This window comes from Bidens hawaiensis, unplaced genomic scaffold (assembly GCF_021521415.1).
Source record: "Bidens hawaiensis isolate Kalapana, Puna unplaced genomic scaffold, B.hawaiensis_p1.1 tig00017855_1, whole genome shotgun sequence".
NCBI classification, from domain to species: domain Eukaryota; kingdom Viridiplantae; phylum Streptophyta; class Magnoliopsida; order Asterales; family Asteraceae; genus Bidens; species Bidens hawaiensis.
The window spans coordinates 40916-329273 of NW_027492692.1; the positions used below are offsets into that span (position 1 = coordinate 40916).

The 288358-nt window shown below is 38.2% G+C and overlaps 13 protein-coding genes and 2 pseudogenes across 19 annotated transcripts; 8 read left to right on the plus strand and 7 right to left on the minus strand.

Moving 5' to 3' along the window:
- Window positions 1–36291: 36291 nt before the first annotated feature.
- Window positions 36292–45857, plus strand: LOC143554819 (TMV resistance protein N-like). The gene is made up of 6 exons (XM_077044496.1): window positions 36292–36743; window positions 36883–37948; window positions 38310–38588; window positions 38673–39503; window positions 39585–39613; window positions 45249–45857. The coding sequence occupies exons 1-6, from the start codon at window positions 36292–36294 to the stop codon at window positions 45781–45783; spliced, it is 3192 nt and encodes a 1063-aa protein (XP_076900611.1). The 3' UTR covers window positions 45784–45857.
- A 1746-nt stretch (window positions 45858–47603) lies between these two features.
- Window positions 47604–50559, plus strand: LOC143554811 (disease resistance protein Roq1-like). The gene is made up of 3 exons (XM_077044486.1): window positions 47604–48905; window positions 48998–50060; window positions 50253–50559. Exons 1-3 carry the CDS (start codon window positions 48394–48396, stop codon window positions 50541–50543), a joined length of 1866 nt encoding a protein of 621 aa, XP_076900601.1. The 5' UTR covers window positions 47604–48393; the 3' UTR covers window positions 50544–50559.
- Window positions 50560–57513: 6954 nt separating this feature from the next.
- LOC143554821 (disease resistance protein Roq1-like) lies at window positions 57514–73315 on the plus strand. Its single transcript, XM_077044497.1, has 7 exons — window positions 57514–58064; window positions 58157–59234; window positions 66323–66598; window positions 66680–67015; window positions 67119–67511; window positions 67610–68079; window positions 73210–73315. Exons 1-7 carry the CDS (start codon window positions 57514–57516, stop codon window positions 73313–73315), a joined length of 3210 nt encoding a protein of 1069 aa, XP_076900612.1.
- A 31133-nt stretch (window positions 73316–104448) lies between these two features.
- Window positions 104449–124101, minus strand: LOC143554822 (G-type lectin S-receptor-like serine/threonine-protein kinase At4g27290; annotated as a pseudogene). The gene is made up of 8 exons (XR_013139089.1): window positions 123578–124101; window positions 110144–110928; window positions 106285–106413; window positions 106011–106167; window positions 105736–105946; window positions 105431–105668; window positions 104828–104978; window positions 104449–104743 (listed from the first exon to the last, which is right to left on the minus strand). The product of XR_013139089.1 is annotated as a G-type lectin S-receptor-like serine/threonine-protein kinase At4g27290 (transcript).
- Window positions 124102–142277: 18176 nt separating this feature from the next.
- On the minus strand, window positions 142278–143212 carry LOC143554823 (putative F-box/LRR-repeat protein 22). The gene is made up of 2 exons (XM_077044498.1): window positions 143064–143212; window positions 142278–142866 (listed from the first exon to the last, which is right to left on the minus strand). Exons 1-2 carry the CDS (start codon window positions 143210–143212, stop codon window positions 142278–142280), a joined length of 738 nt encoding a protein of 245 aa, XP_076900613.1.
- A 2137-nt stretch (window positions 143213–145349) lies between these two features.
- Window positions 145350–146284, minus strand: LOC143554824 (putative F-box/LRR-repeat protein 22). The gene is made up of 2 exons (XM_077044500.1): window positions 146136–146284; window positions 145350–145938 (listed from the first exon to the last, which is right to left on the minus strand). Exons 1-2 carry the CDS (start codon window positions 146282–146284, stop codon window positions 145350–145352), a joined length of 738 nt encoding a protein of 245 aa, XP_076900615.1.
- A 2136-nt stretch (window positions 146285–148420) lies between these two features.
- On the minus strand, window positions 148421–149535 carry LOC143554825 (putative F-box/LRR-repeat protein 22). Its single transcript, XM_077044501.1, has 2 exons — window positions 149207–149535; window positions 148421–149009 (listed from the first exon to the last, which is right to left on the minus strand). The coding sequence occupies exons 1-2, from the start codon at window positions 149533–149535 to the stop codon at window positions 148421–148423; spliced, it is 918 nt and encodes a 305-aa protein (XP_076900616.1).
- Window positions 149536–161660: 12125 nt separating this feature from the next.
- On the plus strand, window positions 161661–167646 carry LOC143554813 (uncharacterized). 5 transcript variants are annotated; one of them, XM_077044488.1, is made up of 7 exons: window positions 161661–161765; window positions 165627–165794; window positions 165884–166465; window positions 166541–166854; window positions 166952–167053; window positions 167134–167268; window positions 167342–167646. In XM_077044488.1, exons 2-7 carry the CDS (start codon window positions 165692–165694, stop codon window positions 167471–167473), a joined length of 1368 nt encoding a protein of 455 aa, XP_076900603.1. In that variant the 5' UTR covers window positions 161661–161765; window positions 165627–165691; the 3' UTR covers window positions 167474–167646. The 5 variants fall into 5 exon arrangements, with proteins under 5 accessions (XP_076900603.1, XP_076900607.1, XP_076900602.1 ...); XM_077044492.1 differs by having other exon boundaries at window positions 161725–161765; window positions 165633–165794; XM_077044487.1 differs by lacking the exon at window positions 161661–161765 and adding an exon at window positions 164643–165410.
- Window positions 167647–168772: 1126 nt separating this feature from the next.
- LOC143554805 (tetraspanin-6-like) lies at window positions 168773–170132 on the minus strand. The gene is made up of 2 exons (XM_077044482.1): window positions 169641–170132; window positions 168773–169087 (listed from the first exon to the last, which is right to left on the minus strand). The coding sequence occupies exons 1-2, from the start codon at window positions 170130–170132 to the stop codon at window positions 168773–168775; spliced, it is 807 nt and encodes a 268-aa protein (XP_076900597.1).
- Window positions 170133–172265: 2133 nt separating this feature from the next.
- LOC143554814 (serine carboxypeptidase-like 27) lies at window positions 172266–174832 on the minus strand. Its single transcript, XM_077044493.1, has 9 exons — window positions 174447–174832; window positions 174281–174376; window positions 173857–173949; window positions 173679–173764; window positions 173349–173603; window positions 173125–173252; window positions 172939–173034; window positions 172742–172847; window positions 172266–172636 (listed from the first exon to the last, which is right to left on the minus strand). The coding sequence occupies exons 1-9, from the start codon at window positions 174805–174807 to the stop codon at window positions 172487–172489; spliced, it is 1371 nt and encodes a 456-aa protein (XP_076900608.1). The 5' UTR covers window positions 174808–174832; the 3' UTR covers window positions 172266–172486.
- Window positions 174833–194231: 19399 nt separating this feature from the next.
- LOC143554815 (uncharacterized) lies at window positions 194232–200733 on the plus strand. Its single transcript, XM_077044494.1, has 4 exons — window positions 194232–194515; window positions 195196–195882; window positions 196741–197673; window positions 198168–200733. Exons 1-4 carry the CDS (start codon window positions 194314–194316, stop codon window positions 200447–200449), a joined length of 4104 nt encoding a protein of 1367 aa, XP_076900609.1. The 5' UTR covers window positions 194232–194313; the 3' UTR covers window positions 200450–200733.
- Window positions 200734–201141: 408 nt separating this feature from the next.
- Window positions 201142–204503, minus strand: LOC143554806 (uncharacterized; annotated as a pseudogene). The gene is made up of 12 exons (XR_013139085.1): window positions 204381–204503; window positions 204000–204215; window positions 203849–203925; window positions 203645–203744; window positions 203451–203518; window positions 202936–203013; window positions 202315–202379; window positions 202171–202237; window positions 201898–202079; window positions 201753–201809; window positions 201593–201688; window positions 201142–201486 (listed from the first exon to the last, which is right to left on the minus strand). The product of XR_013139085.1 is annotated as an uncharacterized LOC143554806 (transcript).
- A 60643-nt stretch (window positions 204504–265146) lies between these two features.
- On the plus strand, window positions 265147–266964 carry LOC143554807 (protein IQ-DOMAIN 3-like). The gene is made up of 5 exons (XM_077044483.1): window positions 265147–265300; window positions 265450–265779; window positions 265859–266086; window positions 266159–266278; window positions 266386–266964. The coding sequence occupies exons 1-5, from the start codon at window positions 265223–265225 to the stop codon at window positions 266944–266946; spliced, it is 1317 nt and encodes a 438-aa protein (XP_076900598.1). The 5' UTR covers window positions 265147–265222; the 3' UTR covers window positions 266947–266964.
- Window positions 266965–273924: 6960 nt separating this feature from the next.
- Window positions 273925–275138, plus strand: LOC143554808 (mitochondrial import inner membrane translocase subunit TIM14-1). Its single transcript, XM_077044484.1, has 3 exons — window positions 273925–274019; window positions 274231–274409; window positions 274882–275138. The coding sequence occupies exons 1-3, from the start codon at window positions 274017–274019 to the stop codon at window positions 275036–275038; spliced, it is 339 nt and encodes a 112-aa protein (XP_076900599.1). The 5' UTR covers window positions 273925–274016; the 3' UTR covers window positions 275039–275138.
- A 2082-nt stretch (window positions 275139–277220) lies between these two features.
- On the plus strand, window positions 277221–281366 carry LOC143554816 (uncharacterized). Its single transcript, XM_077044495.1, has 7 exons — window positions 277221–278730; window positions 278805–279222; window positions 279295–279439; window positions 279581–279696; window positions 279777–279855; window positions 280208–280441; window positions 280512–281366. Exons 1-7 carry the CDS (start codon window positions 277644–277646, stop codon window positions 280851–280853), a joined length of 2421 nt encoding a protein of 806 aa, XP_076900610.1. The 5' UTR covers window positions 277221–277643; the 3' UTR covers window positions 280854–281366.
- Window positions 281367–288358: the final 6992 nt, after the last annotated feature.

The window sequence follows — 288358 nt, forward strand, 5'->3', positions numbered from 1 at the left end:
TTAAAATGTAAATAAGGCTGTTAGCTATTTGTTATAATTGTCCGGTTCTTTTGCATAAGAGCCGTTGTTTGTTACGTCTATTTATATGAGGGTTTCTTTTGTTTGATGTATTCACTGCTCATCCTTAATATTATCAAGCATTAAGTTTCTTTCAACTGTTCATTATCTGAGTGTTATCTTTCTTCAATACCAACAAATTTGGTATTAGAGCATAGGCGGTGCTCCTTCAACTGGTGTGAAGTCGTTCATCAATCAAGTTCCATATGGCAGAGTATTGGAGCATACGAATGAAGACAATCCTAAGATCACGCAATCTTTGGGATACGGTGGAAACGGGGATGGATGAAACTGAGAAAGATCAGGCGAAATTAAAGACTGCCATGAAAAGAGATGCACATGCTATGGCTATCATCCAGCAGGCTATTCATGATCAGTTGTTTGAAAGTGAGTTTTTTTCTGAATTGATAACTCAGTGATGAGCTACAAGTTAAAGAGGAATGTCACGTACCCATTATCAATACATAACATCCATATTACATTGTTCACAGATACTCAAAAGACTCAATATTTTAGTTAATTTTAGGCCTCGAAACACGTTGAGCCCACCCTGTGTAAGTTGTAGCTCTTAACCACTTTTGTAAAGCGTTGCGGCATCGCCTATGACCACCATGAACCGCCCCCTAATATCACCATAAATGATCAACATTGCCAACATAATCAACTACCATTGGGTTGGATAAACATAATTCTTCGTCAACCTCTGATTGCTCTCGCTAATCTTCTTGTTGAGTATTAAACATTAGTATGTTTGGGCCCAACCTCAAGTAGCCCAGATCCAGTTTCAATTAAATTTGTCGGCCTCAAATAACAAACATAATAATAGTCTGATTAGAAGTCTTTGTTCGATTTGGACCTATCCCAAGCCCAAAATTAGCTGATGTTTCTTTACACATCTTTTTTTCTGTGTATAAATCGTCAATTGAAAATAAATTCGACAAAGTCTAGTTTTATTTCTTGTTTTTTCGAATTCTTAATTGTTAATCTTACTCTCTAAATTTATATACCCAAAATCGACTGTAACTTACAAGTTATTTGTTTAGGTTATATATAATTAAAGATGATTAGAATGCAATTAAATATCTTGAAATAACACTATTGGTAAAAGAAAAAGAGCTCGGATAGCAACACCGATTCGATTCGAGCTCTCTTGGAATAAGTTCGACAGTGGATCACAAAATCTAGGTCATCTTCTCTATTTAATTTAATGAAAGGGGAATTCTTCTTTCCTTTGATTTTCTCACATAATCAGTTTGTAGCTAATGGAATATTTGGCTGTTAAAAATTGGCCCCATTACTTGATTACCAAGAAATTCTTTATCAAAACTGATTGAAAGAGCTTAAAAGTGTCACTTCACACGGAAAATTACGACTCCTTTGCAGCCACTAGGGTCCTCGCTCCCTCCCCTAGCCCTCTTTTGAGCCCCGCCCTCCAGTGATGAAAATTTTTATACGTATTGAGATACACTCGAACTTGGTGTATCAAGTAAGCATCAAAAGGTGTTCCCTTAAACACTTATAAATATGCAGCTTCTTAACTCATCTCTTAAAAGGAGTGGCAAATCCTCAACAAAACTTCTCACATAGGTAAAGTCCATTTACGAAAAGAACTTCACGTCTCTCTTAGAAGGAGTTTCATTTTAATTTTTATTGGTCTCAGATAACAAACATATTAGTCTATTAAAAATTTCTGTTCAGTCTGGACTTTGGGCAGATCCCAAGCCCAAAAATAGCTTATACATGCGTCATAATTTCTTTCCACATTTTTGTTGTCTTTTGTTAGTTTTCTGTTTCGTTTGATTTTGTTTCAAATTCTAAATTCTTAATTATTTATCTTACTCCCTAAAGCTATAAATCCTAAAATCGATAGTAACTTACAACTTAGTTGTTTAATTTATGAAAAAAGGTTATATAGATTATTATTTGGCTTTTATGTGACAAAAAGATAACTAAAATGCAATCAAATTTCTTGAAACAACAAAACTGATAAAAAAAATGTACAACAAAAAGTATGCGCCGTTCAGTTGTATATTCACTAGGATGAGCCCTTCACTCATTTGATCACTAATGTGCTTAAGATTGATTTGGGATATCAGTCCGCATTTTACATAATCCATTTCTGACACACATGAAAAAAATTCTCCTTAGAAGGTTTATTCATATTAGACGATATATATTGAAAATATATTCTAGAAGGTATATATTCAAAAGGAATTTGGGATTTGTATTTAGTTTATGAAACATTCTAGTTTCCTTGTATAAGTATAAATTCTCCATTATATATATGGAGGTTTTCTTTGTATTACAGATCGTCAATGAATTGCAGTTCTATACAAGTTATCATGGTATAGAGCCAAACATCAGATCCTTTTTCCATCCCTGTATCTTTTTTTTTCCCTACCTTTTCTTTCTTTATCAGTTTCGATCGATCGATCATCCATGGGTGTGACAAATCCAAGCAAACAGGTGAGACATCCGACAATGCTAAAAGCAAACCCCTACACCCGGCTTATTCGGTTACAAATATCCAAACCAAAATCAAAACCTTAGACGGAACCACCATCACATACTCGTCTCTGTTTAAGTTACACGCTAAGGCTTACAAAGTTCTTCAACACATTGAGAATGTCGAAGCTCTGGATCCCACATCCGACACATATGAAGAATGGTCGGAACTAGATTCGTTGGTTCTCCAATGGATCTATAACACGATCACGGAAAAAATCCTCAACCGGATATTAGAAGCCAACACCACTGCTCGGGCCGCGTGGGTCAAACTTGAAAGTATCTACTTGAATAATAAACGTGCACAGGCCGCCGCACTTGAACAACAATTTACCAATCTTCAGTTGACCGCATGCTCGTCAATGGAGGACTATTGCCAAAAACTGAAGGACTTGGCCGATCAACTCGGAGACCTTGATCAACATGTAAGTGAACCTCGACTCGTCACACAACTTGTCAACGGTTTACCTCGTGAATACGAGGTTGTAGCAGCCATCATTAACCAGTCCACGCTATCTTGGGATGAAGCTCTCACGCAACTCGATCTTGAACAAAAACGACAAGCAATCCGTCAACGGTATCAATCAGCCCTCATGGCAACTAGAAATCACATGAAACCGGGGACCCATCAAGGTACTAATCCACGTTTTTATTCTAATAATAATAATGCGGGTCGAGGCGGTCGTGGATACAATTCATACCGAGGTCGTGGCCGAAATCAAAGGGGTCGTGGTCGTGGCTACTCAAGAAATCAAAGTCATTCCCACCCACACGGAACCGGGAATTCCCAATCATCAGGTAATCAAATTTGGTCCAATCATGGTTGGTGTAAGGTCCATTTCATTAGTAGTCTTTCGTATTTGTAACTAATGTACGTTTACATTGCTTATTCGTTTACGTTTGTATGTTTGGGCCCGAAGCCTTTGTACTTGAAGCCCATTGGGCATTTATTAATAGAATGGTGTATAACATACTCACATATATAATGTGTGTGTATGGAATACACCAAGTAACCTTTGCACAAATAATTATCCAAGTCCTCCATATTCTCTCTAACTCCAAAACTCTCTCTAACCCTTAACCCCAACCTTCAACTTTCGGCCTTCCCTCACCCTCACACAAGATCCGAGATCTCGGTCCAACTAGTTGTTTCCGCCAACTAGTTGTGAGGTTGATCCAAGAACAACTAGTATCTTAGTTTGTTTTGTTGTTTGATCCGGTTTTGGGACCTACAATTGGTATCAGAGCTTTCGGGCTCGACTAGTTGTAGATCTTGGGTCACAACCTTGGATTTTGGTCTTGTGTGTGAAAAGAAGGATTTTTCTAGAAAATAATTGATTTTCGGTTTTTGTGTTCTTCAAGTTTTCTTTGATGTTCTTGTTCATGAACATGCCAAAGAGGTGTTAAAAAGTTAGTGTTTTGGTGGTTTGATTCTCAAAAGTTGTGTTTGTGTTGGTGCATGTGCAAGAATATATGAAAAGTTGAGTTATACATGAATATGGGTATGTTTGTAAAAGGTGATTAGAAAGTTGGTTGGTGATATTCCATTTTGAGTTTAAAATTTTCGCTTACATCCAAACTCGCTTACAATCAAAATCGCTTACAATCCCAACTCGCTTACATCATCAAACTCGATTACAACTCAGTTAACTCGCATACACTTATTGGTCGCTTACACCAGACTCGCATACATCACAGCCCTAATCAACTCACATACTTCCTCACCCGAAGTCGCATACACATCACAACTCGCATACATTCAGTTACAACCCAGCCCTCATCCAAACTCGAATACACCTCAGCCTCATCCATTCCCATACAATTTGTTCCTAACTCGCATACATTTCAGTCTTAACTCTAACTCGCATACAATTCCATACCCAATGTGACATTCGTCAATTTCGGGCCTCGTTTTATATTCATTTTTTTATCTGTAACATGTCTATCCTTTTTTTTCGTGTTTTATTTAATAAATTATCCTTCGTCGTTGTGGTTAAACTTATAAACCCGAACTGGCATTTTATCAAATTATTGATGTTATAACTCTAGCGTGTGTGGGGTTTGTCAAATACAGTTATTTATAATTTATAAGCTCGGTTAAGTAAACGTTAGGGACTAAAGTGGAATTCTTTAAAGTTATACTAGTGTTAAATCATTATAAACTAAATATCAAACTTGAGGGGCCAAAGGGGTAACTTTTATACCCACCTATATATACAAACAATACCTAACCCTAACATATTAACATCACCAGCCGCCACCCCCACACCTTGGCCGTTTTCCGGCGAGCTCGATATTTCGGCTCCGGTGACTTCGACGCGATTCCGGCCACCCCTCACCTCACCTCTCTCAACCCGACACCACCACCTCACGTTCCCCCTTGGAACTCCGACCTCATCCTTCTCTTCTCCGGCCGTATTTCCGACAACCGACCCCCAACCCGTCGCCGACCTCCCTTTCCCTCACTGCCCGTTTTTCCGGCGACCGAAAAGCCGGCCGCGGCCGCTGTCTTTTTCTCACTCTCTCACTCTCTCGCTCGCTCTCTCTCTCTATCTCTCTTTCTCTCTTCGTCTCTCTCTCTACGACTCTCTCTCCGGCTCTCTCTCTCTCTCCTTTCGTCTCTCTCCGGCTCTCTCTCTCTCTCTCACAGTCTCTCTCTCTTTGCTCTCTCGCCGTCTCTCTCTCTCTCTCTCTTTCTCTCTCTCTCTCTCTCTCTCTCTCTCTCCCTCCCTCCGGTTGCAATTTCCGTCTCCGGCAGGGCGACTCGTTTCCTTCCCGGTATAGAGTCACGACCCGTGAACATCTAAAAGGCGAATTAATATTGAGTTTAATGAACAAATCGTTATCTTGGTTCGGTTGGTTTGTACGTTAGATGTTGAACAAGAGGTCTCGGGTTCGGGTCTCACCCTAGACCGGTTTTAATATTATTTATATATTTAACAAACTTATTATTACTATTAGTATTAATACTAATACATAAATATTATTATTAGTATTATTACATATAACTTACTATTATATTTATTAATTGATATTATTATTATCATCATTATTATTATAAATATTAAAGTTGTTATTAATACTATTAAAGATCATATTATTATATCTAATAAAATCATAATTTTTATCATTTATTATTAGCAATAATATTATTATATTTATTTTGTGAACTCGTTTAGAACTCGAACCGACATCGAGGGTGGTATCATTATTTATAATGAATATTATTTATTATTATTATTTTTATCAACAACATTTTAATTAATATTAAGATCGTTATTCTTTAACTATTATTATTAGTATTATACTATATTAGTATTATTAATAATAATCATTGTTATTATTATTATTATATCATTATCTTATATATATATATATATATCTAACATATCTTTTTAGAATTATTATTATCATTACTATCTTTATCATTAATGATATTATTATAAACTTTATTATCAATTCATTTTTATAAAACCGAACTCCTGATTTAAACCCGTCTTGTTTCTATTTAATATTGGTTTAGCTATTTAAAAGCTCAATCATATAATATTATTTTATTTTAAATTATCAGTTAAGTACGAGTCTCTAATCGTTAACAAATTTACCGGTAACCCGATTAACAACCGAACCTTCTCGTTCAATGTTTCAAATGAAGTTTCAACTAAAGTTCAAGTTCATTAATATATTTTATTTATTCGTTTTCATTTAGCTTTCAAGTTGGATTCGTTCGTTTCGTTCGCAAGCTTCCTACATTTCGATCATTTATTATTTCTCGATTCGTCAATTGAGGTGAATACATTTCATCCCCCGTTTTCCCTTTTATGTTTTGGGGGTAACATGCATACTTATTCAAAACAAGAATGATTTATTATACACTTTTCTCAAACCACATACTTTAGGGTATATGATACTTGGAATACTTGCTCTTTTGTGTGTTATATGCCTCATATGCTTTACGTGCGCGAGTGTTTATTTTTATGTTGTTGTTGAGCCTCATTAAGTATGATCATACGCTCCCCTAACTACTTGGCCTTGTGCTAGTAAAATAGGGCCTCATTATCCGAGTATGTCGGTTGTTACCGAGTAGAAAGGATCCTTATTTACATATGTTTTATATGCCACGATTGATGCTTTTATTCATAGTCTCATATACGTTTGTGGATTTCGCTCATATTATATATACTCAAACTATGAAATTGCTCACCAACATACGTGTTGACAAAATATTATTTTATGCATTGTTACAGGTTTGACTTTTATCGACTTGAGGACTTGACGAAAAACGTTACCAAGACTATTAGGATATTAGTAAAGCGAACAATATATTTGTTTACTTGTGTTCAATTTGTTTGTATGACCAAGATGTGTTGTTTTTTGATTTTATGAAATAAATGAGTGATTAAATATTTTCACTTTAATAGTATCTTGTGTTTTGGGCAATCGGTTGCACCCCGGCATGTTCCGCCTTTGGTCGGGGTGTGACACCCAAGTCGCATACAATCTGTTCCCAACCCAAGCCCAACTCGCTTACATCATTCTCGCATACAATTGGCTTGCTTGTATACATCAGTCGCATACACTAACTGGTCGATTACAATCACAAAACTCGCTTACAATCATTCATACACACTCGATTACAATTTGTCTAGTCGCATACATCTCCAGTCGATCACAATTGAAACTCGCTCACAACCCAGCCACATCTCCAACTCGCATACATCTTTTCGATTACAATTTTCAACACTCGCATACATCCAACTCGATTACAATCTTCAACATCAATCGCATACAATATTCGCAGATCTGTGTTAATTTGTGTTTGAGAAGGAAACCAGATTTAGGGTTTGAAAGTTTGGGGGCGACGATGGTGTAAGAGCACCCTCAACGGGCTACGAATTCCAAGGTCCGGATGATGTGGCCAAGCGGCGGACAGGGGAAGCACGAACTTCACCGTTGTGGCCATTAAGTCCGGCGAAGCAGTCCGGGACTGCAAACAGCCCTGTGGACGAGAACATGTGGGCCGGCTCTGCTATATACCATTAAATATAATGGATAAAAGAAACAAGACCAAGGATGGATCGATGGAAACGGCTTCAGGTGAGGATCGTTAAACTTCCACTTCCAATAACGAATCCTAATTTTTCAACCGGAAAGAACAAAATCTTTAGGGAAAAATTGGAGGATGATTTGAAGAACAAACCTGATTCGATTAAGGGCGAATGTGTGGTGTTGAAGAGGAAAGCTTATGAGATCTGGAAATGGAAAAAGAAAATGAAACGTTGAAGAACATTGACTGTTGGTCTGTTGCTAATTTTTTATTAATTTTTTTATTTCATTATATAATAGATTTTATTATTTAAGTATTATATGCCAAACATAACTATAATTAATTAATATATATTATAAAATATAACTTATTTAATATAAATTAATTGGAGGATGGGGTGATGATGTGGCAGTTTGTGTAGGGTTGTTGTGGAATAAATGGAGGTTTTTTGAGAAAAGTTTAGAATCTGACGTGGAGCTGATGTGGCACTTTGTAATGGTTTGTTGATGTAGATGCTTTAAGAGAGAGAGAGAGAGAAAAGAGTGTTGTGTTTGTATGTGAAAAGTTTTGAACGACTGGTGTGTTGCCAACATTAGGTTGACATTTACTTCATAGAATTTTATTGTGTTTGGACATCTCTCTTTTTGATTATGGGCCAACTCAACAAATCAACATCAACTATTTTGGCTAGAACTTGAATACAAGTTGGTTATTTGGGTTCCATCAATTAATGTTGTTGGGCCTAATGTTTGTTAGACTATCGAACTTACCTTTTGGTCTAAGAGATACGATCGGGTTGAAATCTGTTTAGTATGCATGAGGTCAGGTTGATACATATGTTTAACTCGGGTCGCTAAATTCGAGAAACAAGTTGTTTGGGAAATTTGACTGACGAGTCATATTTTACACAAAAGATATTTTGATTAATTTAGAGTTAACACGGGTTAACTAATCTCAGGCGATTCTTAAAAGGTTTGACTCGGATCTAACTTGAGGGTTATTTCGGGAATTTAGATTACTTACTTCGGGTTTCAAAGTTGATAAGATCTTTCTTCGGGCCGATCCAAGAAAAGGTTTTGGGTTTATTTGTTTTAAAAAAATGGATATGAGGGAGAACCGAATGGACATGTTAAAAGAAGAATTCAACAAGTTTAAACATATTCAAGGAGAATCGATTGCCTCTTTCATCAACATATTTGAGTCACTCGTTACGAAATTGAGCAGTGCCGGTATCATCCCTGGGCTGTCTGAGATCAACATGAAGTTGTTGGATTCACTGCCTTACGCATGGTATAGCAGTGTGATTACCATCAGGAGAATGACAAACCTGGATACCTTAACACTCTCAGAGTTGACTTCTATAATCAAGTCTTGGTGCAGAGAAAATAAAGGTGAGACAAGTGATGCGAGTGTGAGCAGTCAAGCAAGTCCTATCATCCCCGAGTGTGCTGCAAGTGAAAGTAGTCAAGCAAACACCTCGTCAAGCTCCACCGACGGAATTCCCACACCTGCCTCTCTCATTCCCGAGGTACACAAACTTTGCTCACAAGCTTGCATAGATAAATTTCTTCACTATAGAAACCATAATGCTAAAATTCTTGAACAAATTCGTAGCATTCAAGTTCAGAATGATGATCTTAAGAAAACTGCAAAGATTTATACCACTAGGATTAACACTCATGGTAATGATATGGCAAAACTTATAGAAAATGTAACTATTGCTACATATTTAGCTCAACATCATGAAAAACATATAGATGAACTAAATGCTAAAATTTCAAAGTTAGAAATTGAATTATCTCAAAAGAAAATTGCCATAGAAAACTTTGAGTTAGCCTCTGAGAAGCTGAACAAACTAATTGGGTCACAAACGGAGTTAAGAATAAAGACTGGTATAGGCTATGATAGATCTGCTGTACCTCTACCGTTTAACAATAACTATACTATCCTTCCTCACTTTGATTTTAATTCTCCTCCTGAGGAAGAAATGGTATATGGTATTGGTCATGTGCCCTTATCAAAGACATTTGTTCCTGCTGCTCCCAAGACTGTTAATTCAGCTAATTCCCCAGTTAATCCTAATAGTGATTCATCTTCTGTAGCAAGTCGTGTAGAAGAAAATGGGTGTATGGAAACAAACATGGGTTGTGGAGATAAAACTTACTTGTTGATTCATTTATTAACAACCCTGTCTGTAATAATATTGTTTCCAAAAACATTTTGAACAATGATGAATCTGATGAGAGTGCTCATGTTGGCACGTATCTTGAAAATGAAAATGATGTTTCTATTTCCGATAATGATTGTGAAACTATTTTTGATGAAACCATTGTTGATAGAACTGTGCATGAGACGGTTTATGTGAATACTAACCTACCCAACGGCTCGTTAAAAGATTGTAAAGTTGAGGAAACTAAAATTAATGAAAATTGTTTTGAAAAGGAAAAAGTAAGTACATCTGGTAAATATGTGCCACCTCATAGAAACAATTTTTATCAATCTACTAATCAATATTATCAACCTCAACTGTACAATCAGTTTGATAATAGCTACTATGGTTATTATTCACAAGATTATGTTAACTCTTTCTATACAAATGTTTTTGATGATCGGGGTTATAGATCTGACAGCTTGTTTGTTCCCGTACAACCATATCCTTATTCGCCACAACCCATGTATTATCATTCTAACGGTTTCTATAGGGAAGATAAAAGAAAAGTTTGTTTTGTGTGTGGTAACCCGTCTCACCTTGCAAGACATTTCAAGAGTTGGCATAAGATGAAAAGAGAAACGAACAGTAGGTTTAATCAATTCCGTTCAAGAGCTAAACCAAGCTCAAAAACAAGAAATGACCAATCTGACAATTCTGCCAGCGAAATGGATGTGAGATCCAGAAATAAAAAGAATGATAAACCTCCTTTTTGGATAACCAAAAAGGAGAGAGCAAAAAGAAATTCAAAGACTGAAAGGTCTGAGAATTTATCAAAAAGAAAGGATAAAAGAAATTCAAAGATTGAAAAATCTGAGGATGTTGTTTTAAAACCAAGAAGGAGAGAGTCTCGAAAATCTGTTAAAAACAGGAAACCTGCTCGTGCATGGAATCCTAAAGACTGTTCTTCTGATTCTGACACGTCCCACAACTTCATAAACAACAACGAGAAAAGGACATTTGACAACCTTGTGGTTGACCCTCCCGAGACAACTAAGTCTCGGGAACCTGTATCTAACTAAACTGCTAATGTGTAGGGTCAGCCAAGACATTGTGTAAATAGTATTTGGTATTTGGATAGTGGATGTACTCGACATGTGACATGAGAGGAATCCTTGCTGTTTGACATTAACCGTTCGATGGCGGATGCGTTTCTTTTGCTGGAGATATGGGTGAAAATATCACTAAACAGGGTAGAGTGTTAAATGGAGTCCTGACGTTTGACGACGTCAATCTGGTGGAACAACCGAACCACAACTTTCTTAGCATCTCTCAAATCTGAACCGAAAGCTTGTCACAATAGAACGGGTCGATACTGATGACAACTATGCATACCTGTTTACTAAAGCCTTTGATCGTGCCAGATTTTTGTTTCTCATTAAGTCACTTGGCATGATCTCTCTTGTACAAAATTAAGTTTTATTTTTCTTTCTTTTTATTTTAAAATTATTTTAATTTTATTTTTGTTATATTTCATTTTATTTTATTTTTTTACTTAAAAGTTTATTTTATCTAAGTTCTTTTTAATTTAGTTTCCTTTTTAATTTAGCTTAAACTTTTCTTTTATTTTAAATTTTAAACTTTATTTTCAAATTTATTTTTAAGTTTAAAATTTAAAACTTTTGTTTTATTTTTATTTTGTTTTTCTTTTTAATTTTCATTTCATTTTATTTTTATTCCTTTTTTTATATAAAATTGTAAATATTCTTTAATATGTCACAATTTTTGAGGGAGAAAATGAGTCTTAACTCACCAAAAATATTTTACCTTTGTTAAGAAAATCAAAATGAGTCTTAACTTAAAAAAAAGTTTACCTTTTTTTTAGAAAATCAAAAATGTAAGTCACTTGACTTCCAAAAATATTTTATATTTTTATATTTTATATTATTTATTTTATTTAAGAAAATCTGAAAAGTTTTAAAAGTATATTCTCTCGTTTAGAGGGAGCTCATGTTTAGAGGGAGTCGGATAATAATTTAAATTTTGAGAAATTGATCCGACCTTTGGAAAATGATAGAAAATTGTCTTAGGTGATCCTAGCACATGAAAAGAGTAGATCAAAAGACAACAAGATCATTGCTTGATGTGTAGATAGGCTTGACAAATGAGTAAGTATCATAGTGATATAAACTTAAATATCTGCCTATGCTAGTGGTTACACTCTTATGAAGCGGTTGCCGACTCCAAATAAGTCATATTAATGAAGGCAAAAATCCTAATAATCAGTCATACACGAGCCCGTTAGTGATTGGTCACAAGGAAAATTATTTCTTGCTTTAGCTTCAAATATTAAATATATCATAAATTATTGAAAAAGCAAAAAAACTGCAAAATACTCAAAAAAAAAATCAAAAATTCAAAAACAAAAAATGTTGATAATTTTATCAAATAAAAAGGGGTATATTAGAACCACGTAAAGTGGAGCAAACAAGTAAGTCCTAAATACTTTATATGAAGGCATAAGTCAACAAGGCTAGTAAGTCCATGGTTCAACCTTTACATATTGTTTGAAAGAAAAGTTTGCAAAAAGTCTATAGAAGCTCAAAACGTTTTGATCAATCATTAGGGGGTCAGAGTCAATTCGGGGTGATACCGATGAACACAAAGTATGCCCGAGGTATGATGTAGTATGTAACATGTTGGATTAACAGGGGACCACACAAGTATTGTGCCTAACTATACCTTAACGTATCACGGTGAAATCTAAATACTTGTTAAGTTTATAGTGGACCAACATATCTACAATCGACTTTGGGTTCTTGGCATAATAATATCCAAATAGAAGTGTGATCTAGGATACTATAGACAATATGATTCCATGTCGTGATCTTTCTCACCAAAAACAAGTATTGAAAACTTATTTTGTAAATTAATTAATATATTTAATGTAATATTAATTTTCTCCTTATTTTGAGTTTAAATTTTAGTTCATTTTTAAGTTTTTATTTTATTTTATTTTACATGTTAAAATTAGTTTAACTTGTATTTCTTTAAATTTTATTTTATCTTATTTCATTTAACATGTGATTTTAATTTTTTTCTTTCAACTTTTATTTTTAACTTTATTTTTAAATTTTATCTTTACTTCTAACTTATTTGATTTTATCTTATTTTATTCTTATTTCTTAAGTTATTTTACTTTTGTTTTCATCTTTGTAACTATTTTAAAACTTCTTTTAAATTTTGTATAAATTTTATTTTTGTCCAAAAAGTTTCATTTTCTATTAATTTTAACTTTTTAAAACTTTATTTTACTTTAAACTTATTTTTAAATTTTAATTTTATTTAAAAAAAAATTATTTTAGTTTTTAAGTATTTAGTCAAAATGGGTTTTTGTTTACAACAAGGTCCTCATTGCATTGTTTGTTAAGTATTGACCCGATAAAATATATCTTGAAAAGTGCTTGGATGGAGACGATGATGAGTCAGAAGAGAGATGACGAGGATGAGGATGAGTATGATAGCTATGATGATACTCGTGGTGATGGTAATGGTAGTGAACTTGGTAGTGGTAAGTCTATCGGAAATAAGACGGCTGATGCTGATCCGTCAAAGGAGGCTGAGAAAACGAGGGAAACAGAAGCTGCGGTGGAGGCTGAGCTCGCCTCTTTACTAAATGTTTGTTCTTTTGCAGGAACAATTTCCCTCTGTTTGAGAAAGCCGTGGATGAAAATAATGATGAAAGTGATGATGGCATCAATTATTCTCCCGATCCTAACACACCAGTTAGGGAGAATGTTGAGCCAGCCGTTGATAAACATGTTGTCACTCGTGTTGCTGCACCTACTTGAAGAAACTCAAGAAAAGGAACAAAATTCTATAGCGTGGGCATGATGAGAAGCATGTGAACGAGGTTGAAGTTTCTTCAAGACTTCATTGCATGGAATTTCGACAACGAATACGGCGAAGTTATCATACATTGCACTCGCAGTCATGAGCTCATGTTCTTTGATGAGCTTGAACTGGCAGATCTTGGACTCCGGGACCTCAAGAATCTAATGGAGTCACCCCTATATACAGTCGAAGATGTTCGTCGTGACAACAAGGACATCATCGTTGGAAAGCTCAACAAGTTTGCCAGATTACTTGTTAAAAAAACAACCATTTGAAAAAGATCAAAACGATGTATTCGACTATGAGTCCGAGTGCGAGTGGTGAGAAGGAAATAAAACAAATACAAAAGACTAGAGGGAGATTGTAAGGTCCATTTCATTAGTAGTCTTTCGTATTTGTAACTAGTGTACGTTTACGTTGCTTATTCGTTTACGTTTGTAAGTTTGGGCCCGGGGCCTTTGTACTTGAAGCCCATTGGGCATTTATTAATAGAATGGTGTATAACATACTCACATATAATGTGTGTGTATGGAATACACCAAGTAACCTTTGCACAAATAATTATCCAAGTCCTCCATATTCTCTTCAACTCCAAAACTCTCTCTAACCCTTAACCCCAGCCTTCAACTTTCGGCCTTCCCTCACCCTCACACAAGATCCGAGATCTTGGTCTAACTAGTTGTTTTCGCCAAATAGTTGTGAGGTTGATCCAAGAACAACTAGTATCTTAGTTTGTTTTGTTGTTTGATCCAGTTTCGGGACCTACAGTTGGCCCAACAATGGCTACAATCCACCTCTTTGCCCATACCCTACACAACCGGTTCATCCTAATAAGTGGAATAACAATCAACAATGGTCCAACTATCCCAAGTCCACCAACCAGTGTGCTCCACATATGGGTACAGCAGGGCCGCCTTTGCTCCAACCCAGCAACCGGTAAACCAGTTCAACCCATCAGCCCCTTCCACTACTGGCCCAAACCCAGGTCCAAACTTTGAATTTGCAATTTTTTCAGAATCTAATGCAACCGATCTTGCTCAAGCCATGGGACAAGTCAATATGGGTCAACAATATTACAACTCATCGGATCCTTGGCATATGGACTCAGGTGCCTCGTCCCATCTCACATCGGACCCAGGTAAAATCTCTTCTCACACGTCTAATTTATCTGTAAATTCTATATTCGTTGGTAATGGTAATCCCGTTCCCATTTACGGATCCGGTAACACCTTTTTTACCATATAAAACCAAACCTACAAATTAAATAATATTTTGTACACCCCTCATATTATCAAAAACCTTCTTTCTGTCCGTAAATTTAATATCAATAATTGGACCTCTATGGAATTTGACCCTTTCGGTTTTACTGTGAAGGATTTCAAGACTGGGGCTCGACTTTCCCGCCATGATAGCACGGGGGAACTTTATCCATTCACTGAACCGGTCATTCCATCCGCCTTCATCAACACCAGCGCTCATCAATGACACAATCGCCTCGGTCACCCGGTCGATCCCATATTGCAATTCTATACAAATTATCAATTCACATCACAAATATTGCTATCAAACAAACATATGCACATAAACTCATAGAATGATGGCAAAACAGATCTCTCAAGATTGATGCTTAAAGTTTGAAAAGTTATTACAGAATATAGTAAGTTCTTGAGCAATGCAACATATATATAATTGTGACACATGGAAGTGGACTGGCTCGATATTGACACATACAAAATACATTCGGTTTTAATTACTAGATAATTAGTGTCTTGATTGTCACAACACACTTATTAAGTATTACCTCTTGGATCTATATGAAGTAACAATAATACATGTGTATAATAAAATATTTGAAGGAATTTAGCTAGATAGTAGATGCACATTCCCTGTATATATATTCATACAATATGCTGACATTGACTAATTGTAAGGCCAAAAAGTGTGGCTTGCGATATCAGATTACGAAAATTGTTAATTATATTATGGTCAAGAAAATAATTAATGCCGACGAGAAAACCGGACACGAAACGAGAGCTTTGGGAACACGGGTTTAGCTTCAACGGGATTAGGCTTCTAGAATGTTTGTATTTGGCTATATATATGCCTTATGTATTTCATTTTAGTGTGTGTTTTCAAGATGTAAATCACCATCCAAGGGGAGCTCACCTTGGGTGGGTCGGTTCTAGTTTAATGTTATTAATCTTTTACAGATTACGGAGTCGTTCACTATACTTATTATCTTTATATTTTTGTTCGATCGTTTGATTTACCGCACCCGTCTCGACACGTTTATCGAGAGCAAAACCATTCGGTGGTCGTTTTGGGACCTACAATTGGTATCAGAGCTTTCGGGCTCGACTAGTTGTAGATCTTGGGTCACAACCTTGGATTTTGGTCTTGTGTGTGAAAAGACAGATTTTTCGAGAAAATAATTGGTTTTCGGGTTCTTGTGTTTTTGAAGTTCTTGAGAAATTTAAGTGTGTTCTTGTTAAGGATTAATGGATGATAAAGTTTGGTTGAAGAGTAGTTGGTTTTGGTGTTTTGATTCTCAAAGATTATGTTTGTGTTGATGCATGTGAAGGTTTGCTTAAAAAATTGTGTTTTACATGCAAATGGTGTGGTTGAGAAAGTGAAAGGAAAGTGAGTTGGTGCCATACTTCTTTTGTTTGAAAAATTTCGGATACAATCTTGGATTAGATTACATCTGAGTAACTCAAATATAAAGTTTGTTTCGATTACAAAGCCTTAGTTCGATTACTTTTTAAGATTCAATTACATACATCAACTCGAATACAATAATTTGCCTTAGCCCAACTCGCATACTCTAGCCCAACTCGCATTCAATCCATCCCATCCCTTGACTCGCGTACATCACCCCTGCTCACATTTGCCATCCCAAACTCGCATACAACCCAACAGTCCTCTCCCACTCGAATACATTCCTAAATTCGTTTACATCACAATTCGCTCACAACCCTTCATCGATTACTCTGCTAACTCGCTCACACGTCATCAGTTCGCTTACATCCCTATTCAGTTACATTTGATAGTCGCATACAATCTTAAGTCGCATACAACTTCATTCGATTACATTCTAGTCACTCGAATACATCACACTTGCATACATCTTCATTGTTCGATTACATTAGCCCACTCGATTACAAAAGCCCATTCGATCAAAATTGCATCAGTCGCTTACAAAGTCATCACTCACATACAATCACTTCAAGACTCGATTACTTTTCTCCAACCACCATCCACCGTCCATCTCGTAACCAACCACCGTCCATCTCGCAAGTTTACTGTTCTCGAAACCCATCTACCTCGCAAACCCGTTTTCTCACAGCTTTAATAGTTAGCCGGAATCACAGGTTTCGGTGACCAGAGTTTGAAATAATAAACAAAATCTGTTGAAGGGAGTCGTCGATCTTGACTGGGGATAGGTGTTGCTAACCGGATTTGGTAGTTCTGATCTGTATTTTAAGGTTGGGTTTGGATGAATTAAGTTGATGATGGAGAAACCAAAAAGTCTGGTTTGATTTTTTTAATAATGGAAAATTAATGAAAAGAGTCATTGAAGGATTAAACTACACTTTAATTTCTTTGAAGTCCGCCATTTATGGTGTAGAGGTTGACACTTGAATATTGTGTGGGGCCCATATTTAATATGGAATACATATATTAAAAAAAAGACAAAAGTTTGGAAGGATTTGTGTAGTCTTCAAATAGCCACTGCATTTAAATTTAAACATTTTATTTAGTGATTCTTATAAGGTTTGACACGGGTCTAATTTGCGGGTATTTTGGGAATTTAGCATTACTTACCTTGGGTTTCAAAGTTGATAAAACCTTTATTTGGGCCGGTTCAAGAAAGGGATTTGGTTTATTCGTCAAAGTCAAATTAAAAAAAAATGTATCACAATTCTAAGCTTGAAGGGAGTCTCAATATGAGGGAATGCCGAATGGACATGCTAAAAGAAGAATTTAACAAGTTTGAACATATTCAAGGAGAATCGATTGCCTCTTTCATCAACAGATTTGAGTCACTCGTTACTAAATTGAGTAGTGTCGGTATCATCCCTGGGTTGTCTGAGATCAACATGAAGTTGTTGGATTCACTGCCTTACGCATGGTATAGCAGTGTGATTACCATCAGGAGAACGACAAACCTGGATACCTTAACATTCTCAGAGTTGACTTCTACCATCAAGTCTTGGTGCAGAGAAAATAAAGGTGAGACAAGTGATGCGGGTGTGAGCAGTCAAGCAAGTCCTATCATCCCCGAGTGTGCTGCAAGTGGAAGTAGTCAAGCAAACACCTCGTCAAGTTCCACCGACGGGATTCCCACACCTGCCTCTCTCATTCCCGAGGTACACAAACTCTGCTCTCAAGAATGTATTGATAAAGTTCTTCACTATAGAAACCATAATGCTAAAATTCTAGAACAAATTGATAGCATTAGAGTTCAGAATGAAGATCTTAAAAAGGCTGCAAAGATTTACACTATCAGAATTAACACTCATGGTAATAATATGGCTGATCTTAGGGAACTAACCGCTAAACGCTATGAAAATCATGTAATTGAACTAAACGCTAAAATTGTTAAATTAGAAATTGAATTAACTCAAAAGAAAATTGCCATAGAAAACTTTGAGTTAGCCACCGAAAAGCTGAACAAACTAATTGGGTCACAAATGGAATTAAGATTAAAGACTGGTTTAGGCTATGATAGTTCTGCTGTACCTCCACCGTTTAACAATAACTATACTAGTCTTCCTCACTTTGATTTTAATTCTCTTCCTGAGGAAGAAATGCTCTATGGTATTGGTCATGTGCCCTTATCAAAGACATTTGTTCTTGCTGCTCCCAAGACTGTTAATTCAGCTAATTCTTCAGTTAATCCTAATAGTGGTTCATCTTCTGTAGCGGGTTGTGTTGAAGAAAAGGGGTGTGTGGAAACAAACAAAGGTTATGGAGTTGAGAACTTACTTTTTGATTCATCAATTAACAACCCTATCTGTAATAATATTGTTTCCAAAAACATTTTGAACAATGATGTATATGATGAGAAAGTTCACGTTGGCACGTCTCTTGAAAATGAAAATGATGTTTCTATTTCCGATAGTGATTGTGAAACTATTTTCGATGAAACCATTGCTGATAGAACTGTGTATGAAACGATTTCTGTGAATACTAACCTACCCAGCTGCTCGTCAAAAGATTGTAAAGTTGAGAAGACTAAAATTAATGAAAATCGTTTTAAAAAGGAAAAGACAAGTACATCTGGTAAATATGTGCCACCTAATAGAAACAATTTTTATCAATCCACAAATCAATATTATCAACCTCAACTGTACAATCAATTTGATAATAGCTACTATGGTTATTATCCACAAGATTATGTGAATTCTTTCTATACAAATGTTTTTGATGATCGGGGTCATAGATCTGACAGCTTGTTTGTTCCCGTACAACCATCTCCTTATTCGCCACAACCCATGTATTATAATTCTGACGGTTTCTATAGGGAAAATAGAAGAAAACTTTGTTTTGTGTGTGGTAACCCGTCTCACCTTGCAAGACATTGCAAGAGCTGGCATAAGATGAAAAGAGAAACGAACAGTAGGTTTAATCAATTCCGTTCAAAAGCTAAACCAAGCTCAAGAACAAGAAATGACCAACCTGACAGTTCTGCCAGCGAAATGGATGTGAGATCCAGAAATAAAAAGAATGATAAACCTCCTTTTTGGATAACTAAGAAGGAGAGAGTGAAAAGGAAAGCTAAGACTGAAAGGTCTAAGGATTCATCAAAAAGAAAGCAGAAAATACATCCAAAGATTGAAAAATCTGAGGTTGTTGTTTTAAAACCAAGAAGGAAACAGTCTCAAAAATCTTTTAAAAATAGGAAACCTGCTCGTGCATGGAATCCTAAAGACTGCTCTTCTGGTTCTGACACGTCCCATAACTTCATAAATAAATATGAGAAAAGGACTTTTGACAACCTTGTGGTTGACCCTCCCGAGACAACTAAGTCTCGTTAACATGTATCTAATTAAACTGCTAATGTGTAGGGTCAGCCAAGAAGATATGTAAATAGTATTTGGTATTTGGATAGCGGCTGTACTCGACACACGACAGGAGACGAATCCTTGTTGTTTGACATTAAACCGTTCGATGGCGGATACGTTTCTTTTGCTGGAGACATGGGTGAAAATATCACTAAATAGGGTAGAGTGTTAAATGGAGTCCTGTCACACCCCCATCTTAGGCCTAGGCATGCGACTCGATAGTTGGTACCACATTTGTAAATCAGAGTTGCGGGTTAATGCTGAAGACTTTAATGAACATGTGGATTTAAAGTTTAAATATTTACATTACAAAAGTCGAGACGAAAGTCTCATTTAGTTTTACTTGTTTATATGTTTTACAAAACCACCATATTTTAATATTTATACAAAATTATCTGAGCCATCGGATTCTTGAGCCTTCGTCCTTTAGCTCTAATCTTGGTTACCTGCAAAATGGTATGAAAATACGTTAGCAACGAATATTGGTGAATATGCTGACGCGAAAACATTTTCCTTTACTTTGTTACCCCTCGAGGGTTACGCGTGCCTCGGCCCATCTTGTCTTAGAAATAACAAAGTTAAACAACATCATTTTAAATTCGAGCCTCTACCTAGGTCACCCCAGCAAGACACCGCAACGTACCGACGTACTTAGGTACCATAAATATACACAAGGTAATTCTCACTCGAACATACTTTGGTTTGGACCATCGTGGCTGGAGGTCGTGACCAGGCGTGGTGCGATGTAGCCACCACATTTTACCACATATGTAAGGATCCAGACAAACGTATACCACAGCCTGAGGGCTAGGCTTTTACTCTTATTCATAATGTTTTTAGAGACACTTAGTCTCATGTAAAGTTTTACACATAAACGTTTATTTATTTGAAAACAAGTTTGTAAAAGTGGGGCGTATTCACCTTTGTTCGGGATCGGTTTCCAACACCGTCCTTGCGTAATCTTTCTTGCTATCTCGCACCTATAGTACGAGTATAACTTTCATTAGTCGGATATATAATCCGGCTTAAGACCTTTAGTCTTATTTATCTTGATGAACCTTTAGTTCAATAATTCTTTACTTTAAAACCTTTAGTTTTAAAAGCAGTATTTATAAACCTTTAGTTTATTATAAAAACCCGACGTTTCTTCTTTCCCAAAAAACGTAATCTTTTCTTTTATTATTTAAGAATACTCTTATTACTTAAATAATATTCATAACAAAGAATTATATATAATCACAAACATATATATATCTACACTTTTATATTTCTTTATTTTTTTCTTTGTTGTATATTTTCTTTTCGTAAGCATCGAGTATAATTCCGACTTAGGGCATTAAGGCTTTATAAAATTTTATTATTATTTTAGTCGGGTAGTAAGCCTTATCTTTTCTCGGCTTATAATTCCCTAGATACTCGAGCATCACTTTTACGCCGCTTAGTCCTTCCAACACTCGCCTTGATTGCCACTTCACTTTGGCACGCAATCGAGACACCAACTCTTCTCGGCACGCACTTCGAGGTGATCGTCGGGTTGTAAAAACGGCACCACCTTCTTTCTTGGAACGTCGTCGGGAAGTGGTATGGATATCGAGGTATGGCACGTTTATTGAGGAATCGGGGCACGATTTTCGAGGTGGATCGTTGGCACGAATTTCGAGGCTTAGAGAGATGTTTAGAGAGAGAGTTGTAAACTGATTTTGGTGTGGTTTATGAAGACCCCGGACCTGCTATTTATGGGCAAAATTTTGGATCCTATCGCGATACGCGATAGGCTTCTTGTAACCCATCGCGTAGCGCGATGTAGCTTCGCACAGTCACAACGTAGGTCTGCCACGTGGCAGACGGTGTGACACGTGTTAACACATGGCGGACGATGTGCCACGTGTCGGGACACGTGGAGAGAGGTGTGCCACGTGTGGACGCATGGCAGTCTTGTGCTAGAGGTGTCAGGACACGTCATCGCGATACGCGATGACGTAGGTTCAACCAGCGATCGCGTATCGCTATTGACCCTTCCAGAAGGTTTGACCAAGCCCCTTCGCGATACGCAATGGCTTGTCCTTTGTCCCCATCACATAGCGCGATAGGACAGAAAATAGATTTTTTAATCTTAACCTTGGAGTTTGGATTTGGTAGAATTAGTCCCTTAACTTTGGAAAGTTGACATTTTTGGCCTGAAATTTCCGTGATGTTACATCCTCCCCACTTTGAAATAAATCTCGTCCTCGAGATTGCTTTACGAGAATAAGTGGGGGTACTTCTTTCTCATTTCGGACTCGAGTTTCCAAGTATATTCGGGTCCTCGTTGGGAATCCCATTTCACTTTCACAATTTTCAATGTTCGTCTTTTGAATTTCTTAAATTTTGAATCTTCGATTTGAATTGGGCGCTCAACAAATTTGAAGTTTTCATTAATTTCAACATCTTTTAGCGGCATTGCAAGAGATTCATCGGCTAAACATTTACACAGATTCGAGATATGGAATACGTCGTGCATCCCTTGCATTCCCTCGGGTAGTCGCAATCAATATGCAACGGTACCAACTCGTTCAAGTACCTCGAAGGGTCCAACGAATCGAGGACTTAACTTTCCTTTCTTGCCGAAGCGGACTACGCCTTTCCATGGAGAGACTTTCAAAGGAATATACACCCGAAACAACTTTGTGGATCATCTTTATGCAGCTCTTGATCAAGCAGGAATATACACGTTCAAGGATGATGAGAAGCTACAAAGAGGGAAATCCATCTCCCCTGAACTCAAGAAGGCAATTGAAGAGTCAATGGTTTCGGTGGTTGTCTTCTCCAAAAACTATGCAAACTCTTCTTGGTGTTTGGAAGAACTTGTGAAGATCATCGAATGCCAGGATATTATGGGACAGAAGGTGTTACCAGTGTTCTATGACGTGGACCCCTCTGACGTTCGTGGACAGAAAAGAAGTTTTCAAACAGCGTTTCAACAACATGAAGTGAAGTTAATATATGATTATGAGAAAGTGAAGAAGTGGAGGGAAGCTTTAAAAACCGCTGCCAATCTATCCGGATGGGACGTATCCGTAACGGCCAGTGGGTTAGTTCTATTGCTCTTAGCTTAATTTTTTAAGACCGACAACATTTTACCAAATCTTGAACTAATTAATTACAATGGGTGGCATTCTTTGCTTATTGAATTTTTCTTTTATCGATCAACATGCAGACATGAAGCTGAATGTATTAAGCAAATTGTAAGAACCATCTTGAGTTATACACAAACTCGTCCAGAAGAAAATCTGATTGGAATGGAATCACGGATCTGCCATGTGAAAACATTGCTACGTAAAGGGGTTGATGATGTTTTCTTTATTGGAATATGGGGAATGGGTGGGATCGGCAAGACATCAATTGCCAGAACTGTGTATCGTCAAATCTCGTGTGCGTTTGAGGGTAGTTGCTTTCTTGAAGATGTTAGAGAAAATGGTTCTGATAATAGAGGTCTCAAATCCTTACAAGAGAAGCTTCTGTCAGAAATCTTAATGCAAAAACATTTTGAAGTGAAGGATTGTGATGATGGAATGTATCAGATTCAAAAAAGACTACGCCGTAAAAAAGTTCTTATTGTTCTCGATGATGTTGATAATATTAAGCAACTTCACTACTTAGTTGGTGCTCGTGACTGGTTTGGCCCTGGTAGTAAAGTTGTTTTAACGACCAGAGATGAGCATTTGCTATGTCATGCACAAGAGAAATATGCACCTGACCTTTTAAAAGAAACAGAGGCTATGAATCTCTTTAGTAAATATGCATTTATGAAAAGCTCCTCTCCAAAAGAGTTTGAGGAGATATCACGTGTTGTAGTACGGCATACAGGTCACCTTCCCTTAGCTCTCAAAGTTTTAGGCTCTCATTTTTGTAGTAGAAAACTAGAATTTTGGCATAGTGAGTTAAAAGTTTTGACCAAAATACCACATGATGAGGTCAACAAAATTCTTAAGCTAAGTTATGATGGATTGAATATCCTTCAAAAGAAAATATTTCTACACATTGCATGTTTCTTTAAAGGCAACAAAAGACGTGATGTAACAAGACTTCTTGATGCCTTAGATTTTGAAGCTGTAAGTGGAATAACTGTGTTGATCGAAAAATCTCTTTTGAGCATTTCATATGGAAATCTTCATATGCATGATCTTATTCAAGAAATGGGTTGGTGTATTGTTCGTGAATGCTATCCAAACACCATGGTATGGGTTCCGAATGAAATTGAAGAAGTCATGACAACAATTAATGTAAGCATAGTTTTTTTATGATCGAATAGCAACTTAGTTTAGGCCTTTCTACTCTTCTGTTTCTTAAATGTTTGCAATGCTTCAATTTCTTTACATGTAGATATAATGGATGTAGAAAATAACCTTGGTAAGTTCATACTAACGCCTCCCTTGTACTCCCAAATATTCATGCAATTCGTTGTTTTTTGTAGAGATTTGAAGCAGTTGAAGCCATGGTGGTACCCGAGTACAGTGATAGGCCCATTGCCTATTGTAGTGCGGATATTTTGAAGGGCATGAAGAAACTAAGGCTACTTGACATTACAGGGCGATTCACTTCCAATGAACCTACATGTTTTCCCCAACAGTTAAGATGGCTTAGTTGGATTTGGTACCCATTTGATTCTTTGAGAATAACAAACGATATGACCAAGCTTGTTGGTCTTCAAATGACCAATGGCTTGATGAGACAACTACAGATCGAGAATAAGGTACGGTTAATCCAAAATGTATTATGTATCAGTCCCATATTGACCTTAATGTAGTAAACATCATCTATTCTGCCCGGTCATCCTACCCAACCTCAAGTTCATTAATCTAGAACATTCAAGGTCAATAATCTTGCGGTTGTGCTACATGATGTTTATTTTATTTTATTTTTTGTTATACTTTGTTGTATTATTATCATTTTTGCATAGACAAGTTTTTTAATTTTTTAAAAGAAAATTTAAATAATAGTTTATAGCGTTTGAAAGCATATTGGTTATATTAAAAAAGAACTAACTAATAAATGTTCAGTTTCTTGAATTAAATATGAAAATAATAGTTTTTTAAAGGAAAAAATTCAAAATAGCCCCTTAATGGTCATTGCACATCTTTGAAAAAGAGTGGAGATTTATCAAACAAATATAAGTGGTTGTTTAAGATTTCAGTACGTGGCTGCTCCAAACTCATGGAGGACAGAGAGAGTCAAAGCCACATTAGTAATATGTTGATGAAATCTTTCGTCCAGGTATTAATTAGCTTCTTCATCTTAATTTATTAGTCTCTCCTTATCATATGCATTGGAGAAGACTATTTGTCTAGTAAGGTTTAAAGTAAATGATTATGTTTGTGGATACAGGAATGCGCTGTTGTGAACCATCGATTAAATATCACGGTTCCTGGAAGCAAAATTCCCAATTGGTTCAGCAACAAACGGTTGGGTAACGAGATCGATTTGTATTTACCTCACAATCAAACTTCCAAAATGATAGGGTTGGCCATATGTTGTCGTGTATCATCATTTTATATAGATTCACTTACAATCAGGTTCAAACCGTCATCGTCATATGAGGAAAATTTGCTTGGTAGTCCAGCTCATTCTGCCGAAAGCGTAGACTGTATTTGGGTTGGATACCTGGCGATTGATATCCTTGGGAATCTATGTCATGGCTTTGAATATGAAAATCTTATCATAACTTTTGAACATCATAATGTTGTGGTGTTGTGTACAAAGATGATATCAAACCAACAACAGGAACCGGATCATGGATCTCAGATTACGAAGAATTGGGCAGAAATGACTATCACAGTGAGGAATTGCAGCATGGAAGATGGTCATCACCTACCTTTTCCTTTGAGCATTGGAAGACCAGTGACCAGAACTCAGTTACAGTCCATATATAATTTGATAATCTCAACTACAGTGTCTCATTGTATTGAAGCAACATGGTAATGTGTTCATATCTTTTTACATCTTTACAAATGCATTTTTGTTTCATATTTGTATAATTAGGCTAGGTTATAGTGTTTATGCTGTTCATTTTTTTCACCACCGATACACTATTGCACGGCATGTCAAACAATTGTTCAATGTTTATTGTTTGTAGCTAGTTTTATTCAATCTTATAGCCATTAAAAGAAAGACTCAATCTTTGATGCTTTAACTTGAGAAATACGTGAATCAAATATGTTATTCACTAAGCGAATCCAAACTTTATGATTAAAAATTTTCAGGAGTCCACTAACCAAATAGGAAATAGGATTATGAAGCAATAACAATAGTATATAATTTAGACAAAGATAACATTATTAGTTTTGGTTCAACGAGTCTACATATGAGCTATTTTAGTAAATTTGTATTATTAAATTTTTTTTCGATTTACCCAATTGATAAAATTGTCAAATTATTTATCACATAATTAAAAAACGTTATTTCTGTTGGGTTTCAACGGTGGTTCGGAACGAAACGGATAAACCTTTTAAACCCGTTTTAGTAATTATATCGTTTCAATAGTTATTAATCCATATTAGTAAACAAAGAAATGAACGAATTGTAAAAAAAAATGCAGCGGAACAATTTAAAGTTTAACCCGAACCAAAACCGAAAACCCAAAAGTCCGGATCCGATTACAACCTATATACGAGTACGATTCAAACAATAAAGTAAACAACCATAAGTGGGTATTCGATATACCTCGGTTATACACAAACCGGGAAGACACTGAAGGTTAACGAGAGAGCTAGATGACACAATCAACAACCAAAAGAGGGTCCGGCGGCGGCGGCGGCGGAGCTCCGGCAAGTGGTGTTGCAGCGGCTAACGGGTGACGGACAGCAGCAGACAGCAACCAATAGACCAGCAGCGCATCAACTACCAGCAGAATCAACAGGGAACTTGTTCGTCAGAAAACCGAGCTCGCCGGAAAATCGGGGTTTAATGATTTAACAACACCGGAGCTAGATTAGAGCTGCGATATTGCTTGTGGTGATTAAAGGATGATAAGTGGTGGCTGTGTGATGTATGTGGTGGCCGGAAATGCCTCACTGGAAAACCGGTTGGCCGGAAAACGGCGCCGGAGGAATAGTAGCAGCTAGGGTTTTATGTTATATGGTTCACCTTCTAATAATATCAACATATAGTATATATAGAATGTTATTAGGGTTTAATCAAGTTTAAACCAATTGGGCTTGAGCCCAATTAACCAAACAAAGCCTTTAACCAACACCTAGTCCACTTAATTGATTGTGTCGGGCCTAATTAATATTTAAAGTATGCCTTTATCTCGTTACCCCGGTGTAACTCAGTCCGGGTCAAATTCGGGTCGGTCGCGTTGACTTGACCCGAAACGACCATTAAATCCAACAGTCTCTGACTTGGACGTATTTGGGCCAAGTATCACAACGCTAACAGCTAGAGGCGTTCTAGCTACACATAGCTGTCCCCAACCGAATATGACAGTTTTAAATCCATAACCAAAGTATCTTGGAATACCTTATTGCAAGATAATGAATTTATAGTAATCGTTGTCATCTATCCTTTCTGTGCAAGACATAAATTGAACAATGAGACATGGATCATATCAATCTCATATAGTGTTCAATTATTGTAGTTCTCGATATAGAGTCAAAGTGGTCCATTCAAACACACAGTAAGTTTGGGTGAGGCCTCACACTTTACCAGTTTGAATCAACGAGGGCGCCAATATGTCTAACTGTTACATTTAAATGTAAGAGTACAGAATCTCATTTTGACTACATATAACTCCCACTGAACTCCAGAACATTCCCAACCAATGCCTTTATGGCTGGCAGTTACGCAACAGCGGTTGACATGATCAAAGAATATTCCTCGGTAAACGAAAGTTCTAATATGTATCTCAGGTCTAAGGATACTAAATGAACATACTATTATCAAGACATCTTATGATCAAGATCCATGAAGATGACTTGATGCGAGTTACATCCAACGTCATTCATAATGAGGTCTGTGAGTTTGGAAGTCAACTTCTTGAGTCCAAAGTCAGAATAGTCTTAATTCAGAATCGCTCCCACGAGTTTGATCGACTACGGATAATTTAGAATACAATATTCATGGATTAAACGTATTAAAATGAACACAGTTGTATTATTCAACGTTTGCATTTAACCATTAAATCAAAAGTGAACATAAAAGTACAACTGATTAAACGTTCATACATCCAAACACTAAATCAAAATAAATCACTAGCAAGTCTAAGCCTGATAGCATCTCTATGCTGATCATGTTTGTTTGTCCTGAGTCATTGGCTTAGTGAACGGGTCAGCTAGATTTTGATCTGTGTCTACTTTGCTTATCACGATGTCACCTCGTTCCAATATTTCCCGAATAAGATGGAACTTCCTTAGAATGTGCTTGGTTCTGTGATGAGACCTTGGCTCTTTGGCTTGAGCAATAGCACATGTGTTATCACAGAATATCTCGATTGGTTTGTGAATACTCGGAACCACATCGAGATCGGTGATGAACTTCTTCATCCAAGCAGCCTCCTTAGCAGCATCAGATGCGGCTATATATTCAGATTCGGTGGTAGAATCCGCCACGACACTCTGCTTGGAGATCTTCCAATAAATAGCTCCTCCATTGAGAGTGAAAACGAAACCCGATTGTGAGCGAGAATCATCTCGGTCAGTCTGGAAGCTAGCATCAGTGTAACACTTTACAGTGAGCTCCTCTTCCACTCCCCCAAACACCAAGAACATGTCTTTGGTCCTATTCAAGTATCTTAGAATGTTCTTCACAGCAGTCCAATGGGTAATTCCAGGACTCTGTTGAAAACGACTGGTCATACTCAAGGCATACGAGACGTCAGGTCTAGTACATAACATAGCATACATGATAGAGCCAACCGCAGAAGCATATGGAATTGCTTGCATACGTTTAGATTCAATGTCCGTTGCCGGAGATTGCGATTTGCTCAACATGGTTCCCTTAGTCATTGGAACAGCTCCTTTCTTGGAGTTTTCCATTGAGAAGCGTGCCATTACTTTGTCTATGTAAGTACTTTGACTTAGCCCTAGAATCCGCTTAGATCTATCTCTATAGATCTTTATTCCCATAATATAAGCGGCTTCTCCAAGATCTTTCATTGCAAAACAAGATTCCAACCATTGCTTAACTTGCTTAAGCATAGGAATGTCGTTTCCAATTATTAGTATATCATCCACATACAAGATGAGGAATGATATAGTGCTCCCACTAGCCTTTCTGTAAACATTTTTGACAAAACCAAACTCTTTGATTTTCTCGTCAAAGTGAAGATTCCAGCTTCGAGATGCCTGCTTAAGTCCATAAATGGACTTGTTCAATTTGCAAACCTTATTAGGATATTTTGGATCGACAAAACCTTCAGGCTGAACCATATAGACATCTACAGAAAGATGTCCATTAAAGAAAGCGGTTTTGACATCCATTTGTCATATCTCATAATCATGGTATGCAGCAATGGCAAGAAATATCCTAATTGACTTAGTCATAGCAACGGGCGAAAAGGTTTCATTATAGTCAACACCTTGAGTTTGAGTAAAACTTTTCGCAACTAGCCGTGCCTTATAGGTTTGCACATTTCCATGCATGTCGGTTTTTCTCTTGAAAATCCATTTGCTCCATACTGCCCGACTATCGGGGGGTAGCTCAACCAAGTTCCAAACTTGGTTATCATGCATAGATTGCATCTCAGCGTTCATGGCATCTTGCCATTTCTTGGATTCCGGTTCCAAGATGGCAGTAGGCTCGTCCCCAGATTCGGCTACTAATAAGACTTCGGGACCATCTAAATGACTTAAGTATCTAGAATTTGGTACGGGAGTCCTACTACTTCTGCGAACGCATGTGTTCACGTCTGATGTATCAGCAACAACAACTTGTTGATCAGACTCTCCAACTTCCTCAGCAGTTGGTTGTGGTTCTTGAATTTCTTCAAGACCGACAATGTTACTTCTAGTTCCTTGACTAAGAAATTCTTCTTCAAGGAAGTAGCCCTTCCTCCTTTCCTCCTGACAGAAATCGTATTTGTATCAGGATGAAAGAAGTAATAACCGATTTTGTAGTAGTATCCGACGAAAATAACTTTTTCGCCGCGGGGATCAAGTTTGTCATCAGACTCACTTGTGATATAAGCATCACATCCCCATACTCTAAGATAAGACAATTTGGGTTTCTTTCCCTTATGCCATATCTCATATGGTGTTTTGTCTATCTTCTTAGTTGGAGCTAGATTGACAATGCGGGCGGCGGTCATAAGGGCGTAACCCCAAAAGGAGTGAGACAAGTTAGTTCTACACATCATCGATCGAACCATGTTTAGCAAAGTTCGATTTCTCCTCTCGCTCACGCCATTAAGTTGGGGTGTGCCAGGTGGAGTGAGCTGTGAAACAATTCCATGCTCTTTTAGATGAGTGATGAACTCTGTGCTGAGATTATCTTAATCGTTTTATCAAGTTGTTTTTCCACTTCGCTTTGAAACTCTTTGAACTTTTAAAAAGTTTCGTGCTTGTGTTTCATAAGATACACATAAGCATATCGACTATAATCGTCGATAAAAGAAACGAAGTATCTTTCATGGTTTCTAGTCATGGTTCTGAAAGGTCCACATACATCAGTATGTATGAGTCCTAGCAGATCACTTGCTCGTTCAGTTTTATTAGTGAAGGAGTCTTTGGCGAGTTTGCCAGCTAAGCAAGATTCACAAGTGTTAAAAGAGTCCGGTCCTGTGTATTCAAGAATACCTTCGGATTGGAGCCTTTTAACTCTTGCCTTGCTTATGTGGCCAAGTCGGCAATACCATAGAAAAGTATCATTGACACTAGTCTTGATACGTTTTGAAAGATGATATACGTTATTGTCAGGTTGAACATCAATCTCAAAAATAGCATTTCGAGGTTTAGCCTCAAAATAAAAGATATCATTTAAGTAAGCAGAAATAGCCATGCCATTAAGAACATACTTAAATCCTTGTTCAAATAACAACGAAACTGAAATGATGTTTCTGGTCAAGCCAGGAGCATACAAACAATTATTTAAAGGAAAAACTAGGCCAGATGGACAAGTAAAATGAAATACTCCAGTTGCCAAAACTGGTACTCTCTTCCCATCTCCAATGATGAGTTCCATTATGCCTTTATTCAGTTTCCTCCACTTCTCAGGCTCCTGCAAGACATTAACGATGTGGTAACCACATCCGGTATCAAATACCCATGTGTTGCTAGAGACAGTGAAAAGTTCAATAACGTATATGGAAATACCTCCAGAAGAGCCTTCACCATTGGCTCTTCTCTTTCTGATCTCAGCAAGGTGCTCGGGGCAGTTTCTCATCCAGTGCCCCATTTTGTTGCATTTGAAGCACTTGCGCTCCTCAAAGGGCGGCGGCTTTTTCTTTTCAACCACCTTGTTAGTATTGGTGGCAACATGGGCAGCAACAGTAACTTTTTTCTTGCCTTTTCCCTTAAAACCTTGATTCTTTGGTTTTGGCTTCTTGACACCAGCAGATCGAATCATCAGAACTTGATTGGTCCTAGAAGGAATGTTCATCTCAGCCGTCTTGAGCATGTTATGAAGCTCCGGCACTGTCTTCACCCAACCATTCATGTTGAAATTCATTACGAACTGGTCGTATGAGTTGGGGAGAGAGTTGAGAATGAAATCCGATGCCATCTCATCGGGCATGGGATAATCAAGTTTCTTGAGCTGATCGATGTGCCCCTTCATCTTTAGAACATGAGCACTGACGGGAGACCCCTCTGCCATCTTGCAACTGATGAGTTGTTTCATGGTGTCGAAACGTTCTTGACGGGCTTGTTTCTGGAACATGCCCTTGAGTTGCTCAAGCATCTCATAGGCACCAAAGTCTTCCAAGCCTTTAGCAAGCTCAGAAGTCATGGTGGCTAGCATAATACAGGAGACCTCAGCCGAGTCATCCTTATGCTTGTCAAGAACTTTTCGTGCAGCGGCTGTATTGTTTTCAGGCTCGGTTGGAACAGGTCCATCGAGAACATACAGGCGCTTTGCCATGGTGAGAACAAGTCTTAAGTTGCGGTGCCATTCGATGAAGTTGGTACCATTCAGTTTATCCTTCTCAAGGATAGTCTTAAGGGCGTAGGGTGAAATTTCGTTTGACGACATCTGATTAATTAAGCAAAAGTAAATTTAATTAGTATTTTCGACGTTGTAGTCCTATTATTAATGACCCAATAACATTAATTAATTAGGAGTATGAGAATCTGGCTTCCAGTTATTAAAGGCAGCTGTAGCACACAACATTAATAAGTGGTTAGGCAGACTGACAACGATTTCCAATTGTGAATAGAGCACAACTCTCGGTTATGAGACCTATAGAGACAACGATTGTCTGTATAGATACGTTTAGCATCATCTTTGCCCATTTTAAGTCTCCAGACAGCTTTAGCACTTAACAGGAGAGTAAAATAATAGTTGTCCTAGTACCGTGACGTGTGAAAGGTGCCGGATGTGTCAACGAAGCACTTTCACCTTGATGGGATAGGCTAGAAAACAAGTGCGGTGCTGTAGCTCCAAACACTCGAAATTTTGCAGTATGCCTCAAGTGTGACTTGTAGTAGGATTGGCATACACTATTGGTTTTAAATTGGGATAAATTTTAAAATTACCAAATAGAGTAAAAGTCAAATTTTACTGTATTTATTACCGCGACGCATAGATGAACCCTTTCATCTCTCAGGACACTTAGTTTTAAATAACCTATCAAAACTAAGTTTGTAGCGATACGACTAACCAATTTTAAGTTACAATAACTTATTAGTTTTGGAAATCAAAACGCTTTTAATATGCAAAACAAAATCGGTTAATAAAAAAAATGTTTATTTTCAAATATATTTGGTATTAGGTCGGTGATATTATAATCCTATTATAAACAATCCAAGCAACCACAATAGCAAATAAAAAAATATGTAAATCCTTTATGGCCAAAAGTTGATCGGTCTCGCTAGAGCCAATTATGGAGACCGATCGGGTCAAGGTGTCACAACACAAACAACCAAAAAGTTGGACTACGCCGTGCATCCCGTCGTCTTGCCCGAACTCCCACTAACTCCAAAATGGTCCTCGAGCTCGTCCTCGGTTATCTTTGTGTCTTCTTATTTACAAATTTATAAAGTAACATTAATATGTCATATTACAAATTTGAACCATCTTTATGGCCAAAAGAAAACCGAAAATTAAATAATAACCCTTTTACAACTTTTGAACCAACCATATGGCCAAAACAAGCTCAAACACCAAACACAACCAATCAATCACATAGGTCGGGACCGGATTTACATATTAACAATAAACGAATTTCAGGTCATTTTGACTTGGTCAAATAAAATAAAAAAAACTTTGACCAATCCAAAATCACCCGAAAATAATTCTAGATCTATAAACTTTAAACGATTTAAAGTTTAAGATGTAGATCCGGTTTTAAACGAACCGGGATCGACTCGTACGTTGTAACCGCGGCTCTGATACCACTGTTGGGTTTCAACGGTGGTTCGGAACGAAACGGATAAACCTTTTAAACTCGTTTTAGTAATTATATCGTTTCAATAGTTATTAATCCATATTAGTAAATAAAAAAATATGTACGAATTGTAAAAAAAAAAAGCAGCGGAACAATTTAAAGTTTAACCCGAAAACCAAAAAGTCCGGATCCGATTACAACCTATATACGAGTACGATTCAAACAATAAAGTAAACAACCATAAGTGGGTATTCGATATACCTCGGTTATACACAAACCGGGAAGACACCGAAGGTTAACGAGAGAGCTAGATGACACAATCAACAACCAAAAGAGGGTCCGGCGGCGGCGACGTCTAGCGGCGGCGGCGGCGGAGCTCCAGCAAGTGGTGTGGCAGCGGCTAACGGGTGACGGACAGCAGCAGACAGCAACCAATAGACCAGCAGCGCATCAACTACCAGCAGAATCAACAGGGAACTTGTTCGCCGGAAAACCGAGCTCGCCGGAGAAGAAGTAGTTCGCCGGAAAATCGGGGTTTAATGATTTAACAACACCGGAGCTAGATTAGAGCTGCGATATTGCTTGTGGTGATTGAAGGATGATAAGTGGTGGTTGTGTGATGTATGTGGTGGCCAGAAATGCCTCACCGGAAAACCGGTTGGCCGGAAAACGGCGCCGGAGGAATAGTAGCAGCTAGGGTTTTATGTTATATGGTTCACCTTCTATTAATATCAACATATAGTATATATAGAATGTTATTAGGGTTTACTCAAGTTTAAACCAATTGGGCTTGAGCCCAATTAACCAAACAAAGTCTTTAACCAACACCTAGTCCACTTAATTGATTGTGTCGGGCCTAATTAATATTTAAAGTATGCCTTTATCTCGTTACCCCGGTGTAACTCAGTCCGGGTCAAATTCGGGTCGGTCTCGTTGACTTGACCCGAAACGACCATTAAATCCAACAATTTCATAGGTCATTTATTATGCTCGTCCCAAGCCCAAAATTTTAAAGGATTTTAGGAGACGGCCTTATTCGTAACATGACTCGATTGTGTGTTTTCCCACAGTTGTGGGTATCCTTCTTGATGGTGTTCTTGGATTAGTCTGACCTGAACTTTAAAAATTAATATGGGCAATTGGTATTCTGTTTCAGTAAGACTTAATTATATAGACATTGAGGGTAGTTCTAGAAAAAATACCTTACCATGTCATACAATAAAAATCATTTAAAGTTTGTATTTAAAACCATAACATTTTTGACTTTTCAAATTTCTGCCTTTTGGGTTGAATTTGGGGTTTGAGGAAGGATATCACGGGTATTCGTAGAATCAACGTGATTAGCCTTCAATATCTATTAGTACGCTGCATCAGAACCCCTTCTTTGAAACCGGTTAAAACAAAACCAAGTTGGTTGGATTAATCGGTTTTCCTACTATGGTTAGCTGCTCACTAGATTAACCCAGATCAAATTTAGTTGAGAAAGACAATTTCAATTATTTTCTAGTTATTTGGAAAACAATTTAAAACTTTAAAAATCATTTTAACTCTACTTACATTTTGTATTAACTTTAATACTTTATATTTACAATTGTAAATTTAAATCATCAATTATTCACACTACAAAAGAAAGAAGTTCATTAAGTCACACACATCTTTAATGACATTTACTACTTTTCATTGACATTGTTTTCATATTGTTTGAACATTTATGTTGTAATCATGCAAAATGTTGTTTGCTTTAGATCTCAGCTATGAGTTATTATAAATCTTGATGGAGATTATGCCCTTTAGCATTTCCTGTTGATGGTTTTGAGGCCAAGTCTCAAAAAGCTTTTGGAATTTTTGTTAGGTCCGTATTACAGGTTTTGACGGTTGAATCAAGTGCGGTTTTAAATAATCTTAAGAGTGCCCAACTCAAAAAAGGATTCCAAGCTTTTGTTGGGCATACGTTCAGAGTAATTTCTCTTCTTTCTCCATTCAAGCACACCTAAAGATCATATGTTTTAGATAGGTATCATTTACTAATCTTTTACACATACACACTTGTCTGTTTTTGTGTATGAAAGAAACAGAGTATTATGTAAATTTGGCTAGAACACAAAACATTCCTAAATAAATGAAAGTCACCACCAACACAAAACACAAAGTTAACAACTGGTTTTTTATTTATAAATTAGTGGTTACGGTTTTGTACTTTTGTGAACTAACCACTTAATAAAGTTGTATAAAATAAAGATTCTATAACATTGATCCCATCTGTTACGCACTAACATAAAATTTAAAATAATCAGTGGGGTCCAGCTAAAGTTTAGATGATAAACATAAACAAAGGGGATACTTGTTATTGCCTTCTTTTTAAGAAAATAATTAAGACACCAAATTAAAGTTTAATGTAGTGTTGAAACCTTACAGTCTTTCTTGTTATGTTTACAAATTATTTTTCCTAGAGGGTCCGTATCACCACCTTCAAGAAACTGCTTTAACTTAGGGCTGGACTTGGCTGCTCATGTAAGTATCCAGTTGTTTTTTTTGTTTTCTTTTTGAATTTCTTGATTCACGGTTGGATTTAGCTGTTGAGTTCATTGCTCACTGTATTCTCTAGTTAGGTTATCACAGTGATGCATAAAACCTCAATTATACCCTTATTAGTCATTTTCATACGGAGCAGAACATGAGTTCATTAATTGTACATCACTATATCAGATTCTGTTTCTGTTATTACTCTTTTAGCTTTGAGTGTGAATATTACAGTTTTAGTTGTCAGTCAACCTTTGGGAATATTTGTATCAGTCTTAAGACTTGTATCCATATGCAACCCAGAACAATAAGTATCTCAATAAGATGGGATATATTTAATTTGAATTTATCAAGAAATAATGTTGTTTTTCTACGCTTAATTCTAAGATATGAACAACATATAGTATCATAAAAAATGGAATTGTAATTCTGTTTTGTGATAAATTACCTTGATTATTCGGTTCCTTTTTATAAAGATTATTTTCTCTTTACCCTCTTTGCTTAAATTTTCTAATGTTCTCTTGCTCCCACAGCCATGGATAGTGCTCCTATTGCGTCTTCATCCGCATTGTCTACTGCTCCAACTACCGGAAGATGGACATATGACGTGTTTTTGAGTTTGCGAGGAGAAGACACTCGAAACAACTTTGTGGATCATCTTTATGCAGCTCTTGATCAGGCGGGAATATGCACGTTTAAGGATGACGAGAAGCTCCAGAGAGGGAAATCCATCTCCCCTGAAATCATGAAAGCTATTGAAGAGTCAATGGTTTCGGTGGTTATCTTCTCAAAAAACTATGCAAACTCTTCTTGGTGTTTGGAAGAACTTCTTAAGATCATGGAATGCCGGGATATTGTGGGACAGAAGGTGTTACCAGTGTTCTATGATGTGGATCCATCAGATGTCCGTGGACAGAAAAGAAGTTTTCAAACAGCATTCCAACTACATGAAGAGAAGTTAATAGATGATAATTGTGAGAAAGTGAAGTGATGGAGGGAAGCTTTAAAGACTGCTGCCAATTTATCCGGATGGGATGTAACTGCCAGTGGGTTAGTAATCTTGCTCTATATCAGTTTAAATACTTTATGATATTCCTTGCTCATGGAATTGCTGATCAACCTACAGGCGTGAAGCTGATTGTGTTAAGGAAATTGTAAGAACTATCTTGAGCTATACTGAATCCCGTCCACAAGGAAATCTGATTGGATTGGAATCACGGATCCGTCATGTGAAGACATTGCTACATAAAGGTGCTGATGATGTTTGCTTTATTGGAATTTGGGGAATGGGAGGAATAGGCAAGACAACAATTGCCAGAGCCGTGTATCGTCAAATCTCGTATGCTTTTGATGGTAGTAGCTTTCTGGAAGATGTTAGAGAAAATGGTTCTGATAAGACAGGTCTCAAATCCTTACAAGAGAAGCTTCTTTCAGAAATCTTAATGCAAAAAGATCTTAAAGTAAAGGATTGTGATGATGGAGTGTGTCAGATTGAGAGAAGACTGTGTCGTAAAAAGGTTCTTGTTGTTCTCGATGATGTTGATAATATTAAGCAACTCCGGTTCCTAGCTGGTGCTCGTGACTGGTTTGGCCCTCGTAGTAGAATTATGATAACAACAAGAGACGAGCATTTGTTATGTTATGCACAAGAGAAATATGCACCTGAATTACTAAAACAAACAGAAGCTATGAAGCTATTTAGTAGATATGCGTTTATGGAAAACGTCCCTCCAAAAGAGTTAAAGGAGCTATCACGTGTTGTTGTAAGTCATACCGGTCACCTTCCTTTAGCCCTCAAAGTTTTAGGCTCTCATTTATGTAAGAGAAGTTTGGATTTTTGGCAAAGTGCATTGAAAGCTTTGGCCAAAATACCACATAATGAGATCAATGGAGCTCTAAAGCTAAGTTATGATGGACTGAATGTCTTTGAAAAGAAGATATTTCTTCACATTGCATGTTTCTTCAAAGGTGGGGATAGACACTATGTCACGAGAATTCTTGATGCCTTAGGTTTTGAAGCTGTCAGTGGTATAACTGTGCTTGTTGAAAAATCTCTTTTGAGCATTTTTAATGGATATCTTCATATGCACGATCTTATTCAAGAGATGGGTCAGTGCGTTGTCCGTGAATGCTATCCAAATTCCATGGTATGGGTTCTAGAAGAAATCAAAGAAGTAATGACAAAAATTAACGTAAGCCTCGCTTTTCATGCTTGATAGCAACTTAGTTTGCATTGGGCCTTTCTGAACTCTTGTTTCAGAAAATGATGGTAGGGTTTTGATCTCCTTACACTTACGCACGTCAGTATGTGTATATCATCAATGCTGCCAAAGAGCCAAACGAGTAAACTTATCTATAGAAGCATACTTTCACAATCAATACATCTGTTCCTCATATATCTGGTGTTTCCTTTGTATTAGTTTTTGGATAAAATTTTGAGAGAGAAAACTCTCTCACATTCATTATGCCTACACGTAGATGTAATGTTTGCAAGAAACAACATTGGTTGATTCAAACTAATGCATCTTGTAATTGTTTATTTGTTTTTTGTAGCTTTTAGAGGCAGTTGAAGCGATAGTGGAGCCTTTGAAAAATTGCAGGTCCATTGGATGTTGTAGTGCAGAGCTTTTTAAGAGCATGAAGAACCTGAGGCTGCTTGATATTAAAGATAGATTCACTTCTAGTGAACCTACATATTTTCCCGAACAGTTAAGATGGCTTAATTGGTCCGATTACCCATTTGATGCCTTAAGAATAACAAGAGATATGACCAAGCTTGTTGGACTTAGTTCGCCATATGGTGAGATGAGACAACTGCAGATAGACAAAAAGGTACCATTCTTGTTAATCGAAATTGTTTGATGTATCAGTCTTACATTGACCTTAACGTAGCAAATATCATCTATTCTCTACCAGGTCATCTTCCCCAACCTCAAGTATATTACTCTAACATATTCAATGTCAATAACAATGTTTCCCAGTGTCTCAGGGGTTCCGAACCTTGAGTGGTTAGATTTGTCATGTTGTGATAGTTTGGTGGAGGTTCACGAGTCTGTTTTTGTTCACGAAAAGATTATTTACTTGAACTTGAGTCATTGTGAGAGACTTTGGAATCTCCCAACCTGCATAAGGATGAAATCTCTAGAAACTCTGCTTCTTGATGACTGCAACTGTCTCGAAAGATTCCCAGAAGTCTCCATGGGTATGGAGAGGTGGTCTGTTTTAGATATTCAACATTCTCGTAGCATATGGGCATTGCCATCATCAATCAGACTTTTGACTGGCCTTACCACTTTGCGTATGGGGGGATGTTTTGGCCAAGTGAATAAAAGGGTATTACTAAATCTGCTTATTCAGGGTTCCTTGAATTTTAGTTATTTGAGGGTACTGGATCTTAGTTGCAATCTTCTAGATGACAGTTTCCCCATTAATCTGCATACTGCATGGCCCTCCTTGGAAGAGTTTGATCTATCTAGGAACATGTTCACCCGGCTACCTACAACCATCTGTCAACACTCTCATCTCAAACTCCTCGACCTGAGCAATTGCGAGAACCTCAAAGAAGTGCTCGAGCTTCCACCATGTATTCAATTTTTGAGCGTATGTCATTGCATCTTTTTGAAAAAGATTGGAGATTTATCAAATAAATACAAGTGGTTGTTTAAGATCTTAATCCGTGGCTACTTCAAACTCGACAAAGAAAGTCAAAGCCACATTGCTAACATGTTGATGAAATCTTTGGTCCAGGTATCTTCTTCATCTTAATATATTTGTCTCTCCTGATATGTACAGAAGACACCAAGTAAATGATTGTGTTTGTGGATACAGAAATGTGCTGCTGTGAACCATCGATTAAGGTGTTGTTTGTTTTTGCAGACATAAACTATCTGCAAGCTGATTTCATCTGTTTTCATGTCTGCAACTGAAGATGTGGTCTGAAGCTCTGCAAGCTGAAAATATAAGACTGTTTGTTTTTATAAGTTGACATTGTCTGCATAAATTGAAAATATGTAACTGCCAAACTTATCTCACTGGAGAGAAGTCATTTAACATTCAAGTTACATAAAAAATATAATAATAAAACCAAGTTTAAAAACGCAAAACATAGTGAAATAAACTCAAAGTACATTGTTTTGCATTAATTCTTGTTGTTGGGTTTTAACAAGATTATCAAAGTGATAAAATCCTTATTTTACCAAAAACGCAGCGGATATAAAAGTTTTAAATCTTGTTAATATGATATGTATAAAACCAATTTTAAACATGCAAAACCCAAACCCGGATCCAAATACGAATTACACACTATCAAATACATGCATGTCACTATAAGTCCATGCATGTTACTACTACCTTTCAATATGACAAAACCGGGTGAAAGAGATGATGATTGAAAGGTAAGAACTTGAATATGGAAGCTCCTCAAGCTAGCATACCCCAAGCTTCAATAACACACCACTTCTAGCTAGGATTTGCACTTGAAATTTTCTTCTTCTTTTCTTATGTTGGATGAAAATACCCAAGAGAGGAAGAGAGAAAAGTTTACTTGGAAATTATGTGTGTTATGAAAGAATGAAAGAGAAAGACTTGGTTTTATTTAAAGGCATATTTCTCTCCACCAATAATAACCATTGCATGTCTCCACTCACCTTGCATGTCTCCACTCAAACATATAATAATATTACATTTGAAAGAGTTATTATCTTTTTCTTTTATAAAACTTTAAACGTATATATATATATATATATATATATATCCATACATATATACTTTTATAAGTTTATAACTTATAAAACCTATTATATGTTAAGAGACATGCTTGGTTGTTATTATTCACATATTGTTATTTAACCAACTTAAATAACACTATGTAATGTTATTTCATAAAACATAAATCATCCATATGATTTGTTTATTACACAAGTATATTTTATTTAGAAACCCCTTTCCAAATAACTCAAGTGTTAATATTCATTTGTTATGATCACATCATATATGAACGAATATTATCGGTGTTTGTCTAGCTTGTTATTGGGTATGACCCGACTTGGATCATAACGTACTAGCCACATCAATTTAATATGTCTCTTGGGCAGACCGAGTCCAACACTTGTGCTATCTTATCTCGAAGTTGACTCATGAATTCACGGTCCGCTGCACTTCCATGTCGAGCTACTTCTTCACCACCATCTTGTGCAAGTTCCTCTCCATCTTGAAGGTGTATATTTGGGTGATCATATTCATCAAAAAGGTCATCACTTAAGCCCTCTTTCCGTATAAAATTGTGAAGCGCAAAACATGCAATCGTAACATTTCGTTGTGTAAGCAATGAGAAGGGGGCCATTTTTTTAATATTGGAAAACGCGCCTTTAATACTCCATAAGAACGTTCAATAACATTTCTAAGTTTTGCATGTCCGTGGTTGAATTTTTCTTTGTCGGTCAATGCACGATTTTGGCGAAAATCTCCAAGCCAATACCTCACATTTCGATATGGTGCCATAAATCTACGAGTGTGTGCATACGCAACATCACATAGATAATATTTATCTAAAATAGACAATACACGCATCATCTTAAAACTATATATGTAATATAAATAATAAAGTTGAGATCGTAAATATACCCGGAGGAGGAAGTGGAAATGGTGCATTAGCATTTATTAAAGATTCAGACAATATTCTAGAATCATGTGCTACTCCTTCTCATCCGGCCACGAGAAAAGTAAATACCATGTTAAAATCACATATGGCCAAAACATTTTGATAACACTCGCATTTTCCTCTTCCTCTATACAAATGTTGTTTATAAACCGGGACAATAGCATGTATCAAAGTTCCATCAAGTGCACCAACCGCTCCCTATATAGAATTTAATTGTTAATAATATACATGGAAAGAAATCACAATAGAACTTGTATAATGTACCTTAAAAACTCGTCGTAATCTCTTATTACGCCCCGGAATATCTGGATTAGGATTAAAAGATGTTGGTACTATAACCTCTTTAGCAAATTCCATCATTGTTGCCAATACTTCATGAAAATACTTATGAATTGTTTGTTTCGAGTGTTGAAATCTACGCTTAATAATTGAAAAACGTTGATTGTGACCAAGCATCATCAAAAACATAGCCATTTTTTCTTCAAGGGAGATGTGTTTGCTATCTTTTAACCAACCTTTTACTCTAAAATGTGTGCAAAGTCGAACAAATGAATCACGTGACATACGTAGGAGTTCAATGCCTTGTGTATCATTCCCCTGCAACAACTCTAAAGTAAAATGGTGTCCGGACATAACCGAAGTGTTATCTCTTTTTCTTTTGGGATTTCTCAGCCAAAAGTATCGAAGATATAAGAACACCACAATAAGGAGCAATAACTTTTGATTATAATCTGTCAAAAACAAGCAAAATAACTGTCAAAAAACTGCACAAGAATAGCTTCTATTTGTGTCAAAAATTGTAGCAAAACAACTTCAAATTGTTATAAACAAAACTGCAACAAAATAGCCTCAATTTGTGTCAAAAATCTGCACAAAACAGCTTCAATTTGTTGTAAAAAAAATGCCAAAAACAGCAGCTAAACAACCTCAATTTGTGTTAAAAAATCTGCACATAACAGCTTTAATTTGCTGTTAAAAAAACTGCTAAAACAGCAGCTAAACAACTTCTATTTGTGTCAAAAAAATCTGCACATAACTACTTCAATTTGCTGTCAAAAAACTGCTCAAAAATACAGCAAAACAAGTTCAAATTATGTCAAAAACTGCACAATATTGCTGTCCAAAAACTATCAATACAATACAACACACATAACAATGTCAAATTACATAATTGTTCAAAAGACAAAGCAAATTACGGTTCACATAATACGAATACGAATCACATAACATGAATCACACCAAAAAAACAAATACCGATATCCCTCCCTACTTGAACATCCCCAATGTCATCCCGGTCATCTTAATCCACCCTTTTAACACCTCAGGATCCGATGACAATGTCATCCATGCTTGTCTCATTTGTATAGACTGACCATAAATGTTAAATGTTGCCAAAAACAAGGGATCTATAGGCTCTAACCCAACTAATTTCATGCTTTTCACCATATGCTTGAGTGTGTGTTGCAGATCTTCAGCCAAATCATCTAAAGCAATGGTGGTCTTAGATGTTTTAGCCTTTTTGTTGGGCCTAGCTTCATTATCATTGGATGTATGAGCCTTATTATTGGTAGGAAATTCATCACCATTTTGAAAACTTTGTTCATGAGAATTTCCATCATCATCTTCTAGATTATGAAAGCTACCATCTTGTATATGAAGTGTTTAGATATGTAGGGATGATGAAACACATTTTTGAGTAGATGTCCATTGATTACCACCTGTAGCACTAAGCCCTTCAAACACAGCTATGTGAAGGTCAAGATGAGGCAATGGCCGTGTTTTTAATGACATTGCCCTCGGGTGACCCTGCACCAAATATGGACTATAATAAATACTTTTCATTTTAACGTATGACATAATACTGAAAACCTAAACAAATACACACCTTCTTAAAATCTTCCCATTCTTGAGTCGTTAAAGTGAACATATTTGTTTCTGGGTTGTATAGATTTTCAGTCTTGTTTCTTAAATAACATCATCCTACATATTTTTATTTCATAGTATCAAAAGCATTTCTAATTTGCTTTTGAGTCAAATCCATGTGAAATTGTTCATTGAGTTTCTTCCCTACTATAACCCAAGATTCCCTGCGCAAGCTTTGTCCATTTCTACCTATCCTCCCTATTTCTTCAAGACATGTTTCTAATAAGCATTTAATAGCCTCATCCGTCCATTGTTGTCGACCATCATTTGTTTCCATCTAGAATTAAATAACACATAGCATACAAGAATCACATAACATATTTAACATGATCAATAACATCTATTTTGTGTTCAACATTCAAGAAAGTATAAACATCAAGTATTGAAAATAAGCATAATCAGTTCATAACACATATAGCCACATTCAAATCACACATTAGAAAATAAGCATAATCAGTTCATAACACATATAGCCACATAAACATCAAGTATTGAAAATAAGCATAATCAGTTCATAAAATGCCTTCAAACACAATCAGTCAGCTGATCAGTTGCATGTCAGTGCGCGTGCAAGTCATAATTTTTAGTCAGTGCGTCAGATTTTGGGTAGATCAGTCGCGGGTCAGCGTGCACGTAGTTTTTGTTGGGTTAATCGAGTTTTTCACATGTTACGGGTCGGCAGGTTGTGGGTCAAGAGACTGAATGGTCTAGGGTAAAAGTGTAATTTAACCTTGCAAATGGACGTTGAGTTTGTTAAAAGTGTATTTGCTTATTTGAGCCTAAAAAATGAAGACATAAAATATAGCAGATTCGTTTATAAACCTTCTTTTGACAAACTCAGTTTTTGTTTGGTTAGTTGAGTTGTTCATGGATTACAGGTCAGTGGGTCAAACGGGTCAGTAGGATGCGCCGCTGTGGGACAAGAGACTGAATGGTCCAGGGGTAAAAGTGTATTTTAACCTTGAAAATGGACGTTGAGTTTGTTAAAGGATAAAACTGCAACTTAAGTGTTTTGTTAATGTAAAAAGGATTTTGCTGCAACGTACCTAAGTGTTTTATATATAGCATGATTTGTTAAATGAAATATAAACCTTCTTTGACAAACTCAGTTTTGGGTTGGTTAATCGTGTTGTTCAGGGGTTAAGGGTCAGCGGGTCAAACATGTCAGTTGCAGGTCAGTGCTTTATGACACCGGTGATCTGGTTAAGTTCTACAGTAGAAACAATATTGATTACTGAACACGTAATTCACATCAATACCCCCAATAGATAAGAGCCGTTGGTGGTGAATTTTGTATTTATACTATAAAAAAAGCTGAATAGCAAAAAATAAAAAAAATTCTGAACTTGAAAATGTGTCCTGGTGCATTAATCCAACAAATCCAACATTAATGGAAACTAACATCTACTTTTACACAAATATTTTGTATGTATCAAAAAGCAAAATTAGGTCTAACAAATTAGGGCTCACAAACAAGAAACAAAAAATAAACTAAATCAAGAAGCAAAAAAGAAGTACCTAGTCGGAGGAGAATAGGGAGGTCGTCGGACGGTGAGAGAACCTAAGAACTGGCCGGAAAACTTGTCGGACGAGGTTGGTCTGTGCGAAAAGGGGCTGCGGGAGTAGAGGATGACGACATGGGGGGAAGGAGTGGTGGAGGAGATGGGTGAAAAGGAAGGGCTGAGTGGTGGGAGGAGTGGATGAGAGGGTGGCTGTAAGGGGAGAAGAGTAGGGTTTTTTTGTGAAGATGTTTTAAGTCAGAGTTTCATTGCTTTTCTTTTAAGATGAAAGAAGCTAATTTCAGATCTGATATAAGAAAAAAAACAAACAGTCTTCAAGGGTAATGGTTGCGCGCCTGCAGACATTAGCTCCCTTGAAGATGTTTGAAGAAAAAACAAACACCCCCTAAGTATCACGGTTCCTGGAAGCAAAATTCCCAATTGGTTTAGCAACAAACAGCTAGGTAACGAGATCGAATTATATTTACCTCACAATCAGATCTCCAAAATGATAGGGTTGGCCTTATGCTGTCGTCTATCATCATTTTATACAAATGCAATAACAATCAGGTTCAAACCGTCATATGAGGAGATTCAGCCCATAGATTATATAGATTCAGCACATCCTGCCAAATACCTAGATCATATGTGGGTAGGATACCTGGCAATTGATATCATTGGGAATCTATGTCATGGTTTTGAATATGAAAATCTTATCGTAAGTTTTGAACATCAACATTATGTTGTGGAATGTGGGGTGTGTGTTGTGTACAAAGATGATATCGAAGCAACGACAGAAACCGAATCATGGATCTCAGATTACGATGAATTAGCCAGAAATGACTATCGCGGTGAGGAATTGCAGCATGGAAGATGGTCATCACCTACCTTTTCCTTTGTGCATTGGAAGACCAGTGACCAGAACTCAGTTACAGTCCATATATAATTTGATAATCTCAATTACAGTGCCTCATTTTCTTGAATCAACATGGTAATGTGTTCATATCTTTTTACATCTTTACAATGCAAATTCATTTTTGGTTCATATTTGTATAACTAGGCTAGGTTATAGTGTTCATGCTGTTCTTTTTTTTTTCAACACCGACACACTATTGCAGCGCATGTCAAACGATTGTTCAATGTTTCCTTTTTTAGCTAGTTTTATTCGAGTTTTTAGCCGTTAAGAAAAAGACTCAATCTTTGTCTCATTCGTATATGCTTTAACTTGAAATATACGTGAATCAAATATGTTATTCACTAAGCGAATCCAAAAATAACATTATTCGTTTTGGTTCAACGAATCTATATATGAGCTATTTTAGTAAATTTGTATTATTATTTTTTTTCGCTTTACCCAATTGATAAAATTGTCAAATTATTTACCACATAATTAAAAACGTTATAGCATAGGTCATTTATTATGCTCGTCCCAAGCCCAAAATTTTAAAGGATTCTAGGGGACGGCCTTATTCGTAACCTGACTCGATTGTGTGTTTATCTACAGTTGTGGGTTTTCTTCTTAATGATGTTCTTGGATTAGTTTGACCTAAACTCTAAAAATTAATATGGACAATTGATATTCTGTTTCAGTAAAACTTATTTAGTTATTGAGGGTAGTTTTAAAAAAATACCTTACTATGTCATTCAATAATAATCATTTAATGTTTGTATTTAAAACCATAACATTTTTAACTTTTTAAAAAAAGATTTGTCTATAACTTCAAAGTCAGTCAATGGTGGACCGTTCAATCTTCAAAGCACGTGACAACATATGCAGTGTACAGCACAGTTTTCCTTTTTTTAATGGATGGACATGAAATTTCTAAGAACGTGTAAGTATTTCACGGAAGGTCTTTCAACACTTTGTACACCAAACGGCAAACGTCAAATGTAAAGTAACATGCTCTCCATACATATATATTCTTTACAAATATATATATATATATATATATATATATATATATATATATATTCTTTATATGTGTATATATTGAAGATTAGTTAACCTTTTTTATGTAATAAAGTATCTATCTAATTAATATTTTTATGATATTCATTTGGAAACGTGTCGTAAGAAAAGTCATTATTTTCATCACCTTGAGCCTCTTTCTTTGTGTATATACTAATTGCCTAAACAAAACACATAAATATCTAGGCATACACAAATATATACTTTAACATAGAACTTGTTATAAATAATTGTAGTATTTTATTATAAAACTATTAGTTACATAATTGAAAACATATAAAAATATCTTTAACGATGAAAAACATATACTATTTGATACGACTCGACTTTTTATAAACTTTATATGATTATATCGATATATGTAGATACAGAAAATTTTATCGCAAAAGTATATTCGATTTTATATAGAACACATATATTAAAATTTATAAAACAGAAACAGAACCATAATTTAAATAAAAGTTGGTAAAAAGAAAAAAAAACAATAATCATATTATGTTATTTATAAATAAACAAGTTGATCGCAAGAGTATATTCGTTTCTATAATACAAACAAATTATAATTCAAAATTTCAAATGAAAGTTGGTAAAGAAATAAAGAATAACTTGGTTGTTTTTTGACTAATTGACGCTTGACTTTGGTTTACCTGCATTCATCTAAATCAAATCCACATGAAATAGAGTTTTCTTCATTATCCATCCTCCGATTTCTTCAAATCTGAAACTGCAAAAGTAAGTATTTAGTTTTTTTAAATAGAACTTGGTTTTCTAGCTCTAAGTGTATATACAACTAGCTGACTAGGCCTGGCAAGCAGGTCGGTTCGGGCAGGTTTGGTTACAGGTCAGAATGAATTTGGATCAAAACCAGCCAATTTAAAACGGGTTGGTTTAGAAAATGGCATAAAAATCATAACCTGAGAAAACTCAAATATTTTGACTAAATTGTTTTAAAAGTCGTTCCAAAATTTTTTGATCGGAACAAAACGTATCCCAGGACACATGTTACGTGCACGCTTAGGCATCAGTTATGCATGTGGCATCAGTTACGCGTGTTTCAATGCCGGTTATGCGTCCGATGTCGCGTTATGCGTTTATCAGCATTGGTTACGTGTCTAATGCCACTTTACGCGCGTACTAGAGCTGGAGTACACGCATTCCAGCCCATATCAGCCAACCCATTTTGACTCATTTCATTAGAAAGGGTTGTCTGAAAACAACCATCCATAGCAACCCATTTTTTTTTTAATATTGCAATCATATATGTGTACAAAAACATTTCATGTTTTCATTTGTTGCAACGTTAGATTAAGAAGACAGAACCCTACAGGTCAGTTGTCCTTTAAAGATTTGAGTATGTCTAAGATATAAATAAGATATGGAATCATAAAAGAATGGATTTGTAATTTCATTCCATATGAACAATACGTGTCACTTATAACCACGCTCCATTGCAATTCCCTTCTAAGATAAATTACCTTGACTGTTTGATTCCTTTTAAAAAAGAATTTTCAGATCAAGTGAAGCTAATTTTAACTTTACTGATACTTTCGTTTAAAATTTCTAAGATAGACTCTTGCTCCCTCAGCCATGGATGGTGCTCTTATTGCGTCTTCATCCCCGTCGTCTACTGCTCCAACTGCCGGAAGATGGACATATGACGTTTTTTTGAGTTTTCGAGGGGAAGACACTCGAAACAACTTTGTGGATCATCTTTATGCAGCTCTTGATCAGGTAGGAATATGCACGTTTAAGGACGATGAGAAGCTACAAAGAGGAAAATCCATCTCCCCTGAACTCATTAAAGCAATTGAAGAGTCTATGGTTTCGGTGGTTGTCTTTTCAAAAAATTATGCAAACTCTTCTTGGTGTTTGGAAGAACTTGTAAAGATCATGGAATGCCAGGACATTATGGGACAAAGGGTGTTACCAGTGTTCTATGATGTGGAGCCGTCTGATGTCCGTGGACAGAAAGGAAGTTTCCAAACCGCATTCCAACAACAAGAAGTGAAATTTGAAGATGATCTTGAGAAAGTGAAAAGGTGGAGGGAAGCTTTAAAGACGGCTGCCAACTTATCTGGATGGGATGTAACTGCCAGTGGGTTAGTTCGCTTGCTTTATCAGTTTACTTTAAGGCTGTCAACTATGTACCAAAATCTGTTCATTGATTTCTCTTTTTCTTTGCAACATACAGGCGTGAAGCTGAATGTATTAAGCAAATTGTAAGAACTATCTTGAGCTATCCCAGATATCGTCTAGAAGAAAATCTGATTGGAATGGAAACACGGATCCGGCATGTGAAGACACTGCTACGTAAAGGGGCTGACGATGTTTGCTTTGTTGGAATTTGGGGAATGGGGGGAATAGGCAAGACAACAATTGCCAGAGCTGTGTATCGTCAAATCTCGTATGCATTTGAGGGTCGTAGCTTTCTTGAAGATGTTAGGGAAAATGGTTCTGATAAGAGTGGTCTCAAATCCTTACAAGAGAAGCTTCTCTCAGAAATCTTAATGCAAAAACATTTTAAAGTAAAGGATTGTGATGACGGAATGTGTCAGATTCAGAGTAGACTGAGTTGTAAAAAGGTTCTTGTTGTTCTTGATGATGTTGATAATATTAAGCAACTCCAATTCTTAGCCGGTGCTTGTGACTGGTTTGGCCCTGGTAGTAGAATTATAATAACAACAAGAGATGAGCATTTATTATGTTATGCACATGAGAAATATGCACCTGAATTGTTAAAAGAAACAGAAGCTATAAAGCTCTTTAGTAGATATGCATTTAAGGCAGATATCCCTCCAAAAGAGTATGAGATGCTATCAAGTGTTGTTGTATCTTATACAGATCACCTTCCTCTAGCCCTTAAAGTTTTAGGCTCCCATTTTTGTGGTAGAAGAATGGATTTCTGGCGAAGTGAATTGAATATTTTGGCCCAAATACCACATAATGAGATCAATGGAGTTCTAAAGTTAAGTTATGATGGATTAAATATCCTTGAAAAGAAAATATTCCTACACATTGCATGTTTCTTCAAAGGTAGGAAAATACACCATGTTACAAGAATTCTTAATGCCTTAGGTTTTGAAGTTGTAAGTGGTATAACTGTACTGATTGAAAAAGCTCTTTTGAGCATTTCTGATGGAAATATTCATGTGCATGATCTTATTCAAGAGATGGGTCAGTGTATTACCCGTGAATGCGACCCAAACACCATGGTATGGGATCCAGAGGAAATAGAAGTAATGACAACAACCAATGTAAGCCTTGTTATTTCATGCTCGACCATAACTTAGTTTGTTTTGGACCCTTCTATTCTTTTGTTTTTGAAAATGGTTGTAAGGCTTATAAATAATGGTTGTAAAACACAGCATCTTTTTCCCGTGAACAGTGAACCTAATGCATCCCTTGACTCACTAACATTCATGTTTTTAATTTGTTGCTATTTGCAGAGATTAGAGGAAGTTGAAGCCATAGTGGAGCTTGAGGACTATTATTGGCCCATGGCCTATCTTAGTGCGAAAAATTTGAAGAGAATGAAGAAACTGAGGCTGCTTGAAGTTAAAGAGGGATTCAGCTCTAGTGAGCCTACATATTTTCCCAAAGAATTAAGATGGCTTAGTTGGGTTAAGTACCCATTTAATTCCTTGAGAGTAACAAGAGATATGACCAAGCTTGTTGGCCTTGAAATGACAAAGGGTTTGATGAGACAACTACAAATAGGAAAAAAGGTATCATTCTAGTTAATCCAAGTTGATTGAGATAGCTCAGGCTTACATTGATTTTAATGTAGAAAACATCATGTATATCTTTGCTTGCCAGGTCATCCTCCCCAACCTCAAATTCATCAATCTAAAAGATTCAAGGTCGATAACAATGTTTCCCGATGTCTCATGGGCACCAAACCTTGAGTGGTTAAGTTTGTCTGGATGCCATGGGTTGGTGGAGGTTCATGAGTCTGTTTTTCTTCACGGAAAGATTATATACTTGAATTTGAATTATTGTCGCCATCGAAAAATTCTCCCATCCAGTATCAAGATGAAATCTCTACAAACTCTACTAATTAAAGACAACTACTATTCCAGAACTAGCAGAGCATGCCTTGAGATTGATATGAGGAGGAGGTCAGCACATTCAAATATTGGCCGTGACATAATAAGTGCATTGCAATCATCAATCAGATTTTTAATTGAACTTACCAGTATTATTATAATAGATTTAATTTTTCGTGAAGTGAAAAAAAGAATATTACCAAATCGGCGTATTCAGGATTATTCTTGGAAGATAACTTCTTTTCAAAGAATGGATTTTGATTTAATTGAGAATCTTCAGGATGTCAGCCTCTCCATTAATGCAGCATGGCCCTCCTTACAAGATTTTATTCTATGTGGGAACACGTCGTTCACCAGACTAGACACAACCATCTTTCAGTTCTCTCATCTTAAATACCTCGATGTTAGGAACTGCGCCTACCTCAAAGAATTACCAGAGCTACCATCACTTATTCAAGTTGTGAAGGCCAGTGGTTGCACATCTTTGAAAAAGATTGGAGATTTATCATATACATACAAGTGGTTGTTTAAGATCTCATTCAGTAGCTGCCACAGACTCCTGAATGACGAAAAGAGTCAAAGCCACATTTCAAATATGTTGATGAAATCTCTGGTCCAGGTATCTTCTTCATCTAATTGATTAGTCAAACACTAACTATTGAGTACAATTAAAAGTAAAAAATTATGCTTTTGGATACAGAAATGTGCTGCTGTGAATCATCGATTAAGCATCATGGTTCCTGGAAGCAAAATTCCCAACTGGTTCAGCAACAAACGGTTAGGTAACAAGATTTATCTCTATTTACCTCACAATCAGCTCTCCAAAGTTATAGGATTGGCCATGTGCTGTTGTCTATCATCAGATGCTATATCTACACTTAGAATCAAGTTCAAATCGTTAGATGAGAGAGATTTGATTAATAGTCCAGCACATCCTACCGATAGTATAGATAGTACATGGGTTGGATACTTGCCAATTGATATCCTTCGGAATCTGTGTCATGGTTTCGAATATGAAAATCTTATCATAAGCTTTGAAGATGATAATGATGATGATGATGATGATGATGACGAAGACGATGATATTGATGATGATTATGATGACGACGACGACGATGACGATGAAGATGTTGTTGCGCAATGCGGGGTGGATGTTGTATACAAAGATGATATCATACCAATGCCAAGAACAGGATCATGGATCTCAGATTATGATACATTGGACTGGATTGGCCGTTCCATTGCAACTAGTGAGGTAACGCATCACGGAAAACGATTATCACCTACTTTTTCCTTGGATCATGGAAAAACTGGTGATCATAACTCAGTTACAGTTCATTTAACATAATTTGATAATCTCAAGTAGAGTGTTGAATAACTGTTAATGTGGTCATTTTTGGCGTCTTGATAACATTGTAAGAGTTTTCTTTTTAGTTCTGTTTTGTGTAACTACATTAGGTAGTGTTTTGGTTCTTACATGACTAGGGTCAAGGGATCTAAACATTGAAGTTATACAAAGTGTATAGCGGTCAAAGATTTTTTATTTGGATTATTAAAGTGGAAAGTTGGTGGAATTGTTGTGATTAGGGATGTAAACGAGCCGATCCAAGCTCGTTTCAAGATCTATGTATAAAGCTGATGTAGTTATATAATGATCATAGTTTTTTTTATTCGGATCAAAGTGCAAAGTCGGCGGAATTGTGGTGATTAGGGATGTAAACGAGCCGATCCAAGCTTGTTACAAGCTCTATATATAAAGCTCAAGGTTGACTCGTTTGTTATTTATTAAGTATTTAGTTTAGATATATTATGTGAATTTTATATATTATATAAATTATTATATTTATGCAAATAATATAATAAACTTGTCTAGCCTCACAAGACTAGTCAAGTTATGAAATTTGGGCTTGGCTCAGGCTCATTCATTAAATGAGCTCCATGTTAAAGCCTCAACCGCCCCGCCCCATTACCACGTTACCATTTCATTGTTTATACCCCAGGCCTTAACGTCTCAGCTTGGTTTTAGAGCCCCTTTACCATGCCACATCACTTTTGCCACCTCTTGTTAAAGCCCCACAACCAGTAGACTTATAACTTAGTAGTTAGGATTTTGGGAACGAACCACGTACTAATTAAAGTTGTTAAATAATTAAGCGGAATTGAATTCGATAACACCAAATATCACCCTATTAGTGAAATTGCACATTGATCAAAGAATACAGAATAGGTTACAAGAAACGAAATTCAATATGATACATAAATGACAGACTTTTGAACGAACTGATTACAAAAGTCGTATAAGCCCTAATTTCACTTATTTGTACTAATAGCCCCTGAAGTTCCAATGACTTTGCACACGCTCATCACACCTTCTTTTCAGCCTTTAAACCACTATCGAAGAAATACCATAAGACCCCTGAACTTTTTGAAAACATGTTAAACAAGAGATTTAACACTTAACCATACTAAGCATCATATCTAACAAAAGTTGTACAAAATAAGAGTTTTATATCATTGATCTGCTCTGTCGTGCACTAATTTAAAAGTTAAATAGTCAGGGTTCATGTAAGGCCCGGTTTTGTTATTAAGTCTTTCGTATTTGTAACTCGTATTAGTTTACGTTTTGTATATTTACGGTTGTATGTTTTGGGCCCGAGGCCTCATGTAATTGGTGCCTATTGGGCTTGTTAGTAATGAGATGGGTGTATAACATACTCACATATATAATGTGTGTGTATGAAATACACCAACTAACCCTTGCATTTTACATCCAAGTATTCCATATTCTCTCTAACTCTAAAACTCTCTCAACTCCTCACCTTCCTTCCAAGTTTCGGTTTTCTCTTACACACATACAAGATCCGAGATCTCGGTCCAACTAGTTGTTTCCGCCAACTAGTTGTAAGGTTGATCCAAGAACGACTAGTACTTAGTTTGTTGTGTTGTTTGATCCGATCACGGGACCTACAATTGGTATCAGAGCTTTCGGGCTCTACTAGTTGTAGATCTTGGGTCACAACCTTGGATTTTGGTCTTGTATGTGAAAAGACGGAATTTTGGAGAAAATAATTGGTTTCGGGTTCTTGTGTTCTTGAAGTTCTTGAGATATTTAAGTTGTTCAAGATGTGTTAAAGTGTGTGTTTGTGGTGTGTGATTCTCAAGAAATTGTGTTTGTATGGTTACATGTGAAGGATTGTGTCAAAAGATGTGTATTGCATGTATTTGGATATAGTTGAGAAAGGTGACAAGGAAAGTGCGTTGGTGACTTACTAAATTTGTTATTTTCGCCTACTTTGTCAAAATCGCTCAGTTTCCAAAATCGATCAGTTTTTTAAAACGATCAGTTTTCTAAATCGATCACTTTCCAAAATCGATCAGTTTTCAAAATCGCTCAGTTTTCAAAAGGATCGGTTTTCAAAATTAGATCACTTTTCATTAAATCAAATCAGACTTAGTTTTTGGGCATATTTTAAGAAATGGCAAACCCAATTTCCACTGTTGCTAGTGCTGAAGTTGTTCAATATGTGATGTTTGAGAACGAGGCCGGAACCACTTATAAGCCTCCAAAGTTGATGAAATGGGACTGTGATTTTGATGAGTTTAAGTGGAGGTTTTGCAACTATCTAAAGATCATTGATTACAATCTTATTAGACCTATTGAACAAGGTCCACACCGTCCTATGACAACTGGTACTGATGGTGAGGTTCCCAAAACCGTGACTAACTACAATGATGATGATCGAAGAATGCTTGCTGAAGATCAAAAGGCCTTTGGTATCCTAAGTGTATCCCTTTCACGAGAAATTGCTTTGACACTAAGAGACTACACCACTGCTAAGGGTCTATGGGATGCATTAGTGAACAAATTTGAAAGGAACCTGGAAATGAGAAACAACCGTAAAGGGATGTTGAAGGGAGAGTTTAACATGTTTAATTGCATTCAAGGAGAATCAATTGATAGTCTCGTCTCAAGATTTGAAACGTTGATTACAAAAATCAACAGTGCGAAAATTGAATTCGAGCAAATTGAGATTAACGACAAGCTTCTAAATTCTCTTCCTTACTCATGGAGCAGCAGCGTTATCACCATCAGGAGAACTTCCAGCCTTCATATCATGGTATCAAATCCGTAAACAAACTAAATACTAGTTTGTTGAGAGATCTCGGATAGTATTTAGTTTGTTTAGTTGTTTGATCCGGTTTCGGGATCAAACAAACTAGGGGCCGTAAACAAACTAAATACTAGTTTGTTGGAAAGTCACGGGACCTACAGTTCCAGTAAAAAAGATTAGATGACAAACATAAACAAAGGGGATAATTATTACTCTATCCGTCCCATTAAAATTGTCATGGTATGAAAAACACAAAATTCAAGGTAGATTGAATGATTATTTTTTTTGTTTATCAAATGACAATAATATCTCTGGAAATTGGGTCATCAATATTGTTTATTAATTTTAGTTGTGTGTGTTTAAGGGTAAACTTGGAAATTGGCTAATAAATTTTGAAAGTAGACATTTATAATACGACAATAAAAAAAGAAAATATTGACACTTTTAATAAGACGGAGGGAGTATTACTTTATTTTTGTTTTCAGAAAATTAGACACCAAATTAAAGTTTAGTGGAGTCTTGAAATAGGTTTGGTTGCTCCATAAACCCCCTCAGGTCGATGGGTTTTGTCCGTATCTTCTCCCGCGTGTTGAAATATGAGGTAAAATCAACAATGTTAGGCATTGGTCGTGCATAAAAAAACAAAAAACAACTTCATATTATACACATGTGTATAATTTCATATAATATCTAGTTACGTAATGTACACATATGTACATTATCATTTACCTTAAATTATACATATATGTATAATAAAAAACATGTATGGGTACATATATAAACGTATTATACATATATGTATAGTTTAGCAAAACCGAGACGTTTTATTTATTTTTTTTAATGAAACCGGGATAATAAATAAGAATTTTGGTTTTTTTTACTTTTTTTTATTTTTACGTTTTTTTTGTTTTATGATTTTTTTTAATGTTTGGGTTTTCTGTTATCCAAAATGGTTTTCAAAATTCTCAATTTCAAAATAGTTCTTACATGATCTAAATTATATATATATATATGAAAAAATATGTATATTTAATGTTTTACTCTAATTATACAATTATTAGTTAATTACCTTAGTCTAATGGCAAATGGTTTGACTTCCAACCAAAAGGTTATAGGTGTTAGTCTCATTTGAGACATTTTTAAGCTTATTTTTATACAAAAAATATTTTACACAATCTAAATCATAACCAAGTAAAAACTCATTTAAATATTTTATTGTTTAAATCAAACAAAAAAACATTTACATAATGCCTAATTTATTATTTTTTTTGCTTATATCGTTTCATCACCCGTTAGAGTTTACGGGCCTTTTTATTCTCCGAGACATATAAATTCTCGGAGACGGCCCTGGATGGAGCGACATTGATAATGCTCCTCCAAGTAATCTATTTAAATCCAACTGTGAACAAAATCATTTCATAATTGGTCAGAGTATTCCTTTTCATGATAGATATAAGACATATTATTATCGCTGCAATCTAATCTCTCCACTCGAAGTTTCGGGTTTCAGTTGTTCTCTCGTTGGTTTGTCATGTACTAGAAGTTTGTTTGATGAATTGATCTGGGCTTTCTATTGTTGTGAGATTCTAGTATTCTTCTTGATCTATTGACATTTGGCAGTGTTCTTGATGCATGTGTTAAGAGTTTTTGTTGGTTGGTTCATCATTCTAGTAAATACTGTATTTTGTATGCTCTTGTGATCTTTATGGTTTTATATGATATTGCTATAAAGTTTACAAGTAGGAAGAAAATATAGACGAGGAATCTTTATTTTTATAATATAATTTAGTGGTTACGGTATTGTCAAGAAACCACTTAATAAAGATGTAAAAAATAATAGTTTTATATCATTGATCCCCTCGCCTCCCATAACTTTAAATTTAGAAAACTCAGAGGGCTCCAGCTACCTTTTTAAAGTTTATGTATCTTTTTTTTTTATTATTCACTAATACGAGATGATAACATAAACAAAGGGGATGGTTGTTATAACCTTTTATATTTTTATATAGAAATAAGGCACCAAATTAAAGTTTATTCGAGTCTTGAAATAGGTTTGGTCGCTCCATAAACCCCCCTCAAGTCGAGTGGTTAATCCTGTTATGTTTACAAAAGACTTTTCTTAAGACCTGCAAAGGTGAGTATTTAGTTGTTTTTTTCTTTCGATTCTTGATGTCAGCTCACTGTACATCACTATGTAAGATTCTGTTTTCTGTAATTACAAGTCTTTAATTAGAAGTTGTTAATTAAGGTACAGTTAGAGAGATATATATGGCTAATACTCTTTTTAGCTTTGAGTATGAATGAAATATCTTTGATTTTTCTCTGTATTCAATCTTTGGAAATAGTTCTTAATTGTTGTGAGTCAATATTTGGAAATATTTCTATCAATCAGTTGACTTGTATCATTCCAATATTGCAATTCCCTTCTAACATAAATTACCTTGATTATTTGATTTCACTTTCAAAATATGTTTTTGAGTTAAGTGAACCTATCTCTAACTTTACTTTCTTTGCTTAAAATTTAAATCTAGACTCTTGCTCCCACGGCCATGGATAGGGCTCTTGTTGCATCTTCATCTTCATCCTCATTGTCTATTGCTCCAACTACAGGAAGATGGACATATGACGTGTTTTTAAGTTTCCGAGGGGAAGACACTCGAAACAACTTTGTGGATCATCTTTATGCAGCTCTTGATCAGGCAGGAATATACACGTTCAAGGATGATGAGAAGCTACAAAGAGGGAAATCCATCTCCCCTGAACTCAAGAAGGCAATTGAAGAGTCAATGGTTTCGGTGGTTGTCTTCTCCAAAAACTATGCAAACTCTTCCTGGTGTTTGGAAGAACTTGTGAAGATCATGGAATGTTCCAATAGTATGGGACAGAGAGTGTTACCAGTGTTCTATGATGTGGACCCGTCTGATGTCCGTGGACAGAAAAGAAGTTTTCTGACAGCATTTCAACAACATGAAGTGAGATTAGTAGATGATTTTGAGAAAGTTAAGAGGTGGAGGGAGGTTTTAAGAAGCGCTGCCAATTTATCAGGATGGGATGTATCCAGAATTGCAAGTGGGTTAGTTCTCTTGCTCTATCGTTTAATTATTTAAGATTGTAAACGGTTTACCCTCCTAAACTGATTACCATGAGGTCACATTCTTTGTATTTAATTGCTCTTTTGCTAATCAAATGCAGGCGTGAAGCTGAATGCATTAAGCAAATTGTAAGAACTATCTTGAGCTATACCGGATCTCTTTCAGATGAAAATATGATTGGAATAGAATCACGGATACGTCATGTGAAGGCATTGCTACGTAGAGGGGATGATGGTGTTTCCTTTATTGGAATTTGGGGAATGGGTGGGATTGGAAAGACAACAATTGCTAGAGCTGTGTATCGTCAAATCTCGTATGCATTTGAGGGTATTAGCTTTCTTGAAGATGTTAGAGAAAATGGTTCTGATAAGAGAGGTCTAAAATCCTTACAAGAGAAGCTTCTATCTGAAGTCCTAATGCAAGAACAATTTAAAGTAAAGGATTGTGATGATGGAATGTATCAGATTCGGAGAAGGCTGAACCGTAAAAAGGTTCTTGTTGTTCTTGATGATGTTGATAATATTAAACAACTCCTGTTCTTAGCTGGTACTCGTGACTGGTTTGGTCCTGGTAGTAGAATTATGATAACAACAAGAGACGAGCATTTATTATGTTATGCACAAGAGAAATATGCAGTAGAATTGTTAGAAGAAATAGAAGCTATGAAGCTTTTTAGTAGATATGCATTTATGGAAAACACCCCTCCAAAAGAGTTTAAGGAGCTATCAGGTGTTGTTGTAAGTCATACTGGTCACCTTCCTTTAGCCCTCACTTTAGCCCTCAAAGTTTTAGGCTCTCATTTCTGTAGGAGAAATTTGGATTTTTGGCAAAGTGCATTAAAAGCTTTGGCCAAAATACCACATAATGAGATAAATGGGGTTCTAAAATTAAGTTATGATGGATTAAATATCCTTGAAAAGAAAATATTTCTACACATTGCATGTTTCTTCAAAGGCAACGAAAAACACCATGTCACGAGAATTCTTGATGCCTTAGGTTTTGAAGCTGTCAGTGGAATAACTGTGCTTATTGAAAAATCTCTTTTGAGCATTTCATATGGATATCTTCAAATGCATGATCTTATTCAAGAGATGGGTCAATGTATTGCCCGTGAATGCTATCCAAACACCATGGTATGGGATCCCAAAGAAATCAAAGAAGTAATGACGACAATCAATGTAAGCATCCCCCCCCCCCCCCCCACACCCTTTCAAAAAAAAAAATTCTCTTAATATCATTTAAGTTGGTATGCATTGGGCCTTTATGAACTCTTGTTTCTGAAATGATGGTATGGAGGGGTGTTCAAAACCGGATATCTGGAGTTTCGGATATCCGAACATTTTGGATAGTGGATTTCACTATCTGAATCCGTATCTGAAATTTTGGATATCTGAACTTCGGATAACCGAAATTTCGGATATCCGTTCGGAAGGCGAAACGGATATCCGAAAATTTAGAAAGAAAAAAAAATCAAAAGTAATCCAACAATTCATATTTCCAGTTACGTTATTAAAAAAGAAAAACAAGAAGAACCCAAATAATGCACTGCTTGATAAAGGATATGATGTTTGAATTTTGATAACAAACAAAACACACCACCACCGTCGTTCCAGTCCAACAACTCACAACATGGTAGATGTGAGGTTTATTAATGAATCTGAAGCTGGTATTTTTCAAAGAATGGTGGGCCTGAGGTTTGATAGCAGCCGAAATCCGACCATTAGTCCACCACCGCGAGATGTGGCATTATCATGTTCTGAAGTAGGCACCATAATTCAACCTCCACCGGTGAGATAGAAAACTAATCTAAAGAATGGATTCTGGTATGAGGGTTGATAGCGGCATGTGTTTTGAATTTTGAAAAGATGTAATCTATTAGGGATGTATGTTTATTATAAAAATAAAAGAATTTTAAAAACTAAAATTAAGTTTTCGGATATTTCGGATCTTTGAAATATCCGAAAATTTTCGAAATCACTGTTCGAATCCGAAAATTCGGATATTCGAGATTCAGATATCGGAATTTTCGGATAATTCATATTCGGATTTTCGGATTTTTTGGATATGGATTCGGATTCAGATAACTCCCTTTTGTTATTAATTAACCAATTAACTTGTTATCATATATATATTTTGAATGCAAGATTTATCTAAAAAAATAGATATTTTTACTTTCTTAATTTATTATGAGAAAAATCATTCTGGTTCTAATTTCGGGGTTGCCACGCAATCTAGGAAATAATTGGTCTAGGCTATATACAAATTTTCCACCAAACAAAATGCCTAATATTTGTAACACTTTGGTGGTTAAGGTAGGTATGTTAGACAACTAATTAATGTGACTTGTGAGGTACGACAACAATTAATAGGAAACATTTGTGCTAGAGTCACGGCAATGAGCGTAACAGTATAACGATAGGAATGGACATAATTGATACGGCTTAAGTGTTCTAGTCAGTGGAGTGACTCTCAAACAAATTTCCAACATGCTTGGGGAGCCTATTTGTAATTTATTTTGTGTAGATATTGCACAAAATTCCTATTCATAGATCTATGTCTGTCATATACAGTTAGAGATAAAACTGTATATCTTTAGACTCTAACGTCATGAAGGAAAGATCAGACTATTTAACTATTTGGAGGAGCTGGCATGGATGAAAGAGTACTCATTATGGAATTAATTAACAATATTACCAAAGCTCACAGAGGTGTATCTATATTCTGCGGAGTTGGTGAATGGACCATGATTAAATGATCTTTACATGGAAATGAAAAATATTCATAATCAAAAGTAGCTCTAGTTTGATGTCAAATGAATGAAGTATCCGCCTTATTGGGTAGAATGCCTTCTCTGTGGGTTATTGACGTGAGTGGATATATATATATGTGTGTGTGTGTGTGTGTGTGTGTGTTAATAAAAGTTCCACACAAATCGGGTTTTAAAATAGGTTTTCCCTACAACTAAGCCACACACAAAAGGAAAGTGTACCTATTGTTTGTAATAATGTGTCGGCAAGAACCGAGTATCAATCCATGGACACTGCAACTTTCCATTACTAAATCTTTGTAAATGACCAACCGAACAAGTAAATCTCAAATTGAATTTTATATTAACTAAACTAGCATACAATGAAAATAAACAAGTAAAAACACAAGCAAACAATCAATCCAACAAACTATCTAGACTCATCCACTCTAGTAATATGATAAAATAGCAATGATATGATAAAACATCAACAATCTAAACGTAAATACTATATTACAATCAAGCAACCTAATACTAGCAAATAATCATCATGATGAGTTTTCAATCAAGAGATAAATCTAGACTAACTTGTTTGTCAAAACTACAAAGTCTCATAATCAAAGGAAAGCTAGCATGAAAAACATTCTAAACACCTAAAAATTACACTAAAGTAGCCAAACTCATGAAATCAATATCAACTTATAAAACTTTAACTAGCAAGTTATCATCAAGTCAAGAATCAAAACAACACTCATCAATTTTCCAATATCAAGTGTTAGGTTCCATGCTCATCAATATATTACAACCAAGTTAATCTTTACTAGTCATTCCTAACTTAATAATGTAAACAAAGAAAACATGAACATTCAAAGTTTACAAACAAACATCTAGAACATAGTTTTCCAACATGAATGCCTAAACATTTGTAAAACTAACAAGGTTATGCAACTCTAACAAGCATGAAAACCACCAATATCAACTCATAATTTCAACCATATTCTTGAAAGAAAACCAATTTACCAAAATATGCATTGATAATAGCAAAAAAAACATGTTCAAAAACAAAGAAATGCAAACAAAAAGAAGGATTGAAGATTGGAATGAACTGAAGAATCTTGATAATGGTGGAAGCCTTAAAACTCTCAAAGAAACACACTAAATATTTTTCAAGAGTTGAGAGAGAATCACCAAGGCTCCACGCCCACAAATGAAGAGGAGTTGACTATTTATAAGTTTTCGGGATAAAGTGCGCGATCATCCACAAAAGGTGCATGGTCGTAGTAAGTCAGTGCTTCACTTTCGCCAAACCAAAATTGCAGTTGCTCTGAATGTTTGACACGATCATGCAACTAAAATGCACGGTCGTACATGACTGGCACTATCGGTTGCACTATTATGCTTGATATATTTGTCACACCCCGACCAAAGGCGGCGGAACATGCCGGGGTGCAACGATTGTTCATAAGCGCATGACACTATTTAAAGCGACAATATTTAACAAACTCATTTCATTTCACAACATCGAAAATGTCACATAACCAAATATTCATAACTCAAATACAACAAAATATAACAAAATATAGCAAATCAAATATTGTTCATTTTTGCTAATATCCTAACAGTATTTGTGATGTTTTCTTCACCGAACTCCATAATCAACCTAGATGCAAACCTGTAACATTTCATAAAATAAAGTTTATCAACACAAAGGTTGGTGAGCAATTCATAAGTTTGAATAATAGATATATAGTATGAAAAGCCACAAAACTAGTATACAAAACCATAAATAATAGCTATAAACTTGGATAAATAGTTATCGCTAACAAGTTAGCGACACCCAACTATAAGGGGTTGCCAAATAGTTTAGGATTTTATAGTTATCGTTAATTGCATTACGTTAACGACACCTTGCCGTGAGGGGTTGCCAAATGGTCTAGGATTTATAGTTCCACCATCCAAAAGCGATAAACACATAGTCAAATAAGCATAGAACACCAAATCGAGCAATTATTCAAGTAAGGTATACAACAACGTTTGTGGTTTAAGACCCAAGTATAAAACATTTAGTTTAGATAAGTTGAAATGTCACCTCCAAAATAAAAGATAGAAAACGGGGTATGAAGTTACTCACGTTCAAGTAATAAACTTGAAAGATTGATTATTTGGAGATTTGCCGGAACGACGAGTTTAACGTATGAAGCCTAAATAAAAGAAAGTCTTGGATTTAGAAAGGTTGTCTTGAAGATCTTTAAATAAAATAATTGTTGCAAAAACTAATCAATTAAAGTTCAAGGTTTAAAATGTAACTATTTAAGAATTTATAATAATAACCCTTTTAAAAAATGTAAGTTTGCTCAAAACCGGGTTAAAGTATCTAACCTTAATATTTACTTAACCAATGTTAAGTAATAAAGTGGGGAAAATGCTAAAATGCAAGTTCCATTAGGCTAAAGATACTAAAACGGGTTTTTAACGAGTGTTCGGGTTGTCGGTTCGGGTCTTGACAAATGGTCGAACCCAAAGTCAACTTTCCAAAATATTAATTGTTATGAGATAACTCATTAAAACATACTAACACTTAACCAAGTACGTAGATCTATTGTTTAGAACTAACAACGCACGTTAGGCGAGTGTTCGGTTTTGTCGGTCCAAACTATGTTATGAGATCAAGTTGGATCCAACTATTCCAAGTACTTAAGAAAAATAATTAAAATCAGTTTGTAAACTATTTTTTAAAGAAATATACAAGTCTTGATAACTAAAAACACACTTGTGTGTCTTAAGCGAGTAAAAGTCGGTATAGTTCGGTCTCCATCTCACAAATAGTTCATAGATGGTTTCTACATGCCCAAATATCATAGAACTTGTATATTGGTTTATAAATGAAGAAAACTTAAATTTTACAACAAAAAAAATTAACTACAAGTCTTTTAAGCAAAAGTTTCGGTTTAGTTCGGTTTCCATCTCCCAACGAGTTCATAGATGGATTCCATATGCTTAATATCAAAGAACTTGTAAAAATGATTTTTGAAACTCAATTCTAGCAATAAACATGTTTAAACAACTATTTTAACAAAACTAGTAAACAAAAGTTCGGTTTCCGGTTTGGACTAGTTTCGGTTAAACCGAGGTTAGTCTTATACAAACCCACACCATGGAACTTGTAAATAAGATGAACAAACTAAAGGGTTAGAAGTTAGTCATAAGTGATATGTATAATAAGTTATGTGTGTGTAAATATATATCAAGAACACGAAGTCCTCCATGAAGCCTTGCCTTATGACATTCGAAACTTAACCAACCAAAGTCGGTGAAGTAACAAATAAAGGAAACAAGGGGTGTGTATTATATATATGTTGTACCACCATATTCAAGAGTTAGTAATGTTAGATGAACAAATTAGAATGAAAGACTATAGTTAGTTTGACTTGAGAAGTCAAAACTTCAAAAATACATAAGAAATAACAACCTTGAATCTATAGAGTTTGACAGTGTTTTTTGGAGATGTAGCAAGAGTAAAATAAAGAAGATGGGTGTGTATATATAGGGAAGGAGTGAAGGGTTGGGTATAAAGATTCTTTTATGGTTTGCATAAAAATGGGTATGTTTAAATGATCAAACAATGCATAATATAAAAAAAAACAATATTTTATATATTTTAAATGACAAGATCCAATATTTTATATATTTGAAATGTTCGGGTTACAAACGGGTCGGGTTTACATAACAAAAGTGACCCGAAATTGACGAATGTCACAATATTAGTCTTCAGGAACATGCACTATCGTGCCCGACATCATGTCGTGCCAGGTCAAATCTCGGCACCAGCTGTGCACTGGCTCATCTTCTCGGAAGTGCATGGTCATGCACATAAAGTGCATGGTCGTGTTGGGTTATTTTGGCTTGGCACTACTAGTGTAGGGTCATCTTGGCTCAGCATGGTCATGCACCATCCGGCAGATTCATGATATTTGTCTTAAAAGCGCCATATTTTCATCGTTTCTTGATCGAGCGATCACCCGGACTTACAACTTCACAAATAACTCAAATAAGTACCAAATAATGAATTTGCACGGAGTTTTAAGTAAAACGAGGATAATTCAATGCTAAAAGATGTATTCTTTGTGTTACATCAGATTTCAACCCATCTTAAGTACCGAAATGGGTTTTTAACAAGAAATAATTACTTCTACCATAGAAGGGTCCATAACTTCTATTTAGAATTGTTTATGTACCAGCAGATGATTTAACTAACCCTCATCATGCAATGACATTTAATCATTTTTATGCCACTACCGCTAGCCGCCAGAGGTATCCATCTAGCAATATATCCTTTAGATTCAACACCAACTATACTACAACCCCAAGAACATTGGTAAAGAACGTTATGAAACTGCACAACATGTTAAGCAAACTTTACAACGTTACTAAGAACTTTAAGATACTAGATATTCTTGGATTAGATGAAGTTTCTGAAGAAGATCGTTTAACCATAGCAAGAGTGTGAAATATTGAGTGTTTCTTATCACAACCTTTTTTTGTAGTAGAGGTATTTGCGGATTCTCGGGGAAAATGATTTAGTGTAGCGGAAACAATTAGAGGCTTTTAGCTAATCCTTTTCGAAGAATTAGATGGTCTTCCCGAACAGGCGTTTTAATTTGGATGTAACATTGATGAAGCTACGACGAAGGCTATGAACTTAGAAATCGAGAGCAATTTGAGGAGATGACCTTAAATCTTTGTGTATTGACCTAATCGAATAGTTTGGGATTCAGAATTGAAAGAATCATTGTATCTGTTTATAGTAGACAACTTGGGGTATCACAAAAGCACGCTCCTATCGCCGCAACAGTAGACATAGGTATTTTGAAAAAATGTGTTATACGACATGACGATTACCTGTAAACTGCTAACGATGTCTCTGATGGGTGGTTTTGCTAGAATAGGTAATAATAAAATCACTATTTTAGTAAATGTTGCAGGGAAAATTAAAATAGTAAATAATGCGGAGAAAAGTAGTGAGAATGATCCACAAGAAACTCAGCAAACTCTTGAAGTAGCGGAAGTGCTTTGTGAAAAGCTAAAGGACTGCGATGAGCGAGGACATGAGTAGAGGTTATCTATGTCATTTCATAACCGGTTGGTGCATCCAAAGAATCATTGATTTATTCACCCTATATTTGGTTGTTTTGTTTAACTTGATCATGTCGATTAAATATAATCGAGCGTAATTATATCTTTATGCAACGAAAAATAAATAAAAAAGATGCAAATAAATATTATTAAAATATATCATCGATGCTGCCAAAGTGCCAAACGAGTAAAGTTATCTATAGAGCCAAGTTGTTCAAGAAATTTATTCTGCATATATATATATATATATCATGTTTACTTTGTGTTGTTTTTTGATAAAATTAAGAGAGAGAAGAATGGTTTTAAGAAACAACATTTATCTGTTCACCCAAATGTATCTTGTATTCCCAAATCCCAAATATACATGTAATTCATTGTTATTTGCAGATATTAGAAACAGTTGAAGCGATAGTGGAGTCTGAGGACCCTGATCACAGGCCCGTCGCTTGTTCTAGTGTAGAACTTTTGAAGAGCATGAAAAAACTAAGGCTGCTTCAAGTTAAAGAGGAATTCACTCCCAGTGAACCTACATATTTTCCCGAACAGTTAAGATGGCTTAGTTGGTTACACTACCCATTTGATTCTTTGAGAATAGATATGATCGAGCTTGCTGGCCTCAATGTGACACAAGGTTCAGTAAGCCAACTACAACTAGGAAAAAAGGTAACATTCTTGTCAATCCAATTCTTTGATGTGTTAGTCTTACTTTAACCGTAATGTAGCAAACTTCATTTTTTCTGCTAGGTCGTCCTCCCCAACCTCAAGTTCATTAATTTAGAATATTCAGACTCAATAACAATGTTTCCGAGTGTTTTAGGGGTGCCAAACCTTGAGTGGCTAAATTTGTCATCATGTGCTCAGTTGGTGGAGGTTCACGAGTCTGTTTTTCATCATGGAAAGATTATTTACTTGAATTTGAGTTATTGTGTGAGACTTAAGATTATTCCATCCTTAATCAAGATGAAATCTCTACAGACTCTACTTCTTGCTGGCTGCTGCCGTCTCGAAAGATTCCCAGAATTCTCCACAGATATGAAGAGGTTGTCATTCTTAAATGTTTATAGTTGTAAAAGCATAAGTGTGATGCCAACGTCAATCAGACTTTTGACGGGCCTTACCACTTTGCTTATGGGAGGATGTTTTAGCGAAACAGATAAGATTATTACCAAATCTGCTTATTCAGGGTTCCTTGAATTTAAGTTCTTTGAGAGTACTGGATCTTAGTGATACTTTTCTAGATGACAGGTTCCCCATTAATCTGCATACTGCATGGCCCTCCTTAGAAGAGCTTGAGCTATATGAGAACATGTGCACCCAGCTACCTGCAACCATCTCTCAGCTTTCTCATCTCAAATATCTCTCACTTAGGTACTGTTACCGCCTCAAAGAATTGCCTGAGCTTCCATCACGTATTCAAGTTCTGAAGGCACATGGTTGCACATCTTTGGAAAAGATTAAAGATTTATCAAATACATGCAAGTGGCTGTTTAAAATCAGTGTCATTGGCAGCCCCAAACTCCTAAAGGACAGAGAGAGTCAAAGCAACATTGATAATATGTTGAAGTCTTTGGTCCAGGTATCTTCATCTTAGTTGAATAATCAATACTGATATCTATAGAACATTAATTACTGTTTAGTATAGTTAAAAGTAAATAATCATGTTTATGAATACAGAAATGTGCTGCTGTGAATCATCGATTAAGTATCAAGGTTCCTGGAAGCAAAATTCCCAACTGGTTCAGCAACCAACGGTTAGGTAACAAGACTGAACTGTATTTACCTCACAATCAGATCTCCAAAATAATAGGGTTGGCCATGTGTTGTCGTCTACCATCAACAGATATATTTTCTATCGCGATCTTGTTCAAACCGCTAGGTGAGAGAAATTTGATCGGTAGTCCAGCACATCCTACCAAAAGCGTAGATGGTGTGTGGGTTGGATTCTTGTCGGTTGATATCCTTGGGAATCTATGTCATGTTCTTGAATCTGAAAATCTTATCATAAGTTTTGAAGGTTATAATATTGTGGAATGTGGGGTCTGTGTCATTTTCAAAGATGATATCAAACCAATGGCAGGAACAGGATCATGGATCCCAGATTTTGATACACTAGGTAGGATGACCATTCCGTTGCAACTAGTGAGGTATTGAAGCATGGAAGACGGTCATCACCTACTTTTTCCTTCGATCTTGGGAATACCGGTAACCATAATTCAGTTTTAGTTAATATGTGATTGTATAATCTCAACTTCTCAAGTAGTCAAGATTCTTGAATCAATATGTTAATGTGATCATTTTTGCCTTCTTAACAATGCATTGAACTATCGAAATATATACACGAGAATTTCATCTAGGTAAGCTATTGAACTATCACTATCGTCAATTTTTTTTGTCGACTAACGTTGCTTGTCTTCCAATGATCAGTGATTCACAGCCTTCAAATCTTAATATATAGTGTTATTTGTTTGATGCACTTTCAATATATATGATCATCAATTCATTCATTCATTGGGGCATTCTTTTTGTCAGTTTAATTCAGTTCCTGGTATACTGGATTCTCATATGTCTACACGGATCTTTTTGTTATACCTACTTTTTCGTAACAAAAATTGTCCTAATAATTGACAATAACTTAAATTACTGACACTTGTTCATGATCCATCCTGTGTTGAAAATAACAATATGCACTTACGACACACTGACTTGTACTAAATTCTTGATTTTAATTGCTGGTCTATGATGCACATACTTATATTGTTGTTCATTTTGATGTTTGATGATGCTGTTTTTATATATTTTCAATGTTGTTTGATTTTTTATGATGCTATTTTTATCTTCAATGTTGTTTGATTTTTCATGTAGGCTGTTTTGAAGCTGATTGTCCGAATGTTGTTGTTGGAGTGTTTTTGATGTGTCGGATGTTAATTAAACATCTTTTTATAAAAACTGTGGATTCTTCAGTGATCTTTTCAAACAACTCATTTTGACCCGTACCTATTTTTGTCAATATAAGCTCTGACCTGAACCAACTTTTGCCATGTCCGATTTGACCCGTACATAATTTTTGTCAGGTCCAGCCTTGATGGGCGTGACAGAATAAGCGCACTACCATCTCAAAGCCGCGTTGCTAGTTTCATGATGAAATCTTCTTCATCTCAGATGAGTCAAAGCCAAACCCGAGCTTGAAAACTATTAACGAGTCAAGATCAAACTTTAGACATGGAGCTCGAAACGGGCCAAGCTTGAACTTTTGATTGCACCTTTAGTCACTTGTGCTTTTTCACATTCGGAAACTTATTTAACTAGATCATTGTTGTCTACTTCAGTTTCTTGATTATTTTCGTGACTTCAACTGAACCATTCAGCTGCAACTCTAGCTAACATAAATAGGTGGCAAATTTTATATAATTTTTATATGCCAAGTATAAGTATTTTATCATTTTTACTTGAGGCTATAAACAACTATCCTTTAAGTCTTAACATTTGCATATTTTAGTTGACGTATACTTTTGTCTTAAGATTCAATATCTCAAAAATGGGTTGGGCTTGGAACAAAATTTTAGAAACTGGAACCAGAACCGGGTATTTTTAATAGATTAATAATTGGCTAACCGACTATTGCCGTTGGCAATGTTTTTTTCCCGTTTCCAAGCAGCTAAATAGCCGCCATTAGGCCCATTTGCATTCACGTGTTAGACTATTAGTATAAATAGGTATTGAACGTATTGGTTTTGATTACGCAACTTCTATACCTCTTGAAACCTCTAAAAGTTTCGACCGGTCAAAAACTCTCAATTCTCAAATGGCAAATGAAGCAAACGTGGTGTTGATACCAGAAACAAAGAGAAAACCCGAAATTTTTGTGAAACTTGATTTATGTCTAATGTCGAACAACACTAAAATGGCTTGTTACAAGAATTGTAACGTGTTCCTCAAAGCCACGTCCAGCTCCACTTTAAATGCTCATTTGGCAACGCATTATAAAGCCTTATATATACAACACATTGATATAGCTAGGCCAAAGATTCTTTGGGGCTAGCTCAAAATATAAATTAATGTTCAAAATTCAAGTTTGTAGTCAAATAAAATAATGTTTAAAATTCAAGTTTCTAGCCAAATAAATAAATCTATATATATTCTTCAAAGCCTAAAAGGGTATTTTGTAATATATTTATTATAAATCAAATTTTTTTAACTGTTGCTCTGAGATCGAACCCTCGCCTTTTTGGTTAAGGCATGAGTAATGCTACTTAGACTATATGTGGTGGTTGCCTAAGAAGGCATCACCCATGACCAATGACATCATTGATTAGCCATTGGCCAACATCTCTCTTCCTCGTTAACGCCGCCAATCTTCTTGCGCCTCCGCCCTTGGCGCCCCACGTGCCAGTGCTTAACATTTTTTGGCGCCGTGGAAGATGATGACATGGTCATGGGTGGCGCCCCCTTGGACAACCACAACACATGGTCGATCTTACCACCGGTTTTGAAGCTTAATAGGTTTGAAAATAAACAACAAATCAAAAGTCAATTCAAAAATCAATTTGCGGATTTGGGACGGCTTTGACCTAAGTGGAAGTAACTTGTTCAAAAATTTCGAATCAGGTCATATTTCAAAATTTTCAAGTTGGGCTTATATTCCGAAAGCGTTAACTTGAAGTAAACAATAAAAAAATAAAATATATGATGTTGAATCGATTCAACCTTCTATCAAGCAGTACAATTTTTAGTTTAGTATTTTTCTATTTTTTGAATCCTATACTCTTAAATCTTAATGATGAATGTACATAATGGTGCTAAAAAAGACTCATGAATCATGATGATTCTTTCGCATTACCAAATTGCCTTCTATGGAAGAAATTAGGCCAATTTGATGTCAAAAACTTCCACATGAAATGATAATAAATACCTTGACTATTATCTTAGCGATTATGATAGCAAATGTATGCAAATAGTGCTTTCTGACCTTCCACTTGTTACTTTTCACATAACAACTTTGGAAGTGAAATGTGTGGATTCTAATTGGGCTTTTCTAACCACACCTCCGGTGTGGTTAGAAAACCGCACAAACCGTCGCGTATAGCTCAAACCGTCGTATATAGATGTTTTTTTAAAAAGACGTGTTTTTTTGTCTTTTGTCTAACCGCCGCGTATAGCTCTAACCATGGCATATAGGTGTTTTTTAAAAAACGTGTTTTTTTGTCTTTTTATGTTTAATGTATATTTTAGTTTTAATTTAATTTTATTTATTTTGATTATTGTTTTTTATTTTATTGTCTTATTAAAAATACAACAATTATAACGAAGCAACGTAAATAAATGATATATATATATACACACACAACTATTACAATAAATTTGTACAAATAATAACAAAACGTAGAAATCTATCTAAATGGCAGCGTCACTAGCGTGGTAACGGGCGATGCTTAAATCGTAGGATTATATGACGATGAAAACACAAAACCACCACCACGTTCTGACCATGAAGCGAGCACATCGAGCATTAGGCTTGGTCGCGAGGACAACGAAGACGTTGTACAATAAAAAACGCAAAAACCACCACCATTACAACGAGTTTGTACAAATAATAACATTGCTTTTTTTGAACGGCCAACTAAGTAACGCCGGGTACTCCGTACGCGGCCCCATTGGCTAAAGGTAGCCCGAGCTGGCCACTAGTCCAGACGGACGGAGCCCCTAGCGGTCCACCTGTTGAGGGATTCACCGGATAAAACTCGACCTCAAGCCCGTCAAACGGCACGACAGCGAGGATTCGTTATAATTTTATAATTGTTGATAAAGAAAATAAAAAAAAAATCTATTTTTATTAAAACAACAAAATAAAAAAAACAATAACTAAAAGTAATATAAAATTAACACAAAAAGACAAAAAACGTCTTTTTAGAAAAGTACCCTTAAACGCCGTGACTAGCATTAACCCTGGCATATAAGGCGGTGTGGGTGTAGTTAGGAAGACCCTTTTAATTCTAAGTTTAAACTCAATTGGTTTGACAAATGTAGATTCATTGAAATAAGTGTTGAAAGGGATGTTGTATTTTGTTCTTGACTTGGTTTGTTGCTAACTTAAAACACTATTTGTAACCAAAAACTATTGCGAAAGCTTTGTTGGGTTTTGGGAGGTCTGTTCTCCGGTTATTGGCTTAATGAAGATCGAAGACAAGGGAGGCTTGTTAACCGGCTCTTATTCTATTTTACTTGAGTCCGTTTAGTTATATTGTACAAAGTCAGAAACCGTATTCTATATCCATATATTTTTTCTTTCTTGTACTTGTAATCCCTCGCGAGAGTGAGAGACAGAAAGTACTACCAATAACAAACCTTGGTTATAACCCGTGGACGTTGCTTACTCGCCATATTCGAACCATTAATTAAAATTCGTGTGTTCTTGCTCTACTTTTTTTTCCTGCACTTGCAACGACATTCTTGATATTATTTAAGCGATTAAAGATGCTGGAAATCTACTCTAGAGCTTGCAAATGTTTGCTTAAAAGTTTGGATAAGCATAGTCTTTGATCTAGTATATAAGTAAATGAAATAAGTTATGTGTTAAGTACATCCAACCATTGTGGTTAAAAATTTTGAAGAGTCCACAAAACTAATGAGAAATAGGATTTTAAAACGAAAATAATAATCACTTAGACAAAGATAACATTGCTAGTTTTGGTTCAACTATTGATATATAATAGTTTTTTTTATTGGAAAATTGGTTTTAAATAATCCTAACTATGTTCTATTGGCAAATAACAGTCTCAACTTAACACTTAGCTGGTGACGGTCCGAGCTAAAGATGTATTTGTTTTCAACGGTCCACAACTAACGGAATGTTAACTCCGTTAGTTTGGTGCTTACGTGGCAGCATAGGTGTCAAAATTTTCTTATGGCAGCTTACATGGCATGTGTCTTTTTAAATTATTTATAAATATATTATATATAACATATTAAAAAATATTTAACCCATTGTCACAACCCACCCCCTCCCCCTTCTACAGTCACCACTTCATCTTCAGCAGTCTAGCGAGCCACCACCACCATCTCCAGCGAGTAACCACCGCCTTCTCAAACTCAAATATTGATGACCAATATTGTTAGGACCCTTCCTCTCTCACCATCGTCTTCTCCATTTGTCTTCCTCTCCGATCGAAGAAACATCACCCACCATCGCCGTCCAATATGCCCAAACACACCACCCCCGACCATTGTTGCTGGAATCAGAATGGAAATCATGATTGCTAATACTAATGGATTTTCAGAGATAAATTCATATTTGATTGGAGTTGGGAGACAAGATCTGGGCCGACGGCGACACAGGCGATTAATGGTGGTGCGGATAGTGAGAGATCTGTATCACCTGAATAATGGAATTGAAGATCGCCGAAGAAGACGACTACGCAGGAATAATGGGAGTTGCAGGTCATCTTTTCCCTTCTGGTTGCCTCCTCCACAACCATAGAAATCCCCTACTCTCCGGTCGCAACCGTCTCCACCATTCATCTACCTTGGAGATGAAGAAACCACCGCCATTGTTCGCTGTAATACCGTCGAAGAAGTGAAACAACGACGAAGATGAGGCAAACATGGTCGGAACAAGATAGTCCCATCTGATATGATTTATCAATAGTTTATGGCCAAAGTATTAATTAGGAAAGAGGTGGCCCACAAATTTGACACATATACTCTCCGGTCGTAACCGTCTCCACCATTATTCTACCTTGGAGATGAAGAAACCACCGCCATTGTTCGCCGTAATACCGTCAGAGAAGTGAAACAACGACGAAGATGAGGCAAACATGGTCGGAACAAGATAGTCCCATCTGATCTGATTTATCAATAGTTTATGGCCAAAGTATTAATTAGGAAAGAGGTGGCCCACAAATTTGACACATATGTTGCCACTTAAGCGTCAAACTAACGGAGTTAACATTTCGTTAGTTGTGGACCGTTGAAAACAAATACACCATTAGTTTGGACCCTCACCAGCCAAGTGTTAAGTTGAGACTGTTATTTGCAAATAGGGCATAGTTGAGATTATTTAAAACCAAATTTCCTTTTTTTATTTCATCACTTCATGCTAATGTTACAATATTACATTGCAAATCAGTAATTCAACTCCTTTATCAATACCTTACTATGTCACAGTTGGCACCCTGGTACAATAACATCGGGTGATGTTAAGGCGTTTTATCATATGATTTCAAATTCAAAACTGACTCAAAGGGTTTTCCTTATTGATGATTTTCTTAATTGAGTCAGACTTAGAGCAACAAAATCGGTATAAATAATTAAATACTATTTCAAAAACACTCACTCATGATGAGGTAGAGCTGTTCAAAAAGCTCGTGGCACGTGGTTCGCTTGAAAAAAGCTCGAACAAAAACGGCTCGGCTTGACTCGGCTCTGCTTTGAAATGAGCCGAGCCCGAGCCATGGTTGGCTCGGCTAGTTGGCTCGGTGGTTATATATATATATAATAATGTATATATATGTATATATTAATTATTATATATTTATCTCTTATATATGGACTTGATTTGAACATCTATCTATTTGGCTGAACTTTTTTTGCATATGGTTTATTAAATTAAATATTATTTGTTAAGTTAAGCTATTAAGTTTAAAATTTGCATTATTTTTTTTTGTATTTCAAGCCAATTCGTATCGAGCCGAACTGGCTCGTTTTAAAACCGAGCCGAACTCGAGCTCAGGTTTTCAACTCGGTTTCAAATTCGAGCTCGAGCCGAGCCAACTGGATCAAAATTCAAGCCGAGCCCGAGTCAGCTCTGGTTCAAGCTCAGCTCAGCTCGTGAACACCCTAATTCATGATAGCAAAACAGTACCTTACAAGGTCATACAATAAATATCATTTAATGTTTGTATTTGAAACCATAACATTAATAACATTAAAAAACCGAAGTATCTACCCTTCAAAGTCAGTCAATGGTGGACCGTTCAATCTTCAAATCACGTGACAACATACCTAGTGCGCAGTTCTCTTTTTTAATGGATGGAGTCATGGACATGAAATTTCTACAAATGTGTAATTATTGCGTGAAAGGTCTCTCAACACTTTGTACATTATTAAACGTTGTATGTAAAAGTGTAAAAGAATAGTTGATTTTTTTATGCTATAAAGTATCTATGTAATTTATTAATAGCTTCTATAAAACACTTAAAATAATAATATTAAAATATGTAACTAAATTAATTAAATTAAAGTAATGTCGTATTGATTATATATTATCAAACACATACGAGGAGATACGTAATGAAAAGAATAATTAACAGTAACGTACTTTTTAAACACATGGAAGACGTATCATCCTCACCTAATAGCAATAATTAAGTAGGCCAATGTATTTCTTTAATAATTAATTTAAACAAATACCAACCTCGTTTGGATTTGTACGGTAGGAAAATGAAAGATTTGGATCAAAGGCCTTGTGTTCGAATTCGATCTCAACTAGGTTTTCAGACGAGTTTTCTCCAAAACAGAAGATGGTAGACTTTAGCTATCCAACGCTGTCTGTCTGCAATCGCCAACATATGGGATCATCTTTTGTAAATAGGCTTTATTCGTTTTTCATTCAAGAAATAAATTTAACACAACCGGGTTTTACCGTAGTAAGCTTTCGGGCAGCAGGAAAAGAAGATGATGGGTTGGGCTATCCAAACGCAACTGCGATCATAGACATACGAAGTCGTCTTTTATAGCCAGACTTTTATTCGTTCATTAAAGAAAGTGTTCAGAAAAGTAAAAAAAGAGAATAATAATAATAATAAAATACCAAACTTTGAACAAGAGAACATGAACATGACATTAACATCTCGGGTCAAACTCAAATCCCAGCCGGATAACTTGACCCGCACCAGGTAATTAGTTACACAGCGCACGATAGCCACTGAAAAGCCTAACAAACAACTCTACAAAACTAACATACGCCGTACGCGCCCAACCAACCACCACAAACCCCACGCGCCGCCGCTACTCTCCGTCATCCGGAACAGTATTCAAATCCAAAATCGCACGAAACTAACACAGCGCACGACAGCCAGTCCTCTTCTCACAAACCTTACCGTCGGCAGCTTCTCGCGACGGCTCCGGCCGATCTTTACTTTTCTCGAAGTACTTCACCGCCTCTCGCATCCGGCGTAAGATAGCAAAGAACTCATCGACCTCATCCTCCGTCGGCGGCGGCACCACCACCACCGGCTCCTTACCTTTTGTCTCTCTCTCTTCTTCCGTTCACCGCCGCTGCCGCTACCTCCGCCGCCGTCCGCCGTTCTGCTACGCTGGGGCTTCAACGGGGCGCTAGAGCCCCTCCGCTCGCGCCCCCAGGCGCTAACACCACACCACCGGGGCGCTAACGGGTGCGCTAACGGAAAAAAAAGAGAGGCGTGAGCTGGTTAGCGGTTGAAGAGAGAGAGAATCTTGCATTGGGTTTAGAAAAGAGCCGTTGGGCTCTTAAATATTAAAAAAAAAATATTTTCCTATATAATTATACTCCATTTCACCCATTTTTATACCAAAACTTCAAACCTTCACCCAAAATCAATTCATCTTCTCAACTTTTTTTTAAAAAAAATGGCTGGAAATTGGTTCCCAAACCTTGATTCAGATTATCTTGACGACGATTTATGGTCGTCACCGCACCAACCGATGTTTTATTCGGAGCCGCAAGAATCATCCGGCTTTCAACCATCCAACACACAACCGTCTCCTAGAGACTTCAGTAACCTAAATCCGGTCGATCAAATGCTAATGGAAAAGCAAAAGGAACGTATCCGAAAGAGGTTGATCGAATAAGACCAAGCCGAAGAATAAGAAGAATGTTTTTTTAGTACTTTAATTTTTATTTTATTTTTAGATATTAATGTGTTTTTTTTATTAATGTGTGTTTTTTTTAATAATTTATGAGTTTTTTTAATAATACGTTGTTTGAATATATTTATAAAAAAATAAAAAAAAAATTCGCTGGAGCCCCTGCTGGAGCCCCTCCACACCAGGGCCAGGGGCTCCAACGAGGGCTCCAACACCCCCCTTATTCAGTTTCTCTCTCTGCCACACGTCATAATATTATTGGTTGGAGCCCCCATTAAAGCCCCCCACACCCTCAGCCTTATGTGTGGACAGACTGATGACTATATGATTTAATAATATAATAAAATAAATGGACTTTGTATAATGTGATGTCGATCATACGTGATGGGATGACGTCGTCGTTGTCAGAATCAGTGATCACGGGCCCAACCAATATTCTTTTTATTATTTAATTTTTTAATATTAAATTTGGATTGTAATTGATTTTTTGGTTTGTTTATCGAAATTAAAGTATGGTCTTTGTTAATCCTTGTCAATCCCTAATCATTAGTTGTTTAATTGTGTTTACACTTTACAAAACACCCCCACCTTAGCAATCATTCCACTTGTTTAATAGTTTTGGCCTGGAAACTTTAAGTCTCAAATAGTGAGTCTTCGGACATAGGGTTTTACCTGAAACAGAATATGAAGGGCTTAGATTATCCAACATTGTTAACGATTGCAAGCGTATAGAGTTATCTTTTGTCATTGGGTAACCCTAATTAGTTTATGATAAGTTTTCATCTTAGTTTCCTTCAGCCAACTTTTCTTCATAAATTTTACTTAGAAATCAAGGTTTAAAAAAGACGGGTTTAGATTAAATACAAATTAAATTAACGTGTTAACTGTGTTAATCAAATAGTTTAATTATAAATACAACATAGTGTAATTACATTACGATGTAATTGTTGGAAATTTTTTGGACAATAATATATATTAGTATTTGTTACTAGTAATTAATTTTTAATGTGTCCAAAAAGTAGAGATAATGCAATATTGATACACTAAAGTGTGTAGTCAAGAACTTGAACATTGGTAAAAAGAGAAATGGGTTTGTCCCACATTGGTAGAACGCTTGAGAGACGTCTTAGTATTTTTGGTGGTTAAACCAGGTGACATGTGTCGATTGTGTAGTGAGTGTGTGACACCTCAGTGACATATGTCGTCACCAGGTGAGTGTGTGATGCATGTGTGACACCTCAGTGACATGTGTCACATGTGTGTGTGTCTTGTTTTGACACGTTTCATGGTGAGTCATCACCTGACCCTCTATATATAGAACGATCAAGTGAGCAGTTTTGACACACCGAAACACTAGATCACTCACGACCCTTATTCACACACATCCTAACCAGCTTGTTACCATGCACATGAAACCAAACAGCTCATTGCCGATGATACGTGTTTTCAGTTCCAACTCTCTCTCGATCTCGATCCTAATCTCTCGTTACAAATACAGTTCGGGTTCTAGGGTAATTCCGGCAGTACATACTACTTCGGCTGTTGTACCCTGGGAATCAATCGGGCTCGCGGAGGTAGCCCGAAATCTGTTATAAGGGACCTCTGTTTAACAGAAATCCTCAGCCACAACCGGAAACCACAGTTTGTTCAGTTTTGCAGCTAGAAAGGTGTAGATGTTTTCGGGTGATCAAGACGGGTTCACCTAGCGAAGGAGGATACAAGAAGACATGACTCGAAGGTGGCGCTCGGGACTCGGTCAACACAAGCTAGATGATATGAGCGCCACTGTATATATGTGTAGTAAATGTATATACTGCATGAATGAATTATGAAGTTCTCTAATTCTCTAACGAAAAATGAGTTTTCTTATGATATAATCCCTTAACGTAGAACAAAGCTGGTATTGAATATTGTTTCTTCTTTTGTGCAAACATCGTTAATCAAACAAACCGTCAAATATTTAAAAAATGGTATGTTGAAAACGTTATCCTTCTATAAAAATATATGGTGAAACCGTCAATTTACCTTTTGACTCATGATACATGAATTCATAATTGATACTACTGGACGAATATTGAAGAGGTAGGTCCCAGCAGAGCCCAGTTGGACCCGCAAGACTCACCTTGAACAGGGACGTCTGCGCAACGACCAACTGCTCCCGCAGGACCCACCATGCTCAGAGAAAACCTTACGCGCAGTACGCCAACTGTACCCGCAGGGAAAGCCTCCCAATGGTGAAGTACCCCGCTTGTTCCCGCAGTTGCGGATACAAGCCATCAGGGAAGGCTACCCGCACTGACAGCAAGGCTACACGCACAAGGCACTAGCTACTTCAGTAGTCACATGAAGGAATGAGCAAGGCGGGAATAATCCCGCCTAGAGCCAGTCCGTATGCTTCTGGAAGATCTTTTGTACTATACCTACTAAGGTATGGACAGAACAGACGATCTGACCAGAACAGCCCATGAACCAATCACAGGGTGACAGCTCACCGACAACGGTACAAGGAGGAGCACCCTCTAGTACTGTTTGTCACTATTAGCCGCTGCCTACTCACCAACCCTAACTATGGGACATGCGCAGCCTACAGTTGGTGGAACAGTGCATAGCCGGCAGTAAAGGAACAGTATACAGCCGACCTTGTTACTGTCGGCCGTAGTCTATCCACCAACCAGCATGGCCTGTGCGTAGTCCACTGTTGGTAGAACAGGAATACTATTCAGCCGGCTGTACCTTCTAGGAAACCTACCTTCGGCTATAAATACTCCAACATCTTGGAATGGTAAGGACATCATCTGATATCTCGTTATCTAGCAATCTCTTAATATACACTTATATTCAGAGCAATCTAGTCTGATTCTCACGCCGGAGGGTGGTCACAAGGAGGAACCCCCCCCCCCCTTCTCAGTGACGAGCTTACGGTGTCTGTTTTGCAGGTTCCCTGAAGAACAACCTTCTCTGCTGGACCTCATCCTCGTGGGAAACATTACTTAACCCCCAGATTATCCATAATCTGCCCCGGGTCACTTAGTGTTTCTTCATTGGCGCCATCCGTGCATAAAAGCTAGAACTAATCCTTAGTTTTTTCAAAATTTCTGAAGAAATGGTTAACGTTACTCCGGTCCCAAGGCCAGTAAGCGACCAATAAACCCCGGTAACCACAACCCCAGCAACTGGGGGGAACACCGGCGGTTATAGAAATCTTACGAACACTACCCCGGTTACCCAAGCCGGGGCAAGTGCAGTAAATATTCCACTGGGGTTCACTGATGCCCAGTTGGAGAAACGAGCGAGGGTCCCTCGCCAAACACTAGATCAAGTTAAGGCGTGGGCCGAAGCACGTCAGAAAGAGTTCCAAGCTGAGTTGGATGAACGCTTGCGTTCAGTTCAACAGGCTGACGAATTCGGCAGTACTCGCCAACTTCTCAATATGAACAGTGAGTGCGAGTACTCAGACGATGAGCGGGAAGAATCCGATACCGACGCAAACCCTCGCCATAAGGCAAAAGGGAAGCGTAAGGAAACGGACTTCCAACCGACAAGGAATTTTGGAGAAACCTTTAAACCAACGAATGCGGAGAGAAACCCGCGTGACTTCTCCAAAACCTTTAGACCAACTGCTGCGAATGCAGGAAAGTCAAAGTTTGCAAGGGACATTGCGGAAGCAATCGCCCCGAAAAGTGCCAAGCAAATGTCCAACATCGGCACTTATGATGGTCTATCCGACCCAGACGACCACTTGAACAGATTCATTGCGAGGGCAACCGTCAGTAACTGGACGGAACCCACGTGGTGTTATATGTTCCAGATGACTCTGGTCGGAGCGGCCAGGGCATGGTTCGATCGTTTACCGGTCCACCACATCTATGATTGGGCGGACTTTCAAAACAAGTTCAGCCAACACTTCAGCCAACAAAGGAAATATACTGAAGAACAGTGGACGATCCTCAACTGCGTGAGAGAGGAGGATGAATCTTTGCTAGACTTCATCACTCGCTTCAACTCCAAAAAGCTAAGTCTGGGCAACATAAGTGAAGATCTTGTTCGCGCCGCTTTCATCCAGGGCGCCGAATACCCAGAGCTTATCCGCACATTTACGGGTAAGGACGGCATGCCATCCACATGGGATGCCATCATGACGGCGGCCAAGCGCTTTGCCGAGACGGAGAAGCAACTGGGAAGAGATCTTCCCCAGAGTACACACCTCTACAAGCAAAGGACTAGAGAAAACAATGTTCGGATCGCCCGGCAGAACAAAAAGAGGAAGCTAGGTATTTGGCAGTCAAGGGTAAACTTTGACACCTCATCCAGCTCTCACCCTCTTGTTGGCGGAAGAGATAATACACACCCTTCAAACCGAAAACACCGTTGGACGCCACTCACCAAAAGCGTCACGGAGATATTTTCCACCGAAAAACTACCATGGCCGAAAGCTCCAATGATCCGGCAGCGACCCAATGCGGATCAAAGCAAATCCTGTGACTTCCACGGGACAAAAGGTCATAGTACGGAGGAGTGTACATCCTTGAAGGATATTGTTGAAACATTCGTCAAGGATGGAAGACTTGCACACCTTGTGGCATCAATCAAGAAGGGAGGAAGGAATGATAACCGGTACAGAGGCAACGGACGAAAGCCCGTTGACATCAGCATCAACATGGTTCATGGTAAGATCAGAGGAAGAAAAAGGCGAGCGACAGAACCATGCGCGTGGAAGGAAGCTGAGGTGCGCTTCCCGCGAGTTCCAGGAGGCCCCAGCAAAGAAGGCCCTATCGTCATCAAAAGCCAGCTGGGGCACTACATCACTTCCCGCACTCTTGCTGACAACGGCGCCTCGTCAACGGTGATGTACAGGCAGTTCTTCGACAAGCTAGATGACGAAGACAAGGAACGCCTGGAAACGATCTACGCCTCGATGGAAGGGTTCGACGGCAGCACAAACACCCCCCTGGGTATCCTATCTTTCCCCGTCACTCTTACGGACGGAAATCACTCACGCACAGAAGACGTGGATTTTGTCGTAATGAGGAAGCCACACCACACATACGACATTCTCTTCGGAAGAGACGGGATGGCAAGATTCAACGCCGTGGTATCTTCAGTCCACGGAATGATGGGATGGCCAACAGCTGAGGGTGTAGCGATGATCACCGGCATTCCCCAGGTATGCATCACATCTGTCTCATCTAAACCCAAACCAAAGATGGCTAAACCAACCATCACCGAACCGGAAAGATGGGCCTTCAACGGCAAATACCCTGACCAGGCCGTTTCCATTGGCCCAACAGTTGTTGATCCCACACGCACCTTACTCAAGCGCTTATTACAGAAAAACGCTGACATCTTCGCGTGGACACCAGCTGACATGACTGGTGTACCCCGAAGTAAGGCAGAGCATAAGCTCAAATGCGATCCGGCTGTTACGCCAATCGTACAAAAGCGCAGAGTAATGGGGCCAGAACAAACTAACGCGTGTAGAACCCAAGTCAAGGAACTCCTTGACGCAGGCATCGTACGCGTTAGTAGATATCAAACATGGGTTGCAAACCCCGTTATGGTACCGAAGAATAACAAACAATGGCGCATGTGCATAGATTTCAAGGACTTGAACAAAGCATGCCCCAAAGATTGTTATCCGTTACCCGAAATTGATCTTAAGGTGGATTCGTTAGCACCGTTTCGCCTTAAATGCTTCCTGGACGCGTATAAGGGGTACCATCAAATCCACATGGCCGTTGATGATCAGGACAAAACCGCTTTTCGGACGCCCGATGGCACATTTTGTTACCAAATGATGCCATTCGGACTTAAGAATGCCGGGTCCACATACCAACGCCTGATGGACAACCAGTTTCATACCCAAATTGGGAGGAACTTGGAAGTCTACATGGATGACTTGGTCATCAAAAGCCCTGACGCAGAAGCGATGTTGAAAGACATCGAAGAAACTTTCAACACGCTGAGGAAGATAAACATGAAGCTCAACCCGAGCAAGTGTGCCTTTGGAATGGAAGAAGGGAAGTTCTGGGGGGTCATCGTCACTAAAGATGGCTTCAGAGCGAACCCTGAAAAGGTCGAAGCCATTATCAAAATGGAATCACCTACTACCATCAAACAGGCTCAGACACTGAATGGACGACTAGTCGCACTTAATCGCTTTTTGGCAAACCATGCGGATAAGTCGTTTCCTTTCGTGTCAACGTTGAGAAACTGTTTAAAGAAAACGCACTTCCGCTGGACACCAGAAGCGGAAGCAGCTTTTCAGGAGATTCGGTCACGCTTGATCGAACTCCCAACGCTCACAGCACCAAAAGCAGGAGAGGAGTTAATCCTATACCTTTCCGCAACAGATAGAGCAACCGGGGCAGTCCTGCTTGTAGAGCGAAAAGGCATCCAGATGCCAATCTATTATGTCAGTCGTATCCTAACAGACGTAGAAACCCGGTACTCTACCCTCGAAAAATTAGTCTTAGCACTTATACACGCTTCACGCAGGTTAAGACGATATTTCCAGGGTCACCCAATCACCATTCTCTCCAACTTCAAACTTGCAAACGTTCTAGGCAAACCCGAGTTATCGGGACGCCTAGCCAAATGGGCAATTGAGTTGGGGGAGTACGCGATAAAGTATAAGCCAAGACCAGCCATAAAAGGCCAGGTTTTGGCCGACTTTATTGCAGAAGTGCCTGCATCGCGGGAAAAAGAATGCTAGGAAGAGGCTCAACCCTCTCCAGCACAAGACATCAATGATGTCTGGCGACTCTACACTGATGGAGCAGCCAGTAACGAGGGTTCAGGCGCAGGGCTGAAACTAACCAACCCAGCAGGCCAAGAATACACTTACGCTATTCGACTGGATTTTCCAAGTACGAATAACGAAGCCGAGTATGAGGCATTCTTGGCTGGGCTGAGAATTGCGCGTAAGATGGGAGTGAAACACTTGGAAGCCCACGTGGATTCCATGTTAGTAGCCAACCAAATCAACGGGACGTACACGGCCGTGAACGACACAATGGCCCTGTACCTCGCACAAGCAAAAACCCTTATGCGCGATTTCAACAACTGCAAAGTCATACACGTCAAGCGTAGTGAAAACAAATCTGCGGATGCGTTAAGCAAGCTTGCATCATTAGCCTTCACCCACTTGGGAAAGGACATCCGCATTGAACTCCTCGAGGCACCTTCGGTCCCGCACAAGGAAATTTGTGTCATCCAAACCGGCACAGAAACGTGGATGACACCAATAATAAAATACCTCGCGGCAGGTACACTACCAGAGTCAAAAACACAGGCAAGAAAACTACGCTGTAAAGCATTGAATTATCAACTCATCGATGACATCCTTTACAGACGTAACTTTCTTGGCCCACTCTTAAGATGCGTGGACAACCAAGATGCTGACTACCTCCTAAGGGAAGTACACGAAGGCATCTGTGGAGTACACGCAGGTCCACGCGCTGTTGTAGCTAAGCTAAACAACGCGGGATACTTTTGGCCGGGGATGCATACGGATGCGCTGGCATACATCAGAAAATGCAGGTATTGCCAGCTCTACGCACCCAACACGCACCGCCCGAAGAATGAACTTGTTCCAGTCACCTCTTCATGGCCATTTCAGAAGTGGGCCATCGATGTGACAGGCCCATTTCCTACAGCAGCAGGAAATGTTCAGTTCCTAGTGGTAGCCATCGACTACTTCACCAAGTGGATAGAAGCAAAACCCTTAGCCCAAACAACCGCGAAACATATCAAAAAATTTATTTGGGAATTTATTATTTGTCGTTTTGGACTTCCACAGAATTTGGTGAGCGATAACGACACCAACTTTGCTGACAAGAAGCTACAACAGTGGCTGAAAGAACTTCAAATCACCCACACCTTTACCTCAGTGGCACACCCGCAAGGTAATTGTGAGGTGGAAAGAGCAAATAAGAGCATCGTCGAAGGCATAAAGAAAAGACTCTTGGAACACAGATCCGGCTGGGTGGACGAGCTTCCGCACGTCCTTTGGGCAAACAGAACGCTGAAGAAGGCCAGTACGGGAGAAACCCCGTTCAGTCTCACTTATGGCACTGAAGCCATGGTCCCGGTCGAAATTGGTTTACCCTCACCAAGGGTCTTGATTCAGCCAGAAGACAATGATGCGGAAAGACGGTTAGACCTTATGCTAACCGAGGAACGCAGAGACCTAGCCGCAGTGCGTGAAGAAAACTACAAGCGACAAATGCAAAAGTACTACAACACGCGGGTAAAACTCTGCAACATCAATGTAGGAGACTACATACTGCGTAACAACGAGGCTTCGAACCAAGAACGCCCAGGAAAGCTGGCCCCGGTCTGGGAAGGGCCATACATTATCAAAGAAGTTCTGGGAAAGGGCGCATACCGGCTCGAAAGGCTCGATGGCACTCCCATCCCAAGAACATGGAATGGAGCTCAATTACGCAAATGTTATATGTAGATCAATTCCAAACTTGTAAAGAAAAGGCCTAGAGCCACTTCTAATGGAAATGATTCTCCTTTCACAATGTGTTGATAGCCTTACCTTTATACTTATGAACTTCCCACACTGATGTGCCGGTATTCACCGCATAAATAGGGGAAGAAGTAAGTCGTTACGTGTGGAAGGCGGCAAAACCCGCATAAACACAACGGTAAAAATTTCAAGTTTTAAGGAAAACCTCCACGCAGGTCAGATGTAGGTAAAGTTTAGCCATCCTTGTAAGTGCAAGTGACGGTCTTACCCGCACAATCACGAACAAGGAGGCAAAACTTCAACCTATTATCTACCACGTCCAAAGGTTAACTTATTCTGAACACTTAGAAAATTTCAAAGGAAAAGATGAGGAAAACTTCCACGCAGGTCAGATATAAGTAAAGCCATCCTACTAAGTGTAAGTGACGGTCATACCCGCACAATCATGAAAGAGGAAGCGAAACAAACTTATAATTTGCCACGTTAAAAAGTTAACTTATCTAAGTACTAAAGAAATTGCTAAGTTAGATCAAAACATGCGTAAAATAAACAAGGCAAAGAACTAACACAATCTTTATTCCATCAAATTCAAATATTACAAAGATTGCTGGGTGCATACCCGCATACAAAAGAAGCTATACAAAAGCAAAAATCTACGCTAATGGTGGAAAGGGATCTTCAGGATCATGCTTCAGGACCACTTCCACTTGGACCCGCACCATCAGTAGAGCGTGGCGGTTCAAGGAAAGCTTTAAGGATAGCTAGCCCATCATCAACAGCAGCGACTTCGTTTACCTTCTCCACCACCGGATGCGGGAATGCGGCATACTGATTCACTGCTTGGTCATAAACAGCTTCAGTATCCACATCATACAAAGGAAAGTTGGAATGCGGGATGCCTTTCTCAACAAACCCTAGACCAAGCAGGAAACCGGCCTTTTCCCTATCCTCATGAGAAGCGTTGAGGGCTGTGCTCATGGCATCATCATAAGATGTCTCCGTGAAGACCCGATGCACAACCTACAAAAAAAATATACAAGTATCAAAACCTTTTCTATTTACAAAGAAAAGCGTAAAGACATGAAAAGCTTACCTGAGACAACGCTTCTCGAAGAAGCCATTCCTTGGCAACCAGAGCTTCTTGGAGGGCGGCTTGAGCTTGATTACAGGCGCGTTCGGCTTCACTTTTATTGAGGTTGGCAATCAACACTTCCTTTGCAGCAGCCTCTTCGACGCCCTTTAGCTTCCGCTCAGTGTGGTCAAGCACGCCCCTCTGGTCCAGGATCTCCTGGAGCTTCTTCGCGTCCTCCATCGCCAAGGCATCATGAGCCTGTTGGAGCGCCTCTAATTTAGCTTTAAGTTCCTCATTCTCGAGGCGTAGAGGCTCAGCAACAGCTTCAGCCTTGGTGGCCCTTTCAGTCGCGTTCCTAGCAGTTTCCTTAGCTAGCCGAAGCTGTTCGTTAACAGCTTGGGCAGCCTTGGAACGGGCCTGAACCTCAATTTCAAGGGCCTTGAACGCCTTCTCCTTCTCCGCGGCCGCGGCGGAGAGCCTTCTATTCTCCTCCTGGACAGCCCGCGCCTGAGCTACTTCCTGTATGCGAGCTGCTTTTAACTTGTCGTTTTCACGACAAAGCAGCTCGACGCGCGGCTGCATCCGGGCCAGGAGAACCCGAAGCTCATTGGTTAGCCTACCCTCCTGGTAGCTAGCCATGGCTTCCCCCAACGCACCACTGGGAGCTGCGTGACGAGCCCACTCCACGCACTCCACAGGTGTGCGAAGGGTTGTTCCTCGGCGGATGTTCCATCGAGGAACATACACTTCATTGGAATCCGACACTGCAAAAAACAAAAGGCAGTTAGGAAAAGATGATATAAAAAAAATAATAATAATAAATAGGCCAAAAGAACCCTACGCACCTGTAGGGTCAATAACAGGCCGATAGCCGCCAAACCCATCACCTGAACCCAAGGGAAATCCGTCCAAGAGGTCAGGTAGATGGGAAGGAGGCAGAGGTTGGCGAGAAGCCCCATGCATACCTGAAGGATCGGCCGTCGTTGCCGATGACGGAGGAGGCATGGTGAAGGGCGCCGCGGTCGCCGCGGTCGCCGCTACGGAATCCGCAGCAAAAGTAACCGCCGGCTCAGTGAAAGATGCGGTAAAAATGGCACTGACAGCCGGCGGTGATGTCATCACAGCTGGAACAGTTGGCTCAATGGATTGAGCAACTGAACCAGCGGAAGCAGGCGCAGCCGCCTGGGTCGTCGCCTCAGGTAGGCTGACCAAGCCTACCGTCATGGGCGGGGGGGTACTCTTCCCTGCTCCACCCTGGAATGCGTCAACATCCACGCCTGCACAAAGAAGATAAGTATTAATGATGGAAAACTATGAAGTTAAAAAATAGTGTACTTACGGGTTTTCTTGAGCCTAAAAGTGCGGACAGGCGGGGATGAACCCGATGGAGCCGGCCTCTTCACGCCGCTCACCGTCATCCTGGGCTCTCCGGAGGTAACAGTCGTCGCAGCCTCCGGAGCGGTGGTCTTATCACCACCGGGGTTCCCCGCCACCTCCTCGCTCTCGGCCTCGGAGTCAGACCGAGGCACCGGATCGGTAGTGGAGACCACCTTCTCCTTCCCCTTCCCGCCGGCAGCCTTCTTCTTCCGCACCAACGGAGGACCATCTGCGGATTCCTCATCAGAACAAAAGATTAGAGGAATTCCAGCAGAGGTTTCAACATTGAGGGGTCGAGGGTTGAATAGCGCCTTACCTGGACGCCTGGCGCTCAGGATCTCGTGGCCTAGCGGGTAGACCTCCACGAACCGATCCGCCGTTTGTTCTAGGATGGGCAACTCGTTCTCGTCTAGAGCGCGAGTACCCATCCGAGCGGGACCGTCAGCCTCCCACGGATACAGGAGCGACTGCAAGTCGTTCCCCTCTGAAATAAACAGGAAAGAAGTTAGAAGAGATTCTAAATCAACAGAAAGAAACAGAGCATACCGTAAGGAACAGAGTTCAAACCGTATTCGAGGATGATCGGGATCTTTCGCGCATCCGCATCCTTCCACACTCGGCTCATCCCGAGCATCACCATCCCGGACTCCGCAAACCGGTAAACCGGAGATTGGACTCGGGATATCTTCGAGAACCATTCCGCCTCCTGATAGTTGGAGGCGTGAAGGCTTGGGAGTGCTTGCCCATTTTTGAATTTCATGGCAAGGGGGATGGCGCGAGCGGAGATGAAAAAGAACTCCCGCTTCCACGAGCGAAGACTACGCTCGGTTGCGCAAATCTTCAAACCCTTGATCCGGGTTATCAGGGTATACCACCCCTGGATGCACCTCCAAGTGTAGAAGGTCATCAGGCGGTCGACAAAGGGCTCAATGCCCAGAATCCGGCACACCCACTCGAAGTGGCGAATCTTTGCGATCGTCATCGGGTGCACCTCGGTCAGGTGTACACCGTGCCTCTCTAGGACACGGTACACAAACTTTGTCAACGGGAACCTAAGATTCCCATAGACAAAGAATGCAGCATATACCCCGATCTTGCCTCTAGGGGCATCATACACCGTTTGATGGGGTTCAGGAAACTCAGGCTCGAGAGACTCGAGCATGAACTTCCTGACGATGTACTGATATAGATCGACAGGCAGAGCACACTGGCACTCGCCAGCAGTACTCTTGTCATCGGCGTGCACCCCAGCCTCCTGGGCTGTACCCTCAAGATCGTAGGAAGACATCTTGCAGATGAAAGAAGAAAACGATTTCAAGAGAATGCTCGACTGAAAAGGTGAGTATTCGCCGGAAATCGTTTTGAAGATGAAGAGAAAAGTGAGTGTGGATTACAAAGAACCCTCTCCCCCTTTATATACTAATCGCAATTAATGCGATGAATTTAATGCGGAAGAGAGAGAAATCGAAGGTGCAATGAAACTATGACACGTGGCAAAAAGCAAGCTGGCAACAGCTGTTGAAAGGACGCGTACCATTAATTTCGCGGCCACGCGCCCGAAAAATCGCGCCGACGCGCCTGAAAAAGCGTCTGGAATGACCATGTACTGTCACGTCACCATAACTTCCTGCACGTCCTGACACAGTCAGAAGAAACCGTCGCACGACGTTTCAGAGGTTTGGACTGTTCTTATCCTTTCACCAACTCTTCGAATTTCAAAAAATTCAAAAAGATTCAAAAGTAAGCGGGAAAATACCCCTTACCTTGGCAACCAAGTAACTGTAAGACGGGTGCGGGTACAGTGTCAAGGCAAAACCTTTCACATACTTAGCACCCGCAGGGAATTGACGCCAGGAATACCTTGGAAGTAAAGTAACCGTAAGACGAGTGCGGGTACAGTGTCAAGGCAAAACCCTTCACATACTTAGCACTCTGCAGGGAATTCAAACCAAAAAGGATCTTCCGGGCCATGCTAGCGGAAACGGGAATAACATCCCCGCATGACGGGAACGTCGAGAACTATATTGTCTGAAACTCCAAGATGGAATTGGTGGTTTTAGCATAATTGATCACTATGTTGAAAACTACCAAAACCCCATGGAGAATCCACACAAGTGGGACTCAACGCTCCTGACTTGCGAGGAGGTTACAAACCTACCCGCTTCATACCCAAAGATCAAGCAGAAAAGTCGGGAATTTCTGCGTGACAGCAGGAAAACCGCGGGAAGAATCCCCACGGAAAACCTTAAAACTAAAAACCGTTTTCAAAACCCCTTACTAGTCCAAAAGTTCACCTCACTTATTAATAATTCATGAGAAGAACATTGGACTGAGGGGACTTGAAGAGGTAGGTCCCAGCAGAGCCCAGTTGGACCCGCAAGACTCACCTTGAACAGGGACGTCTGCGCAACGACCAACTGCTCCCGCAGGACCCACCATGCTCAGAGAAAACCTTACGCGCAGTACGCCAGCTGTACCCGCAGGGAAAGCCTCCCAATGGTGAAGTACCCCGCTTGTTCCCGCAGTTGCGGATACAAGCCATCAGGGAAGGCTACCCGCACTGACAGCAAGGCTACACGCACAAGGCACTAGCTACTTCAGTAGTCACATGAAGGAATGAGCAAGGCGGGAATAATCCCGCCTAAATGAGCCAGTCCGTATGCTTCTGGAAGATCTTTTGTACTATACCTACTAAGGTATGGACAGAACAGACGATCTGACCAGAACAGCCCATGAACCAATCACAGGGTGACAGCTCACCGACAACGGTACAAGGAGGAGCACCCTCTAGTACTGTTTGTCACTATTAGCCGCTGCCTACTCACCAACCCTTACTATGGGACGTGCGCAGCCTACAGTTGGTGGAACAGTGCATAGCCGGCAGTAAAGGAACAGTATACAGCCGACCTTGTTACTGTCGGCCGTAGTCTATCCACCAACCAGCATGGCCTGTGCGTAGTCCACTGTTGGTAGAACAGGAATACTATTCAGCCGGCTGTACCTTCTAGGAAACCTACCTTCGGCTATAAATACTCCAACATCTTGGAATGGTAAGGACATCATCTGATATCTCGTTATCTAGCAATCTCTTAATATACACTTATATTCAGAGCAATCTAGTCTGATTCTCACGCCGGAGGGTGGTCACAAGGAGGAACCCCCCCCCCTTCTCAGTGACGAGCTTACGATGTCTGTTTTGCAGGTCCCCTGAAGAACAACCTTCTCTGCTGGACCTCATCCTCGTGGGAAACATTACTTAACCCCCAGATTATCCATAATCTGCCCCGGGTCACTTAGTGTTTCTTCAAATATGGACTAGACTTTTGATTTATGATGAATAAAAAAAGGAATAAGAATGAAGAAAAGGAAAGGAAAACTAGACACTTTTAACTTGCATTATAAATATTTTTTGGATTTGTGTGTGATGCTTGCTATCTTGAGTGTGTGGTCCGGTTACAATTGTGTGAAAGGGTATGATACCCCTGAAACTCATTTGAAATATGCTTAAAAAATCTTTATTTAAATTGGCTCTGTGTGTAAACGAGTTGAACTTAAGCTAAGGCTAGTTCGGTCGTTGACTTGCTAGAATAATTAAATGTTAAGCCAACTGTTAACCCAATATCTATATCTATCCCGACTCATCGGAATTCTTTTACTAGTTTACCCATTTTTGGAACAATTTTCTCACACCCTATAAATCCACATTAATACCGACTTGACACTATATATGATCCTTAACTAGTTGATGAAGAACATCTTTAACACGCATATGTCTTAATACCGTTAAGCTACAAACCATTTGGTAACAGCTTGTCACTTTGTCTTGTATATTTAAGTACTATTCAAAGAATCGAAACCTCTTTTCCAGCCAAACCCTTTTTAATCATCACTCATCAGGCCCTCTTTGTTGATGCTCCTTTCATCTCTCTCGATCGTGTAACTCTTTTAGTCCCTCTCTCGTATCTCTAATTTGTATGAGATGGTTTAATCCAACCCCCCCCCCCCCCCAATAGGCGCACAAATAGCCATGGATCTCATACATGTAGGTTATGAGATTAATTATGTAAAGTCTTACGAGTTTTAGTTGGGTACAATATTACGTTATGCCCGTCCAGTAACTTAAAATTAATCTCATACATGTTTACTCATGTCGAAACTAAATATATTATTCTATGATATAACATCAGACATATATACAAATATGCTTTAAAAGTTTTAAATTTATATAATAAGTTTAGTCTAAGACATGTGATATTTCTACAATTAGTAGCTGTGAAACAAATGAATTTTGTTTTTTATATGCAGTTCTTAAGAAAATGAATGTGTTTGTGTTCATTTATGTTGATTCGTTTATGTTCTATTATTCGTTTAATTCGTTAGTCGTTCACCCGGTGTTTGTTTCTAAAATTTGACTTGAGTGATGGCATGATGAATTATGGGCCAAATAGTTTATAAAATTTAAGTAATACGAAGTATATTTCTAATGCATGTATGCTACTATATGGTAATTATATATTACTACTTTGAAAGCAGCAAAGGTACTCAGAAAAGTACCCCTCATAGCAAGTTATTTGTAAAGATCAAGGAGGATGTGATGAAAGCAAACATTTCCTCTATCCCGATCTCTAATTATATTATATATAGTATATATCAAACGACATAAAACATGGTTAGGAAAATCAAAACAAAGCAACAAACAATACAAAAGTACCAGAAATAAAAAAGAAATTAAATCAGCTCTAATTAACAGGATATGATAAGTAAAATTATAGCAGCAACAAATAAAATATCAAATAACAAACAAGAAAATGTGACTGACCACCTTAAAGAGTACCTATAAAATCCCCCTAGGAAAAGTCTATTACATAAATAACACGCTAAGCCAAAACTACCACTAACTAGATGAAGATAGTGCCTATGACATCAATCAAGCTATTATTCAACTATCATCAACAATACAACTAGATATACATTAGGTATGTTAACTATGTATATATATTTTCAACAACTTTGTATTTTATTTAAATTTTCGAATCGTTTAGGTGTTTTCTTTACTGTCTTATAATTTCACGTGGGATGTTTGGAATTTGGATCTTCAGATCGAAGACTAAGAGATAATTAGGTTTAAATATTTTTAAACAACCGTACACGTACACAAATCACTCCTAAACATGGATCACGTTTTACTTAAATATATTTAATTAAAGATGACTAGCAGATTAATAGTTTAAATAATAATAATTAAGTAGTATGACTTGTCATATAAATGCGTAAGGCTTACGTGGCGGGCGTTTCTTCGAAGCAACCTCGTGCTAGGTTACAAAAGGATGACAGGTACTTTGACAATTCTAACATGACCTTACAAAAAACAAATGAAAATGATTCCGCGTGCCATATTTTAAGAATCCTTATGTATAATATTTTATAAGTTATACATGACTATACTTCAAAACTTTTATATAATTTATGACTACAGAAAACTAACAACCAGAGCATGTATCTCGTTTCAATCTTTTAATTCTATAAATAGTGTATACCAACATATCATGCATGCATGACGAGAACAATAGTCATGTGTGGCATCATTTTCAGACAGACAGATGCACACATATATGGAAAAGTGGAACACCACATTTTAATTATTTTCGTAAACAAGTGAGGCTTAGCATCATGAACAATATAATGTAATGATAATTTATTCGGAAGTTAGGAGCGTAATATCTACAACAAATTATCATTACATCATTGTATGTCCGTCTGGTTTCTGTAGTCAATTAAAAATACATGTCGATCAATATTCATATACATCAATTATAATATCGTTAAAGAGAGAAGCGTGTTACTATGCTTGACTTTAAAAGATTAAAGACGTAAAATTATTTTCCTTAGGCGTGTGGCCAGGACTCAAACCCAAAAAATTTTAAAGAGAATAAACACTTGATATCAGTAAGTCAAGAGGTCATCAGTTGTCATCAATTACATACACTATGGAACGTAACATGAACTCACACTCAAGGACCACTATTGTTAAACGTTATGTGGGCAATTTTTGGCCCTCAAGCAAGTTCGTGGCATGCCAAACGTTTGAGCCAGGGCCCACGTAACCAAGTCAAATGTTGGTGTCACATACCTAAAAGATGGTTCAAGAGAAGATCTGAGTGGTATATTGTTTTTGTACAAGTTTGTATATTTTTCATCATGGTACATGATACAACAAAAAAATGTGTTTGTTAACGATTGTTTGCTTGTCTTGTCTTTTTGCTACTTCAGTTCCGTCTTATATATTGATTTCGACTGACAATTCATCATGATGGAGCATAGATTTGCTTCGACGTAATTAATGATTCAATTACATACACATGTGCTAACATGTAAAATACATTCAATTTGTATAGAAAGTTAAAAAGTCACAAGACTTTAAAACTAGATATTGGAAAAATGGTGGCCCCTATTTTGCATCTTGGGTGGTTTGGATCTTATTTGAAAAATAGTGTACGTCATCATTGAGCGTCCCTTACCGACTGGTATCACGATCAACATGATGGGGGTGAATCACATGTCCCATAGTAAATCGGGGGCCATAATTCCAAGATATATATTCTCACCTCCTTACCACTTAGGTATTATCGTGTTGGGGTTTGCGATGTTATTATCGTAGACTAGTAACTTTGTGGGTCGTATAGGCCACCGCTTAGTTCTTTGCCAATGGCCTAATTCTTTGCCACACGGTTATTGCCCTCAAGCAAGTGCATGCATCGTCCACTAGTCAATTGTCGTTGTTGCTCATCAATCCTAGAACTCAATCTTGCTACCCCTGTTTTGTATTCCTTTGTAAATCTTTAGTTCTTTTTCCGCTATTTTTGTTGGCCTCAACAAATAAAACTTTCGAAAATTTTATGTTGATTAGAAATTTTATTTTTCTTTTTTTTTAAACGGTAACTCACGTTTTATCTAACTCTAATCCTAAAGTACACTTTTTTTGTACAACTATGGGACTAAACACTTATCAACACGTTGAAACTACTAGGCCAAAGACCTTTTGGTTATTGTTATGGTTACATGCGTGTGCTATTTTTGTGTTAAATAGAACATGTAAACTGAAGAGGTAGGTCCCAGCAGAGCCCAGTTGGACCCGCAAGACTCACCTTAAACAGGGACGTCTGCGCAGAGACCAACTGGATCCGCAGGACCAACCATGCTCAGAGAAGTGACGTCCTTACGCGCAGTATGCAAGCTGGTCCCGCAGGAAATGCCTCCCATGGTGAAGGACTCCGCCTGTTCCCGCAGCCTCGGATACAAGCCATGAGTGAAGGCCACCCGCGCAGCATGGCTACACGCACTAGGCACTTAACTCTCCCCAGTGTCACCTGAAGGAATGAGCAAAGGCGGGAGGGGGAAAACTCCCGCCTAAATGAGCCAGTCCGTATGGAGGATCTTTTGTGTGATACCTGACGAGGTACAGACAAAAGATCTGACCAAGAATGCGACAGCTCACTGACAGCAGCATGGCAGACAGCACGCCACAGCACTGTGACCAATAGCCGCCGCCTACCCACCAACTCCTGCCATACCACGTGCCTAGCCTGTTGTTGGCAGAAGAGGAAGAGTGCACGACACGCCTGCTCTGTGTCAGCCGCTACCTATCCACCACTCACAGGCAGGGCACGTGCATAGGTTACAGTTGGTAGCGTGTTGGGCCGGCTAAACCCCTTGGAAACCTACCTTCGGCTATAAATACCCCAAATGGTATGACCATCTCATCTTATCATATTATCATCATATATACCTGATATCTGCTCTAGCAATCTCTTAATATACTTTTATATTTAAAGAGCAATCTAGTCTGATTCTCACGCCGGAGGGTGGTCACAAGGAGGAACCCCCCCCCTTCTCAGTGACGAGCTCACGGTGTCTGTTTTGCAGGTTATCAGAAGAACCATCTTCCAAGGGTCTAACCCCTCGTGGGAAACAGCTCTCCAACCCCTAGGTTACCAGTAATCGGTCGGGGTTCGACTGGTGTTTCTTCATTGGCGCCATCCGTGCATAAAGCTAGAACTTCATTTTTCTCCAGTTTTTTCAAACTTCTAGAAAGATGGTTAAAGAGACTCCGGTAACCACAACCCCAGCTACTGGAGGGAATACCGGCAACACAGTTTTTACAAACACTACCCCGGTTACCCAAGCCGGGGCAAGTGAAGTAAATTTTACGAACACTACCCCAGTTACCCAAGCTGGGGCAAGTGCAGTAAATAATCGCCCACTGGGATTCACCGATACCCAGTTTAAAAAACGAACAAGACTCCCCCGCCAAACTCTCGAGGAAGTTAAGGCATGGGCGGAGGCACGACAAAAGGAATTCCAAGCTGAGTTGGACGAACGCTTGCGTTCCGTCCAACAGGCCGACGAATTCGAAGAATACTTGGACAATGACTCGGAGGAATCCGACTCCGACGCGAACCCTCGCCATAGGGCAAAAGGGAAGCGTAAGGAAACGGATTCCCAACCGAGAAGGCATTTTGGACAAGCCTTCAAACCAAAAAGCACAGGTGGAAGTCCACGAGACTTCTCCAAAACGTACAGACCGAACGTTGCAAATGCGGGAACGTCCAAATTTGCAAGGGACATTGCGGAAGCAATTGCCCCAAAAAGTGCCAAACAAATGCCCAACATAGGCACTTATGATGGTATGTCCGACCCAGACGACCATTTGAACAGGTTCATAGCAGGGGCAACCGTCAGCAACTGGACGGAACCCACGTGGTGTTACATGTTTCAAATGACGCTGGTGGGGGCTGCTAGGGTTTGGTTTGATCGTTTACCGGTTAACCACATTTACGACTGGGCAGACTTCCAGCAGAAGTTTAGCCAACACTTCAGCCAGCAGCGAAAGTATACCGAGGAGCAATGGACAATCCTCAAATGCATACGGGAAGAAGATGAATCTCTACCAAACTTCATCACTCGCTTCAACTCAAAGAAGTTAAGTTTGGGCAATATCAGCGAGGATCTTGTTCGCGCAGCCTTCATCCAGGGCGCGCAGGACCCAGAGCTTATCCGCACCCTAACGGGTAAAGATGGAATGCCATCCACATGGGATGGCATCATGACAGCAGCTAAACGCTATGCGGAAACGGAGAAGCAACTGGGTAGAGACCTTCCGCAGAGCACAAACCTTTACACCCAGAGGACGAGAGAGGACAACATCCTCACCGCCCGATTGAACAAAAAACGGAAGCAAGGCATTTGGCAGTCAAGGGTAAACTTTGACACCTCATCCGGCTTACAGCATCGATTGGGTGAAAGGGATAATGTAAAGCTGCACCGGAACTCCAGATGGACGCCACTTACCAAAAGCGTCACTGACATATTTGCTACTGAAGAGCTCCCATGGCCAAAGCCTCCAGTAATCCGACATCGTCACGATGCTGATCGGAGCAAGTACTGTGACTATCACAGAACAAAAGGCCACAACACTGAAGAATGCATAGACGTAAAAGACATGGTCGAAACATTCGTCAGAGATGGGACGCTCGCACACCTCGTGGCGAAATAAAAGCTAAGCAGGCAGGTGCGTGTGGAACCATGGCTGGGGTAAACATGAATAAAAAATCAGCTTCAATATGGAGACTACATGCTGCATAAAGAACGAGATCCCGAAACAGGTGCGTGTCGGCTCGATGGCACTCCTGTCCCAACATGGAAGGGAGTTCAATTACACAGTTTGCATGTAATCAATTCCAATTTGTACAGAAAAGGCCAAGAGCCACTTCTAATGGAAATGATTCTCTTTCAAACGTCGAAGCTGATGATTTACATTTATACTTTTGTACACACTAATATGCCGGTTTTCACCGCATAATTACAAAAAACGTCATTGCATGGGAAGGCGGTCCTACCCGCACGAACCCAAAAAGCATGATAAACCTTCACGCAGGTCAGTTGAAGGAGAAAAAAGTTACCATATGAAAGTGCTGGCCTATCCGCATGAATCATTCGAGGGAACTGCACCAACCTATCAACAACCGCGCGTGGGACAGTTCAAAATTCTTAAGAGGAAAAGGTAAACCTATACGCAGGTCAGATATGGGTAAAGTTATGCCATCCTACTAAGTGCAAGTGACGGGTCTACCCGCACAATCACGAAAGAGGAAGCAAAACTTCACACCTATTATCAGCCACGTTCAAAGGTTAACTTATCCTCAACAGGCAAACCTTCACGCAGGTCAGTTGAAGGAGTTCAATTATTCCATTAAATGAAAGTGCCGGTCTATCCGCACGAATCATGAAAGGAAGATGAACACTAACCTATCAACAACCGCGCGTCGAACGGTTAAAACTATCCAACACTGGTGACGGCATTCACATTACGTGAAGTCGTTGCATGGGAAGGCGGTCTTACCCGCACGAACCCAATAACGTGGCAAACCTTCACGCAGGTCAGTTGAAGGAGTTCAATTATTCCATTAAATGAAAGTGCCGGTCTATCCGCACGAATCATGAAAGGAAGATGAACACTAACCTATCGACAGCCGCGCGTCGAACGGTTCAAAACAAAATTCTTAAAAAGGTAAGAAAAACCTACACGCAGGTCAGGTATGGGTAAAAGTTTTGCCATCCTACCAAGTGCAAGTGACGGTTCTACCCACGCTATCACGAAAGAGGAAGCAAAACTTCACACCTATTATCAACCACGTTCAAAGGTTAACTTATCCTCAAAAAGTAAGAAAAACCTACACGCAGGTTAGATAAAAGTTAAAGTTTAGCCATCCTACCAAGTGCAAGTGACGGTTCTACCCGCACAATCACGAAGGAGGAAGCGAAACTTTAACCCACTATCAACCACGTTCGAAGGTTCTTATTCTAAACACTTGGAAAATTGCTATTTTAAACTAAGTATGCAAGTCATAAGTTTATAAAGCAAAGAATCCAATGAAAGGAATAACAATCGTATATTTCAATGATATATTACAACAGTGGCCGGGTAACTACCCGCCTAAAAGAAATCTATACAAAGCTAAGTCTATCCTAGCAGTGGGAAGGGATCTTCAGGATCAGGCTTCAGGGCCACCTCCGCTTGGACCAGCACCGTCAGAGCGCGGCTGCCCAAGGAAAGCCTTAAGGATGTTTAGCCCATCATCAGCAGCAGCAGCTTCGTTCACCTTCTCCACCACTGGATGCGGGAAGGCAGCGTACTGGTTCACAGCTTGGTCATAAGCAGCTTCAGTATTAACATTGAATAAAGGGAAGTTGGAGGGCGGAAAGCCTCTCTCAGCAAACCCTAGACCAAGCAGGAAGCCAGTCTTCTCCCCATCCTCATGAGAAGCGTTGAGGGCTGTGCTCATCGCATCGTCATAAGAGGTCTCCGAAAGGACCCGACGCACAACCTACAAGAGAATACAAGTTAGAACATTTTCTAATTACGAGCAGAAAGCGTAAAGAAAAAGTTAAAGATACCTGAGGCAACGCTTCTCGAAGCAGCCATTGGAGGGTAGCTTGACTTTCTTTGTAAGCACGTTCGGCTCCGCTCTTATCAAGGTTGGCAAGTTGAACTTCCTTGGCGGCAGCCTCTTCGACGCTTTTGAGTTTCCTTTCAGTGCGGTCAAGCACCCCCCTCTGGTCAAGGATCTCCTGCAGCTTCTTGGCATCTTCCATTGCCAAGGCGTCATGAGCATGCTGAAGAGCCTTTAATTTGCATTTAAGCTGCTCATTCTCTTCGCGAAGCGGCTCAGCAACAGCTTCAGCCTTGGCAGCCCTCTCAGTTGAGTTTCGCGCAGTCTCCTTGGCCAGCCGAAGCTGTTCATTCACAGCTTGGGCAGCCTTGGAGCGGGCCTCGAGTCGCGCCTGGACTTCAACCTCGAGGGCCTTGAATGCCTTCTCCTTCTCGGCTGCGGCAGCGGCCAACTGCCGGTTCTCCTCCCGAAGAGCCCGCGCTTCAGATACATCTTTGGCGCGAGCTGCTTTTAACTTGTCGTTTTCACGACAAAGCAGCTCGACGCGGGGCTGCGTCCGGGCCTGGAGAACCCGAAGCTCATTGGTTAGCCTACCCTCCTGGTAGCTAGCCATGGCTTCCCCCAACGCACCATGAGGAGCAGCGTGGCGAGCCCAATCCACGCACTCCACAGGGGTGCGAAGGGTTGTTCCTCGGCGTATGTTCCATCTTGGAACATACACTTCATTGGAATCCGACACTGCAAAAGAAACAAAGGCAGTTAGGAAAAGATGACAAAAATATACAAAGGAAAAAGAACCCTACGTACCTGTAGGGTCAATAACAGGCCGATAGCCGCCAAACCCATCACCTGAACCTAAAGGAAATCCATCCAACAGGTCAGGCAGACGGGAAGGTGGCATAGATCGGCGGGAAGCCCGGCGCGTACCTGATGGTCCGGCCGTCGGTGCCGGTGGCGCAGGTATAGTGGCAGCCGCTGTGGTAGCCATTGTTGGCGTCGCCTCCTCAGCAACAGTAACCGCCGGCTCCGTGAAAGATGCTGTAAAAATTGCACTCACGGCCGGCGGAGACACCTTCTCAGCTGGAACAGCCTTAGGAAGGCTGGAACCAACGGAAGCAGGCGCAGACGCCTGGGTCGACGCCTCGGGAAGGCTGACCGAGCCTTCCCTCATTGGCGGAGGAATACTTGCTCCAACTCCACCCTGGAATGCGTCAACATCCACACCTGCACAAGCAAAAGTGTTAGAAAAATTTATTTGAAACAACAAATCTAGACAAGAATTATGGGGGCACTTACGGGGTTTCTTGAGCTTGAACGTACGGACGAGCGGGGGCGAACCCGATGGAGCCGGCCTCTTGACACCGGTAACCGTCGTCGTCGCTACAGCCTCCGGAGCGGTGGTCTCCTCACCACCGGGCTCCCCCGCCACCTCTGCACTATCTGACTCCGAGTCAGATAGGACTACCGGGTCGGCCGTAGAGGCCACCTTCTCCTTGCCTTTCCCGACGGCAGCCTTTTTCTTCCGCACCAGTGGAGGACCTTCTGCGGATTCCTCAGAAGAAGAAATGTCAACTCCAGCAGCAGGCACAGCATTGAGAGGTTCAGGGTAGAAGATAGGCTTACCTGGCCGTCGGTGGCTCAGGATCTCTTGGCCTGGCGGGTAAACCTCCACGAACCGACCCGCGGTCTGCTCTAAGATGGGCAACTCGTTCTCGTCCAGAGCACGAGTACCCATCCGCGCGGGACCATCTTCCTCCCGCGGGTTCAGGAGCGACTGAAGATCGTTCCCCTCTGAAATCAACAAGAAAGTTAGAAAAAATCGAAGTCAGCAAAATGAAACAAGACGTACCATAAGGGACAGAGTTCGAACCATATTCAAGGACGATCGGAACCTTATCCGCATTCGCCGCCTTCCACACCCGGCTCATCCCCAGCATCACCATCGCCGACTCCGGAAAACGGAAAACCGGGGAATGGACCCGGGATATCTTCGAGAACCATTCCGCCTCCTCGTAGTTGAGGGCGGGAAGGTTCGGAAGCGCCTGGCCATTCTTGAACTTCATGGCGATGGGGATGGCGCGAGCGGATATGAAGAAGAACTCTCTTCTCCACGAGCGAAGACTCCGCTCGGTGGTACAAATCTTTAAACCCTTGATACGGGTTGTAAGAGTGTACCACCCCTGGATGCACCTCCAAGTGTAGAAGGTCATCAGACGGTCAACGAGGGGCTCAAGGCCCAGTATCCGGCACACCCACTCAAAGTGCCGGACCTTGGCAATGGCCATGGGGTGCACCTCTGTCAGGTGCACACCGTGCCTCTCCAGAACACGGTACACAAACTTTGTCAACGGAAACCTAAGGTTTCCGTAGACAAAGAATGCAGCATAAACCCCGATCTTGCCACTAGGGGCATCGTACACAGTATGGTGGGGTTCAGGAAACTCAGGCTCGAGAGACTCGAGCATGAACTTCCTGACGATATACTGGTACAGATCGACAGGAAGAGAGCACTGGCATTCGCCAGCAGTCTTCTGGTCATCAGCATCATGAGAAGGCATAGTGGAAGAAAGATGAAAAGAGATTTCAGGGTAATGCTTTACTGAACAGAAAAATTCACCGGAAATTACTTGAGAAGAAGAGATGAAAGTGAAAAGTGTGAATTGCAAATAACCCTCTCCCCCTTTATATACTAATCGCAATTAATGCGGTGAATTTAATGCGAAGGAGAGAGAAACCGAAGGTGCAATGAAACTATGACACGTGGCAAAAAGCAGACTGGCAACAGCTGTTGACAGGACGTGTGCCAGTAATTTCGCGGCCACGCGCCCGAAAAATCGCGCCCACGCGCCTGAAAAAGCGTCTGGAATGACCATATAATGTCACGTCACCATAACTTCCTGCACGTCCTGACAGTCAGAAGAAACCGTCGCGCGACGTTTCAGAGGTTTGGACTGTTCCTATCTTTCCACCAACCTTTCGAATTTCAAAATTCAAAATTTAAAAAGAAGCGGGAAAATACCCCCTTACCTTGGCAAACAAGTAACCATAAGACGGATGCGGGTACAGTGTTAAGGCAAAACCCTTCACATACCTAGCACCCGCAGGGAATTGAAGCCAAGAAAACCTTGGCGAACAAGTAACCATAAGACGGATGCGGGTACAGTGTAAAGGCAAAACCCTTCACATACCTAGCACCCGCAGGGAATTGAAGCCAAGAAAACCTTGGCGAACAAGTAACCATAAGACGGATGCGGGTACAGTGTTAAGGCAAAACCCTTCACATACCTAGCACCCGCAGGGAATTGAAGCCAAGTACCTCGGCAACCAAGTAACTATAAGACAGGTGCGGGTACAGTGTAAAGGCAAAACCCTTCACATACCTAGCACCCGCAGGGAATTGACGCCAGGAATACCTTGGAAGTAAAGTAACCGTAAGACGAGCGCAGGTACAGTGTTAAGGCAAAACCCTTCACATACCTAGCGCTCCGCTGGGAATTGAAACCAAGAAGGATCTTCTGGGCAATGCTTGCGGAAAAGGAAATAACATCCCCGCATAGCGGGAACGTCGAGAACTACGTTGTTTAAAGCTCCAGGATGGAATTGGTGGTTTTAACATAATTGATCACTATGTTCAAAACTACCAAAACCTCATGGAGAATCCACACAACTGGGACTCAATGCTCCTGACTTGCGAGGAGGTTACAGACCTACCCGCATCATACCCAAAGACCAAGCAGGAAACTCGGGCATTTCTGCAAGTGACAAGGACTTCCCATGGAAAACCTTACAAAACCCTTTTCAAAACCCCTTTTAAGTCCAAAAGTTCACCTCACTTTATTAAACACGCATGAGAAGAACATTGGACTGGGGGGACTTGAAGAGGTAGGTCCCAGCAGAGCCCAGTTGGACCCGCAAGACTCACCTTAAACAGGGACGTCTGCGCAGAGACCAACTGGATCCGCAGGACCAACCATGCTCAGAGAAGTGACGTCCTTACGCGCAGTATGCAAGCTGGTCCCGCAGGAAATGCCTCCCATGGTGAAGGACTCCGCCTGTTCCCGCAGCCTCGGATACAAGCCATGAGTGAAGGCCACCCGCGCAGCATGGCTACACGCACTAGGCACTTAACTCTCCCCAGTGTCACCTGAAGGAATGAGCAAAGGCGGGAGGGGGAAAACTCCCGCCTAAATGAGCCAGTCCGTATGGAGGATCTTTTGTGTGATACCTGACGAGGTACAGACAAAAGATCTGACCAAGAATGCGACAGCTCACTGACAGCAGCATGGCAGACAGCACGCCACAGCACTGTGACCAATAGCCGCCGCCTACCCACCAACTCCTGCCATACCACGTGCCTAGCCTGTTGTTGGCAGAAGAGGAAGAGTGCACGACACGCCTGCTCTGTGTCAGCCGCTACCTATCCACCACTCACAGGCAGGGCACGTGCATAGGTTACAGTTGGTAGCGTGTTGGGCCGGCTAAACCCCTTGGAAACCTACCTTCGGCTATAAATACCCCAAATGGTATGACCATCTCATCTTATCATATTATCATCATATATACCTGATATCTGCTCTAGCAATCTCTTAATATACTTTTATATTTAAAGAGCAATCTAGTCTGATTCTCACGCCGGAGGGTGGTCACAAGGAGGAACCCCCCCCCCTTCTCAGTGACGAGCTCACGGTGTCTGTTTTGCAGGTTATCAGAAGAACCATCTTCCAAGGGTCTAACCCCTCGTGGGAAACAGCTCTCCAACCCCTAGGTTACCAGTAATCGGTCGGGGTTCGACTGGTGTTTCTTCATAAACGTTGGTTATTTATTCATAAACTTTGATGATGAATTTAATATGAAAGCAATCGTGTTGACTTTTGAGATCCAAATTAATGATATTAAGTTCTTGTATAGTAAAACTACATGTTTGACCAATTAAAAACTAAACATATATTTCAAGCCGAAATTGACATGAAAAGATTCATCATAGTTTCAACTTTCAAACATGTTGACTTGGAAGTTGTTCATCAAGTTCAAACTAAAATATAAAATTTCTGGATGTATGCAACTTTTTTTCATAAGAAATTAAAAACTTAATTTTCGTTAAATGTTGTATTCAGAAACATCATTTATTATTTTATCAACATTTTATCTTTATCTGACCCAGCCTATGCATGTTCGACTTCTGACTGTTATATGTCATCATTTTGAATATTTAAAAATGACAATTGTCATGCAACAAATGGGAAGATGTATTGAAATTTGGTATGGTTTATGAACTTCGACATGAAAACTTTAAACTTACTCTATCGACCTGTTAATGAAATAGTCACATTATTGATCGAAGGTTCTTGTGTCGTGTGTGCACTCTGGTCGAGCTCAGGCTCGGTGAAAAATGCAGGTGGTTTAGGTTGAGGCAATACACCATCATTGCCCAACATTAATACCACAGATGACATTGTTGGCCTATCTTCTGCATGATTTTGCACACATAACAAACCAATGTGTATTGATCTGAGTACCTCAGAGCTGACACACGAGTCGAGTAAACGTTGACCAACCAGATCAAGACTCTTGCCATTTTTATAAAGTCTCCACGCCTAACATTTATCAGAATTACTAAATTGTAAGTATAATATTCAAGTTAGACTACCGGAATCATTTTCTCTGTGTAGTGAACTTACGTGTCCAAGAAGGTTGTCACGGTGCTCGTGAGAAGAGAATTCTCGGTTCCTCACCCCGCTTACTATTTCCAAAACTAAAACACCGAAGCTAAAAACATCTGACTTTACAGAGAAAACTCCATGAACTGCATATTCTGGAGGAATGTAACCACTGCAAAGAATTTGACAAATCAATTAATATGAGCAACTGAGCATATTAAATTTATTGACTCGACTCGAGAGTGTAGCCCAGGATCGTTTATGCAATTAAGATCAATCGGATGAACAAGATGAGTATGCACATATTATCTCCAGGGACTCTCGAAACAGGGACAACAATAAACACACGCAATACACACTAATATTGCAACCTAAATGCCAATACATGGGAGGGGTATACACTTACAAATGACGGTTATTTAACCGTTTTTAACTTACTAACAGACAGGTATCCACATCTAAACGTCGGGTCCTAAAACCCGCGTCTTTTTTTGTTCAACTTGGACATTCCGGTTTGACTTTTTAAACCAAGTTTGACTTTCTAATTTTGACTCCTAGATTACATAGATTTTTTTACTAATTCTAAGTTAACAGAGAGAGTGAGATTTGGTTCAAGATTCTTACTAAGTTCCAACCACATTCTTTGTCTTAGCCAGAGTCTCGTAACCTTTGAATCTTCTAGCAAGCCCAAAATCTGATATCTTTGGGTTCATATCACTGTCCAACAAAATATTGGCAGCTTTTAGATCTCTGTGTATGATACGAAGGCGTGAATCTTGATGCAGATAAAGAAGGCCACGAGCAATCCCGTTGATGATGTGGAACCGTTTAGTCCAATCAAGTATTGAACTTTGGGTCTCATCTGCACAAAATTAACTATTGAATTTTATTCGGATGAAACGAGTACATCAATCGAAAACGATTCTTACCAAATAAAAATGTATCTAGGCTTCTATTGGACATGTATTCATAAACCAACATGATTTCATGTTTTTGAGCACAGAATCCTAGAAGCTTCACAAGGTTTCGATGCCGAAGCCTGTGAATACATCTAACCTCGTTCATAAACTCGTCGAGTCCTTGTGTAGAAGTTTCTGATAACCACTTCACTGCTATTTCTCGCCCGTTTTCCATTACACCCTTAAGATTACAAACATGATCATTAGCATCAAGACAAATATGCATGAATATGTTATTATGATACCTTGTAAACTGTACCAAAGCCACCTTCTCCAAGCTTATTGTTGACTGAGAAGTTATTGGTCAACTTAGATAATTCAGAAAAACTGAAAAACAGCAACTCTAAATCGTTTCCCTGGCCCCTCCTGTATAATCTTCAGAAAGAGTTTTTACCAGATTACCTAAAAAGTGATACATCTGATTACTTCATATTACACAAATAAGAATGCATACTTAATTCCACATTGTGGGCATGCTTCGGATCACATAAGTGGTAAGACACACACATATTGCAGTACCTTGCTTTCGAGCAGGAGACAGTTTCTTCTTCCAAGCATACACTCCCATAGTCACGCCTACAAGAACCAAGCCAACCATAGATGCAGCCACCGCTATGATTACTTTCCTGTTAAAGCGAGAGTGCATAGCTGAAAGGCATATTTACAACCATATGTTGACTCCGGTTCTAGGTCAACAATTGTGTAAATAATACTTATTGTCGAAGCACGAAATGAATCTGACCTGATCCAAGACGATGCTTCCACGGATTTCGAGATGAACGAACCACGTCTTGCGCTTCTCCCCCGGCTGCTCCAGATCTGCAATGGCGTTTGGGGATGTGGAGGTGACCGCTAAGATGATCTTGAAGATCTCTTGTTCACAGACACAAAAACTGGTGGTGGCACCTATTGAGCATCCCCTTGATAAGGAGGTGAAGACCTCCTTATATAGAGAGCCTCATGGCCACCATCATGGTACCCTAATGGGCCTAGCCCAATTAGGGTTACCTCCACAAACCTCCTCAGCCCAATAACAAATGATATTAGTCCATATAATAAAATAAACCAAATATAATAGATTTAGGATCGTAAAACCGGGTTTAATACCATACCCCTACAAGCCCCCCCAAGTCCAGCGTTGCTCCTGGGCGCGCAAGCGCTTAGGTGGAGCGCTGGACTTTATAAGGTGTTAGGGCGGTTTTTTCCCTTTTCTTCGGCCTTATCTTTATTGTCTTTGAGTTTTGGGAGATTTTCTCCATGATGGTGACGCGTTGTGGTCCTTATGATAATGATGGTGTCGAGTTATAAGGATAATAAAGCTTGCGCATGAGGCGACTTACGAGCTATAAGAATAATAAAGCTTACGCGTGAGGCGACTTGCGAGCTATAAGAATAATAAAGCTTGCGCGTGAGGCGACTTACGAGCTATAAGAATAATAAAGCATGCGCGCGAGAGGCGTCTTACGAGCTGAGAATAATAAAGCCTGCGCGCGAGAGGCGTCTTACGAGCTAAGAGTAATAAAGCCTGCGCGCGAGAGGCGTCTTACAAGCTGAGAATAATAAAGCCTGCGCGCGAGAGGCGTCTTACGAGCAAAGAGTAATTAAGCCTGCGCGCGAGAGGCGTCTTACGAGCTGTAAAAGTAATGAAGCTTGCGCGCGAGGCGTCTTACGAGCTATAATAATAATTGAGCTGGCGCGTGAGGCGACTTACAAGCAGTAAAAGTAATGAAGCATGCGCGCGAGAGGCGTCTTACAAGCTGAGAATAACAAAATCCTGCGCGCGAGAGGCGTCTTACGAGCTATAATAATAACTGAGCTGGCGCGTGAGGCGACTTACGAGCTGTAGAATTAATGAAGCCTGCGCGCGAGAGGCGTCTTACAAGCTGAGAATAACAAAAGCCTGCGCGCGAGAGGCGTCTTACGAGCTAAGAATAATAAAAGCTTGCACGCGAGAGGCGTCTTACGAGCTAAAAGTAGTAAAGCCTGCGCGCGAGAGGCGTCTTACGAGCTAAGAGTAATAAAAGCCTGCGCGCGAGAGGCGTCTTACGAGCTAAGAATGATAAAGCTTGCGCGCGAGAGGCGTCTTACGAGCTGTAAATAATAAGGAAGCTTGCGCGTGAGGCGTCTTACGAGCTATAATTGAGCTGGCGCGTGAGGCGACTTACGAGCTGTAAAAGTAATGAAGCTTGCGCGCGAGGCGTCTTACGAGCTATAATAATAATTGAGCTGGCGTGTGAGGCGACTTACAAGCTGTAAAAGTAATGAAGCTTGCGCGCGAGGCGTCTTACGAGCTGTAAATAATAAAGAAGCTTGCGCGCGGGGCGTCTTACGTGCTATAATTGAGCTGGCGCGTGAGGCGACTTACGAGCTGTAATATGATGATGACTGGCCCAAAAGGGCCTCTTCTGCGCAGGACAACTGTCCTGGCTTGTCTTCAAAATAGTGGAGGCACAAATGGTGCTCGTGCGGCTCATAGCCGAACCTTTAAGTATGGCGCGTAGCCATATGGGATATTGTGAGGATTCCCAGCCTTTAAGTATGGCGCGTAGCCATATGGGATATTATGAGGGTCCCCAACCTTCAAGTATGGCGCGTAGCCATATGGGATATTATGAGGATTCCCAACCTTTAAGTATGGCGCGAAGCCAAATGGGATATTATGAGGGTCCCCAACCTTTAAGCGTGGCTCGTAGCCGTATGGGATATTGTGAGGATTCCCAACCTTTAAGTGTGGCGCGTAGCCACATGGGATATTATGAGGGTCCCCAACCTTTAAGTGTGGCGCGTGGCCATATGGGATATTATGAGGATTCCCAACCTTTAAGTGTGGCGCGTGGCCATATGGGATATTATGAGGATTCCCAACCTTTAAGTGTGGCGCGTGGCCATATGGGATATTATGAGGATTCCCAACCTTTAAGTATGGCACGTAGCCACATGGGATATTATGAGGGTCCCCAACCTTTAAGTGTGGCGCGTGGCCATATGGGATATTATGAGGATTCCCAACCTTTAAGTGTGGCGCGTAGCCACATGGGATATTATGAGGATTCCCAACCTTTAAGTGTGGCACGTAGCCATATGGGATATTATGAGGATTCCCAACCTTTAAGTGTGGCGCGTAGCCACATGAGTACAATCATGGTTGTTCTTATCCTGACTTGGGATTACTGTTCATTTGTTGTCGCTTACGCGCGGCCCGCGCAAAGTCTCCTTTATTCTCACGTGCAGATGTGGTGCGTGAGCGTGCATGATGCGTGAGCATCTGATGTATGAGCATACGTGAAGCCCAATAACATACGATGCGTGAGCATGTGATATGCGTGAGCATACGTGATGCGTGAGCATACGTGATGCGTGAGCATACGTGGTATGCGTGAGCATATGGCGTAGAGTAATCGTTGGGAGCGCGCATGCCACCAGCTGTGGCGTAGTGATTACCGGGGGCGCGCATGCGACCCGCTGTGGCGTAGAGTAATCGCCGGAGGCGTGCATGCGACCCGCTGTGGCGTAGAGTAATCGCCTGGGCGCGCATGTGACCCGCCGTGGCGTAGAGTAATCGTCGGGGGCGCGCATGCGACCCGCTGTGGCGTAGAGTACTCGCCTGGGCGCGCATGATCCAAAGATTTTGAACATCCACATCAGGTAGGTTTTATGTAAAACCAACAGATCTGATAGGGTTTATAAACCTATGAATATGAGGTGTGGCTGCTGCTCGAACGAACCCAGATCTGAAAACACAGATCTAAGGGTTTTCCCCAAAAGCTCGGTGGTTTCTTCCTGTATATTTCCAGATCTGGAAGTATTTTTAGATCCACGGATTTTTGGATTTCCGTAGAACATATCTGAAAGAAGAAACCGTAGATCCGAGATATTGATGAACAGATCGGAGGGCGGAGAAGAGAGGCAAGTGTGGTTCATTGCCGTCCCACGGATGGCGCCAATGTCGAAGCACGAAATGAATCTGACCTGATCCAAGACGTTGCTTCCACGGATTTCGAGATGAACGAACCACGTCTTGCGCTTCTCCCCCGGCTGCTCCAGATCTGCAATGGCGTTTGGGGATGTGGAGGTGACCGCTAAGATGATCTTGAAGATCTCTTGTTCACAGACACAAAAACTGGTGGTGGCACCTATTGAGCATCCCCTTGATAAGGAGGTGAAGACCTCCTTATATAGAGAGCCTCATGGCCACCATCATGGTACCCTAATGGGCCTAGCCCAATTAGGGTTACCTCCACAAACCTCCTCAGCCCAATAACAAATGATATTAGTCCATATAATAAAATAAACCAAATATAATAGATTTAGGATCGTAAAACCGGGTTTAATACCATACCCCTACACTTATATATGAAACACTTTCAGTGATGCATACCTGATAATTTGGATGAGGCTATTCTTATGTAAAGTTCTTGAATTTCATTATATTCTCTAATATCCGTCAGATCATCAAACCATAGCAAACATTCATTTCCACCTCTTCTAATATCCATATTTCCATAAGCTGTACACGAACGGTTCCTGTTACATGCCTGTTTACATTCTCTAAGGTTCATGCTCAGATTATACCATGAACGTCGAGTGTCTGGCAATTTCACACCCGAAAGTTTTTGAAATCCGTCTTCGTTTCCAAAACGTAACGCCTTTTCACGCTGACAACCGCCTGACCAATTTCCTGCATTCCATTGTACGGGATATCTTGGTTCAAACCCTTCCAAACAACCGCATACAGGTGAACTGTTAATGTTACAGATACCGAATGCACCACAAAGTCCATATTGGGCACACATATCAACCGTCGTGGCCAAATATGGCATCCAACCTTGGGCGGGGTCCATCCAGTTCAACCGCATTTCATTGCCTTCTGGACTTATATACACCCGTGACATAACCGAGCTGCTGTTAATAAGATGAAATATACTATACACCTCTTTTTCATTGAAGATAAAATCATACGTGTATATTGGATTTGGTTTACTAGGAAAACCACTAAACCTGACACCGGTCCACGGTCCAAATCTCAACTGTAAAACCGAACCTCGCCTTTGAAACGCTTGTGGATATCCATTTGTATCCATCCAACTTACATACAGACCCGGGGAAGGATCATCCATACTTTTCCAAGATGTCAACCGCCTTAGGCCCGTTACCAAATCCTTCCTGAAGAGGTATGTACCTGCCTCAACATCGAGCAGGGCGGGTCAACCCACAACATAAATACAAGAGACTTAAAATCAAGATATTATGAAGGCACAAAGCCAAAACCCATGCGCATGGCGCATACCACATATGCTCAGGCATTACATGCTCAGGCACCACAGATGCTCAGGCATCACATATGCTCACGCACATCACATGCTCACGCATATCGCATCTGCGCGTGGCGCATCCGTGCGTGGCGCATATCACATGCTTGTACATCAAATCTGCGCATGAAATATCTGCGCGTGAGAATAAAGAGAAGACCTCGCGCATCCTCAGGATAGGCGCATATCACACATGCACATAATCAACCTCGTCCTTATCCAAATCAGGATTAGGGCAACCTTGATTGTGCACGTCAGACAACCTTCCAGAAGGTATCTTTTTAAGGAATAAGGATATGCTGATGTTGACAGCTGCTAAATGAAAGGTGGACAACTCAGCATGACTCATGTGCTACCACGTGATTATAACCAATGAAAAAGCACCAGGTGTCCCCAAGGACACGTGGCGCAAATCGATTGGAGGAGGCCAGCAAAACCCTAATTGGGTCTTAGCTCAATCAGTGGAAACCCTAGCACTGACTCATGTGCTACCACGTGATTATAACCAATGAAAAAGCACCAGGTGTCCCAAAGGACACGTGGCGCAAATCGATTGGAGGAGGCCAACACAACCCTAATTGGGTCTTAGCTCAATCAGTGGAAACCCTAGCACCATAAATATGGCATCAACTCCACAAGGAGTTACATTCACATCCACATCTACAGACACAATCATGCAGAGTAACACAACAATCATCACAGAGTATTCAGCTATTAAGCAATACTCTCCAGATTTCCTTACTCTCACATTATTATCTTCTCCTACATATACTTATTCTCACGCCGGAGGGTTACCCCAAAGAGGACCCCTCTGTCCCTTTCTGAGGGGTAAGTTAACGGCGTTGTTCATTTTGTAGGTGGAAGAACACAGATCCAGAAGAACCATCGGTGAAATAGTACAATCAAAACCCGAGGAAAGTAGATCTGCTACCAGTGAGTAGATCCACGTTTCTTCATTGGCGCCATCCACTGTTACAAGCGGCAATCAGATCTCTTCAGATCTATATATAAAAACAAAAAATCACCATGGTTTCTGGCGTTCATAACGTTGATCAAGTTCTGGAGGATATTGAACGTGGGGATGTTAATGAGGGACAGCAGTTTCTGAGGGTGCCGCGTGATTCTACGCGCACCACCAGTAACCGTCCCTTCATCACAACTCCTCACGGCCAGACTGCAACTCCTCCAGACGATCTCACGTTACAAAATCTTGCCGGCGCGAAACAAAAGGGACCAATGGGTCCAGAAGAAGAAACAAATGATCCGAAAGAATGGCTCATAAACGAGCAGCGGCGTCTAATGGAACAGTACAATGAGATGGTCAAACAGAAAAAGCTAGCCGACTTAACACAAAGGCAAGCGTTTGATAAGCAAACTGTTCATGGAACAAAAAGGCCGCGCGCGCCGGAAGAAGGACATTCTGTTCACACTGCACAAACAGAGTTCAGTGATGAAGAAGTGCACAGCATGAGGAAGACGCGAGATACTCATGCAGGAGGCTCACAGCTCCGCGCGCCTGTGAACATGGCGCCCGAAGCCAGAGCCGATCTGGATCTGCACATGCCGTACAACCCACCAGTTAGAGGGCAAGTGGACGTAACCACACCGTACAGACCAGCCATCTTGGTGAAACATTCAAAGTTCACTGGGCGCATCGCGAAGGCTCCCATCCAGCACAAGACCAAGATGCCAAGTGGTCTGGGCAAATATGACGGCACAACAGATCCAGATGATTTCTTGCAAGGTTTTTACAACACGGGAAACCTAGAGAGCTGGACGATGCCAACATGGTGTCACATGTTTGCTCGCTGCCTCACGGGCGCGGCGCGTGTCTGGTTCGAGAGCTTGCCGACTGGTCAAATTGATGGATTCGAGGAACTATTGGAGAAGTTCCAAGCCCACTTCGTACAACAGCGCAGACACACGCGCGACCCTGATGACATCATGCACTGCGTGCGCAGGAATGATGAAACGATTGAAGACTACATCACTCGTTTCAATCAGGAGTCTCTGGCAATCGGAGGTATAACTGAGCAACTCCTGCGCGTGGCCTTTATACAAGGCGCGCGCAGTGATCAACTACGCCGAGCTCTCGTAAGCAGAGAGGGTATGCCCACCACTTGGGCAAAACTAATGGAAGCATCGCGAGTCTTCGTGAGAAATGAAAAACAAATTGCCCAGGATAGGGCAAGAGAAAGAGCGCATCAAGCCGAGTCACCGCGCAGCAAAGAGAAGAGGGGCAAACAGAACTCTGTATGGTCCAGGTTGCAACCAACCAGTTTTTCTTCCGCAGAAAAGCAGGCGCAACCAAGCTCACCCCAGCCCCAAAAAGATGTTCGTAATCGCGGGGAGGGTGACAAGAGGGAGGGTGGCAGAGATCCTAGCAGACCTCTGCCAAGAATATGGACTCCCCTCACTAAAACACCTTCACAGGTGTTAAGTACTGAGAATGTCCAATTCAAGAGCCCCAAACCACTACACTACAAGGGAACTTCAGACGGTGGCAAGTACTGTGAGTTTCACAAGTCCACAGGACACAACACTGATGCATGCCACCACCTGAAGGATGCAATTGAAAAGGATGTGAAATCAGGCAAGCTGGCTCACTTGGTGAAACACCCAAGAAGGGAAGATGAGCAACCAGAAGGAGCCTCTGCCAACAAGAAATTCAAAAGAATCTGTGTGGCCGAAGGGGGACGGCAAGGGCAGAAGTCAAGAAAGAGAAGCGCGCAAATCCACGGAGATTGGCGCGAGCAGCAAGTTATTTTCCCAACAATCAGGGGAGGCCCTTCAATCAGAAGTCCTCTTGTCATCACCACACACATTGCTCACTACGAGGTGTCAAAAGTCCTGGTGGATACCGGAAGCGAATCTGACATCATGTATGAGCAATGTTTCAGAAAGTTAGACCCGGCAGACCAAGCGCGGCTCGAAATCGTGAACGCACCAATCTGTGGTGTTTCAAATGAAATCATTCATCCCCTAGGTCAAATACAGTTTGAACTAACTATGGGGGATGATGAGCACAAGCGAGCCGAAGTTGTCAACTTCTTGGTCTTGCCCACCACGTCATGCCACAATATGATCCTGGGTAGAGGAACGATTGCCCAATTTCATGCTATACCGTCGCCAGCGCACGGCGCATTGGGGTTCCCTACACCAACAGGTGTAACATTTGTTTACCGCGATCATTTGTGCGCAGTGACAAGTACGCCGCGGGAGGGGAGAATGAAACTTCCAATGGCAGACAACGCGCCAGAGAAGTGGATTTTAAACCCAAAATTCCCAGAGCAAACAATCACAATTGGCGCTACCATATCAGACGAAACGAGGTTGAGAATGAAAAGGCTGCTCACAAAATATACGTCGGTCTTCGCGTGGCAACACTCTGATATGACTGGGGTCCCGCGAGACTTGGCGCAACATTCTCTCAACACGTTCAAGTCGGTAGAGCCAATTGCTCAGAAGAAGAGAGTCATGGGGGATGAGAAGGCGAAGGCCATGAATGAGCAAGTTGAGGACCTATTGCGCGCAAACATCATCCGCCCAATCCGATACCAGACATGGGTAGCCAATCCGGTGATGGTAAAGAAAAGCAACGGGTCATGGAGGATGTGTATCGACTTCAAGGACCTCAACAAAGCATGTCCGAAAGATTGTTACCCCCTCCCAAACATCGACGCAAAGGTGGACTCCGTGGCGCCATTCAAGCTAAAATGTTTCCTGGATGCCTACAAAGGCTATCACCAGATTCAAATGGCGCCACAAGATGAGGACAAGACTGCCTTCAGAACCGACAAGGGTGTGTTTTGTTACACAAAAATGCCCTTTGGTTTAAAGAATGCGGGAGCCACCTATCAGAGACTTATGGATTCGGTTTTCAATGAACAAATCGGAAGAAATCTAGAAGTCTACGTTGATGATTTGGTGATCAAGAGTAGGGAGGAGAAACACATGCTCAAAGACATCGAGGAAACTCTTCAGCGCCTAAAGGAAGTCAACATGAAGCTCAACCCGAGCAAATGCACTTTCGGCGCGGAAGAGGGCAAATTTCTCGGTGTAATGGTCACCAAGGATGGTTTCAAGGTGAACCCTGAAAAGGTGGAAGCCATCCTTGACATGCCTTCGCCATCCACCATGAAAGAAGTTCAGAAGCTGAATGGTAGATTGGTGTCAATCAACAGGTTCCTAGCGAACCACGCCACCAAATCTACTCCATTCGTTAACACTTTGAGGAATTGCTTGAAGAAGAGCCAATTCAAGTGGACGCCTGAGGCCGAGCAAGCTTTCAATGAGATAAAAGAATATCTGATAAAGCTGCCCGCGCTCACAGCTCCACTTCCTGGCGAAACCCTTACATTGTACTTGTCAGCTGGAGAGCGCGCCATCGGCGCATTATTATTGGTGGATCGCAAGGGGATCCAAACGCCAATATACTATGTAAGTCGGGTGCTGACAGACCCTGAGACGCGCTACTCCATCATGGAGAAGTTAGTTTTGTCACTAACACACGCGTCGCGCAAGCTTCATAGATATTTCAATGGTCATCCTATTGAAGTCCTGACTGGTTATAACATCCAGCAAGTCTTGCGACGCCCCGCGCTCTTAGGAAGGCTGACAAAGTGGGCGCTGGAATTAGGTGAGCACACGATCACCTATAAGCCCCGTCCAGCGACAAAAAATCAAGTCTTAGCGGATTTCATCGCAGAAATCCCTGAGGGAAAGATTGAAGAAGCTCAGCGCGAGGTAGACCCTCCGCGAGCAAATGATGAAGAAGATGTTTGGAGGCTATTCACGGATGGAGCCTCAAACAACGAAGGGTCCGGCGCAGGCCTCAAACTGGTAGATCCTGAGAATCATGAGTATACTTATGCTATCAGGTTGGACTTCAAGAGTACCAACAATGAAGCTGAGTATGAAGCCCTGCTGGCTGGTCTGCGCATCGCGCGCAAGTTTGGAGTTAAAAGGCTAGAGGCCCATGTTGATTCTTACTTGGTAGCAGCACAGGTCAATGGCCTTTATGATGCCAAGGAGAACACCATGCCTCTATATCTAGAGCAGGCAAAAAAGCTCACTGAGCAGTTTGACTTCTTCAAAATCATACACATCCCGCGCAGCGAAAACAAGTCCGCTGATGCGCTGAGTAAGATGGCATCAACCAACTTTGATCACTTTGGCAAAGATGTCAGGGTGGAAGTAATGAGCAACCCGTCGGTGCAAGCGCAGTCTGTCCTTGTAATTCATACAACCCCTTCGTCATGGATAACTCCAATAATGGACTTCCTGAAGGAGGGAAAGGTACCAGACGACCGCGCACAAGCGAGAAAGATAAGACACAAGGCGCAGAATTATGAACTACTTGATGGAACATTATATCGACGCTCTTATCTTGGGCCGCTCATGAAATGCCTGGATGCTGAAGAAGCAAGCTATGTGATTAGGGAGATTCACGAGGGAATCTGTGGAATACACGCTGGCCCGCGCATGGTGGTTGCCAAGGCAATGAGCGCAGGCTACTATTGGCCAGGCATGTACTTGGACGCGCTAAAAGAAATCCAAAAATGCAAGGCATGTCAGAGCTACGCGCCAAACACAATGCGGCCGAAGAATAACTTGATTCCAGTTACCTCCGCATGGCCTTTTCACAAATGGGCAATTGACATTGTGGGTCCCCTACCGCAAGCGCCTGGGCGATTGAAATTTTTGGTAGTGGCAGTAGACTATTTCACAAAATGGGTTGAAGCCAAGCCACTAGCAAAAATCACAGCTGAGGTGATGAAGCAATTTATCTGGAGTCACATCATTTGCCGTTTTGGCCTTCCTATGGAAATTGTAAGCGACAATGGCAAACAATTCACCGACAGGAAGATATCTAGCTGGCTCAAGGAATTGCACATCAAACAAATCTTCACTTTGGTCTACCACCCTCAGGGGAATGGCCAAGTGGAGCGCGCAAATCAAAGTTTGCTAAATGGGCTGAAGAAAAGGTTAGAGGGAGAATCTCATTCTTGGGTCGAAGAGCTACCTAATGTCCTGTGGGCGCATAGGACATTAAGCAAAACTAGCAATGGCGAGTCCCCATTTAGCCTAACCTATGGGACGGAGGCTATAATCCCGGCAGAAATTGGATGCCCATCCCTTAGGGTGCTCATGATGAGCAAGACTGATAACGAGCGCGAAAGAAGGTTGGATCTCAACTTGCTTGAAGGGCGCAGAGAAGCGGCTATCATCAGTGAAGCCAAATACAAGAAAAAGCTGGAAAAATATTATAATCAGCGCGTTAAAGAATGCCACTTCAAGAAAATTGATTTTGTCCTTCGAAACAATGAAGCTAGCCGCGCGATACCCTCAGGAAAAATGTCCCCCAATTGGGAGGGACCTTATCAAATCTCAGAAGAATTGGGGAAAGGCGCGTATGCTTTAAAAGATTTGAATGGAAAAAAGATACCGCGCGCGTGGAACGCAGCGCAACTTAGAAAGTGTTTCATGTAAAAAATTCAAGTTTGTAATCAAGGCTTTTAAGCCATTATGAATGAAAATTCGCGCTATCTTACACTATTTGTTCTATTACCTTTTGCATACATGTTTCACACTTCCTTTATTAATTTTGAGCAATATGACAACACTATATTGACTTCAAAATAAAAATAAAACGAAGTAAAACATACATGCGCGAGCCTTAGCTCAAACACGTTAACGAGTCTTAACTCTAAAACATCAGGGCCTTAGCCCAAAACTACGAGCCTTAGCTCAAAACACTCACAAACATCCATCCTACATCCCGCGCAGCCCGATCATAAAAATCCCTAAACACAACTAAGGCAAACTACATGCAAAATCATAGTTGTTAAGGTCTCAGGTCGAGGTCGCGCGCGGAATCATAGTGGATATCTGAGTGAAACATGCTGACATGTAATGGCTAAAACTCATAATTCCATATAAAAACGCGCGACAACGTCGCGCAAAAAAGGAATAGTGAAAAGTCATCGCGCGTGTCAGCATAAACAACATACTGCGAAACCACTTACAAAATAGGACTATGGTTAAGTGAATAGTTTCCTTACAACCTTGTTCTTATTTTAACGTGCAAGCATATCTTATATCTACACAAGCAAACATGAAGAGATGAATGGAAATGCGCAAGATGTGAAAAAGGGAAAAACAAATTTCATTCCATAACATTGAAATTTACAAGTGTGATGAGTTACAAATTATAAGTATAAAAAAAAAAAAAAAAAAAAAAAAAAAAAAAAAAACTGATGAAGGGCTTCTCAAGTCTCCACGTCGACGTCAGCCTCTTCATCATCCTCATCATCTCCCGCAGCGTCTGGCGCGGCCTGCTCCTCATCTCCGAACTGACCATAGTCGAGTTCTTCCTCCTCAATGGAGTCTTCTATCACGACAGTGTCAGGAGCAGATTCTTTCGCCGCGCCAGAGCCGCTGGCAGGGGCAACATCCCCAGCGCCACCATCATCGCCACCAGCCCCCTCGCATTCATCGAGCAACTTCTTCAGCGCCCCGAGGTCGGGCTGGTCAGCAAGCGCAGCTATCTGCAAATCATAAGAAATTTATTGAGTACAAAAACACTTGGAAAATTTATCAAGAAAAACTCATAAAGGTAAAGGTACCTGCTCAAGGATGGGGATGGGAGTATTCATATACTTCTCCCCCACCGCGGCCATGTCCGTGCAGGCCGCGTCGCTCTTATAAGGGTACTCGGATGGGTTCTTCTTCAACAGGCCATAGTCATAGCCATCCGTAAACCCTTCAGCGCGACCCACCAAGCGCGCGGCAGCATTGCAGTCCATCACAAGGGCCTGAAACTCGTCAGAGTATTTCATCGCCAAAGCGCAACGAGTCATGCCCTGTGACACTAGCCAGTGGCGATCCTGCGCGAGGCCAGCAACAGACGTCTCGAGGGCAGGAACCTGGGAGTTTAATAAATCAACAGTCCCCTTAGTCCTTTTTAGCTCCTCTTTATCGGACGCTGATGCCGCCAAAATTTCTTCTTTTTCCGCCTGCGCAGCATCAAGTGCTTCCTGGCTAGACGCTGCCGTCGCCAAGGCTTCGTCTCTATCGGCCTGCGCGGCCGCCAGCTCCCTCTTCAGGCGCGCAACCTCATTCTCCAGTGATGACTTTTCAGTGATAGACTGGACAAGAGATCGGTCACGCGCCTCCGCCTCTAACTCCAAGTCGCGCGCTCTGCGCGCGAACTTGGCCGCATCCGCCTCTGCCTCATGCAGCTTCTCCCGCGCCGCCTGAAGCTCATGCCCGCGCTTCACGAAGGCGCTGTTGGCACTGGCTCTGTTCTCACTAAGCTCGGCTTGGAGCTTTTCAGCTCTTTCGCGAGCATCAGAAAGATGCCAAGCAGCCACCTTAGCCTCTTGCTTCGCTTCCGCAAGAGCATCACGTACTTTTACGTAATCAGAGCGGAGCTCTTGGGAGGCAGCAATGAAGGCCGACCCAGCAAACAAATGATCATTGAGCAGGTCGTCGCGAGCGCGGTCCTCCTGGAACCTCCTTTCAGATGGAGGCACAGCATGAGCCCAGAATTCCGCACACACACCCATGGACTGAAAATTGTTGTCTTCAGTTATATTCCATCGCGGGCGATAAGTGTGATCGGCTTCCTGCAAAATACAAGAAATGTTCTAAGTCATAAAAACATACTTATATGGAAGTACGCGCAGCGGAGCAACAAATGAAAACATACATGCGGGGATGAAGCAGAAAAGTCAGCGCCAGCCCCACGAGAAGTCTGCGCTGCGAAGTCTTGTGGCATCGCAGGGCTGGCGCGCACTCCGAAGGAGTCTTCAGCTGGTGCCCCCTCATCCTCCTCATCTTCTTCAATCGGCCTCTTCTCCTGCGACCTGGAGGGCTCAAAACCAGTCTCGCGGGGAGGGCTGCGCGTAGGAGGAGGCGAAGGAGGTCTCGACGCCGCCAGTTCGGCGCGCAATACAGCTTCCTGCTCCTTTGTAACCCCAATAAGGGGAGATTCAGCACTAGCAGGAGCAGGAGCAGAACCAGCGGCGCCGGCAACGGCGCCAGGAGTCTCACCAGCAGCTGATGCGCCAGCTACAACTCCTATGAACAAATCAACAAGGAAAAATGGTTTATGACTTGATCCAAAAGAAAAATTCAGCAGACAAATGCGCAACACATACCTTGGCGCAATTCCGTTCGCGCGGCGAACATCGCCATAAAGTCCATTCTACCCTTTTTTGAGGGTAGAACGGGGGACTTCGAAGCAGTCTCCGGCGCAGCCTCGGCACCTTGTTGCGCCTGAGGCTGATCTGCTACCGTCGCCGGACCTGCAAACATTCAAATGAGCAAAGATTTAATAATAAATCAATCAAAATCGCGCTCATAGAACCATTATGGATAAGCAAAGTATACATGTCGCAGGCGCGGCACTGCTTCTCTCTTCAGCCGCGCGAAGGGAGGAGGTGGCGCCACTACGCCTCAAGTGGACAGGAGGTCTGCCCACTTTCACAGGCAGGGAAGCTAAAGAAACCTTGGTGGTAAACACCTGGGTTTCCTCAGGTCCCTTCGTTTGAGCATGGGGATGAGCGACAGGGGTGTCATCTTTCTTCTGTTTCTTACTGGCCCCTGCGCCAGTTTTCCCCTTAGCTTTGCGCTTTAGTAGGGGCGCCTCCTCTTCCTCCTCCTCCTCTTCCGCGAGCTCCAGCTCGTAGTTTTCGAGCGCATCTGCAATAGGTGCAACAAAAATGTTAAACCAAATCTGATATCATAAGGGCATAAACATAACTACAACGGCTTACCAGGCGCATCGCTGTCAAAGTCAAATCCCAGATCAACAGGGATGAACATATCAGCAAAGCGATCTGGGAAGCCCACCTCCCCAGCGCCTAGCGCAACGGAGCCGCCCTCCACCTGGTCATCGTAGGCGGCGTGGACATACTCCTTCGTCACTACACAAAAACAGGACAAATGATATCAGCAAAACAAATTGAATTCGCGCAGAAATAATACAAATAGTCAACTTACACAAGCCGTCAACTTGGATAGCGGGCTCGCGCGCCTTGTCGGCCCACAGCCTGCTCATGCCCACTCCCACCAGCGCCTCCTCGCAAATTTTCCTGGCGGGGGACGGTTCGGCGCTCAGCTTCTTCACCCAGGCGCCAGTTGGGTTTTTGAAAACACCCACATCCGCAGGCGCAGATGAGATTGAGCGCATGGTCATACGGATGGGGATCACGCCAGCCCGTATGTAGAAGAACCTCTCAGACCAGTCATGAAGGCTCTTGAATGAAACAGTGGAGCACTTCACCTTCTGACTGCGAGGAATAAAGGAGATCCAAGAATCTTGGATCTTGGGCTTATAAAAAAATTGAAAGCGCCGAGGTGTGGGCTCCTCGCGCTGTGATTTGCACATGAACTCGAAATGAGTCATGCGCACAAGTCCAAACGGATGGACTTGGGATATGTGAATCCCCAAAAACTGTAACACCGCGCCTACAAACCTTGTCATCGGAAGACGAAGGTTGCAGTGGGTGAAAAAATGGGTGTACAGTGAAATATAGCCGGGGGGCGGGTCCGCCGCCGTTTGCCCGGCCACAGGCAACATGCAGCCAAACACAGGGAGAAAACCCTGTGACGAGATGAGGCTGTCGAGATCGGCATGCTTCAATTTGCAGGGGATTTCATTCCACCTCTTGACCGCTTTGGTCCTCCCAACCTCCTCGGATGTGGTTTCAACAACCCTCTTCCCCTTCCCCTTCTGTTTCAAAGTCGACATCACCACAGATTTCACACGACGTCTTCGAGAGGCAATAGAGGTGATGGAGGGGTTAGACGAGTCTGAGCTATCAGACATACAACAACAACAGCAACAGATAATAAGCAGAAAATCGGAATGAAGATGAAAAGAAGCTCTGGAATAAACAACAATGAAGATGAAGATAAAAATTTTTCTAAGGGCTTGCTTTTATAGGCCCAGGAGAGAGAAAAATCGGCTCTGATCGGATTTCACGCGCCCCCACTCGCAGGTGTAAGCCAACGCGGGCGCGCCACGTGTCCCTGACACTGTTTGAGGGGACATAAAAACGGAACGGAACAGGCACGGAGCAGAGACGCGCCCCCACTCGCAGTTGCAAACCAATGCGAGTGCGACACGTGTTCCAGACAGCTGTGCGAGGGGACGTGAAAGGCAACTGTAGCACCTCGAGCACACGAAACGTCTGACACGTTTCCGGCGCACGTCACCACCAACCAACCACGTGTTTGGACGCTTTGTTTCAACCAAATGGATAGAACTTCGCGCAACGAGGGGAAACAACAAACAAAAAGACAAAACCCCATTAAAAGAGAAAAGCAATAAGTCTAATATCTATCTTACCTCGCTCGCGCGAGATAAGACACACATTAGACTGGGGGGGCTTGAAGAGGTATGTACCCGCCTCAACATCGAGCAGGGCGGGTCAACCCACAACATAAATACAAGAGACTTAAAATCAAGATATTATGAAGGCACAAAGCCAAAACCCATGCGCATGGCGCATACCACATATGCTCAGGCATTACATGCTCAGGCACCACAGATGCTCAGGCATCACATATGCTCACGCACATCACATGCTCACGCATATCGCATCTGCGCGTGGCGCATCCGTGCGTGGCGCATATCACATGCTTGTACATCAAATCTGCGCATGAAATATCTGCGCGTGAGAATAAAGAGAAGACCTCGCGCATCCTCAGGATAGGCGCATATCACACATGCACATAATCAACCTCGTCCTTATCCAAATCAGGATTAGGGCAACCTTGATTGTGCACGTCAGACAACCTTCCAGAAGGTATCTTTTTAAGGAATAAGGATATGCTGATGTTGACAGCTGCTAAATGAAAGGTGGACAACTCAGCATGACTCATGTGCTACCACGTGATTATAACCAATGAAAAAGCACCAGGTGTCCCCAAGGACACGTGGCGCAAATCGATTGGAGGAGGCCAGCAAAACCCTAATTGGGTCTTAGCTCAATCAGTGGAAACCCTAGCACTGACTCATGTGCTACCACGTGATTATAACCAATGAAAAAGCACCAGGTGTCCCAAAGGACACGTGGCGCAAATCAATTGGAGGAGGCCAACACAACCCTAATTGGGTCTTAGCTCAATCAGTGGAAACCCTAGCACCATAAATATGGCATCAACTCCACAAGGAGTTACATTCACATCCACATCTACAGACACAATCATACAGAGTAACACAACAATCATCACAGAGTATTCAGCTATTAAGCAATACTCTCCAGATTTCCTTACTCTCACATTATTATCTTCTCCTACATATACTTATTCTCACGCCGGAGGGTTACCCCAAAGAGGACCCCTCTGTCCCTTTCTGAGGGGTAAGTTAACGGCGTTGTTCATTTTGTAGGTGGAAGAACACAGATCCAGAAGAACCATCGGTGAAATAGTACAATCAAAACCCGAGGAAAGTAGATCTGCTACCAGTGAGTAGATCCACGTTTCTTCACTTCCCAAATTTCATTCCAGCTAGCAACGTGTCGGTTGGATAATCAAAGCTTTGCCAAATGTAATCTTGGTCAGTGTTATTACTATTATTATTATTATTATTATTATTATTATTATCATAGACAACAAGGTTACCAGAATCGAGAAGCTTTGCTACAAGGTTATTGTTACTGACCGATACTGACGAACTGGTAGACCAGATCATGGTATTATTATTGCCACTGAAAAGCAGTAGCTTTCCGTTGTTATTGACTCTGAGCACGCCTGTGGTACCGGTGAGTGGAGTTTCTCTGTTGGCAACCCATACAACCGTCTGAGGAGATATTTTCTTGAACCATATCCCCAAGTATCGGTTCCTTGAGTTACCAGGGGTAAAGAAGCCCAACTCATATGTTTCGTCAGCTGAAACAAGTGTATCATTGTCTCTGAGTGCTTGACCTGCAGTTATCGTATCCACTGCAGCAGAATTTAATAACAGCACAAACAGAGTGCAAGAAAACAACAGAAGTTGCAAAAAAACACCCATTGATGTGTTTTGCAGTCGCCCGTTTAACTAAAGACTTGTGCAGGTTGAGACACAATAAGTTTAGGTCCAATTATTGATCATAATTGTGTCTTTGAATTAAATGAACATAGACCCACAAAAGATTAAATCTATCCTGATAACCGTTTGTGAAGACTTTGCTATAAATGCTTGAAGGCTTATGTTGGTTGACAACTTGACATGGTCTTATACCCATAGCATTATTTATAGCATAATGATGGGTCCTCATACTTCTACTGCTTTCATTCATGTTATTGTTTTCCCAACTAAAAATGTTGACACTTTATATTGAATCTGTAAAAGTGACCTCATGCAGTGATACTAAAATGGTAGTATAAATATATTGGCTAGGGGACTAAATACAAATAAACTTATTAAACTAGTAGTATAAATAAACCCTAACATTACTCATGCGGAACCAGTAACGCATCAAGCACCGAGTTAAGCGTGTACCGGACCGTAGGGGTGTTCATTGGATCGGATAACGCATTATTCGGTTTATTTAGTTCGGATTTGAAAATTTTAGGACACTATCCGAAATCCAGTCAAATCCGAATTAGGTATATTCCTATCCGATCAGAATATATCCGAAAATAACCTAATAACAACTTTTTTCTAGTTTTTGGTCCCCCAACATTTTTACACGTTTCGAATCACAATAAACATACAAAACCGGAAAATATAAAAATTAGTCTTGAACATAAATTTAAAGTTCAAATTGCAAACAATAGTCTATATAAACAAACAAAACTAGAAAATACCACTAAAAACATGTTATTTATTCGGATTAAACGGATATCCAAACAATCCAAATTTTTTTAAATTTCATATCCCAATCCGAATTAGTTATTAGGATAGTCGGATCGATCCGATCCGAATAAGAAATGGGATCAAACTTTTGGGTTTCGGTTTCGTTTCGGATTTTTTCGGATTTCGTTAACACCCCTACCGGGCCGATTACGCACGTTAGGTGGCGCTGAACGTGCGTTTTCCGGCCCTGGTACATGTAACCAGCTCCGCATGCATAACCAGCACTAGAATGCATGTAACCGGCATTTAAACACGCGTAACCTACGCCTGAACGCAGGTAAGTAGATAAACGGTGCCGAAAATCAGAAACAAAGATGAAATGTACATAATTTTTTAAAAAATACTATAAACTAGTAATAACTTTAATTAACAGAATCATTATGGTATTCTTAACTTCAAATAAATTATCATATCATATATCAAATTTCAGACAACTTGGAATAAATAACAATGAAATTAAGAGGCTCACGATGTGTAGGTGGAGAAAATTGGGTTGGGTTGGGTTGGGTTGGGTTGGGTTTGTAATGAGCAACATATTATATTTATATTTATATATCCTATATATAAAGTGTAGGGGTATGGTATTAAACCCGGTTTTACGATCCTAAATTTATTATATTTGGCTTATTTTATTATATGGACTAATACAATGTTATTGGGCTGAGGGGGTTTTGTGGAGGTAACCCTAATTGGGCTAGGCCCATTAGGGTACCATGATGGTGGCCATGAGGCTCTCTATATAAGGAGGTCTTCACCTCCTTATCAGTGGGTCATGCTCAATAAGTGCCACCACCAGTTTTTTGTGTCTGCGAACAAGAGATCTTCAAGATCATCTTAGCGGTCGCCTCCACGCCCCCAAAAAGTCATTGCAGATCTGGAGCAGCCAGAGGAGAAGATCAGATGCGGTTCGTTCATCTCAAAATCCGTGGAAACATCGTCATGGATCAGGTCAGATTCATTTCATGCTTCGACATTGGCGCCATCCGTGGGACGGCAATGAACCACACTTGCCTCTCTTCTCGGCCCTCCGATCTGTTCATAAAAATCTCAGGTCTACGGTTTCTTCTTTCAGATATGTTCTACGGAAATCCAAAAATCCGTAGATCTAAAAATACTTCCAGATCTGGAATATACAGGAAGAAACCACCGAGCTTTTGGGGGAAAATCCTTAGATCTGTGTTTTCAGATCTGGGTTCGTTTGAGCAACAGCCACACTTCATATTCATAGATCTATAAACCCTATCAGATCTGTTGGTTTTACTTAAAACCTACCTGATGTGGATATTCAAAATCTTTGGATCATGCGCGCCACAGCGGGTCGCATGCGCGCCCAGGCGAGTACTCTACGCCACAGCGGGTCGCATGCGCGCCCAGGCGATTACTCTACGCCACAGCGGGTCGCATGCGCGCCCCCGGCGATCACTCTACGCCACAGCGAGTTGCACGCGCACTCCCGGCGATTACTCTACGCCACAGCGGGTCGCATACGCGCTCCCGGCGATCTCTACGCCACAGCGGGTAGCATGCGCGCCCCCGGCGATCACTCTACGCCACAGCGGGTCGCATGCGCACTCCCGGCGATTACTCTACGCCATATGCTCACGCATGCCACATATGCTCACGCATCACGCATGCTCACGCGCATCACGTATGCTCACGCATACCACATATGCTCACGCATATCACATGCTCATGCATCTCCTATGCTCACGCATCATATGTTATTGGGCTTCACGTATGCTCATGCATATCAAATGCTCACGCATCATGCACGCTCACGCACCACACCTGCGCGTGAGAATAAAGGAGACTTTGCGCGGGCCGCGCGTAAGCGACAACAAATGAACAGTCTAATCCAAGTCAGGATAAGAACAACCATGATTGTACTCATGTGGCTACGCGCCACACTTAAAGGTTGGGAATCCTCATAATATCCCATATGGCTACGCGCCACACTTAAAGGTTGGGGACCCTCATAATATCCCATATGGCTACGCGCCACACTTAAAGGTTGGGGACCCTCATAATATCCCATATGGCTACGCGCCACACTTAAAGGTTGGGGACCCTCATAATATCCCATATGGCTACGCGCCACACTTAAAGGTTGGGAATCCTCATAATATCCCATATGGCTACGCGCCACACTTAAAGGTTGGGGATCCTCATAATATCCCATATGGCTACGCGCCACACTTAAAGGTTGGGAATCCTCATAATATCCCATATGGCTACGCGCCACACTTAAAGGTTGGGGACCCTCATAATATCCCATATGGCTACGCGCCATACTTAAAGGTTGAGAATCATCATAATATCCCATATGGCTACGCGCCATACTTAAAGGTTGGGGACCCTCATAATATCCCATATGGCTACGCACCATACTTAAAGGTTGGGAATCCTCATAATATCCCATATGGCTACGCGCCATACTTAAAGGTTGGGAATCCTCATAAACCCATATGGCCACGCGCCATACTTATAGGCTGGGCACACCTCATAATTTGCCCAAGGAGGGGAACTTTATAATACATCCACTCTTAAATTATGTTTTTTTTTTTTTTTTGCAGGTTCGGCTATGAGCCGCGAGAGCACCATTTGTGCCTCCATCACTATTTTGGAGACAAGCCAGGACAGTTGTCCTGCGCAGAAGAGGCCCTTTTGGGCCAGTCATCATATTACAGCTCGTAAGACGCCTGGCGCGCAAGCTTCATTATTTTTACAGCTCGTAAGTCGCCTCACGCGTCAGCTCAATTATTATTATAGCTCGTAAGACGCCTCGCGCGCAAGCTTCATTATTTTTACAGCTCGTAAGTCGCCTCACGCGCCAGCTCAATTATTATTATAGCTCGTAAGACGCCTCGCGCGCAAGCTTCATTATTTTTACAGCTCGTAAGTCGCCTCACGCGCCAGCTCAATTATTATTAGAGCTCGTAAGACGCCTCGCGCGCAAGCTTCATTATTTTTACAGCTCGTAAGTCGCCTCACGCGCTAGCTCAATTATTCTTACAGCTCGTAAGACGCCTCTCGCGCGCAAGCTTTTATTATTCTCAGCTCATAAGACGCCTCTCACGCGCAAGCTTTTATTATTCTCATAGCTCGTAAGACGCCTCTCACGCGCAAGCTTTTATTATTCTCATAGCTCGTAAGACGCCTCTCGCGCGCAAGCTTTTATTATTCTTAGCTCGTAAGACGCCTCTCACGCGCAAGCTTTTATTATTCTCATAGCTCGTAAGACGCCTCTCGCGCGCAAGCTTTTATTATTCTCATAGCTCGTAAGACGCCTCTCACGCGCAAGCTTTTATTATTCTCATAGCTCGTAAGACGCCTCTCGCGCGCAAGCTTTTATTATTCTCAGCTCGTAAGACGCCTCTCACGCGCAAGCTTTTATTATTCTCATAGCTCGTAAGACGCCTCTCGCGCGCAAGCTTTTATTATTCTTAGCTCGTAAGACGCCTCTCACGCTCAAGCTTTTATTATTCTCATAGCTCGTAAGACGCCTCTCGCGCGCAAGCTTTTATTATTCTCAGCTCGTAAGACGCCTCTCACGCGCAAGCTTTTATTATTCTCATAGCTCGTAAGACGCCTCTCGCGCGCAAGCTTTTATTATTCTTAGCTCGTAAGACGCCTCTCACGCGCAAGCTTTTATTATTCTCATAGCTCGTAAGACGCCTCTCGCGCGCAAGCTTTTATTATTCTCAGCTCGCAAGACGCCTCTCGCGCGCAAGCTTTATTATTCTTATAGCTCGTAAGTCGCCTCATGCGCAAGCTTTATTATCCTTATAACTCGACACCATCATTATCATAAGGACCACAACACGTCACCATCATGGAGAAAATCTCCCAAAACTCAAAGACAATAAAGATAAGGCCGAAGAAAAGGGAAAAAACCGCCCTAACACACCTTATAAAGTCCAGCGCTCCACCTAAACGCTTGCGCGCCCAGGAGCAACGCTGGACTTGGGGGGCTTGTAGGGGTATGGTATTAAACCCGGTTTTACGATCCTAAATTTATTATATTTGGCTTATTTTATTATATGGACTAATACAATGTTATTGGGCTGAGGGGGTTTTGTGGAGGTAACCCTAATTGGGCTAGGCCCATTAGGGTACCATGATGGTGGCCATGAGGCTCTCTATATAAGGAGGTCTTCACCTCCTTATCAGTGGGTCATGCTCAATAAGTGCCACCACCAGTTTTTTGTGTCTGCGAACAAGAGATCTTCAAGATCATCTTAGCGGTCACCTCCACGCCCCCAAAAAGTCATTGCAGATCTGGAGCAGCCAGAGGAGAAGATCAGATGCGGTTCGTTCATCTCAAAATCCGTGGAAACATCGTCATGGATCAGGTCAGATTCATTTCATGCTTCGACATTAAAGCATAAGATAGAGCGCTCTTAAATTTTGAGAGGTACCAAACTCAATGCTTTATATACAACACATAATGCATAAAAATTATAGAAATTAAGGGTAATTAAGTCTTTACAAATTTCTTTCTTTTAATATATACTTACAACTTTAGTCCCTCAACTTCATTACATTTTTCCAAAAATTTAATAATAGTTACACACATGCCCCCTAAATCAAAACCAACTACCCCACAACTTTTTAACGGTCATAACTTTTTTACACGTTAATGTTTGTTCATAAAAAAATACATCATAAAAACGAGTATTTTATTTTCTTTGATTTGAGTATGATATTGCTATAGTTTTTTTTAGTTTTAAAACGTTAATATGTTACGCGCTTAAGATTTAGAAACGAGTAACAGGTCGAGTCGGGCGAGTTCATGTCATTTGTAAAAGCACAATAGGGTCGGAATGAGTCAATACAAAAAAATGGTTAATTTGGTTCGGGTTCAAGTAGAAAGGGGCCAGGTCAGAACGATGTCGAGTCAGAACATGTTTGGGGCCAAAACACACCGCTATTAAAAATATGATGTATTTCAAATTAATGTCTATTTAATGTTTGCCTTTTGATTTTAGTTACAAGTTACGCAGATACCGTTGTTTAAATATACCAGGGCCGATAAATACGTGTCCAGTCCCACGCGTGATGTTGGTTAAGCATGTTCCAATGTCGGTAACGTGCATTCCCGTCGGGTTACGCGTGTTCAATATTTGATAACACGCAACTGGCTTTGAACGTGTTACGCGGTCCAATTTTAGGCTACGTGTGCACTGTCACCAGGTGACGTATGTACCGACATGGACTATGCGTTCACTGTGGAGTTGTGCGCGCCCCCGCTGCATCGTGCGGGCACCCAGCTAGTTTATATATAGTAATTAAGAAGTTTGGCTACGTAATCACATGATTGGTCGCCAGACTTCTTATTTGCTTTTAATTTGTTTTACATTTCCAAACTCGTGTCAGTTTACTGTCATAAAATGCGGGGGGGTTTTATCGTTGATATCGTCAAATAATTCAGGCCAAATTTGCGTTAGCTTGTGGTCACAACTCAACGTTTTTTCCCCGTGAGTTATTTTAGTCCATCGATTCTGGACGAACCCACGTCAGGTCAAGGCCACAACGCTCTTATATTTTTTGTTTTCGTCGTGACATTTTTATGTAAATATGTTAATTTGTTGTACTTTAAGTGTATGCGAATTAACTTATTGCTTTTATTTCGGAGTTGTAACCTGATACCAATCGAACCCGTGTCGGTTCACCACCACAACACATGGTTTTCTATGTACGATCAGGGGAGGCTCGGAGGGTGTGCAAGCCGCACCATCGGCCGGGGCACATAAGTTTCGGGGGCACAAACTTTTTTTACATATTACATATATATGTTTTTTTGTGTTATAAATAAGGTTATTTGCAATGGTTTATGAGATAATAAATGCTCATAATGGTTTTCGTTTATAATAAATCGGTCGAAAAAAGTTTTATCCATGCACATTAGCGAATAAATTTTTTTTGTTAAGGCCTACGGACCTTTTTATTTTGGCTCGGCCGAGGGTATTTAAATTCTCGGAGACGGCCCTGTGTACGATTTAGTCTCAACAACATCGATTCCGACTGAATTCGCGTTATTTTGCAAACGCAACGCGTGGGTTTTTATCACTTTTTTGTCCCCCGATTCCATAATCAATGAATTCGTATCAGCTCGCAACTGCAACATGCGTGTTTTTTTATTCGCCACATTTTAAAAAAATTTAAATATGTTAAATTGTTACATTTAAGAGTGGACGAATTTATGGTTTGCTTTATTTTTTGGGTCGTAACAAGATATCAACCATCGGTTCGTAACAAACTTTCTTTGGGGAGGGGGTGGCTAATTACTGGTTTCGTAACCTGACACCCAAATTCACCTTGACTCGCAGACGCACTGCACGATTTGATAAGTTGTATGAGTACGACTGTCAACAACATCAACCCGGCCCAACGCGTCGGGAGTTTTCATAGTTATTTATTAAACATGATTAACCAACACATTCCAACATATCTGACACGATATATTATTTATTTGTTGTCCGACGTACCAGTAAAGTCGTTGCCCAATATTTTATTTCAAAACCAATAATATCTTCTATATAATATATATTTTTTTAAATATTAATTTACTAAAAGAATCTCACTTGAATTTTAAAAGCGTAAATTACTACATCAAACTATCTAATAATTATGTTATGAAGTGGAGATAGTGGGTTGGCAAAATGCAATATTCATGTTGCGGTTATTGTTTTTCGGCCTATTGGATTTTAATAATCCAAACTTTGCATCGTTGATCGACGCTGGGCCGAACTTTGAAAATATATCATAACAGTCCCAACTTTCAAACTATTGACCGGCAACAAGCTTTTCACTAACGGGGATCGTTGGTCGGCGTTGGGCCGAACTTTGAAAATATACCATAACAGTCCCAACTTTCAAACTATTGGTCGGCAACAAGCTTTTCACTAACGGGATTAGATCTTGTTAGTTTTTGCTTATGTGGACCCACTTACATGGATTTTTTTTATTTCTTATTTTGTGTTTAGCATTATGTGGATTAACTTTATACCACAACAAACTCAAACAAGAACTCGAAGGATTGCAAGCTAGTATACAAAGGAACATGACCAAGAACAAGCAGTTAATCCACATAATGCTAAATAAGAAATAAAAAAAGTCCACGTAAGCAGGTCCACGTCAGCAAAAACTAACGAGATCTAACCCCGTTAGTGAAAAACTTGTTGTTGTCCAATAGTTTGAAAGTTGGGACTGTTGTGATATATTTTCAAAGTTCGGCTCAACGCCGGCCAATAATGTAAAGTTTGGATTATTAAAATCCAATAAATCTTGTTTTTCTCCACTTATGTTTATATGTTGTTTTTAGTTTTTCATTTGTGAGATTTGATTTATTTTAAAGTAAATATTGTTTTAATTTAAAGTAAATATTATTATAAATAAGACTTCGGACATAGTTTAGCTTATTAAGATAATTCTTATTGAGTTTCCGTTGATGGGAAAAGAATTTTGAATTATCATTAAGATAGATAAGCGATACGGAGATAGTATTGGCTTAATGGACCTGCCAACCACATAAGCATAACTTCTCAAAATGAAATATGAGGAGTAACCAGGTTGGTTGAAAGATGCTTCGTGGTGTTTAAAGATTGTAAAAACAAATTTGAATAATTGAATTGATGAGGATTTTTTGAATGCTTCTGTTTATATGTTGTGTAATTAATTGTTTCCAAAAAAATTAAATCATATAAAGGACAGTTAAATTTAATGAAACTTTTTTAATGCTCAAGCTTATTATTCCGTATTTGGCACATTGCGTAAACTTTTTTTCACCACAGGTTACTTTGGCAGAATGGAGAAAGTGAGTTAATTCCATCTAGTAGAACTATGACTCTTTATACCTTTGTACATTGTGACATGTCAGCCCATTCAAAGTTGGGTTATTACATCAAGGGGTTTACCTTAGGGTTTTTTTTTTCTGTAAGGTCCAATTTTGTGTCAACTTCAAATCTTCCATAATTTTATAGCATTAGATTTGTAGGCGAACTTATAGACGGCTGTAGCGGGCGCGATAAACGTGAGTTTCATCACGTAATTTGTGTTTTAAATTGCAGTTAAGCTTATAATGCTATTGAGTTTGGTTTGAGTTGGAAATCTAGAAGTTTTGGAGTTAGAAGTAGTATATTAATGACATTTTGGAGTCTGACATAAAATCCCAAGTACATAAAAACAGAACAAAACAAAAATAGAAAATTAAAACAAAATAACTATCAAACTTGTTCACCTTGTTTAAACATCATCATAGCCAGCAGCGCATACTCACATAAAAGAAGGTTTTGGATCCATACAAAATTACTATTAGTAGTACCAGCGATCATCAAAATCAAAAATACAGTCATCGTCAAATGACCCGTCCAATCTTTTAGAATAAGGAAAACCTTCAAGGGAATCGTTGGGACCTTTTAGATACTTAATCTGCATAGAACATTGTTCCCCGATATTACCTTTGAGGTCAATTTCAAAAACACATGTACGCAAGTCCGAAAAACATTACCGAAACGTGTAAAGTAAAGGTTGAGTTCCTCCAACAAAGAAAACTTCACCGAAACGTCCGAAAAACATCTACCAAAACAACCATCTACTATTTCAAGGCGTCTAAGCTGACTTGATCTGTTATACAACAGTTAAAATAAAACATCACGCAATAATGCATTTTTAGCATTTATAAAAATACCAAACAAAATGTCAGACTTAAACTAGGTTTCTATACCATTACAGGTTTAAAAAAACTATTAAAAAAAGTTTTGAACTAATTAAATGTTTACAGCATACTCTAGATCTGAGACCTAACATTTTACTGCAAAATAAAAAAGAATATAAACTAACGTTTGTTGCAATGTACCTAAAACATGCTTTAAGTGTACATAAATGAACAAAAATAAATGTGATAAACAAAAAAGTACGTAAATGATGACATATTCTATTTTCCATTAACAAAACAATTAACAAATAAACAAGCCTTGGCTTCTTTTGACATACCTCTCAGAAACACAACCCAAAACAGTTCCACAATAGTCATCCACAAGAGTAACATCAACCAGTTGGCCTTGGCTTCTACCGATAGCAAGCCTACACCGATTTTCAGGTGAGTGATTTGGAATCGAACTGAATAAGTCGTTCATATTTATGACCCTCCACAAAACAGGTTCCTCGCAGATTTTAAACCAAGCAGTGCACACTTTCTCCGCATTCTCAATGATGTCAACCATACCAACTCTCTTAAGTATGTTGATCATTACATCGGATGGAAGATCCAACCAGTTCCTTTCTTCTTGCTTCACATCTTTTGTGGATGACATCATCACTTAATTAGCATGTACAAACGAAACAATATGTTATATTGTATTAATCATCACCTTCCTAACATATATAAAATAAGTTATGCAGATAATAAACTCATGTCACTGTGAGAGAGAGAGAGAGTCGTACCTTTGCTTAGTCGACTCCGATGAGAAGAGGATGAAATACAGAAAGCTAAATATAAGCAAGTGGTGTTGAGTTGTTGGTGGAAAATGGAATTTGAAACGGTTGAGAAACTACTCGTAATGCCACACTAAACCTACCGTTTGCTTGCCCAATGGTTTAATTATGATATACTTGCATTTTAATTGAAGTTAATATTGGCAATTGGCTTTTCAGATTCGATCATGTAAGTAAAATTATTATTATTATTATTATTATTATTATTATTTTGTTTTTTTCAATGTGATTTGGCCTTTTAAAAAGCACCCGGCCTAAGAGCATTCTCATCCCATCCCCTATAATTATGTGAGGGAAATTTGTAAATTATAGGGTGAGGTTGTGAGTGATTGTGAGTGTAAACTATAGGGTGGAGAGAGAAATGTAGTGATTTTTTGTAAATTTGGGGAAACATTTAGGGAAACATTGTTTCCCCTATTTATTTTTAATATTTGTTTGATTAGTTGTGAGTAGAGGAGAGAGAAAACTGTAATGATAAAGGTATAGAAAATATTATTTAATTGAATAGGAGAGAGAAATACAGTGTTTTTTAGTGTAATTATAGAGATAGGGATGGAGAACAGGTTGAGAATGCTCTAAGACCTAAGCAAAGGCAAACAACATGAACAAAATTACAAAATTAACTAGTGATTACTGTTAGTCTTATATTTGTGTCTTGTAGTTAACTCGACTACGTTTAGTTGTTTCAATCTATTGGTAGGAATTATAATTAATCAGTTTTTTGCATAACCTGAACCATGAAGTGTGGTCACCTTATATCTTATAATTGTTCACAATCAACATTATTTGCGTTATTTGCTTTCTCAGTTGTTTTACAATTAAACTTCTTTTAAAAGTGCTTGACATCGATTATCCAGCCTTGTTAAACGAAAATTAGTTATAATTTATCATTTTCCACTAGTTCCATGTGATAACGACATTACTTACTCATACTAGTAAAGGTGGCTAAGAATCAAGCTTTGTAAATATTTTTCTTGACATTTTGAAATCGAATTCGGTAACAAAGGTTTTGGATACAGTGGGGGGGGAGTTTACTCTGGTTAGACGTCAATTGTGTTTGTTGGCAAAACATTGCAAGGCGGTAAAAGCTAAAAGTGAAGTCAAATCGTCAACCAAAGTTCCCAGAGCCTGCAATTAAAAATTAATCTAATACGGCGACCAAGATAAATATACATCATAAAAAATGTAGTTGTGATTATTTTTTATTTTAACATTATTTGTCTTTTAAGTGCAGGTAATCGGTGCCAAAATCCAGAAGCAAAGCTGAAATATATAGTTGCTAACACAAAAAAAAAACACAAACGTTCTTTAAACCAACCGTTTTGATCTGAACCCGTTCTAACCCCAAACGGGTCACTAACTCGATACATGTTCTGACCCGACCTCTTTTGACCAGAACCCATCCCGATCCAAAACCAGATTAACCCTTTCATTAACTGATTTGTTCCGAACCTAACCTATTGTGTCTTGAACCCATTGTTACCCAAATCTGCCTAGTCATATAAACTACTAACAACAATAATTATTAACATGATCATTACGGAATTCTCTTAATTATGACATTTTTAGTACCAGGCTACCAGTTACGAATGCAATGCGAATCTAGACTTGTTCTTCCAACATTGAATACCAATTTCAAATAAACTAAAGTTGAAAACGGTTTCCAAAGGTCAAACTCATAAGGAACATTGAATCAGGTGTAGTTTGAACTTTGAACTCCCTTAGTTCGGAACCGACTGAATCTTACTATAGTACGATCGAAGATCAGACAGTGTTGAATTAAAATAATGGATATAAACAAAAAGAAGTAAAGAAAGACACGAAGATGAAATATATGCCGGTGACGCAAACGAGAAAGTGGCGATAGCAATGGTTGAGTTGAGTTTAGTTTGTAATTATTGGTAAAGTTATAATACAGAGAGATAAAACGAGAAATGTTAGAAGGATTTGTGTTCACACAAAAAACCATTTAATTTTTATTTGTTTTTTAAATTCTTAAGAACGAATGAAGATGGGAAAAACATTATTGTTTTTTTTTTAACTTTTTGTATTTTATTTTTTAAAATTTGAGTTATGATTTTTTTTAATTATATTTTTTGGATGAGTTATTTTTTTCGCAACAAATTCTTTTCATTATTCCATTTTGTTCCCCTTTTATAAAATAAACTGACTCTTGTAATTATTGTAATCACCATATTATTTAAGTTAGAGCTAGCAATTTAGACACAATACACGAACCCATACGACTTTAACATGTACAAGTATGACTTTAATAGGTTTCGTGTATTAAACAGGTAGACATGAATTGACTTGTTAATTTTCATGTCTAAGCAGGTAAAATACTTATTTTACATATTTTTTTTCGAACTATGAAATTTTATAAACAAAGACCGGAGCCGCAACCCACCTCCACAACCTCGAGGAGGGCAAAGGAGCAAAGCACAATTACAACAAAGAAAATTTACACCAATTTGGCCAAGTTATCGATTTGCAACTTGATCTATGCTTGAACCAAAGAAAACTGAAGGATCTAATGTCACAAATAATGTCTTGGATCATCACCTCTTTTCCTTCAAAAATTGTCTAATTACAGGCTTTCAAATACACCAACACGAGATAATAATGATACCCTGAAAGACCTCCTTCTCATTCTCCTTCTCCTTATTACTCGTTTACCTATTAAGTACATGTTAGTAACTGATTAGATTTTTTTATAAATATAATAATATAATATGGTATATACCCTAAATAGGTAACTCTAAATTTTTATACCAAACAATTGAAGGTGACGCATATCATTTCAATCCAACATCAAGCAGACGACGCACAAACCCTTATCTGATTCTCCTTCCCCAAATCTCGGGTAGTCCGATGGTTTCCCTCCACATCTCCGGTAGTCACAGCCTTTTGAATCTCCGGTCTACCTCTCCAGATCTCCGATTCTCCGGTATTTCAGCCTCCTCACAATTGCAGCGGCGGCACCGGTATTAACAGGGTTCGTGTTTTATTGTGTATATCTGGTATTAACATGTTCGTATTCGGGTTAGAGATACAGGTACACGAAAAGTTTTCGTGTCATGTAAAGGTATACATGTTTCGTGTTCGTGCCTTATCATGTACGAGTATACATGATATGCCATTTCTACTCATGATTATGAACTTATTACCAAGGTGATCTAAAGCTTTGAATTTTGTACTAGTTTTGTAACTTTTTTTTTGTCCAAATATGATTTGAGGATTCCATTCCAATATGTAGAAACATAGATATTACATCAACATAGCAGGTAGGCGGGCAACAAGCTGCGCCGCCACCCCTTTCTGAATTGCAAACCCTAACCTGCTAAAGACATACCCCTGCCCCTTTGGAGTCGACACATTGCTATGCACAACCTGTTGGACCCTGGTTAGAAAACGGATAGCTTCCGGTGCCAAGGAGCCAAATGTATCAAAAGCCAGAGGGACAAAAACATGTTGGTTCTCTTCGCAGGCTTTAGCATGTTTCTCCACCTTCTTAGTTTCAGCCCTTTTCATTGCTTGCCCAGCTACAAACCCATTATCCCTCAAACCAGCTAAGGGAGATACCCCTGTGAGGTCAACACAAGCGTGTTTTCCCCCGGCCCAACCAAAGACGAGCAAATCTGCCGGTCGAAGAGTGGATCTCCCTTCCGTGGGGTCTGTAAGGAAGTTTACGGGGGCTTCCTTTTTAGCTGATATCCCAGCTCGCCTTAAGATGTCCCAAAGAACGTCCCGCACCCATCATGTCGGTATTTGAACCCAGGCATCTCCTTACAATGAACCGCATGCTCTCCGAATTTATCCAGGCAAGCCTTACGGCAGATCGGACATGTTTCGTCTTCTGGGTACATTGGGACCATCAAACGGTACTTAAGAATGGCCCTATACTCGACCGCAGACATGCTTTGACCCAAGCCATCAATCGGGATGACGGTCAGAAAATCTTGGGCATGAGGACCTTGTAAGCATTCAATAACCGCCTTCTGTCAGGGGGACAATCCAAAAACTTCTCCCATGCTCTGAGCGATTTTTCCAAAAAGGGCATTCGCCAAAGTTTTTTGAGGCTTTGGTGGGGCGGTGTCCATATTAGAGAAACCGCCAATGTCAAAGTCTGGGAGAGCGCCATTTAGGCGTTCCAGGGCCTGCACGTAGTCTGGGTCCAGGTCGACAACTCCACTATTCCTTAAGATGTGATTCTGTAGCTTCCAAGACTGAGCCCTCGACGCTACAAAAGTGTAAACCCCAACATCATGAGCCGAAAGAAGGCCTAAACCCCCTAAGCGCATCGGTAAATATGCAAGTCGCCACTGAAGATCACCAAAGAACGGGCCTCCACATACAACTATGTCTTCGATGGCTTCTCGTAGCCCCTTATCAAAACTGGATACCGCATCATCCATCATATGGGGGTGGCATGTTCGTAACCCAAAAAGCAACTTAGCAACCCCCATGCAAGACCTAAGCAGGAGGAGTTCGCTCTGGGGATCTCTAAGGCAAGGTAAGAGTTTCATAAGATCAACCGCACGAGATGATCTCCGCCTCGCCAACTCCTTAATAAAGTAGGGATCTCGACTAACAGCCCCTCCAAGGAGCTTTACCCCTCTCTCTGGTCTACCAATCCCACTAGGGAAGAGCCCATCTTTGACTTTCACCCCATTACACGTTGGCCAAAAAACCTCAGTTTTCTTAATATTAAGTTGCAGCCCCAATGATGGCTCTTCCGAGTTGATAATGTCTAGGGCTTTAGCGACTTTGTTGGCACCTCCAATAATAGTTCCATCATCCAAGTACCAAGCATGAAATGGGAGGTTACAGTCATTTTGTACCCGGAGAACAAGAAGGTGTAATGCTAAGGCAAAGAGGAGGGGCCCAAGGGGGTCTCCCTGCTGAACCCCAATAGTAGCCCCTATACAGTCATCACCAACGTACAACCTAGCCGGCTGGGCATAAAGGAACTGGACCCATAGATAGATAGACGGGCAATGATGATGAACCTCTCGGAGAAGGGCTGTGAGGTCGACCATATTAAAGGCGTTGGAGAAGTCCACGGTAAGCATAGCTAAAGAGCCGTCCGCGTGAAAGGAGTTAAGAAACCGGTTCGCGCTGTGAAGCACCGCCTCTGCTCCATTAGGGGTCCCCACCCCAAACTGAAAGTCCCCTAAATACTGAGTCATTTCCTTCCCAACCATCTTCATAGCCACTTTAGAAACCAACCTACGCCAGATAGCCCCCACAGCAATGGGCCGAATTCCATTATCCGGCTTTAATAAAGGGGTAAGGGGGGCCGAAGCAATAAACTCAGCGAGCACCTTGGGGCACAGACCCCCTAGCCATAAGTTAACGACTTCAGTGATGGCTGAGAGCAGACCCATGGAAGTCACTGATCCCTCACCACTAAGAGCGTCCAACAAGTGTTGCGCCCGCATCCCGTCTCTCCCACATGAGGTCCCTTTAGGAAATGATCGGATACATCTAAGCACACAGTCCCCATCCACAGAGAGAGTAGGCAGGACGACAGAGCTAGAAGGCAAGGACGGAGGCGGCACCACTGGGTGTTTATCAATGAGGGCTTTCATGGTTGAATCTCCGAGAGGGGCAACCCCACTTGAGCATAATACCTTGACTGCAGCTGTGAAATGACCATCCCTGACTTTCCTGAGACGTTGTTTAATATTGAGGCTGTTTTCAGAACCCTCCTCCCCTCCCACCTCTCTTTTAAAAAAAAGTGCTCCCCCACGTTATCAAAGAGAGAAAGAACCAAGTCAGCAAAACCAGATCCATCTTTCCACACCGCAAGTGCTTGCTGAATGCTACTACATTGCAAAGACTTTCGATTCCCTGACCTGCGTTCATGCCTAGTGGAAGGTTTCACCACCCTTAAAGTACAACGCGGCAACAATAGTAATTTGACCCAATTCTCAATCGAGCCTGGTGAATCCACTACCTTGCGTAAAGCGCATGCCAAAGTCTGAGCAAACGCCAAACGACAACTTCGAGGGATGCTCTTAACCGTTTGAATGGGAAGGGAGAAAACCCGTTCCAAAAGGGATACATCCCCAACCACTCCTACAGATGGACCTGGGTCCCTATCCACAGACACACGATTAGGTTTCTGGATCCCACGATGAATTCTCCAGCATCTCCAGAATCCACAGAAAAAGAATAGACACCATCAGCATGCTTGCACCCCCTGCTAAGGGCATGCAACGTCATGCACCTCCCACATAACTATTTATCCCCCTCCCGAAGGGCTTCCCCAACATCTATAAAAAGGTCCAAATCCTTAGAGATAGCGTCTTTTAAAAGGTTCTTCCGAGTATCCGTTTTGAAATGGGTACTTTGCATGTGCTCAAGTAGGCGGAAAAACCCCGAGGACCCAGGTCTACCATCCTTACACTCGTGGAAATGCTTAAAGGGGCATGGCCTTAAACCGTAAGTGGAGCTAGGACCAAGCGCTCCTGTATTTACGTTTCGAATTCTTTTTATGGTAGCCATGTACACACGAGAACAGAAAACAAACAAATCACAAAAGACACCGGACCCCTAAAGACCCCGACTCGAGATGAGTTAGAGCAAGAATCAGAGACCAAACCCCTCACACTCGAAGGAAAGGAGCAACTACGGGTTGCTCGCCCCCATCTAGCACCCCACAACAACCGCTAAGGCATAAGAGGAGGAAGATATAACTCCAAAACAAAACAAAATGGGTAGAACTCCAACTCAAAATACACCCAAAAGAAAAATAGAAAGAACAAGAGTGAAAAATCAAGAAGTTTGGTTGAGGCAAAAGGTCGAACAGTTGATGTGCATGACAGAAAAAAGGTAATTTTATATTTGGGGTGTGAATCAAATACTGTCAGATTAGAATGGATAAATAAAGAGGATTAGTTTGTAATTATTTAAGTTTGAAAATCAATCTTGCAATATTTACGAATCACAGGGACCAACGATATTAATTGTTAGATATTCCACTATTTATTTTTTATTGAAGATCAAAACAAACCCAACTACTTTCAAAAAAATCTGACACGCTAGATTATTTGTAATGGACGTGGAAGCAGATATCCAGCAAAGTCGTCCGTCAATATTTAATTTCAAACACTTTTGATTTTTAGATGATATTTTTAGATGATACATTTATGTATTTTTTCCTTTCATAAATCACTAATATTCAGTTTTTAAATTTCCCTCTCATTCTGGTTCTTCTTTTAGCAAGCGGCGGTACGCAAGTGACGTGGAGATGGTAGTAGCACTTAAAATAGTGATGGACGTGAGTTAATCATAATTTTTGTTTTTTATTTGTAGTAAAACTTAATTTGTATTCAAGTTTAGGTTTGAGTTAGAGCTGGTTAGGTACTTTGTTGAACTCGATAGGTATATTTTTTGTTAATTGTTAAAGTTGGAATTGAGATGTTTTGGAGTTGAAGACTTAAGCTAATGAGTTTTAAAGTTCTAGAAAAAAAAAATTAAAACTTTGTACAAAACTAAGTCGAACCAAGGCGCTCAGTTTTAAACAAAACCAAGTTCAAGCACAAGCACATGGCTAGTTTTTTAAGTTCAAGCCAAGCAATGTTTGTGATCATCTCTACACGTGCAAACTCTTAAGAGCATAAGATAAAATAAGATTAACACTAATCGAAGCCAACATCATTAGTACACAAAAAAAAAAAGAAAAGTAAAACAAAATAGCCTACAACTGTTGAGTGTTACAAAGAGCCCCAAAAGATCACTCCAACAATTGGCTAAAGCATCAGCAATTCATATAGTTCACCTTTTACCAAAGACATCATCATGGACCATCAGAGCATACCCAAATTATGGAAGGTTTTGGATCCATACTATTGACTTATATAGCCATCAAATATTTCAGGAGAACCAACATAGTAGTCATCGTCATCGTCAAAGAAGTCTCTCCGATCGATCCCATTCCTAGAACCAACATAGTAATCATCGTCATCGTCAAATGACACATTGTACGATCTACAGAAATACGGAAAATCTTCAAGGGAATCGTTGGGAAGTTTTAGACATTTAATCTGTTTAGAACATTGTTTCCTGATATAACCTTTGAGGTCAATGTTAACGCATGCACGCAAGTCAAGTGTTTCAAGGTAAAGACAGTTATCCAAAATCACCCGCAGCCCAATATTTGTCATGCCATTCCCAATGAGTTCAAGGTGCCTTAACTCAGGTAAGTTTTGGCCAATAGCTATGGCTATCTCATCATTATCTATCAAAGATCTACTATCATTCACTTTGAGTGTTTTTAGCATAGGGCAATATCGACCAACAGTTTCAATATCTTGTTTTGAGATTTTTATAAAGTAAAGGTTGAGTTCCTTCAACAAAGAGAACTTCATCAAAGCAGCAGACAAACTTATACCAAAAAAATCGTACGCCATTTCAAGACGTTTAAGCTGACTTGATCTGTTATAGACATAATGTAATAACAAACTTTTAGCTATATTTAAATACCAAACAAATTATCTTATTACACAAATAAAATAAGATAATTAATGTGATGAACAAAAAAAATGTAAATGACTTATCTTTTGCTGCTAACACCAAAACAATAAACAAATAATTAATAATTAAGTAAGAGTTGTCCCAGTAGTATCACATACCTTTCAGAAACATATCCCAAAAGAGTACTACCATCATAGTCATTCACAAGAGTAACATCAACCAATTGGTCTTGGCTTCTACTAACAGCAAGCCTACACAGATTTTCAGATGAGTGATCTTCTATAATAGAACTCAATAAGTCTTTCATATTGACGACCCTCCACAAAGCAGGTTCCTTGCAGAGTTTAAACCAAGCAGTGCACACTTTCCACACTCGATAGATCCATCTTTCCACACCGCAAGTGCTTGCTGAATGCTACTACATTGCAAAGACTTTCGATTCCCTGACCTGCGTTCATGCCTAGTGGAAGGTTTCACCACCCTTAAAGTACAACGCGGGCAACAATAGTAATTTGACCCAATTCTCAATCGAGCCTGGTGAATCCACTACCTTGCGTAAAGCGCATGCCAAAGTCTGAGCAAACGCCAAACGACAACTTGGAGGGATGCTCTTAACCGTTTGAATGGGAAGGGAGAAAACCCGTTCCAAAAGGGATACATCCCCAACCACTCCTACAGATGGACCTGGGTCCCTATCCACAGACACACGATTAGGTTTCTGGATCCCACGATGAATTCTCCAGCATCTCCAGAATCCACAGAAAAAGAATAGACACCATCAGCATGCTTGCACCCCCTGCTAAGGGCATGCAACGTCATGCACCTCCCACATAACTATTTATCCCCCTCCCGAAGGGCTTCCCCAACATCTATAAAAAGGTCCAAATCCTTAGAGATAGCGTCTTTTAAAAGGTTCTTCCGAGTATCCGTTTTGAAATGGGTACTTTGCATGTGCTCAAGTAGGCGGAAAAACCCCGAGGACCCAGGTCTACCATCCTTACACTCGTGGAAATGCTTAAAGGGGCATGGCCTTAAACCGTAAGTGGAGCTAGGACCAAGCGCTCCTGTATTTACGTTTCGAATTCTTTTTATGGTAGCCATGTACACACGAGAACAGAAAACAAACAAATCACAAAAGACACCGGACCCCTAAAGACCCCGACTCGAGATGAGTTAGAGCAAGAATCAGAGACCAAACCCCTCACACTCGAAGGAAAGGAGCAACTACGGGTTGCTCGCCCCCATCTAGCACCCCACAACAACCGCTAAGGCATAAGAGGAGGAAGATATAACTCCAAAACAAAACAAAATGGGTAGAACTCCAACTCAAAATACACCCAAAAGAAAAATAGAAAGAACAAGAGTGAAAAATCAAGAAGTTTGGTTGAGGCAAAAGGTCGAACAGTTGATGTGCATGACAGAAAAAAGGTAATTTTATATTTGGGGTGTGAATCAAATACTGTCAGATTAGAATGGATAAATAAAGAGGATTAGTTTGTAATTATTTAAGTTTGAAAATCAATCTTGCAATATTTACGAATCACAGGGACCAACGATATTAATTGTTAGATATTCCACTATTTATTTTTTATTGAAGATCAAAACAAACCCAACTACTTTCAAAAAAATCTGACACGCTAGATTATTTGTAATGGACGTGGAAGCAGATATCCAGCAAAGTCGTCCGTCAATATTTAATTTCAAACACTTTTGATTTTTAGATGATATTTTTAGATGATACATTTATGTATTTTTTCCTTTCATAAATCACTAATATTCAGTTTTTAAATTTCCCTCTCATTCTGGTTCTTCTTTTAGCAAGCGGCGGTACGCAAGTGACGTGGAGATGGTAGTAGCACTTAAAATAGTGATGGACGTGAGTTAATCATAATTTTTGTTTTTTATTTGTAGTAAAACTTAATTTGTATTCAAGTTTAGGTTTGAGTTAGAGCTGGTTAGGTACTTTGTTGAACTCGATAGGTATATTTTTTGTTAATTGTTAAAGTTGGAATTGAGATGTTTTGGAGTTGAAGACTTAAGCTAATGAGTTTTAAAGTTCTAGAAAAAAAAAATTAAAACTTTGTACAAAACTAAGTCGAACCAAGGCGCTCAGTTTTAAACAAAACCAAGTTCAAGCACAAGCACATGGCTAGTTTTTTAAGTTCAAGCCAAGCAATGTTTGTGATCATCTCTACACGTGCAAACTCTTAAGAGCATAAGATAAAATAAGATTAACACTAATCGAAGCCAACATCATTAGTACACAAAAAAAAAAAGAAAAGTAAAACAAAATAGCCTACAACTGTTGAGTGTTACAAAGAGCCCCAAAAGATCACTCCAACAATTGGCTAAAGCATCAGCAATTCATATAGTTCACCTTTTACCAAAGACATCATCATGGACCATCAGAGCATACCCAAATTATGGAAGGTTTTGGATCCATACTATTGACTTATATAGCCATCAAATATTTCAGGAGAACCAACATAGTAGTCATCGTCATCGTCAAAGAAGTCTCTCCGATCGATCCCATTCCTAGAACCAACATAGTAATCATCGTCATCGTCAAATGACACATTGTACGATCTACAGAAATACGGAAAATCTTCAAGGGAATCGTTGGGAAGTTTTAGACATTTAATCTGTTTAGAACATTGTTTCCTGATATAACCTTTGAGGTCAATGTTAACGCATGCACGCAAGTCAAGTGTTTCAAGGTAAAGACAGTTATCCAAAATCACCCGCAGCCCAATATTTGTCATGCCATTCCCAATGAGTTCAAGGTGCCTTAACTCAGGTAAGTTTTGGCCAATAGCTATGGCTATCTCATCATTATCTATCAAAGATCTACTATCATTCACTTTGAGTGTTTTTAGCATAGGGCAATATCGACCAACAGTTTCAATATCTTGTTTTGAGATTTTTATAAAGTAAAGGTTGAGTTCCTTCAACAAAGAGAACTTCATCAAAGCAGCAGACAAACTTATACCAAAAAAATCGTACGCCATTTCAAGACGTTTAAGCTGACTTGATCTGTTATAGACATAATGTAATAACAAACTTTTAGCTATATTTAAATACCAAACAAATTATCTTATTACACAAATAAAATAAGATAATTAATGTGATGAACAAAAAAAATGTAAATGACTTATCTTTTGCTGCTAACACCAAAACAATAAACAAATAATTAATAATTAAGTAAGAGTTGTCCCAGTAGTATCACATACCTTTCAGAAACATATCCCAAAAGAGTACTACCATCATAGTCATTCACAAGAGTAACATCAACCAATTGGTCTTGGCTTCTACTAACAGCAAGCCTACACAGATTTTCAGATGAGTGATCTTCTATAATAGAACTCAATAAGTCTTTCATATTGACGACCCTCCACAAAGCAGGTTCCTTGCAGAGTTTAAACCAAGCAGTGCACACTTTCCACACTCGATAGATCCATCTTTCCACACCGCAAGTGCTTGCTGAATGCTACTACATTGCAAAGACTTTCGATTCCCTGACCTGCGTTCATGCCTAGTGGAAGGTTTCACCACCCTTAAAGTACAACGCGGCAACAATAGTAATTTGACCCAATTCTCAATCGAGCCTGGTGAATCCACTACCTTGCGTAAAGCGCATGCCAAAGTCTGAGCAAACGCCAAACGACAACTTGGAGGGATGCTCTTAACCGTTTGAATGGGAAGGGAGAAAACCCGTTCCAAAAGGGATACATCCCCAACCACTCCTACAGATGGACCTGGGTCCCTATCCACAGACACACGATTAGGTTTCTGGATCCCACGATGAATTCTCCAGCATCTCCAGAATCCACAGAAAAAGAATAGACACCATCAGCATGCTTGCACCCCCTGCTAAGGGCATGCAACGTCATGCACCTCCCACATAACTATTTATCCCCCTCCCGAAGGGCTTCCCCAACATCTATAAAAAGGTCCAAATCCTTAGAGATAGCGTCTTTTAAAAGGTTCTTCCGAGTATCCGTTTTGAAATGGGTACTTTGCATGTGCTCAAGTAGGCGGAAAAACCCCGAGGACCCAGGTCTACCATCCTTACACTCGTGGAAATGCTTAAAGGGGCATGGCCTTAAACCGTAAGTGGAGCTAGGACCAAGCGCTCCTGTATTTACGTTTCGAATTCTTTTTATGGTAGCCATGTACACACGAGAACAGAAAACAAACAAATCACAAAAGACACCGGACCCCTAAAGACCCCGACTCGAGATGAGTTAGAGCAAGAATCAGAGACCAAACCCCTCACACTCGAAGGAAAGGAGCAACTACGGGTTGCTCGCCCCCATCTAGCACCCCACAACAACCGCTAAGGCATAAGAGGAGGAAGATATAACTCCAAAACAAAACAAAATGGGTAGAACTCCAACTCAAAATACACCCAAAAGAAAAATAGAAAGAACAAGAGTGAAAAATCAAGAAGTTTGGTTGAGGCAAAAGGTCGAACAGTTGATGTGCATGACAGAAAAAAGGTAATTTTATATTTGGGGTGTGAATCAAATACTGTCAGATTAGAATGGATAAATAAAGAGGATTAGTTTGTAATTATTTAAGTTTGAAAATCAATCTTGCAATATTTACGAATCACAGGGACCAACGATATTAATTGTTAGATATTCCACTATTTATTTTTTATTGAAGATCAAAACAAACCCAACTACTTTCAAAAAAATCTGACACGCTAGATTATTTGTAATGGACGTGGAAGCAGATATCCAGCAAAGTCGTCCGTCAATATTTAATTTCAAACACTTTTGATTTTTAGATGATATTTTTAGATGATACATTTATGTATTTTTTCCTTTCATAAATCACTAATATTCAGTTTTTAAATTTCCCTCTCATTCTGGTTCTTCTTTTAGCAAGCGGCGGTACGCAAGTGACGTGGAGATGGTAGTAGCACTTAAAATAGTGATGGACGTGAGTTAATCATAATTTTTGTTTTTTATTTGTAGTAAAACTTAATTTGTATTCAAGTTTAGGTTTGAGTTAGAGCTGGTTAGGTACTTTGTTGAACTCGATAGGTATATTTTTTGTTAATTGTTAAAGTTGGAATTGAGATGTTTTGGAGTTGAAGACTTAAGCTAATGAGTTTTAAAGTTCTAGAAAAAAAAAATTAAAACTTTGTACAAAACTAAGTCGAACCAAGGCGCTCAGTTTTAAACAAAACCAAGTTCAAGCACAAGCACATGGCTAGTTTTTTAAGTTCAAGCCAAGCAATGTTTGTGATCATCTCTACACGTGCAAACTCTTAAGAGCATAAGATAAAATAAGATTAACACTAATCGAAGCCAACATCATTAGTACACAAAAAAAAAAAGAAAAGTAAAACAAAATAGCCTACAACTGTTGAGTGTTACAAAGAGCCCCAAAAGATCACTCCAACAATTGGCTAAAGCATCAGCAATTCATATAGTTCACCTTTTACCAAAGACATCATCATGGACCATCAGAGCATACCCAAATTATGGAAGGTTTTGGATCCATACTATTGACTTATATAGCCATCAAATATTTCAGGAGAACCAACATAGTAGTCATCGTCATCGTCAAAGAAGTCTCTCCGATCGATCCCATTCCTAGAACCAACATAGTAATCATCGTCATCGTCAAATGACACATTATACGATCTACAGAAATACGGAAAATCTTCAAGGGAATCGTTGGGAAGTTTTAGACATTTAATCTGTTTAGAACATTGTTTCCTGATATAACCTTTGAGGTCAATGTTAACGCATGCACGCAAGTCAAGTGTTTCAAGGTAAAGACAGTTATCCAAAATCACCCGCAGCCCAATGTTTGTCATGCCATTCCCAATGAGTTCAAGGTGCCTTAACTCAGGTAAGTTTTGGCCAATAGCTATGACTATCTCATCATTATCTATCAAAGATCTACTATCATTCACTTTGAGTGTTTTTAGCATAGGGCAATATCGACCAACAGTTTCAATATCTTGTTTTGAGATTTTTATAAAGTAAAGGTTGAGTTCCTTCAACAAAGAGAACTTCATCAAAGCAGCAGACAAACTTATACCAAAAAAATCGTACGCCATTTCAAGACGTTTAAGCTGACTTGATCTGTTATAGACATAATGTAATAACAAACTTTTAGCTATATTTAAATACCAAACAAATTATCTTATTACACAAATAAAATAAGATAATTAATGTGATGAACAAAAAAAATGTAAATGACTTATCTTTTGCTGCTAACACCAAAACAATAAACAAATAATTAATAATTAAGTAAGAGTTGTCCCAGTAGTATCACATACCTTTCAGAAACATATCCCAAAAGAGTACTACCATCATAGTCATTCACAAGAGTAACATCAACCAATTGGTCTTGGCTTCTACTAACAGCAAGCCTACACAGATTTTCAGATGAGTGATCTTCTATAATAGAACTCAATAAGTCTTTCATATTGACGACCCTCCACAAAGCAGGTTCCTTGCAGATTTTAAACCAAGCAGTGCACACTTTCTCTGCATTCTCGATGATGTCAACCATACCAACCCTGTTAAGTATGTTGATCATTACATCGGATGGAAGATCCAACCAGTTCCTTTCTTCTTGCTTCAGTTTTTTCGAAGATAGCATCATCACTTTAGCATGCACAAGCCAAATAACATGTTATATATATCATGTTACATGCATTAATCACATTCTTAGCATATATAAAAAGATGAAGAAAATAAACAAAGAAATGAGCAAAATAATAAACTCAGTCTCACATCACTGGGAGAGAGAGAGAGAGAATCGTCCCTTTGCTTAGTCGACTCCGATGAGACGAGCTGGTTGATGAGCAAAACAACTACATATAAGTAAGAGGTATTAGACCATGTGTAGTGGTGGCTTTGCCACCTGCGTTTTGAGCCATAACGCGGGGGGTACACCGCCCCCCCCCCCCCCCCCCGCGTTATGTTGAAGTCAAATTTGCAAGCGTTTTATATACAACGCTGGAATGGCACCAAAAAAACAAGTGTATAACTCTGGAAACACCGCCCCCCCTCCAAGTTATGGAGACTTTATGACTACACTTGTTTTTTATACAAAACCATAACTCTGACTGGGCGCCACGTGGCGCATAACCCCTGGATGTGGAGCTTTACGACTACACATGGTCTTGCCACTGTTGAGAACTACTAATAAGTCATAATGCCACTGCCAAACCTACGTTTGCTTGCCCAATGGCTTAATCATGATATATTGGCAATTTAATATTGTCAAATAAGTGAATAACTTTTCGAATTCTTTTAAGTAAAATTTTTTTTTTTTTATTTTTTTACCAATAAAACCAAGGCTTTAGGAAGAAGGAACAGCCAGGTTTCTTAGAGGCTTTGTGACTCGGAAGTTGAGACAATCGAGCATGTTTTATTGGGTTGGTTGGTGGCTTTAAAGGTTTGGGATAGTGAGCTCGTGGTGTAAAGTTACGTCGATTTCGCCTTCTTGGTTAAGCTTCCATTGCGTCATTTATTGGATCTTACACCATCTTGAGCCTGGGGATTACTGAGAAGACGGCTTTCTATGGGATCGTCTTTATAACTTGTTGGAGTATATGGATTAAAGCAATGAATAAAAGAATCTTTGAAGATAAAAGGATCAAAGTTGAAGATATTATCAGCTTAGATAAGATCTCTTGCCTTTTGTAAATAGTCCAAATGTAAATTTATAGAATGACTAAGGATGACAATGAGTCGGGTTTAGGTATTTCAAACCCATATTTGATTATTAAAGCACGTCACAAACCCGTCGGGTTTCGAGAATACCCATCGGGTTTTGGGTTTTCTATCGTGTTTGGACAAAATACTCGTGGGGTATACTCGTCTATATAGGTTATTGCATTTAATGATATCTATATTATATTGAAACTAATTAGATTTATTTTGATGAATTTGAGCTTACAATAAGGAGGTGAAGATCTTACAAAGATATAAGAGGACAATTAAACTTTTGAGTTATGTATAAACAGTTGGTTAATATTTGAACGAACAGAACTCCCGTTTTCTTTCAAGAGTGCATGAATGATTTCTAAAGTGATGCCTTGATCTCTTTAAACTTTTAGATATAACAATTCTGAGAAGCCATAACAATTTTGAAAGTATATAATTAAAATAAATAAACAAAATTATATTGGGTTACTCGGGTATATAATCAGGTAATCGGGCCGGGCAATCAGGTATATTACAAATCCTAAACTCGCGAAAAATCTCAAATGTAATCCCAAACCCTAATGAGACAGGTATTACGTGTCTTAAATGTTTCGGGTTTCGGATTTTTTCATCGGGTTCGAATTTCATTGCCATCCCTAAAAACGACCTAAGTGGTGTAATTTCAATTTAATGTAAGTTTTTCTATGATGCGACCTCTCTTAGAGCATTCTCATCACATTCCTCATCCTCATCTCTATAATTATACTAAAAAACACAACATTTCTCTCTCCTGTTCAATTAAATAATATTTTTTATACATTTATCATTACAGTTTTCTCTCTCCTCTACTCACAACCAATCCAACAAATATTAAAAAAGAAATAGGGGCAAACAATGTTCCCCAAATGTTTCCCCAAATTTACAAAAAATCACTACATTTCTCTCTCCACCCTATAATTTACACTCACAATCACTCACAACCATACCCTATAATTTACAAACTCCCCACACATAATAGGGGATTGGATGTAATAGTATCCCATGATTTACGTAATTATATTGTATATATGGTTAGTCAAATATGTTAATTTAGGTTGTTAATTATCTCCAAAGTTATAGGAGATCTCTGGCTATTTATGTTTGTAATTTATTCATTGATATGATCAATTCAAACTCTTCACATGGTATCAGCCTAACTTGGCGATCCTCTCCTCAAAATTTGCATAATCTGTTTTTTTTTTCGGCCATCGACTATGTCCGACGTTAATTCTGGCAGTGCCTCCTCGGTCCCTCTTCACACTCTCCTTCATCTACTCTCTATGAAACTCACATCCACAAACTACCTTCCTTGGAAAAATCAAAATTTTCCCCTTCTATCCTTTCAAAATCTCACCGGTTACCTTGATGGAACCCTTCCTCCTCCACCTGCAACTATTACTACCAAACACCCAACCCTGCTTTTTTAACATGGAAAGAGTCTGACCAAAAAGCTTTGCTATTAATACAGTCCACTCTCTCTGAAGAGGCCATGACTAAAGTCCTCGGGCTTACTTCCGCTCAACAGGTCTGGCAAGTCCTTGAAGCTGCCTACAGTTATAACTCGTTAGAACGTATGCACATTCTACGCGATACCCTCCGTCAAATGCAAAAGGGTTCGTCTACAGTGTCAGAATATGGCCGAAAATTTAAGCTTATTTGCGAACTTGCCGCCATTGGCCATCCCGTCAAAGACCATGACAAATGTCATTGGTTTCTATGCGGTCTCGGATCGGCCTTTGAGATGTTCTCTATTACTCACCGTGCCCTTCCTATACCACTAAACTTTCGTGATTTATTGTCCAAGGCAGAGAGTCATGAACTCTTCATGCAATCCATTCATAATTCTTCATCTCCACAAGCAGCTTTTGTCACTCATCCGCACCGACACACGGGTTTCTCTAAAAATTCTCGTGGGGCTGCTTCCTCAAATAGGGAAAGGTCACAAAATTTTTCCATGGGTCGTGGTTGAGGTCGTGGTCGTCAAACGATCACCTGTCAACTCTGCCAAAAAGAAGGTCATTCTGCTTCTTCTTGTTCAACCTTACCAACATTTACTCAACGTGCTCCTCCTCTAGATGCACACCTTGCTCAAGCCTTTCAGGCTCAATGTCACGTCAATGGAAACTATCCGGATTGGACTGTCGATTCCGGTGCAACCACCCACATGACACCAAATCCACATGATATTCGTCCACCATACACAAATCCGGGTAATGTTTCTGTAACCTTTGGAAATGGACAATCCCTTCCTGTCTCTAAAGTTGGTACCGCTGTCATAAATAACACCCTTCCTTTACATAATGTTCTTGTTGTTCCCCACCTTTCCAAAAGTCTACTATCCATCAGTAGACTCACCAATGACTCCCCTGTTGATGTCTTATTGTCTAATGATTATTTTAATATTCAGGATCGAAAAACGAAGGAGGTGCTAGCGCGGGGAACGTGTGAAAATGGTTTCTATATTCTTCGGGAGGGACAATGAGCATTTGTAGCTTCTATCTCGTCACCTCATCTTAAAGCATCATTTGAAAGATGGCATAGTAGACTTGGTCACGTTTCATTTGATGTTATTTCAAAAATTACATAAAACCGGTCATTTATGTCTTACTTCCTTGTTACCCAAACCGGGACTTTGTTCGTCATGTCAATTTTCTAAGTCACATCGTTTATCTTTTGACTTAAATCCCAAACGTTCATTGCATGTTTTAGATTTAATTCATTGTGATCTTTGGGGACTGGCACCTGTTATATCTACCGATGGTTATTTGTACTATGCTATATTTGTTGACGACTATTCTAGATTTACGTGGTTCTACCCGCTAAAATCAAAGTCTGAATTTTATGATGCATTGATGGTTTTCTTACCATTAGTGAAAAATCAGTTTGCTTGCAATATAAAGATTTTTCAAAGTGATGGTGGCACCGAATTCACCAACAATCGTGTTCAACAACTATTTCAACAAGAAGGCATCCATCATCGACTTTCGTGTCCCCATACACCCCCACAAAATGGGCGGGCCGAAAGAAAACATCGACACATAACCGAAACAGGGCTCGCTATGTTGTTCAACTCTCATGCTCCGGCAAACTTATGGATCAATGCCTTTACCTCAGCAACTTTTATTATAAACCGGCTACCCACCTCTCTACTTGATTACAAGTCTCCATTTGAAGTTCTTTATGGACAAAAACCAACTTATAAAAATTTCCGAATTTTCGGATGTCGGGTCTTCCCTTATTTACGTGACTATGCCAAACACAAGCTTTCTCCTAAAAGCGCTTCGTGTATTTTTATTGGCTATAGTCCAAAATATAAAGGGTATCGGTGCTTGGATCCAATAACCTCTCGCATATATGTTACACGTCACGCGCAATTTGATGAAGACGTGTTCCCTTTTAGTGGAAATGTTACACCAGTGAATGAAGCAAAATTGGTTTTCTCCAATTTTGATGAATCCACGCCATCCCCATCACTTATCTTACCCACCAAAAATCCACCACAAAAATGTACAACCTCGGTATCCCAAACACAAGGCACAAACTCTTGTATCTTATGTCAAACACCCACTACAACAAACCCAACCCAACATACCTTTACCCCTTTGCCGACCAAACAACAAACACCTACTACCATTCCATTGCAAGCACAACAAACTTCCACTCTCAACCAATAACATTCACCCACCATTCACACACTCCAAACTGTGACTTCTAACCATCAAACCTCACCAGATCCAACACCAGCTACTACCACAGATACCTTAGCCCAACAACCTCCACCAACAAATCAAACAACCATTACCTCTAGTCATCATATGCACACTAGATCAAAATCTGGCATTTATAAACCCAAACACTTTGCCGATCTTTCATTCCTCACTAATAGTATCCATCATGCTCTCTTTGTAGCACATGATCCTAAAGGCTACAAATCTGCAGCCAAAGATGCGAATTGGGTAACTGCCATGCAAGAGGAAATGCTTGCTTTACAAAACAACAACACTTGGAAACTCGTGCCTCGTCCGGTTGATTCAAATGTTGTCGGCTCAAAGTGGATATACAAAACAAAATACAAAGCTGATGGCTCCATTGATTGATACAAAGCTCGCCTAGTGGCTCAAGGTTTTACGCAAATACCGGGACTCGATTACTTTCACACCTTTAGTCCGGTTGTTAAAGCATCTACAGTTCGGGTTGTCCTTGCTCTTGCCACCATCTATGGATGGCCCCTACATCAATTGGATGTCAAAAATGTCTTTCTAAATGGCAATCTTACCGAGACCGTATACATGGAACAACCGCCCGGCTTCTTCGATCCAAAATACCCCAATCACATGTGTCATTTACAAAAGGCTCTCTATGGTCTTAATGTAAGGCCCCGTTACCGGTAGCCTTACTTTCGTGTTGGATTTACTTATAAACGCAGTTCTAAATATCAGAGTTAATTAAAACATTCGCGGAACATTAAAAACATTCAAACCATTACATTCCATAACCATAATTCTTGTCTTATCGAGCATTCATAGTCATTTAAAAACAAAACATAGTCTTTTAAAATAAAACATCATAGCAAAATCTTCAGATGCCAGCTTCGTCCAACTCTGCCATGTGTCCTCCTCAAGCTACCTGCCTCATTCTACTCACCTGCGTGCATACTAAAAGTCAGCTACGCTGAGTGAGTTCTAGTTAATCACATAATCATACAATACCTTCTTACATTTCATACTTAACCTCTTAACTTTCTTTCATACACACATAAGTGCATATACTTTCATTCTTACCTTCATACTTTCTTTACATACATAATCATACGTTTTAAAGAGCCTTTCGCCCTATAACCTCACAGATATTATAAGGGTCTGGTCCATAACATCACAGATATTATAAGGGTCTGGTCCCTAACATCACATATATTATTAGGGTCTGGTCCCTAACATCACAGATATTATTAGGGTCTGGTCCCTAACATTACAGATATTATTAGGGTATGGTCCCTCTTCGTTACCATACAACCATGCCTTTCCTTCGTTTATTAACTTTATCGCATTCATACATATAAGCAAATACATTATACTTACCTTATACGTAACACTACAACCTGACAGTACGTGCAATATCCGAAGATCGTTCACGTACTAACAAGCAATCACTCATACATTTCACATCATTCATGTAAGGCATACACTTATCACTTAGGATAAGTGTATTAACAAACATATCGAATATGCACACAGCCCCGAAAACATAACACAGAAGTGGGGCTAGAAACTCACCTGAAGTCGGTTACGTTCACCGTTAATTGTTATTCCTTTCTTCAGTTGGGCGCGGCTAACTGTATAACAATTACTCGTATTAATTATCTATTACTAGCCATATCACTAGCTTATTTGTAATTAATTCATTCCTTTCTAAGTTCAGGGACCATTCTGTCCTTCTGTTAAACTTCAATTTGTTACTTTGGTCTTAGCGAATTAGACCTTCTAATTCGTTATCTTTGTTAACGAATGGTCTTAAAGGATCAAGGGTAATTCGTTACCCTTTTCCTTAACGAATCGGAAAAAGAATCAAGCCTAGTTCGTTAGGCTTCCTTATGCGAATCAGCTAAAGAATCACCCTCTGGTTCTCTAAGTTCCCTTAGCGAATCAGCTAAAGAATCACCCTCTGGTTCTCTAAGTTCCCTTAGCGAATCAGCTAAAGAATCACCCTCTCCCCTCTAGTTCTCTAAGTTTCCTTAGCGAACTAGCTAAAGAATCACCCTCTGATTCTCTAAGTTTCCTTAGCGAACTAGCTAAAGAATCACCCTCTAGTTCTCTAAGTTTTCTTAGCGAACTAGCTAAAGAATCACCCTCTAGTTCTCTAAGTTTCCTTAGCGAACTAGCTAAAGAATCACCCTCTAGTTCTCTAAGTTTCCTTAGCGAACTAGCTAAAAATCACCCTCTAGTTCTCTAAGTTTCCTTAGCGAACTAGGGTTAGGTCAGGGAACATTCCCTGACACCTTTATCTTTTCCGACGCCGCCTTTCCGGCGCCGTCATCGCCGGAAAACCGCGTTTTCGCCGGAAAAATGAGATCTCACTCGTTCTTCCACCGTTTTCATCGTTTTTCGTCCCGTTTGATCCAGATTTGAGCTAGGGTGATCCCTAAACTCATCTTAGGTCCGGTTTATACCCGATTCCACCCGGATCTTGTGATTTAAACGGTTTAACGGTGTCGGCTTGTCGTTACGCGACTATAACTAACGTTTTAGGCTCGTACAATATTAAACTATCATTACCTCGGGTCGGTGCTCGGTTTCCTTCTTGATTTCGGCTAGAGATAAGGAAGAACTAGAGAGAAATCTTAAGTGTGTGTTTTGGGTGGTGTATGGAATATGTGTGAATGAGGATTAAATGGATATTAAGGGTTTATATATTTATGGATCATGGGTTTAAGCCCATGGTCTTTTCTTCTTTTTTTCCTAACCCAAGTCCATAACCCATATTCATTTACCCAACACTAGCCCAACTCGTATTCTATTTATCTAAACCGATAACGACCCACTATGAAATAACGAAATTTATTTTTATTATAATAACCGAAAGTAGGATGTTACACTTAAACAAGCTCCGCGAGCTTGGTTTCAACGACTTAGCACGTTTCTTACTACTCATGGTTTTTCTTGTAGTCAAGTCGACACATCGCTCTTCGTCTTCAAGCGCGATAACATACTTCTTTACCTTCTTGTGTATGTTGACGACATCATTTTAACCGGAAATGATCACTTGTTTATACGGGCATTTATTTCTCAACTTCATAAGGAATTTGCTATTAAAGATGTGGGAACCTTGGGCTACTTCTTGGGTCTTGTGGTTACGCACATGAAATCGGGATTATTCCTAAGTCAAGCAAAATATGCTCATGACGTCTTGTCTCGTGCGGGTCTCTTAGATGCCAAACCGGTGGTTACTCCTCTTGCCACCACCGACACTTTTGTCTCCAATGGTGTTCCATTTCATGATCCCACATTATACCAGTCCTTAGTCGGTGCTCTACAATACCTTACCATCACTCGACCGGACCTATCTTATGCCGTAAATCAAGCAAGTCAACACCTACAGTCACCAACTACTTCTCATTTTCAATCTGTTAAGCGCATCTTACGGTATGTTAAAGAAACTGTTTCCTTTGGTTTAACGTTTAGCAGACATATTACCACCACCTTGGTTGGTTACTCTGATGCTGATTGGGCCCGGTGCATTGAAACGCGTAGGTCGACATATGGGTATTCTATCTATCTCGGGGGAAACCTCGTATCTTGGAGTGCCAAGAAACAACCAACTGTATCCAGATCTAGTTGCGAATTAGAATATCGAGCTATGGCAAATACCGCAGCAGATATCATATGGATCACACATCTCCTTCGAGAACTTCATGCATTACCTCCCGATCGCCCCACACTACTATGTGACAACAAAAGTGCCATCTTGTTGAGTCAAAATCCCGTGTCACATAAGCGAGCTAAACACATTGACATAGATTATCACTTTGTTCGCGAGCTAGTTTCATCCGGGCGCTTATACACGAAATGTGTCCCTACCAATCTTCAGGTGGCTGATATTTTCACGAAGAGCTTACAAGGACCATTGTTTGAACGCTTCCGCACCATGCTTCGCGTTGGTTCCCCACCTTTTCGATTGATAGGGGTAATAGTATCCCATGATTTACGTAATTATATTGTATATGGTTAGTCAAATATGTTAATTTAGGTTGTTAATTATCTCCTAAGTTATAGAAGATCTCTGGTTATTTATGTTTGTAATTTATTCATTGATATGATCAATTCAAACTCTTCACAGGATGTGAATGCTCTTAGAGTCTTAGGCGTGTTTTTGCTAGACTTTAGTTGGGTGTTTAAAAAAGTGTGCTTTTTGAAAAAAAAAATTAAAATCAAAACCAATTTTCGAAAAAAATAAATAAATAACAAAACCAATTTTCATAGCGTAAAAACCAATGTACATGATTGCTCATAGCCCAATCTATTTTTACTTGATTTTTTCTTTTAAATAATTACAAAATGACATTTTGGGGTTGGTTAATAAATATCTTCAAAACCAGTCAATTAACTACTTTTCGGATATGTGTTTTTCATAGTTTAGATCTTAAAATTTCATCAAAGCAAATGCAAATATATTTAGCAACAAAAGGTTAATTTAATTTTATACGCACATTTTTTTCAAAACTCGAAGAATTTATAATAACAAATTAGTTGGTATTTGAAAGAGTTTTGCTATGCAAAAGCTGTATTTCAAGATTTCCGTTGGTTAAACTTAGTCACATTTAAAAGAGTCCGAACAACGAAAAAAATGTTTTTAAGTGAGAGCAAATTTGAGAGTCCAATTTTTTTTTGAACGGCCAATTTTTATTAGAAACAAAAAAAGAACTTGACTAACAAGATACTAGCCAAGAATAACCACACCAAAATGCATATACACCTAATTATCCAATAAACTTGATTACACTGCATACTTAAAAGTAAAATGAATACAAGTTCCCTAATCAACCCATTCTATTTTCCCCTTATATTTTACCCAATGAATATAATATATATGTCATTAGTATTTATTTATGTTGTATGATCATAGACCCAATTGATATCACCGGTCTAACACAACACTGGTTTTCACAACTAGTTAAATATAAAATTATCTTTAAATGTAACAAAAAAAAGACATATACATATTTAATAAATCACAGACATTAAAATGACAAGCAATTGTTGAAAGTGTTACAAAGAAAGCCGAAAGTTCAACGCCAAGATTGGACAACATCACCAACAAAATATATATATATATATATTGAACGAACAACTAAGTAACGTCGGGTACTTAGTACGCGGTCCCATTGGCTAAAGGTAGCCCGAGCTAACCACTAATCCGGACGGAGCCCCTAGCGGTCCACCTTTTGAGGGATTCACCGGTAAAACCAGACCCCCACACCCGCCAAATGGCACGACAGCGAGGAGCCGGTAAAACCGGGCGAGATCAGGACTCAAACCCTGGCAAGCCAGGGTCATTCCTCATATCTCTCTATAATTGGTGATAGTGAGGTTTGAACCCCCTACCTCTCACTTGTAAAGTGGGTGCTCTACCATTAAGCCACATCCAATTTGTCATCACCAACAAAATATTAACTACCAAATTCGGTATTAAGAAAGATGTTTTCAAGAAATACAACCAAAATTAGTAGCATCAAATATATATAAACCAACATTTACATGTGTTTCAAAATCATCAGATACAGAAGTATGTGTCATAGGAGTTAGAGGAATCATAATCCTCAACAGATGAATCCTAGAGTGTTTCATAAAAATATAAGGAATAACTTCGGTATCGTTTGGGAGTTTCAAATATTTAATCTATTCGAAACATAGTTTCCTTAGATTTCCCTTAAGATCAATAAAAAAATGCATTGACACAAGTCGAGTGTTTCAAGGGAGTGACGGTTATTCAGAATCACCTACACAGGGGCGAAGGATAGTTGGGGCCAGGGGTGGCCCCGACCCCCTCCGTTTTTTTGCGCACTAGTGTAAATTTATCCATTTTCTTCCGACATTTTTTTATATGTAGTGTAATTATACTAATTTTCAACCGAAAATTTGATCCCGGCCCCCTTCATTTACGGTTTTTTTAATGTGTGTTTTTGTCTGCCCCCATCGACATATTCGTCCAGGCTTCGCCATTGCACCTACAAACCACTATTTGTCATGTTGTTTCCAATAAGTTCAAATTGCCTTAACTCAAGTAAGTTTTCGCCAATAGCTATGGCTATCTCATTCAAACACACTAAAGACTCCTCCATATCGCTCTCTCTCACGAATACTCCAATGCATTATGTTCAATCCACTTTGAGTATTTTCAAACACATTAAATATCCTTCACTAAGCGTACATTGGAACGAGAATAAAAGATATAACCAATAAACGTTTAGCAGAATCATAAGACGATCCGTAACGCCGGCATTTTCCCAGACGTTTTTCTCCATAATGCCGAGGAACACCGCCTCCTAGGCGTTATGAGGGTGGCGTTATGGGAGTGCGTTTTCTACAAAACGCTATGGTGGCACGCATTTTGAAAAATTTGTGTGTGGGGAGAGGAGAGAGAGGGGAATAAATGTAATTATTGTAGGAGAGTTATGACGTTTTGCCCACTACGCCACTTTTTTGCAAAATGCTCAATTGGTGACGGGATGCCACGTGGTGCATAATGCCTAAGGGTGGGGCGTTACGACTACACATGATCTAAAATCTTAATACTGGTTATCATGGAAAATCACACAAAATTGATTAAAATCATGCACCTTTATATTAGCATATTAAATACGAAAACTATATGTGTCATGGTGTAAAAAGTATATCATATAAACCTAAATGTTATGTCAACACATTTTCAGGTAGATTAACATACTAAGCGTACAGTAAACGAGATTAGAGGATATAACCAAAACAATAACACAAAAAGAAGGTTTTAAAAAGTCTATATTATAAAACCCTAGAATTGGTTAACAGGAAAATATACATCAAATTAAGTTTCAAAGAATGAACTCAAATCACGTAAAAGGATTACTCCTAAACTCAGTTATAAGTTTTAACAAGTAAAAAGCTAATTGTCAAAGCCACCATATAAGAGAATAAACACAATTTAAAGTCACCATCGTTCTAAAAGAAATAACATATGTTACTAATGAAATGAAATATCCAAGATCAAGAATACAATGGTTTAAAAAAATATGGATAAATAGTTAAATACCATTTTGAAGTATGAGAACATAATATCATTTAAAGAAGACGACTGATATTTCGGTTACCTTCAATTATTAAGAAAAAGATTAATCAGTGACTTTAATGAAAGTGGGCTTGATTTCGATTAGTGGGCTGGCTTTTTATATATATATATATATATATATATATATATATATATATATATATATATATATATATATATTCCGGGTGTATATACAGCCGGGTCGGATTCTGAATTCAAGTAAAGTATTTGGTAGGAACCAAACGTTATATAATTGGTAACCAACCACCGAACTCAATCACTTCCGTACGCCAACACGCTTAAACCTCTCAAATTGCCTTCATCATCATCGATATTTGACCATCGGTACGATCGTTGATCTTCATACCGATCATATTGATCTACATATCTTTTTCTTTCATTTCTTCTACTTTTTTTAATTTAATCGTTTCAAATCTGATGTTAATTTGCTCAAATACTATCCACCCATCGTTTGATTGATTGATTGATTGATTGATTAATTAAAAAATAACAAATTAAAATTTCCCTGGGGTTTTATGTTGTGGGTATTTCTTTCTGGATTATACCGACACAGATTCTAATTAATACATATTATTATTATTATTATTATTATTATTATTATTATATGGAGAATATTATTATTATTATGTATATAAAGTAAAACTGGATCTATGTGCGATGAACAAAAAGTTAATTAATGAGGCGATTGAGAGGTTGATCGATTGATCAATTTTGTTTACTTTATCTTTTAGGATATTATTTATTTATTTTTTGATATGGTATGTTACTGTAGCTGGCTGATTCTTTTGATCTTATAAGTTTTAACTTAACATCAGATGATATTTTTATCTTATTTTAATTTGATTGATGAAAGATAGAGGATGGTGATGTGGGGTTTAATGGAATAATAATAATAATAAAGGTTAGTAGCTGTGAAGCATTAAGAATTGATAGGCATCCCACTGGGCACTCGCATCATCTACACAACCATTCGACAAAATATAGGTGTGTTTTGGGTTTGAAGTTTTGAATCTTTCGTGTCATAAAGAAAAGGGAAATAAGTCAAATATTTGAAGATGTTATGTATAGTTTGAAAAACATTAGACATGCTTCGTGTTGACTGTTGACCGATAATTCGAGTTTTGGAATGCTTTCCGTTTCTGTTTGATCATTCGCAATCGTCTGATCTGTGAAAAACTATTGGTGAACATATTTCATGCTCAGATTTTTTTTTCTTTTGGGATGGTTTCTGTTTTGTTTATTTTACAATTCGCAAATAAACTATTATAATGAATTATTCGTCATGAGTTAAATTTATCTTTACGTTTGTTTGTTATATTGTATTGTTTTTCTTAAGTGTTGAACCAACATGCCTGATAGCATATCCATACCCATATCCTGCTTTTGAGCTTTTAGGCATGTATATTAGGGAGTTTTCTTTATAGTTGTTATATGTTCGGTTAGTTATTAGTTTCAGTATTACGGGTCAGTTGATTATTTCTGTATTTTTTTAGTGTTAGTAAGGAGTCTAGCCCATGATTATGGATCATGGATAGCTTCTTTACCTTTTTTTTAGTTAATTTGATCTCCGTTGTTCTAGTATAGCTTTGCGCCTTAATTTTCTAACCCGCACTCCCCCAAGTGTGATATATCCTTTTTCTGCAGCAATGGCCCTTTCCGTTCTACATGTTATTGATAGGCATGTAAAACCTTTAAAAAAATATTCTTGGATTAAACAGAGGAGGAGGTTGTATAAATAAGGTTTCGAAAACGTTTGTTGTCAGCCATATGAACATTATTGTTGAAAGTTGGTTGCAGCTCACATCATATAATCTAGCGCATCCCCGTTTTAGATGAAGACTGGAACGTTATAGTACACATCGCTTTTACTGGAGAATTGACGTGCTGTCCTATGGTCAAAGAGAGGAGTTTTCTATGGTTTTTTTTATTTTTTCACCGAATGTATGCTCCAGAAAGGAGAAATAGGAACTTGTAATTGCCTCAAATTTGTGAAGATGTGAACTTTAAGTTCTTTGGAAGTTGAGTTGACATTCATTACAGTGGATAGGAGTGTCCTATCAGTAAATATAACTAGGTTGCATCCAATGTGATTAGTATCACTGGCTTAAGCTTTCTGTAATTTTAACATACAGTCATTGATACGAGTTGATGTTAGAATCTTAATAATAAATCTCCAGTATTTTAACTTATGCTTCTTTTCTTTGTTTCATTCAACTTTCCTGTTCTTACTGATCTATTTTCTCTTTACACATACCGAATGACATGACTTAAAAGTTCACAAGTGCATCCCCTCGCATTGAGAAAAGTTACTACGATAATATATTTAGTAGCTAAAGACTTCGACCATAAGTTTGTATCCGAGTCCAGGTTACAGATACTAAGATAATTTGATTTTTATTTAGTTGAGAAAAATTAAGCTCTGTATAGTAGTTGGTATATGATCAGGGCTAGGATGCGATTGTTCTGTATCAAAATTTCAAGACCCTCTCTTAAAGCAAGTTTTCTGAGCTGCAAGTGTTATTAAATCAGTTTCTTCATCTTCATGGGATCTACAACTTCAGACAATTCCCAAAAAGGGCACTGGACGCGTAGTCACCCTAAACTATTTTAGTCATTTATGCATATCTAGTTAGCTGTAGTCTGTAGCCAGCAGTTGGATCTTCATCTAAAAGACAGCTGTTTGGAGTTCTGTCTTCTCTTATTTTCTGAATCATGGATGGCATAACATTGCAGGAGCTTTTGATCTATCTGAGCAACAGAAGGTTCTCAATTGTCATTAGTATGTTAATATTACCGCAATCTTTTGCTAAACTTTTCCTTATGAGGTGCTATGTCCTAAAAATGGTTGAAATGATGGCAACTGTCATTTTTTACCTTTTGGACACTTTTAAGAAGGAAATGATGATATCGGTTTTCGTTGTAACTCATGGTATCAAGCAGAAGCATACAAGAGGCGATGGCAATTCTTATATCTATATGTATGATTTGGAGGTTATTTGTGACATCAGTAATATAATGGAAACAGAGTAGGCCGCAGTGTCTACTGTCTACTTCTATAAATATTCAATGGAGCAACAATCTGATGCCAATTGGTGCAATTGGTACAAAAGAATCTTTGGTCCTTGACTCCTTGTTCTGGATCCATATTAAAGACCATACTATCATTATGGCATGATGGAATTTATGTTCCACATGATACGGTGCAGATTATGTGTATATGGTATTCACTGAAGACTATTTTCAAGTGTGATGAAGATTGTAAATTGCTGTCATATGGCTATAAATATATACAATGATGCATCCTTTTATGATGTAGATGTTGCTATTGATTGTAATACCTGTTGAGCTACACATTTCATTCTTTTGAGATTCTTAATCAGTGGTTGTAGGCCATTGGTTTATGTGAGCCAAAGTTAGGGAAGTCAGTCACATTTCCTCGCAGTTAGGGATGTCATATTTTTTCTTTTCTGTTTTCTTCCCAGAATAAGATCCGATATTGGACACCGTCTCTTTGTAAGTTTTGTTTGTTTAAGTAGTGTATTTCTGTGTGGCCCTTGAATTGTTTTGCAAAAACGCAATCATTGGGTCCTTGTATTAGGTAAAAGTTCTTTTATTCAGGATAACCGTTTTTGTGCAGTGCAGGATTTGTATTATATAGGTCAATTTCCAGGGAGAAATATATGAGGTACCTTTTGATCCTATCTTGTCAATTAAATAAGATAGGTGTCTCTGTGGGAGTTCGACTCGTAGTATGGCCGTAATAGGTACGGATTTAACTTCAGTAAGCAATTTTTGGTTCAACATACAGTTTTATCACCTGAATTGTTGGAATTTGTAGTTTTAGTTACTTTGATGAAATTTTCGTGATATAAAAGCGTCCGGTTAATGCTGTTTCTAGATTTGGTTACTTAAATTAATAGGTAAAGGAATGTCTTTGCATGGCCTGGCAAGCGTAGTTTGTAGCTACAGGTACGCGAGAAGCATTTGTTAATTGCAAGCCGAGTAAAAAGCTTGGTGTTTATATGAGTGTAAATTACTCTTTTTAGACACTATTTAAATTCTCTTTATGACAATGTTATTATTTGGGGCATTTCTTTCTGTGAATATTAATTTCTGCTTGGTAGAAACACACTCGTATATTTTCTATCGCTTATCTTAAGCTTAAAAGCTATTTTTCTCGCATAGGTACAGGCCGGCAAAACAGAAGCTTAATTTAACTAAGGAGCAAGACATAATTATCTGTTGGAAAGATGAGGCATAGACACTTGTCTAACTCATTTACACGATCTGGAGTTGATCCACACGGAAGCAACCATACTCATACTCCAACCGAGCAGCCTTACTTCCCTACAGGTAACATTTTGATATATATCAATTTAATATTCAAATCCTAAACAAAACTGCAGTAATTCACCGTTTGATGTTTTAAGGACTTTTACCAGGAAGGGGTGCTGCCCCAGAGAACAACGCTCCTTTTGTCGGTCAGATGAATCATTTGACGCGTCATCACAATTTAGAAGGCAGGTCAAATGTTAACATGGAACTACAGCCTTATGTGCCTGTTGACTCCTCCTCACATTCATCAATAACAGAAACTAGATCTTTAACAACTGTCGGGCACACACATTGCACTAACTATAATGTTCCACATGGACCACATATGCGTGACATGGAAGCTGATCTGTCACACCGCCCAACTGGCAGTGGCGGGCCCCTTAAAAGAAAAAGGTCTGGCAGCTTCTATAGTGCAGGAGGAAGCTCATCCAGTCCATCTGTTGACTTTCAAAGTGCGCCTTCGTATAGGAGTAATCTTACAATTAACGATGAAGGTTCTTCTAGAAACGTGAGACGTAGATATAGACTTGAGTTGGAACCTAACATCACAAGATCCCATGTACCCTCCCATTCCCATTCTTCGCATTCTCAATTTTACCATTCTGCCCCTGGTCAACATGCTAATGGCGGACCGTGGAACTGTGTTCCTCCTTTTCCTCCTTCCTCTCAAAGAAGGATCTCCCCTTCAGGTGATTATTTGTTTTAACTTTTTAATCTTAAGTTATATTCAACTATTAATGTTTTTTTGATGAAAAAAGAAACAGATATGAGTGGCGGCTCGAGACATGAGATAACTCAAGTCCACATTGGAGGGAGTTCTGGTTATCCTGCTTCTTCATCACATGGTCTATCTAGAAGATCCGAGTCTTCATACGGGAACGGTTCAAGGTACTCCCACTATGCACACGGTGGTACATCATCAACCGAAGGACTACACACACCGGATAATTTCTCTTCCAGAAATTATTCTAGGCATAGCTCTGTAGGAGGATGGCGTAGTAGTTACAGAAGTGGACGCCCAAGGCTAGCTGTTGACAGATTTCCACCACCAACAGAATCGCATATGGGGCATCGTGAGGTATGTAATCCTTGTGTTCCTTAAAAAAAGGTGCACATTGTTATCGGTTTCATTGTAATGATACAATTGATTTGAACTTGAATTCTCGTTTACATAGACCATCATGATGGTGGATCAAGCACCCTTTTATGGTAATTCCAGGAACTTCTCCGATCAGTATAGAGAGATGAGGCTCGACATCGACAGCATGAGTTATGAGGTTTGATAACTATTATCATTATATACAAATTATTATAAATTTTATTTGTTGCTTCGTTTTTAATTTTGGTTTGTTTGCAGGATCTGCTTAATCTTGGGGAGAGGATAGGGAGTGTTAGCACGGGTTTGTCCGAGGATAATGTGTCAAAGTATTTAATGGAAAAAGTTCACTCTTCTGATGAAAACCTGGAGGAAGTATCTTGTCCTATATGTCTTGTAAGAATATATATATTATTTAAATCTTGGGTTTGCGTTTTATAAACGTAACGTTTGTTTTTTGTTCGATCAGGAAGAGTATAAGGATGGTGATATGATTGGAAGGATGGGAAAATGTGGACATGATTATCATGTGGATTGCATCAAGAAGTGGCTGCTGATGAAGAAATTATGTCCAATATGCAAAACTGAATGCTCAAACTAAGAACCAAGTCAAAAGAGCTTGCTTACTTTATAAGGTGTACATACTAAATATGAATATATATCCCAAGTGCATTCACTTGTACAAGCTGCAATATCTCTATGCTTTTATTATTGTAACGAAAAACAATTGTGTATGCTTTTAAGTTCAGTTAATGAAATAACCCAGTTGTGACATTGGATTTGTGTGAGATTGTTGAATGTTGATTACTGAATTACATATTTTATAACCTAGTAGAGTTTGAATTGTTTTGTTTGATATTCTTATATAAAAACTAGGGGTGTGCGTGATGTGGTTTGGTGCGGTTTTGGGCTAAAACCAAACCAAAACTTCAGCTTTTGGATTCTTGAAACAGTTCGGTTTTGTTTTTTTCGGTTTTCGTTTTGGGTTCGTTTTTTTTGTTTTTGCCATTTAAACTTGAAAATTTTAGGCCGAAAAAAAAAGTTAGACTGAAAATAATGAATTTAGGTATAAATAGTTTTTTGATTATTAACTAAGTGACTATATACATCTGGCCAATAATTATTAAATTCTTGTAAATTACTTAAAATTAAAAATTCAAAATAAAAATCTAGAATTTCTGTTCGGTTCGATTTTTTTGGTTTTTGTTACATGCAAAATCAAAACCGAACTATAAATTCGGCTTTTACAAAAACATAAAACCAAATTGTTGGTCTTTGTTTCTGTTCAAGTCTTTTGATTTGGACCTTTCGGTTTTTTCAGTGTCTTGCACACCCCTAATAAAAAAACTCCATTAGATTAACATTTATAACTGAATTGACCAATACCATCATCTTCTTGAAACTGTTTTAAGAGTCTCAATTTTAAGCATTGATTAAGAACCAAGCAAAATGAATATGAATATTGATACATCCAGTAAGTAAAGCAGGGTATATACACCACTAAAAGTCTAAAACAGATAAGATTTAGGCTCAGATGAATCTGAAATCAGAATTTTCTTCTGAAAGTTGACTATATGAACAATAATAAATTATATGATTCTTTTTAGATAGAATTGAAATTTTAGAATATTATTGAAATACTTGTTTATCATAATGTGTGACTTCTAAGTGACATGAAGGCATAGTTATCCTAACACCTCTTATTATAATACTGCCTTGTTTAATTAATATGGTATATCATAAATATATATATATATATATATATATATGATTATCTGTAGTCTGTAAGAGTTTCAAGACATCATTTTAGATACAATACATTTCTCTCAAAATCTTGTTAAATACACATTAAGTTATAATTTTCAATATATTCTACCATAAACAACTAAACTATTGTAACTTAATAAAAATTCCATTTAGGCCTAGCTTTATACATTCTAGCTGCACCATATGTATTATAGTCATCAGCCCTCTTTGCATTTTGGAATGCACAACACCCCACAAAATAAATTATAATGAGAAGCAAAACCAAGATGATGTTGAGAACCGATAGTCTATGCCAATCCCGTCTCACGTCCTCTAACACCCCGGCCTTGCACGAGTCACACTCGTAGCACAACACGTTAGGATCATTGTTCCATTTATAGCAGTCAGCATCTTGTGTCATCATTGGCGCTTGGTAGTCACACGCGCTTGATGGCTTGCAACAACCCGACTACATAAATAAACCAAAACATTATCAAAATATCAAATGATTTGAACTTTATGAAATTTATTGAGGAATTTCGTAATTGATAAATTGGATTATCTGGGGGTCGTTTATGCACTTTCAGATTAAAATTATTTGGTGGTTCTCCAAATCTCAATCGGATAACACTAAGATGAGCCAAGATCATATTATAATTTTGAATGTGAATTTCATGAACCAAATGAAAGAACGTACGACCAAATGATCGGGAAATCACTTTTGCACGGTAGGGTTTGTAACAACAATTACCGTTTTGAATTTTGAATTTAATTAAAAATCTGTTTTTCTGACTTAGGATTTATGTGTGACAAATTCCGAAAATTAATTTCCTAATGAACTTTTAACACAACAACAATCATCAAAATAAATAAAAAAACCCAAACAAACAAAATAAACTCATTGGTTAGGGGTTTTGCATATCATAATAAACTCAAACAAACGTCTCATAGTCAATCCAAATATACTAAAATATGTAACAAAATTTATGTGTATTATTGGTAAATGAAAATTAATATGGTACCTGAATTGGTGACAAGTTTCTAGTCCAATAGTCAACAGGAGTCCACATAACAATCTTACTACAAGTCTTGGATCCCAAAATGCAACTTTTAACAGTCATCCAATAACTAGGATTCTCAATCCTCTTCCTAAGCCAAGGTGAATAACTTTGCAAGTGATACTCCTTGTAAACCCGGCCCGGGACATCCACACCGCCACCCGGGCCCACAACCACGAACCCAAAAACCGTCACAGCCAACAAGGCAGCAATCAAGAACAACATAACAGCTAGGTACAACCACAACGCCCACACCACATGATAACACGCCCCTATAAAACCCGCCAATGATACTAGCAAGATCACAAAGCCCAATATCATAAGCGGTCGTTGTAGGAAGCTTTCGCACGTCGCGGTGCTTTTAGCCATCCATAACCCGCCTCCGATTATTGGTATTGATATTAAAAGTGTTAATAGGTTCAAGAAACCTATCAATGTGTTACTAACTCTTGTCATTTTGGTTTGTTATGAGTTCATAGTTTTTTTCTAGCTTTAAATGATGTTATTGTTGTATAAAGCTATGTGGATTCAAATTTATGTACATCTGGCTATTGCTTTTTGGGCATTATTATGGGTATGAAGGAACTTTAAAGTTTAATATACAAAGCAAGGAAAATGACTAAAATGCACTTCTTAGCCATTAAGTAAACTTCCATTCAAAGTGAGAGTTCACTTTTACTTTTATACCCATACATTGTTGAGAAGTTTCTTCTAGGGATTTGTTAAATAAATTTTGATATCTCAAAAATATATATTATTGTTTTTGAAAGTTGTATTATATAAGTATTTATTAAAAAATTAAATATAAGTTTAGTATGAGGGTGAGGGGCAATATGGTAGATGTGTACAAAGGTAGCTTCTTTTGAACAGTGCTATATCTTTATCATTTCTGAGGCTCCACTAATTTTGCTTTGTATAAAGAAGTTGATATCAACATCAATGGACATCTTTAAATAACATATGTTACAAAATAATGTTGGCGTTTCCTTCTTTGCTACCTACAACACCAATATCTAACAATCCAACAATACAAAAGTAATATCATATTCATTAGACTCGTCCATATTAACTTTACATAAATAAAAAATACGAAAAAAGACTCGGATCGACCAATGATTGTCATTTTGTATTTAAAACGAGGCCTATCATCATGTCCTTTTGAAGAGGTAGGTCCCAGCAGAGCCCAGTTGGACCCGCAAGACTCACCTTGAAAAGGGAGAATATGTGAAACCAAGAAAAGACGAGTAAAAAAAGGAGGAAAGAAAAAAAAAGAACAGGAAGATAGTTTGCACACATTAAGAACAACAGACTTATTTGGTGAATGGATTCCGATAATAAATTACACTATAAACTTTAAAACGTGTTAAGAGGTGCATCAAAAAGTTTGTAGTGACCTACTTTTGAAAATTGACTTCGCTACACGGTTTATTTTATTTTATTTTGAACGATAAACTTACGTACTTTTAAGTACTTTTATAAATCGTTTATATATATATATATATAGATTACAAAATATGAACCATTCACCTTTAGAATAGAGGGTGGCATGGGCAACTCACCACCACACCATATCATGTCCCTTGGGAAGTCACTACATGATTTATGGTGTATATTTGCGAAGGTATTACTGTTAAATACACAAATGAGTTTTTATTGCGATTTTCCTTACTTAGGAAGGCCATATTTTGGTTTAAAGTACTGAAATCGTTCAAAGTAGTCATCGGCTTGATTTGCAGTCGGTTTGTTTTTAAACTTTCGGTCGCTTAGTTTCAAAATTTTCAAATTGTAGTGAAGATTTGGTTTGGGGTTTATACCCAAAACCAACAATAACAAGCTGGACAAACCAACAATAAAAAACCGGACCTAACTTAAAATATTAGTATATTTCAAACTTAAATATTTAATGTTAGATGTATTTAACTATTTATATTTTATATTGTGTTCGATAAAAATAGACTTTGACCATCAACAAGTTTGGTTGGTTTCAATAATAAAAATTTCATTACTAACGGTTTTACTCACGGCTTGATCTAAAATCATTAAAACCAGACTGTAACTATCAACAGATTCTCGAACCCATTACTTTATACCAAACATTTCAGTTTCATTTATATTCATTCATTCCTTTTAACCTTGACCCACATAAAGCCCAATTCACAAACAGGCCCAAACCCAAACAACTCCAAAGGTTTTGTTAAAACATGCAAAAAGATCTCTTCATCTAATATTAATTAAGCCCAAGAAATTAACCTTCAAAATACCATTAACAAAAAACAAAACAAAACAAAAAAACAATATGTTTCCCATCAAATGCACCATTTTGTGTAGCCATTCTCAACAATCACACTATCATATAATAAAACTGTATATGTCAATCAATCAATCAATCATACCCAGTAAAATCCCACCGACAGCAAAGCTATAGGTAGGGTCTGGGGAGGGTGGGATGTAGGCACACCGTACCTCTATCCAAAGGAATAAAGAGGTGGCTTCCAGAGAGACCCTCGGCTCTATATGTAGGCACACCGTACCTCTATCCAAAGGAATAAAACTGTATATGTATTTAACGAAATTAATTATAAATGTTTTAAATTATTGTATAAGGAATCTCACTAACGAGCGTTTTCTTCAATTCGCCACATCCAACCCGTGTGGCAAGAATATAGCAATCGTCGACTAATTAACTTAAAAACAAATTGTAATCACTAGGAAGCAAGAATGAATGTGTCGCCTTATTCCTTTCTTCTTTTGCAACCCGTAAATAATGACTTTTTATACACTTTGATCATTATGCAAACTGTAAACTGCACCTACATGGAACTTCTTTCCATTGCTTTGTTCTCCAAAAATGACCTGAAAAGTATAAAAGCTTGACGAGGGCGATGCAATGGCACTTCGTGTCCTGCACCCGTTACTGTCACGAATGTCAGCCCGTTATATATTTGGCTCCAACCAGCAACCTAACCAGAAAAATCATTAAAAGTATTCAGAAAAATTATCATTAAAACACATTTACAAAATTTGAAAAAAAAAAAAAGAAAAGAAACTAAAACTAAAACTCTTACCTTCCCATTATCATACCATGGATACCAATTTGCGATCGTTGTAAGATTTAGCGCGTCAATTGAATATCTTGTTGCGGTGAGTGGAACAACTGAGTCGGTATCACCACTGCATACGTTGTTATCATCGTATCATCATTATAATAGAAACCGTTATGTTAAAAATGTAAAGTAAATAGATGAAGTGCAAGAAATTGTACCTGAATACCCATATGCGTAAACCCGCAGCTATGAGCTCCTTGTAGATCGGAAGCATTGAAAGCGGGGAGTCTGTCCAATACCCGCCAACAATATCACTGTAATTTAAGGAAATATCACATTAATATTATAACTAAATCTTAAAGAGAGTGAAAAAGAATTAAAGATTTAAATTTTAAAAAATATACCTGCATGTTTTCCATGGATATGAAAGCTTAGTTATGTTGGCATGAAAAGCCTCTTGAACTTCAGGTAGATTGAAATACTGATTTGCATAATTCTCTGTGCACGGGTCATATGCTCCGCGCATCCATGGCTTTTCACAAAAAAAATTAATAAAAAGTTAAATAAGCTAACAGTCTTTTATTTTTTATGGTATACTAATGAGAAAATTTTGATATAATTAACTTACATAATGTCCTCTACGCTTAAAAGACGAGGTGATACCGCAAGGTTTTGTATATATGCTATAAGGATCAATACGACCCTGTTCGATTTCAGCGATACTTAGAGCACTAATGCATTCAATAGGTGGATGTTCAGAAGAACTTCCCTCACAAGCTTTTTGAAGAGATTTGTAAGTAGAATCTGAAATTAAACCGTGGGTCCACCAATACTCGAACGTGCCAACATAATCTTTGTAATCATCAGTAACAGCATTTCCCACCTAAAAAGAATGATTCAAAGTTAGAAATTATGGAATGATGTTGATGCTTATAGAATAATAGTTAAGTTTTTTTACCATGAAGCCCTTGAAGTTAATAACCGGATTCTTTACTCCTTTGTTTCTTTCGTAAATGAGTTGAGATAATTGAGGAACATAATGACCTGAATTTTGTTATTCAATATGCATTAGAATATTAAGCAGTACAAAATATTGTTAATGTAATGTAACAAGATTAGTGAGGGTTTATAAGAACCTGCATAACTTTCTCCAGCAATGTAAAAATCTCTGTACTTGTATTGTGGGAATCTTTCAAACCAATTGACAAGAAATGCATATGAATCTTCGGCTGCATATTCACAACACCCAAATTCCAAAATCACCATAAATGTCAAAATCAAGAAAGTTTAAGATAAAAAGATCACAACTTTATGCAGTTTAATCATGTAATTATACCAAAAAGACAAAAATTAAGGAAGGTTAAGCTTAAAGATCACAACTTTATGCAGTTTAATCATGCAATTACCTCATAAAAAGTCAAAATTCAGGAAGTTATGTATTAAAGATCACAACTTTATGCAGCATAATCATATAATTCACATTCAAAAAGTCTGAACACAATAAAATATTACAGGGTACGTCAAAAAAGGAAAACTTTTTGCAGATCATGAGCATCATACCTGTTCTTGCATCACCAAAAGTATACAGATCTGATGTAGTGTTTGTATATGAATACCCAACTCCTGCTGGTGATTCAAGAAACAACAAATTTGCCACTGCCAAAATCAAGAATCAAGATTATTACACCAATTCAAAAAAAAAAGTCAAATAATAAAAATTACGCACATTTATTCCAAGAATAAGGGTTTGTGTAAAGGGTCTTCCCATCAGAATTAATATGCAAAGGCCCAATTTCTTCAGCAGCACCATAAGCCACAGAAGAACAGCCTGGCCCACCATTGAGCCATAACAACAATGGCCTTGACTCTGGATGTCTACTTGCAGGTGACTCAGTCAACCAGTAAAACAATGCTCTACCAGATTCTTGATTCACAGTAACATAACCTGAATACTGATTAAAATCAACTGGTGGTTGCCCGGGAAGCTTAAAAATCTTGTCTTTTTCATGATCTGATAAAGACCCACAACTTCCAAGAACAACCAATGAGAAAGTGAAACAGAATAAGAAGAATAATGAATTAGCCATGAGTTTGTTTAACTGTTAGTTATGGGATAATAATAAAAGGGTTTTATAGACACATGTTTGGCTAAAAAGATGAGTGAAGATAACAAAGAATGGATATTAATTAATAAATGATTGTAATTAGTGAATGTGGAAGACTGACATCAGAAGATGGTGTTATGAGGAGAGACAGCACAGAGGATGCCTAAGAGTTGACGTGAACTCTCTTGATTATATTCACAAATTTGATTGATTTGTTGGACATTTCTAATATTAAATTTGTTATTTATTTTATTTTAAAACGGCGATTTTTGGTGTTTATACTACTTTATTCTCTAAATTTGAAGAGTCAGGTTGCGCTACTATGATCATAATATGTGTAATATTTTAATATTAAATAGTTGTCTGTAAGATGTGGGATAATTATAAAAGAATAATAAGAAGAAGATAAACTATATCTGTAGAATATGATTTAAAGATACTTATAATAAGTTATGGATATTATTTAAATTAAATAAATATATTTTATGGGGAAAGTTAACGTTTAAATTAAATTAACATGCTAACGGATAGAATCAAGTAATTTAATTATATTACAACATAGTGTAATTATGCAATTACATCGTAATGTAATATACTACTTGATTCTCACAGTTTTCACGTTAATTTAATTTGTATATGATTCAAACCCTATATTTTTTAATATCCTGATAAATATTAAATTTTTTTAAAGAAATATGTTACCTAACAAGGTTACAATGAGGCTAACACCAATGTCTAATGGTAAGGGTCATTAAGGATGTATAAATAGCTAATTCTTAATAGAGAATTACGAAGAAAAACGGATCAATGAATGAATGTTACCTTAATTTTGAAAAGTGTATGGAGATTGATGTAGAAAAAAGTATGTAATTAAGAAGAAATTATTTGATTGGTTAACACATGTTCTCTCTCCTTCACACCACATGTCTTTCCCTCTCTTTCGTTCCCTTAACTGAGCCCCTAACCAGACGTGATGGTGGTGACACAGCCAAGCTACCATATTGAAACGAACCGACGAACGCCCCGTGAAAAAAAATCAACTATAATTACAATTTATAATTTTAATATTGTTTCATACTTTCATGGTTTATTTTATAAAAAATTGAATTAAATGAAATATATGTAAAACTTAATTATTATTTTATGATATCTTATATAATATGAGGTCACTTTGAAATACAAAATAATTATGAAAATAAAAATTATTTTATCATAAGATAAGTAATTAATTTGATAATTGTTCTAGCTTATTCATTTTAACAATTGTGATGTTATAATATATAATCAAAGAAAAGTATTAACGTTTTATTGAATAAATAATGATTTTGTCATTCCAGTAAGCCGGTTGATAAAGACTTTGTCTCTTGTAAAGAAGACCAGAATTTAAATTATTGCATAAATTATAATGTTAGTGTAATTTAGAAGTAAAATTGTAGGAGTAGATAGGTGTGTGTGATCACCGTTTAAAAGGTCCAAAAGGATAATACTAATTAATGATGTAATTTAAAAGTAATGGCATGGCTTAATTTATAGTGTTCATTGTATTGTTTATTTGGTTGAAATTCTAACTTGTGAAATGGGTGCATTATTTTTGGGTTTTTGACAATTGACCGAAGGTGCACATGGACGAAGAAGCTGACAATATTGAAGGGAAAAGATTTAAAATGCAGGAAAAAGGTTGGCCACTTTATTATGGATTGGATCTGATTTGCAGGGAAGAGAGAATAATAATAATAAACTGACTTGCTATTATCGCAATCAAAGGAAGAAGAATGGTGATGATGATGATGTATGCCATGACCCATTATTACCATAAATAATGTCCAATAATTAATCCTTTCGAATTCAATGGTTTTTCTATTTTCATCATTCTATTTTTCCTTATGATTGATGGTCATGTCTTTTCAAGTAAAATGAAAATGAAGTCTAGATTCACGATTAGAAGAATGAAGATGGTTCTTCTCAATAGTTATATTTTCTGTTTTATATTCCAACTAAAAGTGTTACTAAAGTTACATTTTTTAAAATTTTGTAACGCGGTTATTTTGTTTTTAAACTTTAGATCATCAGAGGTAGGGAAATCTGCATTTTGTCTCCCTGGTTTATATCGTCGCGAGATGGGTTAACTCCTGAAAAAGATTTTGCGAATTTTGTGCCCCTATGTTTCTCCGGCGGGTTCTTCTGACTCCTACCGTCAGTTGACTTACCGTTGACCTGCTAAAAATTGTGAAATGACCCATTTACCCCTTATCTTCATCTTCATCATCTAACCTAGTGTGTGTGTTCTTGGTGTAGACGACCGACCAATCCTTCACCGTTTATGATCCATCAAATTAATCCTACAAATCTTCAATTCAACCTTTACCATGACAAAATCCTAATGTATCAATTCAACCCTCACCATGACAAAACCCTCATCATCATCTTTCACCTTGTTCTCAATCTCTTTCTCTACCTGTGCATACATATCATACATATATGTGTAACTGTGTGTTTGTTTGTGAATGCAAATGTTATAATAATAATAATAATAATAATAATAACCCCACCCACCCACCCAGCTTGTTCTCAAACCCTCACTCTCTTTGTGTACAGACATCTATGTGTGAATGTGTTTTTGTTTGTGAATGCAAATGTTATAATAATAATAATAATAACCCCACCCACCCACCCACCCACATTGTTCTCAAACTCTCTTTCTCTGTGTACAAACATCTATGTGTGAATGTGTGTGTGTTTGTGAATGCAAATGTTATAAATAATAATAATAATAATAATAATAATCCCACCCAGCCACCTTATTCTCAATCTCTTTCTCTCTCTCTGTACATATATATGTGTGTGACTGTGTGTTTGTTTGTGAATGCAAAGGTTATGATGATGATGATGATGATGATGATGATGATGATGAAAAAGATGATTACAGATCTGAGCCATGACGGTGACCGTACCCAGACTTTTTCGTCCCAGAATTTTTCGTCGGCGCCGGAGCCATTGGGTGGGTCGCCGGAAATTCTAGCGATGGTGGTTGATATGGGGTTTGTTGACTTGGGGTTTCGTGAAAAAATGGGTTGTCAGGAGTCAGCGGCGGCGGTGTGGTTGAGTTTGCCGAAAAAATGGGTGGTGGAGGATTCTCCGGTGGGTGGTGGGTGTGACGAATAGGTTTCTTGATGATTAATGGTTGTAATACCTGTGTTGGATGGTTGTTGTTGGATGATGATGGATGATGATTATTATTAATATTATTATTATTACTATTATTATTATATTTATTATTTATTAGAAGAAGATTACTAAAATACCCTTAGTATGTTGTTATTATTACTATAATACCAACGGTCAACTGACGGTGGGAGTCAAAAAAACCCGCCCGAGAAATCCAGTGGTCCATTATGCGTAAATTCTTTTTCAGTGGTTATTCCATCTCGCGACGTTATTTTCCAGGGAGACAAAATGCAGATTTCTATTAGAGGTATAGAAAAGGTAATTAGAGAGACCTTGGGTAGTTAGATTAGCATATATGATGCAAGAGCTATAAAAACAAGTTCCAAAATCAAAGAGGTGCGTATTATTAGAGCACCATAGCATGCCATTGGCCATTTGTGGCAGACGTGGCGGCCAATGGAGGTCAATGTGGTGGAGAGAAGGGTTATATCTCGTGGGACAAATGCTTGTTGGGAATGCCCTTTGTGACAACCGATAATGATAGAGTTGTTTTTTATAAATATGTGATAAAGATGTCTAAGACTTGATGAGGTTAATGATTCTTTCGGTATAAATTCTTTCATATAACCAGTGAATCATTGTATTTGACATTTTTTCATTTAAAAGCCTTTAAAAGGTTTGTGATGGATGTGTTAAAAAATATGAGTAGATAGTAGATACCTTGAAATTCAAATAGATGTAACGTTTTATTTATATAATCAATGTTGCTCTATGTGTAAATTTTTGTTAAAATTTATTTTGTAAAACACTTGTTTTTATTTATTATTGTAACTTCAAACCCTATAAACATACTCGATCGATACCAGTCACTTAATTACAGATGTTTTTTTTATTTTGATTACTTTTTTATCACAAAAAATCACTTGAAACTCAAATTCAACTTTCAAGCACCCACAAAGCAACACTGAGCAAATTTAAGAGAAATAGTAAATATGAACGGGTCCATTGGACTACGCATCAATTAGTGGCGGGCTATTGGATACTTCAAATGCAAACGGTTTTACAAAGAGAAAGGGTGAGATTATCCAAGCGGTTGTGTCTTTGTGGTGGCTGTGGAAAGCGAGAAATAATATTATTTTTAATAATAAACCTCTATCAACAAGCAACATAGTGGGTGACAGAACATATAGACAAATTTTTTTTTCTATGAATTACTAATTGAAACAAAAGTTTAAAGATAGAATGAAAGAATTTACGGTAATGTATTGGGAACTCTTGTAATTTTCGTATGATGTTTGTATCTTCTGTCTCTCTTGTAATTTGGGATTCTAATACCTAACTTGGGTTTCCTGGTTTTCTTTTATATAAATTGATAATTTCGCTTTAAAAAAAATAGTAAACAATTAGATTATTGTGACAAATGATGTCATATATGGTACAGTGAGTTATGTTGTACTTTTGTTTTGAGTGGTGGATCTATAATCTTTTTTGGATTGAGTATCTAATATTTTTATAATTTCTTTTTACAATTAGAAATTTGGTATAATAAAACATTTTTGTAATTTTTTTCCTGCATATATGTACGTCCGCCTATAATAATTAAGTGGGGCAGATATACATAAATGACCGGTATCGGCCAACTTGGGTGTCTGCTTCAATCATCACCACATATAAAAAAAAATGTTTTTAATAAGATATTTAAGTAGATCATTCGTATATCACATTCATGTCTTTTAACAAAAGTACAATAAATAATTGTGTTAAATATAAAGTTTGTAATGAATTCAAGACACATATACATAAAGAACAACAAAGCATTGTAAATAGCGTAATTTCAATAATAATAATAAATCACTTTCCTAATAAAATAATGAGAGTTGGGATGACAAACGAACCAGATGAGAAAACTACATTCGGGAATGCCAGTCAATTATGCGAGTGAGTACGGGTTTAGCTTAAAAAAACTCGTGGGTATAATATTAGGTGATATTTGAAGTGCAACTAATCGTATGTTAAGCATGCTAGAAACATGAAATTACTATATATTTACCTTTCAAGTTATTTTTAGGTGATTTTAAGATCATGTTTAGGGTCATAGACATTCAAAATAGTAATTTACACCATATTTCATAAACCCCGATGAGTATTGAGTAACGAGTACCAGACTTGTGTATGATTAGATATTAAACATGATTTTATAATTGAATATTAGATTATGATTACTAATACACATCAAATTACCATCAACGACATTATTACGTAATCCCATTATTAAAATACACATGGGATGTTTGTAAAGAATGAAGAAATACCAAATAATAATTAGCATTAGGAACTTTTTTTAATATATTTGAATGCCTAATAAACATTGTTGTTATAGTTATACACAACTAATATAATTGATTTCATTGATTAATATTGTATTTAATTTTTTCGAACGGCGATTATTTAATAAATTCAATCGTTTTTTCGGCGGTGTGTGTTGACAGCTGATTGGTGTTCCATCTTCACTATTTACTAAATGCACCCTTCAACTTTATTATCCGACATTTTAGCCATTCAACTACCTCTCATTTGTTAAATGCTAACATCGGTTAGGCCGTGTGTACTGAATGGAGCACATACGGCGTCAGTCACCGTGGGGGTTTTTTTTGGCTAAAAATGGTGTAATTGATGGAGCCAATTCAAATCATTTTCTTATTAATATTTTTTTATTATTTTTATATTAAAAAAAAGAAATTAAGCAGCCAATCATCTTCCTCCTTTCCTCCCACATCCGGCGTTGTGTGGGGAGCACCCCCCCCCCCTCCAAAGCGCCCCGAGGGGCGGTGTTTCCGGCACTTTTTGGGGCTTTTTTGGTGGGTAAACGTTCCAGTACACATGGTCTTGTGAAACAAAATTTGAAGCAACTTTATGAAATTCAATTTCATCTTGAGTTCTTGACTAAACTACTTCACATAAATATCTTTATTAGAATTACTATGTTAGAAACCAGTGTATTTCAAGTTGAAATCAGATTATTTTAGTTGTATAACTTGTAAATTTATATATTACAGAGTAATGAAAAATGAAATAAGAGAAATGTTAATAAGTAGTTTGAGCTCAAAGAATTGTAATACATGACATTTGATAGTTACTTGTATATTATGTATATAGATATAGATGTGTAAGTGTGTCAGACGCACTTATATTGCATAGGCCTTTTATAGGACCTGAGCGCAAAAAAAAAGACATAAGTGTGAATCTTAAAAACCAAACTTAAATAAAAAATTAAAAAATATTGTAATGGAAAATATCACTTTTTTTTCAAATACCAAAATAGTTTAATACCATGATTCTCAAAATAACCAATTATTCATACTTGAAATCCCAAAATAACCAAATTGTTCATACTTGAAAATAAAATATTCATAAAATATTAAATACTAAAACGAAAACCAAAATATCCTGCTTTGTGATATGTATAAGCAACTGTCGTTCATTATAACGAGAGATTGTAGTTAATTTTGTTAATCAGATGAATTTTATGTAAATTGTTTAAATGGGTTAGGTGATAAATAAAAGAAAATCAAGGTAAAGAAAAGTAAAAAAAATGTCTGAATTGCCGATTTTTCTCCTAAAGTTGCGCCTTCAGTCAGGGTAGTCGCTATATCACCGACTCGCCCTAAAATATCGCCTTGGCACACTGCTTTTAATAACTATATGGAAAAAACAACTTTGGAGTCATAGAATGTGTCACGTGGCATAACCATGTTTTTATTTTTTTTTATGTCAGAGATATGAAGAATTTTATAACTTCTATTATAACAATAATAATAATAATAAAAAGAATATAAACAATAATACAAGTATTGGCTTGATACCTTTTCTAAAAATAAACATGTATCATTTTCAACTTTAGAAGAAAGACATTGAACAAGATAGGAGCAATGAAGGTCACAACTTAGTGTAACTGTGGTCCAAAAAGGTCCCTATTGCAAGGAGTGGTATCATATTGGCATCGAGGTTTTACTTTGACCAAACATATAATATAAAGTTGCATAATTTATATTAACATTTAGAAAAGAAAAAAATGTTCATGTTCGGTATCAAATCTAAAGGTACACCAAAATAGGGTCACACTGTTACAAATAAGCGAGTATTGGCAAATTACAAGGTGATTAAAGAAAGATAATAACATGTAAGGATATATAATTCATTTGATGTCAAATTTCTGAAGTTTTGGTTGTTCCAACCACACAAAGCAATGATAGATAATTCATTTTAGTTGCGTTTTGGACACGGTTTGGTTCCTTGCATAACTCTCACATAGTGGAACACAAACCAAGATAATTATATATGTATAACCATATGACCAAAGTTATGGAAAAATCATCTGTACTAAATGTTTTCCAACAACCAAATATGAATGGTATTGCAGTATAAGAAGCATATATGTTGTACGATGTTTGTTCTCGTTCTCTCAACGTGTGTTTATATATAACTTTGTTTTTCTAGGTTTTATACGTTCATACCAAATACATATAATTCTTTCTGGGTGTCTATATTTGTATATATTATGCACCCAACACATTTGAAAATATATAAGAAATAAGCCGTTTCGTTGCCTTTTCATAGGCTCATAGCCACATTCGAAAGGGTACTTTTAAGTTTTTTAAGCCACCATTGGACCTAGCAAAAATCCTATATGTTAGCTTGACCCTTGTTTTGTGGAAGTCAAAGCGCATGGAGCGGATAGGATAACAAATATATACAAATAGCCTAGTATCGATATAGTACCAGTATGTAACATTATGGATTATGTTACTTGGTGTATTGGTCCGATTTGATGAAACGGCGAGCAATGACGAAGCTTGGACTAAGGCACCGGAGGAGGGGGGGAGCTCAAAATGTATACAAAAAAGCACAAACGAGGGGGAGGGTGCGTGCTCAAATTTTCGGCCGAGAAAGGCTAAACTTACACTACGTGTAAAAATTTTCGGCCGAAAACGGGTAAACTTACACTAATACGCACAAAAACAGGGCTCCGGAGCCACCCCGGACCTCAATGAAGCTTCGTCAATGCCCGCGAGTTTGATGACGCAAACATAAACCATATAACTCTGACACGATCCATGTGATTCAGCTATCTAAATGAGTTAATATGTTATCATAAAATGTAATCAAGTTGTAAATGGTAAACATATCTACAGATTATAGTGAAGTTGTAAACTAACTAAATGGTTACAAACTTACAATCGAGTTGGATGGCTAAATTAATTATAAATTATATGTTTGTAAATTCTTTTAACTTCGGTTTTAAACGGGTTGACGAACCAACTCATTTATCTGTATCCTAAACCAAATAAGACTCACTTATTAAGCTATTTAGGTTGGTCAATCTGATTACAACCACAACCTCTAATAACACATTTGATTCTTTTCATGTTATGTCTTGTGTATTAGTTGAAAGTTAGTAAGTACACGATGAAATATGAAATACTCTATACTGTTAATGGCCGGGGTCCTAATGAAGTAATGACAATGATCATGTTTTCAACTTGTTATCATCAGAAAAATCATGGGTTTAAGCAAAAGACTAAAAACCATCATTCTTATAGTTCAATAACGAGATGTGGGCTGGTTATGGAGGCGGGCCTCATTATCAAGTGGTAGTATGTGGGGGAGTGACAGGTGTGAGACCGACCAGGCCCCAAAGGCCTAAATGGTCACATAATTGCAACTAATGTTGTCGTTTGCACCTTCTCTTCTACATATATCTTCATTTTTCAACATGTTACTATACTCAGTGGCGGACCCAGGATTTTTTGTCAATGGGGTCCCAATTTTTCCGGTTTACAAAATTTTTGGGTCGGTCGTTATTCCGGTCGGGTCGAGAGGAGAAACATAATAAAACACGAAAATATGGTGTCATCGGAAACGAGTAAGTAGAAAGAATATAGATTAGAAACTAGATAGAACATACACTTTTAATTCATTTTTATTCTACCCGAAAAACATAAGCATAAGCTATATATATATGGTCTTACATGAATAACCAAGACATGAAAAACTAACTCTTACACAAATAAATGATTAATTATAATATACATACACAAGATAAATAATTTAAGTATATGTAAAACTCATGTTGTCATTATATATGTTGCATGGTGATAATGGTTATATGGGATAAACTAAAGTGATAATGGTTATATGGGATAAACTAAAGAAAAAACACAAATACCCTAACTAAATAACTAATATTGACTAGAATATTAAAAAAACAACAAAAACTGGGTATGGTGAGGCTTGAACCTGCAACCTCTCAAAGAAAAAACAAGGGACTTTCCACTAGACTAGTTCAACCTTAATAGTATGGGTTCCAAGTATTAATTTTTATGGGGTCCTTACAAAATTTAATATATCGTCTCTAAGTATTTTTTAAAAAACATTGGTGTCCCTGGACCCCGATGGGAACTATGTGGGTCCGCCCCTGACTATACTGACCAAATCAAATTGAGCTTAATTATTATTATTATTATATATATATATATATATATATATATTGTTGTCTTTAACCAGATTTGTTTGACGTGGTATTAAAATGTTTTATAAATTGGTTTATATTGGCTAATAATATCGGTTAAACTGGATGCCACGCAAGTGGTCAGTACAGTTTGTAATTTAAACTACCGATATTACCGATAATAGTATAATACCGGTTTATACCGTCATGCCGGTTTAAGCCCACTGTAAATTTTATTGTTTAGACTTTAGACCAAAGACTTTTAGCGGCACGTAGCAATTAACCCAGTGGGCTTCCCTATTTCATTGAAACGATCAATTTAATATCATTGAATTGTGCGGTACAACCGGTTGAGATATTGTGAGCCCAACCTGATAAGGTTCAAAATCAGCATTATTGTTAAGAAGGCAACAAATTAAACGAGGTTCTTGTTTACAAATTTATTATGAACAATACACGCTTCAATACAAAATCAACATTAAGGATTTGACCTATATATACAATCCATGAGACAGTTACCATGAGTTTCATGAACAAAACGTACCTGTGTTTTGTTGAGCGCCCCTCTTAATGTTCTAATGCGAAAACATCAAAGACAAGTATGGAAAAATATCGTTCGTTAGACCTCTAATCTAAATTAGTACAACTAACCACGCACGGGGGTGTTAATTCTAAACAGGACTATTTACATCGACCACGTCTGCTATAGCTAATGATCGTGAAAGAACGAAGGCACGCTAGAGGTATAACCATATATTTGTGGAGCAATTTAAAGAAATTAATTTTGCATCTTTTTTTGAAGTTGATCAAGGAAAGTAAAAATGTTGGGGATCTTAAAATGCGGGTAACGTTTTGGAAAATATAGGTACAAAAATAGACAACATATGTGAATATGTGTACAAAACATAGTATCGTTTGTCACTCTAATCTGCATTCTACAATACTCTCATATAATGTGTAGTGGTATAAAAGATTTAATATTTATCACACTTTAATCTACAATACGTGCTTCATCTTATATTCTTTTTTACTTCTCAAAAGTGTCATTATTTAATCTACAATACCCCCCCCCCCCTCCCCGACCCTCGCGTAGCTGATTCTTGTGTTGTTAGATTTCATAAATTCATAAATCTTGCTCGGCTTTCTGCCCTTGTGATTATTACTTTTCTTCTGTTGCTGCTCTTGGTGGTTGTTCTTGTTGGAACCGTAATTGTAAATTTGATTATTATATGCTGTTCGGGTCGTGTGTTTGCTAAAGTAGATTAAAAGTTAAAAATGCGTCAAAATTCAACTGCGTTTAGCATCTAAAGCTCAAGACATGATAAATAAACACGCTCAAACCAAATTGCACCAATAAAAATTTGAAAAGTGCTTATTGCTTATCTGCTTCTTGAATCATCTAATATATTTACCACCATCAATTTTCTTTGGTGTTCATGTTGAAATTTTACCAGCAGCAGCTGACGCCAACTTGTATAATTTTCATTAAAGGAAAAAATAATGTTTCACACTTTGTGAGCAACCAGATGAGGGCCCAAAAGGCCCAGATGGTCATATGTTTTCAATTAATGTTGTCGTTTGCACTTTTTATTCGACATATATTTTCAACCAATGCTACAGAGTTACTGACCAAGTCAAATAGATCTTAATATTATATTGTTGTCTTTAACGTGACTTTTTTGACGTGGTGTTAAGAAAGCCACACACCAAATATCATCGAACTAGAGTTAAACGAGGTTTTGTTTAAAATTTTATTGTGAAAAATGCAAGTTTCCAATACAAAATTATTGTTAATGGGCTGCTAAGTGGGCTTCCTCTCTCAGCCCAATATGAATCTGTCATTTGAATATCGGTTGTACAAAGTTTGTAGGCTAGGCACATTAGTCACTTTGAATATTGTGTATCCTGCTACAAATTATATTTAGAATGTATAAATATTCGTATTAATTTTGAAATTATATTTTGTATCGCCAATAATAAAATTCATTTCTTGTTATTTGATTTGAAGTTTTTCACATCTACATATATTCTAATAAAGTAAAATAATTGAGGACACGTGTCAGTTTGTGGTTAATTCTTACAATTTTTTTCCTCCAAAACTAAAATATGTCATAGATCAATAAATATTCACTTTCCCTTTACACTTAATTTATATTATATGTATAACATGATTAAATTATTCACTTTTATTTAAACTCTTTTTATATTATATCTATACACTTTTATAAAAATAAATATTTACTTATTATACTACTATACATTCTTAGAAATATATTTCACAATTTACTTGGTGAAATCCAAAAATCAACAAAAAACCGTGTTTGTTAAATATTGAAAAGAATATAGTTTTAAATGTTGTCATTAACATATTATACTATGTATATTGTTGAATGTTGTAAATAAGAAAATAAAATAAAAACTCTAATATGCTTTCAATTTACGAAGTAAATTTTTCATTATTAAATTATAAATATATGCATATAAGTTGATTATTTTTTAAAAATAAATCCATTTATCTATTGGTTTTTTTATAGAATGTCATATAAATTTATAAATTATAAATATATGAATTAAATCTATCTATTTATTTTTTCGGTTAATTTAGTAAAATATACATATATGTGTTAGATTTTAAGGATAACACATACATATATGTGTTAATTTAGTAAAATATACATATATGTGTTAAATTCAAATATGATAAAGTTTATCAAATTTAGTTTCTTGGGTTTTTTTTATCAATGATTGCTTCGAGTTTTTTCTGGAACTTAAATTTGAATTACAAGTTAAAAGTCGGCAAATAGATCGTTTGATACAAATTAACTACATTTGCACAAATTTGTTATAGGTAAAAAAGGGTAGTTTAAATATTTTTAAAAATTTGAGAATGCAAATAGATATATCGTTAAACATGTTACGGGTTCAAAGTTTTGACTTGTATGTAAACCAAAGGAAAGTTAAATATTTTATATGATTAGGTTTCAAATTTATTTTTAAGGACATTTTTGAAAATAGTCAAAAGATTCACGATTTTGCACATTTAGTATTTTTCCATGACTATTAAAATTTAAGAATAAATGACACGCACTTCCGATATGCCACCTCCAGGCTTATCAATGCTTCTAAATTTTATCAAATTAAAAACATTTATGTCAGCATTGATTTTTCCTTGAATAGTGATCAGAATGTTGTATGTGAAGTATGTCGTACAAAATTATGTTCAATGGAAGCAAAACATTCACAAAATTGACTGGGTTAACCTTTTTTTTTGTCAATTGACAAAGTCGAGAAGTCCCTTAAACTTATCAAAATATTTTTCATGGTGTAGCTCAAAACTATTATTATATGAGAAGTATTCTTCGAAATTGGTTCATAACCAAATTTCTTTCATACCGAGAATAAATTTCAATAGATAAAGTGTTCTTGGGTATGTTTTTGCATGTGCATTATTTTTTTTATTAAGTTCATTTTGTTTTGGAAAAAATCATTTTGTGATATAAATAAAATCAATTTATGTATAATGATACAAATATAAATGTAATGCATTTTTCTATATACATTATGTATTACGTTATTTTTAATTTAATTAATTGGATTATCCCGTGTTTTACACGGGCTCTAAAGCCAGTTTACATTATATTACAGCTAGTTTTTGTTCTAAATCACAAACAAACGTCCTATATGGTTTAAAAATATTTAGTCTGACCAACCCATACAACCTATTATCGGTTAGCCATTAGCCATTATTGTATTTTATTTTATTACTATATTTTTGCTATTTTTACTATTATAATGTTAACGTCGTTGATATACATCTATTTATACATCTCGAATCCCTTGTAAAGTTATGTTTATTTAATGTTTTAAGTTCGTTTAAGTTCGAGTTTGGTTTATCTTTTATTATTTAATGTTTTGAGTCAAGTTTTATATATTTATCGTGTTTTAACTCTTTTGGTATCTTGCATGATTAAATTTAATTCTTTCTATCATTTCATGTGGAGCTTATGTTCGTTTTGTTCGTCAAACGGTTACGTGATTGCTTCACTAATGTTTTGTTATGTTTTCATATATATGGTGGCTTGGAGAAGAAAGGGAAGCAAGTTCTAGAAGTTTCTTTTCGTTAGTTGGAGTTCAAGAATGAATATTATCAAGATTTAACAAGAATAATAAAGAAATAATAAAAAAAAATCCGGATCTCCTAAAAAAGCAAGCCTCGCCGCGCTAAGGCAGAAGGCAATATGCCTTCGCGGGGCGCCTAGGCCTTCTGGTCAGCCATCTTTGCAAGTCCAAGCCCGTTACTCGCTTATATAAACATCTCTTGCAAACCTAGCCGAGTTGAACAACAATTGGAGCCGATTTTCCAAGGGTTTGTGAAGGTTTTGAGGCTAGGAATCAAGGAGGATCATCAAGCTTTCATCCGAATGTTCAAGGATCAATCGCAAAGGGTTTTATCGCTCTAATTTTTGTTCCTTGTTCATTACTTATCATGTCTTTCCTCTTTGTTTTTAATACTTGTTTAGGATTGTTTTCAATAATGATTCTAGGCTAGACTTCATGTCTACCTAGGTTTGATGAACATGTTTGAGAATTGATTCTTGCTTTGGACTAATGATTTGATTATGGTTTCATTATATTGATAGTAAAAGACTTGTTTTTGCTTTTATGATGCATATGAATGTTTATTATCTTGATTGATTGTTAAGTATAGCTTCATATAGATCTTATATCTTTTGATTGTGTTCTTTAGATTTAGGGTTTATGCTTAATCATTACTTGGTGTTTTGATTATTGTGATTGAATGAGCCCATTAGATCATAGAAGCTAGTTGATAGTTGGTTAGGATTTTGAATGTTCTGCTAAATTCCAATAGCTGTAAGGTGAGGAGTTGTTCATGTTTCTTGGTCAATTGCATGCTAGGATAGATAGTGACAATATTCTTGCTCAGTGTGTTGATCCTTGTTCATGATGTCGTGTTTAGCCTATCAAGTTATCTAGAGTTTAGTGTTTCGTTAGATTATTTGCTTTAGATACTATTAATTAACCCTATTTGATAACAGTGAGGAAGTCAATATAGCTGATTGCTTAATAATCTAATATTCATTCTTTGGGATTTCGTTTGATTCAGTCAATGGTCCTTAGGGTTTGTTAGATGAATATGTTTAGAAATCAGTTTTCATACCATGTTATTTGTCCATTGCTTGATGGTTGTTGATACATGGGATTCTTACCTAGGTAGATTCCTTCTCTGATTGGTTTCGATCTCGTTATTAATTGCTTGTTTTCTCGTTTACTTGTTTATTTACTTTCTTAGTTTAATTTTAGTTTAAAAACCCCCTTTAAACATTAATAATAAATAGTCGTGTCGTAAGTTGAGTCTAGTTAGTTAATTAACGTAATTTATAGAGTCCTGTGGGTTCGATATTCCGGACTTACTTAGCTTTAGTACAATTGACCGGTTTACTTGCCGGTGTTTTGTGTAGTTGAGTCTTAAGTCTAGTTTTTATTACTTGTTTAGTTTAGTTAATATTTAATTGACTGTTTTTAGAACATCAGTCGTTTGAAAAATTAGCTTATAAATTTCATTACTTGTTAAGGCCTACGAGGTTTTTTATTTCAGCTCGGTCGAGGTATATAAATTCTCGGAGACGGCCCTGACCATTTCATCCATAATGAGACGTAAACATGCACCACTTGGAGGAACTCCGCCTTATCATAACATCTTGGTACCATTGGGCTACAAACCATTTGATAAATAATGTTGTTATTTGCATGAAAATAACAATTTATGTTATTTTTACTCTAGCCATGGCACTTTCAGATTGAAGTTATTTGGTGGTAATCCAAATATTTAGTTGGTTGAAACTGTAACAACTCGGGTTGGGGTGTGACAGAAACTGAGACATGACAAGATCGTAGTATGACAAATTGATTGAGGAATTGTATTACAGGGAACGGATCCATAAACTATCATTGGCAGTTACCCATTTGAATTAGGGTTTCTCTAGAACTAGTGCCCATTTGACATATAATTTAATGTGCAACATAATCTGAAAAATTCATTATTTATTGAATTTTAAGCTTAATAATTATTGTGACCCTAGCCTCGCTACCGAGGGCACTACCCCTGGATCCTTGCGCCATTTTGGAACCCCTATTGGTTAGGGACTTCTTCCCTGATATCATAATAAACCCAAACACGCGTCTACCCTTGCACCTCCTAGTTTGTTTGCTGAATGTTATGCTTCACACTCGTGACACACAAAGTCAATTCATTTACATTAAAATATATAACAAAATCGAAATAAGACAGCAAGCTAGAGTATATCATTCATCATACGAACATTTCTAATAAGGGTTCGTGGTCACTTTTTTAATATTGATAAATTGTGGTGATCTATATCATATTATATAATATCGTCTAGAGAGGTGCTGAGAGCGCTCACATTCCATTCTTCGTCTCTCTTTCTCTCTCTCTCTCTCTCTCTATATATATATATATATATATAAACTCATCATTTTTCTCTAAAATTCATTTGTATTCTAAAAACATCTCACGTTCCACTCTATTTTTTTTATTTAAGATTATACTCACAAATATATATTTTATCATTTTACCTCTTTTCTACCCACTCACATAATTATATATAATGATAACAGTACTCTTCTAGAAATAAAGAGTTTACTATTACTCTCTACTACATATGTTGAAGTATGAAACATGAGACGTGAAAGCCACAAATAAAAAAAACTACATTTTTTCTCATAATTTAGAGATTAAGGATAATATAATATGTGGAATGTGAATGCTCTTATTGATGAAAAACAATTGGTTGAAGAGGAAGAGTGGGTGCACACATGATTTGTTAACACTAACCTCGAGTCAATTACATTGTCTTGCTTGTGTGGTGACCTTTCCTTTACTTTTCGTTAGAGATTTAAAAGGTGAAGTTTGTAATAGTTTCTCGAAGCAAATTTGATATTTGTTACATGGCCTCTTACGACTATCTTTGTGCGAAGCTCCTTTTTAACCCTTGAACATATGTCAACCAACAACACTCGTGAGTTATGTCATAGAGGATGGACGCTTCCTTTGAGACTATTGTTGAGAACGAGTAAAATTTGGCTATAAATAGGTTTTCAGGGATATCACAAACTAGTTTATAGTTTAGTAGAGTGAGAATGTGATAGGTTTTTAGCGTAGTTAATGCAACATCTATTGAGTATAAGAGTGAATATCCATACCATGTGTACCTGATTTGGTCTTAAATGCTAACCATCATGGTTACGTATCATATACTCGTCATTCACATCTAGGCTAAAGGCTTAACAAGAATCCTTCGTCACAACATTCGTCCATTGGTCGTAACATGTCTTTTAGGGACCGTTTTCATTAAATGCTAGTCCTATTATGGGATATGCGTTCTTCTGTTCTTCAAAATTCCACTAGCGTCAGATCAATAAGTTTATCATGTCAGATCTCGGTGGATGTCATATCTAACTGTTTTCGTAACCAACGTACTATCATTTGTCACAAAGTACATGACCCTGTTACTCCGTGTGTCACCCATTCATTTATCACACACACTCCACAAAAAGTCAAATGAGTGAAGATGAACCAATATGTTATTTGAAGGTGATACGTACCATGGTAATTACAATTAGACGTACCATATATAAATTTTAAATTATGTATATAAATAGTTAAATATCGGTTGTCGCGCTGCCACACTACCGATATTTAATGTTTAATGCTTTATATATGTAAACTATTTGTTTTTTTTTGTTTTAGTTCTGAGACCGAAACAAACATAATGAAACCGATCAAATTAACGTCAACTCCTCGCTGCGATGCCCAGATTATCAAACGACCGGGGTATCGTAACGAGCGTAACCAACACCTGAGAAATTCACATCGACTAGCTATCGCAACAATTGGGTTTTTACCGATTTACAGCACATACTAACCGAATGTATGTTAACGTACCACCACGACATGATAGATATAAAACTAGTATATAATTTAACCAATCTATTAAAGTAAAACATTTTTTCTACATGCCCTTCAAATATGTCATCCACATGGGATATCAACTAATCAATTTCCATTTATACATATTCCACCTAATTAACTATTCTTTTAATTATCATTCCTTCAGTGTAATAATTTTTATGTTAAATTGATTTTTTTTATATAACAATTAATGCATTTATTACTATTTAATATTTATTATTTACCTCAATTAAATCAATTATGACTTTCTTAAAAATTATATTACTAACGGATTCTAATTACCTTAGTTAAGTTATTACCTAACCGATTTTTTTTTTGATAAATTGGCTGAATTTTTTTTACAGAGATATTATGGATTTACGGTTCTAAAGTGTCTGGTACAAATTGACTATATTTGGGCATAAAATTGGAGTGTAGTTAAAAAAATTATAGCAATTTGATACAATTTAGGTTAAAGGATACAATGTTATCAAATAGTTCATAATATTTCACTAATAATTTGCCGATACACTATTTTTAATGTTATCTCCAAGTTTCTCTTTGACTTTTTTTTTAATACAGTTGTGATTAACCCGTAATGGACAAAACCAATCCGCTAACAGTCGGTAAACGACATAACCAATTGTGTTGTGACTAAGGTTGTATCTCTATACGTGAGTGAGTAAACTTGACCAATTTCAACTAAAAGATGGCCATGATTATAATATATATATGTGTGTAAGATTTAACCTTTTGCTTTGCATGACTCTCAATAACAAATGCAAAAGCTACAACGTTAAATACAAGTTTATATATAGAAACAAAGATAAATTTATTATTTATGTTTTCTTAGTTTTTATGTTAATTTAAACAGGCGGATCAGACTCATATTTAGTTCAGGTCAATGGTTTTTTAGTAAAGTTAGTTCGGCTTGAAACAGGTTATGAACGGAAAGTATTCGGTTCGAAACATGTTGTTTTAAAAGAATATCAAAATGGTTCGGTCAAAACATTTGTGTCAAAAAGGGTAATGATTCGAATGAATTCGGGTCGAAACGTGTTGTTTTAAATAACAATATATCTAACTTAAAAATAAAATTCATTATTCATGTATTTTTAGTTTTATATTAATTCAAAATAGACGGGTCAGGTTCGTGTCTGGTTCAAAACAAGTTTAGGTTAATGTGTTTTTTGAGCATAATAAGTTCGGGTCAATACAAGTTGTTTTAAAAGAGCATCAAATTAGTTCGGATCAAAAGGGGAGGGTAACGGAAATAAATTCTAGCCCGTGCCGGCCCGTGTAACACACAGGTTACCAAACTAGTATAACTTAAAAAAAAAACTAAAATAAATTCTAAAGATGCGTGTAAAGCAGTCCGAATTAAATTCATCCACCGCCACAATACGTCTCTCTTCAAAACCGGACTTGAAAAGAGGAATAAATTATGCTTTAACAAGTGTCATTGAGGTACACAATTTCACCCATCCGTCACTCCAACATTGAAAATAATAATAATAACAATAATAATAATAATAATAATAATAATAATAATAATAATAAAGCTTATCAACTCTCTCTCTCTCTCTTGACATTTTCTAGACGCATAGAAAGAACGAAAGAAAGAAAGAAGCTTCAGGTTAAAGTTTACCTTCTTCTTCTTCTTCTTCTTCTTCTTATTATTATTAATATTAATAATAATATTATTATTATTAATCACAAACCCTAATTTTCAACCAACCAGTGTTGAATGCCTTCTCCTCCTCCTTCTCACAATTGATGCGTTTGTGGAATTGAATCGATTAATATTGATATTAATAATTGATTGATGCCGCCGGAGACGTTGCCGATTGACCGGAAGCCGTCCTCTTCGGAGCCTGTGGAGGTTGCTGTTCCGCCAAGATGGAGAGACTCGCCTACTACGCCGTCCTCTCACTATAATAATAATAATAATAACCGTGGATCTCTGTCGGCCTATCGTTGGGGCGGCGGTGGCGCTGCTGGTTATGACTTTCGCCGCCCGTTTTCTGGTTAGTTTATGAGTTACTTTTTTTATTAATTAATTTGTTTTTTTTCAATGTATCTAGGGTTTGGAAATTAGGAGTCTGGTTGATTTGAGATTAAGTGCTGATGACAGATCTTAGTTATTAAGCCTATAATCTATTAAATCTATACTTATACGATTTTTTTTAATTTTTCTGTATTTTTGCCCTAATTTTTATAATACAATTAGGGCTAGATCTGAGAGGATAAGTTTTGATGACTGGTATGTACTTCATCACAGGCTAGTAATTGTATAGATCTGGTGATTTTTATTGATTTTGATAGGGGTGTGCGTGGTGCGGTTTGGTGTGGTTTTGGGCTAAAACCGAATCGAAAACCAAAGTTTCAGTTATATTGTTTTTTAAAACTGTTTGGTTTTGGGATTTTTGGTTTTCGGATTGAATTTTGGTTTGGATTCAGGTTTTTTGGTAGTTTTAGGGCCAGATAAATTTATTGACCGGTATGCACTTTGTTACAGGCTAGTAAATGTATAGATCTGATGGCTTCTATTGATTTTGAGTGGATGAGATATTGAGATATGGATTTGGGAGGGAGCATGTTTGTTTTGTAGATATATACTGTCATGACCTAGGGTTGTTTTATATTTGCAATTTTTCATTACTTGATTTGGTAAAATTTTGTTTTGTTTTTGGTTGTTTTTTTGTAGGTCATGGTAAGCCAGGGTTACCGGTGTCAGTGGACTCTGGGAATCAGAAAGATCTGAATAGAGGAAGCTTTAGGGCGATGAGTGCATCACCGAACGGTAATTCTCATCCTCAATCAGACTTTGTAAATCCTTGGGATCAAGTTCAGTTGAATGACCAACATGCTAAGAGCAGTGGTGATGGAGTCAGTGCGACAGGCGACCAGCGGCTCGAGAAGGCGGTTTCTTTGGGGTCTTCACTTGATTGGAAGCCTATTAAGTGGATGCGTTCTGGGAGCTTGTCTTCTAGAGGTTATGGATTCAGTCATTTAAGTAGTTGTAAGGTTGTCGGGGTGGACCCTCTTGATACCAAGATGGAGGCTCAACCGGGTGCTGCTGCTCTTATTCAGTCACCTTCTGGGGATGCTTCTACTTGTGTGACACCAAATACTCCTGATGATGCTAACTCTCGCAAAAAGGCTCGTCTGGGATGGGGGGAGGGCTTGGCTAAGTATGAGAAAAAGAAGGTTGAACCTGATGATATTGTTGATAAAGAGAATGGATCCAGAAATGGAATTGTTAATGGTGTCTGTAGCTCGGAGTCTTTGCTTCCTAGCTCTAGTATTCCTGGTAAAAGCCCAAGTCTTACTGGTAACTCAGAAAGTGCATCTCTTGTCACGTCTTGCTCGGTTGCTTGCAGTTTGTCTCCAGGTAACCTATATGCCTCTATAGTTTTCAGTTTTTATGTTTTTTTTGCATAACATAATGTGCTTACACATTGCTTATGTTTGTTGCCGAGGTTTACGGTGAAAGGCTGTTCTTAATTGCTCATGTTTGTTAAGACTGTGTGTTTTTTATGGGAAAAACAGGAAACACTGAAATAAGTTTCTTTAGGTCGCTCATTGAACTGAATTTTGCTTTCTTTAATTATCAATTCTTCATTGTTACTATCTGTGCCCTGCTAGAAATGTTTTTGTTTAATTGGCCCACAACACGGGGAGTAGTATAGTACTAGTACTTTTACTTCCAAGGCTTTTTGGGCATGCTCATTCTATACTAAACCAATTGGGTTTGGCTGAGAATGAAGCAAAGGATTTATAAATTGTTGCTTGCACATATGGTTTTTACAATCCGGTTATCTAAAAGATTTTTAACACTCTTTTTAAATGCATTAATTACAATTTAGGATTACAGAAATCATTATTGGAGGATCTCACACACATCTAAAAGATAGTAGTTTGTCCTTTTAAAATAATGAGTTCAATTTAACCATATAATGCGGCAGATACAAGAAAGTAATGCTTAAGCGGTGATAATGCGTTATAAGGAAATTGGTTTTGTTTGTCATTGTTTATTGAACTGTTCTCACCAAAGCTGTAAAATTTATACTATTTGTGATCAGTTTTCGATAGTTTCTTAATATAAGTTTTCTGATACAAAATTAATAATGTTAAATTGTTGATAAATAAACACAGTTTTTTTGTGTGTTAAATATCTATGTTGTGTTTTTTCGTTATTAGGTAAGGTAAGGTTGATCTAAAGCTTTGTTTGCTACTTGTGGCATGACAGGTCTAGAGGAGAAGACATCTATCGTGGCAATTCAAGTGGATAATGATAGTTGTAATCCTGGTGTTTCCTTGTCTCAAAATCACACACTTGGATTACCATTTAATTTGGAGAATTTTGACATTGCTGAAGACGTTAACTTGAGCTCTTTACTTGATGATCTGCTGCAGACTGATGCAACTATTGTTCCAAGTTCTGGCTTTGCTATGGACAAGTTGCAGGTATGGAAAGCAGATATTTCAAGGATAATTGAAATCGCAGAATCTGAAATTGATTCTCTTGAGCATGAGTTGAAGTCATTGATACCCGAGGCAGATCCATGTCCTGTTTCGCTTGCTTCTAGTTTTGTTTTAAAACATTGCAACAAGAATACTGTGGATTTAAGAAATACATCCTCAGTAGATATTGCTATGAAAAAAGCTGATGCCTTTCCAGAAGAGCATAGGGATGATGCTGCTTGCTTGGATAAAAGATCTGAGAAAGCCGAATGTTCTAAAGATCTTGTTTGCAGGGATGGTAGTCAGGTCTCAACAGGAAGTCCATGTACAGGTTCTGTTGGTAGTGCTGTATATTTAGGTAGAGATGATAAGTTATATGATTCAATATTGGCCACAAACAAAGTTGTAGCAAGTAGACAATCTGATGAGCTTAGTAAGTTATTACCAACAACAAATCTGTGTACAGATATAGTGAGATCTACGGACGATTCACTGATTAAGAAAAAAATTTCTATGAGGAAACGTTTTTTGAAGTTCAAAGAAAGGGTCATCACTCTTAAGTTTAGGGCATTTCAGTACTCCTGGAAGGAAAGTCTTCGTTTGCTTTCTGTAAGATCTGGTGCAAAGTCACATAAGAAGTTTGAAACAAGCTCTCGTTTGGGATATGCTGATTCTCAAAAGCACCGTGCTTTTAGCCATTCTCGATCATCTACTCCTGGTAAGTAATGGTTAATTTTTAATATGTTTTTTGTGTCAATCATTACAGTGGAACTGAGTTTTACGTTTTGATAAAATCGATATATAGCTTTTAATATTATTTAGCATGAAGAGACATAGCATAAAATTAGAACATGAAATTTTCTTTGCCAATCTTTATATCATATCTTGATATAAGCAGTTATCTGTGTAGACCATTTTTATTTTATTTACCTTTTTGCCTGTTGGATCTCTTGCACTGTATCTGGTTTTATGTACTGTCTTTCTTGCTATTTGTGAACTAAAGCTAAATGTATTTTTGTAGCTACTTGATATGGCTGATACATAGTAAGCGTGTCAATGAGTTAGCTGTCTTTTGCACGGGAACCCCTTGGGATATTTTTTATTTATGAACTTGATATTTTCTGGGTGTTTGTTTGTCATTAGGTTTTGCTTTGTTGTGCTTTGATATCATATTAGGTTTTGCGAGTTCTAAAGTTTTACTTTCTTATATAGGTGGATGTTCGCGTCTGGTACCAACTGAAGAGGTAGTTGAATATGTGAACAAGCTGCTTTTAGATTCACGTGCTAAGATTCAAAGGAATGAACAGAAGATGCCAACTTTTATATTAGACAAGAGGGATCGAATGAGCTCCAAGTTCATTTCAGATAACGGTTTAGTGGAAAACCCTGTTGATGTTGAAAAGGAAAGGGCTGTTTTCAATTCCTGGACTGAAGAAGATAAGCAAATGTTCTTAGATCAGTATGCTTTGTTTGGTAAAAATTTCAGAAAGATTGCATCTTTTTTTCAACACAAAACAGTCGCTGATTGTGTTGAGTATTACTACAAAAATCACAAGACTGAGAGCTTCCAAAATATAAAGAAGAATTCAAAATTTGCAAAGGGGAAGTCTTGTGTTATTAATGCTAACAGTACATACTTGGTGACACATGGGAAAAGACCAAACCGAGAAACGGGGGCCACTTCTCTTGACATGCTTGGTGCTGCTTCAGCAATGGTAGCTAATGTGAACGAACGATCAAACGACTTTGCTATTTATTGTAACGAGCAGGAGACGGTTGCAGCTGATGTGTTAGCTGGGATATGTGGGTCTATATCATCAGAAGCTTTGGGCTCCTGCATCACCAGCTCAGTTGACCACCAGAAACTAGGTCGTTCTTCACTAAATGATGATGATGAGGAGACTTGTTCAGATGACAGTTGCGGGGAAGATATGAATTCGTCTATTTGGACAGATGAAGAGAGGACTAGTTTCATAAATGCAGTTAAAACTTATGGTAAGGATTTTTCCATGATCTCACGATGCATGGGGACAAGATCTAGTGATCAGTGCAGGGTGTTCTTTAGCAAGGTTAAAAAATGTTTTGGGTTGGATGTGACGAATCTTGGGGTTGGTAGTGAAGGTACAACGGGAGCCAATCAAGGTGGTGGTGATCAAGATGATGCTTGCATGGTGGACAGTGGTTCTGGTATCTCTAATGAGAAGTCATCAATGGAGTGTAAAATAGATGCTGAAGACCTGCACTCATCAGATTCTCGAGAAGAGCATGTTGAGTCTGACCAAAATGTGGCCCCCATTTGTAGAGAACCCGAGCTTGGCGTGGAGGATAAGGTTGGGGGTAATTTGGAAGGAGCTGCTGACAGTGAAGCTGCCAGCCTGGAATCACCACAAAACACGTGTTCTGATTCTGCATCAGGTGCCAAAGGTGAAGAACCTGAAACAGTTGCCAAAACAGTCGCCGCTGAGGATCCTAATTCTGCTTCTTTCTACTCAAGAGGTAGTAGTTTGGGTTTAACTACTAATCATGGAACCACTTTGGACTTGAATGCAGCTTCAGATAACGCTACTTGTCAGGAAACAAATAATGGTTTTGTCATGTCTAACCTGTTTCCCGAAGAGCCTATTCCTCCAAGGAAGACTGTTAGCAGCCAGGATGACGTGTCATCTAGACTCACTTTCAGGAAAAGTAGTCAAAGATCTTCAAGTATAGATGGTTATCAATTGAATCTTCACAAACGCTCTCTAAGCTCTAATGAACCACAAAGCAAACTCAAGTTGGACGAGAGTCTTTTACTGCCAATCGATGGGTGCATACAGATGGGCACCGATTTGACACATGTGTCGCAACAACCGAGACGGAGTTCATCTCTTGAAAAGCCAAGTAAAAGCGGTGACGTGAAACTGTTTGGTCAGATTATAACTAATCGTTCATTGCCAAAGTCAAACAGCAGTACACAAGAGAACGAAAAACCCGATGCTGGTAAATCCTATAACTTGAAATTTGATTATAGTGATTTTCAGTTGAAAAGAAATCATGGGTTATGGGACGGGAACATAATACAAACCGGGTATCCTTCATTGCCAGGCTCCGCGGTTTTGCTGGCAAAATATCCTGCTGCTTTTAGCAACATTTCTTCGTTGCCAAAGCTGGATCAGCATCAGCATTCTTCTCTAGAAAATGGTAATGAACAACATAATAACATAAATGTTGTGTCTGGTTTTCAAACTAGAAAACTAACCAACAGTCGAGGTTCAAGTTACCATGCGTATGGTCAGTCTTGTACCGTAGATAAGTTGTTACCCGAGATGCCAAGAAGGAAAGAGTTTGAAACGTTGTCTACAACTGTAGGCGGTATGAATGTGATTGGTGGGGCTTGCAATGGAGTGTCAGACCCGGTGGCAGCTATAAGAATGCACTATGCGAAAACCGAACAGTACAAGAATGGCGGAACGGAGTCATGGAGAAGCAACGTTAGTGATATCGGGAGCAGATGAAACAGGTGGTGGTGACTTTGACCTTTTTCTTTTATCATCAATGTGTAATATATGTTTTGTTGTACTGAGTTGAGCAGTGGTAGAACATGATGGCTCTCTATACTGTTGCCGTCTCTTTTGATTTAGGTTGTTTTGTAATATTGGGAGCAGTTTTTTACTTTTATTTTTTTTGTTTTGTCAAATGAACAAAATAATTATGTCAAGTTAGGTAAGCCAGGCCAGATGTTTAATTTTATTTATCTTTCTTTTTTACAGCCTTAGCTTAAACCAGTGTATTTGATTGTTGTGATTTAAGCAATGAAAGTGATGGTTGTTTGATATTTTGAAAGTAAAGTAAAATCACAAAATATTTGTACTTTTCTGTTTTAACTTGTGATAAAATTTTAGTATTTATAAAATGGCATTTTCATGATTTGATATTTGGTGAACAATAATAAGTGACAAGTGGGGGTGTCACTATCTGTGACGTGGCCACGTGGGTGTGATTTATGATAATTGAAGTCAATAAGCAATAATGGTAGGTGGTAGGTGCAATTTCAACATCATGACAGCTTCCTGTATCTTTCCATTGTATTAAAAAGAATATGCTAATCAGTTGTCATATTTTCTAATCACAGATCTTAGCTGCCATACATTTTTGACTTATCAAGTCAAATGACTACCTTCTTAAATCCAAAGCTGGGCAGACATTAGTTTTGTTAGTTTATGAGCTATTTTTCTAGGTTCAACCGAAAACACGGTATAATTTCGAATACAGATCACATCATGCAAATGATCAAAAGTTTGGATCAAGATTCAATAATCTTGCCGGTTGAGTACATGGAAGCACAAACTTAGCTCCAGCGCAACAAAAAAGATTGAGAAAACGGAATCTCAAATATAATTTTAGTGTCGGAAAGTTGTAGGATTTAAACAGGGACCGAATCAGCATTGTTTTGAGTGATCTGCTTCCTCTCTGCTTGAAGTGATCTGCATAATGATTCGAGTTTTTCTTTTTGATTCTTGGTTTTCTCCAGTTGCTTCTTCATGTGCTCGCGCTGCTCACAAACAATAATTTATGTAAAGTTACCGATAACGACTGATAAATTTCTTTATTGTAAAACAACCAACAAAAGTTTAATTTAATTATTTGGACCCACTAACCTCTTCCACTAGTTGTACGAGAGTGTAGTCTGATTTTTCGGTCTTGCTCTTTAAAAAGGTATTCTGCTTTTTAAGATCCGTTATCGATTTTGTCATCTACAACCGCACATATATTAGTATACAAGAAATATGACGAGATTTAAGAACATAACGCGCATACCTTTCCCATTTCTTGCTTAAATGATTCAAAAACCTCGTTGCTCTTCACTAACGCATCCTGCAAAATAATATCTTGTTTGAGAGCCATAATTCAGCATCGATTACATAAAAAATAGATCGTATAGATATGCCTGCATAAGGTTAACCTGGAATTGCTGAAACTTTTCACCATCAGCGGTTAACTGTGAACGTAAAATTTCTCCGTTGTCAACAATTCTGACACTTGCTCTGCATACAACTTGATCTGTGACTGTTCCTTAACTAAATTTTCTTCATGTTGTTGGATCTTCAAATCTGCAATTTGGAGTTCTAGACTTTTCTGCTTCAACTGCAATTCATATATTCATTATGATAAACTTGCATAATTTCCACACATGTTCACATCATTAGTCTGCAATCTGGATATACAACTAAATTACCTGGTGAGCATGCTGTTGCTCAGCAAGCACGAGTTGACCTTCCTTTTGCTTCAGTTGGTTTCTTAACCTGTGAAACGATATGTTAAACTTCATTATATATAAACACTTTCTATATGTTAGAATAATTGATATGTTAAAATTCACATTTCATTTTCCTTCAGTTGAGTCAGACTGTCATCCCTTTGCTCCTCTAGCTTGTCGGTTACATCCTAAAACGCAGCAAAAAAAATAAAAAATAAATAAAAAAAACTAGTTGGATGCAACATGACACAAATAACCATGCAATAAAAAAGATACTATCAGCAGTAAGAATTACAGAAAAATAACGTTTTTTTTTTCTTATTTCAAAAAATTTAGAGCATACTATCTGATAACAAAGTAGATAACTTCATAGGATTTGTAAGTATAGATAAATGAGAGGCATGCATGCTCCCTTCACTTTAAAGATAGTCACTGAAAAGTCAAACGAGTCAACGTGGAGGTTAAAATTGCGTGAATTCGGACTTTTACAGAAAACAAACTGGTTTTTCTTAACTTTTATTTGGATTGTATAAAAAGAATCGAGTAACTGAAACAAAATGGTTGCACGTCAAAAAAACTTGTGTGCCAGCTTTTATTTGACAACTAGGGTTGACACTGAAAACTCAAGAGGTTACCTTATTTTCGGGGAAGAGGGAGTATGCATAATGCATGTGTCAATGTGTATGGATAAACAAGTTCTCTAAACAAGTTTCCTACATATACATGTTACATTTATATTGATACCTTTATTGCTTTCTGAAACTTGTCGGATAGGTCTAGTCTTAAGTTCTGACTTTCAGTTGATACTCTTTTGCATTCATCCTGCCAATGTGCCAAACAACAATAAAATAAGAAGCGTTTTCATCAAAGACACGCTTAAAGAACATAACAATAAATCACATAATACGATGCATAGTAACTTCGAAGGAATTGACCATTCAACAGCGTTAAAAACTAAATCAACAGAAACAAATTGTATATTTAGTTTATCTCAAATGAGTTATATGGTGTGAAATATGAATTGTTCATAACCAATCCTATTCCCATTATTAATACAACTAAAAGGGGTACAATTTTATAAAAAAAGAAGCTCGTTAGAATAACATTAGTCAGTCACAACTACAATATATTACGTGTAACGGGCTTTTCTAGAATAGATTTCGTGACATTGACATATATAAATACTGAAATAACCATCAAGTTATACCACAGAATTTGAGAACAAATGATATTAATGCGCACGCGTAATTAAAACATACCATTAACATCTTGTTTTGATGTTGTAGCTCCCTACACAACGACTCAAGTTTATCTCTCATAGAAATTGCTGTAAAAAGAAAGTATAATCACATTACAGTTAATAAAAAATATATACGCACCCGAGACTGCATAATCTAAATAATGTACGAACATATAAACACTGAATCACATGTTATCAGTATAAATAACGCACCTGCATCTCTTTCTGAAATAACTCTCTGGTAACTCAAAGTGAACTCCAAAAACTCCTGTTCCGTCTTAAACACACGCTTTCCACTTTTACGTTTCGTATCCTGAAACCAAACACAACTCTCTTAATCACAACCCGTCTATTAACTCAATAAACAAAACAGTCCACAATCCACATAATCAAAAGCACAAAGTTATTACTAAATACTTTTCTGCTTATTCCATCGCCCTCCGACACCAACATCCCTTGCACACGGTCCGTTAGCGTTTCCACTCGTCGCTCGGCTGCCGCAACATAAACGCAATTAAAGTTACCGTTACAAAACAAATAGTAATATTTCAAGAAAAGCAAATATTACATTGTTCTTGAAAGTCATCGACTAACAAATCGGGGCGCGAACCAACTTCGATTAACTTTTCCTCTTTATAATCAAGCATTGGACTTTCTCGACCCCGAGTCGAGGAACAACGGGTTAGCTGCTCCGCAGAGGTACTACTATCAACAAATCCATCAGGCAAAGAATCAGCTTCTGGCAGTTGGTTAACAACAGGGTTCTCCATTTTCACCTACAAGTCTATAACTAATTAATTAATTAATAATAATAATAATAATAAGCTACAGTCATAAACATAATCAGAGTCTCTAGACTGTCAAATTAATAAATTGAACCTAAATAAAAATGATCAAAATTGTCTAAAAAAACCCAAATTGAAAATGGAAAGAAAGGATTTTTACGTACCAGAAAATCGAAAGTAAAGGTTTGGGATCGATGGGCGTTTGCAGGTGTGAATTACGCTATAAGAATTAATATGACCTAGCCGTAGTTTCCACCACGACGACGGTGAAACACCTATTCTATTTTATTTTCTATTTTACATTTGAACTTTTTATTATTACACAAATATAAGTTTTATGATAGCAAATATGGTCATGTGATGATATCGGTATCGCAGTGAGATATCGGTGGAATATCGGTAATTTTTAAAAAAAAGTAAAATTCTTATATATAACAATTTAACACTAATCATTCAGAATAGTCTCATACCATTAACAAATTAGCTTTTTACAAATTGCAAAACACTAACAATCGTAGCAAGTAAGAATTGATTAAGACTTAAACACTAACATTGAACACTAAAAGTTGATAATTAAGACTTAAAACACTGATATTGGGAATATCGGTCCAATATCGTCGATATTATCGGTACCGATATTCTAATTTATATATCGCCAATGACCGATAACCGATATATCTGTGATATATCGGCGATATCGACTGCATAGTTCACGATCAAATAGAAATCATTCTTAGTATGAAAACAACTGAGAACTAATTTGCTCACTTATAAGTAGGTTTGTTTTTATAAGTGTTTGCCGTTAGTTTTTGTCCGTAATGTTGATTTTCGATTATGTGACGTTATAATTATTTGTTGATTTATATCTTGTTATTATTAGGTTTTTTTTCCTTATATTGATATATTTGTTGTTATTATTTTGTAGCTAATTTGAATTCTATTGTTGTTATTAGGGTTTTTTATTTGTTACTATAAAACATTGCTTATGTAGTTTGATAATGTTTCTTACGTTTTCATTTTTGGTAGATTTGTATTGTTTCATACATTCTCATGTTAAGATTATTTTGTCCATGAAGTGAAGTGAGAATTGCCTAGGTAGTAGGTACTTCGTATGGGGTGATCCAATGACAAAAGACCACCGTCAGCTGGTCAAATCCAGCCGTACGGGGCCCTTAATCGCTTTCAAGTTATCTCCAGTTTCGAAAAAACTCACCTGCTCGAAGCCCGAACGTCCTCATAATCAAACCGAAGATCTCAAAAATCCCGATTTTTCTTCATTTAACCACCATTCCCTTCCCAAAGTATTGTAAGTGGGATGAATCGGAGTCTCCAGAGTCTCCGTTTAGCCTGATTCTCTATTTCCTTAACATAAATATAATAACACATTTACGGGATAAATACAAAGTATATAATATATATTTTTGAATTTACGCATTTTTTTAATAATTTAAATTTTTTAATATGAGTTTACATAAATTTTATATTTAATCATGATAGTCATCAAGAATTGTTTAAAAAAAAATTGGTTTGAAAAAAGAAAAAAATTTGAGCCTCAAGTTAGATAGTTTTTTTTTTTATTTTTAATTGAGTTTAAAAACTTAAGTTTTTAAATGAGCTTATTGGGTTACGGTTTAGATTATGCGTTTTTTTTATTATAAAATGGGCTTAATGAATTAGGTAAATGAGTTTAAACATTAATACATATAAAACGGGCTTACATGTTTTTCATAAATATTTAAAATTTTCGGATCTACTTGGATGATTGGGCTTAGAGTCGTTGGCCTCCCCACCCCCTGTCAGAGCCGCTTGTGTGTATTCATAAGGCTATGCGTAGTGGGCGGGAAATAGGGGCGAATTTGGGCGACAACACCGCCCTCGTGGGCGAAAAAAGGGGCGAAAAGGGGGTGGGCGAGATGTTTTTGCCGCCGGCTTGTGTTAGAGAAATATTATTATTATATTATTATGTGTGATATATATATATATATATGATGGTTCATGCGAGAAGTAAAATTACAGCAAGAAGTGCGAGAAGTTGATCTAAACCATTGATTAAGTATATCAATGGTATTCAATAATAGTGACAACTTAGTAATTACAAAGACTTTATTATAACACTATTTTAATTATAAAGGGTAGAGTTGTATTATCTGCAAGCCAAATTAAATGTTTTCATAAGTTACCTCTAGTAATTAAATTGTCATTAAATAATTATTTAGCATTTATCTTGTGAACCATATAAAGAACGTCATCCTACACATTAAGTATATGTGACATACAAGGCATTAAACAACGCAAGATACACTTTTAAATTTTATATATTTTATATACTAAAATCATTAAATTTTACTTTTGACATGTAAAATTTTAATATTGTATCCTACACATAAATTAATTTATCCTACACACAATATGTAGAATTTTAACATTGTATCCTAGACAAACTAATTTATCCTACGCATTAACTGTTACATCAAACACTTGAATTAATACATCCATTACAACAAATGTGTTACAAACTACACATCTACTCTACATATAGAACACCATAACCTACACATAAATTATCACACCCTACATATCAACTAGACACATAGAAAATAGTGACATACTATAGAACATAGAGAATTATAACCTACAAATAGAACTTAACATCGTACATGTGACCTACACTAGATCTTAATAATCTGCATGACAAAAATGACATCCTACATTATTATAACGTACACTTAACATCCTGCATGGTTACATATATATGACATACACATAAATCTTATTTCACTGTGTATGGGATGTTGGTTTTTTCATATTCACCAACATATAAATAATATTTACCTACACATAACTCATATTCGTCTACACACCTACACGTAAGTAATACTCATCTACACATAACTCATATATGCCTACACACAAAAGATTGATAAAAACATATAAACTACACTTAAAAAATTATAAATAACTTGCACAAAAAACATATTTTATTGCTTAATAAACTTGTTTGATGTGCCGTATATATCTGTTTGATGTGTAAAATATTTCTGCAAGTTATTATTGTGTATTTTTATGTTGTATATAATGTTGAAATGTAGTATATTATATCCGTTATTTGGTATCATAATATGTAAAAATGTAGGAGTTATACATTGTTTAAGTTTAAATATGAAAAAATGTGTGAGAGTCTAAATGGAGTTCATTAAATTACAAAAGTTTATATAAAATATTGAAATTAAAAATAAAATAATATAATATAGATTTGTTTGTGGAAGATGTCCTGTATGGATTTTGAATGACGTATAATTTATAATAAAAAATGGGTTAAATTCATAATAAAGAAAAATATAGGATTGTTTGTTATAATAAGAAAAATAAATAATGAAAAGTTGTTAAAATTTTCGAATTATAACACACTTGAACGGAGGAACAAAAATTATATCTTACATTAAGAAAAAAAATAAAAACAACAAATATGTAATTGTTTTTGAGGAATAATTAGTTACCAAAAATAAGAAAATCCATTTGTACTAAACTAACATTGTGATTCAAATAAATCATATAACAAAAGAAAATTTGTGATTGGTTGGTTTTATTTCTCGCACTTCTTGCGTTAAGAATACTTCTGAAATGAACCTAATCCTATACACACACACACACAGACACACACACACACACACACATATATATATATATATTATGCTACAACACCATTACACTCCAAAAACAAAAACTCACACTTTGACACATGACGCAAAACGCCCCATTTTATAGCCCCCTACTACGCATAGCCTAATATGATGAAATTGTGTAATATTTTTAACTAGTAGTGAGTTTATAAATGTTCAGATTTAACCTTTTATTTTGAAAGGGTCATGTATAATTTGACTAGTATAAAATTAACCAAATCAAAATGGTTTACATTAGCCCAATTCAATGATGATAACTGAAGTATAAATTAACCAAACTTAATACCACTTATTTATATAAAGTTGTAAATTTTAACTTTTCAGGTTTTCATGTCACTCATGCTAAGATATAAAACTAAATATGATTGCTTAACAAACAGTAAAACACTAGAATGTTACCATGTTAGCTAGGTTGGGCCAAATAATAAGTATGTACAAATATGTTGAGCTCACGTTGTGAGTGGTTGCTGGCAACTAGGATGCATAACGGATTTGTTGAAGACCAACAAATTTCCTTTTTTTTTTCCTTTTATTTTAGCTCTTATGTTTCATTACAAGCAAAAAACTTAGCTTAAAGCAAAGTGCCTAACATATTATATAAATATTAATTTGAAAGGTCGGTGTCACTCACAGATTGTTACTGTGCTACCCCGACAAGTTTTCAAGCGTTTGGTACAATTTCTTAAAGCGTCAACGTTCCCATTGTATGTTTTGGGCGGTGCATCTGATTACTCCACCAACAATTCTTCATTCTTCTGGTTATTCTGGGTCAGCGATTGTGTGGTGGTGGCGGTGCTCCGGTGTTGGGAATTGATGGCGGTTAAATCCAGGGTTTATGACGCCTGATTCCGCCGATTGTTGCCGGATCCGATCTGCGAACTCTAGGCGATGATTGTGTGGTGGTGGTTATAATCCGGAAGCGATGGCTGTTAAATCTAGGCTTTCTGACGATGTCGATTGGCAGAGTAATTGGTTGTGAATTGGGGTTGTTGGGTGGTTGCGTGAAATATGTAAGTAGGTTTGTGGGTGTGATGATCTGATGTTAACATCGGCTGTGCCTGGCGTGGCAAAAATGCAGGTTGGCAACTACCCTTGCAAACTCTTTTGCAGCCATGGGACTTTGAATCTTTTGCATCAATGTTTCAGTAGGTCTTATAGTGATTACTAAATCATGGATGAATTTCAAGTTTTAGTTTCTTTTGGTATTTGTTGCCTCATATATTTCACTGAACCATCATCTTTTATACTACTTATTGCTGTTAATAATAGTAACTCAGATTGTGTATTAATGTAAGTGTTACTCATATAATTGCAGGTGTATAGATGAGTGGAGAAGATGTGATAAACATGAAACAGAAACAGGAACATGCATCATCTCTACAACCTACTACCTACTTATGTGTATAAAAAGAGGTAGACATGATATTTTAGATAGTTAGCTGTAAGATAAGGGTGTCATTTTGGTGAATTTGTGTTTCTAAGGGATGTAAGGAGTGGAGTTTTTTGATATGGAAGACGGATCCAAAATGTTCAACAGAGTTGGTAGTGAAGGAAATGCGGACTGATGAGGGATTTATTGATTAAAGTAAAGTGACACTTTTGCTTTGTGACAACGATACAAAGACTCTACAAGAGGTTGTTTGTCGCTTTTGTAACTGCTTCAAGAGTGATGTTGTAACCAATCTTGATCTGAAGTTAAGGTATTATGTAAAACCATGGATGTAATTGTTAGTGTTTTTTAATAGTTGACAGCTTCAGTCGCACCACGAAGTGCGGGTAAATTACACGACCCCTCCGCGAAGCGCGGGTAAACCACCTAGTTAATGTTATCCATAGATTATGTGTAATGATCGTATTATATGAGTGAAAGACTGTTTTCACTCCATCGTCATGTAGGTATAAGGGGCTTCATTTTCACACTCAATAACGTACGTAAGTGTTTTACAAATGTTCAACTTATTTAAAAAATAGAAAAAGACATAGTGAGGTGTGTGAGCGTGTGATCATGGTTGGGACTTGGGGGTTATAGAAATTAAAAAATTCACCCTATGCTCATGATCGGCCTCACCCACCAGCCCAATACGCCACGGGTGATGATGCGACAGTGAATATAAGCCCATTACACATGGCTTTACAGTAACAAACTAGTTACCGCGTCTCTAACGAATGCTATTAAACATTGGCCGGCGACACTCTTGTTTCTATTTTGATCCTTGATCTCACCGTAAAACAACTTCAAAATGTCTAAAAATAACGTCCCATCTCCTTCTCTCACACCGTAATTTTCTCTGTTCTTCAAGTAAACTAAAAAACACTCTAAAAATAAGCATAGGAGAGTAGGAGACACTATTATATTATTTCATTTGTTAGATACAAAACACGAATCAATACAAACTAACTCACAATAACCACAAACATAATAATAATAGTCAAAACTTAGTACACCAATAAAAATAATTTTCTTAAAAGAAACTTGGAAAAGTCAACACAAATATAAACTTCCAAAGGAGAAGATCAATCAAATTGGTAGACAAGCAAACGACCTTTCAAACACAGAATTCAACCGGGCTCTACATGGGCTCACCGTATTCTTATTCGTAATGGTAACGGCAGCCGCTTTCTCCGTCACTGGAAACATTCGTGACGGAGCAAGCCGTCCCTGCCTCTCCCTTATCGACTTCATCTCCATATCCGGCATAACCATCACCGGCCCACACATAAACCTCATCCGCTTCGACTTTGACAACTTCCCTCTATGCCTAGTCGAACCAAAATCTCGGTTCGAGACTGATCGAAGCGAGATCACTTTCTTGATCTCCTGCTCAGGTAACCTGAGCGACGAGGATATGTTATTCAACTCTTCAGTAACTGAAGAGGGAATAATAAGTGATCCCGCTTTAATTAGTTTTTCCCCATGTTGTTCACTCAGTATGGGGAAGAACTCAAATGAGGACTTTCTAGGACTGCTACGAGGGGAGCTATTGCCGGTTTGATCGTACATTTGAAGGTCTCTAAGGGAGAGAGCGTCGTCGTCTTCGTTGCAACAATCGTTATATATCATTTGCTCCATGGTTGAAGAGTTCATTTCATGCACTACAAGAATATTTGTCTTGTGAAGGAGTTATAAATAAGTAGTGAGAATGAATAGGTTTAATGTGAGGTAGGTGTGGACGAATGTGTGGTATGTATGCGATGTAATATGGAAAGACCGTCGGTGTATCGAATTCTAGAGAGAGGGGTACGTAGTCAAGTAATTATTATTATTATTTTTTTTTATTTTTTTTTTTAGAGAAACACAATGGATACTATATATTAACTTTCAAGGACTATGGTAAATAGTTTATTAGTCTAATACCTTTGTGTGTGACCGGGTCAAAGTTCATGTAAGGTTTGTTTAGGTCACATAGAATAAGTTTGTTTTGGGGGGGGGGGGGGGGGTGCTGAGATGGTACGTGGAACTGACGAGAACACTGTTCCGCCTCTTTCATACCGTTTAATTTTGTATCCGAGTGGTGACTACTTTTCTAAATGTTGTAAGAGTGTTATATATATATGTTGCAATCAATAGTGGGGCCAATATCATAATAGAATGAGCATAATGATAGTGACCATAATTTACAACTTCATCGTAGATGCGACATGAAATACATATATACAATTAGTCGGTCTCTCTTGTAAACGCCATGAGTCGTGATACATGCTGAAATGTGTGTATTCTCAATTTACTTATTCTCATTACTCTATGTCATACTCGACTATAGTTCTCTGGTGACATGAGTGGCGCCAAATAATCATTATATATCCCGGTGATACTCACTTCAACACGTTAGGGTCGTAACATCATAAGATTACTTAATAATAGAAGGGGTCGTACGGTAGTACATTGCTTGCATTGTCTATTTGGTACTTCTATCATTGTTAGAGTTACAAATCTTTTTCGATTGATTGAACGTATATCTTGAAATATAAATTTTGATTAACCGATACAAATATTTCGAATTGGAGGTTGAAGATATCATGGTTATCTATTATATGTGTAATTTGTTACATCACAATGTGTGTTTGGACTCGTATGGGAAACATGCGGTGCATTGTAGAGAACTCTACGGGTTGAAGTACTGATACGATTTGGTTAGGGATGTGCTCTTTAAACATATTCAAGCGTGTTGGGATTTCTGTTAAACAAAAAAACACCTGTAAATTTCTTGACTGACCCGATGGATTGATATGTTCAACTCTTTGACCAATTGACATATATATTGGTCTTGGGGTAGATTGGAGGGAAACACGCGTGTGTGGATCTAATAGAGGTTTCCTTCGGGTGGGTCTGGGGAGTTATGGTTTCACGGCCGGCCAAACTGCTCTAAAAGTTGTTTCATGAAAGTTGACTAAATATGAGAAAGCACGTGTTGACAACCAACATGTATTTATATTTTTCGCATTTGACACTTTTGGTTTCTTCTCGCCTGAAGCGATGGAGCTACTTACTCGAGTTCAACGCTTCATACATAATACTGTTTCGACTCTAAGATCCATGAATGTAGCTTATTGCCCGTTTCCTGTCTGTCTTAATGTAAAAACAATTTTTGTTTTATAAAGAATGTTTAATCAGAATATGTTGGTCAATTACAAAACATTTATAACATAAAAACTATTTTTGTTTTATAAAGAATGTTTAATCAGAATATGTTGGTTAATTACAACACATTTATAACATCGAATGACGTAAGAATATAATGAATTCTAGAAGAGATTGTGACTTGAGTGGTTTATTCTAGGAAATGAGAAGTTGTAGGAGGGTTTCGGTAGCCTCACTACAAACAACATCCACCTCTTACTCTCACGCGGTTTGATTTAATTAAAGTCATCTAATTTCTCTTTAAATATTTTTTAATATTAACTAATTTATCACTGAAACTTTACTTTTATAATAACTAAATAATTTTATGTAGAAAATATTACACAAAATTGTGACAAACAGATAAAAAAAACTATTGATTATTGTTTCTCAAAGTTGAGCCATTGACGGTTTTTCAAGATTTTGAATTTGTGTACGTTGTTCGAGTACATAGACCAGTTCAAATCATCCGATATTCCAGGTTATCTAGAACTATATCAAACGTCCACTTTCGTACGACTACATACTTTATATTTTCTTATGTTTCCTTCTTTATCATATACACAAAAGTAATTTAGGATTTCTGGCTAAACAATTGATTTAAATCATTTAAAATTTTAATTGTTAATCCAGTGTTCTAGTGCAGAGGCAAAGTCTTTAAACAACTAAATGTCTTGAGTTCAAGAAATTTTGCAATTCAAAATTTTAAATCAACGGATATTGTTGTTAAATTACTTAAAAACAATTTTTGTATAAAGAGTCAAATGAAACTCAAAAGTATTTCAAAGATTTGGAATCAATAACCATAATTAATGAAAATCACAACATGTGAACAAACAAAAGTATCAAATAAACTATTGCGTGCTATCTTGGATCTTTTGACAAATGTGATGAAGAACAACACATGAAATTAGCTAAAGACCAGGAGCGGTTTTTTCTTTGTTAGTCACTTGTTTATATAAGCTTAAGATGTTCTAACTTTGATTCATGTGCTTTATAACAACACTTCAGTCCTCTATATAGAGAGAGATGTATAACTAGATGAGTTTTTGTGTGAAAATGTTAAGAAGTGTATTTGTATATTGCTAGGATAAAATTAAATTTATATATACACTTTAAAATTTATGTTTAATGGCTAAACACATTCACCCTAGCGGCTTGATGAAGCCGCACCACCCTTTAGTTTTTCTTGGTCTTGACCCAGCGAGAACCAGGTGGTACCAAGCACCTGTACCATGTATTCCAGATTTATATTTCAATAGTTTAGACTTTAGAAACTAATGTGACAAATGACTATGATACTTCTGCCGAAACTTTTCTTTAAGAACTTTCTTTTACGTTTTTAGATTTCACATAAAGCTGATGCAACCCCATCATCCACTTAATAAGATCATGTGCACAACATATGTTAAGTAAGCAATTTTACAATATAATGTTTTTTTAACCAGTGATTGCTAATTACTTATAACTTTTCCTTATTTTAGGTAGGGGGCGTTTGGAATTTCTTATTTTACCTCATTATAACTTTTTTCATAAGTTAATAGGTTACAAATTTATAACTTATTAACCTATTCCCTTAAAATAACACACAATACCAAACAACTTTTAACTTTTTTAAAAATTAGTAAGTCAAAAGTTGCACAAAATAAGCATAATCCCAAACACCCCCTAAAAAGTGAATTAAAATCTTTTTTTATCTTCAAACGATTTTTTCAAAAATAAAAACCATTGTCTGTTTGGATTTAATATATATAATTACCACTTCAACTATGCATGAAAACATCCATAAAACTTAACTATAATATCACATAAGAAAATCAATAATATTAATAAATAATATAAATGGGAACCATCGTTCTGGTAGGTATCCAGTTGAAGCCGGCGTTCTTCTCTGGCGGCCTTAATTTCCTTCTAGTATGACACATATTTCAAATATATTTTAACCCTTAAACAGTCAACACACCATCTACGACTTTTATACATTAATCGTTCTTCCTCGTTAATTTGTACATATAAAAGATATGTTAATCATAATTCATAAACCATCCACTTGTACAACTTATCTTTTCAAAAACCATATGAAACAGGCTAAGGAAATTAGTAGTACTACGTCCATGGAGAAAAAACAACACAAGCATGATGATGATGATGATGATGAAGAACACGACACAATATCTTTATCAGATTTTCATATGGACAAGGATACAAAAACTGGTTCAGAAGAAGTGATTAACACAAGTACTTTTGATCAAGATTTCTTTGGGATTAATTCCATTGAAAAGATGGAGGAAGAAACAAACCCCGTGTTTCGGTCAAATTCAGGTTCCTTCAGATACATGAGATTTAAAGTAGGTTCAAGGACAGGTAGTTGGAGGTCAAGGTCTTTGTCGGTTATGGCGTCTAAGAGCAAGTCAAGGTGGCAAGTGTTTATGTCCGGGTTTGGATCAGGAAGATTTCCTGCGAAGATGGATATGGTGGATATTAAGACAAGGCAGCTTCGGACTCAGAATACCGCGAAGGTGTCTGAAAGTGATGATCGTGTTTGCACGGAGGATCATGGTGATCACCGGAGAGTCAAGAAGAAGGTGTGGTGGCGTTTGGTTGATGTTTTGGGGTGTGGTGGTGGATATGAGAGAAACAATATGGTGGTTGCTTAAGGCTTGATTTAATGATTTGAGTTTGTTGTGAAATTGTTGTTTCACTTGTAAATATTTTTGATCTTTTGTTGTCCATGCCTTTTTGTTACAATGTAAACATTTTGGTAATTTTGTTAGGATTAGAAGTATAAAATTTTAATAAGTTTGTTTATATTTTTTAGTCGAAAGTTAGCGTCTGATTCGAACGATCTCCCGTGCTGGAGATGCTGTTAAGTAGATGTGTGCATGAGTTGGTTAATTTTGATAAAAAATCATAATCAAATCCGGACTTTAGGTTAACTGAAAAATGATAACCGGTTAATTATCGTTTAAGTCGGTTATGGCTAATAGATTGGTTTAATATGTTGGTTCGTTTAACCGTGAACTTGATATTGCTTTGAAATGTTTGGGTCTGACTAAAATGACACAAAATTATGTAAGAGAGCTTGAAAAGTTTGGTATCAAAATTTTACCAGTAAAAAGAATTGTAACTATTATTTCACTTGTGTATTATTCGGTGTATTATTCGGTTATACGGACCGGCCGGGTTAATGATTCAATTTGGTAAGCCGGGGATTTACTAACACTTGGTTCAAGTTGATTTTGTCGATCATGGAAGTATTGGTAACCGAAAAGGATCCACTTCATATAATCATATTTACATATTATATGCTACTAGAAGAAAAGTCTTTAAAAATGGATAAAGTGAATGTTAATATACGCCAATTTCTAGCTTGTTAGATACAAGAGTTGTTTGAGCTCGCGTAAGTATTAAACTTGGCTTGTTTACAAGTTTTCTTTTAAAGCTAGTCCTGATAGTATTTTTTTTACAAGCATTATTTAGCTATTATTGAAGAGGTATGTACCCGCCTTAACATCGAGCGGGGTGGGTCAACCCACAAGATACAGACAAGAGGCTTGAAATCAAGATATCATGAAGGCACAAAGCCAAAACCTATGCGCATGGCGCATATCACATATGCTCACGCATCACATATGCTCACGCGTATCACATGCTCACGCACCATATATGCTCACGCATATCACATCTGCGCGTGGCGCATCTGCGCGTGGCGCATATCACATGCTCACGCATATCACATCTACGCGTGGCGCATCTGCGCGTGGCGCATATTACATATGCTGGCGCATATCACATCTGCGCATGAAACATCTGCGCGTGAGAATAAAGAAAAGACCTCGCGCATCCTCAGGATAGGCGCATATCACACGTGCACATAATCAACCTCGTCCTTATCCAAATCAGGAAAAGGACAACCTTGATTGTGCTCGTCAGACAACCTTCCAGAAGGTATCCTTTAAGGAATAAGAATATGCTGATGTTGACAGCTGCCAATGAAAGGTGGACAACTCAGTAAAACCCATGTGCTACCACGTGATTGCACATGGGTCAGGTGAAATACCTGGGTCAGAGAATAATCAATGAAAAAGCACCAGGTGTCCTAAGGACACGTGGCGCAAAGCAACAGGAGGAGGCCAAAAAGGCTCTAATGGGATCTGAGCCCAATCATTGGAAACCCTAACACTATAAATACCACACCACCTCCACAAGGGGAGGTAAGCAAGAAAATACATTCCAATTCCTTACTCACTCTCAGATTATTATTATCTTCTCCTACAATCTCTTATTCTCACACCGGAGGGTTACCCCAAAGAGGACCCCTCTGTCCCTTTCTGAGGGGTAAGTTCACGGTGCTGCTCGTTTTGTAGGTGGAAGAATTCATACTCCGGAGAACCATCGGTGAAATAGCATACTCATACCCGAGGAAAGTTGATCGTCTACCAGTGAGCCGATCCACGTTTCTTCATTGGCGCCATCACCTGTTACAACGGCAACAAAATCTCATCAGTTCTCTCTGAAAAACTTCACCATGGTTTCTGGTGTTCGAAACAGCGATCAAGTTCTGGAGGATATTGAGCGTGAGGATGTTAATGAGGGACAGCAGTTTCTGAGGGTGCCGCGTGATTCTGCGCGCACCACCAGTAACCATCCCTTCATCACAACTCCTCATAGCCAGACTGAAACTCCTCCAGACGATCTCACGTTCCAAAATTTGACCAGCGCGAAACAAAAAGGACCAATGGGTCCAGAAGATGAAACAAATGACCCTAAAGAATGGCTCATAAACGAACAACGGCGTTTAATGGACAAATACAATGAGCTGGTCAAACACAAAAAGTTAGCCGACCTAACACAAAGGCTCGCGTTTGATAAGCAAACCATTCAAGGAACAACAAAAAGGGCGCGCGCGCCGGAAGATGGTCACTCTGTTCACACAGAACACGCTGATTTTAGTGATGAAGTGCACAGCATGAGGAAGACGCGAGATACTCATGCAGGAGGCTCACAGCTCCGCGCGCACATGAACATGGCGCCTGGAGCCAAAGCCGATCTGGATCTGTACACACCGTACAACCCACCAGCGAGAGGGCAAGTGGACGTAACCACACCGTACAGGCCAGCCATCTTGGTGAAGCATTCAAAATTCACTGAGCGCATCGCGAAGGCTCCCATTCAACACAAAACCAAGATGCCAAGTGGGTTGGGCAAGTACGATGGCACAACAGATCCAGACGATTTCTTACAAGGTTTTTATAACACTGGAAACCTAGAAAGCTGGACGATGCCAACATGGTGTCACATGTTTGCTCGCTGCCTCACGGGCGCGGCGCGTGTCTGGTTCGAAAGCTTGCCGACTGGGCAAATCGATGGGTTCGAAGAGCTATTGGAGAAGTTCCAAGCTCACTTCGTACAGCAGCGCAGACACACGCGCAACCCTGATGACATCATGCACTGCGTGCGCAGGAATGATGAAACGATTGAAGACTACATAACTCGTTTCAATCAGGAATCTCTTGCAATTGGAGGTATCACTGAGCAACTCTTGCGCGTGGCCTTTATACAAGGTGCGCGCAGTGATCAACTCCGCAGAGCTCTCGTGAGCAGAGATGGCATGCCAACCACTTGGGCCAAGCTAATGGAAGTATCGCGAGTCTTCGCGCGAAATGAAAAACAAATTGCCCAAGATAGAGCAAGAGAAAGAGGGAACCAAGCAGAAGCACCGCGCAACAACGAAAGGAGGGGCAAACAAAACTCTGTATGGTCCAGGTTGCAACAAACCAATTTTTCTCCCGCAGAAAAGCAGGCGCAACCAAGCTCACCCCAGCCCCAAAAAGACAGTCGTAATCGCGGAGAGGGTGACAAGAGGGAAGGCGGCAGAGAGCCTAACAGACCTCTACCAAGAATATGGACTCCCCTCACTAAAACGCCTTCACAAGTGTTAAGCACAGAGAATGTCCAGTTTAAAAGCCCCAAGCCACTACACTATAAGGGACCACCAAACAGTGGCAAGTATTGTGAGTTTCACAAGTCCACAGGGCACAACACCGATGCATGCCACCATTTGAAGGATGCGATTGAAAGAGATGTGAAATCAGGCAAGTTGGCTCACCTGGTGAAAAACCCAAGACCAGAGAATGAACAACCAGATGGAGCCTCAGCCAGCAAAAAGTTCAAAAGAATCTGCGTAGCCGAGGGAGGAAGGCAAGGGCAAAGATCGAGAAATAAAAGCGCGCAAGTCCAAGGAGATTGGCGCGAGCAACAAGTAATCTTCCCAAGAATCAGGGGAGGCCCTTCTATCAGCAGTCCTCTAGTCATCACTACACACATTGCTCATTATGAAGTGTCAAAAGTCCTGGTGGACACTGGCAGTGAATCAGACATCATGTATGAGCAATGTTTCAGGAAGTTGGATCCAGCAGACCAAGCAAGGCTCGAAATTGTGAATGCACCAATCTCGGGTGTTTCAAATGAAATCATTCACCCCTTAGGTCAGATACAATTTGAACTAACTATGGGGGATGAGAAACACAAGCGAGCTGAAATTGTCAACTTCTTGGTCTTGCCCACCACTTCATGCCACAATATGATCTTGGGTAGAGGAACGATTGCCCAATTCAACGCCATACCGTCGCCAGCGCATGGCGCGTTGGGGTTCCCAACACCAACAGGTGTAACATTTGTATACCGAGATCATTTGTGCGTAAGGACAAGTATTCCGCGGGAAGGGAGAATGAAACTTCCAATGGCAAACAACGCGCCAGAGGAATGGATTCTCAACCCAAAATTCCCAGAGCAAACAATCACAATTGGAGCTACGATATCAGACGACACAAGGTTGAGAATGAAAAGATTACTCACAACGTATATGTCGGTCTTCGCGTGGCAACATTCCGATATGACTGGGGTTCCGCGAGACCTGGCGCAACATTCTCTCAACACGTTCAAGTCCGTAGAGCCAATTGCTCAAAAGAAGAGAATCATGGGGGATGAGAAGGCAAAGGCCATGAATGAGCAAGTAGAGGATCTACTGCGCGCAAACATCATCCGCCCAATACGATACCAGACATGGGTAGCCAATCCTGTGATGGTAAAGAAGAGCAACTGGTCATGGAGGATGTGCATTGACTTCAAAGACCTCAACAAAGCATGTCCAAAAGATTGTTACCCCCTCCCAAACATTGACGTGAAGGTGGACTCCGTGGCGCCATTTAAGCTCAAATGTTTTCTGGATGCCTATAAGGGCTATCACCAAATTCAAATGGCACCACAAGACGAGGACAAGACTGCCTTCAGAACCGACAAGGGTGTTTTTTGTTACACAAAAATGCCCTTTGGTTTGAAGAATGCGGGAGCCACCTACCAAAGACTCATGGACGCGGTTTTCAACGAGCAAATTGGAAGAAACCTAGAAGTCTACGTGGATGATTTGGTGATCAAAAGCAGGGAGGAAAAACAAATGCTCAAAGACATCGAAGAAACTCTTTGGCGCCTAAAGGAAGTAAACATGAAGCTCAACCCGAGCAAATACACATTTGGCGTAGAAGAAGGGAAATTTCTCGGTGTAATGGTCACCAAGGATGGTTTCAAGGTGAACCCAGAGAAGGTGGAGGCTATCCTTGACATGCCCTCACCATCCACCATGAAAGAAGTTCAAAAGTTGAATGGTAGATTGGTATCAATCAACAGGTTCCTAGCGAACCATGCAAGCAAATCTACCCCATTCGTTAACACATTGAGAAATTGCCTAAAGAAAAGCCAATTCAAGTGGACGCCTGAGGCCGAGCTAGCTTTCAGTGAGATAAAAGAATGTCTGATAAATCTGCCTGCGCTCACAGCTCCACTTCCTGGCGAAACTCTAACATTGTACCTGTCAGCAGGAGAGCGCGCCATCGGCGCAGTGTTGTTGGTGGATCGCAAGGGAATCCAAACACCAATCTATTATGTGAGTCGGGTGCTGACAGATCCTGAGACGCGCTACTCCATCATGGAAAAGTTAGTTTTGTCACTAACACACGCGTCGCGCAAGCTTCATAGATATTTCAATGGTCATCCTATTGAAGTTCTGACTGGTTACAACATCCAGCAAGTCTTGCGGCGTCCCGCGCTCTCAGGAAGGCTGACAAAATGGGCGCTGGAATTAGGAGAGCACACGATCGCCTATAAGCCCCGTCCAGCAATAAAGGGACAAGTCTTAGCTGATTTCATCGCAGAAATCCCTGAAGGAAAAATTGAAGAGGCTCAGCGCGAGGTAGACCCTCCGCGAGCCAATAATGAAGAAAATGTTTGGAGATTATTCACTGATGAGCTTCAAACAATGAAGGGTCCGGCGCAGGCCTCAAGCTGGTGGATCCAGAAAGTCATGAGTATACTTACGCAATCAGGTTGGATTTCAAGAGCACCAACAATGAAGCTGAGTATGAAGCCCTGCTGGCTGGTCTGCGCATCGCGCACAAGTTCGGAGTTAAAAAGCTAGAGGCCCATGTTGATTCATACTTGGTAGCAGCACAGGTCAATGGCCTTTATGATGCCAAGGAGAACACCATGCCTCTGTATCTAGAGCAGGCGAGAAAACTCATCGAGCAATTTGACTTCTTCAGAATCATACATATTCCGCGCAGTGAAAACAAGTCTGCCGACGCGCTGAGTAAGATGGCATCAACCAGCTTCGATCACTTTGGCAAGGATGTCAGGGTGGAAGTAATGAGCAACCCGTCGGTGGGAGCGAAGTCTGTCCTTGTAATTCATACAACACCTTCATCATGGATAACTCCATTAATGGAATTCTTGAAGGAGAGAAAGATACCGGACGATCGCGCACAGGCGAGGAAGATAAGACACAAGTCGCAGAACTACGAACTGCTTGATGGTACGTTATATCGACGCTCTTATCTTGGACCGCTCATGAAATGCCTAGATGCTGAGGAAGCAAGCTATGTGATCAGAGAGATACACGAAGGAATCTGTGGAATACATGCTGGCCCGCGCATGGTGGTTGCCAAGGCAATGAGCGCAGGTTACTATTGGCCAGGCATGTACTTGGACGCGTTAAAAGAGATCCAAAAATGCAAAGCGTGTCAGAGCTATGCGCCAAACACCATGCGGCCAAAGAACAACTTGATTCCGGTGACCTCCGCATGGCCTTTCCACAAATGGGCAATCGATATTGTGGGTCCCCTACCGCAAGCGCAAGGGCGAGTAAAATTTTTGGTAGTGGCAGTAGACTATTTCACAAAATGGGTTGAAGCCAAGCCACTAGCAAAAATCACAGCCGAGGCGATGAAGCAATTTATTTGGAGCCACATCATATGCCGTTTTGGCCTGCCCATGGAAATTGTGAGTGACAATGGCAAACAATTCACCGACAGGAAGATATCCAGTTGGCTCAAGGAATTGCGCATCAACCAAATCTTCACTTCAGTATACCACCCTCAGGGGAATGGCCAAGTGGAGCGCGCGAACCAAAGCTTGCTAAATGGGCTGAAGAAAAGGTTGGAGGGAGAATCCCATTCATGGGTCGAGGAGCTACCTAATGTCTTGTGGGCGCACAGGACATTAAGCAATACCAGCAATGGCGAATCCCCGTTCAGCCTAACCTATGGAACGGAGGCTATGATTCCAGCAGAAATTGGATGCCCATCCCATAGAGTGCTCATGATGAGTAAGATTGATAACGAGCGCGAAAGAAGGTTGGATCTCAACTTACTTGAAGGGCGCAGAGAAGCGGCTATCATCAGTGAAGCCAAATACAAGAAAAAACTAGAAAAGTATTACAATCAGCGCGTGAAAGAATGCCACTTCAAGAAGAATAATTTTGTCCTTCGAAACAATGAAGCTAGTCACGCGATACCCCCGGGAAAGATGTCCCCCAATTGGGAGGGACCTTATCAAGTCTCGGAAGAATTGGGAAAAGGCGCATACGCTTTAAAAGATTTGAATGGAAAGAAGATCCCGCGCGAATGGAACGCAGCACAGCTTAGAAAATGTTTCATGTAAAAATTGTCAAGTTTGTAATCAAGGCTTTTTAAGCCATTATGAATAATGATACGCGCTATCTTCTCTTGATGTGTGTTCTATTACCTTTTGCATACATGTTTCACACTTTCCTTTATTAATTTTGAGCAATATGACAACATTGTATTGACATCAAAACAAAAATAAAACGAAGTAAAACATACATGCGCGAGCTTCAAGCTCAAACGCGTTAACGAGTTTTAACTCTAAAACGTCAGGGCCTTAGCCCAATAATATGAGCCTTAGCTCAGGGCCTTAGCCCAATAATACGAGCCTTAGCTCAAATCACTCACAAGATCCATCCTACAACTGCGCAGCTAGACCATAAAAATACCTAAGCACAACTAAGGCAAAGCACATGCCAAAACATAGTTGTTAAGATCTCAGGTCGAGGTCGCGCATGGAATTGTAATGGATATCAGAGTAACACATACTGACACGTAAAGGCAAAAAAAAAAACTCATAATTCCCTATAATAAATGCGTGATAACGTCGCGCAAAAGAGGAATAATGAAACGCCAAGGCACGTGTCAACATAGTCAAGATATTGCAAAATCACTTAAAATATGACAAGGATTAAGTAAAATAATTTCCTTACAACCTTGTTCTTATTTCAACGTGCAAGCATATCTTATATTCAACAAGCAAACATGCAATATAAAGAGATGAATGGGGAATGCGCAAGATGCGAATAAGGGAAAAACAAAATTTCATTCCAAAACATAGAAGGTTACAAATTTACAAAATGATGAGATACAAACTGCAAATAAAAAAAAACATGAAGGGCTTCTCAAGTCTCTATGTCGACGTCAGCCTCTTCATCGCCCTCATCATTACCTCCCTCAGCATCTGGCGCAGCCCACTCCTCGTCATCTCCAAACTTGCCATAGTCAAGCTGTTCGTCTTGAATGGAGTCGTCTTCTATCACAATAGTGTCAGGAGCGGGTCCTTTGGCCACGCCAGAGCCGCTAGCAGAGGCAGCATTGCCCGCGCCATCATCGCCGCCACCAGCCCCTTCACACTTGTCAAGTAATTTCTTTAGAGCGCCGAGATCGGGCTGATCAGCAAGCAAGGCTATCTGCAAAGCATAAGGAAAAGTGTGAGTACAAAAAGACTAGGAAAATAAGTCAAGGTAAACTCATTAAGGTTAAAATACCTGCTCAAGGATGGGAATGGGAGTATTCAAATACTTCTCCCCCACCTCGGCCATGTCCGCGCAGACAACGTCGAGCTGATAAGGGTAGTCGGATGGGTTCTTCTTCAGCATGCTATATTCACAGCCATCCTTAAACCCTTCAGCTCGACCCACCAAGCGCGAGGCAGCGTTGCAATCCATCACAAGGGTCTGAAACTCGTCTGAGTATTTCATCGCATAAGCGCAACGAGTCATACCCTGTGAGACTAGCCATTGGCGATCCTGCGCGAGGGAAGTGTAACATCCCGAAATTTCAAGATAATATTAATTATATTACTTAATAATAGAGGGAAAGTTTACTCGGGTTATCAGGAAATAAATAAAAGAATAGAGGTTGGTATGGGTCGGGCTAGTGTCGGGGAATGGACGTGGGTTACGGACTTGGATTAATAGAGATGGGTTAAATGAGAATGGGCCTTAGGTCCATGGGATTTCAGGGGTATAAATATCCCCTAAACCCAAAATATCTTTCATTTTCACCAAACTCCCTAACACTCCACACACACACATCGCACACATACCGCCGGCCGACCGAGCCAAGGGAAGAATCGGGCAGGACCGAGAGAGAGCGATTAGTGTGCTAGCAAGTTAAACGAGATTCCAAGCAAGCTCAAAAAGGTATGATTCTTGACCTTTAGGGTTTAAAGATCCAAACTTTTTAGTGTATAAGCAACCGAAGATGGTCGGGAAGCGTAGTGGGTGATATTGAACCATAGCAAGGGTGTTAAAAACGCTCAAAATGCTGGAAAGAAACCGAACAGCGGCTGTCTGGGTAACTTCGCCTGCATCTGGGCAACTTCGCCTTCAACGCGATGAACTTCGCCTGCAAGCTAAGTTCGCCTGATGAACTTCGCCTGCAAGCTAAGTTCGCCTAATGGCAACTTCGCTGTAAAGTTAAGTTCGCCTAACTGGTAACTTCGCCTGAGGCCAAGTTCGCCTGATGACAACTTCGCCTGAAGCCAAGTTCGCCTGATGGCAACTTCGCTGTAAAGCTAAGTTCGCCTAGCTGGTAACTTCGCCTACAGCTAAGTTCGCCTAAGGTTAACTTCGCCTAGAGCTAAGTTTGATTAGAAAATAAATTAAAAAGCGATAATTTAAGTAAGCTACTACTAGGACACCAGATTAGATCAGGCGAGTATTGATACGTGTAACTTGTACAGTCAGCCGAGCTCAGATAGAGAAGGGATTTACAGCTATCAGAAAAAGAAGCAGAATTCAGGTGAGTTCTAGCCCCATTTATGTGTTACGTTTTCGGGGCTGTGTGCATACTCAATATGTTTGTTAATACACTTATCCTAAGAGATAAGTGTATGCCTTATATGGATAATGTGAAATATATGAATGATTGCTTGATGGTACGTGAACGATCTTCGGATATTGCACGTACTGTCAGGTTGCAGCGCTAAGAATAAGGTAAGTATGTTATGTATGTTTATGTGTATGAACATGATAGAGATAATAGAAGAAAGAAATGATAACGTATGGTTGTATGGTTACGAAGAGGGTTCTGAGCCCTAGTAATACTCGAGGAATGTAGGGCGTAATGCTCTTTATAACGTAAGATATGAAAGTAAGATAATACAAAAGAAAGTAAGAAAGTATGAACGAAAGGATATAATTTTATGTGTATGCCGTGTATGGTATATGTGATCGATATGATTGATTGCTTGACGGTACGTGAACGATCTTCGGATATTGCACGTATCGTCAAGGGAAGTGACTAGCTCCTTACATGGATATTAAATAATTAAGTATAGTGTTCCTTTTATGGAAGGTATAGTGTTCCTTTTATGGATAGTAAAGTGTTCATTATATGGATAGTATAGTGTTCCTCCTATGGAAATTATATATGGTAGGGTAATGGTAATGGTTCTTTTAATAAATATTACGTGACGATCCTCCTATGGATATTTATACAAGGTTAAGGTAGTAATATGTGTCTTCGGATACGGGAAGTAATATATGGGAATAAATTGTATGATACCTGATTAACTAGAACTCACTCAGCGTAGCTGACTTTTAGTATGCACGCAGGTGAGCCGATTACAGAGCTAGTAAGAGGATGACGCATGGCATGGATTGAACGGCTGGCATCTGAAGAAAGAAGTAAAGATGTTTTGAATATAAAGTTTTGTGTTATGGTATCAAAGAAAAGATTTAATGTTTTGTAACAAATGATAGATGTTTTATATTCCGCGAAAAGTTTTAATAAACTCTGATTTGAAGGACTGTGTTTATGAGTAAATCCGACGCTAAAGTAGGGCTACCGGGTTCGGGGCCTTACAGAAAGAAGCAGACGTCTCAAGAGCAGGAATCTGAGAGTTTAACAACTCAACAGTTTCCTTGGTCTGTTTCAGCTCCTCTCTGTCGGACGCTGCTGCCGCCAAGACCTCTTTCCTTTCCGCTCGCGCAGCATCGAGCGCTTCTTGGCTAGACGCTGCCGTCGCCAGGGCTTCATCCTTCTCTGCCCGCGCGGTCTCAAGCTCCTTCTTCAGGCGCGCAACCTCACTCTCTAATGAAGATTTGTCAGTGATAGACTGCACAAGCGCTTGGTCACGCGCCTCTGCATCCAGCTCCAAGTCGCGCACTCGCCGCGCATACTTGGCCGCGTCCGCCTCTGCTGCCTGCAGCTTCTCCCGCGCAGCCTGCAGCTCATGCCCGCGCTTCACGAAGGCAGCGTTGGCACTTGCTCGGTTCTCGCTGAGTTCTGCTTGGAGTTTCTCAGCTCTCTCTCGAGCGTCATAAAGATTCCAAGCAGATACCTTAGCCTCTTGCTTAGCATCCGCAAGAGCATCACGCACCTTTACATAATCATAGCGAAGCTCTTGGGAGGTAGCAAAGAACGCTGACCCAGCGAAAAGATGGTCGTTGAGCAAGTCCACGCGGGCGCGCTCCTCCTGAAACCTCCTTTCAGCTGGAGGCACGGAGTGAGCTCAGAAGTCTTCACACACCCCCAAGGACTGAAATGAGCTATCCTCAGTAATATTCCATCTCGGGCGGTATATGTGATCGGCTTCCTGCAAGCACAAAGCAACGTTCTAGTCATCTAAACACTAATATGGAAGTCCGCGCAGCGGAGCAAAACGAACTTATACCTACGGGAAGCAAGCAGAAAAGTCAGCGCCGGCCCCATGAGAAGACTGCGCCACAAAATCTCGTGGCGCTACAGGGCTTGCGCGGCCGCCATCGGAGTCTTCAAAATGGGCCTCCTCATCTTCCTCTGTAACAGGCCTTTTCTCCTGCGACCTGAAAAAATCAAAACCAGTCTCGCGAGGAGGGCTGCGCGCAGGAGGAGGTGAGGGAGGTCTCGACGCCGCGAGATCAGCGCGTAAAACAGCCTCCTGCTCCTTAGTAATCCCAATGAGGGGAGATTCAGTGCTTGCAGGAGCAGGAGTAGAACCAACGGCGCTGGCGCCGGCGCCAGCAGTGCCGCCAGCATCTTGTGTGCCAGCTATAATGCCTATGAAAAAACCAACAAAGAGAAATGATTCAAGACTTGATCTAAAAAGAAAAAAGTCAGAAAATAAAAGCGCAATATATACCTTGGCGCACCGCCGTTCGCGAGTTAAACATCGCCATGAAGTCCATTTTCCCCCTTTTTGAGGGTAAAACAGGGGACTTCGAAGCAACCTTCGGCGCAGCCTCGGTACCTTGTTGCGCCTGAGGTTGATCCACAAAGGTCGCCGGCTCTACAAACATTTGAGTGAGCAAAGATTCATTAATAACTCTATCGAAATCACGCTCAAAATATAAACAAAGTATACCTGTTGGAGAAGAGGAAACAGCAGGCGCAGCGCCGCTTCCCTTTTCCGCCGCGCGAAGGGAGGAGGTGGCGGCACCATACCTCGTGTGGACAGGAGGTTTGCCCACACCTTGAGGCAAAGAAGACAAGGAAAACTTGGAGGTAAACTCCTGGGTTTTCTCAAGTCCCTTCGCTTGAGTAGGAGGATCCTGAGCAACAGAGGCATCATTTTTCTTCTGTTTTTTACTGGCCCCTGCGCCAGTTTTCCCTTTAGCTTTACGCTTGAGTTGGGGCACCTCAGCTTCCTCCTCCACCTCTTCTTCCGCGAGCTCCAGCTCATGGTTCTCGAGCGCATCTACATTACGTGCAACAGAAATGTTAATCAAATTTGGTATTCTAAAGGCATAAGCATAAGTACAAAGGCCTACCAGGCGCATCGCTGTCAAAGCAAAATCCCAAATCAACAGGGATGAACATGTCATCGAAGCGATCGGGGAAGCCAACTTCCCCAGCGCCCAGCGCGACAGAGCCACCCTCCATATGCTCATCATAGGCGGCGTGAACGTACTCCTTGCTTACTGCATAAAACAAGACAAAAGGATATCAGCAAAACGAATTATATTCGCGCAGAAATAATGCAATGAGCTAATAACTCGCATAAGCCGTCAACTTGGATAACAGGCTCAGTCGCGCTGTCGGCCTACCTCCTGCTCATCCCAACCCCCACCAGCGCCTCCTCGCAAATATTCTTGGCGGGGGAAGGTTCAGCAGTCAACTTATTAACCCATGCGCAAGTTGGGTTCTTAAGAACATTCCCATCCGCGGGCGCAGAAGTGATCGCGCGCATGGTCATGCGAATGGGAATCACACCAGCCTTAATATAAAAAAATTTCTCAGACCAGTCATGAAGGCTCTTGAAGGAAACAGTGCAGCACTTGACCTTCTGACTGCGAGGAACGAATGAGAACCAAGAATATTGGATTTTTGGTTTATAAAAATATTGAAAGCGCCGAGGGGTGGGCTCCTCGCGCTGAGATTTGCACATGAACTCAAAATGAGTCATGCGCACAAGTCCAAAGGGATGGACTTGGGATATGTGAATCCCATGAAATTGAAGCAGCGCACCCACAAACCTTGTCATCGGAAGACGAAGGTTGCAGTGAGTGAAAAAATGGCAATATAAGGAGATATAGCCAGTGGGCGGATCCGCCGCCGTTTGCCCGGCCGCGGGAGCATACAGCCGTACTCAGGGAGAAAACCCTGAGAGGCGATGAGACTGTCAAAATCAGACTGTCTCAATTTACAGGGAATCTCATCCCACCTCTTCACTGTCTTGACCTTCCCCACCTCCTCCGACGAGGCCTCGGCAGCCCGTTTCCCCTTGCCGGTCTTTTTCAAAGTAGACATGACTAATGACTTTACACGGCGTTTGCTAGGGGAGATTGTGGTGTCTGGGTTATCAGACATACAACTATAAATCAAACAGAGGTTACTTCAAGAATGGAAGTCTGGAAGCAAAAGACAGGCACTTAATCGGAATAAAAATGGAAGGAAGGAAAAAGCTCTGAAATAACAAGGAAGATGAAGAATAATAACTCAAAAGGCTTGCTTTTATAGGCCCAGGAGAGAGAGAAACAGGTACTGATCAGAGTTCACGCGCCCCCACTCGCAGGTGCAGGCCAACGCGAGCGCGACACGTGTCCCTGACACTGTGTGAGGGGACATGAAAGGGAACGAAACAGGTACTGATCAGAGTTCACGCGCCCCCACTCGCAGGTGCAGGCCAACACGAGCGCGACACGTGTTCCTGACACTGTGTGAGGGGACATGAAAGGCAACTGTAGCACCTCGAGCACACGAAAAGTCTGACACGTCTCCATCTCTAACGCATGTCAGTACCAACCAACCACATACATAGACGATTCATTTCAACCAAAAGGATAGAATTTCGCGCAACGATGATAAATAAAAAAGGAAAAGACAAAACCTATTAAAAGAGAAAACTATTAAGTCTAATATCTATCTTACCTCGCTCGCGCGAGACAAGACACACATTAGACTGGGGGGGCTTGAAGAGGTATGTACCCGCCTTAACATCGAGCGGGACGGGTCAACCCACAAGATACAGACAAGAGGCTTGAAATCAAGATATCATGAAGGCACAAAGCCAAAACCTATGCGCATGGCGCATATCACATATGCTCACGCATATCACATATGCTCACGCATCACATATGCTCACGCGTATCACATGCTCACGCACCATATATGCTCACGCATATCACATCTGCGCGTGGCGCATATCACATGCTCACGCATATCACATCTGCGCGTGGCGCATCTGCGCGTGGCGCATATCACATCTGCGCATGAAACATCTGCGCGTGAGAATAAAAAGAAGACCTCGCGCATCCTCAGGATAGGCGCATATCACACGTGCACATAATCAACCTCGTCCTTATCCAAATCAGGATAAGGACAACCTTGATTGTGCTCGTCAGACAACCTTCCAGAATGTATCCTTTAAGGAATAAGAATATGCTGATGTTGACAGCTGCCAATGAAAGGTGGACAACTCAGTAAAACCCATGTGCTACCACGTGATTGCACATGGGTCAGGTGAAATACCTGGGTCAGAGAATAATCAATGAAAAAGCACCAGGTGTCCTAAGGACACGTGGCGCAAAGAAACAGGAGGAGGCCAAAAAGGCCCTAATGGGATCTGAGCCCAATCATTGGAAACCCTAACACTATAAATACCACACCACCTCCACAAGGGGAGGTAAGCAAGAAAATACATTCCAATTCCTTACTCACTCTCAGATTATTATTATCTTCTCCTACAATCTCTTATTCTCACACCGGAGGGTTACCCCAAAGAGGACCCCTCTGTCCCTTTCTGAGGGGTAAGTTCACGGTGCTGCTCGTTTTGTAGGTGGAAGAATTCATACTCCGGAGAACCATCGGTGAAATAGCATACTCATACCCGAGGAAAGTTGATCGTCTACCAGTGAGCCGATCCACGTTTCTTCAATTATATTTACATCTATAACTAATTTTTATGTACTTATACTTATAATTTTTATATATAACATAATATATATATTATTTGGTTATTTTTTTAGCTTTAATAATTTTTATTATGTAATATACGTAACATATTAGATTAAAACTATATAAATAAAAAGGCTATTTTAAACTTGTCCCTTGCTAAACTTGATGTAAGAAGCCTGGACTCGAATTAGTTTTACTAAACAAGCCCCAATATAAGCTCAAGCATTGGTGGACCTGCCTTTGAGATAGGGGGTTCGCCATCCCCTGAGCAAAAAAAAATTAGAGATATTTTTGTGTACATCTTATCGACTCTTATGAAATTTTGACACCGACCATTGTAAACTTTGAGAATGGCCTCACGAAAATTTGAGACCAATCTCAATATATAAAGGTAATATAAAAAACTTATCCAATCAAATTTGAATTTAATACTCGATGCCCAACCTAATCAATCAAACCGAACCTGTAAAAAACTTATATGCCAATTTGATCTAACCCGATCGAATAATTGAGTTAAACTGAACTTTTTTTATATACCAATAGTTAACTGAGTACGTGCCCAGAAAATATCCTAGCATAATAAAAAAATATTGGGATTACCTCTTAGGCCGAGTGTAGTGGGCGACAATCTTGGGCGAATTGGGGCGATAATTGGGAAGAACACCCCCCCCCCCGGCGATAATGGGGCGAAAAGGGCGGGGGCGGGATTAACTTGTCGCCGATGGAGAAGAATAATAATAGTATTATATTTAAAGGACCGTTGTGAAACGGTCAAATTTAAAAAAAAAAATTAAACATTATATACATATATATAAACATACACCCTTCTTCTCCATTTTATATCCATTTTATACACAAACCATACCCAAATTCTTACAAAAAATAAACAAAATGAATCCTAGAAACAACCGAACCAACTGAACTACCAACTCCCTGGTTTCGGTCAAGCGTACGGTTCGCAATCGAGCCAACCGAACCAACCGAACTACCAATTCCCTGGTTTTGGTCAAACGTATGGTTCGCCATCGAGCCAACCGAACCAACCGAACTACCAATTCCCTGGTTTCGGTCAAACGTATGGTTCGCAATCAAGCCAATCGAACCAACCGAACTTACAATGGAACCAACCGAGCCAACCGAACCAACCGAGCTATCCGTATCAACTTTCCGACCCGAACTTAAACATGTACGCCAACTTTCTTAGCCCCCAAAACACAATGCCGGCGTTCGGGTCTACACCATCGGAGTCGGAGCCGGTGACGGTACCAGATACGCAAACGTCACGGGCCTCCGGTTCAAGCAAAAAGCCGACCTGTAAACAAAAAAAAACAACCGGGGGAGACGATGGTGCAACGTGATCCATACAAGCATTGGAACGAGGAGGAGGTGGCCCTTGCAAGGGCTTGGATCATCATTTCGGAGGATCCCGACGTCGGTAAGTTTTTTAATATTAAGTATTTATTAAAAATGTATTTAGTATTTATTAAAATATATACTAATTGTTACAAATAATTTTAATTTGTAGCTAACTTTCAAGCCACCGGGGTGTTTTGGAAAAAAGTATTTGAAGCTTGGCTCGCGATAACCGGTAAACCCGAAGACTACCGGGGAAAAGAAGCGGTTCAAGCCCACTGGAAGGGGCTTAACGCCGATTGTCAAAAATTTTCCGGTATAATTAACCGGTTGCAGGGGTCCGGCTGGCGTAGCGGGCATAACGACGTCGACATTATAGGTCAAGCCTTGAGCGACTTTCGAGCTCAGGGTCACACTGTTGAGCGACCCGGGAAACCGTTCAAGTATTTGAGTTGTTGGGAAAAGCTACGTCGTTGCTCGAAATGAAATGTGGTACCAACCGTTCTGGCCGTCCGACGAGCCGGCTCATCCCGACCTTCAAAAAGGTCGAAGACATCGTCGTCGACAAATCCGAGCACACTAAATACACCCTCCGATGCTCGTTGCTTCTTCCTCGACGACACAGTCAATTTAGCCGATGATTTGAATATACCCGACGAAGATGAGGTAGAGGAGTTGCCTCGACCACGCGGGAGATCGAGGAAAAATAAAGGGGAAGGTTCGTCGTCAACATGATTCAATACGGAGCCCGTTGAAATAAACGAGTTGGTCGGTCGTTTGGAAACAAATGCCACCGTAATTGGAGCCGACCTTCGAGCATCCAACAAACAACAAGAAAAGCTGAACCAGACGTTCGAATTAAGACGACTACGAATCCCTCAAAGCGGAGGGGTTTCACGAGGATGCCGCATTATTGATGCAACGCCGACGTGAAAAAATGCGCGAATATTACGTATATTAGTTTCTTTTTTAGTTATGTTTTTTTTCTTTAGTTATGTTTTTTAATATTTTTAGTTATGTATCTTTTTTAGTTATGTTTTTTTTGTATTTTCTTTTTAATTTTAATGCATTTTTATTTAATTATTTAAATAAATTGGTTTTTATTAAATTAGTTTAATTATAAAAAGAAAATAATAAAAAAACACACTGTGGGCCCAACTTGTAGCCCCTACACCATTACACCCCCAAAACAAATTTCCACTCCATACTGACTGGGTGCCACGTGTCACAATTCGCCCCCAATTGTAGCCCCTCCACTACACATAGCCCTAGCTAAAGCTCATTCTAGTCATTTGAGTTTGGCTTGATTTAAGTTTTTAACGAGTCAACCTAGAATAACGTACCTCCAAAGACTAGTCTCCTTAACTCCTTTAGGTTATGTGTAGTGGAGGGGCTACAATTGGGGGCAAATTGTGACACGTGGCGCCCAGTTAGCAAAGGGGGCGAATTTGTTTCTGGGTTGTAATGGTGTAAGAGCTACAAGTTGGGTTCATAGTATCTTTTTTTATTATATTTTTTATAAATAAACTAATTAAATAAAAACCAATTCATTTAAATAATTAAATAAAAATGTATTAAAATTAAAAAGAAATACAAAAAATACATAACTAAAAAAATACATAACTAAAAATATTTAAAAAAACATATAGTTCGGTTGACGTACATGTTTTGGTTGGTTCGGGTTGTTTCTAGGATTCATTTTGCATATACACATATATACACACCAACATATATACATATACATATATATACACACACAACATATATACATATACATACACACACACACACACACACATATATATATATATCACACACATAACATATATACATATACATATATATACACACACATACATATAATATAATAATAATAATTCCTCTTCTTCCAGGTGATAATATAACCCCGCCCCCGCCCCAATTCGCCCACATATCGCCCAGGGGCGGTGTTCTCGCTCCTTAGCGCCCACATTTCGCCCGAGCCCACACCCACTACACATGGCCTTACAGCCCGTTCAATCACTATCTCTACAAATCCTTGATCTTTAACCTCTTGTGACTTTCTAGTGACATATCTATCTCCTTAACACAATATGGCAGGATTACAGTTTTTCAAGATTAAAGGGCGGAAGTGGGAAGAATATTCATGGTCAAACCAAGTTCACTTTGGCCTTCCTTCAGTGGTCATACTTGTTCACCCAAGTAACAATTGGTCAACGATTCTTAATTTCTTATCTTCTTCCTTCTAGTAAAAGTGTTAAAAGTACCTTCTAATTTCATCTTATATATACGTACATGCATGCATATGTTCACAAACACATCCCATCATCACTTACCATTTTACCAAACTATTTCCAGAAAATAATATGAACACCATGCAAGACTATAATATTGATCATGACACAGAGGACACACTTTCTCTCTCGAACTTTCTTATCGAAACCGAACAACTTTCTAAGCCAAATCATAGCTCCAAGTCGACTTCATCTTCATCGTCGTCTTCTTCTTTGCATGAACAAGATTTTGTAGGGTTTTTTAATCAAGAATGGAGTAACATTAATACTTCATCTAAAAACATTGTTTTTTGTGGAAAGGTGGTTTCTTTGAAGCCGGAAACTAAGAGCCAAAAAAATACCTTTCTTAGGTCGAATTCGGATTCGTTTAGATTCATTCGGTTGAAAAGTATTGCTACAAGGCGGTCGGTTGCTTCAAGGTCGAATTCGATGCCAAATAGATCGGAGTTGTTTCCGTGTAAGAAGAAATTGATGGTGTTTATGTTTGGGTCTGGATCAAGTAAGTTTCCTACAAAGGTGGATATGAGTGTTATCAAAAGCAGGCAACTCCGGCAACACAGTACATCGGTGGATGGCGGCAAGGAGAGTGATGGCAGAACAGGTGGGAAGAAGTGGTGGCGAATGGTTGATGTTTTGGGATGTACATGTAGTGGTGGATACGAGAAAGAAATATAGTATCTTAGGTGCCTTTTAAGGTATTCGGTAATCTCTATGTATAATAAAAGAAAACAGGTTGTGACACGTATGACCACGTAGGTGCATTTGGGACAGCCCCATGTTTAATATGTTATTGTGTTGATCATTTGTGCTTCCACGTCTCCCTTTCCTTAGAATTTTCCTGAAGAAGATTTGATAAAGCGGTCTTTTTCTTTCTCTCTCTGTTTCTTTCAAATTTCAAATGAAATTCAGATGTGATTACTTTTTCCAATAAACATTCATCGGCAACTCTCACTTGCTTCAAACACAACTTCTTCATCTTCATCTTCATCATCTTCATCTTCTACCCTTAACCGGGTATAGTTAAAAATCAGATTTCAGTCCCGACAACCTCATAGCGGATTTGACCTCCCTTCTACATCTGTTTATTTTCTCTCTTCATTGTCCGCTCAGGTTACCATCTCCAGTTCATCTTCTTCTAGGGTTTCACATTTCTCTATTTTAGATATTTGTCAATTAGGGCTTTCTTAATATGGCCTCCAAGCTTCTCGCATCCACTCTCCGTATCCTCTATCACCCCACGACGACACCACTTTTATTTTTTGATTTCCTCTACGAAGACCGCGATCGGTGTTCCAATAATTGTCTGATCATATTGGTATACTAATTAGTACCTAGAATGACATTATTGTGATTATATGATATTACACAATATATAATATAAAATGTTATGTCAAATTATGATTATTACCTACAATTACATTTCTGTGAGAAAAAAAGACAGTAAGTTTAAATAAGGGGTAATTGAGTAATTTTGGTTTACAGGGGTTCAATGCAACATTGACTAAACCAATGAATGCTGATGACAAACTCAAAGAAATGGAACTTAGCATGCATCCTGAGCTAGAAGAGGAAATAAGCTTTGTGATGATCCAAGTTCAATGGTTGTGATTGTAAGTGGGAGCCCCCGAAATGTACTCGATAAGGTAGCAAACTGTTTTTTGCAAATGCATTTAATTTTTTCTTTCGTTTTCTCGGTTTGACCTTTTCCGACTCGATGATTCTGCAGAGCTTTGAAGATCACAACATTTGACTAGCAGCCGAACGTGGTGTGTTTTTAAGAACCCCTAACAAGAAATGGTTTCAAAACATGACCGCTAATATACATATGGATTGGATCGAGAATGTTAAGGTATGTGCATGCTTATGCTTCTTTATTGTCAAATGGGTAACTGGTCAAACAGGTCATTTTGACTCATTAAATATATCTTATATCGCTTCAAGCATCAGCAGCCGACTGGAAGCTTAAGAAAACACAGGGTTGTTTTTTAGATTATAAGGTTGTTAATATTATGTTTTGTTTAAATTTCTGTATTACATTATAAGCTTCTTAATATTCAGTTTTGTTTTAATTTCTGTTTTAGATTATTAGAATAGTAATATGCAGTTTTGTTTTATTTTTTTTTTAAATTATTAGATTAGTAATATTCAGTTTTGTTTTAGATTATTAGATTATTAATATTCAGTTTTGTTTTAGATTATTAGATTATTAATATGCAGCTTTTGTTTTTTTTTATTTTGTTTGAGAATTTTTTTATTTAAGTGCGTTTTTTTTGTCTCATGCCACGTCTTTTTTGCGCCTAGCGCCTACCGCCTAGGGCATTCAAGTTCGCCTTGTGTGCGCCTGTAGCATTTAATAACTATGGTTTTAACATTAAGGTTCCTACGTAAATTCCATTAAGTTTTCATGTTTGATGTGTAATACTTTCAGGTTGTTTGTAATAAAGAAAATAGATTAAAAGGGTGTTATGGAAGATATTCTAGGATCACACATCAAAATAGCAACAATAAAGAAGCTTCTACGGTCTACTAACACTTCATGAAAGGAGAAGTCTTAAGGTTTATGTGGTTCAGAAACCTGATTATGTTCATGTTCTAGCGTGTTGTGGTCCATATACGGTATGTTGTTATTTTGAAACAATGAAGATTGATTCCATTTTTATGCTCATCTTGCAACTTTTAAACAATGATTATTGCTTGCATTCTTTAGTGGTGTTTATGACTGTGGAATAAGAGTTGAATTGCTTGTGTCCGTTGTGTACTTTTGATCTATGCATTGAGCACTGTAGAGCCTTTTTCATTATGATGTTTATATATCCATATTTGATGGTACAGGGCTGGGTTTGGTTGGGTTGGGTTGTAAACACAACTCACACTACATGTTTATCTGTACATGGACAGCCAACTTGACATCCATTTTCAAACTTGATAACAAAATTCATCATTTATGAAATGGTTGTGTCTTTGCAAGTCATGTGGGTAAATTGGAAAAGTAACTTAAAAGGACATAAGTTTAAAGTCATCCAAAGTCTATATTAGGGTATTTTGTTTAGTTCTTTTCAGTGTAGGACTTAGATCATTTTAGTAAAAAAATTGTTAAAGAACATAGGTTTTGAGATATAGTTGACATGCCAAATAAAATTTTTTAGATAGTGTGTCCCGGGTCAAACTGACCTGGTCAAAACTCGCCTAAACTTACCTGTTTTGTATAGTTACCCGAATTTTGGATATATTGTACTTATACTATACATACCTTCAATTTATATTACCTTTTTTTGTCATATAATGTTCTCTTAACTGTTTCATTTTTTGCAGGTATTTCGCTCTCCGTTTTGGGAATAGGTCCGTGATCATATCTGCCGATGAAGGATATTTGTTAAGACACAGTTTTGAAAGTTTACACAACCAAACTCAAAAGGATAAGTTTGAAAAACGCATGACCTAGAAACAGGTAATTAGAAACAGGTAATAGGTAATATGCTTATAGAACAAGGTTGTTCAATGCATTTTAGATAATGTTTTTTGTGGGTTTTTATTATAAACACCTAATAAGTACTGGTTTGGTTTGGTTTTGATTATCGACAGTTTGTTTTCGATATTAGACGACCAAAAACCGGTACTACGGTTTGGCTCACGGTTTGACCTAAAAAACCTTTCAAACCGGACCGTGAACATCTCTAATCATAAGTATGTTTAAGAAAGCGGATTGAAATAATTTAAAAAAAAAACTCCAACCTCTTAATCAAACCTCTTTGCTTTTCTAGAAGTTGCTTCTATTCTTTAAAACTTTATTTGTATTTTAAAAATTGTGTCTATTTTTTATACGAACCCCTTCATAAATAAACATTCTCACACTTTTTCATTTGATACTTATAGGGTACCACCATGCAAGCAAATATCTTTAGGTGATTGTTTCCTCAGTTTGAGGATGAGCATCTTTTAAATGAGTCATGAATCAGGTTAGTTTTTTTGACTTATCATAATATTTATTTTTTATGGTTTTAATAGTATCGATTTAGTAGCATTTTGTGATTTTATTTTACTTGTAAGTAGGATTTGTTTTGCTTATGCTTAAAATTACATTTTTAACACTTTTTTTAAGACTCATGCCCTATTATACAACTTTTTTAAACATTGTAAAAAAATTTAAAATCAATAACTAGCTTTTGACCTATATACCATTTTTATATTCAAAGTCAATTTTTTTTTTGTGTTTCAAGACTTTGCATGAAAGTGTTTTCAAAGTCTTTACCCAAGAGACTTCACACTTTCTTCATCTTTCAATGTTACTTAAAATAACTTCTTTCACCTTACATATAAAGGAGGAAAAATCTACAAAACTCTAATTTTACTTTTTATATTTTCAAAATTTGAAATAACGGTCAACTGTTAAGACAAATACACATTTGCACAAATTAATTATGCAACACTCTTACCAAGACATATTGTGCATCATTCTTTGTTTGATATATATTTAAAATAAATGCAACACTCTTTTTACTTTTTCCTTGTAAGAACTCAATTTCTAATTTATTTACTATTTTAAACCACTCCATATCAATTGTCGCTTTTAGTTTGTAGGTCAAACATATCACTTTTAATAAGCGGGTTGACCTTATCATTTTAATCAAATGGGTCAAGCTAACCATTTTTAGCATACAAGTCAAAGATAGCATTTTTATTGAACGGGTCAAAATTATAATTTTAGCAAACATTTTTTTTACTTTAATTTTCGTATCAGTTGGCCTTTTGTGTTTTGGTTCTTTCGAGTTGATGTTATGACAATATTTAATGTCTTTGTCTTGGGTATGTATGATTTTGCATAGAACCTTTATGTTTTTTTGTATTGTTATCTATCAATGGTCATTAGGCTTGCTTATTTACACTTATTGATCATGTTATAAAATTTTGCATTTTTAGTCACCACAAGGCCAATGGCCAAACTTGAAAATGTGTATGTAGAAGGATTCCAAAATTATTGAGAGAACTACCAATAGATCACAATTATAATATCACTTCCCCACGCTATCCAATTGTTTTTATTTATATATATTAACCTTTATTTTCGTGTTATTCGATCATGTTATTTGATGGTTTCTTCTTCTCAATGTATGTTTAAGCATAATTGATTTTTTTAATTTCAGATTTTTTGTCCCCAACCCTATATATGACACCGTCTATTTGAAGATTTAAAGAAGACGATTGCCACCAGATGATCGAATATATGAATCGCCTTGGATTATGGAGATTTAGAAGTACTTTATCAAAGAGTTATTGTAACAAAGATTTGTTGGGATACTAAATACCTTAAACTATTATTTTGTAACTTTTTAACCGACTGAAAAATAAAATAGTAGCATTAGCCGTTATAAAATCAAAAATAAATATTTTTTTATATTTAAAGTGATTTAATATTTAGTACTGCTATGATTTCTTAATTTCCTTAATATTTTTAAATTGAATGTTTGTTATTTATACCCATTAGTTTGTTTGGTTAGTGAGAATTTATTTGAAAGTTTATTATCACACGATTGACGATAAGGTATGTTTCATATTTAGTGTTTCTAATTATTGATGATTTCAAAATTTCAACGGTACATGGGTTTCTAACAAAGTTTGTAAAGAAATATTTATGACAAACCTTCTAAACAAACATATTATACGAACATGAGGAGATACGGAGTTCTATTTGTTTAACATTGTAGTACATTGATACTGGTATTGATTTTTAAAACTTCATAGATCATATTTATTTATTTTTCATAATATAGTGTAATATAGTTATTTTTTTTCAACTTTGGTAACACTTTTAATCATGCCTATAATTAGTAATTCAAACTTTAATATGACGTTTTTGTTAAAAAAAATTGCCCAAATTTTTTAGTTTTTCATAAACATTCTCGATTTAGTCTTTGACAATCTTATATACAAAAATAATATATCTATTTTTAAACTTGATAGGAAATTTAAAATTAATCACATAAATAACATAAATTAACTTACTATGATAATATGTTTAAGAAAAGACATTTTCTTAACCCGTGTAGCGCACGGGCTTATAAGCTAGTGTGTGTGTATATATATATATTAGATATATATTAGCTAGGTACAATGAAATAGTATAGTAGTATTGGAATGTTTGCTAAAATTAGATAAGTGGATTGGTAGTTTTTGGCTCTTAGGTGCCATACATATCTCTATGAAAAAGTAATGTGTATGTCTATTTTTTCTTTGTGCATGCACAAATGATATATATAGTTAGCATTTTGTGAAAATAACAAGATATCTTTATAAGTAAAGCGTTGGATGCTATAAGTAGAATGACTAGAATCACCTCTTTGATTTTGGGACCACTTAGAAGTTAGAATCCACATTATGCCATTATTGATGATACAGGGTATGTGTTTTTATGTAAGGCTATTGGTCGCCAAGACATATAAATCATATGCACAACGTTTGTAGATTATTAAATGAAATATCGGTGGCAATCGAGGACACGAAAGGCAAAGTTGCATGCAAAGGTGGAGGCTTCGCGGAAGCATTTCAAGGACCACTTCTAAGCTCAACAAGAACCTGAAGAGAAGAGAGTCGAAGAACACTTGTCAAAGCAAGACTAGCTAGTTGTGAACTTGTTTCAACAAATTCGACTGAGAAGAGAGTCTAAGAACACTTGTCACAATAATTAAGACTAGCCAGTTGTGAACTTGTTTCAACAAATTCGACTCTTAAGTAGTTTATTGTTTTATTCGTCAACACTATATATACAATATTGTCACTCTGCCTTCTACTTAGCATAATTTGTTATTGTGAATATATTTTGCATTTTATTGCAAATTTAGATTAAAATAAATATATTACAATTTTTGTAAGAAAAGCAATTTATTAGACTTCTTTTTACTTATTTGGATCGCTTTATTTCCATTTATTGTAAGTTAGAGAATAATATATTTATTCATTATTTTTATTAAGTTTAGCCAACACTGACAAAATAAACACACAGACGATATGTTGCAAACCCCTCCAAAAGTCGTCGTAAAAGGGTTTCAAGTTGGTGGTCAAATATTACAAATCCCTTTGGCTCACCCTATATCGATGATATGCCGTCGATGTAGGGCATAAAATTTAGAAAAGTTTGAACAATCGTATATCTATGAAAAGTTGTCGATAAAAGGTTAGTTATAACGACGATTGTTGTCCTTGATCGATATAGCCTTGGTCGCTATAAGGCTACTTTCTTGTAGTGTTGGTTAATGTAATGTCGGTGACTAGTGACTTATCTATCAGTAATCCATTGATAATATTCGTTGGTAGCATGCATGTAAGTGAATATGTTGTATTGTTGATGATTCGTTGGTGAAGCAAATATTGGTAAATCTGTTGGTGAAAACAATATTTTATATATGTTATATATTATAACATTTTTTATATTTTTTTAAATTATCCGTATATTAAGGGAAACAATAATCTGGTAATACATTAATAGAAGAAAGCCATGTATTAATTTACTTTGTCAAAGCAAAGAGTAAAGACCAAGGAAAAAAGGTCAGTTGGTCACACTTGTCAACCATAAAAGACATCGTCAAAGTCTTATAAAATATACATACATCATTTTCCTTCATTTTAGTTAAACATTTTATGAATCTTCACCGATCCTAATACCTCATGGGCTACGTCTTCCATTTCTATATCTTTGGCATCTCTCTCTCTCTATATATATACAACCATAAACTCTCACAATATTCATAACCATTGATCTCACACTTTCATCAATTCAATTTCATCAACCGAAACCCATATAATTAATATTATGGAAAGTCACATGCATGATACAGAAGACACAATCTCTCTCTCTGACTTCCAATCTGAAGATGATAATATTAATATTGGTTTAGAAGAAGTTTCTAAAACAAATCAAAGCTCCACCTCATCATCAACATCTTCAATATTTGACCAAGATTTCTTAGGGTTCTTCAGTTCAACATCTTCTTATGACAGCACTTCACCAGAAAACATCATTTTCTGTGGGAAGATACTTTCATCAAAACCATCCGAAACGAGTAGTCAAACAGACCGAATGTTCCGGTCAAGTTCGGATTCTTTCAGATTCATGAAACATGTTTCAAGACAAACTGTTTCAACTCCTAGGTTAAAGTCAGTCCCAAACAGATTACCATCATCTTCAACTACTTGCAAGTCAAAGTGGAAGGTGTTCATGTTTGGTTTTGGGTCAGGTAAGTTTCCAACTACAATGGATATGAGTGATATCAAGGGCAGACAACTCCGGAGGCAGAGTGATGATGGTAAGGAGGACGGTGTTGGCCGGAGAAGTGTGAAGAAGGGTTGGTGGCGGTTGGTTGACGTCCTTGGCTGCGGCGGCGGATACGATAGAGAAACCATGGTGGTGATTTAGCTTAAGGGTTTATTTAATTATGTGCAATGAACTCGCTAGTACTTGATCAAGTTTGTTATATTAATTAAACATGCAATTTGAAGTTGTTGGATTTAATTCGTTTTGGTGTTGTGTGTAATCATATATATTTTTATCTAACTAAAAAAAAGAGTAATAAGATTAATGAACAAAATTTCAAAAGATATATTATTAGCTATTAATATTATATAAAATAAATCTATAATACTTTTACTAAATAAATGAGCTGAATCATTAATTAAAGAATTATTGGATTAAAATAATCTCACTTTTAATGAGTTGGTCAATAATAATCTCACCTGAGTTATTTTCCTCTAGTAGTTCCACCTTTTCCATGTTTTTTGTATTATGTTCCCCGTTAAAAATAATTAACGGGGTTAACTTTTTGCTGATGTGGCTATATGAGTGGGCATTTAAAAATCCAACGTGGCTTTTTTTATTATCTAAAATTAAGTTTTTTAACTGCTTGTACGGTCCACCGGCCGGAAAGATAGACATATTAAGGTCTGTACGACGAGAGGTCCAAGAGACCGCCGTGTACGGATGTCTACGCATACTGCGATATAGTTTTTCAATTTGCAAGACCAGCTTGGGTATGACCGGCCAAGTAAAATTTTGGACTGGCCTATTAAGAAAGCTAAATCCGCCATTGATGAACTTGCTGAGCTTCCAGCGTGGAAACCCACTGCAACTCCGGTACCAAGAATTGCAAACCCTAATTCTTCAATTGTGAATTTTGAGCAGAACCCGGAACAATTGGGTCAATTTGAGCAACAACCAGATGATAATATTGTTGATAATCAAATGGGTAATTCTCAGAATTCAAGTTTTTTGCCTCTTTCACTTGATTCTGACACACTTGCGACGGAGGTGGTGCCGTAGCTACTCCGACGGCGGAATTAGGGCTCCAATCTATAGTTTGGGGTTATATGGGTGAGGGATGCCACGTAATAACCCTAGAAAGAAAAAAAAGTCACGTTGGATTTTTAAATGCCAACTCATATAGCCACATCAGCAAAAAGTTAACCTCGTTAATTATTTTTAACGAGGATCATAAAACAAAAAACATGATAAGATTATTATTGGTCAACTCATTAAAGATGAGATTAAGTAATCCTCCATGGATCGATCCACACTGTTTGGTTTTATTCAAATGTGTGTGTATTGCTGGTTCAACTAGTTTAATTGGTTCGATGATGTCGTTAAAATTATCACTGTGTATGTCACTGATTATATAATATCATGTGGTTGTTGTCGATACATTATTGCTATTTCATAAGCAACCACCATCCCGGTCACACACTTCGACAATATCCGTACGTAGACTATTGGAATTCAAATTTTGATTATTTAATATTTGTATGCCTTATCCCTTTCTTCATATTATTGGCTTAGAGATAGACATTGGGGTTTTAGTATTGGTATAGGATTGGTTTTGTTTTGTTGCATATTACATATACCGATGCTTGTAACCATATGTTTTTTCAAGATAAAATAATAAAGAAATAATTTCCACTCTGATATTATAATTTTCATGGTATCAGAGCAGGGGTTTTCTCAAAAACCCTAGCACGCTCATAGAACTCCAAGCCATGGCAGACGACGCTTATCGCGTTGCTTCAGATGACGATCAACAGAGATCAATCGCTTCCGCTAAGAAATCACATAAGGAATCTGTTGCCTTTCAGATCTGTTTCCAAGGGAGACCAGACCACAGCTCCATCCAGCAAGATCAGAAGAATGGAATAAATAAAGGGAAGCAAACTCCTGAGAATGAGCTGTGCTCGCACTGTCGAAAATCTTGTCACAGCCGGGATTCTTGCTTCGAAAGTATCAGGTATACCGAGTGGTGGCTAGGCAAGGCAAAAGGTGAAGAGAGAAAACAACAGGCTGGGTGCGTCAATGCTGATCATGGCACCACAATCGGAGGATTAAGCGAGAATCAATATAAAACCTTACTTACACACTTCACTGCAACTAAGGTAAACCCACAAGATGATCACAAAGCTAAGGCTAATATGGTCTTGCCAGGTAAGTCACAACAATGTAACGAGTGGATTATAGATTCCGGATCAACGGAGCACATAGTCCACACGCTGAATTCACTCGAAAATTACACTGAATGCACAAATGAGTCGCCCGTTATGATTCCGAATGTAGACAATATTTTTGTTAAAGCAACAGGTGAAAGCATGATATCAAACCAAACAAAAATCTCAAGGGTTTTATACATACCCGATTTTAACTGCAAATTACTTTCAGTTGGTAGATTGGCAACTGACCTTCAATGTGTCGTAAGTTTCTTTCCGGATTTTTGTTGTATGCAAGCCCTACACTCGAAGAAGATAATTGGGGTGGGTAAAAGAGTGAATGGTCTTTATCGCATGGGCATGGTGGTTAGAGAAAAAAAGGCGATGATGTCAAAGACGGATGCGAAAATTTGGCACAAAAGGTTAGGCCATGCTTCATATGATAAACTACGTCGAATTGATTTTTTTAAAAACAATTGTTTGAATGTTACGAACGAGGCTTGTGACGCTTGCAATAAAGCTAAATTTACTCGTTTATCTTTTCCAAAAGGCCACATTAAAAGTAATGCTTGCTTTGATTTGATTCATTGTGATATATGGGGAAAGTACAGAAAACCCTCAACATCATATGCATGCTTCTTTTTGACGATTGTCGATGATTTTAGTAGGGCCGTGTGGACATACCTTATCAAGCACAAGAGTGATGCAAGTGATTGTTTGATAAATTTTCAAAAAATGGTCCTCACACAATTTAACAAACGAATCAAGAGGATACGTTGTGATAATGGTGGTGAATTCGTATCAAACCGAATGACAGATTTTTATTCTCAAGAAGGAATATTATTGGAGAGGACATGTCCACACACCCCACAACAAAACGGTGTAGTAGAACGCAAACATCGACATATTCTTGAAACAGCCAGTTCGCTTATGTTTCAAGGAAGTTTGCCAAGAAAATTTTGGGGTGAATGTATACAAGCCGCCACATACATCATAAACCGGCTGCCAACGAAGGCCATCAAGAACAAGAAGGCCATCAAGAACAAAACACCATACGAAGTTCTTTTTGGAAGACAAGCCACTTATAAAAATATGAAGATTCTAGGATGCTTGGTGTACTACAGAAGCACCGAAACGAAAGAAGACAAGTTTCAAATGAGGGGGAGACCCGGTGTGTTCTTAGGGTATCCACAAGGTATCGAAGGATACAAAATTTATGACGTCGAACACGGGAAGTTCGTCATGTCTCGTGATGTCCGGTTCGTAGAAGAACAATTCCCATTTGAAACGATCAAGTCAAAAGTAACCGATCAACAGATGTTTGAACCCCCTCCTATTGATGAGGAATTTTGGCATTCTCTTGTAAATGGTTCAGATGGAGACAATATACTAAATAATAATATGCACAGTTCACAAAATAATGAAGAATGCTCATTTCAACAAATAAATAATGATGGGCCAGAATATGATAATGCAGTCGAAGGCCAAGACAAACAATTAGGTGATACTAGCCCATATCATCAAAAGAAAGATAATGGGCCAGAATTTGAAAACCCAACTGATGACGGCCCAGTAGCTGTAGATAATAATGGTGGCCCAGAAATAGAGACTAATGAACATGACCAGCAAGGTAGTGACTCTGGCCCACAACAGCCTGATCTGGTTGAGATAAACAAGTCAACGGATTCGGAAAATATTTGCCATAGAGAAAAAAGAAATATTTTTCGTCCTAAGAAGTTTGAGGGATTTGATGTTAAGTTACCACCATCCATTGATCACTCACGCACTAACAATCCATCATCTTCTACGGTACATCCTCTTTCTAACTGTTTATCTTATGAAAGATTTTCTAATTCTCATAAGGCTTTTTTAGCGGCCATCACTCAAAATGATGAGCCAAAACACTTTCACCAGGCAATAAAAAATCAGAAACAGGTTGAAGCTATGAAAAGGGAAATTGAAGCTCTGGAGAAAAATAAAACATGGACCTTGGAGTCTCTCCCGAGTGGTAAACGACCAATTGACTCAAAATGGGTTTATAAAATTAAATATAAACCAAATGGAGAAATTGAAAGGTACAAGGCGCGATTAGTGGCAAAAGGTTTTACCCAAATGGAAGGGGTAGATTTTCACGAAACCTTCGCTCCTGTTGCCAAACTTGTGACCGTAAGGATTCTCCTTGCAATTGCAGTTAAACGCGATTGGATTATACATCAACTTGATGTAAATAATGCATTTCTGCATGGAGACTTGGAAGAGGAAGTATATATGAAAATACCTCAAGGTTTTTTTAAGAAAGACGAAACCCGTGTGTGTCGGTTGCGAAAATCGATTTATGGTCTAAAGCAAGATTCAAGAAATTGGTACCATAAATTCACCACGTGTTTGTTGGATTTTGGTTATGTCCAATCAAAGGCAGGTCACTCTTTGTTCACTTCCGTCTCCAAAGGTTCATTTATTGCCATTTTAATCTATGTAGACGACGTCATCATTACTGGCAACGATGTGGAGAAAATTAGAAGGACCAAAGCCCATTTAAATGACTCATTCAGCATTAAAGATTTGGGCCCTTTGAAATATTTCTAGGGTATTGAGGTGTCTCGATCGACTGATGTCATGGTACTAAGTCAACTCAAATACATACTGGACATTCTTGAGGATAGCGGTCAGACAGGTTGTCGTCCTAGTCTATTTCCAATGGAACAAAAATTAAAACTTGGACAATGTGTTGAGAGCAACAAAACTGATGTTTCTCAGTATCGTCGTCTGATAGGAAGACTTCTATATTTACAGGCGACAAGACCAGACATAGCCTATGCAGTTAACTTTCTTAGTCAGTTTGTTTCGGATCCTCGTGAAGAACATATGGAAGCAGCCATTCGTGTTCTTCGTTACTTGAAATCGACACCGGGACAAGGTATTTATTTACCTAAACATGGAGATTTAAGTCTCATATCTTATTGTGATGCTGACTGGTTGGGGTGCCCTTTCACCCGACGATCGAGAACAGGCTATCTGTTAACGTTAGGGGGAGCACCGATATCTTGGAAAACTAAAAAGCAGTCGGTTGTATCACGATCATCAGCTGAAGCAGAGTACCACGCCATGGGGACCACGGTAAGTGAAGTATTGTGGGTTAGGTGGTTGTTAACTGATTTTCAAGTTTATTGCAAGGAACCTACACCATTATATTGTGATAACTTGGCAGCCAAACACATTGCTAATAACCCAGTTTTTCATAAGCGCACTAAGCATGTGGAAATAGATTGTTATTTTGTTAGGGAAAGAGTGGAGTCGAGGGTTATCTTACCAGTTCATATTGGAACGAAACAACAGATAGCAGATCTTTTTACAAAGCCTTTGGGTGCTCAACAATTACGAACATTACTGGACAAGTTGGGTGTTCGTGATCTCCACACTCCAACTTGAAGGGGAATATTGGAATTCAAATTTTGATTATTTAATATTTGTATGCCTTATCCCTTTCTTCATATTATTGGCTTAGAGATAGACATTGGGGTTTTAGTATTGGTATAGATTGGTTTTGTTTTGTTGCATATTACATATACCGATGCTTGTAACCATATGTTTTTTCAAGAGAAAATAATAAAGAAATAATTTCCGCTCTGATATTATAATAATCATAGACCACTTCAAAGCTTTACCTCAACCACTAGCAGATTCAATTAACCTAGTAGGAATGAAAAACAAAAACACAAATCATATGATCATATCGAATCTTGCTTCAGTCACCTCTTGGATACTATTGCCTCATTATTAATTTTCACATTTTTCACACTCCCAATAAATATTAAAATAACTACATAAACAAAAATCACAAAACTACTCCCAAAAATACTTCACTCAAATCCTAAAATCTAAACGTGTAATCTGGAATAGATTCGTAGGTCAATAGAAATTTTACTACCAACCGAAACAGTAACTTTTATTTGATCAAGTCAAATATCATTATAAATATATATATTTTATGTGTTATGTGTGTGCCAAATTCCTTAGGCAATGTGTAATGGGCGTGGGTTAGGGCGAAAAGGGGGCGAGAAGGGCCGCGAACCAACCCACCTCCCCCCCCACCCTCCGGCGATATGTGGGCGAAAAGGGGCGGGGACGGGGTTCTTTTGTTGCCCAAAGGTGTTTAAAAATAATAATATTTTATTAAATTGACCGTTGTCAAACGGTAAACAATAAAAAAATAATTAAAACAATATATTTATATATCTCCGATTAGGCGGGATTTGATAGACCAAAACCTCTCCGAGGACATGGTTAGAGATAAGAATTCTTGGAGAAGTAAGATTAAAGTTAAAGATTTTTAAGGAGAAAGGAGCACCTTAAGGCTTCTATTTACCTTATTTGGTCACACACCATATAGTATTATTATTATTTTATTATTACTAGTATTGTTTTATTATTACTATTATTATTATTATTATCTCATTTACTGTATATTGCCTCATACATATGTATTACAGAGCTGAGGGTCTCTCTGAAAGCCACCTCTTTATCCCGTTGGATAGAGGTATGTTGTGCCTGCATCCCACCCTCTCCTGACCCTAGTTATAGCTTTGCTGTTGGTGGGACTTAACTGTGTATGATTGATTGATTGATTGAATATATTTATATATCTATATAAACATAAACCTTATTCTCCATTTCATATCCATTTTATATCATTCTTCTCCATTTCATATCTATATAAATATACACCTTCTTCAAAAAATATAGCAAAATGAATCCTAGAAACAACCCGAACCAACCGAATTCCGTGGAACTCACCGCTACCATGAGAGAACTCATCAAAAAATTTTAGTGTCGAGGAATTCAACGATGTCATGAGAGAAACCAACAAACAACACGACAAGATTGCCGCTATGTTGATTGCGGGAAATTAGTGAAGAATACGAATCCCTCAAAGCGGTCGGGTTACACGAAAAGGCCGCATTATTGCAACGAAAACGAATTGAAAAAATGCGTGAATATTATGGATATTAGTATTTTTTTTTTTAGTTATGTATTTTTTTAAATTTTTAGTTATGTATTTTTTTTTAGTTATGTATTTTTTTAATTTTTAGTTATGTATTTTTTTGTATTTATTTTTAATTTTAATGCATTTTTATTTAATTATTTAAATAAATTGGTTTTTATTTGTTTAGTTTAATTATAAAAAAATAATAAAAAAAGATACTGTGGGCCCAATTTGTAGCCCCTACACCATTACACCTCGAAAACAAATTCGCACTCATTGCTGGCTGGGCGCCACGTATCACAATTCGCCCATATTTGTAACCCCTCCACTACGCATAGCCTTAGTGTAAAGACTTATCTTCGCAATACGTGAGTAAATCCCACTAGTTATTTATTAATATTATAAAAAGAAAATATCAAAATAATTTTTTTTCAACAAACATTCTTTGTATTTAATTGGAGCATATTTCTTCTTCCCTTAGTTTGATATATTATGACCCGTAAGTCCGTAACAACAAATCCAAATTTAGCTACTGAGTCATAGTGGGTCGGACGAAATTTTCCGGACGACAGACATAACAAATCTATGTCATACGTGACCTCCTTTACTACGATTTTTTCTAGAAAGTCCCTAAATCCAAGTCCTCTAACTCACGTATATATTGTAATTTATTACTCGTGGATTAAACGGATGTTGTTTATAGATTGAATACAATACAAACTAGAAAATTGACAGAATTTAAAAGATGGCAGGAACCCGGAAATCATGTATGTTAACACATTAAAGATTTAAATCGTGGGTATGACGACACTGTGGTTCAAAAATAAATGGTAACTTGTCATCGTGTTACATTCATTCGGAATGTGTTAACTAAAAACTGTTTCGTTTTTTTCTTATTTTCTAATATGCATAGTAGAGGATTGTAAATCATATCTTTTAAAATAATCAATTCTAATATTGATCATTTTCATAATATTTCTCCTTGTATTCGAATTTTGATATATGTTACAAAGCTTAATATTGGTGACAAACCCTCAGTCCTCTGTATTAAGTGTATGTTTGAGATTGAGTTTGAAAAAGACTTTTTAGCTTTTTCAAAAAACCATTATGAAAAGTCAGAATTTGACGCTTTTAGAAACTGTTTTTTGATTCGTTCATAAAACTAAATTAAAAATGATTTTTGTAATGACCAAACACCATTTAACTTATTAGCTTTTTGAAAAACCCAATAACCCAATAAGATGTTTTCAAACTCAATCCCAAACATACTTTATATTTTAGACAATTAAAGAAGCCCATTAACATATTTAATGGGCATGTTTTATGTATTTTTTAATTTAATTGTGTCGTATTTAACCTGTTACATTTTGTAAATTAGATGAAGATCCCTAACCTCTCGAAATCTAAGCTGCAACTTCCCGATGGAAGAATGCCGATATCGGATCTAAACTCAACAAAATAAATACGAGGGTAAATGCCTAATGAATATGTATGCAAACTAATGAGTCATTAGGACTTGTAAGTTGTAACACACATACAAGATCAAAAACTCAATACGTTCACCAATAACGTGTAAATATATCTTTATTACTTTATATAGTCGGTTGGTTGGGTTATAGATAACATGACTAAATGATGGAAAAAGTCGGTCACTCTGTCAACAAAGACGATATTAGAACGAAACATTTAACAATGTAACAACTATGAAGCCCTGTTGTTTTGGAAACACTAACACCCCCTCTATATTTTGCCACTACACTATAACGTGAAAAATGTTGTCATGGTATGTCTTTGTATAAGCATGCAAGTAACAATGAATCTATATCATGCTTGCTTGCTTACTAATTTAAAAGTCGTTACCTATAATATATCATTTTATTTACCTATAACTAATTCTTATAAAAGAAACTGTAATATCTATCTCAAACTCTCTCTCCTCCCGTAATACACCAGCACCCACCATCCAACCACCGGTGACCACCATTACCTTCTGCCTCCATCTCTCGATAATAAAAAACACCCTCAAACCGTACACGTTTTCACCATTTTCAATTTCATTTTGCCACCTCTTTTCCCCAAATCTTTACCAAAACCCTCACATGGCTCCATTAAAGATTCACATTTTCCTTCTAATCCTCCTAATATACCCATGAAATTCGTGGAGAATCAGAGTGCGTCTTTTATTTGGACAGAATCCGGTGAAATCCATAGCAGCAAGTTCAGATCTTGGATCTCGGTGGCGAACTTTCTCCACGCCGTCCGCCGCCGTAATTCCTGTGGCGAAATCCTAATTTATGCTCGTTGCAGCCTCTGTTAAGGCTCGCTGGAAAACCGATTGGCCTTGTAAATCGTGATGTCGCAGTCTTCTTTGTGTACAACCTTCGTCACTGTCGTGGGGCCTTATCACAACCACCACTGTAGGATTATCTCTCTCTTCTCCGATTTGTTAGTAGATCCGGATTTGAGGATGAGTTTGGGATGGTTTAGAGAAGATGGGTATTTTGAGATAAGTTGTAGATTCTCTTCTCTCTGCTTAATTCTCTCTCTCTCTCTCTCTCTCTCTCTCAGATGATGTGTATAAATAGTTTTTAAAACGTGTCTTTAAATAAATAGGTGAAATGACAACTCTGCCCTTATGTGTAAGGCACATGATCATATTTAACGGTTAAAACTAACTGAGTTAGGGCTAAATGACAACTGCTGTTGGATTTGTAAACGTAAAGGATAAAAAATATCAATTTTAAACATAAAAGACAATGAGTGAAATTTGGTACAAACATAAAGGACAATATCTGTAATTCTGTCTTTAAAAAACCACCTTTTACTTTCCATTTTCGCATATCTGTATAGCTAATTTCATCCAATATTCCAAAAACAAGATCCTGTGTTTTTTCATTTAAGAAAATAACTAATACAAAAGTTTACAATGTGTATTCAGTATTTACGTTCGAAACACAAAAAAGTTTGAGACGACCATTAAAAATCTGTGAATGTATTCCAGTTTTATTTTATTGAAGTTTAACGCATTAATTAAAAAGAAGTTTGGTAGTTTCCTTAAAAGGATTAACATTGATAACAAATACGTGAATAACTTATTTATAAGATGTATACTTATATACTTATACATCAATATGAATTTCTGATTATGTTGTTGGGTTTCAACGGTGGTTTGGAACGAAAACGGACAAACCTTTCTAACCCGTTTTAGTTAATGATTTCGTTTAATAGTTATTAATCAATATTAATAATCAAATATATAAACGAGTTATAAAAACGCAGCGGAATATAAACGATAAAACGAACCATAAACCGAAACTCGAACCCGGATCCGATTACAACAATACGAGCACGATAAACGAAAATAAACAACCATAGTTTATAGTTTGTCGATATACCTCGGTTATCGAAACCGGGAAGACACCGAAGGATAACGAAGCAAGCTAGATGAGACACAATCAACAAAACCCAACGAAAATCCGGCGGCGGCGGATTCCGGCAGGTGGTATGGCGGCGGCTAGCGGGTGATGTAGCTCAGATCCGGCGGCTGTAGAGGACGGCGGACAGCAGAGAACAGTAGCAGCAACTAGGCAGCAGCTTCAGGTCGCCGGAAATGGTTCGCCGAAAAAACGTGTTCGCCGGAGAAGAACCAGATCGCCGGAAAAACGTGGGCGGCTGAAGTTGCAGTGACACCAGCAGCTGGTATAAGACGGCGGTGGTGGTTGTGGTGACCGAGGGATGAATGGTGGTGGCTGTGCGTGGTTTGCGGCGGCCGGAAGGACTCGCCGGAAAACCGGTTGGCCGGAAAAGCGACGCCGGATAATATGCAGCAGCTAGGGTTTGTGGTTTTTAAGGTTGTGTATAAGTAATATCATCTTATACTATATATATATAAGGTTATTAGGGTTTAATCAAGTTAAACCAATTGGGCTTGAGCCCAATTAACCAAACAAAGCCTTTAACCAACATCCAGTCCACCTAATTGATTGTGTCGGGCCCAATTAATATTTAAATGGGTTTATGCTTTCGTTACCTCCGGTGTAACTCATACCGGGTCGCATTCGGGTCGGTCCGCGTTGACTTGACCCGAACCGACCATTAAATCCAACAGTCTCCCACTTTGACGGATTTGGGTCAAGTATCACAACGCTAACAGCCAGAGGCGTTCTAGCTACACATAGCTGTCCCAACCGAATATGACATTTTTAAATTCATAACCAAAGTATCCTGGAATATCTTATTGCAAGATAATGAAGTTATAGTAATCGTTGTCATCTATCCTTTCTGTATAAGACATTAATTGAACAATAAGACATAGATTAAATCAATCTCATAAGGCGTTCAATTATTGTAATTCTCGATATAGAGTTAAAGTGGTCCAATCAAACACACAGTTAGTTTGGGTGAGGCCTCACACTTTACCAGTTTGAATCAACGAGGGCGCCAATATGTCTAACTGTTACATTTTAATGTAAGAGTACAGAATCCCATCTTGACTACATACAACTCCCACTGAACTCCAGAACATTCCCAATCAATGCCTTTATGGCTGGCAGTTACGCAACAGCGGTTGACATGATCAAAGAATATTCCTCGGTAAACGAGAGTTCTAATATGTATCTCAGGTCTTAGGATACTAAATGAGAATACTATTATCAAAACATCTTATGATCAAGATCCATGAAGATGATTTGATGCGAGTTACATCCAACGTCATTCATAATGAGGTCTGTGAGTTTGGAAGTCAACTGCTTGAGTCCAAAGTCAGAATAGTCTTAATTCAGAATCGCTCCCACGAGTCTGACTGACTACGGATAATTTAGAATACAATATTCATGGATTAAACGTATTAAAATGAACACAGATGTATTATTCAACGTTTGCATTTAACCATTAAATCAAAAGTGAACAGAGAAGTACAACTGATTAAACGTTCATACATCCAAATACTAAATCAAAATAAGTCACTAGCAAGTCTAAGCCCGATAGCATCTCTATGCAGATCATGCTTGTCCTGAGTCATCGGCTTAGTGAACGGGTCAGCTAGATTTTGATCTGTGTCTACTTTGCTTATCACGATGTCACCTCGTTCCAATATTTCCCGAATAAGATGGAACTTCCTTAGAATGTGCTTGCATCTGTGATGAGACCTTGGCTCTTTGGCTTGAGCAATAGCACCTGTGTTATCACAGAATATCTCGATTGGTTTGTGAATACTCGGAACCACATCGAGATCGGTGATGAACTTCTTCATCCAAGCAGCCTCTTTAGCAGCATCTGATGCAGCCATATATTCGGATTCGGTGGTAGAATCCGCTACTACACTCTGCTTGGAGCTCTTCCAATAAATAGCTCATCCATTGAGAGTGAAAACGAAACCCGATTGTGAGCGAGAATCATCTCGGTCAGTCTGGAAGCTAGCATCAGTGTAACACTTTACAGTGAGCTCCTCTTCCACTCCCCCAAACACCAAGAACATGTCTTTGGTCCTATTCAAGTACCTTAGAATGTTCTTCACAGCAGTCCAATGGGCAATGCCAGGACTCTGTTGAAAACGACTGGTCATGCTCAAGGCATACGAGACGTCAGGTCTAGTACATAACATAGCATACATGATAGAGCCAACCGCAGAAGCATATGGAATTGCTTGCATACGTTTAGATTCAATGTTCGTTGTCGGAGATTGCGATTTCTCAACACGGTTCCCTTAGTCATTGGAACAGCTCCTTTCTTGGAGTTTTCCATTGAGAAGCATGCCATTACTTTGTCTATATAAGTACTTTGACTTAGCCCTAGAATCCGCTTAGATCTATCTCTATATATCTTTATTCCTAGAATATATGCGGCTTCTCCAAGATCTTTCATTGCAAAACAAGATTCCAACCATTGCTTAACTTCCTTAAGCATAGGAATGTTGTTTCCAATGATCAGTATATCATCCACATACAAGATGAAGAATGATATAGTGCTCCCACTAGCCTTTCTGTAAACACAAGGCTCATCTTCATTTTTGACAAAACCAAACTCTTTGATTTTCTCGTCAAAGTGAAGATTCCAGCTTCGAGATGCATGCTTAAGTCCACAAATGGACTTGTTCAATTTGCAAACCCTATTAGGATATTTTGGATCGACAAAACCTTCAGGCTGAACCATATAAACATCTTCATAAAGATGTCCATTTAGGAAAGCGGTTTTGACATCCATTTGCCATATCTCATAGTCATAGTATGCAGCAATTGCAAGCAATATCCTAATTGACTTGGTCATAGCAACGGGCGAAAAGGTTTCATCATAGTCAACACCTTGAGTTTGAGTAAAACCTTTCGCGACTAGCCGTGCCTTATAGGTTTGCACATTTCCATGCATGTCGGTTTTTCCCTTGAAAATCCATTTGCTCCCTACTGCCCGACTATCGGGGGGTAGCTCAACCAAGTTCCAAACTTGGTTATCATGCATGGATTGCATCTCAGCGTTCATGGCATCTTGCCATTTCTTGGATTCCGGATCCAAGATAGCCTGAGGTTTAACTTCGCCTAAAGCCAAGTTCGCCTGAGGTTTAACTTCGCCTAAAGCCAAGTTCGCCTGAGGTTTAACTTCGCCTAAAGCTAAGTTCGCCTGAGGTTTAACTTCGCCTAAAGTTAAGTTCGCTTTGAAAATAAATTAAAAACCTAATGGAAAATGTGTTAAGACAGTTAATGTAAATAAAATTTTTCCAAGCTGACCTGGCAGCTCGACCCCAGCCAGGGGCTCTGCCCCCGGACCTGGCAGCTCGACCCTGCTAGGGGCTGCCGCCCCTAGACCCCGCTGCCAGGGGCGCTGCCCCCGGACCCCCGTTCGTTGTGGGTAGTAGTTAAGACTGGAAAGATGATATGAGTAGTGATAGTTGTTTGATACATGTACTTGTTATACAGTCAGCCGTGCACAGCTGAAGAAAGGGATTACGATTAACGGTGAACGTAACCGTGTTCAGGTGAGTTTCTAGCCCCATTCCTTGTTATGTTTTCGGGGCTGTGTGCATACTCGATGTGTTGTTAATACATTTATCCTAAGTGATAAGTGTATGTCATATGTGATATGTGTGATAGATATGAATGATTGTTTGTCGGTACGCGAACGATTTTCGGATATTGCGCATACTGTCAGGTTAAAAATAAAGGTACGAATATTATATATCGTAGATGTATGAATATTTCAAATGAATACTTGTCGTGGCGTAAACGATCTTCGGATATTGCACGTAACGACAAGGGGTATGGTTGTTAAATGAATGAGGTAAAGAATGCCTAGAGTGTTCTTATGTTATAATGTAAGTATGTGTATATAGGTACACGAATGGCATGTGAGTTCTACGTTCGACATAGTAAGTTAGGATGGCAAATCCTTCTAGCTTCTGTCGGACATAGACTCGGCTGGTGATGGCGTAGTTAAGGACTACGAGCCTTATACGTGAAGTAGATGATATATGTAAACGTAGATAAGGACTGCGAACCTTATACGTAATGTAGATAGGCGTCGGCATAGGAAAGGACTGTGAACCTTATACGTGCTGTATTTGTAGCATAGGGGAGGACTGCGAACCTCGTACGTGCTATGAATTAGGTTGCAACATAGGGAAGGACTGCGAACCTTGTACGTGTTGTGGATGTATTTCAGCATAGGAAAGGACTGTGAACCTTATACGTGCTGATTTTGTAGCATAGGGGAGGACTGCGAACCTCGTACGTGCTATGAATTAGGTTGCAACATAGGGAAGGACTGTGAACCTTGTACGTGTTGTGGATGTATTATGGTATAGGGAAGGACCGCGAACCTTGTACGTACCATAAATGGTGAACATAGGTAAGGACTGCGAACCTTGTACGTGTTCACGACCTTGAGTACAGGTATAGACGATGAACTATGAACGTACTCTCGGTAGACTGAGGTTAGTGATTGTAGATATGTATGTATGTATGGTAGCAAGTATGTATGTAGAATAGAAGGGTAACTAGTGAAGTATTGATATGTATCTACAGATATGTATGTATGTGTATGTATTGTATGGCGTTCGATTAACTAGAACTCACTCAGCGTAGCTGACTTTTAGTATGCACGCAGGTGAGCTGATTATAGAGTTAGCATGAGGATGACACACGGCATGGATTGAACGGCTGGCATCTGAAGAAAGAAGTAAAGATGTTTTAAATATAAAGTTTTGTGTTATGGTATCAAAGAAAAGATTTAATGTTTTGTAACAAATGATTGATGTTTTATATTCCGCGAAAAGTTTTAATAAACTCTGATTTGAAGAACTGTGTTTATGAGTAAATCCGACGCTAAAGTAGGGTCACCGGGTTCGGGGCCTTACAACACACATACATCAAGAAATCAAGCGTTTAATCCAAGAACTAGGTGCTAGGAAGGTATAATTGATCATCCTTTACATTCTTGTTGATTGATTTTGATGTTTGTTGGGTTAATAACAAACCCTAGGCTGCCGATTTTGAGTGTATACATAGCTAACATGATTGTTGTTATTTGGATGATGATTTGATAACTAGATTGAATCTTGTTGTATGGTGATTGTTGTGTCTTTGATTTGAGTTCAAACACAAACCCTAATCTTGTATGTAATGTGAAATTGATGTGCATGGATGGTGTTTATGGGTCTAGAGGGTTATATGGATGCATGATAGTTCATAGATTGTTATTATGTTGAGTTTGGATGTAAACAGATTCTGGACAGAATGTGTATACGATGTTTAAGTGACTGTAACGAAGTGTAAACGTGAAAATTGGTTGGGATTGTGGGTACTGCAGTAAACTAGGTTGAGTCTAGTTTCTATAAAGTATAAGTTTGTAATTTTTGGACAAGTAGAAGTTTACTTTTATGATTTTACAAAAACGTTGTGCAAAGCTGAGCTGTTAGACCTGCTGTTAGGTTATGTTGTAAATGTTATATCTCATGAACTACGAGACCAATTGGGTTGGTTCCACTTCTGGAAGTTGACTCATTGAGTTAGGAACCAAACCCAAGTAGTCTTGCATTTATTGGATTTTTCGTTTAACGGGAATTGCAAATAACATTCTGTTGTGCATGAATATGACTGTTATGAGTTTGCTGTAATGATTTGATGATTGTGAGAAAACTATGAGGAATAAAAATGTAATAAAATATTTTCTGGAAACCTAAGACATATGTGCTTCTGTGATGATTTTTGGTAAATTAATTAAGATGCTATGATCGGTGAAATAGTACAATCTTTCTAGTAGGATTTCTGTCTCGGTGAAACTAGCTGCTGAGTTGTGTAAAAATGCATGAAATATGATATTTGTTATATAATTGTTATGTTTTGACCAAAATACCCTTGCGGGGAATAGTTGCTAATTGATTGCCATGATTTGAACAAATTGCCCTTATGGGGAATAATGGCTAGTTAATTGTTATTTGTTGACCAAAATGCCCTTACGGGGAATAATTGCTAGTAATGTACGTTATGAATACATGACACGTATATGATTGCTTACACATGTGATGTGTCACAAAAACACTTGTGAAAGTCACACACGATTCACAAACAAAACACGAAACATGTTATGTGCATAGGTATTATGTGCCGGGTCTAGAGACTCGATAATATTCCGACACTTAGAAAAATCTCTTTGTTGTTTTAGAACGTTAGAGAGAGTTTTTCGGTGACGCGCATCTTGGTGATTTATTTTGGGAAATTCTTCGCAAACAGTGAGTTTCACTTTCCCCTTTTTAAACTGTTTTAAACGCTTTTCTTTTGGGGGAGATAACATACTCCACAACGCATTTTTAAGATTTTGTTAGTAAATTATATATCACTTGTAAAGACTAAGTGGCAAACGAAACAATTGAAGTCCTACACATCGAACCGGTTAATATTTTGAATAGCGAGTCACTGTTGAGTAGTACTACTGGGTTTGACAAACCCCACCCAACGCTAAACTCGACTGGAGGTCGAGCGGGTGTAATTTTGGCTAACACGTACCATGGTCTGGAGGACCTGGTGACAAGGCACTTACTAAACGAGTCAGCTTCGGTGTCGAACACTTAGTAATACTTGTTGTATAGACTAGCTACCTATCGATATATAATTTGACATAACACTATCTGGTAACGCAAAACGCCGTAACGTGGTTACGTAAAACGCTTCAACGCCGTAACGTGGTTACGCAAAACGCTTAAACGCCGTAACGTGGTTACGCAAAACGCTTAAAAGCCGTAACGTGGTTACACAAAACACTTAACGTAAAACGCTGAACGCAAACGCTAAACGATTTATTTTATATAACTTGTGAACTCACCAACCTTGTGTTGACACTTTTAGTATGTTATTCTCAGGTAGCCGAGGCGGGCGCGCGGTTTAGGAACATGCATTGTGTGATAAACTTTTAACTATGCAAACTTGTTTTTAACTATTATCCTTGGTTTTTAAATCGTCCTGCGTGACGTAATATTGTTCTATGGTTTTACGCTTCCGCATTTATTTCATTTAAACGTTTTTATGGTTTGATTATAACTGATGATTCCGATCCTGTTAGTTCACACCCTCTGACGGTAAAACTCCGTTAGTGGATTTTGAGGGCGTGACAATTAAAAACTAAGTTTGTCGCGATATGACCAACCAATTTTAAGTTAATAAAAAATCTATTAAGTTATTAGTTTTGGAAATCAAAACGTTTTTTTTTTAATTTGCAAAACATAATTGGTTAATAAAATGTTTATTTTCAAATTTATTTGGTATTATGTCGGAGATATTATAATTATATTATAAACAATCCAAGCAACCACAAATAGCAAATAACAATAATATGTAAATCCTTATGGCCAAAAGGTGATCGGTCTCGCTAGAGCCAATTAGGGAGACCGATCGGGTCAAGGGGTTCACAACACAAAACAACCACAAGGATGGACTTCTTCGTGCATCCCGTCATCTTGCCCGAACTCCCACTAACTCCAAGAAGTCCTCGATCTCGTCCTCGGTTATCTTCGCGTCTTCTTATTTACAAATTTATAAACTAACAATAATTTGTCCTATTACAAATTTGAACCATCTTTATGGCCAAAAGAAAACCGAAAGTTAAATAATAACCTTTTTACAACTTTTGAACCAACCATATGGCCAAAACAAGCTCAAACACCAAACACAACCAAACAAACACATAGGTCGGGGCCGGATTTACATATTCAAAATAAATAAAATTTCGGGTCGTTTTGACTTGGTCAAATAAAATAAACAAAACTTTGACTAACTCAAAATCACCCGAAAATAAATTTAGATCAAAACTTTAAACGATTTAAAGTTTAAGATGTAGATCCGGTTTAAGCGAACCGGTATCGACTCGTACGTTGTAATCGCGGATCTGATACCACTGTTGGGTTTCAACGGTGGTTCGGAACGAAAACGGACAAACCTTTCTAACCCGTTTTAGTTAATGATTCCGTTTAATAGTTGTTAATCAATATTAATAATCAAATATATAAACGAGTTATAAAAACGCAGCGGAATATAAACGATAAAACGAACCAAAAACCGAAACTCGAACCCGGATCCGATTACAACAATACGAGCACGATAAACGAAAATAAACAACCATAGTTTATAGTTTGTCGATATACCTCGGTTATCGTAACCGGGAAGACACCGAAGGATAACGAAGCGAGCTAGATGAGACACAATCAACAAAACCCAACGAAAATCCGGCGGCGACGGCGGATTCCGGCAGGTGGTATGGCGGCGGCTAGCGGGTGATGTAGCTCAGATCCGGCGGCTGTAGAGGACGGCGGACAGCAGAGAACAACAGCAGCAACTAGGCAGCAGCTTCAGGTCGCCGGAAATGGTTCGCCAGAAAAACGTGTTCGCCGGAGAAGAACCAAATCGCCGGAAAAACGTGAGCGGCTGAAGTTGCAGTGACACCAGCAGCTGGTATAAGACGGCGGTGGTGGTTGTGGTGACCGAGGGATGAATGGTGGTGGCTGTGCGTGGTTTGCGGCAGCCGGAAGGACTCGCCGGAAAACCGGTTGGCCGGAAAAGCGGCGCCGAATAATATGCAGCAGCTAGGGTTTGTGGTTTCTAAGGTTGTGTATAAGTAATATCATCTTATACTATATATATAAGGTTATTAGGGTTTAATCAAGTTAAACCAATTGGGCTTGAGCCCAATTAACCAAACAAAGCCTTTAACCAACATCCAGTCCACCTAATTGATTGTGTCGGGCCCAATTAACATTTAAATGAGTTTATGCTTTCGTTACCTCCGGCGTAACTCATACCGGGTCGCATTCGGGTCGGTCCGCGTTGACTTGACCCGAACCGACCATTAAATCCAACATATGTTTCTAAGAAAATTAACTTGAACATCTCCTTGGCTGTACTGTACATAAAGAAAACACACTTAGCAAACCCTTGACGGTTGCTTAACTTAAACAAAATTACAAGAAAGCAGTAACTTTTTTTATTTTGAACCACCGGTATATTATAAGACACTGCATAGCAAGAAGCTAAACAAGAAAAGAAGCAATAACAAAGAAAAGATAAAATGTAACGTTTTAGGTTGAAGTTTCGAGCGTCGGAACGGGGCGTGTCTGGATCAACCGAAGACGATGTTTTAGACTTTTTTTTTACGCGGACCACCTTCGGCTTCGGCATCCAACACCGTGCCCCATTTTGGGTAAAACCTCAACTGTTCTTTCCAAATGCCAAAGTAGTTGAAGGGCCCCCCGACCTTATGTTGATACTCTGTCAACGCGTTTTCCATGACTTCCGCGTCCGAGACACCGCTACTCCTATGTCGATTCAGCCGAGAGTAAACCGTATGGAAAGCCAAGCATTTGGTGTTTATGTCGCCCCATTTCGACAGTAACGAATCTTTTTCTCGACATGAGTCCCCATGAGTCCCCGCCAAGCTCGTGGAACAACTCTATAATTTTGTGCCAAAATACCCCCATTTTTTGATAGTTCACTAAAAAAATAAAAACATTACAAGTTTAATGTTTGTTATAAGAAATTTAAAAAAAATATATATGTATTTTAAAAACCTACCGCAATTGGCATTTTCCGGTATCGCGCACCAAGCATGAGCACATAGTACGCACTCGTCGATACTCCACGGTATCACCGTCTTTTTAACTCGAGGTTCGCCGGCGGACTTATTTCCGTGTTTTCTCGGACGTCCTCGTTGGCTCGAACCGCCTACGGTCTCCGGGACGGGTTGTGCCTCCGGCACGAACTCGACCTCGGGTTGGGTCTCCAGGACGGGTTGGGAACCCGAAACGGCAAAAATGTTTGCTGTCGGGTTTTGGAAACCGGGCAACACATTTGGAATAGAGTTTTGTAGATATGCAATGTACGCGGTCATTTGCGGGTCATACATATGCGGGTCGGGTACGGTTAGCGTCGGGGCGGTAGATTGGTTCGGTTGTGGATTTTGGTTGCCTTGACGGGCATATTGACCGAAACTGAGAATATTTTGGTTGTTGTTTGGAAACATTTTGTTAGAAATATTTGTGTAAAAGATATAATTGGTGTAGAAGTGGAAGGAATGTGTTAAAAAAATGAATATGATTTGTTTATATAGTATAAATATAATTAATATAATTTTTTTTTTAAAAAAAACCAACGGCTCCAAATGGCCCCCGGCGGCTCTTTTTTTGATTTGTGTGCCATTTAATCGCGTTTTGTATACAACGCAGGCAAAAAAAAAACCATAACGCTGGGGGGCGGTGTACCCCCGCGTTTTCCTCAAAACGTTGATGACAACATTGCCACTACACTTAATCTAATAACAGAAAATAAATGGTAAAGGGAAAAACCTAGCTGTAGCATGTGATGACATTAATAAACAAACCTTACAACATAAGACATATATCCCCATGTCTTCAACTACTTGCACTAAAGTAAAAAAGCTGAGTGAGTTGGTCTAATCTTTTATATTTAACAAAAATGCATAATGTTCAAATAATCTTGAAGGGTTTTTTTTAGATAAAAGCTAAGAAGAGAATTCTTTTATAAATTTAGAATACTAACTTAGTTATATATTTAATATTTTGTATGCTATAAGACAGTAAAAGTAATACGTATATAAAACAGCTTTCATTTAATAATATTTTCGTCCTTACATGACTCGTCACGTAGGGGTCCTTCCATGGAATGGTGCTTTGTTTTTTGGAATAAATTAAGTCATGTAATAACTTAACAGGACAAAAACAAAATCAGATATTATATATTTATTGCAAAAACAATATTTGAAATTAAAAGATTAAATCTTAAATATTTATGAGTGCAGGACAAAATCTTGATGCAATAAGTAGTTTGTTCTTTCTTTGTCTTACATTTATATTCCATCCATGTGGGTTGGGTTATCTTATTTTATTTCAACTATATCAGTATAACTTACTTTAATTTCTGAAATTGTAAGTAACACAATTTAACTTGTACAAATAACGTTTTTTTAATTGTTTTGTATATGTGCATGTTTCAACAATTTTGAGTATCAAATCAAAAGAACGGTAAAGCATAAAATCAAATAGTATAATCTATAAAATGCATTAGGGTGTTCATAAATGGGTTCCAAAGAAAATTATAAAACGAACCGCTAACTAAGTTGGGATCAACAAACCAAACGTATTGTATTGGGTGGGTAGGCCCGACCGGTTTGTTTTTAACAGCTAAGTGAAAGCAGTAGCCATATTCGAATCCCTCTTACAATGGTGTTGCCTATATTTCAGAGCGCGTATATAAGTCTGGAATCAAACTTGAGACGTTCCAGACAAGAACCCCACATAAGTGGGTAAACCTTCCCACCTCCGACCAGTTGATAATAATAAAAATAAAAAAATGTGAGTTGTTCTCCCTCTTTAATCAGTTGGTCTCTGCCATATCTCCCTTTGTTCAAACTCCAAACAAATGTTCACAAGATCTGTAACCAAAAACCTCTTTGACTAATGCATGTTTTATCTTAGTATATCAACTCCACACAACAATATTGTCAGTAAACTTCATGTAAGTATCTTGAATCTTGTGTTCATCTCTCAGTTTCTCAACATTATTATTCTCTCTACTGAAACGTCTCATTCTGATTTATTTTTCATATTTTGTAATAATAAATTAAGGCCCTGTTTGTTTTTGCCTCTTTTCTCTTAATAGAGGAAAACGTCTGATTCGGTCAGACGTAATCAGACGTGGGGCTGTTTGTTTTTTCTCTGGCATTAAGAGGTTCAACGTCTTAATAGCATCTGAACCAGCAAAAGCTTTTAGTGGGTCTGAAAACCTCTTAACCCAAAAAAAACATACGTTTGTCTCTGGCCTCCATTAACTTCTAACCCAGAGACTAGGCTAGAGGTTCGTCTCTAGCCTCCACCTCTTAATGATTCAGATTTCAGACATTTGAACCACCTCTTAACATTCAGATGTGGTATTCAGATTCAGACTTAAATCTCTAAAAAAACAAACGGGGCCTAAGACACTGACTTCACCTTTGCATTCCCCAAAAATGTGCTCAACTGTATTATTATTATGAATCTTTGCATTTTCTGTTTAGTTACAATGTTCCTTTTTTATTTAATATCATATTATCATTAATGATTGTTATTGTTTTGAAGATGATTTGACCACAATATGGGGAAGAAAGGTAGTTGGTTTTCTGCAGTTAAGAAAGCTTTAAGCCCATCTGATTCCAATGACAAGAAAGACAAGGTTTGCATATCTTAATTTATCATGTATTCATGTCATCTAACTTTTAATATTTAAGTTAATTTTTTTGGGATTTTTATTTTTAAATTACTATGTTTATGATTGATAAGTGATATTTTCTTTATGTGTGGTTTTAACTTTTAACATGACAGAAATCTAATAAAAAGAGTTCTAAGAAGTATTGGTTTGGAAAAAGGAGTTTGGATAAAGATTTCTCACAAACAGAAGCTGCATTGGTGAATCATGTTATTCCGGTCCCTCTTTCGCCTCCCACGGATGTAAAACTCATTGAAGCCGAGAACGAACAGAGCAAACACGCGTATTCAGTCGCCTATGCCACTGCAGTGGCAGCAGAAGCCGCAGTAGCTGCGGCTCATGCTGCAGCCGAGGTGGTTCGCTTGACTTCCACGACCCGGTTACTAGGCATTTCGTTAGAAGAAACCGCAGCTATCAAGATTCAGGCTGTTTATCGCGGGCACTTGGTAAATATATTAAATAAAAGTTTTATATGCTGTAAAATTTTTAACATATTTTGGTTTATGTGGTTTAATGATATTGTAGGCGAGGCGGGCAGTGCGGGCCGTGAGGGGGCTTGGGAGGTTGAAGTCATTGATTCAAGGTCAATCGGTCAAACGACAAGCGATATCCACCTTGAAATGTATGCAGACATTGGCTCGGGTTCAGTCTCAGGTTCGGTCAAGGCGCATACTTATGTCCGAGGAGAATCGAGTTTTACAACAACAACTTCTTGTTAAACATGAGAAAGAACTCAACAACATTAGATCCTCAGTAAGTGGCATGTTTTTTTCATTTATTACTTATCTTTTTTGTGTTTTGTGAATCTAATTATTTGAATTACAGTTGGGAAATACATGGAATGATAGTAGAAAATCGAAAGAAGAAACCGAAGCGAGTTTACAAAGCAAACAAGACGCTGCGATACGTAGAGAAAGAGCATTAGCTTATGCACATACTTATCAGGCATTGATTCATATTTCATTAATAGATCTATATCTTTTAACTAGTTATTTATTTTTAATTTGATCAATGCGACATTGAAAATAATGTTATGTTTTATTGTCAAACAGCAAATGTTGAAAAACTCTACAAACTCTCCAAATCCAACTTTTTTAGACCCAAACAATCCTCATTGGGGCTGGAGTTGGCTCGAGCGTTGGATGGCTGCGCGTCCGTGGGAAACGCAACCCGGGTCAGAAATGGGCAAACGGGCTAGCCTCCCACCTAGCCGTCAATCCCCCTCAACCCCACCTACCCGGGCCCCATCATCGAGTTCACGGGTCAGGCCCGAAAGCCAAAAGGGAAGTGTGGATGAAGACTCCACAAGCTTCTACAGCGTGCAATCGGACCACAACCGACGACAAAGCCGGGCTAGCTCGGTGTGTGATAACGAGAGCCTCGACTCGTCTCCAATGGTTCCTAGTTACATGGCTTCAACAATGTCTGCCAAGGCTCGGTCCCGAATGGCTAGTCCGGTTCATAGTCCAAGTCCATTAGGGTCAGGAAGGAGAAGTAGTTCGGAAAAGGGTTTAGTGGCCGGGTTAGCCAAGAAGCGCCTTTCGTTCTCGGGCTCACCCGCTCGGACCACGAATAGGTTCACCGAGCCATTGATGACTGATTCAAATTGTTAACAATGTGTGGTGTTTTTCTTGTTTGTATGTATTTAGAAAGTGTTTTTTGTATGTTTTTGGTATTGATGCATAAGTTTTGGGACAGATGTATTTGTTTGATACGTTTTGGAAGTGTGTTGAGTGGTACAAACATGTGATGCTAGAGACTTGGGTTGAAAGGTAAAATGATTGGGTGACAAAAAGTATCAAATTGCTAGCCATTGAGAGAATAGCATTAGCTTGTACTTTGCTTTGTCAGGGTAACAATATTATCCTATCTTTTTTATCAGAAAATCACGAGGTCTCTATTTTTTAACATTCAATTATATATATATTTTTTTTACTAAGGGGTGGGTGGTCATTTGATCAAAACAAAGCCCTTGAAACACTAATAATAATGCTAGGAGGTCTTGAGTTTAAAATTTTGTGTGGACATAAATTTGTTGTTAAAAAAAATCTATCTAACTATTTATATAATTGTATGCCATAAAATCCAATGTGTCACTTTTAGGTTGTTTCCATCATTCTTCGATTGCTTGATTTCTAAATGGAGGCTTCTCATTCATTTGACCCGAATTCACAGTTATGGGTCTTACCAAACCCGGATAGTTTTTAAATGGGTTATAACATCTCATATATTTATAAAACGTTTTCATAATCAAACAATATTTTTTGCGGGTCATGAGTCTCACCAAACCCGGATAACTCCTAAATGGGTTATAATATCTCATTTATTTGTGAAATAACTCATTAATCATTAAAGAATAATTTACACGGGTTATGGGTCTTACCAAACCCTAATAGCCCTCAACTGGGTTATAAGATTTCATTTATTGGTAAACACTACCATTAAACCTAATTTAATTTATCTTCTTTACATGTTTTCTGTTGCTGTCTATCATCTTCATCACCGGTTAACTTCTGATACTACCCACCATTGTAAACTATATTAACATCCCTTTTTCATTAGACAAATATTTGTGTTCATGTTTGTTGATTTAAAAAAATCAACATGCTCGTGTCCGTTTATGTTTGTTCGTTAAAAATCTAAAAACCTACACATCTCAATTGAAAAAACTCAAACGCTAAAAATATAATAAAAAACTGCGTTAAAAAATAAAATAAATCATTATAAAATATCAAAATGATTAAAACAAAAACTTGAATAAACCTCTGTAACTCGGGATGATCAAACTAGTATGCAATATATGTAGTTAAATTTATAAAATTTTAAAAAACGTTAATTATATTAAAATTCAAAAATAAAAAATAAAATTCACATATCCACTCAACGTCAACATGAAAAAAAGATAAAAAGTTTTCCTTTGTGAAACAAAAAAAGAAAAAGACTAAAAAAATATGTTAAAACTTTTAATTAAATAAGATAGAAAGTTGAATGACTTAACTAGAACAATTTTTAAAGTTGAATAACTTAATTAAAACACTTTTAAAACTTGATTAATATTATATGAAATTACCAAAAAAAAATGTGAAAATGTACTCATATTTTTAACATTTTAGTAAAGTGTTCCAACAATTCATTCTGTAGATCATAAAAGGTTATGATTGAAAATTACTTAAAATAAACTCACTTTAAAGCATTTTTTACCTTTCAAAACCTTTTTGTTGTCGCAAGGTTTTGTTGATTTGAGTGCTTTTACCAACCACATTAAAAAGATAAGGAATTATTAGGACGCACTAATTCATGTACAAGATATTGGTACTTGAACTTGAAGAACGTGTATCGGGTCAGATCTTGGGTTGGATTTTGAAGAGTTTAATAAATTACAACTCCATGGTAAAAAAAGTAATAAAATAACGGCAATTGTTTTAGGTTTTAATGTTTGATTATTAAAGTTGTAGACTAATGCTAAATATTTGAATGAAATTTCTGTTAAAAAGAAGTATATTGTCTATGTTCATTTAAGACGATAAACAAACATACAGGAATGAACACAAATATTTTATTTACGTATTTAATAGTTTCTTAAAAAGTACTTTATTTCGAAAGGATTAGTCTTTTATTTTTATTTATAGATTTCTTCGTATTCATGTGTACAACTAATTGATTAAAATCTTATGTATTATGAAAGTCCTTCATTAGTAGTCATTTATTCAATTAAGTAGATGTAAAATCATGATAGCAATTTATTAATTTTAATAAGTTGGTTGTGGCTCAATGGTAGAGTACTTACTTTACAAGTGAGAGGTAGGGAGATCAAACCTCACTACCACCACCTTATATGGGAGATATGAGGGATGACCCTGGCTTGCCAGGGTTCGAGTCCTGATCTCACCCGGTTTTACCGGCTCCTCGCTGTTGTGCCGTTTGGCGGGCGTGGGGGTCGGGTTTTATCCGGTGAATCCCACAACAGGTGGACCGCTAGGGGCTCCGTCCGTCCGGAGTAGTGGCCGGCTCGGGCTACCTTTAGCCAAGGGGGCCGCGTACGGAGTACCCGTCGTTATTTAGTTGGCCGTTAAAAAAAAGCAATTTATTCAATATATTAAAAAATGAAATGAATGTAGCTAGATTTTTATTATTTTGGACCAGCATGAATGTGGTTAGTTCTTAAACTATTCACAAAAGCCTCATAAAATAAATAAATCTGACATATTCTGAAAGCCACATGTCAGGAAAACGGTCTCCGAAGAATAAAAAAAGCTATTAACCTCACATAACACTTATGAATGATTACAAAGACGAAAAAATAAGTTACTTTTAAGTTTAACACACGACGTGAGTAAAAACTAAAGACACATAAATGTCTGGAATTGGTATTTGGTAAGTTAATTAAACTCCTACCGTTGGTGTGAGTAAAAACTAAAGACACATAAATGTCTGGAATTGGTATTTGATAAGTTAATTAAACTCCTACCGTTGGTGTGAGTAAAAACCAAAGACACATAAATGTCTGGAATTGGTATTTGGTAAGTTAATTAAACTCCTACCGTTGGTGTCAGGTGATGAATGAAATTTAATCAAGTTAATTGCATAATTCGTTTCCAGTTGAAAACATTAAAATTGAAATCATTTGAATAAATTATGCGAATCAAAACAATAAGAAATGAAATTCTAATTCTAATTTTAATTTTAATTCTAATGAATTTCACATATTAAACTTTTTTTAAAGACAACTTCACGCTATTTACTCTACTTTTAAATTACACATTTTTTTATTTACAGAAGACTTAAACCTTCAACCATTGGAAAGCATCACTTTATCCAAATCCTAGGTACCGATAGGCCAAAGACCTTTGGCGCAAACTAAACTTGATAGGCTTGTTTTTACACTAAACCGCTCCAATAATGGGTGTGATTATTACACAGGCTAACTATAACTAAGATTCGCAAACCTTAAAGAAAATATAACACAGAGATGCACAAAATACCTAGTTCTGGACCTGACCTGTAACCAGTTTCTACCGTACCCGACCGGCGGGTACGACCTGATATTGGGTTTCTCCCCGAAACCAGTTTCACTTTTACCCGGCCAAAACCCGACCCAAAGTGAAACCCGAAAAAAACTCGGGGAATCTAGTCAAATGCCGGACTATACCCGGAACTGATTCATACTAGATCTGATTTTGACTTTTGTTGACCATACCCGGAACCGGTTTCTAAAAATACCCGGTTCGTGCACCTCTAATTAGAGGTGGACAACAAAACCGGTTCCTACCCGTTTTTCGTAGGAACCGGTTCGGTTCCGTTTCAACCCGACGATCCGGGACCGGTTTGACATTTTTGGAGGTCGACCGGGTAGGAACCGGAACCGGTTCTGGAACCGGTTCGACCGGAACCTGTTCGGAACCGGTTCTAGCCGTTGGAGTAGTTCTAGCCGTTGGGAAACGGTTTTATGGCCGTTTTTTGACCGTTGGGGTCAAAAATGGCCGTTTTTTTGGCTCCCCAAACACCCCACTACTAGTATAAATAGGTATTTGGTGTAATGGGTTCATCACAACACTCAAAACGCAAACCCGAACGCAAAAAAATACAAAAAAACGCTATTACAACGTTCTGAGTTCTCTAATCTCTTGTTTTCTCTTCTTCTATATTCATATTTGTTGTTATGACTGCCTCACAATCATCGGTTGGTCAAGGTTCCACCGCCGGACCAAGTTTCGTTCGTATTGTACCTCATAATCGTAATCAAGAGATTTGGTGCAATTGGGATTTGGTTGAATTGAGTGACCATTCATTGAAGGCTCGGTGCAAGTTTTGTGGGATTTATTTAAACCCACTTTCGAATTCAAATTTGAAGAAACACATCGAAAGACCGTATTGCAGGGCGTTGAAACAGAACGTCGAGTCGTAACAAACGCAAATGGATAGTGAAGGCGGAATATTTACATACCAAATTGATCGAGTTCAAGATCGTATGGCGAAGTTTGTGATTCAAGAAGCTTTGTCGTTTAGCCACTTCGACAACCCTCGCTTAACCGCCATGATTCGAGATACGCTTCAACCACAATACACTCACGTAAGTCGTCATACTCTTAAACGTTATTGTTTAAAATTGTGGAAGAAGGCCAAAGAGGTACTAATTGCATATTTTGAAAATATAAATACGGGAATAAACTTAACCAGTGATGTTTGGTCGGCTCCACATGGTTTACCCGAATCTTATCTTTGTGTCACCGCTCATTGGGTAGATCCGTCATCGTGGGAAATGATGAAACGCACCATTGCTTTCGAACTCTTTGAGTATCCACATACGGGAGATAATTTGTTTGAAATTTTAGATTATGTTATAAAAACTTATAAACTAGAAAATAAAATATTTTCAATTGCATTTGATAACGCGTCGAATAATACATCGGCGGTTGATAAATTAAAATTAAAATATACGCCGATTTGCAATGGTGTATTTTTTCACTCAAGGTGTGTTGCACATATCATTAATTTAATCGTGCAAGACGGACTTGCTTCGGATGAGGTTACATCGGTTATAAACGATTTTAGAGTAATGCTACATGAAGTTTTTAAGAAAAGTAAAAAAAGACAAATGGATTATATAAAATTTTGTAAAGATACGGGAAGAAAAGCTCTGGGAGCTAATTGGGATGTACCTCATCGATGGAATTCCACTTGCATAATGTTTCAAAGTGCTTTGAAACAAAGAGAAACTTTACAAATGTTTCATTCTAGTCTTGCCGAGAATGATTTGGCAATCCCCTTTTCAAATGAGAAATGGGAAATTATCAATGACTTGTCGACTTTTCTTGAAGTTTTTAAAACATCAACTACGAAACTATCGGGAACGTATTATCCGACAAGTCCCTTGGTTCTTTCGGAGTTATTTTTAATCGTTAACAATCTTAAAGAATTTGAAAATAAAAGTCCAATGTTTTCAAACATCATATTACCAATGAAGTTTAAATTAAAAAAATACTTTCTTGAATTGCCACCGATTTTTACTTGCGCCGCCGCTTTAAACCCAATGTTAAATGTTACGGGGGTTGAATGTGTGATAGACGAAATTTTTTCAGCCTTAGATATGCATGAAGTTGACCCAAACTTTTCAACAGATGCACAAAATGATTTTAACTTGAATTTTAAATTTATGTATGACTTTTATATAAATAAATATGGGTCAAACATACACATGCCTACGCCGGGGGGGTCTTCATCAAGTTCAAGTGCTACTAGAGTACGAGACCCCATGATTAGCCTTATGAACACCGTTCGCAACGTAACGGCTAAAAAACAAAGGGGTAACACCCCTTCAAGCGAACTAGGAAGGTATAGTGCATATGATTTCTCTACCGGTTTATCCGAAGAGGAATATAGCACTTTTGATGTTTTGGCTTGGTGGAAGGTAAAGGAAACCGAGTTTCCGATTCTTGCCACCATGGCCCGTGATTTACTAACCGCCCAAGCTTCTACGGTAGCTTCGGAATCTGCTTTTTCTCTTAGTGACAGGGTAATATCGGTGAGAAGAACAAGACTGAATTCGGAGTCGGTGGAGATGTGCATTTGCTTGAAGGATCACTTGGACTCAATCGATCGTGTTCAACACGTAACCACTCTGGAAGACGAAACACCACTTGATGTTCGAGTGCACGACGAACAAGAAGGCGTTTCTACAAGTAATTCTGATGAATAAGTCGCCACTCAATAATTACGACGAACAAGAAGGCTTTTCTATAAATAATATGTCACAACTTTATATTTATAAGTTTAATGTTTTGTTAGTTTGTTTTTGAATATTTTAAAACATGTAACCTTTTTTTTTTGAACTTCTTAAAGTAAATAAAATGAATTTTATGTTAATTGTTTTTTTTATTTAACATGTTATACAAATACGAATCGTATAACACCGCTCTTGATTATAATTCAGCATTTGACTTGCGTAAGCCAAAAGACTATAATACATAGCAAACTCAACAAATGTAACACGATACAGATTTAAGTTCACCATTACACGATACACGATACAGACTAATCAATTCAAACACGCTGACACTCATAGCATTAAGTTCAATATGTTGTTTACCATTGCTCTGTGGGTGAACAACAAAAGTAGCATGAGCCTCTTCAGAAATCAGAAGAACACAAATCATCACCTACACAAGCAGCGGAAACGAAAAACGAAAAAAAAAATAATATTTTACAATGTAACCGGTTGGAACCGGTTACAGTGTAAGAACCGGTTTAGGAACCGGTCAGAACCGGTTCCACCGGTTCCGGGTCCGAGGGTTGGGGAACCGGTTCGGTTCCCTAACCGGTTCGACCATGGAACCGGTTTAAACAGTGATGTTGACTAATGGAACCGGTTCTGAACCGGTTCCGGTTCCTTTGACCAACCCGATTTGATCACCTATACCTCTAATAACACGTACTACCAAAACAAGAAGTCTTAAAACAGGCCAAAAGTCCTAAAAATGGGCTGAAGCCCCAATTATTATTTATTAGTTGCCCATTCAAAGGCCCAAAACAATAATCGAAATGAAGATGCCCGAATCCTATTTGCCTTCATAAGGTTTTTGTGTATAATAATAATAATATATCGTTTACTAGAATCATCATCAAGAAACTTGATTTGATTTGATGCAAACATTGTCTTCAACCTCCAAATTGTTACAACCTAATAATGGTCAGTTTCCCACTTTTATATTATATGTATCTTTTACCCTTCATATTTAATATACCATTTGGGGATCCTTCAATTTACCCTAACAATCAATCACTTTAATTCAGTTCCATCCCATATACGTGATTTTGTTCAATTCATCTAACTTTTATTGTTATTATTGTGTACTAGAATTTATAATTCAAAAAATTAATCATTTAGATGTGTGTATCAGGCGACACCATTTATTGCTGGGCTTGCAATTGCAGCTGCAGCCATGGCTGGTAAATATGGAATTCAGGCTTGGCATTCTTTCAAGACTCGCCCCCCGAGACCCCGATCACGCAGGTTCTATGAAGGCGGCTTTCAACAAACAATGACGAGGCGGGAAGCCGCTCTCATCCTCGGTGTTAGGTAGCCTAACTTCCCCTTGATATATTGTTAAATGTTATAGCCTATAGGTGTAGTCTAGTGTTGTAAGATTAATAGAATATGATATGTATGGATTGTCGGTTAAGATAGTATATTGGACATTCGAAGAGGAGGCCTCCAGACGACGCTCGTTAGAGTAGTGGAAACTCTGATTGTTGGATTAGTCGGGATTTACTATAGTTACACTTTTAGGAGCCCTAAGATTAGGGTTAAGGATTTTTAGGGACGGATACATTTTAGCTAGACTTTGCTTGTTATTGTCTGTCTGTTATAGTGTACCCTCCCCATACGCTACACATAGCTTTGCCGTGGGGTGGGGTTTTTACTAGGTATGATTGTACTTGTTGGTATGAATTATGATCACTTAAGTTGCTGGCTTTGCAACTATTACTCGCAGCCTATGATTTGTTTATTATGGGAAGGGTAATTTAGACATTTTATTTTATATTGGCAGAGAGAGTGCAGCAGCAGACAAGGTAAGGGAAGCACATAGAAGAGTAATGGTTGCAAACCATCCGGATGCCGGTGGCAGCCATTACTTAGCTTCAAAGATCAATGAAGCCAAAGACGTAATGCTTGGAAAGACCAAGAACAGTGGATCTGCATTCTGATTTGGATTGTTCGGGTGAGATCGAGTTGAAAGCTTGGTGTTTTAACTTTTAATGTATTTATGATGACGAACAATCGATATGGTAATATACAGAACTCCTAGTTCAAGTATTAGAAGTGTTAATTATTTACAGAAATTTGTGTCTGTTGTCATTTCTTTGTTTGTGTAATAACTAATAAGTAAAGAAAGGTAGCAGAACAATCTATTAATGTTCATGTTCTGATGATGCTAAAGAGTTGTTGATAGTTTCATCTAGATCTAACAGTTTGACTTTGACTTTTTTAGTCAAAGTTTTTTTTTACCTTTGTACTTCGTAGCATTTCTTGAAATAATCTTGAATTTTGTAATATTAGATGTCACTTTAAGATACTCGTAAATAAATGTGTTGCTAAATGTACCTATACCTAAATTTTCTTCATAATCTTGTTCGCGCACATTATATAACGGAAGGCTTGCTTTATCTTTTACTGTGAAGAAACGAAATAACGAAATATTACTAGCATAGCAAGTTGAAAATCAAACAAATTTAAAACAATAGGCCTAGTATGTTTAACACAAAACTGATGAATGGTTATACACTTATTTTCTATATGATGGAAGGATTTCATAATGTTGACCAGTAATTTGTTGAGTTAATGAGTTTGATATTTCATTTTAAAACTATAATGATAATAATGAATTAAAATAATAAGTCAACTAAAATCATGATTTTACAAAAAAAGAAAATGCTGTAATCCGATATATATTTGCTAAAAAGATGGAATGAGTGAGATATACGTGGCAAAGGGGGGAGTAGGTAGAGCAAGCCGCAATATGCCATGTGGCAATGCATTTATAAACGTGTCCACATGCAATGCTACACGTATTACTCTACCGTAAAGTCTAAATATTTAACCAAACTAAATAAAGTAATAAACCTTATCACTTTTCATGTATTTAACATTACAAGATCCAACTTGATATTTGATAAGTTTTATTGATAATAAGTATTAAAAATGATTATAATAAGCTTAATAAATTGAATAAAAATGATTATAATAAGCTTAATAAATTGAAAACGTTATAATATCAACATACGTTGAAATAACTAGATATTACTAGAAAATTCTTATTTACTAAGAGACAAGTTCAAATATATACATGATTATGTAATTTGTTGGCGTTTTAAGATTGGTAGATTAATGATTTATGAGTACTTGGTCTAGGGAGTATTCATACATGATAAATTATAAAAAAAATTATTTTTTGAAAAATTGTATATGTCAATTATCATTAATGTATTATAATTTATAATAAAATATGTGAATATCAATATAAATCAAAATAATACGCTTCAAATACTTGAGTACTTTAAAATTTGATCCATTGTGTAATATTTTTGGGGAGGAGCTCTAAGTTGACCACCGACTAGATCTAGGTAGTTGCTGACTAGATCCAAGTAATTATGGATTAGATATTTAGATCCGAGTAATCGTCGAGTGGGTTAAAATTAACCGTCTAGATTCGAGTCTAGTTAACAGGCTGAGTTGGAGAGAATCACTTTGGAAGGGTGCGTAGCAAAACGCCAAAGACTCAAGCTGACCGAGTCCTACAACACTGTATGTATATACTACATGTAAGAACTTTTTTAGTATCATATTTATCCAAGAAAAAAAAATGAAAAAGTCAGTATAAGTCATCTTTTTAAATAGACTTAAAAGTTTGCATTTGTTTTTATATACAAAGCTTATAAGTTTTATAAGAAAGGGTAAAACTTATAAAATAGGTATTTTTTAACAGTTTCTAATCCACTTCTGATAAATCATCGATACATGTATCTTTCACGATTTGAATCTTGACACTTAGCATAGTAAGAAGCATCATATCATCAGAAAGCACGTTAAAGTCTCTAAAACAGATAACCAACGCTAAGATTGTCTTTTAACAAAATAATATTAAAGGATATTATATTATCAACTTATCATATGGATATGATATTACAACAAATCTCTAGACTAAATTACACACGACCTACCCCAAACAAGAAACATAACACAACACAGGGTGTCCTTATCCAGGTAGGATACACATCATCATTATCCACACTCATCTCTTATCCTCGCATTTTTTTATTTTATTTTATTTTATTTTTAACTACAATAAAATTTCATTTTTTTTTTGCATTTATAATACTGATTTCCTAAATTTATAAATATATTTACAAATCTGGAAATACATATATACTTAAAAAATTATAAACCTCTTCTTCTTCTTCTTCTTCTTCATTTCCTTCTGTATTCACCGTATCTATATCTATATCTATACATACACTCATCCATCATAATATATTATATACACACAGTTAATCAATCATCTACAGGTAATACTTTCGAATCATCAAATGATACCTATAGATACAGATTTCACCTTCACTGTACAGTAATCGTTTAATATACGCCTCTGTATATACAATTAGAGTAATATATATTCAACAGATGCTTTTAATCGCGTTGAATTGATCGATTTTGCGTATAGTTTGATTGTATTTGTTTAGGTTATTGAAAAATTAGGGTTTCTGTGGTGTTAAAGCTGTTATAGTTAGGGTTTGAATATAGGTTTGTTTAGTGATGGTGAATGTGAACGGGAGTGATCCGTTGGAGTCGTTTTTTAACTCGGTTGGACTCGTGAAGAATGCGTTCGGTCCGATCGAGTCTGGTTTTAGGAAAGCTGCTAAGGATTTGGAACACCGGTGGCCGGGTGGTAAGAATGGTTCTAAAACAGGGGATGTTAGCAAGGTTGAATTATTTAGTGATGAGAGAAAGAAGGTTTTATCGACTAAGGGCCCGTTTAAGTCGTTTGTAAGGCTTTTTGGTTTAAATGGTAAGGAAAATAAGGGTGATGTGATTGTTAAGGAGGTAGATGTGCAAGAGTGCAATAAAGAGGATGGAACGTGCGTTAATTGCATGCAGTTTGCGGTCACGTGGTCATTGCTGGTTAGTAGTTTTGTTCAGGCTGTTCCGGATCCGTTTAGAGGTGGTAAGAAGAAGCTGCAGAGGAAGAGTAGTGGTGATAAGCTTTGTAAACATATGAATGTGAATGGGCATAAGGCAAAGATCTCTAGAGGTAGAAATAAATTTATAGCTAAAGGAACAAAGTTGGAAAGCGAGGCTTTGGTGTCGTGTGACGAAACTTTGAAAACAAAAGATGGAAATGGGTTGTCACTTGAGCATCTTATCGGGTTTGTTGATCAGCTTGCTCAAAATCTACATAACTTTGAGTTAGGTTTCCAAGAAAGTGACTTATCAACTGTTCCTTCACCTTCAATCCAAGTTGACCATATGAAGGCAGTTGGTAATCTTTTGGAAGGTAAAAAAGTTGATTTCAGTGGTTTTTTGGGGAATTTAAAGTTTGCTAGAGTTGGAGGTGTTCCATCGGGTATTGTTGATGTTGCATCACCTGAAAAGGATGACAGTGATGATGCTGTCAGCTCAAATGTTACAGAAGAGAATGTTAGAAGTTTCTCACAGAAGATGGCTAATGGCTTGTTAAGTATTCCCTTATCAAATGTTGAGCGTTTGATGTCTACTTTATCCACTGTTTCATTAAACGAACTGATTGAGCTTGTACCTCAGTTAGGGCGGTCAACTAAAGACCACCCTGATAAAAAGAAACTTTTCTCAGTTCAGGATTTCTTCAGATACACAGAAGCAGAAGGTGCATTATCTTTACTTACTAAAAAGATGACTTTGCGTATGTAGCATTTTTTTTTATTTATTATTTTGTTACAGGAAGGAGGTTTTTTGAGGAGTTAGATAGAGATGGTGATGGACAAGTAACTCTAGAAGATCTTGAAGTTGCAACTAGAAAAAGGAAGCTTCCGCGAAGATACGCACATGAATTAATGCGTCGCGCGCGCAGGCATTTATTTTCAAAATCATTTGGTTGGAATCAGTTTTTGTCATTAATGGAACAGAAAGAACCGACAATCCTTAGAGCTTATACTAGTCTTTGTTTAACCAAATCCGGAACACTGCAAAAAAGTGAAATCTTAGCATCATTAAGGAATGCAGGACTTCCTGCGAACGAAGATAATGCGGTTGCTATGTTGCGGTTTCTCAAATCCGACGCCGAAGAATCAATTTCTTATGGACATTTTAGAAACTTTATGCTGCTTCTCCCATCTGACCAGCTTCAAGAAGATCCACGGTAATCATGGGCCCGTGATACACGATTATTATTTTATTTAACTTTTTTTTAACCGTTAGCTTTATCTTATAGGAACCTGTGGTTTCAAGCTGCTACAGTTGTGGCGGTGGCACCACCTGTGGAAGTACCTACCGGAAGTGTGTTAAAATCTGCATTAGCAGGTGGACTTGCTTCTGCATTATCTACATCTGTATTGCACCCTATTGACACAATTAAGGTAATTTTTTATTTGTATATAGGGCTAAAGAGTTATACTTGGTGATTTGATATTATCCTACCATAAGTTTCCTTGTTTGGCGTGTGAGTTAAAATGGATGATTTTAAACTTGGAAATTGGTAAAATGTTTCCTTGTTTCAGACTCGAGTACAAGCATCAACACTTAGCTTCCCAGAAATGATTGCAAAGCTTCCCGAAGTTGGATTTCGTGGAGTATACAGAGGCGCCATTCCTGCAATTATAGGACAATTTTCGAGGTTCATATTCACTTTTTCATTAATTTTCAAATTTGTTTAATCTTTTGACTGGCATATCATTGGTTAATATCTAACTACAGCCATGGATTGCGGACTGGAATCTTTGAAGCAAGCAAGATCGTGTTAATAAATGTTGCCCCAACGTTACCAGATATACAGGTAAACAATATACCGTAAACCACCTCGAGATTTGAATCCAAATTTCCTTTTTTTAGGAAATATCTTTCTTTTTTGCATGCTTAGTTATACTGTAACAAATTATGCGGCGCATGCCATCACCACTTTAGTGGGTGGTCAGGAGATTTTCCATAGGGTTTCTTCTTGGGGGGCTCAGGTTTGATCCCCGGCTCATGTGCACGCTCTGGAAATATGGGCAGCATCATGTAAGAGGGATTCATACTCGGGTAATGGGGATGGCAAGTGCTATGACCCTTTGGGGGAGAACCGCTGCCACTGTGACATATGCCTTTCGAAAAAAAATTATGTGACTCATGTTTTTCTAATGCTCCAGGTTCAGTCTGTTGCATCATTCTGCAGCACGGTTTTGGGGACAGCAGTAAGAATCCCATGTGAAGTCTTAAAACAAAGATTGCAGGCAGGCATATTTGACAACGTGGGGGAAGCAATCATCTGCACATGGCAGCAAGATGGTGTCAAAGGTTTCTTTCGTGGGACTGGTGCTACTTTATGCCGCGAGGTTCCATTTTATGTCGCGGGCATGGGACTTTATGGAGAATCTAAAAAGGTTTTTCCTTTTCTTTTACATTTGAAAGTATATGTTTCACATAGTATAAAATTCTTAAATATAAATTCAGGCTGTCCAGCAAATGCTTGGACGACAACTTGAACCATGGGAGACGATTGCAGTGGGTGCCATGTCTGGTGGTCTGGCTGCAGTTGCAACAACACCTTTTGATGTGATGAAAACTAGAATGATGACTGCACCTCAAGGGCGACCTGTGTCCATGTCAATTATTGCATTATCTATTCTTCATCATGAAGGCCCGCTCGGGTTATTCAAAGGGGCTATACCTAGGTTCTTCTGGATCGCACCTCTTGGTGCTATGAACTTTGCAGGCTATGAGCTCATGAAAAATGCTATGTCAAAAACCGAAGAACAGCAGGCTCTAGAACAAGCTGGTGGTGAGCAGAAGTAGTAAGTTTTTTGTTTTGTTTTATTATTTATGGATGATCGTATGTGTACGTATGCTACAAGGAAGTTTTGAAGATTTTCCATGATTAGGAAGCGACACATGCTACAAGTTTAATTCGTCGACATCTTCATGCTGTTTTGGACTGTTTCTAGGATGTTATGAATTGTTTGTTAATTGTTACTTATCTTATGAGAAAATAGCATTTTTCTTTTTTGCTTCATGAGTTTTGAATATTTGAGTTGTGTCTAGCTTTATCAGGAAAAGCACACCAAGCATAACAGCATTCAGTTTAATTTCTTCATGACTTGTTTTTTAAGTATGTTTCGTGTCAGTCTCGAACAGAGACGACAATTCAAGACAGTTTTTGCGTTATGGAACATGTGGGATCCTTTTATATGATTATGAATATTTGCATACAATCTTTTTGACAGAAGCTTAAGGCTTAAAAGGCTTCAAAATATGTAACTAGCGGTATTTCACGTGATGTGGCAGGAGTTCGGTTGTCGGTTGGTATCAGTTCAGTTTGTTACTATACTTGCACTTGCACTTCTTGTAGCAACTGTAAGAATAAACCCAAAAGTAAAGTTGTGAATGCTTGTTAGAATATAGACATGTGTTGTTTTACATAGATTGAAAATCACAAAATCAAATGTAGGTACTGGTTTTGATAATATCAATATCGGTATCGATATTAGGATTGGGTTCGTAATGGTACTCTGTTTAAAAAAACAAATTTGTTTCAACAAAATTTTTATTGGTGTGTTGAAAAAATTAAATTAAGAAGACTAGTTACATATACAAAAAAGAAAATTTGACAGCCTCTTTACATAAGTCTTTTAAGTTAGCAAAGGTAGCTTACTGAGTTCCTGGGTCCTTGGTTGTGAATTTATAAAAGGAAAAATAACAAATTTGTATAACCGCTTGTAAAAGTTTAATATTTAGCTTGGTTTATTTACTGAGATAATGAGATATTGCTTCAATCTTCAAATCACACAACCTTAATAGAAAAAGATATTCATCTAAACCCTGCTGCGTAGACTTGGACGAAAAAAGCACCTGGTTCCGGACCCGACCCGTACTTCCTGACGGGTCCGTACTTCCTGACCAGCAGGTACAAATCATATTTATTGCTTAGAGAACCCGTACTCGGAACCGAACCTTCCGCCTCTACCCGGTTGGACCCTACCCGGCCAAAAACCGATAAAAACTCGTAAAAACCCCAACCATACTCGGATGTTGTTTCTATCGACTTGGTACTTGACTTTGTAGGCCAAACCCGAATGGGTTCCTACCCGGTTCTAAAAAAAGCCGATTTTTCCCACCTTAGAGGTATACAAATCTGGTTTGGCTATACGTGGGCCGGGTTCGGGTCCAGGTATTGTCTCTAGAAACCATACCCAATGCATCGGGTTCGGGTAGGGTATAGAACCAGGTATTTAAACCCTATTTCCGGGTATTGAAAAAACCCTATTTTCGGGTTTTTTGGGTTTTTTTTTCTAGGTATAGATTTAAGGGGCTGTGCTTTTTATGGGTATTTTTCGGTTATTTTTCAGGTAATTTCAGGTATAGATTGGGTATTTGAAAAACCCAGTTTCAGGTATTGGAAAACCCGGTTCTGGGTATGGAACCGGTTCCACTTTTCAGGTATTACCGGGTACAAATCGGGTCCGATTAGGGTACGGGTTTTCGTACTGAAATGCATACCCTGTACGTACCCTACAGCTAGGATCGGGTACTAAAAACCCGTGTTTAAATTCCGGGTTCAGTTTTTTTTTTCACCTCTAGCCCACCTCAACTCTACTGCTGCAGGTCAAGGTTCAGATGATATGCTATTTGGGCTTGTAATACCTGGCCCATCCAAATTTCGTTGTTAAAATGTTTAAAACAACACGGATTATTGACAATAACTTGGTAACGATGTGCTTTTATTTGGTCGTATTGTAACGATTTATCCTAGGTTAATAACTGTTTCAATCAAATTGTGAATATCAATACTAACTTTAAGACAGAGAATGAACACAACGGATGTGCCGTGTGTAACTATGCTGCTTTAAAAGCAATTTAGGCACTATCGTGGTGCAACTTTTTTGGGCACCCGAGAAATTGGAGATGCGGGTTTTATAACACGAACGATTAGAAGATTGGGAAGAAAGCAAAATTTTTTTTGAAGAAGTAAAAAACTATCTAAAAGAAGCTAGCAGACAATCAAAGACAATCAAATTTAAATGTGACAATAAATTTATAAAAAAAAAAAAGATTTGAAAAACCAAGACACTAGCACTAACCAATTTTTTTTTTTTTATTTTTTATTTTGCTTACTTCATTTTGATGTAAGTTTAGAGATGTGATTCACGAAGTGAGCTCTACATACATACAACTTCGTGAACTACGTATTTTTCTTTCTTAAACATTTCTTTTCTTTTTTGGCTTTCTAACCTTTTAAAGATACAAAGTTTTTTATGATTGGTTGATAATATATAATTTTCTTGTAATTTTATAATTTTCTACTGTGACAAATGAAGTTTATATTCCAAATACAAATATTGGTTGCTTTGGATTACGATAACAATAATTACTAACTGTTGGCCAATGTGTTATGGAGACGTCATCCATGTCACATGAAGATGATGGAGCCTGCTCCACCATGCCGAATAATTTATATTGGGCCCCGTAGGTGGGGAAAGCCACCCCAATAACAACGTTATACAAAACAAATAGTGGATCCACTCCGCTGACAATCAAATAATTGATTTTGTAAAACAATAAAAAAATGCACCTCACCCTACCCTACCACTTATTTTTTCTTTTTAAATAGTTTAGTAATTATTTTAATGATATAATGGCTAGTTAACCACTCATAACACTTTAATTAACATGTGGCTAGTTATTCTACGTGATAACTAATTATTGTTAGTTATCTCATAACACACAACATTACTGAAAGTGTGACTTGTCATTTGGTATGATACTATTTTTTTAACGGCAAATTCTAAGAGTCTTCCACCTTTATTAATGAGGGATCTAAACTATTAACATTGGATGATGAACACACTTAGGGTAAGGTTTAACTGTACTAATTTGTGATTGGCAAACCCTAAAATAAATATATGATTTGGAGAATTTGCTATGATTGGTTATATAATAAGCGTGTCCCTTATAGAATTCACCTTTGTATTTTAGTAGTCATTTAAAAAAAACGTTATTCTAGAATTTATAAAGTTTTACTATTATATCCTTAAACTTTTAATTACATTAATTATACCTTCTTGAAACTATGTTCGCATGATATAAGCAAACATATCAGCAAACTTGATATCTTGTTGATTGTTATTAAATAATACTTTTGTATTTCTAGAACTATATACCTTTTGTCTAAAGAACACTTTGTATTCGTAATATAAAAACTACTTAATGAGTATATTAACCAATGACAACGACCTAGCCAATAATATTCAATTAAGTACTACTATAATGCACAATGTTCTCATTTATAATTATCAAAGTCAAAAGTTCTTAGTTCTTCGGAGCATGTATCAAAAAGATGACACAACATGATGGAAAATACAGATTGTCAAAGCTAACATGTTGGAATATACCGATCGTCATCGTTGAATATATAAAAAAATAATAATGATTTGTAGGGTACAATTTCTACACTCACGGTGAACTGTCCATGATGAACGAATAATAACCAAAATGTTTAAAAACCTTAGTTTCTTCATATAAATAAGTTTGGAATGAAATTGTAAAAAGTCTATTTCTTTAAGTACTTGAAATATATAAGTGGAATAATGTACCCACTCTCTACATATAAATCATAATTAAAGTCTTAAAACTTCTAGAGAAACTCTGACTGGGACACTAAAACTTGCATCACTTTATCAACACATTTAACACAAAAAATAATAATAATAATAATAAAATAAGATACAGCTGTAGACATTATTATCACATTATAAAGTAATAGCATGATTTTGTGTATAATTTTTCTGAAAGTAATGTAGTATATAAAATTGATTTACAATAAAATAAATGATAAAACTATAGAATAAAAATAATTAATGAAACTTGGTCATATATATGTTAACAAATTAAGTCATTTTTATGGTAGTAGCTTCTAGAATAGTTAGTGTAAAACAAAACAAAGGTTCACCTTTCGAATTTGACTATCCAAAGTAGACCATTATCAAAGCTTAATCATCCATAATTTTTTTTAACTGTGAACCAACCTACTCTTTAATACTCTAATAAACCACTTATACATACAATCACAGGATTTTAACACTTTACCTTTAGAATTGAGGTAGACACTTGCTTTAATGCTCAAATTCCAACAAAACATCATTTAAGTGAAATTAATGACTCGAAACGCATCAAACATTACGCTTAAGTACATGAAATGAATTAGGTTAACTACTTCATTAGAAACATTAATATATTGTAAAATGTTATTAACGATAAGAAGATAACATTTCACAAAAGCACATTGTTTGCTTTATAAACACACATGATTTGGTCTCAATGTTGAATGATGAATGATCTAGATAGAATCATCACAATATCAATTTACGTACAAACACATCTAAAGTTTTACAACGTTTTTACTTGAAGTTTTGCGGCTAGAACTCTAGAAGGATAATAAAAATTTAATATTTTATATAACACAAAGAGAGCTACATCTGGATAATGGGTAAGCGAGCAACAAGCTGCGCCGCTATCCCCTTTTGAATCGCAAAGCCTATCCTACTAAATATAAATCATTGGTTCCTCGGGCTCTGCGAGTCACTGTGGACCACCTTCTGCACTCGCTCCAAGAAGCGAACCGCCTCGGGAGCTAGGGATCCAAATGTGTCGAAGGCAAAGGGAATGAACACGTGTTGATTCTCCAAACACGCTGCCTCATGCTTAGCAACATTCCTAGATTCCGCTCTCAAAACCGCCTGTCCCGGTACGAAGCCATTGTCTCTCAGCCCCACCAACGGGGACACCCCAGTGAGATCAACACACGCATGCTTACCCCCTGCCCAGCCAAACACAAGAACGTTCGCAGGACGCAAGGTAGATCTTCCCTCTCGCGGATCAGTCAGAAAGTTAACAGGTGCCTCTTTCTTGGCTGAGATCCCGGCACGCCTAAGCACATCCCATAAGACATCTCTAACCCAGTCATGACGATACTTGAATCCCGGCATATACAGTGGTAACGTAAGACATATACAGTGGTAATAGGGTGTTGGTAGAGACGGAATTCAAATTCTATCGATTATCAAGTGTATTTCAATACACATTATACATCTTCTAGATTTTAAAGAGAGAATAAGGCCATTCCCTTTTTTTAAACGTGGATACAATGTTCCTAGTTTGACTTTCGATAATGTGTTCCTAGTTAGATAGCATGCCTAATATTATTAACTTTTGTTAAATATAAATCATGTTAACGTTATATTATATACCCCATATGGTATTTGTATGATGCAACAATTATAATGCTAACATATATTATAAAAATACTATTGGTTTCTTAGAAATTGTGTTTATTTTTTTTCTTTATTTACACGTTTAAAAAAAAAAGCAAAAAGTGGCAAAGTCGTCACTATTAAAAATATAATAGTGCTGACATTGTTATAATAAATAAATTTTATTAGCCTAACTTCTAGAATGGAGATGATCTTAAAAATTCTTATTATAACACACATATATTATTTACATACACAAACGGATATTTTTGCATGTTTTAATTTCGTATAATTTACCTATTGTATTTAGGCAATTATTATCCAAGTATGAGTTCTTTTTTAAAATAAAAAAATAGGGAGTATGGCAGGGATGTAGGCAGCTTTAGGGAACGGGTTCGGTTGTACCTGTACAACTTTTGTTTTAATGCTATATATTGGTGTATTTTGATACTGAACATGTAGAAATTTCAACATCGAACCCGTAGAAAACCCAAATATATCAGTGATAAACAATTGATCGTCCGTCCTTATAATTTTCCGAACCCGTAGGAAAAAACTTATGGCTACGCCACTAGATGGTGAAAGGCAAATGATTTTTAGGAGAGGGAAACTTCGTTTTGCATTTTTAGATGATATGTCGTTTCAAATGATTGGTCATAAAATTTTAAAAAGGTTGTAGTGTTTGGTGTTATAATAACCAAATCAAAATTTTCAGGATTCGACATTAAAATGACGAATCACCTAGAAACACAAAATAAAATTTCTCTCTTCAAGAAGTTATTTGCCCTTCATTTTTCTTTAATTTCTTTTTATAAAAATCCTCTATATATGTAAGGGGCTGTTTGGTAGAGTCTGAATCTGAATCAATAAGAGGTAAATGTCTGAATCGCTCGGATTCAGAGCGTTTGGTTCAAACCTTAGGTCTGATTCGGTCAGATGTTTTGCCTCTAAATGGTTCAGCGTGTAATGGAATCTGAATGAGAACAGATGGTTGCTGAATGGAATCAGGACCAAATTACCCTCCATAGTTCATCCCATAGTCACATAACAAATTTCGATCTGGAACCCAGTACCAAATAGCGATTTCAATCAAGAGATTGGTGTTCCATAATTTTAATTGATCCATAGCGGATGCTATTAGGATCGTGAACGTAGAGACAAACTTGGAGGTTCTCCGATGTTGATCCGGTGCCGGTGTCGGTGGTGTAGATCCAGTGCCGGTGTCGGCAGTGGAGATCCGGTTCCCGTGTTGGCGATCGTAGAACGTAGAGACAAACTTGAAGATTAATAAAGGTGTGGAGACATGGAGATGGAGGTTCTCCGGTGGAGATCCGGATACGGTTCAGGCGTCGGCGATGTTGAGATTTGATTTTGGCTGTTGGAGTAGGTGGTTGAAAAATTGAGATTTTAGGGCTGTTGAGTTTGTTGGTTGAAAAATGGAGTGATACAATAAAATCGATGTTGAGATTTGATTTTAGTATATACAATAAATAGTTAATTTCTAAATATTTTAAGTTCTAAATAGATAATGGTTATAGATTTTAAATTCTAGTTTTTTGTTTAAACACTTATAATTTTTTTCTTTAATGAATATTAATCCAGTTTGTTTAATATCTTTTAGATTTTTTTGAATGAAATTAATAGCAAATTTACGTAAAGGGGTAAAATAGTAGTTTTGCTTAGTTATTAAGATGTCTAAACAAACAGATACATTTCATTCAGCTTTTATTAGTTCAGATCATCTTACTCATTCAGACCTCTTATCCATTCAACACTTACTCATTCAGATGTATGCCAAAAAGCCCCTAAGTCACATTGCATTCATACACATAATCTAATAACCAAACTAACTTATTCATATATTTTATTTTAGTTTTCGCAGAGACACGAAAAAATTAACAATATATACAAACCATTTTTATCATTTTTTTAATTGAAAATTGTAATTGTATATTTATGTACTTAATAGTTCTCACAATAATTTTTAGACTTTTTATGTTGTTTTTAACCACCACACATAGTTAATATTCTTAACATGACACCTCAAGCTATGTC

Bases quoted from the DNA above. Each gene is read 5' to 3' on its own strand.
- LOC143554819 (XM_077044496.1), top strand. From the start codon at position 36,292: ATGGATAGTGCTCCTATTGCGTCTTCATCCGCATTGTCTACTGCTCCA. The intron at 37,949-38,309 runs GTAAGCCTCGCT...TGTTTTTTGTAG, and splicing joins AAGTAATGACAAAAATTAAC to CTTTTAGAGGCAGTTGAAGC. The intron at 38,589-38,672 runs GTACCATTCTTG...ATTCTCTACCAG, and splicing joins AACTGCAGATAGACAAAAAG to GTCATCTTCCCCAACCTCAA.
- LOC143554811 (XM_077044486.1), top strand. From the start codon at position 48,394: ATGGATGGTGCTCTTATTGCGTCTTCATCCCCGTCGTCTACTGCTCCA. The intron at 48,906-48,997 runs GTTAGTTCGCTT...TGCAACATACAG, and splicing joins TGGGATGTAACTGCCAGTGG to GCGTGAAGCTGAATGTATTA. The intron at 50,061-50,252 runs GTAAGCCTTGTT...TGCTATTTGCAG, and splicing joins AAGTAATGACAACAACCAAT to AGATTAGAGGAAGTTGAAGC.
- LOC143554821 (XM_077044497.1), top strand. From the start codon at position 57,514: ATGGATAGGGCTCTTGTTGCATCTTCATCTTCATCCTCATTGTCTATT. The intron at 58,065-58,156 runs TATTTAAGATTG...AATCAAATGCAG, and splicing joins CTCTTGCTCTATCGTTTAAT to GCGTGAAGCTGAATGCATTA. The intron at 59,235-66,322 runs GTAAGCATCCCC...TGTTATTTGCAG, and splicing joins AAGTAATGACGACAATCAAT to ATATTAGAAACAGTTGAAGC.
- LOC143554823 (XM_077044498.1), bottom strand. From the start codon at position 143,212: ATGAAAGACTTATTGAGTTCTATTATAGAAGATCACTCATCTGAAAAT. The intron at 142,867-143,063 runs GTATGTGATACT...TGTCTATAACAG, and splicing joins TTGGGATATGTTTCTGAAAG to ATCAAGTCAGCTTAAACGTC.
- LOC143554824 (XM_077044500.1), bottom strand. From the start codon at position 146,284: ATGAAAGACTTATTGAGTTCTATTATAGAAGATCACTCATCTGAAAAT. The intron at 145,939-146,135 runs GTATGTGATACT...TGTCTATAACAG, and splicing joins TTGGGATATGTTTCTGAAAG to ATCAAGTCAGCTTAAACGTC.
- LOC143554825 (XM_077044501.1), bottom strand. From the start codon at position 149,535: ATGATGCTATCTTCGAAAAAACTGAAGCAAGAAGAAAGGAACTGGTTG. The intron at 149,010-149,206 runs GTATGTGATACT...TGTCTATAACAG, and splicing joins TTGGGATATGTTTCTGAAAG to ATCAAGTCAGCTTAAACGTC.
- LOC143554813 (XM_077044488.1), top strand. From the start codon at position 165,692: ATGAGGCATAGACACTTGTCTAACTCATTTACACGATCTGGAGTTGAT. The intron at 165,795-165,883 runs GTAACATTTTGA...GACTTTTACCAG, and splicing joins GCAGCCTTACTTCCCTACAG to GAAGGGGTGCTGCCCCAGAG. The intron at 166,855-166,951 runs GTATGTAATCCT...TCGTTTACATAG, and splicing joins CGCATATGGGGCATCGTGAG to ACCATCATGATGGTGGATCA.
- LOC143554805 (XM_077044482.1), bottom strand. From the start codon at position 170,132: ATGACAAGAGTTAGTAACACATTGATAGGTTTCTTGAACCTATTAACA. The intron at 169,088-169,640 runs GTACCATATTAA...TTATTTATGTAG, and splicing joins GAAACTTGTCACCAATTCAG to TCGGGTTGTTGCAAGCCATC.
- LOC143554814 (XM_077044493.1), bottom strand. From the start codon at position 174,807: ATGGCTAATTCATTATTCTTCTTATTCTGTTTCACTTTCTCATTGGTT. The intron at 173,950-174,280 runs GTATGATGCTCA...GTGAATATGCAG, and splicing joins TTTTGGTGATGCAAGAACAG to CCGAAGATTCATATGCATTT. The intron at 173,035-173,124 runs GTATATTTTTTA...CTTAAATTACAG, and splicing joins TATCCATGGAAAACATGCAG to TGATATTGTTGGCGGGTATT.
- LOC143554815 (XM_077044494.1), top strand. From the start codon at position 194,314: ATGCCGCCGGAGACGTTGCCGATTGACCGGAAGCCGTCCTCTTCGGAG. The intron at 194,516-195,195 runs GTTAGTTTATGA...GTTTTTTTGTAG, and splicing joins CTTTCGCCGCCCGTTTTCTG to GTCATGGTAAGCCAGGGTTA. The intron at 197,674-198,167 runs GTAAGTAATGGT...TTTCTTATATAG, and splicing joins TTCTCGATCATCTACTCCTG to GTGGATGTTCGCGTCTGGTA.
- LOC143554807 (XM_077044483.1), top strand. From the start codon at position 265,223: ATGGGGAAGAAAGGTAGTTGGTTTTCTGCAGTTAAGAAAGCTTTAAGC. The intron at 265,301-265,449 runs GTTTGCATATCT...TTAACATGACAG, and splicing joins CCAATGACAAGAAAGACAAG to AAATCTAATAAAAAGAGTTC. The intron at 265,780-265,858 runs GTAAATATATTA...ATGATATTGTAG, and splicing joins CTGTTTATCGCGGGCACTTG to GCGAGGCGGGCAGTGCGGGC.
- LOC143554808 (XM_077044484.1), top strand. The intron at 274,410-274,881 runs GTAGCCTAACTT...TTATATTGGCAG, and splicing joins GCTCTCATCCTCGGTGTTAG to AGAGAGTGCAGCAGCAGACA.
- LOC143554816 (XM_077044495.1), top strand. From the start codon at position 277,644: ATGGTGAATGTGAACGGGAGTGATCCGTTGGAGTCGTTTTTTAACTCG. The intron at 278,731-278,804 runs GTGCATTATCTT...ATTTTGTTACAG, and splicing joins CAGATACACAGAAGCAGAAG to GAAGGAGGTTTTTTGAGGAG. The intron at 279,223-279,294 runs GTAATCATGGGC...TTTATCTTATAG, and splicing joins CAGCTTCAAGAAGATCCACG to GAACCTGTGGTTTCAAGCTG.